The sequence below is a fragment of the Patella vulgata genome, chromosome 9 (assembly GCF_932274485.2).
Source record: "Patella vulgata chromosome 9, xgPatVulg1.2, whole genome shotgun sequence".
NCBI lineage: Eukaryota > Metazoa > Mollusca > Gastropoda > Patellidae > Patella > Patella vulgata.
In genome coordinates, this window is record NC_065887.2 from 30,579,871 (window position 1) to 30,802,106 (window position 222,236).

The 222,236-nt window shown below is 36.3% G+C and overlaps 5 protein-coding genes across 6 annotated transcripts; 2 read left to right on the forward strand and 3 right to left on the reverse strand.

Moving 5' to 3' along the window:
* Nucleotides 1–16,485: 16,485 nt before the first annotated feature.
* Nucleotides 16,486–20,104, reverse strand: LOC126832648 (5-hydroxytryptamine receptor). The gene has a single exon (XM_050563506.2). It carries the CDS (start codon nucleotides 20,050–20,052, stop codon nucleotides 18,532–18,534), a length of 1,521 nt encoding a protein of 506 aa, XP_050419463.1. The 5' UTR covers nucleotides 20,053–20,104; the 3' UTR covers nucleotides 16,486–18,531.
* A 3,429-nt stretch (nucleotides 20,105–23,533) lies between these two features.
* On the reverse strand, nucleotides 23,534–167,345 carry LOC126832650 (5-hydroxytryptamine receptor). Of its 2 annotated transcripts, XM_050563509.2 has the most exons (3): nucleotides 167,220–167,345; nucleotides 84,650–85,892; nucleotides 23,534–28,098 (listed from the first exon to the last, which is right to left on the reverse strand). In XM_050563509.2, the coding sequence occupies exon 3, from the start codon at nucleotides 27,825–27,827 to the stop codon at nucleotides 26,475–26,477; it is 1,353 nt and encodes a 450-aa protein (XP_050419466.1). In that variant the 5' UTR covers nucleotides 27,828–28,098; nucleotides 84,650–85,892; nucleotides 167,220–167,345; the 3' UTR covers nucleotides 23,534–26,474. The 2 variants fall into 2 exon arrangements, with proteins under 2 accessions (XP_050419466.1, XP_050419467.1); XM_050563510.2 differs by lacking the exons at nucleotides 84,650–85,892; nucleotides 167,220–167,345 and adding an exon at nucleotides 39,401–39,529.
* A 26,003-nt stretch (nucleotides 167,346–193,348) lies between these two features.
* Nucleotides 193,349–205,206, reverse strand: LOC126832652 (tRNA N(3)-methylcytidine methyltransferase METTL2). Its single transcript, XM_050563512.1, has 9 exons — nucleotides 204,984–205,206; nucleotides 201,650–201,741; nucleotides 199,915–200,165; nucleotides 198,700–198,749; nucleotides 198,388–198,448; nucleotides 197,502–197,641; nucleotides 196,806–196,912; nucleotides 194,188–194,253; nucleotides 193,349–193,579 (listed from the first exon to the last, which is right to left on the reverse strand). Exons 1-9 carry the CDS (start codon nucleotides 205,085–205,087, stop codon nucleotides 193,404–193,406), a joined length of 1,047 nt encoding a protein of 348 aa, XP_050419469.1. The 5' UTR covers nucleotides 205,088–205,206; the 3' UTR covers nucleotides 193,349–193,403.
* Nucleotides 205,207–205,868: 662 nt separating this feature from the next.
* LOC126832651 (uncharacterized) lies at nucleotides 205,869–209,949 on the forward strand. Its single transcript, XM_050563511.2, has 4 exons — nucleotides 205,869–206,557; nucleotides 206,951–207,161; nucleotides 207,847–207,951; nucleotides 208,356–209,949. Exons 1-4 carry the CDS (start codon nucleotides 206,162–206,164, stop codon nucleotides 208,958–208,960), a joined length of 1,317 nt encoding a protein of 438 aa, XP_050419468.1. The 5' UTR covers nucleotides 205,869–206,161; the 3' UTR covers nucleotides 208,961–209,949.
* A 6,119-nt stretch (nucleotides 209,950–216,068) lies between these two features.
* On the forward strand, nucleotides 216,069–219,022 carry LOC126832654 (sepiapterin reductase). Its single transcript, XM_050563516.1, has 3 exons — nucleotides 216,069–216,713; nucleotides 217,688–217,840; nucleotides 218,608–219,022. The coding sequence occupies exons 1-3, from the start codon at nucleotides 216,185–216,187 to the stop codon at nucleotides 218,724–218,726; spliced, it is 801 nt and encodes a 266-aa protein (XP_050419473.1). The 5' UTR covers nucleotides 216,069–216,184; the 3' UTR covers nucleotides 218,727–219,022.
* Nucleotides 219,023–222,236: the final 3,214 nt, after the last annotated feature.

A 222,236-nucleotide genomic window follows, 5' to 3' on the forward strand; every position in this document is an offset into this window, starting at 1 on the left:
ACGATCTTCAAGAACCGTTTACGATTTATCTACGAATCAGAAAAAAGTTTAGATTCGGGACGATTTGTGGCATCCGTAGCCCACCTGAAAGCTGGGCAATATAAGCGAAACCTATCCTTTCCCGGCATAACAGTTTCAGGTGCCCAAATGACAACATTTACCTTGACTATGATTAAGGGTTCGGCATCGATCGGTGGCTTTTTATAGCATTAAGGGACCCAAAAAATATGCCGAATTGTCACGAATGGTGCCAAATAACGTGAGTTTTCGTAGCATTATCGGCATCATTTATGGAGATCGTAGTGTATTCGTAACTGATTCGGCGTATTCGCAAAAAATCGGCTTATTCTTTCATTTCGTACCTTTATCGTAACCCTGTCTTGCCATTCGATATATTTTTCACCCGATTACACACGAATTATCGTAACTTTTTCGTGCACTATTCGTAACTGCTTCGTAACTACTTCTGATTCTCAACGAATTTTTAAATGTTTTTGCCGAATTGTCACGAATTTCGATTGGGCACTATCCGGCGAGATTCGTAGTATTCGTTGTCCACGCGAAAGCCAGGAATTAGGATGGTGTTAGACTTTATTTTTTAAAAACAAAACAAGTCAAAGTGTTTGTTCATTGGCTGTGTTGAAAGGCCAGGGCAGACACATACCTTTCATAGATGTTATTAGATCTTACTGTAACAAGACAGTAAAGTCCATAGTTTGTAGTGAAAATTGTCACATGTATTTCACTATGTACTTTTGATTACTATTCTATAAATATGGCTGACTTTCGTAAACTTTTAGCAATTTCTATTAAACCCCCGTCATTTTGCTGATCATCATTGAGGATAGGTATAGCTGACCATACCCTGGACGACTATTGCTATTCAAGATTTTTGTCGCCCGGAGGTTTAACATCGGATATTCGACAATTACCTTAAAAGGCGAATGGACAAAGAACAACACCATCGGAGTATATAAACCAACTCATTACTATAACATAAATATATTCATTGCGGCGATTTACGAAAATAAATAGCACAAAATTAATAAAAAGTAATCCTTCGTCAATCGTAACACCGAGAATTACAGTCCCCCACCAGAATAAGAAATTTCAGGGATTCGGACAGAATTTTGATACACACTGTCCATTGTACTATAACCTTAAAGAAGCATGTTAGTGGAGCGAAAGAATCTTAAGAATCCGAAGCTCTGAGATATTGTTTTCATGTGGAGTTGGTCATTCAACACCGGAAAGCAATACTCTAACCTTTGAATCACCGACCTGCAATTTAAAGTACCTTTGGATATTGGATCAGAACAAGGACAGCCACCCATATATAGTATTTTCATACTGTAGCTCAATAAAACGAATAGTTCCGACTGATGTTATTGTTTAATATCATATACTTTTCTTTCCCCAGTGCCTTATTTCTGTTATTTCTATTTACGTCACAGGTTGAATATCTCCTCGTGTTTATAAGGCTGTAAAATGGATATCACGTAAATCTACCCAACGAGCAGTACCATGTAAATAAAATGTGGTGTATGTAAACAACCAAGTCCAAATTTAATCTATATCACTGTTTGTATAGAATTTACCTAAGGAATAATATAACGTGTTGCATCATAGCATAAACGCGGAAAATCCTACCCTACATAATCATATCTAAACGTATGTAGTCCCAGTTTGCCTCCCACTCGATCTATAAAATACTGAACAAAAAGAAACACTGCCCTTTAATATATATCGGCGACTTGGTAATGTGCGAGCTTGTTGTTTTGGTCAGTTTAAACCCAATACCTTCAGGTTCTGATCGATGAAGTTTAATTAGCATTATCGTCGTCCCTGATGTCGCTACGGTTCGGCACGTGACAACCGCTAGAATATATAAGGCCCCAGTCACACCTTCCCGGCGATATCACCTCGGTGGAAGCGGACGTTAAAGAAAGCTATTTCACACACACACACACACACACACCTTCCCGGTGTTGTCTGCGATATCACTTAGGTGGAAGCGGACCTAAAATGAAGCTATTTCACACACACCTTCCCGGCATCTGGCTACGATGAGCATTCCGGGATCGACCGTGGGTATCCGTTGCAAGACCGCAGTGACTCCAGGGCGAACAGTGTTTCATCGTAGGTCGTTAAGGTGGTTTTAAAATATTTAAAACTACACGGGCGAACTGTCGCAAACGATAGCAAAATAGCAATCCGTGGTGGTATCTGAACTACCGTAGCGCCACCGGAGAAGGCCGTAGCGAACCGTGCTGAACGTGGACAATCCTTGGCAAACCGTAGTGGTACGGGGATGTACCGTTGTAAACTGTGGCAATAACAGTAGTAGTACCAGCGCCTGTCCTGGCTACACCGAGAATTACATCGAAGTGGCTACTGCCTTTCCGTGACCCACGGTTTAACACGGTTCAGTCCGTTTCACCCCGGTTATGCTGCGGTCTCGCCATCGATCCCCACGGTTGGCCAACGTTTGGTCACAGCGACCGGGGTCAAATACCGGGAAGATGTGAATGAGACTTTAGTTACAAAATGACTTAGTTTGTGTTTCATATGCATTACGAAATGACTTAGTTTATGTTTCTTGAGCGTGTGATTGTCAGATTCGCCATTAAAATACTTGAATTACATCGGTTACAAATGGAAGGTGCTCCGATTTCAAATTTATTTAGTAATGCTATCTCTCACTGGATATATAAAAGTAATGCGATAGAATTACCAATTCGCTGTATGAGGATGTACTCACGTGGAGTAAAACCCGATAAACGAAGACTAAAAAGAATAACTTTAAAATCTTCTGCCCTCCAGTGTTGCCATGTTCAAAAAGACAAGTTAAATTCTGCATACGTCTAATGGCAACCAAGACTGTGTGGTTGGAATCATAAAGTATACTTTGACCACTTTGTAGAAAATAGCGCTTGAGTGCGCTCAAAGTAAAGGTCTTAGATTTCACTGATTCTCCGAAGAAAAGTTCTTTTAAGTAAGCAAATCATGTGTAGACAGAGTAAATGATGTACCTTGTCTGAAAGTTCCAGCTCAAAATATTAGACAGTTAAAACAGTTTAAAAGGGTTTACATAACATTTTTAGTACGCTTGCTTCGATTTGTTTTCGTTGAGTGGCCCGATGAGCGCAACTATAAAATGCGGTTTTAAAATTTTGTCAAGGTTTTATTAAAACGCAACAATAAAACAGAAAAGAAAAGGGTACCGAAGCGTTGTTACTGCGCACACTTCAAAGTTGCGCTCAAGCTTATCCAGGCACAAAGTGATTGTGAGTCAAGAAGCTCGCCTCTAGGGTCACTTGAAAACTGGACTGGACGTTGGTATTTCTTTGAAAACGTATCACAAAGCTGGAGAGTAGTGTTTTTTGTGTCTTGCGTCCTGCGTTCGATCCAGTATTGGTCGAGAACTTTTCTCGGGATTTTCCAGCGTGATTGACCTTTTTCAGTGGTGTCACCATTGACAAAATTGCCGTCATAGCGCATTGCATACCGAATGTCCGTCTTCATTTTCCCGGTGGACGTAGAACAGTAGGAGCTGAACCATTTGCGTGTCTTACACAGTAGTCAACCAATTTTATTCACTGCGATATGTCTGGAATTTCTCCATTATACCAACCAGCCAAAATGATATGATAGCTTTGATTCGGGTGAGTTATTTCTGTATTTCAGTAAGACAGATTATTTTGACCCGTAACAGTGTCACAAAAACAATTTGTTTTCTATTTGCCTTTGTTTGACTAAACAAAAATTCAGACAAATCTAACAATCCATCGCTGGTTCTGTCGATGCTTCGTCGAAGGTGGTGATTGTATACTATTGACAGCACGTTAAAGATCCCCTAATAATATATTAATGATTTAAAGATACATTATCTTTTGTATAAAGATCTGGCCGTTCTTGCTGTACTTGTTCTAACATAGATAATACAAAATGAATATATTGAAAATTTCATTCAAATTACTGAGCGACGTTATCAATGTATGTAGTTTTGACAAATCATTAAATGGTCGAACCGTTCTAATTCAGAGCCATCCGATGGCATCGGGGGTTGATTATGGTCTAGTCATGTTAATAAATGTCTAATTAATAATTTATATAACATTTAAGGCCTAAAGAAAGGTCTGAATTTGGCAGAGTTAGCTCTTGAATAATGCCTCTTTAATTTTGAGTTCGGTTTCCCTTTAAGATCAATAGCAGTATACTTTATATTGCTCTAATTTGAACGGAATGTGATATAAAACATAATATATTTTTTCTTGTTGAAAGATCAAAGTTACTTTGCTGCCCTATTATATGTACTAAAGTGCAATTCACCATCTTGCAAAATTTCAGAATTCGGTTCTTCCTGGTGTTAATCGAATATAATTTGATCAATATCATGTAAACTATTTTTGTTAAAAAGGTTCTGTTTTGATTTAATCAAGATTCACATTAATTTTTCACTTCGTTTATTGGTAATTTTCTAATATTAGATATAAAAAGGCAAATATTTTTCTTCTGGCTGAAAGTGTTTGAAATTAACCGCGGAATGCTCGTAAACATTTTGTCTAATTATAGGAAGTCAGTAAAAAGCAGCATGTAAAACCGGATTATATTAAATATTGTGATTGATATAAATGAATGAAATTAATGGACTTCATCCATATTTGTAGGCATAATGGAAATAGCCCACAGATTATATAAATGTGTACAGGTCACTATTCTAAGGAATACAATTACTGCTTATTACTGAGCGACGGTTCGACTAGGCTTCTCAGTCATTATCAAGTAATGAAAATATAACAAAACAATATATACATGTACACAACAATACCCGGTTAGTGCTGACCAATCAGTGATACCCTTCTAATTACCTTAAAGGGAACTTAATTTAATTAAGTTTAAAACTAATAACAACATCCAATAAGGCATATAGTTCAAGGCCTACTCTTAAATCGAATTCCAACTGTCAAGGAATCTTTTACGTGCAAGCCAATGTGTACACGGGACCTCGGGTTTTCGTCCCATCCGAACAACTACACAGCTGTCCTTGTCAGGCCATCCGCCCCACTTTACCTGAAAGTAACATAAATTGATTAATGTATAACCCGTTGTGGAGTATTTACAATGATTTGATCGGGTTTTAATAATCACAATACCCTGAAAGAAGATAAAATTTGATGGTATCAACGAAACATGTTGGTGTAAATGATTTCACTTAAATAGAAAAAAAAACCTAGAATAATGACTGCACAAATCATATAGTGATTTAGAAAGGCAGGATTTGAACTATTAAGTGCATTGAATTTCAATAACAGTAGCCCTGAAAAGCAAAAATAATATAGCCAATTGTTAATTATCATTTTTAAAAAAAAGGATTGTTGTAATCATTACAAAATTTTGCTTGATAATGACTAGACTAGTCGAAACGCCGCTCGTTAATACGCAATAATTGTATTCCATAGAATTGTAACCTGTATATTACAGTGCACTTACTAAATGCTATTGAAACAATTTATCAGATGCCGATATAGTACCCAAGGGCCTAATTATCAAATCCCAACTTACCTCACCTGCTACGTTGTAGATACTCGTCAAAGCAAGCAAATGCTTAGTTCGCGAATGGATCCAGCATCGTTTATTCCCTCACATCACGACATTTTTAACCCAACACTACGACATTTTCACTCGACAATAATGTAATGTCGCGTAACTGCTTTTTTTTTTAGAAGAGTGGGCTATACATTTGTTATTATCAAACAACAAGATGGTCCAGAAACGCTGTTACAACACCTCAACAGACAACGCCCCCAAGTATGACAATCTTATTACATAATCGTTTGTAACTAGCCTAAGCATAATAAATTCTATTTAATCAATATTGTTAAATACTTAAGAATATTCTCACCACTATTCTAGATCAATAATCTAAATTTTGTAATGATTACAATAATCATTTTTTAAAAAAAAAAAATGATAATTAACAATTGGCTATTATTTTTGTTTTTCAGGGCTACTGTTATTGAAATTCAATGCACTTAATAGTTCACATCCTGCCTTTCTAAATCACTATAGCAGCCAGTGTAAATACTATTTAAATAGTCGGCCTTCACGTGACCTTTAAATACAAAAAAAAAAACCCCTTAGACAATGACTGCATTAATCATCAATGGTCACGTCGTTCGTTCGTTCGTTCGTTTCTGGAGTTTTACGTCCACTTCCACCTAAGGTGATATCGTAGACTTAGTGCAGTCATTGTCTAAGGGTTTTTTTGTATTTAAAGGAGCTAAATCGCTAATATTTGGGACCTAGAAATTGACACAAGTGGGTCGCAACTCATATAATACTGTAATATGAATGTATATGTATATTCAATCGTATCCGTTTTTACTCTAATTTCAAATCAGTTATGTTCCGTGAAATATGCCAGTAGTCTCAATCGAATGCAAATTCCTAGCGTCTGGTTATTCCAGTCTACATACGCCGTTGGTTTGGTGCAATATGTCTAGCCACGTTCCTCGAGTCTCTTGCTAGAACTGGGGCTGAAACGCAATGGTAAAATATTTATTTTGTCTTAAATATTGGATATCAGAAGCCCATCTTTTTCCGGTAAGATCACAGCATCAATGTTGTTTTAAATTGACAAATAATTCGTGTTTTAAATGTTGAAGATTTTGGATGATATTGAGTTAGAGACTTAGCTCCTTTAAGTGAAATCACTTACATCAACATGCATATATCAACATTTTTCGTTGATAATACCATCAAATTTCATCTTCTTTCAGGGCAAATTGTTTGAACAGCATTTAATAACTGGATGAGAATAACACATGACACAATTATATGGAATACAAGTTACTTGAAGAATTTATTTTGTTTGATAAAAACGAGAGCACCCTCGTCGAAACGTCACCAGAAATAAACCTTTCAAGTAACATGTATTCCATATAATTGTGTCATTCTTTCAGGGTGTTGTGATTATTAAAACCTGATCAAATCAATGTAAATACTCCACAACAAGTTATCCATTAATTAATTTGTGTTAATTTCAGGTAAAGTGGTCTCTGATAACATATAATTGTCTGCGATATCACGTTGGTGGAAGCGGACGTTAAATAAAGCTTTTTCACACACTCCGACTGGGCTTGTCTGCGATATCACTTCGGTGATCTCCAAGTTAGCTAACCAACGTCTTACGTACTGAGCCACACATAATCTACCTGAAAAGGGAAATCAGTGAAAGTAGACTAGGCCACAGGGACTTTTTTTTATTCGTAGTGGTATTGGATACATATTGATGGTCTTGGAAAGTGGAAGTAGTGATGTTACAGGATGAAAGACTGATGCATTTATCCAGTACCAGTGCACTGTGATCCGATGACATTATCCATTGCAACAACGATTGTGGTTTTGGTGTGAAATCGTCACTATAAAATAAACTAATCATACAATATCAACATGCAATCCAGAAACCATATATTAAAATGCCTATTTTTGTGGTATTAGATGCAGTCCATGTTGCTAGTTCCTGTACATTTATTTATATTTTTTGTAATCGGCAGGGGGGGGGGGGGGGTATATGGCTGAATGGTTAGCGTGCGCGGGCTGTATCATAAAGTCTGTCATTGAGTCGACTGGCGTGGTTACGAATCCCCGGTTGTACGTGACAAGGAGTAGGGTCGCCTGTCCAACCTCGTGGGGTTTCTCCGGGTCCTCCGGTTTCCTCCCACTGCTAAAGACCCCTACGCGCAAGCGAATTATTGAAATAAAATTAAACCATATGTTAGTCCCGAAATGACCTAGTTTGTGTCAAGTGGACGTTAAACCCCATTTCTCTCTCTCTCTCTTGTAATCGGCAATATATAGTTTAAGACAAACTATAAACATGGATAGAGATGGGTTCGTTATATATAATGGTCGAAAAAAAGATCAATTTATTGAATCTTCGAAACTGATTCCTATAATGTTTAGGTGTTGTTTTCTTGTTAATAGGTTTTAACATCCGATTGATACGGTCATTTAGGGTTATGGTTCCAGTATCCAAGAACCAACTTATGTAACCTACAGAAATGAGGGTGGTGGTGGAAGGAATCGGATCCCCCATTACTTCCGCAGAGCATATTTTTCTCTCCTGCATGTATTATAATTACGTCAAAGAAACAAACGAGCGAAGCATTGTCGCCGTTTTGGCCTCATTCCACTCTCATCCTATACATGTATCCAATCAAATGAGCAGAAATACTGTCTCGGGACTTCTGATTTTATAAAATTCTCGGGTAATGAATCATGCCACATAATATGACCCTCCGCGGCTCCAATTCCTGAACACGCCCCCGATGTTGCGTCTTCCTTCCGACATATTTAAATACACAGTAAAATTAAAGCAATGCTTATACGGACAAATAAAATATGAGGTATTCAAGCTACATCAAAGTGACTGTGAGAGGAAATAGATAAATATGTCCGCAATTCTTAATGGGTCATCTCGAAACTGTTGCATACTTATTCCGTTATTATCCTTGGTGTATGCCCGACCCCACGCCCAATTATGTGTGTCTGAATATATTCTATATTCCAATATACATAATTGCATTCATAATCTTCAAAGATTAACTTCACTTTTTAATAATTTAGGTTATGGTCATTTCTGTCTAAACCTCCAGTTTCAAAGCCATTATATGGTCGTTATAAACATGTGTCGCCAATTATGCAAATTGCGACTACAATAAAGCCGGGTTATTCACCAAGGACACCATTACTTTCTTGTCTCTACGTCACTGTTCGAAGACAATTAACCGTCTTAATGTTTAACACCTTTTTGTTTCAATGGTAAGCTTGACAGCTTATAGAACATTAGTGTTGTCCCGTGTGGTGGACGACATTTCCCTTTATTTATAACATAAAAACCTATTCGTAATACCAAATGAAGGCCACTCCATTTAACTGTTAAAGGGACTATCCCGATTTGAACAGAGTCTCAAAAATAAAAGTTCGAGTACGTATGAAATTTAAACGCCCAAATATAGAGAAATGGTGAATTTACCTTGTCTCAAAATTTCAGCTCAAAATATTGAGTCGTTTGGACGTGAAAGTCAAAAATGCTTATCCGGACACGTAACCCTTTTAAGATTTCGGGTCAATTTTTTCGTTGGGCGACCTGATTCCCGTTTCTTTAGAGGTCTATACAGTGAATGACCCGTGTGCTGGACTTCATAACGAAGGGTAAATTTCACCTACACATCATTTTTATAAAATAAAAGTCTGGGTTTATTCAGACACCGGATAATACGGTTTGGACACTGGTCTCCATTTCCAGATGAAGACTGGTGGGTTTAAGTTGTTTGAAAATGTATGACAAATATTGAGTTAGTTGCTCGACTCTTAGGTAGAGGACTTAAGAGATTTTAACACAAAATTAAGCAGTTTTATTCTCCAAAATATTATCGGGATTGGCCCTTTAAACAATATCAACCACTGTTTTTGGCCATTTCAATATCAGTAGATGATGTTGTCAAGAGAGAATGCAATTCTAGACATGGCCCAGACGGACCAAATAGGGGTATCCTAGGGATAACCCTAGTTGCCAATGGACCTTTTTTGTTTTTAACCTTGATTTTAAAGGGGGCTTTTTTTATCTGGTCAAACTGGTGCAATAAAAGAGTTATTTTTATTAGAACCCTTGAGCTCCAAGCAAAAGGGTAAACAAATACAAATGAATCCCATATACTGGCATCAGTGCATCACTTTAATGTATTATACTATTTTCTCCGACCACTTCTTTGTTATTCCCCTGTAACAATTAGTGGCTATATATAGTAACAGCTTTAGTAGACAATCGTATTGAATTATTTACCTAGCCGTTCAACTAAACACCACCATAAAAATTATCAATTTACAAGGTTTATAGAGTAAACTAATGTTTTCAGTCGGACTATCATGTATGATTTTATCTCAATCGCTTGGGAAATGAGGATTCTCCATTTTTCACAAAATGCTTTGAGGGATGGAAAATAAACACATAAACTATAGTATAGTATTACCATCTTCCCAAAGCATACACTTTAGTCTTCATAAAAGCCCCTGTCATCTGTGTTGAAATCACATATGCCCATTTCTCTTCACTTAGTACATACTCGTATTAACGTCAGGTTGTGTTTTAGAAATAGCTCATCGTTTTATTGGCTAAATACATTTATTACGAAAATGTTCGGTAACCATGCCCCTTATTGGCGAAATACATTTATTACATTTATCATGTCCCCATCGGTTTCGAGCTCTGGTTCAATCACATCTTAAGTCAGAATGTTTTTATGGATGGTAATTTAGATCGACTTCAAGAGTGTAATACTCGAAACGGCGAGGGTGTAATATTTATGGTAATGGTTTGTTAACCCTGACCAAAATTCGAGTAATATTCTATCAGTCTAAAATGAGTAAGAACTATTTCGGATTAAAGATCATGACATACGAACTTATGATTTGGGTAAAATGAATAAATAAATAATCGATGAGTTGATTTGTTTGGCGATGTAGCTATAATATCTGTACATTTAAAATATTAGGACATGTAGATAGAAATGATTTTCTGTTCAATAGTCGATAGTTTACGCCAAAAAGCGACGTTACAAATGAAATGAAATAAGGTTCAACGTCCTACTGGCCGGACAGCGGCATTACGGCATTTTCTATATCGAATTCCAACCGCCAAGGGGTCTTCTATGTACATGCCAATGTGTACACGAGATCTCGGATTTTTGTCGCAACCAAACGAATATACGTTGTCTCATGCCAGGCCCTACGTCCTACACCACTGACAAGGAGAACCACTCCGAAAAAAAAATCCTTTCTTGGCAAACAACGGGATCGAACACGGGACCCTCAGGTTAGCGAGTCAACATTTTACTCACCGAGCCACGGCAGCTACTCCGAAACTACAAAATAGATAAAGAAACATCCGCTTAATATTTGGAAATACAAATGAAATCACACCACCAATCGGAATCACACACACGATAAAGATAGTCCAACTCTTTAAAAGTTTGGGGGGTTGGATGGCTAAATGGTTAGCGTGCGCGCGTTGTATCATAAAGTCTGTCATTGAGTCGACTGGCGTGGTTTCGAATCCCCGGTTGTACGTGACAAGGAGTAGGGTCGCCTGTTCAACCTCGTGGGTTTTCTACGGGTCCTCCGGTTTCCTCCCTCTGCTAAAGACACCTACGCGCAAGCGAATTATTGAAATAAAATTAAACCATATCTTAGTCCCGAAATGACCTAGTTTTTGTCGAGTGGACGTTAAACCCCATTTCTCTCTCTCTCTCTCTTTAAAAGTTTGACCTAAATCATAAAGGTTTAGTCCCTTTTAATTAAAGGAGCTAAATCGTTAATATTTGGGACCTACAAATTGACACAAATGGGTCGCAACGTATATAATAATGTAATATGAATGTAAATAAACAGTGATTTACATTCAATCGTTTCCGTTTTTACTCTAATTTCAAAGCAGTTATGTTCGGCGAAATACGCCAGAAGTCTCAATCGAATGGCAATCTCTAGCGTCTGGTTATTCCAGTCTACACCGATAGTATTTATTTCGCATGCTCTCCAAATAAGAATATGAGGTCACCGTTTCACATGACTTGTGGAATATGTCTAACCTCGTTCTTCCGAGTCTCTTGTATCAAATTGCGCAGAAAAGCATTATGGTACACGATTCGTGTACCAATCGTAAAATGTTTATTTTGTCTTAAATATTGGATATCAGAAGCCCATCTTTTCCCGGTAAGATCACAACACCAATGTTGATTAAAATTGACAAATTATTCATGTTTTTATTGTCGAAGGTTTTGGATGCTACTTTAATGTTTTAGCGATAATTTGTGGCCATTTCTGCTTTAAACAACTCACAGAAATAATTTATTCATATTCTTTTATTGACAATCAGGATTATATTCATTTATATACATATACAATATTGCTCTTATATATTTTATGAAAAAAAACATTAATCTAGTGTAAGTGGGTATTGCACATGTGATGATATTTTTTTTGATTTTATAATAATCGTGTTATTCCCTGATGCATTTAGCTGGAGCCATAAAGTACAAAACAATTGTCGACGAAGGATATAAAATCAAATTATCACAAACGGGAAACATTAAAAGGCTTTATTTGGAAAAACAAACATTGACAAATTTATTGCGATGCAGGCATGGCGGTATTATATTTTCTAAATTTTCTATACATCAACCCAGTCGCCATTATTGTAGTATCCACCAACGTATTAACTCAATGATAACGCGTAAAACACCTCTACCCGGAAACTCACAACCCGTGCGATAGATCATACCTTTATGGATAATGTTGGTGTCTACCAATATGCAATAGAACTGGTGTAACACATCCAAAGTATATTTCTAATATACAGATCTTTGCTACGGTCGATCCGCATCAAAGGTTTGAAGAAACGGGAAGTGACGCAAATAAATTAAAGCAGTTATTGTTACATCCTCGGTATCCGCAATGGTCTCCTCCCGTTCTACGCCATTATATCCCGGTTTCAGCAATGGGGTATTCACGTATTCAAATTATCTGCCCCTGATCGTAGCTTGATTCTACGAACCATTCAAAAACGGTTTACAAACCAGTCTTAGCCTCATTGTTTACGTTCACAATAGTATGGGTGCTTGTTCTCTCGATTATGAGAAAGTTTGCAAGAAATTTAATACAAAAGAACTTTCATGCACACAAAACGATGTCCTAAAACATTTTTTCGATAGGAAAGATGTTTTTATGTCAGTTCTTATGTATTTAACGATTTTTTGATTGGTCGATAAAAAAGCACAACCAAGGCAGATAATTTGAATGCGTGTCTCCTCCATGGATGAACCCAGGGGTGAGTGGAGTGGAACGGAATGAGACCCCTGGGGATATCGAGGATCTTATTGTTACCGACTGATAGAGAGAACGATAACAGCTACACGGACGATTTTCACTCCCGCTCTCTACTTCATTTGGTATCAATAAATACTCTCCCTTATTTGTGTCACTTCCTCATCTCCATGTTGCAATTATATTTGAACTATTTTTGTTTAACCAGTTCTATCAAATATGTATAATTGGTGGACACTAATATTCCCCTTTCACAGCAGCAACAGCATGAATGTTAAAAAAGGAGAACTTTAGATTATTAGATTCTACGCCTTTTGTTTTAACAGTCTCATTTTAGCATATATATTTGATAAATTTAAATAAGGTAAATGATTTTTGACACTTCGTCGCATCCAGAGGTAGAATATCAATGGTGTGCTTTCAAGAATGGTTGTTAATTTACTAGAGAAAGTGTATGTTATAGAATAAGAGAATGACCAACAACTTTCTTCATATAATAGTGGGAGCTTCCAGACCCTCAACACTCCTCCTAAATTACTAACGATACTGTTATTTTGAATACAAGATAATAAACGATAAAGCTTGTTGTAAATATCTGTGGTAAAACCAAAAACTGACCATTATCTGAGGTCAGTCGAGTGCTGTATATCATGGAATTAAAAACATTTAGAAGGTAAGCGCATATAAATACAGAATTCAGAAAGCAAGGATCTGATGACGGTTCTACTAACTGCTAAGATTGTTTTGTCAATAGTGATCAAAATATTGCAAACAAAACCTCCCTTGTCGGCGATTAGTAGAACCCCCAAAATACGACTGTTTACATTTTGTTGTCCAAGTGATGCGTATTGTGTTTTTCTCTACCACTTTTGGGAATACAGCTATTAACCTTGTCACACAGGTAAACGCGATACGTTTACAATAGAATGTGGATTCACCGACTTGATTCACCAAACAGTTTTATGGGAGTATAAGTTTCAAACAATTAGATAGAGCTAGTCTCCTTTAACCAACCATATCAATTTGATTTGGAAGCTAAAATCTAATTGATCGAATTCCAGTATGGCAGATAACAAAATCGTAGACAAAGGATCTATATATATTGCAATCCTATAAGTTCTTGTTGAGGAAGTCTTTTCTATTTCAATCTAAAAAGGCCCGTATTATGAGTAACACGTCACCTAAAGACGTTCAAATGGAGCAGTTATCTGTCATACTGTGGCATAATTCCCGCCACATTAACTGTGACCCTTGACTTCGTTTCAATCGGTCATGCTTGCTAAATCTTCTGATTGACATATTTCTCTATTTATATGAAAATAATAAGGACAAAATAAAATATCGAGGGTGTCCTAGTGTGGATATCAGGTCTAAAACGTTCAAATTTCTTTATCATCTGTGACTCTTTAGGTGAAAAGTCAATTCAAAGAGGTCTTTAACCAATATCTAGACATCACTACTTAGTAAAGAACTTTGGATTTGTGAGGCCTTTGTCATTCTTAAATATACAAAACGTACCCCCCATGTAGACTGGGCTAACCAGGGGCAAACAACTGCCATTGCATTTGGACTGCTCGCGTATTTCGCCGAACATAATTGATTAGAATTTGCAATAAAAATTGAATATAAACCTGTTTATATCCATTATCGATCACATTACATCAATATTTGCCCTTCGAAACAATTTCGTACCAAAGAATAGAGAGCTAGCTCCTTTAAACATCATATTCATTTTTATTTTATGTATTTCCGATAACAATCTCAGATGTTGTAGCAGACGATAGGTTTCGAGTTGTCACGGAACAAATGATTGTAATCAGTATGGGTTTCCAATCTATGCAACGCACCATGGCCTATTTCCGTTATCAGTATAATGACATTTTTAACAATTGTTTTTATGTCAGATCTCTAAGACCAAGGGAAGCCATTAGGGTGATTGCAATATGTCGCCAAGTAAATACGTTTGTACTTTAAGAGTCTTGGTACTCATCCTCGAGAACCATTACGAACTATTTGTACTATACCGCTTACGTTATCTGGCGCGAAAACGTATGTGGCGGTCTTGTACATCACCAAGACAACAAGTATATAATTAATCTATGGGGCACAAGGTTCACACATTATCATGTTGGGGCCATAGACGGACAATGTATTAAAAGTTGGAGGAACGGGAGTGCCCATGGAAAACTCAAGAGGTTACGTATTTTTACGTATGCAGGCAACGCCGCGTAGGCCTACTAGGTTAGGCAAACGACGATACTACTTGTAACGTACGACGTTACGCAGTCGCCACCACCTCTTGTAACGTACGCGGTTACTGTTCTTACTTGAAAACGTTGAGAGAATACTCTTCGAAACGTCCCTAAAATAAATCAGTAATTCTTCCATAAGTATGAGTTATAGTTTAAAAAGAGTAACTTTAAATAAAGCAAACAAGATTGGTTTCAGAAGATCTTGAAATGGTAAGCATAAACATCAACGAGCACTACGGAGACGCTCAATTGTGATCCCTTAAAGTTCCAAATTACAGTCGATCGGTACATAATCTGTTTCTATCAGTTCTTTTAAGTAAGGTGTTTAATCGGGACGTAATCAATTTGTGAAGGTATTTTCTTATTCAGTTAGTAATGTTCTGTGGTCCGAAATTCTCTCATATAAATGCTCATGGGATTGTCACAGTAACCATGGCATGGTGACCGCTGATTTTGCATCAGGAACAAGATCCAGCGGGGGCACAACCACCCGATTCTTTTATCGTTAGGGTATCGGAGTTCTCTCTCCCGACGCCCAGAAATTGTGGCCTGCGTGGAACCTGCTAGATTCGATTTGTAGCATATCTGAACCACGCTTGACACTGTTTGAGCATTATGATTATGAAAAAATGAAGAAGAAAGTTATTGCCAAAAACTCCAGAGAGGTGCAAATCTATACTTACTTAACCCACTTGACTTGCGCAAACATTTTATTCATAACCACGGGCATCTTGAACGGCACAATTGAAAATTCACCAGGTTTGTTACACTGGTTGGTGGGGCTGCTAAGAGGTAAATACCCAAGTCGCAAGGAAAAACACAGCAGGGTATTGCAGCTTGAGATATTGTGCTATACGACCCAATATACAATGAAAACTTATACCATAAAAGAGCTTAAATAACCGACTGTCATATTGTAGACGATATTAAATATTTAGATGATAGAAGAAACCGTTATGAAACTTAGCTATTGATTCTGTAGCTATCTAAAGCCGAATGATAAAACAGCGTATCTATTAACATTCGACAACTGTCGCACTTTCATGTCGGCATTAATCAATTCAGGTAAAAAATAAATAAATTTAATAGCATCAGGGAAGTGTGATTACGCAGGTTTAGTGCTTAATTAAATCTTTTGAAGCAGAAGCCATCTTTTGTTATTCTTTTAAAGACATTAGCCTATATTATTTCAATCGAAGCTCTCTGTTCCTCTTGATATTTGTCTTCATCCAAGTCTGGTCCTTTATGAAATTGCAGAATGCATGACACTCGAGTATTGAATGTTCATTCCGCAGGTTGTATATCGTTCAGCGTAAGGTTCAACCCCATTGCTACTACAATTATTAATAAACGCGTTTACTGATTATTGAAGTCTCTGTAGACCAACTTTATTACCCATGCCGACCATTTTCAAGGACCTATTATTAACACACATATTAGCATTCTTATTATACATTCCAGTCTCAAAAGGTTGCAGATTGAGATTAAGCTGGTGCTCGGGGCCTGCATCATATGCCATATGATACAAATGGCCACTTAATTAAAACCATAAAATACACATAAATATTAAAACATATCTAAACAAATATTAAACAAACTAATAGTTCGATAAAAAAAAATGAAAACGTCTTATTGTTATTAAAATTATATATTTTAAAGGAGAAGCCCTGGGTGTAATTCAGAGATTAAATCTGGTTAAACTTGCGTGGAAGACTTCCGTATCCCGTTCTTTTGTTACCAAGGAAGTGTGCAAAGTTCTGCCTATTACAAAGGTTACAAACAGTATGGCATAGCCTCCTTCATCAGGTCACTTAATAAGAAATTGTAAGAGTTACGTGCCCCCCCCCCCCACATATAAAGTATTTTGGCGGTCATATCAGACGATGTAAAATATTTTGTTTACATGTGGCTCTGATTTGCACACTTAAACAATCTTGGTTTGGGGGACCTTGTGGTCAAAACGGAATCGTTCATATGTTCCACGTGTCCTAGGTTGCCCAAATGCATAATGGCATATAATGGGAACATGGCAAGATAGGGTTAGGACCTTAAAAACATAGATGACCACCAGCGAAAACTGGAACCTTTATGTTGCTTTAATATACGTTCACGATCTGGGTATAAAGATTTCCAACAATTTGACCTGCACGTGGGTTATTAGGTCACGTTGACCCCCACAACAAACATTATCTCTTCGAAAATTCGATTTCTGAATTTGAACTATGTTTTACCCGGATGTTTTGTTTTGTTACATATCGTCTCTATCGCTGAACTACAAACCAACAAGAATTACTTCGATCTGCTGACATGGGTGGCCTGGTTCCATCAGCGATGTAGTTGTTTCATATCTCGATATATAGCATTATCTGAATTGTTTTCAGTGCACTCGGTAATCAGTCATAGTTCTCTGTATTTCCCGGCATGTCAAATAGGATATACCGGAATTGTTACATTATTCAACGCTCTATCCCTTTCTGTTCGTTTCTAGATGAAGTCGGCGAATCTAGTTATTCGAATCTAGTTGGCCTTGCAAATCTTACTTGTGTTTTAACAAACGGTTTGAATTTGTGCGCCTTGAATTTGAAGGTAGGCCTACTATACAATATTAATAACCATTGGTATATTAAGTCTTTACAGAACCGAAAAGGCATCTACCATTAATGGGACACGAAATATAAATAAAGTAATTTACAGATGGTAATTGTAGACTATATAGGGTTGCAAAAAAACATAATACAATATTCTTCTTCCCCATACACAGCCAGACAACCTATACACAGATCGGACGAGTGGCCTCCATAGTGTTAACAAGCTATCGTAACAAAGGTTCATAACTCGAACAGTTAAAGATAAAAATCATCGAACATAAACAACTACATGTATATTAAAATATGTTATGTGTCGTATTACCAGAGACTGTGAAGGAAATTGGAAATCAACGAGCACGAAAATGCGTAGATTCTGGAATAAGAATAGCCCCAAAGTCACCGTCCGCATTGACCGTACCTCTTATCACATTTGACAATTGTGTAGATATTATGATATAAATATCGGAGGAACCTTTAGGCATAACGAAACATAGCTTAACAAAACATCGACAGCGTCAAAACTTTAATTCCAATCGTAAAGTAAATGAACAATGCAAAGTTCATGTTGTATCGAGCGTTCGGAAAAGAGTAAAGCACATTCTGCCTCGAGTAAGATAATATCCGCACCAACTCGCAGCTCTGAAACCAACAGGGGTCAGAGGATATAAGAAATGAAGCTGGAACTAGTTTAGATGAAGTTTTGTATATTCTTCTATTAATCAAAGCAGCATTAACAAAAACAGTTGGCGTGTTTATTTTCAAAAATATAAAACTTATTTTATTGTTATACATGCATTTACAGTCCCTTATTTCTTTACACACGGACAAAAGCACAGTTTATTTATCAAAATGTTTTTGAAGGCATTCCGAAAATTTGGACTGAAAATAGTGTAGATAATGGGATTAAGCAGACTGTTAAAATAGCCCAGCCACAGAAACACACTGAATACTGACTCGGGAAATGAACAACTGTCTTCACATAAAGGAGCAACTAAAGCAATACTAAAAAATGGCAGCCAACACACAATGAATGCTCCCGTAATAATGACCAGTACTCTTGCTGCTTTGCTCTCACGTGTCATCTCTCTATTCTCTCTACGTAATAAAGATCTTCTTTTGCCTCTGTCTCGTGGCTTCTTGGAATTGTTTCTTAGAACAATCATGCTCGACGGCACGGTCAGTGTATTTCCTATGTCTAACTGGGATCCTTCGTACAATTTGCCATCAACATCTATTGCCACTATACTGTTCTCGCTTTTAGTAATATCGTTGTTTGTTGGGAACGAATCGTCCATCTTGACTCCATCTAGACTTATGTCATTTCCGCTGTAGTTGCGAGTTCGGTTGTCGTAATATTCAACGTTAATTTTAGGTACTTTTATCCTTTGAATTGGAATATCAGCGTTATTGAGTTCGTCTTGACTTTCGCTATCTTGGCTAAAATCTATCGAACTATTCCGCCCATCTCCTTTATCGCCCCACTTCTTGTTTATATCGTCAAAGTTGACGCGCGATCGCTGACCATTACGAGTGAGTCCTTCGTTTGTAAGGTCACTTCTGCTTGAATTAGATGAGCAATTACCACGATTGTCGACATAATATGTAGATAGTCTTTGTGAATTTCTGTTGCTTTTCTTCTTCTGAATGATAGCACTGGCTACTTTGTAGATTTTATAATTGATAATTAGTATAATAATAAGCGGAATATAAAATGCACCAATGGTAGAAAATATGGTGTAAATTTTGTTTTGACTGATTATACACATTCCAGTTATTTCCGGGTTGTGAGTTTCGGTCTTCATCAAAATTAACGGCGGCAAGGAAACACTGACAGACACCAGCCAGACAATCGCTACCATGGCCAGTATACCACGTGCAGTTTTTTTCAAGGTATAATCGATGTTCGATACGGATCGATACCGATCGATTGCAATGACCACCAGATGTAAAATAGATGCCGTACAACACAAAACATCGATAGATATCCACATGTCGCAAATTTTTGCTCCAAGATACCAGTACACACTCACTTCATTTACTAGGCTAAGAGGCATGACGAGAACGGCTACCATCAAGTCCGTCACCCCCAACGACAAGATCAAATAGTTAGAAACACCTTGTAAATTTTTGTCCACTTTGATAGCCGTGATCACAAAGACGTTTCCAATGATGGTAGCCAAGATCATTAAACCTAAGATTACACAAATAAGAATAAGGATTGGAAAGTTAAATTTTGGAACGTAATGATCATACACTGTCTGATTTACATTGTCCGCCACTTCTGTGATATTTTTAACCTCCATGTTCACAGTCGACATTTTGTACATACCACTAGTTAAGTTATAGTCTTCTCTAAAATTAATGTTATTCTCTCTCTACGCAAATTACAAATAGATATATAACCCGGTATTACTTGTCTCATCGTATACCAACCCGGATGTCCGACATGCGAATTCAGTCCATTCACCGATTTAAAGATGCTCCTTACCGTCATTGGAATTGAACTATGCATAAATAAATATAAGGTACTGGAAAAAGTGAGGTGCCTTAAATAATAAAGTATATACCGGTGTGGACAAGGTCTTTATCGAATCTGTACGCTTCTATGGTTAATGAGGGTACTAGAACTGTGTAGAGGGATTCTGGTGTTTATGTAAAGAAAAATATAACATATCGAAATGTTTCCGCAGATCATTTGATGTGACCCGAATGTGCAGTACATGAAATCCACAAAATGCATAAATAGTGTACCCGTTATTCCAAGTTGGAACAGCCAATGGTATGTGAGTGTTAACGTTAAAAGACAATGCAATTACGCTTTTATCTGGGGGGGGGGGGACGGGTATGGATGTCAAGTTTCGTGGTTTCCGTCCCAGGCTGATCCATGCCTGCCTGACCTCGTAGTGTTTCTCCCGTTTCTTCCAACTGTTCAATGCCCCCCCCCCCACCCACAAGATAGTTTGTGATTCTCTCGAAATGACATTATTATTAGCATCTACTCGTTTTTGTTAAATATAGACTTTTTCTATGAATGTGAAATCCAATTTCGGTGGATAGAAGATAGCAAAGTACACGTACCAATACACACTTGTCATCATGTATTAATGAACTTTGAATTTGATTGCCATTCGGTATTCGATATTTATATATAGCAGAGTATTCCGTTCTGTATAATACTATAACAATTATTTCAGATGTTCGTATTACTGTCAAGAAGTTTATTTTATCCGAGCCAACTAGCAACGGATAAAAGGGACGAAGCTAATCACACGTCGTCAGCTTACCTTGTTGGTTTTGTCTCCTATTTTTACGGTTTACCACTAGTATTAAAGGTTCGTCCATGTATAAGAATTAGCAAGATTAATATTTAACATGATTTCTCTATCTGATATTCGTAACAGTGCCACTTTAATTATGTAATTACATATTATGAGTGACAACTTCCGTTGTAACACCCTACTAAATGTTAGCATCAAGCCATCGATATCCATTTATAATATATATTCCTGACCTTTAGCTATATCTATATAACATGTATACAAAATTAATGACCTTTGAAAATCAATAGAACCTTTCAATTTTTTCAAGGTCATTGATGACGTAGAAGCGAAAAGAAGCATCTGCCGTCTAACACCGCTGTTAAATGATTTTCTGCCTTGATTTTTTGGGTTCCATTCAGCCATAAATATTGACGGGTATCTTGTACGAGGCAGTGTAATGTATTATTACTAATTTGAAACATCTGGTACCGATTCAAATTTGAGAAGGTTGTCTTCTAGCAGCTTTTTGCGATTCAAGCCAAATACTCAATTTACAGGTACACTATTCTCAGTGTCTGGAACACATGTTACCACTTTTCATTTCACTATTTAGTTGTTTATGTTGTGCTGTATTAACACCTGTAGTGGAAAAATCAGAAAAAAAATAAACGAAACGAAACTGTAATCTTATATTGATTATTGGTGTTGGGCTCGTGTCATTATACTTCTTTCGCCAACTTACTGTTTTTCGTAACTCTCGTGTTGGTACTATATTAGAAGCGGGTCTATAGAAATCTCTAAAATTATGGATCTTTCCCGTTGTTTTTAAAATAGTTAAGATTGGGAAGACGTTTTACCACCTGTCAGATTTAAAAGAACTTTCAGGATTTTTCTAGCAAAGCTGCGCAAATGGGGCTATTAAGGAATTCGTGTTTAGTACATGGATTAAATGTAAAACCAAGGTGTTGCGAACGTGAACGTAATTCGATAAGAAAGACAATATCCATGTTAATCTTCATATTACCTTCTGTCTTACAAATCGCAATTCTACTCTTACTATAAATATAGCTGGCCAGATAAGTACTTTTCGAGTATGACTACATGGAATATTGTGTTTCGTAATTCATGGCGCGCGGTCAGTAGTCAAAGTGTTGACAAAATGATAACACCACCCCATTCCGGTTTTATTCTTGCTTTCCTACAGTAGACGAATGTATATTGATTGTATCTCTGTTCTCCAGTTCCCTACAACTGCTGAACCCCAAATAGATAGCCATTTCTTAAAGTGGTTTTGTTTTGAGGTTAGTCTCTTCAAAATACCATCCCTGAATTCTGAGTAAATGAGTGTAACGTACATGGAACCGGAAAAATAAAGAACGATCAAAATACTGTTAAAAATACTGAATGTACAAAAAGATAATCCGATTTTGATACTGAGCAACCAATCACGCTCTGTGTCCGTTGGAATTCTGATCTTTTTTCTTCCGTTAAAGGAAAACTGTAAGTGCAATCCAGTAGACGTGGTACAAGGGTTAATCAGCGAACTGGATGTATGAGATGTGTTGTTGACGTTTGGGAAAGTAGGACGAGGGGAAATGTGTAGGGAGTGAAGTGCTGTAAAGGGATAGTTAGATGTATTATGAATGGTTAGAGTGGCTGTGGTGTTACGGTGAAATACTATGCCAATCTAGTCCATGCACAATGTCTGTAGAAGCATAAAAGATTAGAACAAGTACGTGCTGCTCGTTTGTTTATTTACAATAGCAGACATAACTGGGGTTTAACGTTAAATCGAGACAAACTAGCTCATTTCGGGACTAACATATGGATCAATGTGTATCTCAAAATTTGTTTGCGCGTAGGGGTCTTTAGCTGTAGGAGTAACCCTAGGAAAACCCACGAGGTCGGACAGGCGACCCTACTCCTTGTCACGTACAAGCTCTGAATCGCCACTATGCCACTTGACCCAATGACAGAAATGAAATGAAACGAAATGGGGTTTAACGCCCTACTGTTCTGCTCCTATACTGGGCTAATGAAGACGGGCATACGCCATACAGTGTGCTATGAGGGAAATTTTGCCCAGGCAGCGGTACTATCGCCTACTCTTATATCGAATTCCAACTGCCAGGGGATCTTTTACGTGCATTCCAATATATACACGAGGCCTTGGTTTTTCGTCTCATCCGAAGGACTAGACAGCTGTCCTTGTCTGGCCCTCCGTCCTGCATCATTGACAAGGGGAACTCACGCTGGAAAATCTGAATGAACTTTCTCGGCCAATGCGGGGATCGAACACCCGACCTCCAGGCTAGCGAGCCAGCGTCTTACCGACTTAGCCACTTGATCCCCCACCCAATGACAGACCTTATGATCTAACGTGCACGCGTTAAACCATTCGCCCCACCCCAGGATTTCTCCTTTAAGGATCTAGGGTAGGATTAATCGTTTGTTTTGGGACACTCCCGATATATTCTATATTAAGATCCTGTTCGATGCTAGACACTCGTTTACATGCATAAAAGCTTGACAAAAAAAGAAGAAAAACAAAACACAAAACAAACAGAGCAGTCGTGTTATGATATTTTTCAATGAATTTGCATAACAATAAAATATGCATCGTATAAATGTCATTATTTTAAATGGAATATTACTTCACCATTTAATACGAATATATACATATTAAGAAAAGTACGTATAACATCATATAATATTCAAATATCTTATCATTTTAAAGAAGGAAGCATTAGTGTCAAATAGGATTTCCCGAATCACGATACTTAAACATACCCCACCCATGCATAATATTAACATAAAACGCCCCAAATCATATTACTGTTATATACATGTATTGACGTAATAAAATATATGATAAAATGTAATGTTTGAATTTAATTTTCAAACGAACAAATTATTTTGTATATAATTTTCAAATATAAACAAACGAAACGAAATAAGATCTGTGTTTGAATAAATTTGACTGTATACGTCTATAAAATGACCCTGGGACCCCTAGACGACATGAAAATGAAAATGAGATTTTATGTAAGAGTTTTAATAATTATATTCTTTAACAGTAAAAGCTACTTCAATGAACAGCTCGCCTATTTATTTAATAACTTTAAAATTTAAAGTGCCCTTTTTTAAAACACAAATAATGATAGAAATTACTTCAGTTAGGAATTTTATTCCAAATAAAATAATTAGTCGAAAGACTGTAAATGAGATTCTATAATAACCACTGACAATATGTGAAGCCATTTGGCATAATATTTGATCATTAACACAGAAATATGGCAACTAACAACAAAATAACAAAAACGAAAAACAAAATAATTAAGTAAATAAACTCAAGTATACAAACACAAACTATTTACAAAAAACAATTTTGATTTTGCTGCCAAATTTACAATCACAGAAGCATTGAATAAATTATACAATAAAAAGGGTACTATTGACAATCATGTTTATAATTTATAATGTGCATATCGTAGTAGGTATGTTAATTGACCAACTTAAACAGACTGTGCCGTAAATATAATATACAGTAAATTATGAAAACGTTGAATACTATGTGATTTTGCAGCATAGCATGAATTACATCGTGTGCACCCTCCGCTCTGTCGATCATCTTAGAATTCATACAGTTATTTTTATAAGATGGGGGTTTAAAATCTAAGGTCCGTAGATAAAGCCAATTGTGTATCTCGACACAAGTCAAAAATGAGTAAATTAACCGTCCTACAACTAATTTTCCGATAAAAAGAAGCCTTCCGCCCACGCCATCAACGTAACACCAACTAATCAAAATAAACACCAGCTCAACCTAATTCAATACTAAATTTTGATCTAAATCAAAGTTGTTTCCACCTTTAACCCTATCTGTTCTGTAGTAAATAGATTTAATACTATCCATACCCGCAGATTCATTTTTTATAATAGTGTAAACAACAACATGTCGGCGGCGGTTACGGAAACGTTTTCATGTGCGTTTTATCTGGAACAACAGCAATACAGGAAGTAGGAACAACAAATCTACGCAATTATTCCAAGAAGGTTATTTGACTTATTGATACCGTTCTTCCGATGACGTCAACTGTAGTTACAGAATTCCATAGTTAGCGTTACTGTTAACCAGCCCTTCAGCCGTTGCGGTTACCGTCAAGAAACGTTGCCGCTGTTGCAGAAACACCGAATGCCTAAAATTGTAAAATTAAAAAATTGGTTCAAAGCACCAAAGGCAGAAATGCGGGTAATTTCGCTTATCTTTTTGTCCACATTTTATTTTAGATAATTCATAATAAGTGATATTGATATCGTTGCAGTCTTCATTTATGTTGCCAATAAAACACTTCTAGCCAGAAACGGTGTATGATTTCATCAAAACGGTGTATAATTTCATCAAAACGGTGTATTATTTCATCAAAACGATAACAACATCGCAGACTACTGAATTCAATTACTGTCGACACAAAACTTAACAACAACGACCAAATACATTTATGGAACATGTGACCACCCTCATAGGTTTTCACGGTACTGTTATCGTTACAGGTAACATGCTACGTTTGTTTCTAACTTTTCGCTGCAGATAAAACGCCACATGTTTCCACAATGTTTGATCACAACTCAACTACTTGTTTCAAATTTTGAAAAGAAAAGAGCTGATAGGGTTATCCAGAAAATGTGTCATGTTTTAAATTTTGAAAAAGGGCAAATCTAAAGATCAAGGGGAAAAGTTGATCATATCCATGAAATCTCTTTTACGAACATCGACATATCGAAATATATTATCTGATATTCGTCAAAATATCGCAGAGAAACTATTTGAGTGCAAGAAAGTTACGCGATAATATAATTACTATATTTGACAAGCTGACGTTAAACACCAGAAAGATGGCATATCAAATGCCAGATCGCCGTGATTCCATTTATTACAGATAAGATCGTTACGAATTTCAACCATCCAATTCCTCCCGATATTAAATCATATTGATAAGACAAACGCCTATAAACGGGAAATGATCGCCCTTTTTATTGCATAAAAACGAGTTAATCGTTCAAATCTGTGTGCATTATAATAACATCATATCTTTTTAATTGCACAAAGCTAATAGGTATTTTAAATTGTTTTAAAGATTGGTTCACAACAACAGATGGTAATTGAATTCAGTGGTCTAATGATTTTATGGAAGTTAGCCATTTCTGTACCGGCATGATTGCGTAACTTGAAATGATTTTGTTTTAATCAAAGAAGATAAAAGGATAAAATGACAAAAACAGTATTATCAAAACTCAAAAGAGAAATGGAAAAAGCCAATTAGCCACAGCACTGATTCAATTAACTCATATCACATACACACGTTTAGATCTCAAAGCAAAAATAGCATTTATTCATCCATCCATCTATCCATTCATTCATCCATCAAAAGATCAATAAATACAAATGCTCAGGCACCATAAAATCCTTTCATGCAGACATCAATATTTCATCTCTTTACAAATCGAATTTTACCAAATAAGATCTTTCTGAAAGCAACACGAAAGTTTGGATTGAATATTGTATAAATGATGGGGTTAAGCAGACTATTAAAATAACCCAGCCACAGAAATACACTGAATACTGGCGGGGGAAAAGTACAACTTTCAGCACAAAATGGAGCCACTACAGCAATAATGAAGAATGGGAGCCAGCACACAATAAATGCTCCCGTGATAATTCCCAGCACCCTCGCTGCTTTCCGTTCCCGTCGCATCTCAATTTTTTCTTTGCGTAATTTGTCTTTCTCTCTGTTTTTGACTTGTTTACTGTTATTGTTCGATCTATTTTTAGTCAAAACAAACACATTGGTAGGCACAGTAAGGGAATTTCCAATCGTAAATTTAGATTCGTTATATAATTCGCCATTAGTTCCAATGTCTGTCGCATCTATCGTGCTCTCCATTCTAGAAATCTCGTTCATGACAACACAAGATCCATTATATACACTGAAGCCATCTTGGCTAACGTCACTACCACTAGAATTACGAGATGGATTCCCGCCGTTTTCGATTGTAACTTGTGGTACTAACATTGGACGCGTATGAGGTCTCCCGCCAAATTTCTTTTTTCTTATTCTTGATCTTGCGGCTTTGTAGATTTTATAGTTTAAAATTAGCATCAGAAAAAGTGGAAAGTAAAACGCCCCGACAGTCGAAAAAACCGTGTACACCTTGTTTTGACTAATTATACACATGCCAATCAATTCTGGATTATTAGTTTCCTCTTTCCAGCCAAATAATGGCGGCAAAGAGACGCTGATAGCCACAAACCAGACGACTACCACCATTAAGATAATACCACGTGCACATCGCCTTCTGATGTAGTCAATATTTGATACTGCCCAATAACGATCAACCGCAATGGCGACCAGATGTAAAATGGATGCCGTACAACATAAAACATCGATAGATATCCACATGTCGCAAATTTCTGCTCCAAGATACCAGTACACACTCACTTCATTTACTAGGCTAAGAGGCATGACGAGAACGGCTACCATCAAGTCTGTCACCCCCAACGACAAGATCAGATAGTTAGAAACACCTTGTAAACTTTTCTCCACAATTATCGCTGTGATCACAAAGACGTTCCCTATGATGGTAGCCAAGATCATCAGCCCCAAGACAACACAAATAAGAATTAGAATTGGCGGTTCAAATTTCGGCAGGTGATGATCGTATATTATTAGAGGAGGGTTATCGGGCACCTCTTGTTCGAGACTTCCGGTGCTATTTTCAACTCGGATATCCAGAAGAGACAGATTATATAAGATCACTTCAGTCGCTGTAGTATTTTCCATATTATTTAATAACGTGTGGATCGCGGTCGCAACTGGGAATCGACTGGACTCGAGTATATATAGTCCTAAGTAAATAATTTATGTCGTTTCTGACTTTTTTCTCTGGATTTCACTATCGCCACGAGAGACATTTATGTGATTAGAAATCTTCTCAAACACCTATCGTTTGTCGTGTTCCATCTTCACGACACCATATTGTCATTAAATAATCAGACAAGCTTTTTTTTCTAGGACGAACCTGTCATCTATCCTGGTCCTTCCATTCTTCAATCTAAAATTAAATGTAAGAAGATATTAATTATATTATAAGTAACGATTATTTTAAAGAATCATTGCTTCTGTCTAATTAAAGACAACAGACTTTGACATTTTCTAACAACGATTCTCCGCTTTGATTACGAAATATATCGTTCCCTTATTGATAAAAACTGAAACAACCCCGGTGTGTCCAAAACATCTTTTGTAATCCACCAAAAGACTGCAGGGATTATGTGCAAAGATCACTTCAATTAATAATTAATGCACACTCAATATTGAGGGATTTCATTCCATTGGGTTGATGTTTTTTTCTCAGCGAGATGAATAATAGATATAATAGATAGTGTTACTTTAATGAAATACTGCAATATAATACATAATAAAGTTCAAACATATAATTTTTTTATGTGATTGCATGATGCGGATACTAAGAATGAGAGAACTAATTTTTTTTACAAATGTTAATACAGATAAGAATCAGAATAATAACGGTAAATAGTATATTGGGTCAGTCAACTGTGTAAAACTGATATTTTAATAAATAATATGCCCACCACACGGTGGTATCAAAGGTCGTAGAATGACTTGGTTATTTGAATAGGTCATATCAATTACAACACAAACTGAAATGAGAACCGATATCTTGTTCTTGGATTTTAAGCCGAAGCTACGTATGAATTAAGACAATATTGTTCAGGACGGACTGGTCTTCCGCTTGAAGACCCAGTCTGCTATATAGTGTTCATGGTACGGTCAAATCTAGTAACTGCACTACTAAGTCCCCACATAATTGTATTTCATATGTTTGACTTTTTGAATGAACAGAGTACTGGTCGCACCGTTCCACACCCTTGATACAGATAAGCGACCTTGAGTGAAAATATGTTGGGATTACTGTAAATGAAAGTGGAAGAGAAGTTATGGACAGGTGTAAAAAGCCAATCAAAAACTTCCCCAGGATAAAGGTGCAATAGATACTTTTATGCTACCCCCACGTTTCGATTGCAGTTTGTGAATTACGTGTTCCCATCAATTTAAAAACAGTTTTTAGGGCACAAATACGACCACTACGCGCTCACTGCAAAAATAATTCTCGAAAAACCTAACTCGACTCGATAGGTTTAGGTTTACATTGGTTTGGTACCGCTATTGAGTATAATCTTACAAAACTAGCACCGCAGTCTCCAATAAGGCTGCCTTAATCTTATTGCAAAATTCTGGGTCTGAGTTGCCCTTCCGTACGGCATATGTACATCACAGACCATGACGTTTGCATACTATTAGCAATATATTACAATATTTTACGTGCTTGTTATTGAACAAAACAATAAATTTAGATGCTATCTTTGACATTAAAAAAGAAATTATTCTTGGCAGAGAAAATTTATTCATTGATATATGCAACAACGTACGCGTCCATCATAAACGTTTTGATCAAATTGGTAATATGATATTGCGAGCAAATTACAGAAAGGGCAACACAGATGCAGCCTAAAAGATACACCGTGGTATGAGAAAGTTTCGGAAAGGTGTTGAGGATCACATTAAAAAATCATATTCAGCTGTCCAGTCCTTGTAAAAAATTCCTGTAAAGACCTTTTTTAAAATCTTAAGGACGTGATAAAGTCTTTTGTAAATATATAATGGTATGATACAGCTGTCCGTAAACATCGTATGACTAGAATATAAGTCATTTGTAAAGATCTGGTGACTTAATAAAGTCCTCTTGAAATTCTTATGATTGATAAGATAAAGCTTTTAGAAATGATTTGATAAAGGCATTCACAAAGATCTAATGACACACAAAACATTGCAGAGATAATAATAAACCCAGTGTAATACTGCTACATAGCCAGAATTGATGAAAAAGCACGCAAGAGCCCCTATACAGACAATGCAAATTAAAAATATAAGTCATTTGTAAAGATCTGGTGTCTTAATAAAGTCCTCTTGAAATTCTTATGATTGATAAGATAAAGCTTTTAGAAATGATTTGATAAAGGCATTCACAAAGATCTAATGACACACAAAACATTGCAGAGATAATAACAGACCCAGTGTAATACTGCTACATAGCCAGAATTGATGAACAAAGCACGCAAGAGCCCCTACGCAGACAATGCAAATTAAAAATATAAAAACATATTAAAATCCAAATGTCAAAGTTAACAAAAGGTATAAATTTGGAATTATTAATAAATATGAACATATCTTTATTCGGTGGATATGAGAATTTAGTTAAACGAAACTGACAGTGTGGATATTGAGTCAATATACAGCTCAACCAGCGCAATAATATTCCATATTAAAAAAAAAAAACATCCAAGGATAATGGAAATTTCTTTTTCCACAAAAATACATAAATCATTCTGGGCAAAATATATGTATGAGCCTTCCAGCTATGTCACGTAATGATTCTATATAATAATTGATTACTGGTCGATATACTCATAAATCTCACGATGACATATATAGATTATACACAAGTTTTCAAGGTGTGTGAACTGAAGACAAAAATGTTCCAAAAAATATACTGATCATCAGGAAAAACGTCTTATTAAATTAATCGACAAGTAATATTGATCATTTCAACGGTGGATGGTTTTCTTTATTTGTCGGGAAGTTTTATGTAAAAAGTTGGCGTGTCATTAAAGTTGGGGTTGTTGAGGTCAATCCCTTAAATCTTAGGTTGCTTTGCGACTTCATTTACAAGCATTACATCATCCTTGGAGTAAGTCGCAGAACTAATTCAGCCTGTCCCTCAAACTACAATGGGGGAATCGGGTGATCTAAAAAATGTGCATATCCGTCTCATGCACGATACCGGTCACTACACATACAGCTACAACAGAGTGAAGGTTTGAAGCTACATTATTATGCTTTTAAACAACGAATTCGATGAGAATTTTCAGGCTCGGTTGCTGTTGACCTGCCACAAAGGTGACCCCTGAACCCGTTTCTTAAGAAATACCGGACCAGTTTAGCTCATTTCGTTTTCATCGAAAAGTAAAAACAGAACATCAATAAGGCTTTACCCAGCTTTATGAGTTATATATGAGGGGAGAGAATTTCTATCACTTTGATAAATTAACGTCAAATTATTGTCAAAGAAACGAAAATCCGGTTCTTTATGCTGACATTTAAGATACTGAATTTATGAGATATTTTTTATGTTTTATAGTGTCGATCAGATTATGTGTTTCTAATCACTCAGGATTAATGACTAATAATATTTAATGGTGGTTTAATTTTATAGAAATATTGCATATAGCCGTCTTTAAAAAATACCTATTGAACATAAAAAAAAAATCATTGTGGGACGTCTTGTGGAACTTTGCGACCGATGGAAGGATTTTTATTAGATGGAACATAGTGTCGACAGTTTTGGTAATGGGTGGTGGTGGTGGTGGGAGTGGGGTGGTGGATAACATGCCATAAAAATATCCTGATAACGGAAAGTACTATCATCCAAACTGTCACAGAATCTAAAGCCACACGACGCAATTTCAAATTGTTTTGCCAATCCATTTACTTGCACTACCCTCTTTCTTATACGGGACCTTGTTTTTTTTGTGCCATCCAGATAATTAAACTCAGTATGCTTGCCAGCTCTGCATGTTCCAACCATGCTATGTAGGTTCCCAAAAGGCTGAATTACACAACCAAACTTTTCGTGTTTATTTATAGGTTTCATGTATTATTCTAAAACAACGAAAGCAACGGGATTTGGCAAGACTAAATCTAAATGTCAAAAGAAAATCTAAATACAAACGCAGACAAGTTGGACTTGGCGATTGAGACCGACAGACCAATTTCTAATATCATTACAAAATTGTGAATATTATTAAAAACAGCGCGGACACTGAAAATAGAATTGCTTACTAATGAATTTTTAGCGCCGCCAAGTTACTACTATAAATATCAAATCCATCTAACCCCGTTTCGCTGAATATATATATGGATATTATAGATTTATCAATCTATGACGTCAGCCGTTGAGAATATGATGTGAAATCGGTTGAAGAACCTTATCAAACTACGGTACTAAGCGGTATGTCTGTGACGTCCGATGTTTCAAATATGATATGAATGCGGTTGATAAACCTTCAATAAATTGATAATCCACGTTATATCTATGTAATATTTTGAAATATACATGTAGATATCTTTTTTTTTGGTTCAATATCTATAGATCTACATGCTATGTTTTAATATCCTAAATTTCTAAATCATCACGTTTGTTTTTTACCCGTTTCTAATTTAAGGAGTCTAGGAGTTTCGCTGCCTGTGTTTAGTTGGGTCAGATGTACAGCTTGAGGCGGGGGGGGGGGGGGCTTGGCAGGCACAGCGTTTAGTCTTGCGGATTGGACGAAAGACCAAGGTCCCGGGTAACCCTTTCTCCGCGGTGGAAACATGTGATTTGCCATCGCGGAGAAAAGGCTTACATCGCAGAGAAATGGTTTACACCGCGGAAAAAACGTTTTTCGTGTTTTTTTGATTTAATATATATAGTTTCCATTGCGAAACAATCCTTCATTATATTGCAGGGTGAATTATCTCATATGAGGTAAATTACCAGAAAAATGTATAAATGAACGAATGGCACCACTAGGCCACCGTAGAGTATGCATGTTTATCAGCGTGGAAAACAAAAGCCATTAATAATAAATGTACATGTACCACATGGAGCTGATTTCAGATAATTTTCTTCAACTACATAAATCATTCATTCCCACTCAAGCGCGATACAGAAAATTGTATTAAACTGTTTCTTTGCAAGGGAGCAATAACGCCTGTCAACCGCTTTACAAAATATAAAACAATGGTTTTAAAATAGAACACAATACACACTGGATGCGTTTACTTTCAGCTGGTAAGCGACAATTGAAAGGTACTAATGTTATACATTATCTAGTATTATAACAGTTTTATGGTCGAATGGTTAACACGTGCGCGCTGTATCATAAGGTCTGTCATTGAGTCAACTGCCGTGGTTTCCGGTTTCCTCCCACTGCTAAAGACCCCTACGCGCAAGCGAATTATGTTAGTCCCGAAATGACCTAGTTTGTGTTGAATGGGCGTCTCTCTCTCTCTCTCTCTCTCTCCTCTCCCCCATGCATAACCACCTACGTACAATTTGTTTTTCGCCTTAATTAATAAATTTACACACAGATAAGCATTTTATCTAGAGTGGTGTATTTGAATGTGCGACGTTTCGGCAACAAATATCTTAACCGTAGCCAGTTAGCTCCTATAAGCACCCGTTAGAACCTTCATAACTCGTACAAGGTCTTACAATATCTGTCCAGATCTCAAATCCCCAACTGTTTCCGAAGCAACATTGTTATAAACATCGAAGCTCCATTCGCCCTTCCTCTACTTAAACTACAATTGAAGAAGCGTTTAGCTTGCCTCTAATGTAATAATGAAAAGGTTACAGTGCAGTTATGCGATAATTAACTGTCTTCTTAACGCTAATCATGGCTGGGTTCCAGTACGTTCGATATTATGCTTTAATAGGTCGTCTTGCCCCAATGGGATCTTTATGACATCAACAACAAAAGACAGCATTATAGGACTTTTAATGAAACAAAACAAACTTGTAAAAAGCTATACGATTCCAATCAAGAATTTTTATCTTGATAAAATTCCACCCACAATTTAATCAGTTGGAAAGTCAATCGATCAACTAAATCGTAATCATCAATTATGGATCGAGGCTAAACCCAAAGCTTATACATCCAAAGATTTCACATGTTCTTAACTCTATTGTGCATAAAACTAAGGAATTGGTATAGATTATTTAGTTAACACAAGCTACAACGGTATGTCCAACCATCAAATAACCTTAATAGATTAATACTATTCTACATAATTGTTATTGCATACCAATTTTATCATCTATGCTTCGCAGCTCATAGTTATTAAGTGGGTGGCATGGGGTTTTAACTTCATGTGTTGCTGCACTGAACAGGCTAGTGAAGACGATATACGCCATACAGTGTGCTATGGGGGGGGGGGGGATTTTCCCCGACAGCAATTGAATTCCAACTGTCAATGGATCTTTTACGTGCTTGCTAACGTGTATACGTGATCACAGTGGTTCGTCCCAATACACAGTTAAATAAGTAATAATAATTTTTTGTATAGAAAACAAGTAGAAATCAAGAATTTGTATTTACTTTCATCCCCCGCATCTCTTCTAACTTGCCCATTTAAAAATTGACTCGTCATGTTGCTAATCTTAGACCTAACCTTTTCTTAACCTCTTGATAAGACTAACCATCTTATTATGTATTTGCTTGTCATCTTTCTATTGTCTTCGGGGGATGATTCAATCATTGATAACGGTTCTATTGTTAACATTGTTCGTCTAGACCTCATCACACTTCATTGGGTACAAATCAAGACACAGGACAACAGCCTACCTCCAGGACTTATATTTCTGGCTTCAGAGCTGATTAATATTATTGCTTATTTGTCACAAGTGCTCGGTATAATACAAAATTGAACAATACTTCCAATACAAGTATCAGAAGAGTTCGTTATCATAATGGCTTTCAAGTCAATGGGTTCGAGGATGAGATAGACTTGGATTGCTATTATTCACTAAGCGAAACGAATTATTGTTCCTTTTTTGAAATTCATGTCTATAGCATCTCTACAAAAGTTTGGAAAATATTTCTATTTTTAGTAATCAAATTATGAAATGACTGTTCGCTAACCCACTGTTCAGTAGTCTAAATCAATCCGCATCCACCTTTGAATATTAATTGAGAATAAATAATTCGACAAAAGCAACAGATACCAAATGTGTTTAGCCTCGCTCTTAGTTCAAGTCCCAATACGCTATTTGCATTTTTTATGCTGAAATATCAAATATCAAATATTTCACAATATTGAAGTTTGCATCGGGACTTTAATGACAACAAAAGTGTTACTTTGTCGAAATATAGAAAAAATAACAATTGGTGATGGACGCAGATTGACAATCAATACGCCACGTCACAGGTGCACGGGCTAAGGATGTAATAATAGTGTGTGGAAGGGGGGGGGGATTTTCACCTAATATCATTTTTACATAACAATTAAACAATCTTTGTAATACACAATACACGTTTCACCACAAAACATAATAATAATACATAATATATTATTTCTTAAAATCAACTTAGATTATGAACTTCTGTCCGAATAACACTTTTTTTTTTATTTTTGAGAGGAGGCAATGTTCCATCTTTGTCCCCAGTGATCCCCGTTTCAGATGTGTAAATTCTGAATTATCATAATTGATTAATTGACATAGAACAATCGCAATAATAGTATTACTCCTAGTCTCGGTCACCCAGAACCTCCTAGTCTTCAACATACGGAGGGTCTGGGAAGGTTGTCAATATTTGACCTAAAGTCCATTGCCCATGCGTAACCGGGAGTTTGGTTTTTAATGTGGTTGATTATCCAGTCTCTTTAGCCAAGTCAAGTAAGAGATGCGCCCCTTCCCACAATAAATCCCATAATTCTTGCATTAATATAAACAAACATGAATCGTGACGACGAATTAGGATTAATTTTAAAAGCATAGATATGGCCCATGAGTAGGGAAATTTTACAATAAAAAATTAAGAGTGTTAGATATTGAGCTCGCATGCAATCAAATGGATTTTTTGAAATGACATTCTTAAATTAATTTCATGGCCGTAAACATCATGTTTTAAGAGGAGTTACCTCCTTTAGACATTGTTTATGATAATGTGAATGACCGGATTATCTAGCCAATTTTTCTCAAATGTTGACAACCTGTCCAGACTAATATTCGTAGAATATTTTTCTGGATGATAGAGACTATATTACTCCTTGCCTTCGTTTGAAACGGAACTCATGTATAAATGCATCATGCGTTAAATTTAGCTAAATAAAATTGGATTTTAGAAAATGAAATCTAAGTTATTACAAATATATACATCAGAATTTAATTAAACCTTTATATTTTAGTTGTTTGCTTAAACACAATTTGATTACGTAATTCACTTGCACTTGAAGAACATGTCAAAATAACTATAAGCCATCAGTCCATGAATTATTTCATGAAATCTTAGCTTTTTTCATACTTTTAGTTTATTTTTTAGTAAAATGGTAATCGAATAAAAGGCACAGAAACCACAGAGAATTCATGAACTACCTAATAAGATCAAGGTTCCACAGCATTCAAGTTACGTTTTTACACAAGAAAATTTGTAGTTTGAACCTCATGCAATGACGATATTGTCCTCGGCATTACTGAATTTGGAATTCACATTTCTTGCAGGGAATTTAAAGTACTTCTTTAATGTATCAAGATTTAATTCCACTGGTTTCATTTTTTTTTTGTTATCTCCCTTATATCTAAAAGTTAATAGAAACACACACCAATGGGAAGCTTTTACACACTTATAAAGTAACGTAAACATAAATACACTAAAAGAAAACTGCACCACTAAATACAAATATGTTTAAAAGGAGTACACACCCTCGTAACACATATTAAAATAGAAACAATGAACGCATAAAATACTATGTTAAAAAGAAATTAAGCTGTTAACAACGTCAATATATTAATATGACTTCACAAATGATTTTAGTGTCAGGGGCGATTTTCTGGCTTCACATGTTATATCAATTATTATTTAGACATTTATTCACATAATCAACTCTTTTGACCATCGGCGGGCTTGGATATTGAGCGGATTGGACAATGTCTGACATATCTGCGTTAAACGCCTACGATGGCTAATAAGTCGAAACTTTCAGAAAATGCATGGCGTCACTCACGGAGACTGCCGATGAATGGCCTGGCGATAGAGTTATACACAGTTTTCTAATCTTATATATTAAAAGTCTTATTTAGATTGTATAAGTAATACAATTTTAATAAAAAAAAAAAGATGGGTTGCCACGCGACGAAACATACGCCAACAGCAGCTAAATCGTCCGGGCAGTCAACAAGAGTTGTGCGCATATTTTTACTGATTAAGAGTAACAACTCATTAAGTAATTATCATAAAATCATTAGCATTTGCTTGGCTTATAGTTCTGCCCCTTTGCTAACGTTTAGTATACAAAATATTTAATATCATGGATTTAGCTGTTAAAGTTGTCAAAAAGTATTGAAAATCAACATACTTCTTTGTCTCAATCTAAAGTCAATAGAAATGATCATATATAGGTGTCTTCGTCTCATGACCGTAAACACGGGTATAAATTAAAAAAGTCAATGAGATGATAACTATGGTCTCTAAAGCATCCACAAGATTTTCAACGTGATCAAGGGCCATAACTCTGGCAGTAATTATCGGAAATTGTTGAAAATAATTAGGATTCTTCGTCTCGTGCCTTAAACAATGTGTATTAATTTAAAGTCAATCGGATATTAACATTAGCCACTAGAGCGCCCACAAGATATTTCAAAGTGACCCAGGGCCATAACTATGGCAGTAATTATTGGAAATCGCTGAAAATCAATAGGATTTGTCGTCTCATGATCTTAAACAATGCATATAAATCTAAAGTCAATCGCATTAACTTTAGCATCTAGAGCCACCACAAGATATTCCAATGTGACCAAGGGCCATAACTCTGACGGTAATTATCGGAAATCGTTGAAAATCAATAGAATTTTTCGTCTCATGACCTTAAACGCTGTGTATAAATTGAAAGTCAATCGGATATTAACATCAGCCGACGGACCGACGCATGGACGGATGGGGGCGACGACAATATACGGCCACATTTCAATGTGGGTGTATAAAAATGAACTGCATCTGCTGTATATATGAAACCCGATAATGGTAGCCGTCCATTCGCTCATAAAAAAATAATTTGATTGAAATTTTCAATATATTCATTTCTCGTTATCTATTTTTTCACTATTATAGCAAGAACAGCCAGCTTTTCTAAAGCTTACATAATGCATAGACGTTGAATTTATATTTTAGCTTCAATATCTTTGTAAACCTAGGAAGGGTAGGAGTCATAATATTATTGCTACACAACACAAGCTAAAGAAATGATTCGAAAAATTATGGACCTGCCAATCATCTCACATTGAAAGGCTTATATGACAAGGAATAGGATCGTCTGACTTGCCTTCTGGGTTTTCTCCAGTTTCCCCCATTTGAAATATCGAAATTAAGATATGTCTTAAGTTAATTAATCTAGAAATGATCTAATTTCTGTGGGGTGGACGTAAAATCGCATACCGCCTCTCTCTTCCCATAAGAACACTCTTTACATTCAGGCCAGTAAACCACTGTTTATAGACTGCATGCTTTTTGTCAAAAATGAGTATAAGCTGATCTTGAAATAGTATGTTCAAAGAACCAGCGAAAGCTGTAAAGCTCTTTCAGCAGGCCATTCAAAGGCGTGAAATGGCTATTATCTGAAAGGAAGGTAATCCAATTTGATCCGTTGTGTGAAGAATGTAAAAGATTTTCTAAATGTCACCAAAAACATTCAAACAATTCATAAATTCTTAATGGTCTGGAATAGAAGAGAAGGTATCTTTTACACAGTAGAAACGACATGTCTCGACTTCAATAATAATATAAAAAAATATAATAAAAACCCGAGCGAAGAAATATTTACTGGAATATGCTAGCAATAGCAATAACAGCTTACATATATTCTATAAAATAAGACCGAGTGCTGTTAATATATATTAAAAAAAGAGTGTGTGTATGTGGGGGGGGGGGGGGGTAGCGAAAAGAGTTAACGGGGACAGAGTCGGCGGAGTTTAGGTTATTTGTCTCTCGATTCGAATATCCCATGTTCGCGACCCGGCGTGGGCCGACAAGAACCTGCAGGGCTGTATAGCTGTTCGGATGGAAAAATATTAGCACACTGAGATGGTCAACTTCGAAGTATGTAAATATAAAAAAAAATAAAAAATTCCATGAACGCCTTAGTGATTGTTGTGTGGAGATTCGGAAGGATATAATTTATACGACCCTTGGCAATATCATCCTCGAAACATATGCTAGGTGCCACTTACTTGACAAGATTATCCACGGAAGGTATTTTCTCAACGATGAATAAATAGTCAGAAGTTCTGCTATAGGTTTTCACAAAAATACAAAATGGTTTATGACAAGTAAAAAACCCAACACACATTCTTGTTGAGTACAAACTGATTAAAGTTACCGAAGATGAACGAGTATTTTTAAATACAGTTAGTAAACTTCATCTGCCGAACATATTTTCTCTTATTCAAAAAGTTTCAAAATGTACTGTCACAAAATACCAAGATACTGATCAAAAATGATTAAATAAATCAAACCCACCTTCTTTTTGAAGAGAATGTGATTAACGTGAATGAATATTATCTACTACGAGTCGAATTCATTACATATGGTACACTATTTTAAATGAAAATATATAAAATTGGTAGGTAAACGTATCAATAACAGGTGTTGCGTTACGATCGACAGCTGACAACCTATTGTTAACTTCCTGGCGAATGAACACTCCCACCTTCACGTTTAATTGTCACACAAGAATACGCTCATGTATATATGTTGATTTTGATTTTACATAAGTATACTTTGAGAGGCGTTACAGGTTTGGATACATTTCACTATCATTACGTATTTAATACTATGAATGTGGGTTGTGTTGTGGGGTGTATTATATTCGTGCTGATTGTCGTGTAAAATCCCAAAGGCGTTTCTCTTCGGGCATTAATTGATCAGCATGCAATATTCAATATTTTAAATGTGGGTAGTTTGCATGAATATATTTGTTATGTTAACACCGACTCTTCTCTTTTCTCTTTGGGCTTTAATTTGATATTGATATTTGGGTGGTGATCGTGAAAATATATGGCCACAATGCTTTCCCACTCTGTGCTGATATTTTGAAATCAAGATTTATTTAAAGATGCATTGTATAATAGCATAAGAGCTAAATCTGCCTATTGCAGGTCTTTTTGTTGGCTTCAAATGTTATATAAACTATTATTTAGACATTTATTAACATGACAAGCCTATTATCAATTCAGTAGGACATCGGATGGCCGAGATTTAAATTGATTTGAGCACCCAGGAAAAAAAAAATTAATCGATAAAATGGATAATCGAGGCTAAGTCTCGGTTGACAAGTACCGTTGCTACGATAAAAAACGATCTACGCTACTTCTTCAAACAGTCATAACTTCGCCCAGAATATAGTAATTTAAAGGAGCCCACCTACTCCGGTAGACTCCCCTTGTGGGATATGTTTAGCCTCGTTCATCCAGTCACTTCATTAAAAATGGCCCCCGAAAGCATTTTGGCACGCAATTCGTGTGCTAAGTTAAAAATTTTCAGAAGTCCATCTTTTCACGGTAAGATACCAACATCTATGTTGATTTCAATTGACCAATAAGTCGTGTTTGCAATGTCGAAGACTGTGGATGATACTGAGTTAAGGACTAAGCTACTTTAAATGAAATTTTCAATATATACATTTTTCAATATCTATATTTGAACTAATATAGTAAGAACGAACAGCTCTCTATCTAAATCGTACATCGCATCTTTAATATGTGGGGACGAAGTGCACCTGTCACTGTATTGTTAATATCCATAATATCTTTTATCAAGATTTCGCATCAAAAGTGTGAAACAGTGATTAAGAAAGGCGCTTTTCAATCAGGAAATCATTTGTTTAATCAAGAATTCGACAAAACAGACACGCTCTGTGGGTTATATAAGTTTTCGCATCAACATTTTGCATCAAAAGTGTGAAACAGTGATTAAGAAAGGCGCTTTTCAATCAGGAAATCATTTGTTTAATCAAGAATTCGACAAAACAGACACGCTCTGTGCGTTATATATGTTTTCGCACTTCCAAAACGTTCTTGAGAAAAACATGAAATTTAAATTTCGAGAAATAAAGAAAAAGGTTCTTAATTGGCTATAAACTAAAAACTGTCGTTATTTTCATTTTTGAGATTTATTTGGTCCAACTTTCGCGCATCTCGTTATCATTTGTAATGTGTTATCGTTTTCAAACTTAATTTCGGTTGATGAAGTGCGCGTTTTATTAGTTTAATCCATCGACTAAAACTACAGTCGCCACCTTGTGTTCCTTCTTGAGAGGTAGCCGCGGAGGCTCAGTGAACAAGACGTTGGTCAGTGATGCGGGAGTGTACATAAAAGAGGTCTTGGTATTTGGAATTTGATATAAGAGCAGGCCGTAGAGCCGCTGCCCTGGTGAAATGTCCTTTGTAACATACTGTACGGCGTTTGTCCGTCTTCATTAGCCCAGCCAGAGAAGTACAGCAGGACAGTCAAACCCACTTCATTTAATTTCCGTATTGGGAGCATTTTTCATAGCGAGTAAATTCAATTTCATCGGAATTTATTCGATCTAACCATAGCACTATTGAATAGAATCGAGCTCAGATCTATCAGAAATATAATCAACACCAAGATGACAATGTGAAACGTTATTTAGCCATTCATCTGTTTCGTTCTTCTATAACCGATGACATGGATGCACGCAAAGAACAGATAACTCTAGCTGATCCAACCCAGATCTTCAGACTGATTGGACAGACGACAAATCGAATGATATTTCCAAGCGGTGTTCTCATTGGAGTCGAATATTTTCTATGGCCTTTTGCTTACATGTAGCTGTAAGAGTTAAAATGGCAACGGCATAAACATTAAAAAATCATTTCCATGAGCTGGATACCGCAGTGCCTGGTTGTCGGGTAGCAACAGTGAATTAAATCAAAGGATAACATTAAAGCACTCTTTAGTTCATTAGTTCATGTAACCCAAGAAAATCTTTTGGACGAAGGGTTAATTAAAGATCCAGTGACAGTTGCAAATAGGTCGTCTTCTTTAGACCGATTGGTACCCAAAAAGTAAGACACAAAATCACAGTTTATTAGATTTATAAGTCATAAAGTACTGACCTTCGTATATAGCTTCACATTTAGCTTAGCTTCCCGTAATAAAGCAAGAAAGTGCATGATAGAATATGATTAAAAAACATATTTATGCAAAACGTTATAAAGTCAACCTTGTCGACCTCGCAAGCGTACAAAGGGATAACCAGATTAGAATAAAATTGGGACATTTTAACGTTTTAGTTTAGACTGAAAGTGGAATGTTTATTGAATAAACAAATTGAAAATATCAGAAATTATATGACTGCACAGATTAAGCATATAAACTAGGAGCTATGATTGTAAAGAACGGTTAATGTTAATACGACAACAATAGGCCAGCTGGTTCCTAACAATAGGTTCACAGATTTGCCTACTACATATATTATAATAATAAATAGTATGTAAATCAAATAATTAAATTGTTATCATTGATTTCTAACACCTAAGGATTTAAGATGGCAATTGTTGTATAGAATTAGTTTTCACTTAAACTGTCAGTTTACGTCTCTTAGATTTATAGGATTCGTCAAGCCCACCCATCGTGAAAGAAAACTTTACAATATTCAGGATCTAAAATAGAGACTTTTAGTCCATACAGAATAAAAGGCAGCTTTTTTTTCAAAGAGCCTATTGATCCAAAACTTATTAAAATCGATCAATATTACAGCCATCTAAAATTTCTATTGCTGGAGATTTTATAACTTGATCTTATTCTGTCTGAAAATCAGTCACCCATTGAAGAATATATCTTTTCTATCCCTGAATATATATATATATCAAGATTGCATTTAACCTATTGTTTGTTTTTCTTAAAATCTAATCACTGAGATCATTACCTTAATAACATCTTTCGGTCATTATTTTTGTAAATTTAAATAAGCAGAATACCATTAGCCTCCTGACGCATTGGGGCTTTAAGATCGTGTCTCTTGGACCAATGCCGATTTCGTCACCACATTATTGGCCACAAGCATTAGACACTCATACGCTCCTATTTCCAGAAATATATAGTTTGTCTCTAGATATAGTTTGGATCGGTGAAATAATCGCCCCCAACCGCCGCTAACGAGTTAAAGGGACATTTTGTCTGGCATGTTTGATTTTACTATCATCTAATCACCCCACAACATAATAAATGATTTCAGTGTATTCCTTGACCCCAGAAACATACGGTTAGACACCAAAATTAGAATAAATACTATGGGAGCTATAGGCGATTATTTGAATTTTTCAAAACTCTCAAGGGTGACCGAGGTTCACAAGGTAGATTCTGAAAGAGGACACCCTTGGCTACTAAAATCAATCATAAAAAAAACCTTTGTATACGATTTCCAGGTTCATTCGAAATATTGGGTTTGACGACTCGGCGATATAACTTCGGTGTATAAAACTATGTCACACACACAGAAGCAGAAGTTTCTCTGCGATATCACCAGCAGAATCCAAACCCCATCCTAGTGGTAGTAGAAACTGCAACAATTTGTACAAGACAATGACGTTACAAAACTAAAGCCATACAATAACGGTTCATGGACACTTTGGATTTGTCTTTGGATTTTTATTTGGTGATTAAACGAAACCCGCCTTCCTTCAAACGAATTATATTTTTTCAAGTTAGACACAGTCTGATTGCCGAGAAGGGAATTTGCGCCTAAAGATGCATTATGTAAGACTTGGATAAAGAACTCTCCATTCTAGCTTTAATAGTTTAAAAATATTGAAAATTTCATTTAAATTACATTATTCTGAGCGAAGTTATGAATTTTTGATATCCATTTTAACGTTAAACGAAGATATGTTATGTTAGTCATGATCTAATCCTCTCAATATCTAAGCCATCCGGTAGTCTAGAGGGTTATTTATGCGCTTGTCACGTGAATTAATTTGAAGCCAGATAAAAGTCTCGCATCATCTAATCAACTCAAAATCTTAGCCATCCGATTGTCTAGAGAGTTGATTATAGGCTTGTCATGAGCATAAATGTATAAATAACAATTTATATAATATTTGAAGCATGAAAAAGAATTGTTATTGCAAGTCCATATAATAACTGTGATTACCGATGTTCTTTGATGAAAAGATATTCTTTTCGCCCTATAAATCATTATATGGTATACTTTTATTGAACAATATCTTTTTAAATAAAGACGACAAGTAAGTCATTATATACTTAAAACTCATTACTTGTCAGCGAATCATTAATAACAAAAACACAAACAAAATCAATAAACAAAAAAGTGAAATATAAAAGAAACTATTACGTTTCGAAAACTTGTCATCTAAAATTGTATGTATCACATAATTATATACACGGCAAAATATTATCCATTACTTATTCAGTATAGAAAGAAGTTTGTAAACAATTCAAATCTTGTTATACTCATTATTTATACAAATCTTACAGTGATTTAACAACTTATTCATGCCGCGGGGGAGGACGCCATTTTTCCGGTATAACGCATGACATTTTTAATACGCCATTTCTTTATGCTTATACCAATGATCATCCCTCCAGCTTTGATAATGTATACGATCTTTATGATCAGCCCCAAGGTTTAAATCAATCTAAATTGTCTTATTTGTCAAGAAAAAACCAATAATATGAAGGAAAATTGGCAAGGATTGTTAAAATATGCATATGGAAGAAAAGAACATTTGACCAACACCAGCTGTTTGGAGACGTTGATTTATGAATTTTGTGACAAGGTCTTTCCAACTCCAAGCTGATTAATGCGTAGACTTTTTTTATTGAAAATTGATCAGGTGGTTTAAAATATTAAAATAACGTTCCGTTATGTATATATACCAGTCTGGATCCGCAGTGGCCCAGTGAGTAACACGTTGGCTCGTTAATCCGATGTTGGTTCTGAAAGTATACTTCGTGATTTTCCGGCGTTGATCCCTCCTTGTCAGTGGTGAAGGACGCGCGACATGGCAAGGGACAGGGTATGGTCGTTCGGATTAGACCAAGCAAAGAGGTCCCATGTACACATCAGCGTGCACGTAAACGAACCCTAATAATTGAAATTCGAAATGAAAGTAGGTCATATATGCTCGTCTTCATTGGAGAAAAGTGGGAATTTAAACCCCATTTCATTTCATATACCTAGTCAGAGCGGAAAAATTCCTGAAAGGTGGAAGTGTTCTGAGATCGTGGACAAAGATACTATTGAAAACCTGATAACACTTGCTTTCGACACGTCGTCGTTTGGATGTATACATTGGCAGCACTAAAAGCTGCCCTGGACAGTTTGAACTTGCAAAATGTCCACCCCATAGCACACCGCATGGCAATACATAAGGACACAATTCTATGGAATACAATTATAGTCGTTCGGGTGGGATGAAAAAGCGAGGTCCCGTGTACACATTGACGTGCACGTAAAAAATTGATATAAGAGTAGGCTGTATCGCCGCTGTCCGGGAAAAATTTCCCTGATAGCACACTCTATGACGTATGTCCGTCTTCATTATCCCAGTCAGAGCAGAACAGAGGGACGCTTAACCCCATTTCATTTCATTTCATTTATTCACTTCTATGAATTTACCCTTTTTGGTGGTTATATAATTGAATATTTTGATCAGATGAAGCCAAATACTTTATTTTTACTAGAAATCAATAAAGGCAAGATCAACTAGGGGATTAAAAGAACAGATATTCATTTGATAAATAAACAAGTTTATCTCCAAGATTGCTTCCTGGATCACTTATAATTGTAGAATCAGAAAACCGACCCGAGTGTCAGTACAGTCATAATTGGTTTGCAAGACAGAAATACGGGTTGGAAGATGTTTTGGGTATTAATGTAAAAGATTAAATCAAAATTCTCAAGCTCGTTCGTCATAGATAGAAATGAAGTATCATTACGACGTTCACTGATCATAATGATGACGACATGAACTCAATAGTAAGCAATCTGAACTTTAGATAGTTTTAACGTAATATTTTGGAAACAATCATGTTCCTGAAGCAACGACTGCGAGTTTTACAACATCTGAGCGTTGCTAGATTATTTCACAATTCCAGAACTTATAACTACGTGGATAGTAGCGTCCAATCAGAGGTTGTGACATAGGACCTCTACGGAAACCTTGACATTGAACGAACCTTGAACTTTGCAACTCGATTATCACAGGTAAACATTTTAGTTTGAAAGCGTGAGACTTGTTATTCGCGACGATCGAGGAATCTGATAGGCTCACAAGCTGGGCTTGTACCCAATTGAAATTAGTGCCGAAATATGCAGGGTATAACGTGAAGGCCTTGATAAGATGTGCGTAGTTAAAGCGAGATCAAGCCTTCTATTGAAGATGATAAACAATATACTTTCAGGTAAGACTGCTTTCATTGAATGTGACCCGAAAGTCTATAATATTTGTGGCTTTAAGAAGACGAGATATGTTGATTACATGTTCCAAGTTATCAACACACATGAGCCACCATTCTCGAAGATTGCCGATTACAGTATTGAGTTAATGTTGATCGATACCTCTGAGTTGATCCATCTCTTTTGGCTACTTCTCTACTTTTTCACATGACCACACCATTGTGACCGAACTGAAAAAGTTTAAGATCACTTTTCATTATTTGTCTATTAAAATTATATCTGTATTTCACGTGGAATCAATCTCACGACTTGTATTGATGACACGCCTTAATGATCTACATCATACACTATTTACTACTGGGCCAATCAGAACTGATTAGCAGAATATACTCATGTTTGATAAGGCCTATTAATTGAAGCATTTATTGTAAAATACAAATAATATCGACGTACAAGCTAGAACTGATTTTCAGTGGGTCAAGGCCAGGCTATTTTTATTAATAAATTGACAAAACGAGTTGGTGAATGTTGGTATATTAATTTGATTATGTTCGCTAAATGCTTTTTAAAGGAGTTAATCGGACAGTGCAAACATTGTTGTGATCATGCTAGCGGAATGACTAATTAAAAGTAAATAGACCTCATCCATCATTGGAACGAACTATTACCCATATCTCCTGGCAACCAAATACATCACAGTGTCTATTACCACTTCCGGCAATATCTGTCTGTTAAAGGTGTGATTTCCCAACGGGTATCGCAAAATGACCAAAGAGCGTAATTCAATATACAGATCAGTGACCTGAAATCACTCGGAATCCAGAGTCTTCATTCTGTTAGACATAAAATATCGTTAATTAATAGTCCATCTGTTTATTACTAATACAGTGTTCAGCCGTTTTATACGGAACGGAAGAGAAAGGAACACTCTTCGAGGCTCCAGTGTCAATACTCCAGCCCTGAGAACACTTCGTCTTCAAGGAATAAATTTTCAAAACATTAACCCTGTTTGACATATCGGAGTTCAGTTTCTGATTTAGAACACACGGTGATATTGTAGACAATGTTTGCAAAATCAAATAGACGGATGGGCCCCATCAGAATATGACTGACACAAGCGAGAAAGAACCAAGCCCAAAAGCACAGGAGATGGAAGCAAAGACTAGTTACACACTTGTAAGAATTCTTGTCAGGACAACATAAAGCAATTTCATTAATTGTTTGCTGTTTGTACCAATAATTACTATAATTACTAATCACTTATTTGAATGTAAACAAATTATAAAAATACTATATGAAGATCAGGAATGTTTTTAATGGCAGATGTTTTCTTTGAAGATCCTCAATATTTAGAATTGGTTTGGGCTGGGGTTTTTTATTATTAAAAACCTTAACCCGAAACCTTTTAAAATGTATAATTTCTTCAGATCCGTTTGTGCAAGATATTATAACGACCTTTATTAATTGAAACTTAATTCGGAGTTCAGTTTTGTGATAATTCTTGAGCAAATTTCATCAAGGGCGTCTTTAAATTAATGCAAAGGGCAAGTTATCTTTAGAGTTGTACATCTGATTTATCTGCCCACTAATCAGGCTACACCGCAAACAGGTACGCGTGGGGGCTAAGGTTGTCGACTTGTTTAATGTTGGCTACATTTGTAAATATTAAGCTTAATGACAAAGTTGAATGGTGTTTGAAGTTCCACAAGGTTTCACCTCAACCATTCAACCATACCCATCATGTGCAGTGGGGATCAATGTCTTCGTATAAAGTCCAGGAAGTGGAGCTTTATGGATTGCGATCACACCCACGCCTATAACTGCGATTATATTGTCAAATATTGTGTAATATTTGTATTATTTATTGCTCTTCATTAGAGACGGATAATGTGCTATGGAAGTGCGAGCTTATTTTAATGGCGGAAATTAATCGAAATAGCACTTTAATGCATAGTGTCCAGTGTAAACATGTTGAAATAATCGATAAGAAATATGCATGTTTTCTGTTTACCAGGTGACAACTTTCTCATCTCAACATTTATATAGGACGATAAGCGATAGATTTTTTTTTCAGTTTGTATCACTTTTATTATATGTACATAGATATATATATAAAGATGCGGGGTTTAACATCAACTCGACACAAACTAGGCCATTTCGGGACTAACATATGGTTCAATGGTATTTCAATAATTCGATTGCGCGTAGTTGTCTTTTAGCAGTGGGAGGAAATCTGGGCACCCGAAAAAACCCCACGAGGTTCGGCATGTGATCCTACTTTCTGTCACGTACAAGTGTGGGATCGAAACCAAGCCTATGGACTCAATGGGTGATCTTATGATCTAAAGTACACGCGTTGGTCAAGGATCCCCTGGGATTTTCCAGCCTGGTTTCTGGTTGTTCAGGTGGGACAAAAGACGGAAGTTCTGTGTGTATGCCCCCCTCCATGGCCGAATTGTTAGTGCGTGCGCGTTGAATCATAAGGTCTGTCACAGAGTCAACTGGCGAGGTTTGTGTCGAGTGGACGTTAAACCCTATTTCTCCCCCCCCCCCACCTCGCCGCCCACCCAACTCAAAAATCCTGGATCCGCCATTGTAATATATGTAATTAGTTCTTCACATTTAGATGATTAATAATTTTTTCTGCAATAGACCAGACTGACATTTTGTTGTGGTTAACAAGCTACTAGTAAGAAGATAAAATACCATTATATAGAATAGATTGCTATCTGGCGTTTTACAAACAAAGATTAATCGATTAATCGATTTTATTTATACCTATTAATTAATCTAGTTCATCAGAACCTATTCTTCGGTGCACTATTTCTATCGTCATTACCCTTTGAAGACGTAATGCTCGCCAACTAATTCGACTTAAATAAATAATAATTAGCTACTGGCTTTAACTTTCAACAGATATAAAGTCGTCTTATATGTCTAATACAATACTATGCTCATAAAATATTCATAGAATATACGTAAAAATTAATGCAGAAAAAATCTCTGAAGGATGCTATCGATTGATCGGTTAAAAATAAAGGTTGTTCACGGAAAAATGGTATCCCAGTCAAAGAATCTTTAGACGCTTTCATTAACATCCAGAGATCTCGTTTGTATCTGCCAAGATCATTTTCTTACCAGCCGTAAAGTCCCACCCCGCCACAAAATTTTTAATGTACCCAGTAGCCTTTGGCGTTTTAAATGGAGATCCACCCTATGGATCCAATTAATTATAATGTAATCCCGGTGTCGTGCACGAGGTGGATTATGGTTGCCATTTCTAGAACACCGGATACCAGTTTTCATATGAGGAGTTCACATTGCTGACAAACGTATATAGTTCTCTTGTGTACACACCCTGCATGTTGCATCATACAAATGATTCGTTGTGTTTACATAAAATTACTGGAACTTGAGAGTATTAATATTGTCCATGACACAACAACAAAAAAAAATGAATATACTTTAATGTCAATAGTACTAATCCGTTATACAATTTAGATTCCTTATTTCAAGAGTCCATTTCAAGGCATTCGAGTTGCTGTTGTTATATATCCCAGTTTAATGAGCCAGTGTCCTACTCACTGAGCCACCGTGGCTACTAATCATGGCTTAAACAATGACTTCAACAATTTGAGACATATCTTTAAAGGAACTCAAACTGTTTAGAATAAATGAATAAGTGACTTTTTATTTTCACTTTCCGGAGCTTTAGATTCCAATTGCCCATACAACTAACAAATAAAAGTACACCCCAGCACGCCAATAGTGCAAAATGACGGATGTGGGTACAGTACAATATGTTCACTGTGCTATTTACAGATTCTACTTATATTGTTTACTATGTTATTCACATTGTTCAACTTAGGCCTTGAACTTGAATCACGACATTAAGATGGGTCATAATTACAATCTGTGCAAACAATGATTATAGCTCCATGTATCTTCAATACTCGGTGGTAAATTAATACGTCCATCGTTACATAAATAATTTTCTGTTCATTATCGTCTTTAATAAATAGACACTTAAACATGCATTATGCAAAAGCTAAATATGCCTATTGCAGGTCTTTCTTTAGGCCTGAAATGTTTTCTAAAGTATTAATTAGACATTAATTAACTGATCCAGGCCTTAATCAACTCTCGATGGCATCAGATTTCTCTGATATTAAATAGATTAGAATGGTTCAGCGATACTTTGATTTAATCAAATATGGAGGACCGAGACTTAGCTTCGATCAACCAGTACGGTGGTTGAAATTATTGCACACGTCTGTCGAACCTTCAAAGGCTAATATCTTCGCTTGCAATAGAGTAATTTGAATGAAATTTTCAAATTATTCATTTTACATCATCTACTTTCGAACTATTATAGCAAGAATGGCTAGCTCTTTATCTAAATCTTACATACTGTATCTTTAAATCACGTGAAAGATGGTTTGTTTAATATTTCAAAACTTACAAATTTTAAACTATAAGGTTTTGAATAGTACGGCCAAGTACTTTTGGTTTTTAAATAAGTCTTCTTCCCCAAGAGATAAGAAGGAGATTTTTTACAGATGTTCCTGAAGAACAGAAAATCGAATTGGCGTGGCCTTAGAATAATGACGTCATGTTGAATATTGACATGTCATAAATGACAGAAGTATGTGCGTAAACAGTGATGATAGTCGCTTCGGTGGTGATACATTAATGCATATGTACTACTTTAAAAATCCGAACCTCTAAATCAATTTTCCAGCTATATCATTATGATTTCAGCTTATATATATTTACACCTGCGCTTCGACCTGATAATGTCGACAACAATTAATTACATTAAGCACTTACCGATCAAACTGTGTTTTATTGTTCGGTGAACGATTATGTTATTCAATCGTTCATATGATAATATATTATAGATATAATTTGTGTTTGATGTAATTTAATCTACATCTATATCTGATTATTTGATACAATAATCGATTAATCGTGATCATGTTTTTTGTTGTTTTTCTCCCACACACCTTTGAGGACTGCGACTTGATATAATCATGTTGCCTTAAGTGATTACACACAGTAGACCATAACTAATTTTTAAATTAGATATATTAAGGGTTACCTAATTGTCTTTTTCCCAGGTCAATAGTACGGAGCCCGGTAATGATTACAAAACTTTAGTAAGGATAAAACAAGTGAATTGAAATGGGGCATAACGTCGTGCCTTTCTGCACCGATTGCATTCGGCGTACTGTGTGCTATAAAAGGGAAATTTTTCCAGGACAGTGGAACTACGGTCTACTCTTATTCTAAATTTCAACTGGCAAGGGTTCTTTAATGTGCACGCCCATGAGTATTCGGGGCCTCGGTTTTCCGTACCATCCGAACACTGTTCCCCGACAGGCTCTCCCGCCCGCCCTGCACCACTGACAGGTTAGCGATTCAGCGGCTTACTCACTGAGCCACCGCGACTACGAAGGTTAAACACTGGGTAGTACATGTGCACGAGTATCGACCAGAAATATCTCGTTTCTTATTATGCCAATTTTAAATTTTGTTTATTTGATTAAGGCATGTATATTCAATATGTCCTGGGAAAATTCCTTATACTTCTATAAAGTTTACAAGAGAATCCTTTTAGATATCTCCAGAGATGCTCTCCCAGACTTCTCGTAATATTCATCTTTTTCTATGTCAATCACTCATCTAATACAGCCATGGGATAATTACCTGATAAAAATCACGAATTGGACGAATGTGGTTTAGTTCACACATACCGGTGATAGAAACCTTATCGTAAACAATAATGGCTTCTTGACATTTTACGGTTTTCTAGACGAACATAGCGTACAACTAATATAGCTACAAAACATTTCGTAATTCCATATTTTCTATTTTTTATTTTGGCGTATGTAATTTGCTTACTATGCCTTAATCTAATGATCGGTTGTATGGGGGTGTCCAACCAATTTGTCACTCATGGGTCGGGATATCTCAAGTATATGCAGTTTCCATATTTACAAAACACTTTTCTTCAGACCATATTTCAGTGAAAAGAGGGGTTATCTTTCAATGGTCTGTCCAACCTCGTGGGTTTTCACCGGGTCCTTCGGTTTTCTCCCACTGCTAAATACCCCTACGCGCAAGCGATTTATTGAAATAAAATTAAAACCATATGTTAGTCTCGAAATGACCTAGTCTGTGCCGAGTGGACGTTAAACTCCATTTCTCTCTCTCTCTCTCTCTCTCTCTCTCTACTTCCGCTTAACAGCTACAACCAATCAAGCTGGAACTATAGAATACGCCATTTCTGCCCACGGTACTACACAAAGCCTAGTCATGTGTGACGAATGACAGTTTTGATATCAAGATACAAAAGGTAAATCAGAAAGTATCATTGACATTCACGTTTAATTACTTTATGATCTGCTAAATCTTTAAAACGTTCATTTATCAAAGGTATTTTTTTACAATATTAATTTACTTGCTTCAAATATACCCTGAAAGGTTTTCTGATTTAGAGAATGATAATCAACAAATATATTGGGTTTCTTTATACATTTTGTATGATTAGAAAGAGTATAAAATTACAAAATGTTCATAGAAGCTAAACATCAAGCCAGGTCCCCACTTGTTTTTCCGGATTTAGCCTTGTAGGATTTGGCGAACCCTTAATAGAACTCTTAACAGTTGAAATTTGATAAAGAGTAGGCCGAACCCCCCCCCCCCCGCCACCCGCCAGGCATTGCACATGTGACCACATACATGTAAAACATGTAAAATGTAAGTCTCAAAATAATCTAAGTATTCTGTTGACCAGATGCTACACCATATTCCAGCCCATAAAAAATAAATAGGACCTCCTTCGAGACCAATTGAACAGCCATATCATCACATTTATTTAGTTTTCCTCAAATGCATATAAATGGGTATGTGGGCGACTTAAGCGGGTATTAATTAAGAGAAGCTTTATTTGGGTCGCTTACACTGCCGATCGATTTTCAGTATTGAAACGGTTTCTCGTCCTTTTGATCATGGCAGTAATGTGCAGATCTGAGCTTAGCATATCGGAAATGATTCAACACCAATCGTCACGGCTCGTGTGAACACAATCACCTTAATTCTCTATAAAAATGTCCCGTTTAATGTTTCTATAAACGTTGCTAATTCTGGTTGAACGTTGCCATCCCAACAATGGCACGTGAAAAAAAAAATTAAACATGTTTCTAGCTTAATTTGACAATCGGTGGTGTGCAAATGTCTAGATGAAACGATAGGTCAAGAACAATCAGTCTTTATTTTCTTTGTAATCTAGGCGATATCACAGGAAAAAAAATATTCCGTACTACACAGGAATGTGTACAGCCATATCTTGTTGTATACGGACAGAACTAAGGTATTATCCGGTTACGAGGTATGATAAAAAAAAGTACTTTACTTGCATTGGTTTGTGCTATGATATTATTGCACGTTTCATATCACCAGTTTTATTTGATACTTCCTTAAAGAAGCGTATAACAATTTGAAATGCGGTATCGACTGTTACATACAGACTGGCAGTAAGATATTCCATCTCATTAGATTCAGGGTACCTGAAGAAAACCCATGAGGTTTTGATGGAAAGTACGCCACTTGACTCGATGACAGAGCCCATGATCTAAAGCGCATGCGTTAAGCCCCCCCCCCCCCGACTCTCATTGCAAGGCTTGTCTGTATATTGCAGAGGAAATGGAATGAAATGGGGTTTAACGTCCCACTGTTCTGCTCCGACTGAGCATTAGCTAATGAAGACGGGCATGTACAGTGTGTTATGAGGAAATTGCCCGGACATCGGTGCTACGGCCTACTCTTGTATCTAATTCCAACTGTCAAGGGATCGTGAACGTGTACGCCAATGTGTACATGGGACCTTGGTTTCACCGTCCCATCCGACGACTAGACATTGAAGACCCATACAGACAATAACATATACGATATGGTAGTTCTGAAATGAACTAATTGATGGCAAATGAGCGTTAAACCGAATATTGTATACCGTGACCGATTCAAAGCAATACTAGACCAGTCGTAATATGCAATTGTAGTAGGTCTGAAACTCTGATGTAATGACCGTATAGATAGATTATTGGTTCTCCGTGTTATTGTTAGAACGTCCAAAGAGTGATTCAATTCAATAAATTTGTTTGAGTTGAACTTAGAAATTCCTTTATATTTTCCAACACTTTCCATTCGTAGATCAAATAAAGTTATAAAGAGCTAAATCAATATTACTGATCTGGTTGGCTTTTCGCCCCTTTCAAGATGCATACACACCATGAAAAGAACTTAAATGCCCCTTTTCAAAGTACATTCATGTAATTATCTTTCATTACTATACCAAATTGTTTGTATTCGGAAATTTTAGATTGTAATATAGGAAATGTACTAAGAACTAGGGGGACTGAGCTCAATACCGAACCAAAAGTCCATGAACGCAAAAGAGTCACGAAATGGGAGAATTTGATTATATTCTCATGCACCCAGATTTGGAACAAGTCTTTAATTTAGTGCTCGAAGAACAATTATGTGTTTATTCAAATTCACGCTTCGATTAATTTCTAAAGAGAAACGAAACAAACAGGTAATTTTCCCATAATGACATTTTGTCAATGTATCAGGACTTCATCCATCCATCATATTTAATAGTTATAGATGGATCAAATTTAGAACCGGTTTTAAATCTGTAAATCTATTATTTCAGAGGGGAGTGTTTAATGCACCAGAAAATCTTCATTTACTGACTTCTCTTAATTTGATATTATACACACAACGAGTGCTGAGAAGTATTGTCCGGATTTTTAAAGCCCCGTTTCCACTTGCAATCAACTGTTGCGCTCATGAGAATAACAAATGTGTCTAGTTCGGGTGGCACTATGGAAGATAACTTTTAAATCTGGGTTGGTTCCATTTACGATTAAATTAAAACCTCGATTGGCACTGTTTCTGATAACTTTAAAACCTGGGTAGGTACGGTTTAAGATAAATTCAAAACCTCGGTTGGTACGATAACTTTCAAATCTGGTTTGGTTCTGTTTAAGATAAATTCAAAACCTCGGTTGGCATTGTTCAAACCTGGGTTGGTAGTAAAATACGGCAGTACAATAATTTCATTCAGTCAGTTATTTGTTAATATTACTAAGAAAGAAATGGAGCAATTCATTCAATTATATAAATTCAGGCTATACTCAATTGTACCCAATTATTCCATTCTCTGGAGTATTTTATATAATAATATCTTTCTTTTTACATCCATTTTCATATTTACAATGACGATATATTCTTCTTCCATAATAATTTGAGGTCAAAATCAGTTAGCCATGACCCTGTGTTTTTCAATAAAAAGCAATTACATGCGATTATATTAGTCTCAAGCTGCATGAGAGATTCTTGGTCTTATGTTGTTGACCTTGGCTGGTAACTTGGTCAGTAAGACACATGCTTTATCATTTGTGATATCATATACCTAATCCCCATCACTCATAACATCTATTCATCATGTTATTAAGAGTTTCAATCTCCTCTCGAAAAAAAATCGACGGATCAATTTTCTCCTGTCTAAAAACGATTTGTGTCGCTGGAATCAATGGCCTTCAGTACTTTGAGAGAGTTATCACATATAGCGCTGATGATACGCAGACCAAATGTCTAGCCAACTCTGTTAGTTCTATAATTATTCCACATTCACCGATAAATCCGCGGCAAGAGATGGCTAAACGGTTATCTTTCTCTAGTAGATATCCAAAATATTCATAGTTTTATAGTCGAGATCTGTAAAGCGACTTCAAGGACCTCCATTATAAAATACGCATAATTAAATTAGCACTACAAAGACGTAGAGGTAATCATCTCCCTTTGAATATATAAATCAAGTTTTATCTGTTATAGAAATTATATAAGTTTGATGTGGCCAAGGTTGGGGTATTATCTGATTGGTGTAATCTTCGTGTCAGGAATCTGTTCAATAAGCCATATACAGTGGATTCAAAATGAGGTCGGTTGTAATTCGTAACTCAACGATCAATTTGTTTGATTTTTCTAAAAGCACATATTACGTCCATCTTTCAAAAGTGAATGATTATGTCTTGTCGATAGAGTGTCAATCAAAATATAAAAATTAGAACTCTGTCAAAGATAAACATTATAGTTTGGATAATTTTTTGACACAAAAACAAATTTGCAATCTGGAATTTTGTGCTATGTCAATCTTCTTCAGATTATATTTTACAAATTAACTGCATTAGCAGCATCCTGTAGGATATTTAATAAATGATTATATTTTGTTGGCAGTTGCGTTTCTTGTGAATTCACAAATTTAGAGTTGAAATGTGGATTAAAGTCACATCAACACAATAATTCGCCGATTTTGACACTAACATTCTATGACTACGTGTGCAATGCGACGTGGATAATTTCGCCCACACAGCGGCATGTCCGTCTACATATCTTTGATTTACAACTGTCCGGGCATCTTTTACGCGACCTCAAGTTTTTTTGGTTCGTCCGAATGACTAAACATGGTTTGCTTGTCATCCTCACAGGCGCTACGTCTGGTAAGTGGGGACCAGGCTTGATAATTCTTCTCAACCCCTAAGCCCTTTCAGTTTTCTAAGAGAGAGAGAGAGAGAGAGAGAGAGATAGAGGTCATTTCGGGACTAACAGCAATGCGTAGTACAGGCGACCCTACTCCATGTCACGTACGAGCATGGGATCGAAACGACGCCACAATGACTCATTGTCAGATCTTATGATCTAAAGCGAACGCGCTACCCCCCCCCCCCCCCCAACTCCCCGCCAAAAAATAGACACAACACACGGTGTTCGAAATGTAACAGCTTTATATCATGGCGTTATCACGTCAGAGTAAGGAAGTTACCGTACTTTGACGTCATTTGAAATTTTTGGTATCCTAAGGGTTAAATTTCGACGACGTTTATTGACGTATTATCATTATTGGATTTACTACAAGATGATAAACTATATACCCGTGTTCATGGATAGACTAACTTATAAAACTCTTTATCTCAGATACACATCTTCTTTCATTGGATATTTCCGGACAGGCGCCGTTACAGATATTGGAATTTTTATCAGAATTATTGACCAAATGTGCCGAATGGTGAGTTGCCGAGTGGAGGAAAAAAACCATCGATATGAAGCTGGCAATTAAAGGAGCAAGTAGTCGGTAAGCCGTCATCTTGAGGACAGCTCGAGATAGTGACGATAGAAGTTATTATCTGGACCGCCTTCCACTCACTTGATTAGCTTTATTGTGAAAGATAAAGAGGAATTTAATGAGCAAATTTGCTGCTATTTTCGATTCAACATGGTAGTAGTCAATATCGAAATGTATTTCCATCGTTCGGCTCTTTTCACAGAAATAATAGAACGCCACTACAGTTACGACTAAATAAAGACACTGTTACTAATACATGGAAAGGGAAGAAAAAACACATCTTTCCGTAAACGTCACACGTAATGCAATGATCTGCGATTTGATGGCTGATACAGGAGATTTACTTGAACACGATAAGTGTGCGTGAAGTGTGATAATGCACAAGGCTAACTACTCCAATTTATAAATGACATCAGAATTCAGTATTTGTAATTTCAGTAAAGATCTGTTAACCCAGTAAACTATAAATGTTTCTGTGTTAAGGATATGTGGTAAAAAATATGATGCAACTCTACTCGGGAACCTGTTAGAAAGCATACGTACATGTAAGGTGTGGTTTGTGAGAATGGATCCTAGAGAGAGAGAGAGAGAGAGAGAGAGAGAGAGAGAGGGGGGGGGGAGGAACTGACTCCCATTCGAACACGAACTAGGAAATTTGGGGACTAACAATACATTATTCAATTTTATTTCTACAATTAATTTTACGCATTGCATTGGGGTCTTTAGCAGTGGGTTAAGCCTTAGAAAAGTCACGAGGGTGACAGTCGACCCCACCCCGTGCCACGCACAAGCTAGTAATCGAAACCAAGCCACTTGACTCAATGACAGACCTTATGATCTAAGTGGTGACCGGTGTCAGGTTATGGTTACTCTTTCTGGAATACCTGGTATCACTTCTCATTTAAAGAGTTCACATAATAGAGAAATTGTTATACTCTTGTAGAGTGATTTTTAAATGCTCGATACAGAATTAACGACACCAGTTTAGGTTCAAATATAAGATTATACTGCTTAACCATGAAATTTGGCTTTGAAAATAACCGAAAAGTAGTGTCAGCTGCACAAGAGGAATAAACATGCCATGCCTCTTGCACGACACTTGATAGTGCATTTAAGGGTATACGTAACATCTACAATTCTGTTCGTTTATCTTAACTTAAATAATTTAAGTAGCAAATTTCGGTTACCAGACAGGAAGAGATCAAAAGTTACATGTATGGAAGATATCAAAAGATATGTGTAGCCATGTCTGGAATCACATGGTCATATAATAAATATTGAATAATATATGTTTAATTATTTAACAGTGCCAATCAAAATAGATATCCCAAAGCACTGATGTTCGCGCACACGCACGTAAACAAACAAAATGTCGTGTGTTTGCAAACCTTCCAATTGCAGACGTACACGAATCAGACAACCTAATTAGGACGTTTATACTTAAAAATTGGACCTTCGGTGCCATTGACGACACATCAAAGGGTTGATCACGCGACCACCCATTACGTAAAAATAACCAGTAAAACCTGCCAACTAAGCAACATTTTTGTTTAAGATAAAGGATTGCGAACGAAATCAAATAACGAAAATACGCCTGTATTGAAAGAGAAAATTCATTCATACACTGTCTATCAATAACTCAGTTCCTTTTTATTCCAAATATTTATCATGACGTTAATTCAGCCATAGATCTGTATATACCAAACTTCTTGAAGATCTCCCAATGGACGAAGTTCACACATGGGAATACGGATTTGATTAGTTCATGTGTTTTACTTGCTTTCATATGTCTTAACCAGATCTACGAACTAATAGGGTTTTAAGTACAATATTACGGTCATGGTAGTTTCCATTTCAGTGGTTAGGTTAGCAATTCGCGGGGAGAGTATTGCAGGAACAATGGTTAGGTTGACAATTCGCGGGGAGAGTATTGCAGGAACAATGGCGTCCACTCCCCACCCCCACTTTTTATTAAATTCCAAACTCCAAGGGGTCTATGACGTATACGTCAATGTGTAAACGGGCGAGCATCGGGTTTTCAAATCAGTCTTGGCAGTCAGACCGGGCGTAACCTTGACACATGAGAAACGGACTATAAATACAATATTACATGAAATGCAAAATATGTGGAGAAATTTTTACGTCTTAAACTTGTTTCATCGTCCCATCCAAACGACTAGACGCTGAAATGAGTGAAACGCAAGAAGGCCACAATGACCAGTTAGTCAAAATAATAAATACTCTATGCTCTTAAGAAAACCGAAGACTTGATGAATTCCCATAACAATTATCTAGCATGCAATCAGGTACTTCATGGTTTGTGAATAGATTAATTAGACTCAGTGGAGAACATACGGCAGTCCGTATATTTCCAATAATGACAAGGTACACACGCTGATGAGATCTCATGAGTGTTTGATTTTAATACACCGATTTATTCTAAGGGACAGCCACGCACCAGTCAAGGCTAATAACATAGGAATAATTCAGCACATGCCTGTTCTGCCGGTAAATAACTTCCTACTCCAAGAGACTGGGTGGGTCAGGCCTTTAAAACGATTTTGTTTTCTTCCAGTACGATTGGGAAAAATGTTTCTTTTGAAATAAACCGCACACTGGTTGGTGCATGGCTTGGTCATTGAAATGAGCTGTATAATCCAGCTGCACAAAAAAATGTGCATGCACTTGTGGCAAACAGCTTTAACAAAACAAAACTAATGTTAAATATAAATAAATGACATCTGTCAAACTGGTCAGACTGGTCAGAGTAGAGGCCATCATAAGTATGTTGTAAAAAAAAGAAACGAAACTTAAACTCATATTGACATATACGGTATCGCTATTTAATGTCACTGTTTTCGGAAAGTTAGAAAGGTATCAGGTCTTCAGTTTCAGTTTCTGAATCCAGTGTCCAAACAGATCATCCAATTGACTTAGCTTCTGTTCGCGTTTGAAAGTTTTAGTTTAAATACGACGTGGCCCCATTCCAGGTTCCGTAACCTTTCAAGAAATTAGTCTTTAACGTATATGGACAGTTGTTACTTATTGCTAACACTATGCACCTGAAGCTGCTTAATTTTGCCATTTGACTTTGTAGTTTAGCTACGACCATGTTTGACATTTATTTATAAGTCTACACGTGTGTAAACTACAGAAGATGGCGTAGTCTATCCATGACATTATGAAGGGCGTTAGTTCCCCAAGGGAGGTAAGAACGTCTGTGATGGTGTTGTATCGGGAAACACTGCAGCGCACAGTAAAAGTAAAATGTAAATCAGGCCCATTAACTAACATATGTAATGTATTAGGGAGATTTACGATGGTGACTAAAAGTATAGTGCACAACAAGTTTCCCTTAATCAACCATAAATGTGGTTTATATGCAATCATAAATTGAAAAACATCCTCTGACCTTTAAATTATGTCCTCCGGGGACTATTAAATAGCAGATCGTTACTATGTTGCTTCTTGCTACAGATGCCAGATGTAGACTTACTGAATTATATATAATTCAGTCTTTCTAGCGAGATCTATATTTAAATGTTTTGTGCTCGCCCATTATAATTTTCTGAAACAAAAGTTCAAATAGCTATATATACTTTAACGGCTATATAGAACCAACAGGGTAGACAATTCGTACTTGGGTAGCACATGCCGAGGAAATTTGCTTAAGGGCGATTCCTACGGGCATCAATCTAGTAAATTTCGTCTGTTTCGTTTCATAATTGTAGCCCTTTCGTTTGTTGAAAACGAAGTCACGTATCGGATTGGACATTTGAAACAACGATCGTCCTGGGGTCAACAGTATTAATGTTCTAACGGTAAAAGTCATGTTTGGCCCAACTATTCATTCTATGAAACTAATTCAAGTTATATCTTTATTTCGATTCTAGTGCAGAAAAGGGGGACGTTAAACCCATTTCATTCATTCATTATTTCGATTCGTCTTTATGGTTCTGGTGTTATACACAAACACTTATATTCAGAGCGAGTGAACTACATCAGTTACAATTTGTGAGGTTATAAACAGACACCTGGACGATGTCTTGTCGTGTTTCCATTGGCTGTTTACAACACACAAATAAGAACACAACACATTGATCAAACTTTCCTTTTATCATATCAGTGTGCCAGGTATCGTGCACGCGGTGGGAAAGTGGTGCAAAAAATGAACACAGAATAGATTTTTCATTTATATACATGATCAACCCGAAACCTTCTGTTCTTCGTGCTACAATGTAATCAACTTTCAGTTTTGTGATGTTTTATTCTAGGATAAATAATTTAATCCTTAAAATCATTAATTTTCTTACTGTATCGTGTCGTTATTGCGGTTCCCCGAAGACCCTTGTCGCAATTAACAAGTCTACCACACGTTATGGAAATTGATTAAGTTTTATTTTTGAAAGTTCAGTAGAATGGGCAGACTATGTATATATCATAGATTTCTTTGATCTTATACAAACCACTAGACAACTATGTTAAAAGTTTTCGATTAATATATAATCCCTTTCAGAACATCAATAGTCTAATGCAAAATGAACCCTGATTGTACCCAGATGCTAGAGGGAGTACGTTAATTATTAACGTAACGAAATATTGGGTTTAAACACGGATCAGATAACACAAAGATAATGCGAATAACTAAAATAAAAATACATTAATAGCTAATAATCACTAGTTACTCTAGAGAAAACAAAGAGCCAGAGGATAAATTAAAACCTTCACGATAGTGGACGATTCATATTTAATAAGTAGCTGTTAACGAAAATTTAGAATAAGGGGGTATAATTAAATGACTAGACCGATTTGATTCGAGTTTTTAATAAAGTTGTTTATTTCACATATTTTATATTGGTTAGTTTTCAAGGATGATAATCTTCGGTGAAAATTTTACCCCCACAGACTAATTTGTTATCTGTACTTATACGGGGATTATAAACTTTATTATTATGGTTTGCCTAAACAATGGACTTTATTAGGGTGGTTTTAAATGATCATCTTTATTAGAATGACTTTACCTATATGGATTTTATTAGGACAACTTTACCTAATCAATAGACTTGATTAGAATGACTTTACCTAATTGTTGTACTTTATAGAATGATTTTACCTTGTCAGTGAACTTTATTATAATGAATTTAAAGGACCGATGGGCTATATTACAATGCTTTTACCTATAGGTAATGAACTTTAGCTAGATTATGAAATTTATTAGGATGACTTTACCATGTCAATGACCTTGTTAGAATAACTTTACCTAGACGATGGACTTTGTTAGGATGACTCTCTTGGCAATGGACTTGATTCTTTTGACATTGTCGAGGCAATTCAATTTGTACTTTTGACAAACTGAATGGAATTCGCATTGAACAACTTTTCTTTTACTTTACGGTGGCAACAAGATTCATCGTTATTATTTTTGTGGGACAATGAAATATTTTCATGGAGGTTATCCCCAGGCAATACGCGATACTTCGTTAAGTTAATTTTATCCATTTACTTAATAATAAATGCTAAAATCCTATATTTCTGTGCTCTTTATTCTCAATATCAAAACAATATTTACCCAGTAAACGAAATATGTCCACTTCCTTCTATAGATGGACTTTAATAAATCCATAAACACAATTCGCTTGTGCAAATACTATAATCGTTATAATCCAATCCTAAGCGTAGGAAAATAAACACTAACTAAGATGGCGGCGACATCTCGCAATTAATTTCTTCATGGTAACAATATTTTCATTCTCTACTTTTGTTGATATTCAACGTCATGAGAAATGGTTCGATATTATAAATAAACGAGGAAGAAAAATCGTTCCGTTTAGAAAACCATCGATATAAATGTTGAGAATAGAGTTAAAAACAGCGTGAATAAACTCTAGATATAGACACGTTCTGGAAAACATGATAAATTGTGGTTATTTTCGCTGTATTTGTATAAGACGCTATATGCACAAGAACGTAATTGCCCATTATTTATTACAAAAATTCATGTAAATGTACCATTTAGCAAATATATGGAATTAAAATTCAAATCTATTAATTTCTATTCTCTTTTTTTACCCATATACACTATTTATAGAATAGTATTGTATAATTCAATTATTATTTGGTTTATTGTGTCTTCGAATACAAGTATGACTTTTCACATTTATCGATATGGTGCTCGCAAAATGAAACGAAACAGCTAAAACACAATAAATGTTTTTATATTTTTCTTAAAATCTATTTTCTTAGTTAAATCTATACCCGGAATTAATTAGTTATTTGGCACATCTATTTGGAGAGGAAGTAAAATGACATCATGCAGAGAACAAGTTTGAAAGAATAAAAAACTATATCGAAAATAGAACAGAAATTCTTCATCAATAAAAACACCAACCGGCTCAGTGAAGTACCGGCGATGATTAACAGATGATTAACGCAATATTCAATGTAAGTCAAATCCCTGCTTAGTGAGGACAAATATGACTGCGCAGAAAGGAACCTACTCCGTCATTAACACCAATGTCGGGTTCTACAAATAGGCCTTGAACGTCACCAACTGTTTTTATGATCAAAAACTTCCGAAACAAATCACGGAGAATAACGCTTCAAACATTCTGGATTTCAGTGACCATGCATTGGGTGGGATTGTGCCATTTAAGTGAAACAACAAGGAGTTCTCCTTGTGGTGCAGTGGACGCTTACGGCTTGTCCCCGGGTCGATTCATTTGGTTTTATATTTGTTGCTTATAAAAAATGTCCTGCAATGTCTATGTAGTTTGCCTGTAGTGCGCCTTTTCTACTATTAGGAATAGGTACGTCATCACTAACGAGTTAGAGATAGCGATAACTGACCGACTCAATCTGGTTTGGTTGAAAAATTCACCTCTGGAATCCACACCTCCGACATGCTCTCTTATAAACCGTAGTAAGTGTCTCGAAGGCAGAAGCTTTGAGCTGACACAGGGAGTTATTCATCTCTTCTGGAAAACTCATCCAATATAATATTTGTTCTACTTTAATTAAATTTGATGGATTGAAAGAGTGACAGCAATTTCTTTATTATATTTATATCCATCAAGTCATAGATTGTATCCGGTCGATGATCCCCTTTCATTCAAAAGTAGATGCTTATGTAATCACATCGACACAAATAGCAATCAATGTGACTTAAATATGGAACTCTGATAAAATGGGTGCGTGGTTCGATTTGGATGGTTTTATATTTGTGAGGGAATAATGTTTTCTCTTTGAGAGAGAAAGACTGCGAGAAGAAATGTAAAGTCGTATACTTTTCTACCCGAAGTGGGCTAATGAAGAAGGAGACACGCCCTGCAATATCCTTTGGGGTAGGATTTGATTTTGTACGGGGATGGGGTGTTGGTGGGGGGGGGGCGGTAAAGTACGCTCAAAACAACTTCGAGACTAATATAGGGGTATACCTATATTCAAATTGTTCCTTTTTGCACACGGTTCTTTAATAGTGAAAGGAAGAAATGAAAGACCACGATAAAACCCACGAGGTTGTCACGTGCACGCGTGGGATCGAAGCCACTACAATCACTTCGATGGCCTTCCTCGTAATACACATTATGTCGCTTATAGTCCTTCACGGATATTCTTTTAACGCCTACGAGTACTCCAGCAATCAAAAAGAAAAAAAAAATCTTCAGTTTCAAAAGGCTTTTGTTTTACAGAATAAATTGCAGCTTTACGTATCGATTAACATACACGCTGAAGAAATGAGAAGACAAGACAAATGTATATTTAATTGGTAATTTGTTTGTTGGAAATCTTTAAGGACAAAAGGAATTTTTAACATAACCATTTATTTTCTTGGCAATGTTATATAACCTATGACCCTATAAATAGATAGAAATAAATATATTACATATATAATAAGTCGCGCGGCTTTAAGCAAATGGAACAAGCATATAAGGTCATAAGGTCAATGATATTATTGCTGTCCTGTAAAGTATTTTAAAAACATAACCTTTTTTCAAAACGTGCTTCATTATATATTTTAAGAAATCAATACAAAGTACAACAAATAAGTGGTATCAGGTGTTTTCCCATCCTCTCAATTGGTTTAGACATGGATTTCAGAAGTCATGTTACGAGTGCTGGGTAGAAAATAACATCGGGGATAAAGCCCATCAGCTGATTGCGAGTAGTCGATCATATTTATTTTATAAAATAGAATCCGTGTCATGTTCGTTCATAGGAAGTCTTCATCACGATCAATTAGCTGTCTCGTGGTTGGTGGGAGCCACGGTTGCTCAACCAAGCAGTCCAGGGTTCGATTCCAGTTTTGGCTAAGAAAGTTCCTTTGGATTTTTAACCGGGTTTCATCTTATATCAGTTGCGCCGGAGGAGGGTCTGACTGGCCTTGGTTTTCACCCGGCCCGCTAGGCACACTACCTCTGTCAACCCAGCAGTTGGCACCCCACAAAAGATTACAACAATCGTATAATGGTTGTAACTATGTCAACGCAATTACATAAAAAAAAAACCGTTATGCCCATCTACATACAGCACAAATCCCCCGTTTTGCGATAAGCGTTATTTTGATATTGTGTAAACATGAATAAATTGCATGCTTTGGAATAAAAGATTCATGAATCTATCTGATTATATCGTCATTGAATTCCAAATCAGACAACCATGTTCTAGAAGCACGCACCGTCATTATATACCGAGCTTTTTTTTCAATCGAGTATTATTAACGATTGGAAGTCAACCCAGCTTACACTATCATTCCATGAAACGTAATTGGTTGTGATATAGAATACATATTAATTTGAACGGTTAGTCAAGTGAATCTGTTAAAAATAGAAAATTTCTAGTATTTATTTATGGGTATACGGAAAAATCGATCGTCTTTTTAAATATTATTTTATCCCTTTCTTTTGTTTTCAAATTTTAACCAGGTCAGCTTAACCTATTGGTGTTATGGATAAGTGAAGAGTGAATAGAAAGTGTTGTCTGAATCCGAGAAGCCACAGCAATGGTAAATGAAGGAATCTGAATGGAGAAGCACGCTCGATTTACTACAATAACATGAAGTTTTTTCCACCCACTGAAGTAAAATTGAATCAAAGTAGGGAACGAAAATAATATTTTCTAAAATAACTAAAACCGGAATATTTCTACCGGGATGGAATTCACATAAACGCGGCTCGAGTGAGTTCTACATTTTATTTTATTTTTAAAAAAGAAGATGCGATCGATAACTCCTTGTGCTCGATGTAAAGTTTGACGCCTCGTGATATCACTTAACGTTGGTTGAAGGGCCCAGAGTGCTAAGTACACACTTATTTAAAAATGATATTCAGAAATAAACTATAGCACAAAGAATGAAGCCTATAATTAAACATTGATATATTTTTATCAACTCGTACAGAGATGCTATGAAACATTTTGCAATCCATGAAACGCCGCATTGCAATACACGACAACAAAGCTTGCAGAACAGGAATCGCACAAACCCAAATATGATTTTCGGATCAGCGCGCATGTTTTTGTCTAATCGCGCATGTTTTCTATCACTACTTCCTGGTTTAATTTGGTAACCAGTCTGGTTCGGTGTCTTGCACATTGAGATCTAAAGAAACCCCACAGATCATTACTTTGCCCGTTGTTATTTTTACCGTGAGGTGATATATTTATTGTCTTCATCATTTTCTTTGTCTTTATGTAACAGATTTCCAACAACCACGCTTTTTATTATCATATAGGTCATAATTCTATGGAATACAATTACTGCTTATTACTTTGCGACATTTAATTACATAATTCATAATTACCTTAATTAAGTTAGGTTTCCTTCAAGGTAATTAGAAGGGTGTCTCTGGTTGGTCAGCATTAACCAAGTATTGTTAATTACATGTATATATTGCCTCGTTACATTTCATATTTCATCATTGCTTGATAATGACTAAAAAAGCCTAGTCGAAACGTCGCTCAGTAATATTCAATAGAATTGCAACTTGTATAGTCCAGTTTAATATGCCATTGAAACAAGTTGTTTATTATTAGTATAAATCTTTGTTTTCTCTCTATTTATGCTCTGGACTAGTTCTCTAATGCAAAATGCCTGGTTGCGGTCGTTTATTGGTAACCGAAAAGTCACCCAGCCAAACGAGTCAGTTGACAGCGCAGTTTGCGGTAATGCGACTTGTAGATATTGTGCTATCCGATACGGTCATTGCACTGATTTTACAATGCAAAATGTTACTAGCTATGTGAACACCTCAAACGAATGAGGGTATCGGGTGTTCTGGAAATTAATCTTGTCCAACCTTTCCCCCATACTATGTTTAAGTGCGTTGAATGATGTTCAAGGTGTCATCCTCGTGTAAACACACAGATCAACGTAACATTCCGAGTGGAAAGCGGAACAGGTTATTGAACTCTCGTCAATCTTTAGCCCAATAAGATACTTTTTAAGAAAAAAATAACCATCGTGATTGACTCTTGAGTTTCTTGGTTTTGAAGTAGGAAAATTGACGGGAATCTTATGTAGAATGGCTGTTTTCGATCGGTTTTTATTAAGGACAGTGTGGTCGTGGTCTAGAGTTGTAATTGAGTAGCATGTTCATAATGTTTACTGAACAGCTTGTTTAATTATTAAAGGGAAATAATCTCATCGATTAACAAAACAGGGGTACTAACTCTATAGATGTAACCTCGTCTACTATTGATTTTCTTCGGTCCTTTTTGTTTTGATGTAGATGAGTTCATTAGTCGGGTAAAGAGTCAACCTCTTTAAATAAATGATGAATGCTGGGTGCGATCAGTCTGGCCTGGCTTATTGACAAAGGCTAATTATGTCGGTACTTTTAGTACGTCTTTCGTCTTGACTAATGATGGATATAGCAATGATACGCATGTATCAGAGACATTAATAGTTAATTTGTAATCTGTTGGTCTTTTGGTTCCGTAGCAAACAGTTTAATTAAGCCTTGACACATTTTCTTGCATGTTAGCAATTGTTAACGATGGTACTAGGTGTGAATAAATTTGTTCTCATGCTTATAAAGAATTTAGACATCTTAGCTGGGGCTTTTGCTTGGATCAAAATCCCTGGGAGGACTAAGCAGAACCAAAGAAGTTTTCAAGCTCGGCCTTCACTTGTCAAGGGTAGCGCCTGTGGCGTTGACGGAACAAAAAAACCCAAAAAAAACCCTAGGTCCTCCCGTGCACGTAAAATATCCTTTCATAGTTCGATTCGGTGAATGGTTGGCGGACACGCCACGGGCTGAGCACGATTCTTTTACAACACATAACAGATACAGGCCAAGTAATCGGGAGGGCCGAAAATTATGGGATCAATTTTATATACAGTTCCATCGAACACCCATATATTCAAAATAACCACAAATTCAATTTTTCCGATTAAATATCAAATTATAATTGTCGATATTAAATGTCCAAAACGTTGACATGCGACATTAAATTGAAATGGGAATTGAAATAATATGAAATGAAATGTCCCAATGTTCTGCCCGGACTGGGCTAATGACGACGGCTATATATACGCCATACAGTGTGCTATGAATTGGGGATCACGTGGCTAAGTCGCTGGCTCGCTAGCCTGGAGGTCGGGTGTTCGATCCCTGCATTGGCCGAGAAAGTTCATCCAGAATTTCCGGCGTGGTTTCCCCTTATGAGTGATGCAGGACGGAGGGCCTGACAAGGATAGCTGTCTAGTTGTTCGGATGGGACAAAAACTTCCCTCATAGCACACTGTATGACGTGTGCCCGTCTTCATTAGCCCAGTTTAGGAGCAGAAAAGTAGGATGTTAAAGCCATTTCATTTCATTTCATTTCATTTCGTGTGCTATGAGAGAAAATTTCCCCGGACAGCGGCGCTACGGCCAACTCTTATATCGAATTCCAACTGCCAAGGGCTCTTTTACGTGCATGTCAATGTGTACGGAACCTCCAGGTTAGCGAGCCAACGTCCTACTTACTGAGTCAGAGTGCCCTTAATTAGATAAGGGCGACAGCATGCTATAACAGAGGTATTGTTGAGTTCAGATAAATAATTACACATATAGCGCGAAAATTATATAAAAAAAACTTTGATTGAATTTAACAGGTTTTTATATTCTGACATGATTATTAACATTCAGCTGTTACCTACCAAATTATTTTGTTTGGTGAACACTCCAATATTATTAAGCAAAACGTAGACCTGTAGCATATGTTCGAGAGCGTTTTCCTTGCAGAGAAATATAAAACAAATATTTTGGAGTAAATTCGTGTTGGAATAACGAATATGTCACTTATGTGTTAAATGATGATATCTCCGCGGGTTGGTTTTTGTGTAACTTCTATAAAATAGATAATTACTTTTCACACTTGTGTTCGTAAGTCCAACATGTCAAAATATAGGATAAATATGGCGTTTAAAACCACGCATAAAATGAAATGGGGGTTAACCTCCTGCTGTTCTGCTCTGACTGGGCTAATGAAGACGGGCATACGCCATAAAGTGTGCCATGAGGGATTCTTGCCCAGACAGCGGCACTACAGCCTACTCTTATATCGAATTCCAACGGCCAAGGGATCTTTTACGTGCATGCCAATGTGTACACGGGACCTAATGTTTTCGTCCCATCTGAAGACTAGACAGCTGTCCGTGACAGGTCCTCCGTCCTGCACCACTGACAAGGGGAAACCAAAAACCATACTTACATGTACTTAAACGTACGTTTGATTAAAAACTATTCAAATCAACCATTCTAATATATTTTGTATATTTAAAGATTACATTTGTTTGTACTCAATTCCCAATACCACCTTTGGCAAATAAAGCAATAATAATTCTGCATTTGATTAAAGGTTAGCCCATTTTGAGATATATAATGACGATCTGACTTCTTGTGCATTTAACAGCCAATCTTGGCCGCTTTTACAAATTAAATACACTATTGTATATGGAGAAATGAGAAAAGAGATCAATTGACGACGAATGCGTCCCTTATTCCTGGACACCTGGTACAATTTGTCACTTCGCCCATCTATCTGTGATAGATATGATGTACAACGTTAAATATTTATTGTCCCTATTTCCACCACTCAGCTCGTGCCAATAAAATACATCTGATGCGCTCATTTTTTTACATGTGGATTTTTGTTTCTCACAAATACTAACACAGATTACATCTTTCTGGCTTTGTTTTGTCGACCATTTTCTATATTTTCAGTATGAGAAATCCAAACACGACAGATATTCTTGACTTTGGCCAAAATCACAAAAAGTACCGTCTGTATTAACGCTGCCACTACAATTAGTGTTTGGTAATTCAATCTTTTTATATGATTTACGAGAAGATATTTATGGTATTTTGCGTGATGATTCGCCGTGCTTTATTTCTGTCCCTAATATAATGAGTGAATCTTAGAAATCCTTATACTAGTTCTAAGGGCCTATCGGATTCTATGTTTTACTTTGTGTCTAAAATACAAACTTTCAGAGTCCAGTATCCAAATTCCTGGCTGTCTCCAAGTAATTGGATAGCCATGTCTATATAAGTTAAAGTGGTACGTGGTTGTCGCGCCTATTACGTCACTCACACACTTGAATATTGGGATTCCTTAAATGAGTTACGTAACCGCGGCAAGCACTTCCAGCGATCAATTCCGAACGGGTCATGCTACTTAGACTTGTTCTTCATTCTTCATATTTTCGTGTTTTATGTGAATACTTAAAGCCTCTGGTCGTCCTTCGAGAGATTTTGAATCCCATACAAACTATTGAAAAGGATAATCTCTAAAAAGTAATATCATCGCAAAATTGGCCCGTTAATGTTAGGTTCCCACTATCACGATTCGCGCTACGACTGAAATCATGGTTTTAATCGTGGTGATCCTATCATGTATTATCATATATTGAGGTCAGTCGTAGCAATTGTGTTGATCGTATCCGGACGTATCTACACGTACCAGATCGTGGACTCAATATCATAACACATCGCACGACAGTGGAAACCCAGCATCAGTTCAGTATTTAGAAGGATGTGGTGAATTGAAGATTTCCCAACTTTTGGCATCGTTCAATTTGCTGACGATACAAACAAGACGGTGCCACTCATATTTGCGGGGTGCAATCTTTTGATAGGACCCTTTTTTAAACCGAATGAATCCAACCCGAGAGATTATCATCCGTTGATATTTCGGTTTTGTTTTCGTAATTAAATGTTAAATATTTAAGTTAAGTACATTTTGACTTGAATTAAGCCGTGAAAATTTAAATATTGTTTTCAAAAATACAAATGATTAAACATACCTTCACCCCAGTGAAATCGGGACTATATTTGTCAGTCTAATTATACATAAAATGGTGTAAAAGTCATGACCTATAATTAGGTGCCAATCAGTTGAATAATACATATGAGATATTCAGATAAAGTATGGCATTTTACTGAATTAAACAGTAGCATGATTTTCTGTTAAAATGGCTGAAAATAGCAGGTATTGATGTTTTTTTATCACACATAATTTCCGTTTGATCATGATCGTACTACGTCATACTAACACGTAGGGAGTATCATCAGATGATTGTCCATGGGGATTTTTCTATTGATGACAAGTTTCTAGAGGCACCAGCGCTTTGGCGGTCTCCGGCGGCTGGTTAAACAACAATTTAGGTTTTAATCTTGTACGAAAACTACTTTACTCAAAGTCAGTTTAATTAGAATTGTATACCAACATTTCATTTTATCAATCTAAAGATCTTTTTAAGACGCCTTCGGTGGATGGCCGACTCCATATAAAGCTACAAACAAAACCATCGATACACAAAATCGGCAAAATCGTTTGATTAAACATGCATTATGCAAGAGCTAAATCTGCCTATTGCAGGTCTTTCTTTGGGCCTGAAATGTTATCTAAATTATTAATTGGACATTTAATAACTTATCCAGACCATACCCAACTCTGGGTGCCATCGTTAGCCTGTGATATTTACTGGATTTGAATACATTTTGTGATGGATAATTTAACGTAAAAAAGGATAATCGAGACTTTGTTATCATACCAACGTCAGTAATGACGACCGGGACTAGCCTAAAATTCAATGGCTTATATCTCGGTTCAGAGTGAAGCAATTTGAAATTTAACTATTATAGCGAGAACTGTCAACTCTTTATCTAATCTCCCATAATGTCCCTTTAATCTACAATTAAAAGCCTGTGGCACAGAAAATTTCCTGAATTCGTTCGATTACCCAGACATTTTATTGGCAGTTTAATCAAGGTCAATGGTGCTGTTATGCTGTGTATTCTTAAACACGTGTTACAAGTTAATGGGTATACCAGCAGAATAAACGAATAGAACATCCCAGTTTTAATCAGTAAGCCAGCGATTTTATTATTAGGTGAATCTAAGGGTTTGGATGTGATATTATTCAAAATTAATTGCACTTTTTTTTCTCGCGAATGCCATAATACTGTTTTTATAGACACATCTGTAGGAAAAACAAAGCTAAAACGATCACAAAACGTAAACTTCTTCAAATCAGAGTGAAATATGCCAAATAGCCTTGGCTTGATTTTCATACCAAATGTTTTCGGATGGATTTATCTATTCCCATACGACGATAACTGTATGAATAAAGAAGAAAAGTGTCCTAGCGTGAACTGAACTAAGAAGCCTAACTAGACTAGACAACGTAGTTACTTATATATCTTGACATAAGACATAAAAGTAGTCCACTTTGATAATAATGCTTATAAAGTTCGATACAAGGAAAATGAATTAACGCAAAATGGCTGATAATCGTCACCGTGATGTATTAATGCAAAATAACGTCAACAGACTATGTAATAAAATGTTTGTTGTTATTTATAGATAATCATACATGCAGTTATCTACATACATACGTCGCCTACACTTTATTTAATTATTATAACTAGTGTCTTAGGTCCATTAACCGTGGCTCATGCCAACGTTCTATAGTCTATGCTCAACTTCGTCTTGCATGTATTTTTGATAAACAGCGAGGCTAAATGTAACTTGACTTTTCTCTCCAAAATACATTAGGCGGAAAGTGCTTAAGTAAGGCCTAAAGGCATATGTTACATGCGAGTCTTGAAGAAAGCTTAAATGAAAATGTTAGTTCATATTGGATATCTCGCAGGCTAAGAACAGTTATTTGACAGCTATTGATGATGGGCTACGCAGCTAAAGGATGCAATTTGTAGAAATTCTTTCTAAAGATGGGCATTTGTATTACATGACCTCTGATAAAATACACCCACATATTAAGCCGATTTAATCCCTGGATTACTATAAAATGACGTCGTTGTCTTATGTATTTATCTTTACATCCAAAACATAACAAATACAAGATTACAAGAGAATCGCGCGGTTGCCTATAACAAAATACAACGTTTATTTGTCCAACAGCAAATTGATCGCATCAAATATTCTATATTCCATGGTAGTATTAGGACTGGTGTTTCACAAAAGGTATGAAAATGAAATGAAATGAAGTTTAACGCCCTACTGTTCTGCTCCGAACTGGGCTAATGAAGACGGGCATACGCCATACAGTGTGCTATGAGGGAAATTTTGCCCGGACACCGGCACTACGGCCTACTCTTATATCGAATTTCAACTGTCAAGGGATCTTTTACGTGCACGCCAATGTGTAGATGGGACCTCGGGTTTTCGTCCCACTCGAAAGATTAGACATCTGTCCTTGTCACCAAAAGGGTATGCCTTTTACACGGGACTGACCACTGCACTTTCACCGACATTAAATTAAAACGAGTAATAAAAAGTTTGGTTTAAAAAGGTCCGTTATGTATCTACAATATCATGTTAAATACACATAAAATGAATATGCTCCAGAATTATATGTAGGTGTTTTAAAGCTATTTTAGTCAACGAACAATATTGAAGTTACGCTTTCTCGTCTGGAACAATCGATAATAAACTATAAGTTGTCACAAAAGTTGACTGACTTGCCCAAGGCGTTATAGAAAACATTCTGTTACCTATGCAAGCCGTGAATTGGAGTAGACTGACTAATATATTGGGATTTTACCGGGGTTCTCTCACATCTCGAGAAACTTGCGCACATGCAAATCAATGAAATGCCCATCTACATGTATGTTAGGCTTTTGACCCCAGATAATAATGTGCATCTAGTTGTGCAATGTTAATCCCACCATTTCTCTTTCTCTCGATATTCTTTTGAAAAAAAGTCGAATTTCTCTTTAACGAAAACAAAATATGAACAGAACATTTCTGTTTATCAGCATATTATAAACTATAATGTATCTTGATAGTTTGTTTTTGAATATGATAAAAATATGAAACGCGAATTGGTGCATTCAACACAGATGGTCTCACAGACAGACTAAGCTGACAAGGGCTTGTCTAGAGAATTTACAGATGTTAAGTTACCGCAAGAGTGAGTTTAAAATATAGAAAAAGGACGAAACTATATGAACTGACTCTGAACAGAGAACCGTTACAATATATACGTCAAGGGTTACAATCAACTAAATAGACAAAGTTTTAATCAAGTTCGTAACTACGTATTTTTAAAAGTCCAACGTGTAAAGAAGATTTTCTTTTTCATGCCTTCATTGGTAAATAAGTGAATGAATATTGTCACGTTATGACCTATTTTGGGCAAATGTTAGCTGCCTTCAGTGCATGTGCCACCCCGTGACTGAACTTTGCCCATTTACGTCGTGGTGATCACAGATGAAACAGGCTGTTAAGAAGGTAAACTTTTTAGCACAAGTATTTGAGAACAGTGAACCACCCTATACCTTAAACATGTATTCAGATGGTTATGGAGTGGGATGCACGGCATGTTAGTAAGACGTTGCGTGTCTTGAAATAAGCATGTTACGATACAAATTAGGTAGAATTTTGTCATGCATTCCCAGCGATATTAATAGCGTGATCAACTAAATTTACAGGAAAAAAATAACATCTAGGCATTCTAGAAACTGAAATGTTTATTTAAAACTGAAATTGTGTTCCTATGAAAAACATCAATTTATTTTAATAATAATAGATATCGCTTAAAACAGTATCAAAAATATTATGCAGCTTATCTGTCTAATTCGATTAAATGTCACCTTAGCGGATCAACTTTCAAATTTCATTAAAACTTACACGGTTAGTTTCCAATTGACATAAAACTGTTCACTAGAATTAATCATTATTTATATCAAATGGCATAAAATGCCTAATCATCATCATTCAAATCAAATGAGATAAAACTGCTAACCCGATTTAACCTTATTTTAGAACATTCTTTATAAAATTTTACATTTCCAATTTTAAACTAGGCAGTTACGATAGCCAGGGCTGCTTACTGAAAAAGGAGCTAATTTTGCGAACAAAATGACAAAAAGCAACACAAATATATGATACTGCGATTTTTTTGGTCAAATAACTGAGACATATTATAAATGCAACTGTGTATATTACTGTATGATGCTCAAAATGTCTTTAGAAATAAATTCGCAGTATCATATAATTGTGTTTCTTTTTGTCATTTAGAAAATTTGAGAGCCGAAATATTTTAAGGGCCTAAGCTATAGCCTTATTAACCTATTGTAGTGGTTAACCCGGCCCTGTCCTAACAATAGCCCTTCGTGATGAACTTTTTTAATTAAAAAAGAAGCTAGTTATAATCACAGATAAACTAAACGACACTCCGGATGGATTTTTTTTATCTCCTCTTCGCTCTACCCAATCCTGGCTGTTGCTCTGCGTGACCAGAGGAGACACACTAGGGGTTAAGGAACCACGGTGGTTCAAGTGAATAAGGCGCTGGCTTATTTACCAAGAGTTTCCGGTTTGGGTCGTATTTTCTCCAGTTATGACAGGATGCCTGACAGGGAACAGCGCCAAGTCACTCGGATTGGACAAAAACTGAGATCCCATGTTGGCCAGAACATAACAGAATCTGCAAGTTGGAATTCGGCGAAGAGCAGGTGGAGACACCGCTGTTAGCGCAAATTTCACTCAATCAACATTGCAGGGCGTAAACCCACCATCATCACCCCGGTTGATGCGCAAAGTGCGACGTAACTTAGGAATTTCTGTCAATCGGGTCAATACATTAAAATATCCAGAAAAAAACAATGTTTACTTCTAGATTCTGTAGACATAAATTACCTAATGAAATCAATGACATCGCTATCTTTAGATTTACGTATCAATAGATCTACTTACAACAAATTATATTGGTCGGCGTAACGCCCTTGTAACCCATATACATGTATATATATAGACGCATTTGTACTTTATCTACTTCAATATATATATATATTTACACACCTCTCCCGTCAAATGGCAAAACCTAGTAACTCACTTTTTTTTTTATCAAAATTGAGTTAGGACCAAATTTGTAGTTACTAGGGTATGTGCTTCCTGTTGTTGTACTAGATATTCCAATCTTTTGATTTTGTAAGCAGTTACACGCATGACACAACCTAGCAACTTCCTTCATTTGCCTAGTATACCACAGCAAAACCTAGTAACTCAATAGTCAAATCAATGGATGAGCTGGGGTTTAATATTCATTCATTCCGTTTTCCTTTGTTTTCTCAAAATAAGAAAAAAGTGAGTTACTAGGTTTTGCCTTTTGACGGGAGTCCTTGCGTTACATATCGGCCTTCGTATTGGGCGATATATATCTACATAAATCTATTACGTATCAAATCCAGAAAATTGAAACCAATAATGAATTCCTGTTCAAGCTACTTGAATCAATTGAAATATACATTACATAGTTAAACGAAAACCAAGAATAGAGAATTAGTGATGGACGGGTTTTTTGATATCCAATTTAAAATTGCTTTTCAAATTACAATATATTGTCATTTTTGTAACAGAAATGTGGGTGGGTTTGAAACATTAACTTTAACATCCCGGTTTTCACGGTAATATCCCATTATCTGTATCATTATATGATACATCGAGAGTTTTATACGGCAATATCTCATTGTCATATATGTCAACGACAACATTACTCTTCTATAACTAACATACCAAAACTGTTTTACTTTTAAAAAAAATATATATAATCGAATACGCAATGTGCGTCATATAGTTCCATTGAACTATATCTTGGTGTTTATTTTTTTTTATCAGACTAGAAACCGGTCACACGAAAAACATAGTCGGAAACAATAGAGACTTTTGGCAAAGGGAATTATTTCCATCCGTATCAGGTATCCGTATCATCACGTGATACGTTGCGTCAATGTAGTTTTAGAATTTTGGCAGATTCTTCGCGCATCGTACGTATGAGTAGCTTAGCTGAGCTTAGTTCCATTACAGCATGATCGCAGTTATCTACCAATAGTTTTAGTGTCGAATACTCGAATCTTAATAAAAAAAATCTTCGACTTCAACAGCAATGTTTGGTCTCACTAATGTATCATTTCAGAAAGTATATAGTCCCACCTCCCTAAATTTAGCACATAGATCAACCAGCATGCAGACAGACAGACAGATAGGAAAAATATGAAAATCCGCGAAAAGCTAATCAAAAATAGTGATTACATTCCTGTCTTTATCATGGTTAAAATCACATCAAATATACACCTTTGTGTTCTAGAATACACATAGATTCATAAAAAAGCTACGGCACAACATTTCCGCGTCTAAAAGAAGCAAAAAATACGGTAAAAAAGACGACGTTGTTATACGGACCTTTTCCGCATGAAAGCTGTTTGATACGTGCTGCCGTATACGCGTGCCGTATCACGTATGAGAAATACACACGCAATGATGACGTCACACGCAAAATCAATACGGATACGCGATAGGGACCAGGACTTTACGATTGCCAAAAGTCTCTAATGGGTAATCTAAGACCCCCAACCAAAGAAAGATTTCTGTATGCATAATTCTAATCCATTACAATCAAACTAGAGCTGCATATAGAGGTTGAACAATAATCAATCAAATGAAGAAAGATATTTTAGGTAATAACAGTGTAGATATAAATTATAAGGTATTTTGAAACCACCGTCAAATTTCAAAAATCCCTTTTGTCATTTCCGTGTAGAATCGTCTTTTTTCGGGCTTGGTAGAGCTCTTAGGTTTGTTTAGTGATCTAGCATACTAAAATGATCAACACGATATCATGAGCAAGAAAGAGTCCAAATGTAGAGTTTCCACCGTGCGCAGAATAGTTTAAGGGCCAGCGACTATAATCAGAGTTTGAAGCAGGGCCCATTAAGACCCCTTGTTTCCAATAATTTAGTTTCATGTAAATGGTGAGTGTTCGTACTGCCTCACTTCCGCTCTAAATTCAGTACTATACTTGAAAAAAGGAACTGCAAATAGGTTGAATATCTAACAAATTTTAGTTTAGGTTTTCATCAAAACGATCGGTGTCAAATGAACCGGTTCCAAAAGTACGTTTAAGATAGGGTCGTGCGGTCACGAAATAGCCGCTGTAACCGCAAAGTGGTTAAGTGAATAAAAAAGGTGTTCCTGATTTAGTGGAGGGTAAAAGTTTTAGTGAGAACTGTTTGCTATCATGGTACACATTATTATGTCTTTAGAGTGGAATGGACATGCAGATAGCTCGATCCGGTGTATGTATTTCTTTTGTTATTTATTACGCGGTCCATTTTTTGTCGGCTCTGGTTCAGCTGCATTATCAACACCATGATAAATTCCCTACCCAAAAAAAATCTATGAAGTGTCCCCCGTCCACCATCACTGCAAATACCCCCACCCTCTTTTCCCTTGTGTGGTAAGCACGTGTTTATTTTGTCTATTGGTTCATCCAGGATTGGGTTTCTAGCACGCATTATTATTCCGGAAGTATATATAAAGATAAAATCTAGTTTTCCTTTTGAATTTCTCTTAACTTCTCTTTTTCCTTTCGGAAATTAGAAACCACCAACAAGTACTGATAAATTAGTACTCTTTATACAGATATCTCCATATTTCATCTCGTAGGTTATTATAACTTTATTCAAAGTCGTTTAGATCTTCCCTAGATCTGTTGCTATTTGAATAACTTCAAAGTGCGATATACTTTAAAAGATAACCCACTTTAAAATTAAAATTACCTTTATAAATAATTTGTAAGACATTCTGAAAATTTGTTCTTTTAAAATTTGACATCGGATGACCCCGATTTTCAGTTCGGTCATTTAATGATTTAATTTAAAGATAGATTACCAGGCAACGAAACATATGTCCACAGCAGCCAAATCGTCCGTCGGTCGACAGGGGTTGTCGCATATTTTTTTTTTTTTAGGTAATTGGGGGCATTTATAAAATAATGTTATTCAGATCAGATTATAGTTTTGGTCGTTTGGGGATTCACAAGGTTCTGCAATCTGGAACAAGGGCCTTAACTCTGGAAGTAATGTACATAAATTGTTGAAATTCGATAGGGTTCTACATGCCACGAATTTTAATGATAAATATATATTTGATACAGATCAGATGATTACTTTTGTCATTAGAGCGAGAGAGAGAGAGAGAGAGAGAAATGGGGTTGAACGTCCACTCGACACAAACTAGGTCATTTCGGGACTAACATATGGTTCAATTTTATTTCAATAATTCGCTTGCGCATAGGGGTCTTTAGCAGTGGGAGGAAACCGGAGGACCCGGAGAAAACCCACGAGGTTGGACAGGCGACCCTACTCCTTGTCACGTACAACCGGGGATTCGAAACCACGCCAGTTGACTCAATGACAGACTTTATGATACAGCGCGCGCGCGCACGCTAACCATTCAGCCATCCAACCCCCCTGTCATTAGAGCGTTTACAAGGTGCAACAAAGTGAAACAAGAACGCTAAATCCAGACGAAATTAAAGGAAATTGCGGAAATTCAGTAGGATTCTTCGTTTCACTAATTTAAATGATGCATATAAATTTCATACAGATCAGATGATAACTTTCATCATTCGCGCGATTATAAGGTTCAACAAAGTGAAACAAGGGCCTTAACTGCTGAATTTCAATGGGATTCTATTCGTTTCACTAATTTAAATTATGAATATAAATTTCATACAGAAGTGAAACAAGGGCCATAGCACCAGAATAAATTAACGGTAATTATTGAAATTAAATAGGATTCTTCATCTAACTGATGTAAACAACATATTCTAATTTCGAAACTCTCAGATGATAAATGTAGTCTATAAAGAGTTCACAAGAAATTATGGACGACGGACGTACGGACGGACTGACCTACCTATCGACAAGGGGTGACGGCAATATACGACTACATTCCATGTGGGCGTATAAAAATGGAGAAGCAAGGCTAGGACTCGAATGACCATTACGGTGGTTACGAAAGATCAATGACACATCTTGTCAAATCTACAACCATTGATAATTTCGCTCAAAATAAAGTAATTTGAATATAATTTTTAGTATATTCAAACTGCATATCTATTTTTGAAATATTATTTGACGAGAACGGTCAGCCCTTTATCTAAACCTTACATAATGGACCTTTAATAAACGAAATTTCAAGGAGCAGGCAAGCCAAGTTTTATATTTGAATTAGCGGAGCCTTGGACCAAAACTGGTTAATAGTCTAATATTTAATCGACATTGAATGAAACAGATAATAAATTTGTTTGATTTATTGTGGTATTTCATTTTTTGTGGTCATAACAAATATCATATTTCCAAATAAAAAAGGATTCGGAGTGTCGAAAAGGTGATTAAAATATTCGAAGGTAACCATGTTTAAACCAAAATATTCAATCTTTATATAGGAAAATTGAAATTTAGAGGATCCAATAATGTAGACATTCCACACTGATTCGATATGGTTTTCACTTTAAATTACACGCTCCTTTCCTGATTAAGGATGATACTTTTAACCGTTTCTATCAAATAATGATAAATTACATTTCTTTGTGTCTGGAAAACATTGTTGCCACACTATTTGTCATGCTTCGGTGTCAAATTTGAAAAGATCAATGTATGACACCGTGTATTCAATTTTTTTCATTATGCATTATTTACTAAACGAATTATTTAACAGACAAAGAATACATTCAATGTTGCATTAAATTTGTGTCTATTGCATAAAACATAAACATTAATAAATTATGGTACCATTGATCCGATAGAACATTCACAAACTTTAAAGTAGATAAATAAAATTTGTTGCAGTAATAGTACGTGCCAGGAAACCGTGCCAAATAACTGACGTATTCGAGGCGTGTGCTGTGAGAGAAATTTTGGCCGAACAACTGCCAAGGGTTCTTTCACGTACACCCCAACGGTGTAGGTCAATCCGGGACAATAATGATATGGTTCCATTTTATTTTAATAAATCGCTTGCACTTAGGGCTCTTTAGCAGTAGAAGGAAACCGCAAGACCCGGAGAAGACCCACGAAGTTGAAGAGTAGTCCCTATTTAGTGTCACGTACAAGTTGCGAATCGAAACAAATCCAGACCTCCTGATCTAAAGCGCACGGCTTGGTACTTTCGTTCACCCAACCACCACATGCAGGGATCGAATCCGGGATCGTTTGGTTAGTAAATCAGCGCCTTATCCACTGAACCATCGTGGCTCCCATCAATAATAAAAAACAAAACGTGTTAACAAAATAGATGATAGAAGATACAGACATTTTATACTTAAAAAAAAGTACGTCATGGAGACCATAGAATTTTTTTTTTTAAATGTAGGTTTCCGTTTAGGTGCCTGCTAATGCGTGGCTGACAAAAAAAGTGTGCCTAGTCGATCCGAGGGGACGAACAAATCGAGGTACATTCTTGTACATATTCGCGTGCATGTAAAAGAAAGTTATTGGACAGTTGGAATACAAAAGAGCGTAGGACCAGAAACAAAACCTCTCCATCTTGCATTTTACACGTATATATGGAAATAAAAATCACCATATGTTTGTCTCCAGTGAATTAAGACAGTCAGGAATTCAGGGAAATGATATTGTATACATTTCAGCACCATGCTATTAAGTCGGTGCCGAGGGGTCATTACAAGAATAATGGCTTTAAAAATTAGATGTTTGCACTTCGAGGTATGCTATTATGTGCGAGATGATAGCAACACCTTTGAAGATTAAATGAACCCATTTGTTCGTATTATGAGATATCTCTTGATTAACGTACGCTGGTCTCCTGAAAATGTCCCCCGTGTCGGTCATAAAAATGTCCGTCGATAACTTAGTTACATCAATAAAGCGACTTGATTGATACAATTGTCTGAAGCAAAATGAGTTAGGTAATACATCGTTGGGGCAACTCTCTTAAACAAAACGACTGTGACGAATATGAACGTCCGCTTCGATTGGTACCTGGTGCCAATTGGCTGATATAAATTGTTGTATACAGAACAAGTAAACTGGATTTATTGTCTTTAAATCTATTATTGCGTGTGAAAGTTATTTTCTAAATATGGATGCACTTTATTAAAGAAATATCAATTGTTATTCTAATGCATTGTTCTTACATCATCATGCTTCTTTTTAAATCATTGTTTTTAGTTTTTTTTTCTATGAATACCGATATAACTATTATGTAATTTAAATTCTCGTCTTCAATAGCCCGGTTGGTGCAGAAAATAATGACGTAAAACCCCATTCCAATTATTCATACAATATAAATAATGCTAATGGGGAACAACAACATCCGATGTTTTAAATTAAATGTTCTGATGGGTGAAACATTAATCGAACAAATTTCATGAAAATATTACCTTTAACGTGTGTGTGTAACGCCGAATGTTATTCCAAGCTTAAAAGAAGACTTTGTTAAATTCAATATTTCCCAGGAATTTATAACATGACATTCACCATAAATGCCAAAGTCATCAAAAGGAATTTAGATTTAAATCTTTCGACTGTATTGTGGTAAAACCAAACGATTTTAGATAAAAAAAAAAAGCCCCAATCGGCCTTAACTCGTGGTAATACAAAACATGGCCACCATTAGTAGATAATTATAAAATTTATTAAAATCTGGAACGATATCTGTTCATTTGTTTCAGTCGGTTCTTATTTAGTTAAAATTTCTTTTAATCCCCGATTCGACTTATTTTACTGCCTGTAGCCTCTTTAAAGGGAAGCGTGATTTGAAACAGATGCGTTAATTCTGAGAGCTTTAACACATGTATATATTTGATTCTATCGGAAAGACAATTCTTTTTCAATAGTTACTTACATTTATCAAGATTTCCCTCAATTACAATGACAAATGGCAAAAGTAACAAGATCCCAAGAAAAGCCATTTTTATAACACAGACATGTGGATTCAGTCACTTAACACTGCATGAAAAATTAGATTTAAAAAGAATTTAAATTCCATTTTGTCAAATAAAAAACGAAATAGAACTTAGTTCCGTCTATTTAACAAAAAAAACCCACCAAAACTTGAACTCGATGACCTACTCTTGCGAAATGAAACAATGATTACATAATAGCATCACACCTGCTTTACTTGGCATTGGTAACACGATATAAATAATTAATTATTTGATGAAGTGGCCAGATAAATCTGATGAAATTCCTAAATACCTATAATGTGCTTAATTCATTTTTGATGAGAAATTGCAAGAATTCCTTATTCTGAGGGGGGCAACACATTTTGAGCGAAGGATAATTCTATCAGTACATTATGAACATGAAATATGGAATTAGGGGTTAAAATAGTACAAAGCTGATCTTTGGGAATTCTTAAATTGAATGACGTATAGCTGTAAGTCAAAATACATGTGAAACAAAACAAGTCATTGGAAATTCTTACATTGTAAATTCTTTTGTTAAATGGTAAAGAAGTTAAAAAGTACAGTATTGGTCATAAGGATTTCTTAAATGGACTGTTTTGTTGGAAGTCAAAATACACGTGGCACAAACCAGCTCATTGGGAATTCTTATACATTGTAAATTCTTTAGTTAAATGGTAAAGAACTAAAAAAATACAGCATTGGTCATAAGGATTTCTTAAATCGTCTGTTTTGTTGGTAGTCGAAATACATTTAGTTCATATAGTTATTATAAATCCTTAAATAGTACAGCATTGGTCATAAAGAATTCTTAAATTGTCTGTTTTGTTTCCAGAAAAAAATACACTGAGTTCATCATATGGTCATTAGGAATCCTTAAATAGTAAATTCTTATGTTAAATATTGACTTACCATAAAGTTAAAATCTGTTGAAACTTACAGTCTTTTGTTGTCCTGTTTACACTAACATCTAATTGTTGTGAGATATGCTCCATTGTTGGCAACGACCAGTTATAAATCTATTATGAAATAGTATTGGTTGTTACTGGAACCAATTGCAATACAGAGCACCATCAAAAAAATAGCATAATCATAAAGAGCAAGGTCACTGATTGATCTATGTATATATGGGCGCACGGAACTTATATTCTCTCTTGTATTCGAATAAAAATCCTCTCTTTTAGTTCTTCCATTTAAGTAATTATCTTGTTTCAATTCCTGCAACTATTTTAATTGTCTGGCTGTGTGTTCCTTTTTGTTTACGTCAATGAAGAAAATATAACCAAACAGCACGAACGAAAACAGATTTGTAACGTATTATTTGACCCGAATTACTTGTAAAATATTTTCTCAGGGAAATATAATATCGGCTTTGTTATGGCAGCATCGCTACCTTCGAGAACTAACTTTGTTGTGAAATTGTAACGTAATATTTCTTTCTTTATTCTCAGAATGATGAATCTACGTCAAACTTTTTTCTAGGAACCAACTTGTCCTCTTTTTACCCGAGTTATTCACAATCTTGTAATACTGAGTTTGGTTGGCAACGCTTATGGCGATCATACATAATAATCTGATCAAAATAAATAACATTCGACGGTGTTGTTCCAAATAATCAACTGTTGCAACTGGATAACACGGGTGTGTCTTGTCATTCATACGTCTTGTACAGAGCTAGTACTAAAATCCCAAATATTCATGAAATGTTCCGTGAGATCTTTAACTAAGAATCGCTTAGTCAAAAATGAGAAACTCGTATAATAAACTCGTGTCCAGGTATTTAACAAAAAGCTAACGAAAGCCCAATCTCTCAAATTGGACTAAACTGCTATGTTTCCAATACATGCTAATATTCACAAATTAACGTAATATGCCTCTTAGTAACTAAAAGTTTTTCGAACTTCACACACAGATATGAAGATGTAAGCTATACTCGTCGCATAGTTCCGATTCTAGCTATTTAGTTTCTATTGCATATCGTAAAGCAACTGCCATGCATCCAGGACAAGCTGCCCACTGTTTGATAAGATGAGTGTGGATTTCTGTATACTATTTAATGTTGTTGTCGCTATCCCCGTGTTTGTATTCCAGTGTTATTAATCAGGTAGTTGCGTGCTATACGACATCGTCCGAATCAAACATCACCATGGCCAACCTGAAATGAAAGTTAAGCGAGTGGTTAGCTATCAGCTAGAGTAGTGTGTACAACAAGCATGTATACATATAACACACGGCGATCAATATAAGGAAGCTGGCTTTTACTATGGGACTATGAGGCGAACATGTCTCTACAGCAGATATTGAAGGAGTTTTGTGTACAGTGTACAGCTAACTGCATAGCTTTTAATTAACCGATCCGACGGTGATATAATAGATGACGAAAACCTAAAATGTAATGAGCGTATCGAAAACACCCATCCATCCATCATTTTGCATTTTTAAAAATACAACTGCACGCATGTCTTCACAGGAGCGACATATCAATGTGTCTTGATTACGTTCTGAGAGAATATGATCTACTCAAGTCATATTGTGGGATATAAAATACTTATTTTCTGATGGATCTCTAGACATATTTCATTCATATTCATTAATATTAAACCCCTTTGGTGCATAAAGGCAATAGGTGAGTACGCATTCGCTATTTGACCATTTTATCACGACATGTTTCTCAGACAAAACAATCGCAAATGACATTTTAAATGAATGAATGAATGGTATGGGGTTTAACGTCCTACTTTTCTGTTCCAACCGGAATAATTAAAAATCAAAAAGGGGAATATTTCCCAAACGTTGTATACTACTAGTATGAGTCATGATCGGTCGTGTGGTACACGCTACATAAAATATAAAATATAAAGGCAAAAAGCAAGCAAGTAACCAATTTCGTGAAATGTAGCTAAAAGGCAGGTGAAACTAATTGGCCTAAGTGCACACGGGATCCATGTCCGGCCCTCCGTCTTGTACCACTGAAACAAAGGAAAACATGCTTGACAATCCAGAGGAACTTACTCGACCAACACTGGCCTAAGTCTAGATGTTTAAGCTATTACATATCGAATATTACAAATTGTGTTTATTTTGAAAGGGCTTTAACATCATAAAGAACTTGACATGTCCGTGTTGAATTCATTTTAAATTTGGAAACATATGTCATAAAAATAAACCAATGCCGACATTATGCTGCTTATATGATTCAACGACGTTTTAAGTTCATTGCAAATTTTCTGCCAAAATTATTTAAGTGCTATTCTGCCCAATGCAGATTTATTTGACCTCAAATGTTATATAAATAATTAATTAGATATAATTAACTCTATAGAACTTAGGGTGGCTTTGATTTTATACAGATTTAAATACGATTGGCAGTTAATGATTTAATTTAACAACAGCAATGATGACCGAGACTACATCATTGTTCTGCAAAAGACGATAACCCGGTCAGAATGAAGTAATTTGACTGACAATTTCCCTGTTTATTATCAAATTTAACACTATTATATCGAGAACTGCCAGCTCTTTTATCCAAATCTTACATAATACATATTTAAATTGCAAGCAGGTCAACTTAACACGCCAATGTTTTCGCAATACATGCCAGTCATTTTATATATAGACATTTATATGGCCACAATGTACTACTCGAGCCACTATATATGTATTTTTTCTATAAAAGCACTTGAGTGACGACAAGCACATATTGTCAATAGAAGGTGACCCTATCGAGTGTGTAATTTATAACGTCAAAATTAACTGGCAGTGCGGACGATTTGGTAGGCTACCTAATTAGAATAAGGAATATTCTTGCACGGAGGGGGGTGTTATTCGGTGCCGGATTAAGACGAAGAAAGCCCTAGGCTTATCCTAATCCTCCACCATAATGACTAAAGGAAAGTATGTTTAAAGGAGACAAGTCTTTAACTCAGTATCATCCACAGTCTTCAACATTGCAAACACGACTTGGTCAGTTCAAATCAACATTGATGTTGTTATCTTACCTTGAAAAGATGGGCGTCTGATATCCAATATTTAAGACAAAATGAACATTTTAAAATTGGCACACGAATCGCGTGCCAGAATGCTTTTGAGTGCCATTTGTAATGAAGCGACTCGATCAAAGAGGCTAAACATACCTCACAGAATATTACCGGTGTAGAATGGAATAACCAGACGCCAAAGACTGTCATTCAATTGGACTCTTCGCGTATTTCACCGAACATAACTGATTTGAAATTACAGTAAAAACAGAAACGATTGAATGTAAATCAGTTTATATACATTCATATTACATTATCATATGCGTTGTGGCTCATTTGTGTCCATTTCTATGTGTCAAAGAATAGGGATTTAGCTCTTTTAGACAAAACTGGGCGAAACTAGGGATGGTGACCGGTGTTTAAAGGCTCAATACCACTCTTGTTGTAACTGAATAATATGTCCCAATCTTTATTCTGGTCAACAAATTGTACTATTTTAGAATATTTCAATTAATTGATGATACAAATTTCATCTTAACACACCTTATTTAAAATTTTTGAAAAATTCAACATAATGGTTTGAAACATCTAACGTAAACCTTTTCAAATGAAACTTCAATTTAAAAATATTTTCGAACCCTCAGAACAAGTAAAATTGGATGTAATGGATAATTTACACAACAGGTAGGACACTTAAACATCTAGTACTTAGATAGAGATATTATTTGTTTTCTGGAGCTTTCAAGCCAGCAAGAGTGTTATTGTCCCTTTAAGACTACAATGTAGGTAAGGCTCGTAACAGTTTCGGAAAATGAGGCCCAAACCTTCAGCCTGCCAAGCCTATAGGTAAACCTGACGCTGATTGTGTTCCAATTTGATTCCTGTGAATTAAAATAAATATTTATATATCATGATTATTCACAATCGACCCATTATGGTCACAAGCAAATATCTGTGATACAATTTTTGAGAAATACCAACAGCCAGTTGTCAGGGTGGAGTTGGACACGACACAAACTTCTTCACTAGCAATCATCGTGCGCCTGGACAAACCACTCTATAAATTAAACGCGCGCAGTGACAACGTTCTGACTTTTATTTTTTTCAAGCGAGTAAATGGATTATTGCTGCGATTTAATTACACCTCGGTAAAGTTTACAAGTGTGTCGCATAGTCGCGTTAATCACTTCACTCACTGAAAACGTGAAGGTGAAAACTCAACAAAGTTTTTTTTTTTAACAAACTCATTTGCAAACTGCTCAGAATTATTATTTGGAGCTGAAACTATCAGATAAGGTAAATAACCTATAAAATTTGCTTCCAAAACGCACTTTATCCCCGGAGTCCTAGTTTCCACGGGGACTTCTCCTTTTACCTCATGTAAAAGATCAGATTTCAAAAAAATATCCAGGTACATAAAGCTAATTATATTGTTATAGACCCTGTGTCTCAACCAAGAAGTGGACCCTTCGAAATATAATATGCATATATTCCACGAGGTGTTTTCTGGTGCATGTATTTGCCCCCCCCCCCCCCTACACACACACCGCCACAAATATGTCAAATTTTGTGTATGTTATGCCATAGATGCATTTTCCAAAACATTTAATGGTTCTTGTAAGGAAGATAAGGTAAGAGCTTTAAAATAAATTCTTTACAATATGTCCACATTATTATGCCACTTATAGTTTGGATATCTAAACTGGAGTTTAAAAGCCCACTTTAGCTATTTTAGACGCAAAAACTATTTTAATCGCATTGAAAGTAATTTTAAAGATTTTAATACCACGATGCAACATTACATTTCAATTTACTACAAAGATGGCGGACAATTTCGATCTTGATGGAAAGAAAAGAAGAGTTACGACCGTAAGAAGAATCACAGTAAGTGACAGACTACATAAACTCGTTGAACCAAAGATGTTATTAACCACGAAATCAAGAATAGAGCTCAACGTGTAAAATAGAGTAGTCTGACGAACAATAAAACCTGGTAATAGCCCCCTCTGGATTTCTGGCAATAAAAACGGTTCCAGTCAAATACATGTTCACCTGCAGATAAAAACCAGGATATTTGGTAATAAATCTGATTTTCATTGTTCCCACAACATGAGTAATATCGTTGGCTCTTAGAATTTAATATATTAATATATGTCCACTGCGGGGTTCTTCGCTTGTTTCGTGGTTTATTGCGCACATTAAGGTCATATATTCATGTAGACTGGTAGGAAATTCTCAAATGTTTTATTAAAGTGGAAATTTATGTTAGATATACTAATATAAATCATTATGCACTTCACGTAAAAAAACCCAATATATACAATTTTGTAGGTATTATACCAAGGGCCAGGCTAAGTGAAGGTGACACAATGGGTCATGGATTTGAGTATTTGTGCCCCCTTGGGTCATGGGTTTGAATACTTGTACCCCCTTGAGTTTTTGTGTCCCCTCTTGTTTTAAATGGATAAAAGTACGTTGTTTCTTTCAATTCTATTATCAAAACAATAATGCTCATGGACCAGTGTAAATCGTATACCGGGCTCAGAAATGATACAAATCTTGTCTAGCACACGAATTCAGATGCCTGACACCTCAAGTATTCAACGCGTATTGAACACTATGGTAAGGTTTTCGTCGTTTACTCGCGTCACTCGAGTCGACTCCATTGCCGAGTTTACCCGGGTGAAACATCCCGAACGGTCCGATAGTCCGAGTAGTCACATGACATCAAAACAGTTACGACGTCAGTATGTGATCGAGAGACAGGCTTTTTGCGTATAGGACGCCATTTTGTCACGTGACAAACCCTTTGGCGCATGCGCTGATTTTTACGGTGTCGTGTAAAACCTCATTCTACACCTTTAACTTAGAGCTGATCGATTTGAAATAATTTTTGGACCAAACTGTACCTTGATTGTGTTAATGTACGACGTATTGGCCCTAACCCTCTCCCGGTTGGCTTCTACAAGCATCTTTTCAAATCTCATTGTCGAACAAGTCGGTCCACCGATTGTGTATGTTGTTTCACATTTATTCTGGAATGTCGATTCTTTAATCGATTGGTTTATATATTTTTTTTAGATTTACAGTTACAGAAAACTGTTGCGGAAAATTGAGAAATTGGTAAAACGTCATTAATTTAACTAAAAGTAAAGACTTCACTATGATCGCCCAAACTCAGTGTGACGTCTGCTATGATCAATGATTGGTAAGCCTATGCTAGTAATAGTTGAAATAGACTCAGAGCAGGATAGCCTGATAATCTATTCTTAATCGCCGATTTTTATTTCCTTCAGCATGCTTAAAAGAGACGGACTTAGGGCCCATTCAGTCTCGTAGTCGACCTAAAAATAAAAAATCCAAATGACGCGTTCTTCAACAATGAGCTTTTACAATTTTACGCAGTATAGACTCGTCTTATATTGTCCGGCCTTTGATGGTTTGACTGACGTATTTTTGTGATGAATGTGGCCCGACTGTGACGTCTCAATCTTTCAATTCGCCGGCTCTTTTTTTATGGTACGCTGTGTGGTAATTTTCATTGGTGAGGTGGAGAGTGTGAATTGATTAACCCGGATAACATCATCACGTAAACGACACGAAGTTTAACGCACATCTTAAACTTAATTAAATCAATTCCATCGAAGATTGATCTATATCCTCCATTTTAACTTTAACCTTTATGCTGATTGTAGCTCGTCTGTTTCCAGTCGTAAAGAGTTAGTGTCGGTAAATGAATGAGAAAATTAGCTAAGCTGGTGTAGTAAGCTATGACGTAATTGATAAACTCTGGCGGAACAAAATCTGTTACGGAAATCGTAATGAGACTAGTACGCTTAAGTCTATGCCAATATATTATCTACTTTAGAATTATTCAACTATACAATATATAATAATTAAATAGTAAAACATGAAGAAGATAACACTATATTATATATATTAAAACTGTTCAACTATAATTACATATTAAAATACGAAAGAGATAACACTACACATTTTAAACATCTATTAAACCCGAACAAGATAATACTATATTATATATGTTAAAACTGTTCCAACTATAAGTAATAATTAATAATAAAACAAGAACAAGATAACATTATCTTGTACTGTAATATTTGTGAAAATCGCTAATAATATAATTAATGTCATAACTTTGAAAACCGAAATGGTTAACAACTACAATCCCAACAATTGTTTTTATTCACCTACTGTATTAACTTTAATCCGTTATGTACTGTTCATTTATCGACATTTCAATTTTAATTGTAAAGTTCAGTTTAATCCTATTATTTGACTTTTATACGCCTCCATTTTCATATGGACGTATATTGTCGTCGCCTCTGTCCGCCCACAATTTGTTTGTGGTCATTCTATGGGTCACAACTTTTATCCAATTTTGGCGAAACTTGAAATGTAGGTTTTTATGCCAAATATCTCGATAACTTTCGATATTCGCGCATATGGGACCGTAAATTTCTAGATTATGATCCTGATTGTATAAAAAAAAATCGCGTTTTAGCTTGTGGATCCTTTAGAGGTAACAATTTTTATCCTATTTTAAAAACCGTTCAAATATATCACCGCTACATAATAATACCAAGGTTGTGGACCCTCAATAGGTCATAATTTTAATCCGATTTTGATGAAACATAAAACATGTGTTTATATCACAAAGATCTCGATTCCTTTCGATATTCGCAGATATCGGGCTGTAACTTCCTGGATTATTACCCCTGATTCTACGAAAAATCGTGGTTTTAGCTTGTGGTCCCTTTTAGATGTCACAAATTTTATCCAATTTTAAAAATCGTTCAAATCTATCACCATTACATCACAATGACGATTGAGTTCGAATTTCGTGAAAATCGAACCGAAACTGCCCGACAAAATATGTAATAGAAGGTTGTGAACCCTCTAGAGTTCACAAGTTTTATCTGATTTTGATGAAACTTAAAATATATATTTATATACCAACGATCTGAGCTCCTTTCGATAACTTCCTGGATTTTGGTCCATGGTTGTACGAAACATCAGTTTTTTCAGCTTGTTCTCTGTCCATCTCTTGCAAAATGTGGGCGTATCTTGCATGGCAACCGCTTGTCTTTAAATATATTGAATTTTTTTACATTGACCAACACATCATTAGCTAAGACCCCTTAATATATTGATATGTTAAAGGTACAAACCCAAATATAATTCAGTGAATACAATGCATGGAAACCTCTATTACTGACAAGTATCTACTACGTTTCAAAGAAATGGCAACGTCCTGTTGTCCAGTGGTGTTGTAGACATGTCTCTTGACTAGCAATCAATTTCGGCCTGGATAATCTTGCTTTGTAACCCTGAAAAACTGAAGGCCAGAGTTCAAGAATAGTTACGTAACCCAATACAGGCTCTTTCGGCGATCAATTGCCAAAAAAGACGCCATATTCTGAGCTGAAACCTGAAGACAAAACAAATGGGCCATTTCTTCACATTTTGGCCTTAAATGAGCAAACTTAAACGAACCTTTGCTTTGGCGACCCATCGACTTCTATCTCAAAATTATCAAGTTTACAGTAGGCGGGTTGTCTTGTTTGTTTGCCGAGAGGGGCCTTTTTAATTTTTCAAAATCGATTTCCCACTAATCAGTGGCAAATCCTATGGCACTAAAAAGACAACGCGCGTAAAGTGTCCTCCCTAAAAATTTGGTAAAATCTTTCAAAAAAACTCTCGAAAATTATTTTTATTCTAAAACTGACCTATGTTATTTGTGATGATCAGGAAAAAGTATAACCCTTCGAGTTCATCATTACAGAGAGTCAACCACCAAGGATCGCCACTGCCGGGGCAATAAATCTTTAAGGCATTATGAGAGAGTGCAACCTATTTGTACTAAACTGTACTAAACTGTGCTATCAATTGAGGAAGTGATTACCGTGGAAATAACAGAATATATTTTATGATAGATTTTGTCTCAGTTTCAGTAATAAAACCGATTTGGGATATTTTGCTGGAAAAAATCATTACGCGTTATGGTGTTATTACGATGCATCTATCAGATATGAGAAATTTCACTCTTCATGGCCCAGATCGTTTTATGATACGGCGCTTGTTAGTTAACCATGTATGCTTAAAATATTTAGTTAATTTCATATTAAGCATGTTTACCGCTTCGTGCTTCTGATATACAATCCAACCAGAAATTAATCATATAATTTGTTTTATAGCCGCCAACCGGTTAGACTGAGAAATAAACATAGACCAAGTGCGTTATTAAAATTGAATAATACATGAGTACTGTCCATTTCATGTTGACATCGACACCCTTTCTTCATGCAATTTTTCGCATTCCATTTGAGTAGTTGTGAATACGGGAATGAATTATTTATCTTGTATGATGGTGATTTATTACAGAAAGGGAGATAATCGCGTTAGTCTGGATGTCTAATAGCTCACAAATATATCGGTCAAAGAAATTCTACCCTTGATCTGAAGAAACGGAAATTCGTCTGCTACGACAAACGTATTCATGACATGCCGTCTTCGGATATTCCCTGGTGAATAGAAATGATTCGCTTAAGAATCGTTTTGCATGATTCGGATATTAAATGTTACATTCCATATAAGAAAAAGCTAAGAGACATATCGACATAGATTACGTCAGTAGTCCAAATTATCAATGGCGAGACAAGATACTTAATAAATCTCGCCTTTATTTTGTATCAATTTAAATAAAACGTTAAAAAAGAAGTAAAAGAGGGGTTTAACCTCTCGGCAACTCCACCAGTTCCAATTTTATTTGTATCTGTGTAATTAGTTGAGCTAATTTTTTCTCGGTATACATATTTGGTTTGCGAGAAGTTTCAAAAACGAAATATGGTAAACATGTTTGTTAGGTCCTCAGTTAAACATTAAGCAGTATTTTGGGTTCGGATCATGTCAAAAGGGGTATTAAATTTTGTTGATCTTTTATATTATCCAGCTTTGGGGTAAATCAAGCTTTATACGATTAGAATTTCATTTCAGTAAAGCAAAGATCGACTTGTATAATAATTTTCGATTACTGTGTCGACAGTAGAAAATAATATCGGTTATATCTCCACACTGGCGACGTAATATTATTAAGGGAGACATATTGTCACCCCACAAAACAAATAAATAAAATAAAATGAAATCGACACTTCAAAATAAATTTAATTCTAATCAATTAATTGCGCCTATATACTTATTTTTGTCCCTTTCTTATTTGAGCTTTATCTGGTTTCTTTTTTGTTAATATGATAATTTGTTGCTGTTGTAAGTCGACAAGTACCATAATCAGGGATTTCTCTCTGTACAATTGTGATTATAGTTTTACTGGTCAACTTCCTGGTATAATAATATATATTCTTGTTTGTAATTCTTAAATAACAACGGACACATTAATTATTTATTCACTTTATAAAACGTGTAAAGATAAACTGTGAATATTATCTGCATGAGTAGTGGGGAAAATGCAAACAACTAGGAAATCTTACAAGAATCGGTATGTATGAATGGGATAAGTAATTCCGGGCACACATTGGCACCGCACGTTTCAGGCCCTCCTCCATTTTAAAAATCACAGACAACTGAGTACAAGAGACTGAAATGAGAAGATTCTGGTGATATTGAAACCCAGTTCTAATGCTTTTAATGGTTATTTTCAGATTTCCTGAGACAACTGTAAAGTGGTAACCTGGGCTAAAATACTTAGATGGGTATATCTATATAGTAAGGCCACTAAACTGTATTTTCTTAGGGGATTTTGAATTTAGATACATTATACGAGATTTAATTTAATATGTTGAAAACTTCAGTCAGATTACTTCATTCTGAGCGAATTAAATAGCCTAAATGGTCATGACTGTCAAGTACAATTGTCAGGATAATAAACAAAGTCGTTCAATCAGCAGTCTCCGCGAGTTACGATCATATAAATGTTTAACGATGGCATTGTCTAATCCACGCAAAATCTTAGTCATCCGATACACTAGAGAGTTGATTGTGGTGTTGTGAATAAATGTCTAAAAAATAATTATTCCATAACATCCCATGAACTTTCTTCTGTACCTTGCTTTGTAGGCCTGGAAACTGTATCAGTTTTACATCAATACATGTGCTACTGGAATGGATCTACATATTACAAGAACAATTTGTAAAAACCTGGGCCCTTGTTCACGAAAACTTAAACTAAGATCAAATCGAAATTTTAAGAAATACTTCAATTCGATAGGCTGACCAGTAAAATCAATTTGCATATATCCAATGAAGTTGCAGTATTTCTTAAAATTTCGGTTGTAACTTAGTTTAAGTTTTCGTGAATAAGGGCCCAGTACTATATTTCTTTATGGTACAACTCTATACACCGTGCTCCTTTTTACACTTTAATGGTGATTGGCAAAGAATTGCACATGATGTGTCCTGAATTTGGTTAAATTACTTCCCTATCTCCCTTTAAAGTGTTGTACCAGATGCTTTAAGGAAACAAAAAATGTACCCTTAGTAATATTAAATAGAATTGAGGTTACTAATGGACTAATTAATATTGAATAGTAAAATCATGACTATTATAAAATAAACAGATTGGTGTTTTCACGCATCAGTGTTGACTGGGTGGTCTTATAGTGTACATTTTATATAACATATACAGCGTTAGCTTGTCTGTCAGATCCCACAATGATACCTAGTCCGCTTTAATATTGAAAACCGTATAAAGACAATATTTGGTGAGTAGTGCTCGAGACACTTTGGACTAGAAAGGGTACATTAACGTAGTTGTCATTGTCAAAACTAACCAGGCCCCTGACCTCTCGGCCACCCAGCCCGCAATATGGAAATAGAAATTAGAGAGCAATGCAGATAGTAGTTATTTTCAGTATAAGCCTACTATTTTTAACTTTCATCTTTCAAGTGTTTCTGTACGTGTATGCAAATGTGGACTCGGGTACTTAAAAGTCTGACCAGCCCACTTTTTAAAGAACACAATTTAAATGCACGTCTTTAAGTTTTTGTACATCAATTAAATTTAGGATTTACAGGTTTATCTACACACAAAAACACCCTGATAAATACATGAAATATTTAAGAAGATTTAATCTCTCACGCTAGGCATATGTGTTAATCAATGGAAAATTAAATATCTTCACCTTTTGTTATCGCATTTGAATGTGGTTATTGAATTAAACACATAGTTGTGCTAGGGTTTCTACTAAAGAATGTAGGCCAAGGGTTCGGAAAGATCTGTGCTGCAACAGGTCATATAGATAATACTATGTTAAACGCTAACACGCAGTTTAATGCAGGGCCGGCGGAGGGAGTTCTAGATTGGGGGCGGGGGCTACCAACCTAGGGCTTTAGGTGAGTGTGCGGGGACCGCGTAGGCCCTGGAAACTCCTGGGGATCTAGATCGCCAGAGACGCTTTCTGGCTAATGAAATTACTCAGCAATGAAGTGAAATTTTATTTCTTTTCTAAATCTATTACCATACAACCACAGTCGATGGTGGTTTCCTGCAATCCTGAACTTGACAAATATATGTATTATAATACCAAGGTTGTGGACACTCTAGAGGTCACAATTTATATACGATTTTGATGAAACTGACCATGTATTTTTATAACCGAAAGACCTCGACATTTTTAGCTCGTGAACCCTCTAGACGTCAGTTTTTATTTGATTGTCAAAAAAGTTCAAATATATCCCCGTTACACCATAAATACGGCTGAATTCAAATTGGTAAAAATAGGACCGAAACAGCCCAACAAAATGGCCGCTACCCGTAAAAGCATGTAATACCCAGCTTGTGGGTCATCCAGAGGTTCGAATTTTCATCCAATTTTGATATATCTCAATGGTGTGGATTTCTTTCGATATTGGCGCGCAACTTTCTGGATTATGACCCCTGATTGTACGAAATATCACGTTTTTAGCTTGTGGACACTCTAGAGGTCACTATTTTTTTCTTATTTTCAAAACCGGTCAAATATGTCACCGTTACATCATAATTATGGTTGAATCTGAATTTCCTGAAGATCGGAGCGAAACTTTCACTCAAATGGGCACTCCCTTTTACGCAAATAGTATAAAAGCATGTATGCCAAGGTTGTGGACCATCTAGAGGTCAGAATTTTTATCCGTTTTCGATGAACTTCAAACGCGTATCACTGGCTCTTGGATAAGTTCAATTTTTAATCGCATTGCCCCCACCCCCTCCCTTGTGTAATATGAATGAAGTTTGTGGACTTTCCCGGGCCTACAATTTTTGTCCGATTCACGAGATGAAACTTAAAACTATGTGTTAAGGATGAAAAGTTCTTGGATGAGTTCAACTTTGGTACGTATCAGACCGTACCTATAGCCCCTGCTTTTTACGCAAAATGTGAAATATGTATGAATTTTTAGGACCCCCAATGGGGCTATTATAATTGGTGTCCCTTTCTGATGAAACTTAACAAATGTTAAGGATCAAAAGATCTTGAATGAGAGGATAAGCCCTATTGATTTTAGCTCTTCCCTATACATTTCTTGGAAAATGTGGGAGTGTCTTGCATGGCAACCGCTTGTTTTAACTGGCCATAACTGATAGCAGTGAATTATTTGATAGATAAGGAACACAGGGAAAGAGTGTGAGAAAAACTCTATCCTGTCGTTTTTTTTATATTACCTAATGTCCTAATCGGTCATAAATCGACTGTTCATGATCAGTTAACTAATCGTGACCCTCGCAACTGGGGGTCTCTTTACCCAGGGGTCAGTATAGAGCATAACAGGGTTTTCTTCTATGTTAAAATCAGACCTCGTTGTACCTAACGGCATAATTACTTGCGTGCAATATTCCATAGAAAAGAGTACTTGATGCCAAATTATTGGGGTCGGGGACTGTAATGGAATCCATCACAGAGATTGTTATATATAACCGTGTCGAGAAAGGTTTAACGTCCAGTCAACACAAACAAGGTCAATTCGGGACTTACATATATATCTTGTTCAACAATCTCTTTCCAGCGTAGACATTAACAATGTAAAATGCATTGTGAACTGGTAAATCGAGACATTAGTACCCAAGAGGCACTGCGTAAATGGTAAATGGAATTAGACCACCCAATATCCCCCATTTTCTCAATATTCCTTGTAGTCGAAACGGAGACAATTTTGGCTAGACCGATTGATTTTAAAACATGCGACCGAGAGCTGAAGCCAATTTAAGTAGGGCAGCCATTCTAAAAATAGAATGCCTTTACTAAACCAAAACTAAAGTGATTTTAACTCATATGAAGTCAATAAAAACAACATTTTTGATCGTAAAATCCTTTCAGATATCTGAATCTGACCGACCAGAAGGCATATTCGCCTCTTTCAGGAACAGAAGAATGTCAATATCTTATAATCTTAATACTGATAGCGAAGCGTTATCAAAGAACTGTTATTTCAAATTACGAACCGGGTACATATCATTGGTGATGGCCAAAAAGATAAATTTATATGGCCTAGCACTTTTCTTTCTTTTTATTCTTGAACTTTTTATCGTACGCTTGGATGTTTGTCATTTTGTTTCTTTTGAAGTTTTTAAATTCCGTTTCTTTAAAAAAAACAACTTGACCTGCCGGGGGAAGATATTTCTTGAAAATTAAATGGTAAGCTGATACTTTCACATCGGCCTTTTGTTAGTAATGTCAGATAATGTATAATTGGATATAATGTGTATTACTGTCAGAAAGGCAAGAAGCTTAGAATTTCGACAAGGTCACTTGTAATCTGAATAAAATAGACGATACAAATATTAGCCTATTCGGAACTATATTCTTGACCCGTTCTACTGATCAAAACCAAGTAAAACCGATAAGAGCTGTTTGTGTTTGTCAATAGCGGCCACAGTGTTGTTAAAAATTAATTTCAGTTATAAACAACTAGCAGGATACCCGGCTTCGCTCGGGGGTCATAACTCCGAAACCGGAAGTGGTAGACTAACGCCAACTGGTCTATGTTACTCCCAGTCCGAGCTACCCCTATACCCCAAATTTCAGACTCGGGGCCAACCCCGAACAGACCGGCTTCGCTCGGGGGTCATAACTCCGAAACCGGAAGTGGTAGACTAACGCCACCTGGCCTATGTTACTCCCCGGTCCGAGCTACCCCTATACCCCAAATTTCAGACTCGGGGCGGACCTAGTGTAGCCGCCAACCCCGAACAGACAGACAGATACCCGGCTTCGCTCGGGGGTCATAACTCCGAAACCGGAAGTGGTAGACTAACGCCACCTGGCCTATGTTACTCCCCGGTCCGAGCTACCCCTATACCCTAAATTTCAGACTCGGGGCAGACCTAGTGTAGCCGCCAACCCCGAACAGACCGGCTTCGCTCGGGGGTCATAACTCCGAAACCGGAAGTGGTAGACTAACGCCACCTGGCCTATGTTACTCCCCGGTCCGAGCTACCCCAATACCCCAAATTTCAGACTCGGGGCAGACCTAGTGTAGCCGCCAACCCCGAACAGACAGACAGACAGACAAACGACAGTCACAAATATATATAGAAGATATGGTAATATTCTATGAAATCACTTACATTTTGGATATGATGTGTAGAATCTAAAACATATTTTTCATGGTCGATCACTTTTTACAATACTTTTGAAGCTGTTGACGAAGAAGTTGGCGGTGATAGCAGGGCCCATCTTGACAGCATAAGAATGTAATGCTACTCTCACACCGAGAAATATATCCTTTCGCATATTAAAGGAGCTAAGTCGCTAATATTTGGGACCTAGAAATTGACCCAAATGGGTCGAAACGGATATAAAAATGTAATCTGACTGTATAAAAACTGATTTACATTCAATTGTTTCCTTTTTGACTATAATTTCAAATCAGTTATGTCCAGCGAAATACAGCATGTGTCACAACCCTATACAGCGATTTCTAGTGTCTGGTTATTCCAGTCTATTAAGCAGGCTCTCCAGTTGAATATGTCTAGCCTCGTTCTTTCTGGTCACTTGTTGCAAATGACGCTAAAACGCACTATGGTACACGATTCGTGTACCAATGGTAAAATGTTTATTTTGTCTTAAATATTGGATATCAGAAGCCTGCCTTTTCCTGGTAAGATCACAACATCAATGTTGATTTGAATTGACAAATAATTCGTATTTTCAACGTGTAAGACTTTGGATGATATTGAGTTAGAGACTTAGCTACTTTAACCTTTGCGAATGCCCTTACGAAGTATGCAAACGCCTTAAGCATAAAACGACTACACAACCCATCCATTCCTAATTACGTAAACACCTTACCCATACTTCTACTTTGTCGCTTCTGCTACTCACACACTGTGGCGAATGGGCTTACAAGTGCAATTCGCCATCAATTCACAATGACCACAAGATCATCGCCAGACATTCGTAGGCGTTCGCGGGGGTGTTGCGAATATTAGGAACATGCTCCTAAAATTCGACACGAAAGCATAATATTCCCATTGGTTCCGCAATATTCCCGTAAGTAATCGCAAGTCATTTTTATTGATCTCAAAGCATTTGTACAATTGAATAACCAGGGTAAATGTGCAGCATTAATAACATGGTTCGTTAAATGGGTAAAAGTACACCTAATTAAGCGCAAACTGCAGATATGGGATTTCAGTTTCAACATTAACCTTATAGAAGTAATTATACATGGACGTCGCCATCTTGGGATCAATGACCCGGGACAACCATTCAGTGGGTCATTCTAATCAAAGGGAAATGTAAAAATTTCAAATTATGGCTGTTAACTTTGTTGTGCATGTTCCCGTACTTAATTTGAATAAAAAGCTTATCTAATCTGTTTTTACAAAAATAAAATGTCTTCCTATTTATGCCGTCGCTCTTTTTATCTGTAACCTCATGGATTATTGGCCCTTATTTTACGAAATATCGCCTTGGATGAATTTATTTGATCCGCATCGAACTTTCCGTTCCGGAGTTATGTCAACCTTTTTGAAAAACTTGTGAAAAGGATAAAGTCTATATTTTTCAAATTTGGTTTGAAGTGGTGGTGTCATGAGAGGATCTATCCGTTAACGTCCCGTAATCTGAAACTTTGTGAATGAGATATAGGCAACAGATTTTAATAGATCTTTTATCAAATTTGGTGTGAAGCATTGGGTTCATGAGGACACTGTCGATATTCAGCGTTCCACATTCGTCCGTTCCGGTCGTTACCTCCCTTTGCCGAAATCGTCTGAATCCGATAGATGCTACAGAGTTTAACAGATTTATTTCAGCGTGTTCATACAGGACGAACGAACCCTATCAATACTCGGCGATCCGTGACATTCCGGTCCGAAGACATCCCCACCCCACACATACCTTTCCGAAAACCCTGTGAACGCTGTAGAGGCTACACCTCTTAACAACCTTCTGTCTAATTCGATGTGAAGCATTAGGGCAATAGAAGGGTGGATTTTCCCTGTTCCCCGTCCATCTATATGTTGGCATTTATTGAAAGGCATCCGCTTATTTGAATATTTGTCCCTACATATGAAGTCTTGAAGTCATACACTCAAAAGGTTAACCTCTCCACGACACGGCTAGGGGGTTTAATTTTACCCTTTCAACAGAGGCATGTCGGCTGCTCTCTTGTCTCCAAGAATGTAGTATCGAATGCACCCATAATATTCTCGGCGTATTCGGCATTCCCCAAATTGCAAAACAAAGCATAATGCCATCTTATAATACCATATCCGTCTTTCCACAATTTTATGCGCGTTCCGTGCAGATATTAATTTCAAGATTATATCTATAATTCAAGTGTGATTGTTTGGCTGATCACAGGGAAGAAACCTCTACAATTTTAAGATTATACGTTTTAGGCTAAATATTTCTATAAAAGATCATTTGCGAAACGTAACTTTAAATATTTTTATATTTCTGCATGTAGTTTTAACGGTTATACATAAATTTACGTTGACAAAGAACGCATTTCTCCTTGAATATATATGACAGATTAGACAGATTATTTTTGAAAACAACATATAACATCGATAAAAAGAAATATAGTATTAAATACATTTATCCAGAAAAAGAACACATTTGTCCACGCCGTGACTTTAATTCGCTGTAACCGATTACGCGTGTCGTATCTTATTCTAGAACAAATGACATCACCAGAGTTATTTAAGAGGTTCACATATAGATATAACTGTTCAAATGACATCAATTTAACGAAACATTTTGACTAGAATTCTATAAAAAACACAATGTGTGATAATTAATAGTTTGTTGTGTTCGTTATATAAACATATTTCTTAATACAACAAACTTACATAATTGTGATATATCTGAGATATGTAAACATATCTACACGTTATAATATATTTGAGCACTTTCTCGGCCATACGTCTTGAAAAACAACCGTTACGATAACTGTCAAGCTTGTTCGGGTTTGGAATTCGGGTTGTTTTTCCATGGTTTCACAGTAAGCTAACTAATATGAAAGTTGCATGTTGTTTGATTTGTGCTTGTATCGTCGTTAAATATAACATTTTATTTTTAGAATTCGTACTTGTACTTCACTGGGTGTCACATTCGGGTCGATCAATCACTGTTGCCTCCCCCCCGCACCCCCCCCCCCCCCGCCTACAACCCTTAACCAAAGCGTCCCCATACGCTGATAAAGTCTGACATGCACTTTTGCGCGCGCTTTACTCACAATTACTCCGCTATCGTCCATTTATTGTCTCGCAAGTGTAATGCATAGTGTGGCGTCTGTGTTAGATTCTGTATATAGTCGAACAGTATCGCTAAAGATATATGATTTTTAATAACTTTCTTTGTAAATTTGTGACACGTTTTGCAATTAATTTGTAATCTGTTTAGGATAGTGACAGCAACGTTCTATCTGAAATGAGTTGCGGTGTATGTCCTTGATAAATAGAGAATCGGAAGAAACTTTCTACAGTTCCATTGACGGTGACACAAAGTCCCGGGTATTTGAGTGACCATGGTGAACAAGTCATTCATTGACTAAATTGTCTTTATCGGTTTGAATCGCGAGAGTTGTCTGTACGCTTGACTTGCGTATGTCACTAATTGAGACAACAAAGTGGCAGTTAATTTAAGACAACCACCTGGTCTGCATGCAACGTCTTGTGTCCACCTCCACGTCTATAAACCACCAGTTGACCTTCTAGAAGTGATGATAGTTCGTCTATAGAGTGTTCAGGCAGTAAGATCCAATAAGGTTTGGTCAAATATTTCGGTTGACAAAATGCATTGATTGTAATACACTGTAAAACACGTTTGCCTGTTCTTAATAATCTATAATCAAATAAATTGCGTACATCAAAACGATGTCAGATAATACTGGAAGGTATCAGACGTTAAGCCTTGTCGTTGCAAGATGATTTTAACGAAAACACCTTTATCAACCAGAAACAGGGTGACGAAACAGTGACGCGCGTTTTGGACACGTTATACACAGATCCTATTTCGCTTCGTGGTTCAAATTTCGTTTTATATATCTACGTGACACTGGACGATTAGGGGGCGATTTGTGTAAAAGCATAAAAAAATGAAACGAAATTGAGATCTTTAAGTTATTAAAATGACGGGTTTTCACATCAATCGGGGTGAATCCATTATAACATCAAACACACAATCTTCTGTGCACACTAGTACAGCTGCTGAAATGGCTGTGGTCTTGGTATTCCCAAGACTATAGTATAAGAACAAGAGCACTTTTTATAGGCACATTGGGTTATTTATACATTTTGGGGTCACTTAGTTCGTAAAATGTGTATTTTATTTATGGTTTATTTTGACGTATAACATATATTTTATAGTCAGGGGTATTTATCCTTTCATACCAAAATAACCCCGACAGAATTTATGGTATTATCCGATTACATCCTTGTTTTTATACTATAATAATATTACTCGTTTCATCATAACGGTACATTATTATTTACAGACATAACAAGCTTTAAACATCATATTGTTTATTAAGTGAGATTCTATACGGCGTACTACGTTACTTTGGCAAAATGTAACACGAATCCCGCGATAATTAATTAAATCAGCGAACTCTGCGCGGAAATTTAAGTAGTGATATGCACTTAAAGTGCGTGGCACTATCGTTAAAATTGTTCCATTAGAATTGACATCGATAAGGACATTAGTACAAATTGTCAATTGTCCATAGCACTGCATCACCCCTAAAGTAGATGTTTGATTGGATGCAATAAACGATAGGCGAACGATAAAATATTCTTATAATTCATTCTTTCTCTTAGTAGGACGCTAATCCCCATTTTATTTAATTTCATTCTTTTTCTATGTTTTATTTCATTGGTTCCTTAACCAGCGGCTGCCAGGCAGGATACACCCACATTTTCGAGAGATGGATAGAGAACAAGCTAAGAAGAAAGTGATTTTTCCTACAATCAAGGGCCATAATTCAGGAAATTACAATTCGATATGCGCAAATATCAAAAGCAACCGAGATCTTTGTGTTATAAACTTACATTTCAAGTTTCAACAAAATTGGATAAAAATTGTGACTTCTATAGGGTCCACAACTTTGATATACCCTATTTTTACGCTATTTGAGAACGAAGGGCGGCCATTTTATCTGTCAGTTTTGGGCCGATGTAAGTTTATAACCCAGAGATCTCGGTTCCTTTCGGTATTCACGCATATCGGACCGTAACTTCCTGAATCATGGCCCCTGATTGTACGAAAAATCGAGTTTTTAGCTTGTGGACCCTATAAAGGTCATAATTTTTATCCGATTTAAAAAACCGTATTATTATATCACCGTTACACCCTAAGGACGGCTGAAAATCGGCCCAAAACTGACAGACAAAATGGCCGCCCTTCGTTCTCAAATAGCGTAAAAAATATGGTATATCAAGGTTGTGGACCCTATAGAGGTCACAATGTTTATCCGATTTTGTTGAAACTTGAAATGTAAGTTTATAACCCAAAGATCTCGGTTCCTTTCGATATTCGTGCATATCGGACCGTAACTGCCTGAATTATGGCCCCTGGTTGTACGAAAAATCGGGTTTTTTGGCTTGTAGACCCTATAGAGGTCATAACTTTTATCCGATTTTAAAAAAAAACGTTTTAGTATATCACTGTTACACATTAAGGACGGCTGAGTTCGAATTTCGTGAAATTCGGCCCAAAACTGACAGACAAAATGGCCGCCCTTCGTTCTCAACTAGCGTAAAAATATGGCATATTAAGGTTGTGGACACTATAGAGGTCACAATTTTTATACGATTTTGTTGAAACTTGAAATGTAAATTTATAACCCAAAGATCTCGGTTCCTTTCGATATTTGCGCATATCAAATTGTAATTTCCTGAATTATGGCCCTTGATTGTAGGAAAATTCACTTTCTTTTTAGCTCGTTCTCTATCCATCTCTCGAAAATGTGGGCGTATCTTGCCTGTTCCTTTCGATATTTGCGCATATCGATTTGTAATTTCCTGAATTATGACCCTTGATTGTAGGAAAAATCACTTTCTTTTTAGCTTGTTCTCTATTCATCTCTCTAAAATGTGGGCGTATCCTGCCTGGCAGCCGCTGGTAATACAGACGTCCTGGATTGGTGTTGGGAAATTCCAAGATAATCTCAAGTTAAGGTTTGAGGTTAGGAGTAGTTTAATCATTTTATAGGATCCTACACCAGGGTGACCTTTAGCACCGCTCCACGACGGGCTCAGATTCTAGGCGGTGAAGCGTGCTGGGTGGACAGGCGGGGGGGGGGGGGTCTACCGCCATTGGCACGAACATTGTTTTGAAAAAATGTCTGTAAATGGTGCTGTCTAGAGTATATCGTGAGTACCAATCCTCCGGAGACAACTCTGCTTACAAATTATTCAACAACAACTAAAAAGGGGCCACCAAACTGCGTGAGGACATTAACTTTACGGTACTCGCAGGTTAATTCTCAGTCCTTCCCTGGTTCACATACCTAGCAAACTTGTGTATATGAAAACAGAACATCAATTGACGCATGGTCAATCACCCTAAACTAGATATAGCGACCATGTCTTTTATCTAAATATTGTTGTAGACAATGTACAACAAGGTGTGTTATTTCTTCCCATTTCCAGAATGCGATCCGATACAGAATAGCATAAAATAAAAATTTAATTATTAATGATGTTGATCATAAATACGTTTGAACAGGGTATCACAGGAAATGGGAATTTTCGTAATTCAATCGCAGCTTTTATTTCTGTCAAATTAATCACACCATTATTTCTATTGGCGGATATATTGGTAATAGCTATGGTGTTATAGAACAATCAAATTGATGCTTGTCATTATCCTACTAAACATACACTACATACATAGATTTGGTATTTCGTTTAAGCTAAGAGTATCTGATCACACCTTCCATTATTTCGAATTCAGATTCGACAAAATTATTATTAAATCAATTTCCAGCAAACTGTGGATCATGAAACATCCTAGGTGGTCATAAAGAGATTCTCAATATAAGTTCATTAAATAGTATCTCGATTTGCTAAGACAAACACCACACATTTTCATGCCTTGAAATGGAATTTTCCGAGACCACCTGTTAACCCTGAAATAAACGGGGTCATCCAGATTATCAAGTTCGTGATAATTGAGTTTAAATGCAACAAGCACCATAATAAAGGAAATGAGTTTGGAAACTATATAAAATCAAGATAGAGAGAGAGATGGTGAAGGGGGGGGGGGGGCTTCCACTCGACACAAACTGTGTCATTTAGGACACAATTTTATTTCAATAATTCGCTTGTAAATTTGTATGCTTGATAACGACTTGCGAAATCTTGTCTGCCAAAGCCTTGTGTGTATAGTATATTGATTGTTATCCATAGAACTGTGTTATAATTCGCTTGCGTGTACGGTCTTTAGTAGTGGAAGGAAACCGGGGGATCCAGAGAAAACCGACGAGGTTGGACAATGGCATGCACAAGCTTGGGATCGAAACCACGCCACGTGACTCGATGCCAGACCTGATGATTTAATGAGTGCGTGTTAGATCCCCCGACCCCACACACCTACCTATCCCTTAAAACAAAGGAACTAAAATATACCTAAACCATCACAAATTTGTAGTCTATAAATTCCTTCAATTCTGTATTCTTGGGAAAGCATCCTTTAATATTGGTATCATGTCTGGAACATATTCCAGCATATAAGACATATAATTATAAGAGTCATATTTTTATAATCTGATAGCCGTGAATAGAAAATAATCTGGACGTATTGTTGGAACCATTCATGCTGCTCCATCAAGTAATTTCCGAGAGAAAATTGGAAATAGTGCTATATTATGTCAATAATATGGTATCTACAATTAACGACCCTTGCTCCCTCAAGATTTACACATTGGAAATAAATATTAGCTGATGTTACTGGAGACAGTTGAGAAGCAGTGGGCTTGTGGTTTGCGAGATGCAAATAAAGTTGACTATTGTCAAGTCTAAGTCGCCATTTCCGGCTAAGACTCGTCTCCACAAATAAACCGGAAATTATCTTTTGTGGCCAAATATAGACAGACTTTAGACTAAATAATGAAATGTTGTTTATCCCAGACTGTTGTTTTAGTTACGAGAGTCTTAAACTGCAATTTACGTCGACATTTAAATCTGTTCGAATATACAATGACATAACGCATGTTCAGCTGATGTCGGCAGATGAATCATTCGGAAACTGTTGTCACTTTCTCAACAATGGGTGTAATCTTTGATTGCATATATCTAAATGAGCTCAGGGACGTTTATCTTCAAATATAATAACTCGTCTATACCCAGAGTTTACTACATAGAACGAACAAGAGCAGTACTTAAATGTTGATGAAGTTTCGACAAAATCCCAATATTCAAAAGTCACTCTCAAAGGAATATGTCTAGACTAATGGGCACCAAACACTATTTTTAAACTTAACTGCTTTTGAAGAAGGGTGGATGGAATGGGATTTAACGCCAACTCAGCACAACTTGGTCAGTTCCGGACTAACATATGGTAATGTAATTCTATATTATAACAACGAGACGGCACGTACAAATCAGAGCTAGAACACGATTTGCATAATGACAGGTCTTATGATCTACATCGCGCGTGAAAGATGACTTACCGCCTCTATTATTTAGACATGAAATAATTTTAACTATTTACAACCCTAAGTACCATCGTATCGCCTTTAAAGTGGTACACCTAGTTTATAATACTCTTTTAGAGAAACGGCCTTCGTTTTTCCATTGATTTGATTAACACGAATATTGTATTGCTTTCGACATTCATTATGGTAACAAAAACATGGCAATAAGCTTTCCACTTCTATTCATCGATGGAAAGCGCCCCCACCACCGAAAGATGTCACTAAGTACATCGACGTATAGCAAGGATATCTCCTTTAATTAATACTGTGTTATGTAACACCGTCAGAACAAACAGGCATAGCTAATAATATTCTTACTGTCTATTTGCTCGTATCCACACGCTTATGGTTTATAGCTCTTGTTGCTGCATTGTTCCTCATTACAGTTCCCCCCATGACGTCACAGTCGGGGTATTTACATTTTGATTAAACTAAAACGATGGATTGCCCATTGAATCTATATTGATACCAGACAATGAATAACATATTTAAAAATCTGCAACGGCTAGATTTCTCCTTTAATGCCAATAAATTAAAATGAAATGAAATGGGGTTCAAGGTCCTACTGCTCTGCTCCGACTGGGCTAATGAAGACGGGTATGTATCATACAGTGTGTTGTGAGGGAAATTATGCCTCTTATATCGAATACCAACTGTCAAATGATCTTTAACGTGCAGGCCAATGTGGACGCGGGACCTCGGTTTTTCGTACCACTCGAACGACTATACGTTATTCCCTGCTAGGCCTTCGGTCCTGCATCACGTCGGAATATCCCGATGAACTTTCTCGGTCAACGCACAAGAAACCCCCCAGGTTAGTGAACCAACGTCTTACCCACAGAGTCACTGTGGTTCCCACTAACGCAAAGAACTGACAGAAAAATTATACATATCAATCTCATTTTGTTGTTGTTCTTCATCTGGGTGACGCTCTTCGAAAAAGTCCCAAGGCCGCGACAATTCAATTATGATCGACACGAAAACAGGACATGCTTGTTCCATGGACAATTACGCATCGAATGGCGGACTTCGATGATTGATATGACGTCATAATTCATAGATGACTGTTGTTTCGTATTACTCGGTTCTTGGTCAATAGTACGCTCGTGCTGTTTTTTTTTTGTTGTTTTTTTTATTTTATTTTATACAATGCTGATTTATTTATTTGTTTCCCGACTCTTGTATAAATGTATCAGACAAATAACACCTAATCACGTTTATTATTTAAACAAGGATGTCACCATTGTTTCCGGAACTTTAAGGTACTAAGCCACTAATGTGTTCGTGTTAGTTGCAATTGGTATTTTTTATCTAAAAGGAGCTTTGTTTTAATCGAAGCTAATCTGCCGTTCACTTTGTTTACGATGATGCAAATTAATTATTTATTCACCTTAAATCTAACTAAAAGAAGCCATTAAAATGTGCCAACTCACATTGCAATGGTGTTAACCGATAAATGTTTCCAGACTTTATAGTTCTCGGCTGATTTTCTGAGCAATTAAACAATGATCCAGATTAGATGATACCTTAATGACGTGACTGACCCTACTGTGATACTATAGAAATATAGCGTTCAATAACCTTGACAAATCGGTGACACAAATATCCAGTTTCAAGCATTGTGGGTAGCCTTGATATTTTAAGGGAGGGAGAGAGTTTCTCATAAAGATGGGTGTTGGGCATTAAGACACAATTCTGGTCCTTTATGAAGATTTATCTATGCTGCTTACACACAATCTCACATCTTAGTGACAGATAACTCGGCCCCTTTTCTGGGTTTGCTCTCCGTTGTCAGCTATCGATGGTACCAATCAGCATGTTTTTTTATCGTATAGGAGTCATGGCCAAACTCAACATTTGATTTGCTTCAGGTCGGAAGCATTATGGAAGAAGGCTGTTATGAAATTATGTGCAGGGTGTTTTGTTTCGAACATCTCTATAAGACACTAGCACAGTTGCTGTGGTTGGACTGTTAGTAGGCAGGGGGGTCAGATCAGGACCTAGAATATACACCATCACCAGGATGGGGCAATCTCTGCTAGTCGCCGTTTGTGTCAATGAACTCCTTTTAGATGAATAAACATTAGATGTCTATGCTACTTTAATTTTTAATATATTATATGGCCAATTACACGAATACTAGGTCAATGAAGATTAAACACACTATTCTATTATTTAATTACAATACCATGATACCTTATCCCAACACAACACGATTACTTTAATTAAATACACAAAGTCGTAAATAAACATTTCCTTGGAGATTCACGCCTTTCGATTTATGTTAGTAATATAGTATTTGTTTTGCCAAGCTTCCAGAATGTCTACCATTAAAGGGACTAAACCACTTTTAAGGTCAAAATAAAGTTTTGAATTGGATTGGATTGTGGGGAAAATTTCTATACGATTAATTTTGGGTTTTTAAAATTAAGCTGAAGTTGTTTTTTTTACGAGGTTTTAGCTTCCTGGTTGACTTTATTTGTTTTGACGAAGACAGATTATTACCCAATAAAAAAATGCAACATTTAACATACAGGGAATTCGACAGTTTTATTTTTGGGGGTGGCATTTTAAGATTTGATTTCAGTTTAAAACGGGAGTTGATTCAGAAACTCTACAATCTGACACATAGGCGCGATTACTAGGTTAAAAATAATTCTGACCCTTTTAAAATACATACTTTGAGAATAGATGAACAAACTATTTCAAGGGGCGGGAAATAGTTAATCTCAGTATAAAAATGCCTTGAATAATATACCTTGATAGAAAATATATAACAGAGAAAAAAAATAATAAAGTGTTCTAGTCTTATCAAATGATGGGAATAAAGCCTGTCGTTAGAGAATGAGGGGTTATTTTCAACAAGTTTATTCGTATTATTTTTCAAATATTCAGAAGATTGAAACCACGCTTGAAGTAAGTGTTCAAAGTTCCGCAGTTTCCCTAGGACTAAACCTCGAACAACTGGCACGCCTGACTCGAACAACGCAATGTTCACACGTGATTCAAAGTGAACAGCCTTGAAAGCATTTTACAGGTTGAAGAGTCATCTAAATAAAGCATAGGCCGTTTACAAAGCTCTGGTGGCAGGGATCCAAATTTCAGAGATTCGATGTGACTAAAATCCCCATCACCCCAATCAACACGTAATTTTAGACTCAGTACAGGACTTTTACTGTAATGAAGTAATCTGAAAGCTTTTCCAAAGATGAAAGAAAATCCCATTTATAAGTCCATGACTGTATAATGTATAAAATGCATCATTTCGTCTTGATATAATAATACTTATGATAAATCACGTTCGTAATACGGTAGATTCAATATGTCCCATTACGCCATCGCTATATAGATTCCATTGGTTTCAGTGTTTACCCAATGGAAATATCATATAGACCAATTTCCCACCGTTTACTGACGCAATGATGTATTCATTTCTCAGTTAAGTGGCTTTCGGGGTGTTGTGTTTACACGATACGTGTTAAAACGTCTTTCTCTGGCACAAAATATTCTTCAAGAATGCGAGATTCAGCTTGGCGGATTCCAGTCACTAGGGACATTTTCGCTGCCGCATCTAAATGAAATGAGATTATCGGATTTAATCAAAGCGGGTATATTTCGTGCTAGCATCCATCTCACAGTAGTTTAGTGCGTCCTCCGAGACGCGTGGAGCCTCAGCTAAGCCATTTAGGATGCGAAGGCGTCTCAGGGGTGATTTTGAACATAAGTAAATGACGTATTCACTGTCTCTGTAACACAATGATAAATATCAAACTAATTTGATAATCATTAAAATCAAATAATTTGAGTCGTTGCCTGTCCCGTGTCAAATGATATAGATAATCTTTTAATCAGTCAACATCATCAAATTGTACGTCTGAAGCTGTAAATAGTTGCGTACAGATAGCGCGACGTCTTCATGCATTCCTCTAACTGCCTATAAATTTGAAAATAATTCCTCTTTATAGCCCGCGCCTCGGGTACATTTGACGTCATATTCTTTAAATAGCATGGTTCCATTGGAAAATAATAGCGTTACCGCAAGTTGCGGTCATTTTGAAGGTCAAATAGATTATGCATTTAATCTTTTGTTCAATTTATTTTCTGTAAAATATGGATGTTCTAAGGCCCATAGCGGCCACTAATAAGTAAGATCTGTCATAGCGGGGGATGTTATTAGATGTTCATATATCACTCGTTAGTTTATAATGCTTTATTCTGTTTTAACGAGGATTGTGCCCCTGTGAGTATGAAGCCAGAGAACGAATCAGGTGTTGGCCGAGAAAGATCCTCAGAATTTTCCTGTTTGGTATTCCCTTCTTACTGGTGCAGGACGGGTGACCTGGCAATGAAAAGCGACTAGCTGTTCGAAGTCTCGGGTATTGGCCATCTGAGCTCTATTTGAAAGACCATTCTAGTGGTTAAATCCTTGCACAAGAGCTCGGTTTATTAGCCCCCACCCCTTCTTCTCCCTTCAAATCCTACAATCATGCAAGAGCTAAATCTGACTATTGCAGGTCTTTCTTGAGGCTTGAAATGTTATCTAAATTATTAATTAGACATTAATTAACTTATCCAGACCATAATCAACTCACGATGTCATTGCTTGCCTGCGATATTTACTGGATTATGATCCGATTTGCTGCTCAACTTTCATTTATGATTAAATCATGAAATGGAAAAGTGAGACTATGTTTTTCATCGTACCGACTTTAGTAATGATAATCGAGACTAGGCCCAAAATTAAATCACTAAATTCTCGGTTAAGAGTGGATCAATTTAACTGAAATTTTCAGCAAATTCCCTTTACATTATCTAGTTTTTAACTATTATAGTGAAAACTGCCAGCTCTTTATCTAATCTCCCATAATGTATCTTTAATTATTAATGTTCATCTGTCCGTCTTAATTAGTCCGGTTGGTGCAGAATAGTGCGACCCATTTTCACTTCATTTCAGCATTTTTGGCCCTTCTATCCAAAGTAGTACGCCATGGTGTACTTTTAATTATTAGATTGTATGTAAGGTAGACGACTAATTAATGATAATGGTAATGTACATGCATAATAATTCATAATGGAAATCTATAATTGTCCATAAAAGAACCAAGGACTTAACATAGTTTTCTATTATTCCGTGTCTTAAATTACAATAATATAATGTATTCATGAAATAAATGTCGTTTCCGCAATTCATATACACACGCGATCTAATCAGAAATTTTACCAGGATTAAATTATTTTGACCCATATCAGCTCAAACCAATTCGCCCGCAAGGTGGACGAATTAATAAAATTAAGCAAGACATTCTACGGTTCAAATAGCGTACGCTGTATCTTCCACGAAACACTTAACTCCGACATATGTTTAGGAAATTACTGGATTACTTTGGAACAATTATTGTGAAAATGTGATAGAAATAAACGTTAAAGGCTATTACAATAGATCTAATAAGAAACGGCTGACGTTACTAACACGCTTTATGTCCAGATAATAACGGACTATTTCAACTAAAATGGTTTTAGATTAATTTTGTACTAGTTTAACTGGCACACTAGCCGACATTCTACTCGCATGTAATCACCAAATTTGATTTCCTCTTGGCTACGACATTTGGCATTTCTGATTTTTGAAGCTTGGTTACTTAAGTGCCACGAGACGTAAAGAACTGACCAATGTTTCTATAGTGAAAACCTTCCACTGCAAAATGGCGTCATTCGTGCTAAAATTAGATTATCCTCAGTCAATTTACCACCAAGCTCTGACGGCTGTACTCGTGTTTAGGAGAAGCTTTTAGAGAGTGTCTGAAGGTTTGTTTTAATAAAACGACATTTCGCAATATGGCAAAATCAATCATACGTCACCGAATATATCTTAATCTATATTTCGGTATGTCATGTTCTTCACCACCTTTAAATATGTTCCAGAATTAGCTCACAAACACATTTCGTATTATATATTGATACAAATATTGGATCAATAATGATGTCATACAATTTCTAGGTCATAAAAAAAATACTATTAGTAAAAATTTCAAAAAGAACTGGGATGACGTCAGATCACAGTATTCTCAGTTGTATCTAGGAGCAATGGTTGAATCAATGAATGAGGTTTAATGGAATGGGGCTTAACGTCTAAAACGTTTTTCATTGGTGAGCGTGTTGGAGGGTGCGACAAGCTCCCGTCCATGTTTACACCTAGTTGCAAGCTGAGTACACCATCAAAAACATCCAATATAAGACGAAACCAAACTGCGTCTTGGTTTAATGAGATTGGTAATTTAGCAGGCTTAGTATTTTAAATAAAATACGTTGTTAACTTATAAAATATTTATGACCACCTCACTTATTGTCCCTTTAATGCGCAATTTTCACTTTTAACCTTTCGTGTTTACAGATACTATAAAATGTTTCACACAAAATAAATCCTGCATTTATTTCATTATTGATAAAGTGTCTTTCATTTGCTGATAAAAGGTTCCCCTTTATTTATTAGTTCAAATCAAAATGTTATCTTTACTATCTTTGTTTTTGATTCAGATTATGGAACATGGTTAATTAATGTCCCTTTACTTTTCGCAAAGCGATCACGTTGTTGATTACAAAAAGTACAACAAAAGTACGTTAGCGACTTAAATTCGTCTACAGAAGCTACTACACAGTCTCTCACAGGACACCCGTATATACTTTCTAGCTATATCGGCAATAGTTTGGACAAGGGATGTTAGCAGCCCATGCTACTGGACACCAACCATCAAGCATGTGGCTACAGAGCAAAAAGTTATAAAGAAAGACCGACTAAGCGGTATCAGGTGCTAGATAGTGGATAACTCACCATAGCTAAACAGAGCGATAGTTTTGACTTCAGAAACAGAAGCCAATTGAAGCTCAGGGCAAATAAATGACAACCCATGTAAACATGTAGTAGGGTATAAGCACCTACAGTCCCAGCACAGGATAGTGGAGTGGTCGAAAACCCTTCCTCGAACTTCATATATTTTATTCGACATGCTCTAGACGTTCAATCTCCCATTGTGAGAAACATGCCATCGAGTAAGTGCTTACTGAACCCCATGTTAGATGTATCGTTTGTTCTAGGAAAATAAAGTCTGTTGACTATTCTTAGAAAAACTCATTCGAAATATTCTGATATGGAAAGAAACATGTTCGACTCCGTCTAAAACAACATAACGGTTACCATCAAGTTTCGTTCATGAACGGTTGTTCATTGTCGCTTCACATTAAACTTTCCACAAGAAGTAAAAGTTAACAAAAAGCCGAAATGAAATGAAATGGGGTTTAACGTCCTACTGTTCAGCTCCGAACTGGGCTAATGAAGACGGGCATACCCCATACAGTGTGCTATGAGGGAAATTTTGCCCAACTGTCAGGGGATATTTTACGTGCACGCCAATGTGTACACGGGACCTCGGTTTTTCGTCCCATCCGAACGACAAGACAGCTTTCCTTGTCAGGCCCTCCGTCCTGCATCACTGACAAGGGGAACCACGCCGGAAAATCGGGATGAACTTTCTCGGCCAATGCAGGGATCGAACACCCGACCTCCAGGCTAGCGAGCGAGCGTCTTACCCACTTGGCCACCTTGATCCCTTAACAAAAAGCCGTAGATAGCAAGAACATCGCGATATGTTATCTTCACGCCACTGTCCCCAGCCCTCTATACATCTGGATAGCGAGCTAAGTAAAATTCGATTACTATTTCTTTTTATCCAATTAATAAAAACTGGCTATAATAGTGCAATTAATGAACACTCCTTAATTACTGGTATTGATTATCTTTAATGCCATGGTTTATCAAATGTCAATACAATATTGACCGGCTAATATAATGCACAGATGTAGTTAAACCATTGAAATTAAGTGGATCAGGTGGTATTTGACAGTTCCATAATTTTAATCTCACAGAAAATATTTCCTGATTCAATATCCTTTGTGTGGTCTTTACTTTAAGACTTATAACATCAGTATAGCATGTTGCCAATAGAAACTGAATCTGGTTTAATAAGAGATATTCCCACGAGCAGCATATGGGCCATTTGTAAGCCCATCTAACGTTATTATTTATCTTATATTTGTAATGAGCAGTGAAAATCAATTTGTAAACTAAAGTTAACTACTATACAGCTCCAACCACTGGGTCCAAGGTTGCAATTATAGCACGTGCATTACCCACACGTTAATAGGTAACGCCGGCTCTACCCCATTCATCATCTTGCAAGTTTAATTAGAGACTGACCTAAGCGCTATAGATTGCCTTGTAAACCACAATATTATGAAAGTTGACTTTCTAATAGGAATATCAGTCTAGAAATGGTTCAATTCCGTTCAGCATTGACATATAGAAAATTCCATCGAATTATGCGAGTCCCTATATAATAAGCCCACCACCATCTTTATTTTTAGTTAATCAATCATATTGATGGGCCTGTTTGAATCCATCCGGGAAATTATCTAGTGTTGGTATTTTGATTTTGTTTTCGTATTTAAATAATCAATCTAAGGGGGTATTATCGTGTATTAAGTCGTGAGAGATTTGATATATTCCGAAAAATGGAAAATCATGAACCGTTACTTTAATTTAGGATCGTAGCTAAATCATCTTGGATATGATTACAACTGTGCAGAGAATATTTCTTTTAAACCCCCCAGAAGATTTATTTATATAACAGAACTCGATGACCTCTAAGATAAAACAATTTACCTAAGTAATCTAATGGATGCTTTATCCGATTTTTTCTTTTCTAATAAGACAAGCAAATCGTTAAAAAAAAATCCTCAATCGGATAATTATTGGCTCGCGCCTAATTAAGAAAGACCTACACTTTTATTGTGTTCAAGATTGCAGGGTACGCTTACAATAAAATACCTGATACCTCTTCCCGTTTGAAATGGAATGGGATTTTCTGCACCAAACGGGCTTATGACGAAGGGTATACGTGTATTGGTGTGGGGGCTGGAGTTTGCCTACTCTTTCACGAATTCCAACTGTTTTTCGCTCCAACTATAATAGTAAGTGTAGGAGGATCGCAATCACGTAAACAAAAATCTACAAGATAAACTTGCGAACAAGACAGAAAATAGACATTGCACCAAATAAACAAATATCAAATCAAGTGAATGGATCCGGGGTCAGCCGTAAGCGTCCACTGCGCTGTACAACCCCGGGCCTGTAGTGACACAGACTTCACTCATATTTGAAAACAATGAGGAATACAAAAAAGACGTAACAGAAATAATGCGACCGATCTTGACAGTGGTCGTCCCCTCCATGGCCATAGTCTGCCAGTTGACGTCATGAGTTAGAACGTCAAACAATTTTAACAATAAGGGCGATAATCCGGATAGAATCTCCTTGCCAGGCCCTCAAATATTGGTATAAACGCTTAATGGTATATTTATAAGGTACAATGTGGATATGGGAAATGACATAAACGAATGTCTCCAAATATCCAAATACAAGTAGGTCTACATGAAGTTTGTCCTTAGAAATGTGATCTGAAGTTGACCCCCTAATAATGGTTTGTAGAAAGGTTCTCACCTCTATACTCACTGATTTGGGTGCATATACCCCAATGCGAGGGCGATCTATTGTCAAAAAAAAAAGATACAATACACAGATAACATTTGGGGCTTATTTTAACATTATTGATAGTTGAGGATATAACCATTTGGGCATTTTTTAAAAAAAGAATCAGAATCTGACTGGCTTCCATGATCAAGGCAGTTAACTCTTAGCGACAAAACGAATTAACTGCCTTGGTTACATTAAAATTTGAACAATCCCCCTGGAACGAATACTTTTTTTTGTCACTCGGAATCTTCGTTTATATCTAAATATATTGTGCAGCATAATGTATGCTAAATAATGTACTAGGAAAATATTCTTGAATTATTAATAATACAATAACGCTCGAACTTTCTGACGGACGGCATGTTCATAGGCGTATGGGCTTGATCAGTACACTTTTATGGTTGGGGGGGGGGGGGGGGCGTACGGGGCAGAAATGTATTACCCGAAAATAAATCCTGTCCCAAAGGCTCTAGACATGGCAACGAGATTGATTTCCCCCAATCCCGTTACGTTTCGAAATTAGACGGCCTCAAGCGCGGTTATTCCTGCCATTACTAGCGCCCCAATATAGCCCTATTTATATGGTTTTGAAACCGAAATTCCACTTGATGCAGACCTGAACTCCGATCGACCAATCCATCAGACTGTTGCATTCAACGAGACCCAGGAATTTAACTTCTAGAAAATATAATAGGTATTCAAAACCGTCAATGCGATCATATCAGCTATAACATATGTATTTTATAACCGCCAAGAAAGGATCAATAGACATTTCTAAGAGTAAGCAGAAGCAACCATACCGACTATTGTTTTTTTCTAAAGTTGTCTTTACATTTAGATAAGAACGCTCATTGTCCACAGAAGAGAAAAACCCATTTTTTCAGAATCATGACGTATCTGCGAAATCGGCGCCGTACTTTACCGGAGAGACGATAATTTTAAGGGAGTGTCTATTTTGCCGGCACCGGCAAAACTTCCGTTTACGCTATTTTGCCGTTATTTCTATCACTTCCGTTCGACATGCGCTGTTGTGCGATTCTTGATATATTCCACAATTTTGACTACTCCGTCTTTCAAGTTCGGCACAGAAGCACGATTTTACGGGAAAAACAAAAACCACTGACAGTCTTAGTACTTAGATTAAAAACCAAAATCCGCAGAAATGCGCCCTCGACCAAAATAGAATAATATTCTAAATGCTTTTCTTCAATTTACATTTATTATCTTAGTTTCTTTTAAAAGTTTCTACCATAGAAATTCAAGAATGGCTATTTCGTCCCTTTATAGGAAACTGAGAAAGAAGTAATGTTAGACGAAAGACGAATAGAACTGTTGGGTTAGGGGTCGGATTTTGGTTATGGGTTAATGTCAGACGGCAAAGTAGCCCACGAGTTGAAAAAGCCGGCATCATTGCCAAAGCGAACCAATCAGAGCGCGACTGCCGGCAAAATAGACACTGCCTAATTTTAAAGCCCATTTCCCATTACCTCCTTACTTGTTTCATCCCGACAATGTCTGATGTTAGGCGCTCTTTTTTTCTATGCTCATGTCTATGGTGGCTGAAAGCGTCCATTTAGATCGGCGTGTTTCTAGATACAACTCGAGAGTCACCGTTAAGCCAGCACGACGAAAAAGGCGCCGATCGGCGACTTTTTCGTCGTACTACCTTATCGGCGACCCGCAACTTTCACAATACGAGAGTCGCCGTTAAGCCACGCGCCGAAAAAGTCGCCGAAAAAATCGGCGCCTTTTTCGGCGACTCTCGCCTCAGAAGTTTATAGTTAGTTACATCGCAATTGCTACATTTTACTTCTTGTATATAAAATCAGAATGGAGGAGATTTTAGATGGGTTTGGGCTGTCGAGCTATATCAACATTTTCAGTGACACTAGGGCAAATTAAAATTTATGAGTGTTACAGACACGTGTACTTTCAAAACCTGTTTAGTTACACTGGAATTAGATTTAAAATGTAAACGTCTTTATATCACTAAATATTTTCCCATTGATTTAATGTAAATTCTCATATCTTGGACCAGCTCTAACTTTTTCCCAAATTTTCGTTGGGTAGAACGCTTTCTGCCACAGATGGAGCAACTTGTGGCAAACTGTTGCACAAAAGCAATGAGGTTCACAAGTAGAGACAAGTAAACATGCAATTTTCGACCCTACATTTCAATCTAACCAACCTCTCAAAAACATGAATATTCACCAAAACCTAGCAGAAAATGTATTTTCAAACCCCTTTCTTCGATTCTACACCACAAATCGCCATGCAAAATGGGGAAAGGGAAAGGGGAGAGAAAGACTAAAAAATAACTTTCGCCCTACATTGGTGGGTGACGGCGTAGAAATATTTGGTAATCTGTGTCCATATACAAGAATTAAAATGTAGCCATTCCGCATGTAACTAACTATAAACTTCCGAGGCGAGAGTCGCCGTTAAGCAAGTCGCCGATTTTTTCGGCGACTTTTTCGGCGCGTGGCTTAACGGCGACTCTCGTGTTGTGAAAGTCGCGGGTCGCCGATAAGGTAGTACGACGAAAAAGTCGCCGATCGGCGCCTTTTTCGTCGTGCTGGCTTAACGGCGACTCTCGCGTTGTATCTAGAAACACGCCGATCTAAATGGATGCTTTCAACCACCACACATGTCTCCCAACTCCCTTTATTTTGTCCTTTTTCGCCCTTTCAAACTCCTTGTGTACATTTAGAAAGTCGATTTTTCGTTACAGTTTGAGCATTCATTATAGCAAAATTACGTATATCAGGGAAACGAGTTTTAAGCCACTCGTCGGATTTATTCATTTTTTATACAAAATGGATGCTTCGTTGCCAAAAGTATTAGATGATGGTGCAATCCTCATTAATCTATCAAGATGACTGAACACGCCACGCTTTCCGGAAATTTGGTATGAGGTATGGCAGAAAAAGAGCTTGATAGACTAATGCTCCGTACGTTTTGGGGATTTATTAACAATGTCTAGTGCAGGCCTTTACCATGGAAGTTTCCTTAGTGCTCAAGTCAGACAAGGGGTACTTGTTAAATCCAATGATGGATTGCAAATCATCGGTGGACCCCATCTTGCTGACCCAGTCTCAGCCCAAAACCTAACGCCAAAAAATAAATAAATACAATTTCAAATACAGTGTAAATAATTTACACGAATACAGAAAGTATAATTGTTTGAAAAATGAATCAATAGTTGCCGTCCACGCATACCAAAACACAAACATTGGGCGTAACTATAAGGAATACATACACTAAGTTCCACGAGAACCCATTAAGATTTGTGGCATGTAGGCAGCAAACAGAAACACAGAGAAAGAATGAGTGTGGTTCTGTCCCAGGGAGGTCCGGCATTCACCAAAAACGATAGGGGCCCCATCCTTTGGGTATAAGGAATAAGTGTGCAAAGTTTCAAAAGGATCTGTTAAGAATTGCGGCCTGCAGGCGACACACAGAAAAATTGTCAGGCATGCACCAAAAATAATTGACGTCATCCTTAGGGTATAAGGAATAAGAATGAAAGTTTTCAAGAGGATCGATTAAGAATTGCGGTCTGTAGGCGATACACAACCAGTAGTTGCTAGGCAAGATACGCCCACATTTTGAAAGAGATGGATAGAGAACAAGCTAAAAACAAAATCGATTTTTCGTAAAATCAGGGGCCATAACCCAGAATGTTATGGTCTGAAATGTGCAAATATCGAAAGGGACTGAGATATAAAGATATATGTTAAGTTTCATTAAAATCGGATATAAATTGTGACCTCTAAAGGATCCAAAACCTTCGTATTACATACTTTTACACAATTTGCGTACAAAGAGCAGCCATTTTGTCGGGCAGTTTCGTTTTGATTTTCCCGAAATCAACCTTCATTATGGTGGAATGGTGATATATTTAAACGGGTTTAAAATCGGATAAGAATCCACAAGCTAAAAAACACGATTTTTCGTACAATCAGGGGCCAAAATAAAAGGAGGTTACGGTCTGATATGCGAAAGGAACCGAGATCTATAAACATTTATTTTACGTTTTACCAAAATCTGAAAAGACTTGTGACTTCTAGAGGGTCCACAACCTTGGTATGACATACTTTGACATTAAATGCGTACAAGAGGTCACCATTTTGTCTAGCAGTTTCGGTCAGAGTTTTACGAAATTCAAACTCAACCTTCATGTGTAACGGTGATATTATATTTATACGGTTTTTAAAATTGAATACAAAATATGACTTCTAGCAGGTCCACAAGCTAAAAAAAAATTCGAACAATCAGGGGCCATAATCCAGGAAGTTACGTTCGGATGTGCGCGATTATCGACAGCAACCAAGATCTTTGTGATATAAACATACATGTAAATTTAAATATCATATGTTTACACTATTTGTGTACATTATGGTGTAACGGTCATATAATCGAACGTTTGTTTTATAATCTGATAATTTTTTTTTAAGCAATATTTTTATTCAGATTTGTATTTGAATAGGTATTGGGGAACAGGCATAGCCTATATTAAACCCTTCTCCCTGTCAGATATAGATACATGTATTTACGTTTTAGAAATAAATAATCAATGTACAAGTGAAAATATAATTACATAGACTGTGTTATAGTTGTCTCTGGAATGGATTTAAATTTTAGAAATAAGCAAGCAATGTACCAGTGAAAATATAATTACGATGCGTGCGTTATAGCTGTCCCTTGAACCGTCTGGTGATTTCGAAGAAAGATAGACAGTTTTACAAATATTGAGTGAGTTTTCCATGTCGTCAATTCCGTGCAATAAGACAATGTATTTCGATGGATAGTGGGTAAATTATTTATTCTATTATTTCGGGCATCTGAATATAAGGAGCAATTCAATAAAAAAAAAATGCAGTTTCTTCAAAGTGGTGACATTTACAGGATGGATTGTCAGAAATGTGACGTAAAAATTTATGTCCGTTTAGATTGTTGTAACGCAGACGGAGTTTAGAATAAATGATTTAGTTTGCGCGGGATCCAAACGAAAACGTTTTTGGTGGTGTTGAATCTTGAGCCATAAGTTTCGAATTGAAAATATTTAGAGATATGGTATGAAAGAATTATAGAAAATATTTGTTTTATATTTATATTCAGGTATATGCTTGTTTTTCGGAGATTATAATGTGCGCTTTTTGTCATGATTAAATCATGAAGATAAGATGGAGAAAGGCCGTTAAATAAACATGCAACAGGCTGACAAGAAGGTCAGTTTTATTGGCACAAATATTTGAGGCTGTGAACCACCCCACCAATGCGTTACCTATGGCATTAGTCATATAATCCATCTTCTATACAAACAATATCATTGTAACTAAAACGTTTTAGCCCGTAGACGTTAATTACAATTTATAAGATAAATTAACAGTGTAAAAAAAACCCAAAGAATACTGGAAACAAGTGGTTAGGGAAATATATAAGACAGTGGTGGGCAAACAAAGCGAGGGCCAAACACGGATTATGAAATGGCATTATATTGAATAAAGTAATACGGATCAAACACTTTTTGTGCGCTTTTTATTCGGCTCCATAGTTATATTCAAAGAAAAATCAAAGCATGTTAACTAATCAAACAATAACGTAAAATGAAAGTAGGCCCAAGTAAAGTGACGTCAATTAGGCAACTACACAGGGCTTTGATCTACGTCAATGAGTGACGCTGCAAGCTATAAATAGACCTACAAAGATTATTGATCCTAGAGAGGGTAACGCCTGTTTAGAGTTTTGACCCAGCAATAAGCAATTTCGATTTTTTTTTTATTTAGAAATAAAATTACTCATAAATTTTCAGATGTAGGCTGGTGGGCCGTAGTTTGCCCACCACTGATATGAGACAATATGAAATAGATATAAATGGGGATTAAGATTCATTAAAATATTGCTCTTTAAATTAGGAAACACTGCTCGGATTAGCACGGCGTATTAAAGTAACTAAGTCTTTAACTTAATATCATCCACAGGCTTCGACATTGAAAACACGAATTATTTGTCAATTTAAATCAACATTGATGATGTGATCGTACCGGGAAAAGATGGGCTTCTGATATCCAAATATGCGTTTCAGCACTTTTTGTAACAAGGGGTTCGAAGAACGAAGCTAGACATATTCCACAAATCATGTCAAACGGTGACGCCATATTCTTATCTGAAGAGCATGCGCAATAAATACTACCGGTGTAGGCTTGAATAGCCAGATGTCAGAGATTGCCATTCGTTTGAGACTTCTCGCGTGTTTCGCCGAACATAATTAGAGTAAAAACCGAAATGATTGAATGTAAATCAGTTTATATACATTCATATTACATTATTATGTGCGTTGCGACTCATTTTCGTCAATTTCTAGGTCACAAATATTAGCGATTTAGCTCCTTTAAACATTTACTATTGGGCCGAATTTATTAGTTGTGAGAATAATAATTTAGATTTAACAACAATTCGCCCAATTACAGTATCATGAACGGGTGGTTAAACCGGTGTGCTAAAAAGGAGCGTGTGTTCTATTTACTAATTATTCTGATTTTTTAAGTAGAGCGAGGCATTTGTCATCTAAGCTTCAACTACAGGGATACTTGCGAACTAAACTTATTAAAACCTTTAAAAAGTTTTATGGCCGTCATACTGACTTGATTGGTAAATATAACATGTCTCTCTCGGCTATTATTCTAGATATATTTAATTGACGCGTATACTATCTCCCTGATAATGTCTGTCTACTACATCGTTAACACTGTTCATCACGTGCATGTTGCATACCGATAGTTCATTGGCCAATCACGCTATTTTACCGAGATTTCCCCTAATAGTTTGGATGCAGCTATGGCGGGTGTGGCGCCAGGCAGGGTAAGCTTACTCTTCCGGACACCTGTTACCACTGTTTGTCGTGTATTTTTTACACGGTGAACAGTCCATATGCTGATTACACTATTTTGCCTTATTACACTATTTTGCCTATACCGTTTTTTTTTAGGACTTCGAATTTTGTCTAATGGTTTGGATTGTTCGTACTTGGTTTTATTTTATTGTAAATAAACATTTCTTTCGACCCAGAATAGGCTTTGTTTAGAATTTGAAAATGAATTTACAGCTCATTGAATCGATCCCTAAATTGTACAAATTAAAAGTTATTCCTAACTGACTGGAAAGCGGATTACCCAGAAACGCTACATATGCCTACATTACATGTGTGTAGTGACGTTGTCAATTCATGCAAAGGTCGTATGAAGTCACATACTTTAGCTTTCAGAAGAAGTTGGTCTGTGTGTTTTTGCATATCTTTGATATTACCGTTGGGACTTATCCACCACGCCATCTTATTAGGTTTCTCTTCATTTCGGGACTGGATTGCGGGAACGAACTTTTCCGCCCACCTGATGACTCTCCGGTGATCAGCAGGAAGATGTTATAGATAAAACTCTTTGGAGTCCAAAATGAACACGTTTTAATAGATTGACAAGCTGTACTGTCAGATTCGCCTGTCTGTTTTAACACTGGAAGCGCATTGAAACTTTTTACGCTTGTATGTGTCAAATTGGAAAGTTGTCAGATTGACATTAGAATCGTTTACAAAAACACACATTACAATGGGCTCTAGGCATTTAATTTCTTCTAATTAAAGATATTTCTGTTATCAAGAATACCTTTTTAGATGCTTCAAAAATTGAAGTAATCGATGACATTAAGAGAAGGTCAAGAAAACTGTACCACTGGTTAAATGAATCCTTAGAAATATCACAAAAGTTATAGAAACATATCTTCAAATTACAAAATACATTTCAAAGTTCTTTGATGCTGAAATAAGTTATTGCTACAGCTCATTAAACCACCAAAAGAGTCATCCAGAATACCAAACAAAACTCTGGATATCATTTCTGCTGACAAATTGAAACATATCACCTTCTTATTTAGAGAGTCGATAAGGGGAGAGAAATTCATTAGTTGATAGTTAATGGGGTTTATTTTACAAGTTGGCTTCGACCTGGGTCTCCTTCGTTCCGTGGTTCTGTTTGCTTAGAGCTCGTGGCGGACGAAAAAGTTGACACAGAGAAACGCAATATTGATTCCATTAAACACAAATAATTGGCACTTTAATACCCAGTTTGTTCTTCTAGAGTTTTTCCCCCTGTTTGATTGAAAGTCTTCTGTGTAAAAGATGGTAACGTTAAGTGATATGACGTATGCTAAATAAAAGGTTAATTTGCCGCTAGAGGGATGGCAGTATCGATTAAACATGGAATACTCACCCATGATTTCTCCAAAAAAAAAACCACAACAGCGTATCTTTATTCTGTTCGCTGATGGATAGGAATTACAGATCGATAAGAAAATATAAATTGTTCATAAAATGGCAGATTCTGTCATCACTTAAATAGAAAAAGGTCAATATATTTGTTTCATTTTTCTTTCTTTTAAATGTCAATCGAGCAATTTTGTTTAGAGAAGTCAGATATTAAATCTATAGTCCTTCGGCAAAACGAAACTTGAAATTGTTTGAATTTAAATAACGGCTTGGCGAAGAAATTGTACATTTAATAAAATCGAAAATATAAAAAGAACCCTCCGTAGAAAACACTGGTTATTAAGGTAATACAAATTACGGTTATGACATCAAAATTTACACATACTATTTTTAAAAAATGAAACAAATATAGTAGCCATGAATATAAAAGAACAAATCATGACAATAAAAATAAATAAACTATCTCGCATTAGACAAGTTCGTTAGCCCTTTTTTCAAATCCCACGTAATATCCGCATCAATTGATTGTACCTAATTTTATTAGTGTGATATACAAAAGTTACATGCCACTCAATCTGTCACTAAATGTCACCATCGGTGTTTAGCTACATAAAATCAAATTAACGATGTTTTATAGTTCGTAGACTGCTAAAAAGAAATGTTATTTCCAGAAAGTCATAAGGAGATTATTACAATAATTAAACATGGATTCCCACAAAACTATTTATCGGGTGGTTATTTCCAATAAAAGTATGGCAATTTTGATATTATGCCATACTTTTATTGGTAATAACCATATATTATATGGAAAATAGAGACCTCCCAATCTTACTAGAAAAATACTGGATTCCCTGGAAATCACCCATGGAGAGGGCACGGGACAAGAATAAGGGGGTGTCACTAATGGTCAGCCCGACGTGGTCCCGGAGAAAACCAACAAGGTTGGCCAGGCGAAACTAATCCTTGTCAAGTACAAGCTACTTGTCTCACAATCTAATTAAAATATAGATCTAAATTTCGTTTCGTTTTTAAACTTTCGATGGCCTACACTACATGTAGATCTACCAAGTTATAGAGGGAGTTCACGTTCTATGGCGTCAGGTACCAAGCAAGCGACATCTGACCCGATTACGTCAGTCATTCGATTAACCAATTAGCGACCGCCATGTATTTTTTATCTACTTTTGCTTTGTTTTGATTTCTATTGCCGCTTATGTCTACTCACAGTTCCGCGCAAAAAAGGTCAAACGCTCAATTCGACAGACCATTTGATTAACTGACCCCTCATTTCAAGCAGAACACGAGTTAAATAACAACGCTTCCAGATCCAAGTGTAGTAAGGACAAGTAAAATCGAAATTTTGAACTATAAAAACGAAACGAAATTGGATCTGTGTTTTAATCAGATTGCTTGTCTCAATGGCAGACATATAAATGAAATAACATGCGGTTGTTATGCAAGATACGCCCCCATTGTGCAAGAGATAGTAAGAGAACTAGCTCAAAACGCGATTTTTGTACGGTCAGAAAAGCGCGAATATCGTAAGGAGCCAAGATCGCCGGGATATAAACATATATTTAAAGTTTCATCAACATCGGATACAGATTATGACCTCTAGATGGTCCACATCCTTGGGAAGACACGCCTTTACAGTATACGGTACGAGAAATGGCCATTTTGTCTGGCAGTTTCGGTCCGATTTTCACGAAATTCTAACTCAAGTGTCAAGCGTTAACACATTGAGGAACTTTTGTGCATGAAATGAAATGGCGTTTAATGTCCTACAGTTCTGCTCCGAACTGGGCTGATGAAGACGGGCATACGTCATAGAGTATGCTATGAGGGAAATTATGCCCTGACAGCGGCACTACGGTTTACTTATATATCGAATTCCAACGGTCAAGGGATCTTTTACGTGTACGCCAATGTGTACACGGGACCTTGGTTTTTGGTCCTATCCGAACGACTGTACAGCTGTCCTTGCCAGGCCCTCCGTCCTGCATCACTGACAAGGGCGAACCACACCGGAAAATCTGAATGAACTTTCTCGGCCAATACAAGGATCGAACACCCAACCTCCAGGCTAGCGGCTTGCCCACTTAGCTCCCGTGACCCCCAAAATTAGTAGACCAGATACTGACATTAGAATCTGGTCTGGAGGCAGAGGCAGTTGAGATTAAGTGCAATGGAACCAAGACAGCTATACTACAATATTTTAAGTATAGGCCCAAATGCTGTGCTCGAACATGTACATTATTTTTATTATTGTTTTCACCATGTGTTTAGTTTGAAATATTAGTATCTATCTTACGTGTATACATGTATTTGTTTTTTACTTTACAATAGTATTACCTTGTATTAAGTGTAATAAAATACATCTCTATCTAAATTACATAACACTGTGTCTATTTTGCTTTCAAATTGTCTCAAGTATGTTCACTCATTAGTAAGACCACCCCACTATTAAGACCAAATCTAGATAGTAGCACAGGTGGACTTAATACAGGGATTTCACTGTATACATCTAATTCTAAAGGCGCGGGTCAACTTTCAGCAAAATGCCCAATGGGAGTAAAAAAAAAAAAAATAATAATCATTGAAGCACGCATGTGTGAAACATCTTATCCATTAGAAATACAACACGCACTAATAGTAATTACGACTTTAAATCAATCTGTTATCGACTTTATTGGAGACGTATTATTGCAGCACACAATATCACGACGGTCGAAGGTCGAATTATTAAAGAAGGTGAAATTTATGAGATCAATTTTATATCATGTTCATGGACAACGTCTGTATAAAATGTATTAAAATAACTTTGCAACACATAAGATACAAAACTAACACTTTGTACCGATTTTTGACACCTGATTTGTTTTGAGGTTACTGGCAAAATTGATCAGCGCCTCTGAAGTTAAACGCGCGTGTTTATGCCCCCATCCAGTTTCACTTGGTACAAGAAAACCACCCACTTGTATCGGGTAAGTGACGTCAGTTCCGAAAACTGAGATAAGTATCGGTTATTTTAAGGCGGTTTTAAACATATCATAGTTTATTGTTGGCATGTACTTTTAACCTGGCACGAACAAATCAAACAAATCAACAACTATTCCCGTAACTGGGACATGCGTAAGACCATTTAAGATGGTTTATAATATATTTGTTAAAGGTCCACATCCAGTTTCACTTGTTATAAAGGAGACCCACTAAAACTATGACAAATGCTTATGTGAAATATCGTATCCAACAGAAACATAATCGATTTTAAATTCATTTGATGTCCACGTTCGTGATGATGTATATGCAGTCCAAGAATATCACTATACCCTCTCGGATCAAAGATCTGGTTTTAGCTGTAGAGGTACGGATTTCCGTATACTAATAAGTGTAATATTCGTATAAAGAAGTATATTTTGTTGAATAAACGACATCATGATGTCAGATGATGCCCTACATGTATTTTCCTGCAGCCCCTCAAGACAACAAGTCCACTTTCACAGAATTGTTGGGGAACCCAACTATGAGATCAATTTTATATTTCCATCGACCTCACGTGAATTTGTATTCAGTATTGGAAATTTGAAGATGATTTTACATTTATCATTTATTTGTTAAGGGTGCAATATGCAAGAGCTTTATTTTGGCTTCAAATGTTATATACACTATTATTTAGACAAGCCTATAATCAACATTCTAGATCATCGTATTGTGGAGATTTAAACGGATTAAAACACCATCTCCATTTAATGATTTAATAAAAAAAAAAGATGGCGAAGCGAGGTTATGGCTCGAATAACAAGTACCGCTGTTATGATAAAAAACAAACAATCTATTTCTCATCTTGTCAAAACTTTAAACGGTGATATCTTCGCTCGAAATAAAGTAATTTGAATACAATTTTCAATTTTTCATTATATATTTTTGAACAAATATATTATAGCGAAAACGGCCAGCCCTTTATCTAAATCTTTCATAATACATTTTTAAAGGTCGGCAGTGCTGACATTTGAAAACAATTGTAACCTGTTTAATAAAAATTTTGACGTTATCAAAAAAGATCCGAGTGAGTACGATAGATTTAGCAATGTCAAAATTGTATTAATGGCCAAGAACGATTTCAAATGTTAATTTATATCAGACTGTACGTGGGCTTTTAATATTTGAGATATATCTGAATTTAAAATTCGAAATGGGCCTTAAATGCATGTTAATATATTGTGAGCGAAAAGGATACACATACTAAATGGAACTATTTGAATAAACATGTGGTATTAGTATACGAATCTGAATACCCCCTGATAGTTATAACATTATCCACTATTTGCATAGTTGGCGAGACATGCAAGATAAATTTGAATGGAGTTATATTGTATTGTGTGAAATGTATAGGCTATATAGACATCAAGATTCCAATGATTGCCCCAGGCTTTATAAATTATGTTATTTTCATATACTTGTAATCTCTTTTTTCTTTAATCAAATACTTGATGTATGGAATAATTGATAAAAGCTCTAGTCTGGAAGTAGTAACAATGGTTTCTTGAGATTCAAATGAAAGCAATGCCTTGATACATTTTTTATTACCACTAAGAAGTCTATTTACCAATGATATCGCGATTATCGGAGACTTTCATAACACTTCGATTCAACAAGTTGGAAATACATTTTTGGTCGCTTCATTAAAGGTTATGAAAGGAAAAGAATAATTTATGGTTATTGTCGGAAACTTGCAAGAAAGGTGATAAAGCACTGAAGAATGTGGTCGATAAAAAACAACATGAAACCGTTCTAATGAAAAAGAAAGAAATTTATACAATAAAAACACCGTATCATTAGCCTTGATTAAAACTACCGATTAATTGAATAGAAAGTTTTTATTTTTATCAATGCCCTCTGGATTATTTTTCTTTACCAATCGAAGAGATCAATACCTTTACCATTAATGGCCTCTTAGAGAAATAATTTTTTATGGATTCATGAAAAAGAATATTTGTGATTAATGTCTTGACATTTCCAGTCTTCCTAGCAATTCTACATTTCTCTCCATTAAGTTGTTTATTACATTTTCCTTTCTCTCACAGATTAAAAAAATAATAGATTTATCTCAATTTTAGAGAGTCATGCTCCAACATGTTGCATAAGCAATATATTGTGCGAATAAATTTAGACCTTGTGTCACGCAAGGTTCAAAGTATAGATCAGAGGTTTGGTTTGAACGCCGCCAACAAAGACACTAGTTTCAAACGGTTTGACTATAATAGTCTAGTCCATGCCCAAAGAAAAAAAACTACCTTTTGCTGTTTTAAATAGGCCGTCTTCGTTAGCCCCGATTGTGCAGAATTGTTGGAAGTTTTAACCCCATTTCATCTCATGTAGATATTACTTCACTGGTCAGGGTAAATATTGCAATACTGGTGAAATATAATAATAACGAGTTAGATCAATAGGCCCTAGTTGCATAGTGCGTTTGAAAGCTAACGCCAATAATTGCTGGTCAAAAGGAAGTGCTAATTCTTAACACTGTGTATATAAATGATTAAATTGTGGTAATCATTCAGTCTAACTAAATTTTACCCATATTTCGTTCCGTTTTACTTTTCGATTGTTTATTCAATTTAATCTTGACTAAAGTATGGTGGCTGATAGTGCCCATGTAAAATCTCGTCCTTTTCGTAACCCGACGACACTGTAACGTCGTGTTGTCGACTTATCGCCTCGGCCTCTTTCTACTAGACAGAGGAAATATACAATTTTGAACATATAAATATAAATTTAGTGCTTACAAATTCGATAACACACGATGCTACTTCTTATTCGAGAAATTAACGTACATAAATGTAGTTAAAGTAGCTAAGTCTCTAACTCAATATCATCCAAAGTCTTACACGTTGAAAATTATTTGTCAATTCAAATCAACATTGAGGTTGTGATCTTACCAGGAAAAGGCAGGCTTCTGATATCCAATATTTAAGACAAAATAAACATTTTACCATTGGTACACGAATCGTGTACCATAGTGCGTTTTAGCGTCATTTGCAACAAGTGACCAGAAAGAACGAGGCTAGACATATTCAACTGGAGAGCCTGCTTAATAGACTGGAATAACCAGACGCTAGAAATTGCTATAGGGTTGAGACACATGCTGTATTTCGCTGGACATAACTGATTTGAAATTAAAGTCAAAAAGGAAACAATTGAATGTAAATCAGTTTATATACAATCAGATTACATTATTATACGCGTTTCGACCCATTTGGGTCAATTTCTAGGTCCCAAATATTAGCGATTTAGCTCCTTTAACTATTTGTTTTACTGCTGTATTCCTAGATCACTTGAATAATGGAAAGAATAAGCTAATTTTCTGCGTAAATGTTTAAATTTTTGAGAAAACAAACATGCTAAATTAATCAACATTGTTCCTAAATCTCTTTTGTAGTAACACGATTTATATTTATCTATTCAACTTCTTGCATGATGTATTGAGTTCCTACTACATGTACATATTCAGCAGTTTTCAAAGGTTTAAGTAACCCTCGTTCTATAGATTAGATTTCTGATAATTAGGAATGTCTAAGTTAAGTTTTATCAATACTTTCTTCTTATATGCCTCTTAAAAGGAACCGTCTGCGATATATTTCAGCGAATCGAGTAAGCCTCATAGAAACCTTTATTTTAGTCCGAATACGTGGTACTTTTTCGTGGGGTGGGCTACAAGGCCTGAATATGGAAGCCGATAAGTACCCTCGCGCTATTTCTTGCCTTCGCGTCAACGAGGTGCAAAGGCGATGCGAGAAGCCGTGACAAATGGTCCTATCTCGCGCCTTCTTGCTTTGTTTTGCTACTAGTAACAGCGCGAAGTCAAGATAACAGGAAATAATCATTGCTAACCCAGGAAGTCGGGTCACTTCTTAGCTTCGTCTTGTTCATTTCTTGCCTTCTTTGCTTCGCGCTGTTAACTCATAGCGAAGAGAAGGGGCGAGATATTTTGCCTTCGCTTCGCTATGAGTCTATCCTAAAGCGAAGCCAAGAAGATGAGGCGTGATTTCACTTCACCTTCCGGTTTCAGACAACTCGGACCAACTTGATCAAGACCCATCGGACCAACCAAAAGACTAGTTCACAGACCAAGACAAAAGTCTTCTCGGACCAATATTTTTCTTTCCTAAGTCGCTTCACAATTAAAATAAAAGACTGCTCAATATCCATAACTGGATAACCATGTCTACATACTTTCGAACGGGAAACAGTGAGTTGGATGGCCGAGATGGTTAGCGCGTGTGCGTTTTATCATAAGGTCTGTCATTGAGTCAACTGGTGTGGTTTCGTTTCCCCGGTTGTACGTAGCAAGGAGTAGGGTCGCCTGTCCAGCCTCGTGGGTTTTCTCCGGGTCCTCCGGTTTCCCCCCACTGCTAAAGACCCCTACGCGCAAGCGAATTATTGAAATAAAATTGAACCATGTGTTAGTCCCTCTCTCTCCCTCTTAACACTGTGAATGATCGGATCGCTCATGGTTTTATTGCACTGAACAAAACTTAAGTCGTTCATTGTTTATTAATTAATTTAATAACCTGAACTGATGTGTGTTGGTAACCACACATCCCATTGTGGTGATTTATAAATATTTGCTAAAAGTGTGTCAGTAGAACATAAAGCCGCCTTATTCCATTAACCGAAATCAAACAATACAATTAGACTAAGAGTAATGATAAGAAATTGATATTCTAAAAGCCGTGTAGTCCTATGGCACTACATTCGTTCAAGATCGGACTTATCTCTTAAATATATCAAAATTAACGGAACATTTGAACAAAGTGTGCAACAATGTCAAATATTCATTACAGGCAAATTATGTAAACTGAGATCAGACCTAATGGAACTTATCTCATAAACCTAGCGTGTCACTAGAATACTTCAAATATCTAATCCTAAAAAGCCACTTAATGTTGGTGGTCAGATACAATCATGATGGTTGTAGAATTTCTTGGCATTTGACCTTCGTTGATGAGAATAAGCTACCAAGTACATGCATCATGTGGAGTAAACCGCTTATTATAATTTGCTCTTGTTAAACACTTCGCGGGAATTTGCCCAACTGAATTATATTAAATGGCTTACAATGGGAAAAACGTTTTCTCGGAGATGTCAAAAACTATTCGCTTAATTACGTACACAACAGTTCAAATCACACACTTCACAAGTTGAATTTGTCAATGTTTTTGGCTATTAAGTCGATAGTTTTATAACGTGGGATTTGCCTGGATGATTCAAAGCAATGAAATCTGCTCATTCTTTCCCTCGTGAGCTAGGGGGTTTATCTGTGATGCCAATGCTAGACGTGAATTTGCAAACATAAGAAAATGCGGACAAAATTAACGGATCTGGAGATATAAAAAAGTGGTTACTCCAAACTTCCGTAAGAAACTTCAAAGCATATAGATTTATACATTTGTCAAACTTCTAACAAAGGAAGTTCAAAAATTATTTCCTGTGCCGCTGGTCAGTATTATGTACAACAAAGCTATCAGTCCGTTACGTAGGCATCCAAATTGTCATTGCGAAATCTTGCATTGTTTCCTGCGGAACTAACCGGAACACTGAATTGCACGGTATTGAAGAAATAATATGTGACAGTAGTTTATGCTGACGAAGCCAAAACGATAACCAATCGAAATGATTATGGGGATGTCACAACTTCCCCCTAAAAACCTCAATTTCCAGTCAAACGATTATTTTAGTCACGTGCCAGCAGTAAACAGATGTCATTAAAATACTTAATTGAAATTTGCTTATGGCTGTGGATCTGTATATGTGAAAGGGTAGCAATCGTTTATCTCAATACTTCTCTGTTTTTGTGCGAAGGTAAGGGATCTTTATTGCTGTGTAGGGACTTTCAAACTGCGGTAGAAACTTAAATTAGTATGGTGATTTTAAGAGTTTTCAGATATATAACTGTAATTATTGTCTTCTCAATCGGAACTTTCTGAAAATCATTCATTAGCATTAAGTCGTGAACATTTAGATATTGTCCAAAAGATGCAAGTTACTATCAGTGACATTACGCAATTACGTGTATATTTTATATACTACCAGTAAAAACAGGGAAGTTTTGTGGTGCATAAAGATGGGTAGGCTCTCCGTGACCTTAGCACAATATATATTTCGTCTCTATTCACAGCCAATTAAAAGATAAGCCTACAAAATGGGACACAATAACGGCATTTGATGGAAACTAGAGTCAGGGAGTTCAGAACTAGAGTATTGAATTAGCCAATTTGTCTATTACAATGGTAGAATGTAATGGGGTATCGTCGATGTAGGCTGATTTTCTATTGATTTGAATTGTCTATCAGAATTTATAGGGATGTTCTTAAGTACATTTTTCGATTATTTCATGTCTATTCCATGTATTTAATAATAACAATTACCTCAGAGGCAATTCATAGGATAAGATTAACCATGATAACTTAAAGGACAATGTTGGTGTCGGCCATTATTACATATGTGATAGAACTGGTTCAACACATTCCAGTTATATATTAGGATAACTCATGTTTTCCATTTTTTGCATCACTTCCTGTTTCTGCAAATCTTGGTTACTACGTTACTCGAGTCTTAGGGGTATACAACCAAGGAGTTGGCCATGGAAATTATCAAACCATTGCACGTCACTGGACTAAGCTTTAGTCTATCTTAGTTCAGTTTTGCAGGTCCCGAGGGAAGCATCTGTGTTACTGGTGAAGAGTTAGGTTAGATGTACGTTTCTTGTACCATTTTGTTTTCACAAAGGAAGTCAATGAAACAATGCCAACTACGGTAATTATATCTACCTCGAAATTCCGTGTCAAAATCAATCTTGGAATCTAACTGAGTTATGTCACCTAGAACACGTTTGAGCTAGTAGTTGTCTGGTAGTCTTAGTACTGAAATGGGTTAGCAAGTGGACTAGACACCGCCTCGGCATGGCCAGGGGATTAATATTTAAAATCCAGCAGGAAAGTTGCTAACCAAAGTCGTAAGAGAAATACCAGCTGTCAGGGACAGACCAGGACAAACTGTGAAATTAATGAACGTAGATTTCTCTTATAAGATTAACAATGGATTAGCTATAATTATGTTGAAACTTTTGGGTGTAAGTGGATACATATTAGCAGACACTGGTGGTGTATTCTCTAATACAGAAATCACCCCTATGAAATGTTTGATCAAAGTTCGCACCATCTACAAACGTAACATACCTTTGGAGATGAAGAAATCTAATTTTTGAACAACATTTACTGCCGGTGAACAATAATTGAACTTAGCAAATAAGTAAAATATCGTGAGAAATACGTTTTTTAAATATTATATTACGATATTATCAGCTTTCTTCCTCAAATAATAATTATTCACACACGTGTGCGTGTGTAAATATGCCGCTAGGGTAATGAGATTTTAAACGCAATACTCTAACAATCAATTACATACTTTACTCGTATGTTAATTCGTTATTTCCCCCTTTGATAACATAAACACGAAACTATCTGCACAACACAACTAATTCTTCTCAAGGCACACTGGAAGGGCAGCTGGTGAGTGATGACTTACTCAATGATTCAAGCGACTCTGTCGCACCCCGTGAAATTCCATCTCGCACTTGCTGGTTTGTATTAGTTCTTACAACATGTGTGTGTTAAATAGCGTTTTTTAATGTTCAATGTCCGCTTCCAACGTAGCGATATCGCCGACAATATCATTTTTCGAGTGATAGGCTAACGAAGACGGGTTGACACTTGCTAAGATTAAGATTATATAGCATATAAGTATACCAATGCAACGTAGATGTTTCGAAAAAGAACACTAACTTTACATCTTATTGACTTCCCCAAGGGCCCCATGTCGAGACAGGCGAACAAGATTAGAAGAATGGGCATAGATTCTGACCAAGTGGAGCATATTGTTCATTATTAAGTAGAGTGAAAATAAAGATTTCCCTTGTCTGGGTCCACAGAAAAGGGAAAAACTACCAAAACAAGAAATTTAGTACAAAATAAAATTGGCTTCTTATATGATTATTAAACGATTTTCAACGGGGCTTTAATAAATTTTAAATATATTTTTAGAAATAATCATCCGTATAACACGAAAAAAAAAATTTGTAAGCGAGTTATTATTTTTTGGTTCACCTCACTCGCTGGTCTTCAAGGGAAGCATACAGATTAGGCGTCTTTTGTTCTCGCGTCGACGTTTGGCCGAAAATATGATCGAAAGAATGCAACACAGAAACAAAATGTTAAACGCTGCAACCTCAACTAACATCCATTATAAATGTCCCCTCTAAAAAAACTATGACTTAAAATATAACTTTATCTCTTAAACCCACATTATGCTAGAGCTAAATCTGCCTATTGAAGGTCTTTCTTTAGGCCTGAAATGTTTTCTAAATTATTAATTAGACATTTTAAAATTAAACATACATTATGCAAGATGAGCTAAATCTGATTATTGCAAGTCTTTGTTTAGGCTTCAGATGTCATAGAAATTATAAATTAGATCTTTATTTACACAACAAGCACAAAATCAACTCTGTAGACCCACGGATGGCTTGGATTCGGCTTGGATTTAAACAGGATTTTATTGATTGATTAAATTTTTAAATGGCGTCGTAAGCGGAGATTAACCGTTACGTTGACGTCATACTCCCGGAAATTTTAGATCGAGGCTAAATGATAGAGTATACGAAGCAAGGCCACTGTTGAGTGAGGCCGCATGTCAGTCAATTTGATTGAAAGTTCGATATATGCGGCCTTGATATTATGTTTAGTTGTGGTTAAAATGAGAGTTTGGGTGTCGGTATTATAGACTTTTTTGTCACTTGCGTTTACAGAAAAATTATGGAAATGGTAAACATCGCAGCTAACATCACCAAAGTTGAATTGCAGCCACATTGGATCACTGTTTCCTATTATTTGTCTGCTTCGGGAGTTACGTCGGCCTACCAGTTACAGTACAAGAGTACACGCAGACAAACAAGAAGTCGGCTATAATTATGCTTCATTGATTTGGTCCATTCCTTTCAAACTTTCGCTTCTTATCTACATATTAAAAGTCTTATTTTTAATTTGTAGTAAAAATAAATGTGATACGAATTGAATTGCAACCCCGTCTCAAACCGAATAGGCTGACAGTACCACAGCCATTGAAAACGTTACCTGATAATCGAAACGCCTGTCAATCAAACGATCGGCCATTCTCGGAGACAGTGAAGAGAGAGTTGACTATTATTTCTAGTCAAAAATTACAATGGTGATAACTTTGTTCAGAATAAAGTAATTTGACTGAAATTTCCAATATATTCTTCTTTCATCATCTATTTTTGAACTGCTATAGCAAGAATGGCCAACTGTCTATTAAAATCTCCCATAATGTATCTTTAACTTATCCAGGCCATAATCAACTCTTGATGGCATCGGATTTCTCCGATATTAAATAGATTAGAACAGTCCAGCTATATTTTGATTTAAAGTAGCTAAGTCTCTAACTAAATATCATCCAAAGTCTTACACGTTGAAAACACGAATTATTTGTCAATTCAAATCAACATTGATGTTGTGATCTTACCGGGAAATCCGGCGTGGTTTCCCCTTGTCAGTGATGCAGAACGGAGGGCCTGACAAGGACAGCTGCCTAGTCGTTCGGATGGGACGAAAAACCGAGGTCCCGTGTACACATTAGCGTGCACGTAAAAGATCCCTTGGCAGTTGGAATTCGATATAAGAGTAGGCCGTAGCGCCGCTGCCCGGGCAAAATTTCCCTCATAGCACACTGTATGGCGTATGCCCGTCTTCAATTAGCCCAGATTACCGGGAAATGGTAGGCTTCTGATATCCAATATTTAAGACAAAATAAACATTTTACCATTAGTACACGAATCGTGTACCATGGTGCGTTTTAGAGTCATTTGTAACAAGTGACCAGAAAGAACGAGGCTAGACATATTCCACTACTCATGTCAAACGGAGACGCCATGAGAGCATGTGCAAAAGACTGGAATAACCAGTCGCTAGAAATTGACATTCAGTTGAGACTCCTGCCGTATTTCGCTGGACATAACTGATTTGAAGTTAAGAGTCAAAATGGAAACAATTGAATATAAATCAGTTTAAATATAATTAGATTACATTATTATATGCGTTGCGACCCATTTGTGTCAATTTCTATGTCCCAAATATTAGCGATTTAGCTCCTTTAAGCTAAAAATGGAGAAGCGAGACTTAGCTTCGAACAACCAGTACGGTGGTTGAAATTATTGTACACGTCTTTTCAAACCTTCAAGGGCTAATATCTTCGCTCGCAATAGAGTAATTTGAATGAACTTTTCAAATTATTCATTTTACATTATCTATTTTCTAACTATTATAGTAAGAATGGCTAGCTCTTTATCCAAATCTTACATAATGTATCTTTAAGTTAAAACCAATTAATAAAACATCTAAGGGACGATGGGTTATTTAAAACGCTTGATAAAACTCGTATCTTTTTTAACCATCTTTCATCTTGAAAAGAACATAATTATTACTATCTTACTGTTTCGAGAGGGGTAAAAAATACCCCAGAACACACTAGAAATATTTATATCACATCTTTGTCTGTCATTAAAATTGCATGCTAGGCTCATGTAATGTGTGGGGTAGAGATATCCATCTTACTTGTGTTTCTAAAACGGATAAATCAAGTTTAGAACCTGAAAGAACAGTTGGGAGAAAAGCACACGCCAACTCATAAAACGACATTCTAACGACATTTTAGTTCACTTACTTCCTTTAAGTTACAGCAATGTATTATTCTTGTGTTCATGCCACGCAATCTTTACGTCGCACTATTTAGATAATAATATATTAGGGTTTTTCACCCATAAAGAAATAAAAGAGAAATGCAGTCGACCTTGTCGTAGAAGAATCTAATATATGAATATGACCAACTCCAGCAAGAGCAAGGTGAATATCAGCAGCCTAATAATAAGCTATTCCAATCAATGGTTTTAGTCTGTTTATTAATGATCATATTTTACCTTGATATTAGTTGAGTATATCTAACAATATTAGGAAAATTCAAGCCATTTTATTTATCTTCATTAAGTTTAATAGTAACTATCAAAAATATGATATCTATTCAACATTATAATCCGTTTCGCAGAAGACAAAACAAAAAGTTCATATTGAGAGCAAATTAACTCCCCCCGATGTGAAAACTCTACAGACTACACAGACGGGGTTCATATAGAAATGTTTCCTTCTGTGTGTTTTAATTTTAAAAAATTCTTCAACATATCCTAGTACTTCTAAAATTAGATGGCAACTGTTGACTAATCTTTTGCAGTTTATCATAAAGTCTTTTCACATTGTTTTGTTAACCGCCATTAAATTGGTTAATGGAGATTTGAAAATAAAATTCAGAACGTTTATTGGTAAGTTTTGGCCCTAGTATAAATGAAAAAAAAATATTTCTATTATAAAATTAATCTTTAAATAATCTAGGGGAATAAACAAAATAATAATTACCAGGAACGAGGCACTAATTAGATATAAAATTCATAATCAAAATAAATATGTTTGTTTAATGGGGTGTCAAAGCTATAAATGACACCAGCCCCCTACCATCGTATGTGCGTAGAACTCGTATAAATATCCAGTTAAATGTGAGTTTAATAATCCAAGCGTTAGCAATCATCAGATTGTCATATTCGACTTAATTAGATATTTGAACTTATATATTTCCCCTCTTTCATTTACTATAGCCAGAGTGGAACATAAAGATTTAACCCCCACGTTTTAACATCTGCAGTTGTGTTCATTAAATTTAATTACATGTCAACTCTTCATGTATTAAAGAAAAATCCCAGATCGTTAAAGCCCAAACGCTAAACGGACAAACATGTCTGGACGGTTTGGCACAAAACATACAGTCGTATGAAGGAGTACGGCTCTTACCTCAAATTATTCTGATAAACGCAATGAAATGGGTTTTATAACGTCTTGCCGTTCTGCGTCGAACCGGGCTAATGAAGACGGGCATACACCATACAGTGTGTTATGGGGAAAATTTTGCCCGGACAGCGGCACTACGGCCTACTCTTATATCTAATTCCAACTGTCAAGGGATCTTTTACATGAACGCCAATGTGTACACGGGACTTCGGTTTTTCGTCCCATCTGAACGACTAGACAGCTGTCCTAGTCAGGCCCTCCGTCCTGCATCACTGACAAGGGGGAACCACTCCGGAAAATCTGGATGAACTTTCTCGGCCAATACAGGGATCGACCAGCCGACCTCTAGGCTAGCGAGCCAGCGCCTTACCATCAGTGATCCCCCTGATAGACGCAACTATCGATAATGTTTGTGAACTTTTCCATTAAAACGCGAAAATAGCATTTGAAAAACGAAACTATTGAGGGATGTTGTCATCGTGCACGCGTCTACGTTACAGACACGTTTATTTAAAAGTAAACCATGTGATTCTTATTCAAAAAAAGAGGCATCACAGGTAGACATGTTGATACATATAATATCATTTAACAAGAGAAGTGGCAAGCTTTTTTATTTTTTTTTCTATATACTTTAAGGTTTTAATCGTGTGATAATTATTGTGTATGATCTAAAAACATTTAAAGCCTGGGTGTATTCATTCTACAAAGCTAAAAACGAGTTACAATACAGAAGTACAGTGGACTCTGTCACTTCCGACATCTGACTACTATGGCATGCTGTGAAATCCATCATCATTTTCATGTTTCGATTTATTTCCTTATTACTTCAACCAAAAAGGTTTGGGTAGTCCGAATTCTGAATATTCCGAATTACGACACCAATCAGCGGTCCCGTCACACCATTTGTGTTCCAATTAACGTTGAATAATCCAGCCTTCAGTCAGTGGATGTTAACCGACAAGCAATCACCAATCAATTATCTGTGAGCCTAAAACACGTGTTGGTCTTTGTTGATTGCCTTGATAATTTTATAATCTCTTGTAAGAGAGCGCTTGGTATTTGATTTGAGCTTCTCACGTCAAATACAGCGACATTATATATAACTTGCTGAGATGAAGAATCACTTGTTGAGCAAATGATCTATTAAAAGACCTAAGATTAGATCACTATCAAATTACTAACAGGATATTTTCGTATCAAGCCCCAAGAACTTTATTAAACTCAAACTATGACATAAGCCTAAGTAATTTTGTTAAGAAGAAAGAAAATCCACAACTCGCTCCTATGCTATCGAAGGAATTCTTGAACAAAAAATGGTCATCTCATGTAAAAAAAAATATACACGGAATATTCTCAAGATCCAAACACAATCCAAACTGCATTATGTGTAGTCATTCCTGAATTTAATGTTAATATATCAAACAGTTTACCAGATGGATCTTCCATCTATACTGCAGAATTGAAGGCAATATCCATAGCTCTTGCGTGGCTTGTACCATCCACCGTTCAAAGAGCAGTCATTGTGTCAGACTCCTTTAGCAGCATGAAGTCAATAATACATGACAAAACAACATCTAGACCAGAAATGGTTCAGAATATTCGAGCAAGTGATCTATTAAAAGACCTAAGATTAGATCGCTATCAGATTACTGACAGAGTATTTTCGTATCCAGCTCCATGGACTTTATTAAATCCAAACTATGACAAAAGCCTAAGTAATGTTGTTAAGAAGAAAGAAAATCCACAACACGTTCAAATGGTATCGAGGGAATCTTAAACGAAAAATGGTCATCTCATGTAAAAATATACACACGGACGGATCTAACGATCCAAACATAACACAGACTGCATTGGGTATAGTCATTCCTGAATTTAATGTTAATATATCAAAAAGGTTACCAGATAGATCTTCCATCTATACTGCAGAATTAAGGCCAATATCCACAGCTCTTGGGTCGTTTGTTTCACCCACCGTTCAAAGAGCAAGCATTGTGTCAGAACCCCATAGCAGCATAAAGTCAATAATACATGACAAAACAACATCTGTGCGATGGTCCTGCAAAGCGTGCCCGTACAGATTTTGACATTGGATGTCAAGCAGCAAATTATAGCAGATTTTGAGAAAGTTTCACGACCTACACCGAAAGAATTAGCCGTTAAGTATTCAAATGGCATTACTACAGTGTCCGACATTTTAAAGCGAAAAGATGAATTCAAACAGAAGTGTGCCGATAACTTTAACAGCAGTAAGAAAATATTTTACTCGATCGCTAAGTTTGAAGACATCAACTGGATGCTGACATTACTTTGAAAACGGATCACAGAGGTTCAGATAGTTGCGTGGGGCTAGAATAAAATGTTCTATGAGCCTCCCACACATAATTAATCAGTTTATTCACTAACTTCGATGCGATTTCTTTTTAGAAGACATTATGACCTGCATGGTTTTACGAGGATGTCATGATTATTTGCTATCTTTGTGGTTTATTAATATGAAAATCTTTGTTGCGTTAATAATGTACAGTACTCAAAAGAAATAATTAAATACAACGGTGGGTTCTTTTTTTCAATTGCCAAAACCGCCAAATGCCAAAAATGCGTCCTTTTGATCCAGATTAAAGGCTTCTTCAATGAAATGAAACGAAATGGGGTTTAACGTCCTACTGGGCTAATGAAGACGGGCATACGCCATACAGTGTGCTTTGAGGGAAATTTTTCCCAGGCAGCGGCGCTACGGCCTACTCTTATATCGAATTCCAACTGCCAAGGGATCTTTTACGTGCACGCCAATTTGTACACGGGACCTCGGTTTTTCGTCCCAACCGAACGACTAGACAGCTGTCCTTGTCAGGCCCTCCGTCCTGCATCACTGACAAATATTGAATAAATATTGTTTATATAAAAAAAAACTTAGCCACGTGATCCCCGGTTTCTTCAAAAATCAGAAATTTACGTCATTATTTACTGTAACGAAATAAATTTATTCTATCTACTTAAAGATATATAATGTAAGATTTAGATAAGAGCAGGTCGTTCTTAATATAACAGTTCAAGGATAGATAATGCAAAATTAATATACTAAGCAGCAAAAGAAACGTCAGGTTAGTATGTTACTCTGAATAGACATGTTGCTTAAAACTTGCCTATGTTTTTATTGTATATTTGTGACCACATCTCCAACTTTACCTGAGCAATAATGCTCCTTCCTAAACACATAATTGAACACAGGACATGTTCAAAAAGGCAACCTGACTTCTGAGATCGTAATGTGTTCTCCATGATTTTCATGTAACTCATGCTGCACGTGCTGTTCACCGGGACCAGCCCTATAACATGCACCCCCATACCTGGTTGAATCATTCACACTACAACGTCGGGCAGCATGCCACGACTCACGACAGCTCAGAGGAACCAGGCGCTTGGAAGAATCGACGCTGGCCACACTGCCCAAGCCGATGCCAATCACTTGCAGGTCAATGTTTGGACCATCTAAGGCTTCAGCAACGCTTTCGGGCCACCAACACCAAGGGTTATCACAAGGCGACAAGACCGCCATGTTGTGCTGCAGCACGTGCAGAATCCCTTCACACAGGCATCTGAGACAGCACGTCGGACAGTGGGAACACACGGAGACCCGTCAGTACCGATATAGTTAGCCGACGTATCACCAAAGAGAACATACATTGCCGTAGACCTTACCGTGGAGCGATCCTGGCCCCTCGCCATCGACACCTGCGACACAAGCATTGGAGAACTGTTCTGTTCACAGATGAGAGTCGCTATTGCGTATCTACTGCAGATGGCAGGGCCAGAATAAGGCGTCGACGTGGCCAGCATTATTCTGACCAATGTGTCATGGAACGAGACTCATGGGGAGATCCAAGCATAATGGTTTGGGGTGGAATCTACCTGAACCAGAGAGTGGGTCCTGTGGTGTTCCAAAATCTTGGTCCAGGGAGAGGAGGCGGCATCACAGCAGTGTGCTACATCGATCAAGCTCTCAGACCCCACGTCATACCACATTTCGCACGTCATCGAAACAACGTTTTCCAGCATGACAACGCCCGTGCCCACACCGCCAGTGTTGCTCGGGATTTTTTTTACAGCAGAACGGTGTCAACGTTATACAATGGCTAGCCGTTAGTCCGGACTTAAATCCGATTGAACATCTTTGGGATGAAATTCAGAGGAGGCTTAATAACGTCGTACCGAGACCAAACACAGCCGATGGATCGCGCCAAGCTTTTTTGAGAGTGTGGTTCCAGGTGTCAATGGCGTTCATCAATCGTCTGGTCCACTCCATGTACAGACGCTGCGCTGCCGTTATTGACACTCGTGGTGGACACACAAGATACTGATGTATATACTGTATACAGACTCTAAACCTTCTCGTAATGTCTTGGAATTGTGATGAATTAATCACTAATGTGTCAACATACTGTTCACAAAAAATTGCTTTGATCCATTTAGTAAATCGTTTTCTAGAATGATTTTATTAAAGTGCCTCTTTGATTTTGAAATCGTACTGACGGTTTTTTGGGGGATTTTTTATTTGGCGGTTTAGTATACATGTATATTAAACATTTCAACCAAATTACTTTATTCTGAGCCAAGTTATCACGGTTTGTAGTTTAACAAGATATGTGTATTGATTGTGTATTAACGTAACCACGGTACTGGTATGTTCAAAGCTTAGTCTCTCTTCTCCGTTTTTAAATTAAATAATTAAATTTCCGAACCACTTTAATCTAGTAAAAATCTCGAGTATCCGAATCCGATGGCACCGAGAGTTGATTATGGTCTTGTCATGTTAATAAATGTCTAATTAATAATTTATAACATTTAAGGCCTAAAGAAAGACCTGCAATAGGCAAATTTAGCTCTTGTATAATGTATCTTTAATAAGACAATCGATGCAGTTTAGGCTATATGCTAGAGTAAATTATTAGAGTCTGTTTAATTAAACAAGCGGGGATGATCGAAAACTATATTTTAAAATCAGCAGTATTTTTATCATCATTTTTATTGCATGAGAGTAAGCTACATAATAATTTATCAACTACATCAAGAATACATTTTAAAAAGTTTGAATCTGAAATAGAAAAGTGCCTAATTGAGTCCTATTGTAATTTTATATTCTTGAGGAAAGTAGCTATAAATATGTACTCTCACTCTCATCCAATATTTTATATTTTTTCGATTATCCTATCTGGGCTTGTTTAGACATACCCGTACTTTACTTTAGCAGTTTACTGTTTTAGGCCTATCTATTACTTATTGGTATTACATTGTGCCTAAACTCTTGGAATCGGAAAGTTTCGTCCAAATTTACAATTTTTCTCATAAACTTTGTTGCCTTCTGCCTGAAGTGATCTTGGGTTATATATTTTCTATGTAAATCGTCCTACACTATAAATAGGCTTATGCCCACCCTTCGGACAGGATGTGGTTGTGGGATCCCCCCAAAAATATGTTTTTTTACAAAGTAATACAATAGTTTAAGGATAGTAATATATTCTGAGAATGTATTTTCCTCCAGTAAATTAGAAAGCACGTTCTTATTTTAACGAAGCCTTCTGTCTCGATCAAAATGACGCACATGTATATTTGGCAATTGGGCAAAACGGACCCACCGCAAATACAACACAAACTGTGAGATTTATACTTGCAATTCATAGTTTTGATACATGGTGTTACAATATTATAGCATAATATCTACATGATGTTACAATATGATAGCATTAACAGTCAGCTCTTTATCTAATGCTTACAGAATGCATCTTTAACATTTGACAAAAGAAGTTGATTTTAAATAGCAATTTGCTCTACCTTTACCTTCAACTACAAACCGTTAGACACTTAAATGATCTTCATTAACATCAACACTTGTAGTAATAAACATGTGTTAACAAGCACGCACCTGTCAAAATTCGACAGATATGTACTTTGATATGTCTTAAATGCAGACGTGAGTAAATGACCATTAAGATGTTTAAGTTGCTCGTAGTCAAAACAAACTGCCCATTTCTGTCTATTAACAATTTCAACATGTCAATCAGAAACACAAACAGGCATGTGTAGATTGTCTGAGTTTGTACACTCTCTTTGTATCTGCCATTTTGTTATGTCTGCAATTTTGTTTCGTCTTAAACATTTCTACTCGAAATTAAAAAATCAGTCATCACATAAATATTAGATCAGATTTTGAGATGTTTTTTCGATGGCTGAAGAATGTAAACTTACAGGGAAAGGTATCAGAATATTTTCACCACTTCCTATTAGTTTTATGTGCGTGTCGCGAAGAAGGGTTAGGGTTCCAGTAAAGCAAGGTTGCAAGCTAGTATTTCAAGTGAAATTGCAGAATTTTGTGATCTCAATATTACTATCAGTTGTACAGCAATCTGATTAAAACACAGATCCTATTTCGTTTCGGTTTTTTTATAGTTCAAAATTTCGTTTTTCTTGTCTTTACTACACTAGGATCTGGAAGAGTTGTTATATAACCGGCATTTTAGTTGAAGTGAGGGATAAGCCAATGAAAGTCTGTTACGGCGACTTCTTGGCGTGCCATGCACGAAACTGTGTGTAGGGTCAAAGGCCGCTCGTACGACCCCTGACACAACCTTCGAGTACAACTTGTCTGATCTTTATGTAGTGTAGGCCATCGGAAGTATAAAAAACGAAACCAAATATAGAGATCTGTATTTTAATCAAATTGAGTTCTACAGCACAATGAAAATAATAATATCCACACTTGCCCTTATAATTCAATGACGAGTAAAATTCAACTGTTGGGTTTTGACGTACCAAACGTAGCTGTAAGCGTTCATCTATTAACATAGTTCTCATTTTGACAGTTTCTACTGAAACTTCGACATAAATTTCCTATTTTTGTCTAAATGAGCAATAGCGCGGTTTTCTATTCAGACTGTAAATCTACATGCAAAACATGTACTTTGTATGTTGTTTAGTAAGAGTGATCTACGCAGTTGAACGGTAAATATATTTGTGCTGTCCGGAACAACAGATTCCAAGTAAACAGTGACAATCGGGAAAGTATTATTTTTGGGCAAGTTTAAAGATGAGTGGCCATAGTAATAAACTTCAGACATTATCAGTATTCTTACACGTTACTGGATTTATCTTTCAAATATGTATCTATACCTTTCATACCACTATTTATTTTGTTAAATTTGTATTCCCATTGCCACTGCTGTTAGATTAATAGGGTGTAATAAGCAATGGACAAGTTGTTTCTACTTATGATATGTTATTTCATTTTTGCACATCATTTTTGTTAAATAGTTTTCGATGATTGCAAAAGCATTGTTGATAGCAAGTTACATTTTAAGTAAATCGGTGGTGAAATAAATCTATAACCGAAAAGTTTTGTCTTTTGAAAATACAATCGTTGATAGAAAATCGCAAGGGCTGGTTCATAAATATGAAAAAAAGAATATGATTTTCTAATTTCTTGTGTATAATTCAACACTTTATTGTAAAATCAAGGGGGTTTGAAGTCTATAAATGTTTGTTCCTCTATTGCCAACATCTGCGAAGTATTCGTTTTGCACGAAGGACTAGTAGATTTTCCATCTGAATCTTTAAGGCGAAAATATTAAAATTCTGTTGAATTTTCAGTTAAACTGTCAACATGTCACATTGTGTGTTTCGTGCATTGAAAGATCTGTTAATAATTTGAACCCTGACACCGGCGTTTTAAATACAAATTCAACAGTACAATAAGAGCAAACGAGGCATTAATTATAAATCTAAAAATTGTCATACTGGGACAAGTTTTTCCAATCAGCTAGACGCTCGGATGAGACAAAACACCGAGGTTCCGTGAACATCTTGGCGTGCACGTAAAAGAACCCTTGGCAGTTGGAATTCGATTTTAGCGTCGCTGTCCGAGCAAAGTTTCCCCTCATAGCACACTGTATCCCGTCTTCATTAGCTCGTAGGGGCAGAAGGACGTTAAAATCCATTTCATTTTTTACCAATCTGTGTTCTCTATTGCATCTGCTGTCAAAGTTGCAAGTATGTAGATTAGAAGAATTTTTAATAATGACGACTCCTTTCGAAATTGAACACATTTGCATTTTTTATGTTGAAGATACTACTCTCACTTTATTTATCTTATTGTTTCTCAAATAATGTATTTTTTTAAATCAGATGAAATCCCGTTATGCCTGCCAGTCATTAACTCCGGTAAGATTACTAAATGAATTAAAAAGTTATTCATTTATTTTATTTTCAATTAGAGCTTGTCTTCGGAGTTTTCATTACAATAAAAGACATTTGGGTAAGAATACCGAATGAATTAAAAAGTTAATCATTTCATTTTCAATTAAAGCTTGTCTTCAGATTTTTCATTAAAATAAAAGACATAAATAATATTCTGCGAGTTCCAGTTCCCAGACATTGACCGTCAAATCTATTACGTCATAAATAAGAATGATGGATGTAAAAGAATAATGATCCCAAATTAAAGGATAGAGATCGGGTATTTTATATCCGGGAAATGATCACGGCGGTGGTTATTTTGGGTAAAATCAAAAAATACTTTTACGCTTCGGTGAACGAATAGTTCATATCTAAATTCGACAAATATTTATCACTAAGATTGCAGCATACACGAATGAGCCGGTGGCAGATATAAGTTTGATGAATCGAGTAACTGTGATATCGGGACACCATTTATCATTTTTCATTGAATGATTGATTTTAACCAAGAAGGAATTGAAGCGAAATGAAATCAAATAGTCTTCATTAACGCTGATTATGCTACCTGATATATATCTGACTTTTGGTATTTACCAAGTCGGGGTATTTTTTTTATTATATACAAGTTTATGTTATAACCGTTACAATATATAATGAGATAATTATGTTCAATGTACATTTATAATATGTCTGAGATAAGGATAATTATGTCATTTAATAGTAATAAAATTAATGAGATTATCAAGCCACAGCATATAAAATATCGGCTAGTTATCGGAAAATTAATCCTATGTACATGGTTGGGGCGAGTGGTGGGGGTGTATCAGAACACCCAAAATCAATTTCTCATTATAAGTAACAAGAGTGTGCTAATTAGACTAAAATCATAACTATTTAATTTTTATACGCCCACATTTTCATGTGGACGTATATTGTCGTCGCCCCTGTCCGTCCGTCCGTCCAAAATCGTTTGTGAACAGTCTACAGGTCACAATTTTTATCCGATTTCAACGGTTCCTTTCGATATTGGCATGTATCCGACTGTAACTTCATGGATTATGGCCCCTGATTGTACGAAAAATCAGGTTTTTAGCTTGTGAACACTGTAGAGGTCACAATTTTTATCCGATTTGGTTTACACTTGAAATGTATGCTTATAACCCAAAGATCGCGGTTCCTTTCGATATTCGCGTATATCGGACCGTAACTTCCTGAATTATGGCCCCTGATTGTACGAAAAATCGCGTTTTTAGCTTGTGGACCCTATAGAGGTCATAATTTTTATCTGATTTAAAAAACCGTATTATTATATTACCGTTAAACCCTAAGGACGGCTGAGTTGGAATTTCATGAAAATCGGCCCAAAACTGACAGACAAAATGGCCGCCCCTCGTACTCAAGTAGCGTAAAAATATGGTATATCAAGGTTGTGGACACTATAGAGGTCACAATTTTTATCTGATTTTGTTGAAACTTGAAATGTAAGTTTATAACCCAAAGATCTCAGTTCCTTTTGATATTCGCGCATATCGGACCGTAACTTCCTGAATTATGGCCCCTGATTGTACGAAAAATCGCATTTTTAGCTTGTGGACCCTATAGAGGTCATAATTTTTATCCGATTTAAAAAAAATCGTATTATTATATCACCGTTACACCCTAAGAACGGCTGAGTTCGAATTTTGTGACATTCAGCCCAAAATTGACAGAAAAAATGGCCGCCCTTCGTTCTCAAATAGCGTAAAAATATGGTATATCAAGGTTGTAGACCCTATCGAGGTCACAATTTTTTATCCGATTTTGTTCAAACATGAAATGTAAGTTTATAACACAAAGATCTCGGTTCCTTTCGATATTCGCGCATATCGGACCGTAACTTCCTGAATTATGGCCTCTGATTGTACGAAAAATCGCGTTTTTAGCTTGTGGACCCTATAGAGGTCATAATTTTTATCCGATTTAAAAAAAACGTATTATTATATCGCCGTTACATCCTAAGGCCGACTGAGTTCGAATTTCACGAAAATCGGCCCAAAACTGACAGACAAAATGGCCGCCCCTCGTACTCAAGTAGCGTAAAAATATGGTATATCAAGGTTGTGGACACTATAGAGGTCACAATTTTTATCCGATTTTGTTGAAACATGAAATGTAAGTTTATAACCCAAAGATCTCGGTTCCTTTCGATAATCGCGCATATCGGGCCATAAATTTCTGAATTATGGCCCCTGATTGTACAAAAAATCGTGTTTTTAGCTTGTGAACCCTATAGAGGTCATAATGTTTATCCGATTTTAAAAAACGTATTATTATATCACTGTTACACCCTAAGGCCGGCTGAGTTCGTATTTCGTGAAAATCGGCCCAAACTGACAGACAAAATGGCCGCCCCACGCGCTCAAATAGCGTAAAAATATGGTATATCAAGGTTGTGGACCCTATAGAGGTCACAATTTTTATCCGATTTTGTTGAAACTTGAAATGTAAGTTTATAACCCAAAGATCTCGGTTCCTTTCGATATTTGCGCATGTCGAATTGTAATTTCCTGAATTATGGCCCTTGATTGTAGGAAAAATCACTTTCTTTTTAGCTTGTTCTCTATCCATCTCTCGAAAATGTGGGCGTATCCTGCCTGGCAGCCGCTGGTTAAAACGTACTGTCGTCTTTCGTTACAAACATGAAAAAAGAGGAAATGTTGGATAGCCCTGGTGCTAAACGGCGGAGCTAGGGGGTGGGGCGTTAACACATTTGCATCCAGTGGCGGGAATGTAAAAACACCAAAGGCGAGGATGTGAAAATATTGACTGTGTTTATTAAAATCAATTCCTTACGAGAATCAAGTTTGAAGTAAGTTCGTTAGATTCAATTTTTTATATGCCTAAGCGATTAAGAAAAGGGGGTTGAATCCCACTTATACTTAGAGACGATATCAAGTTCTGAGTTGAACGCCGAAACTTCATTCAAAATATGACACTCTTGCTATCACTATTTCCTTAGCTGGTGACTTGATGCCCAATCGCATCGAAAGTTTCATTATCTGCGGATCAATTTATATTGTATATTTTGATCATAGTCTCTAGGACGTATCACCAACCAATCTTGTGTAGCATTCTTCTGCCACTGGTCATAGAAATCGGAATATGTCATAAAAAGACTTCCGTGTTGGCGTATAAGTATCTATACAGCACAACCCTAATAATAGTTTATTTATTGCCATAATGAACATATTCGTGACCTCTCCTCGTTTCTCCGCAAGGTGCATGTCACAACACAATAATCAAACTGTGCAGTTAAAAAACCCACTATAGTTAAACTTGATTAATACATATTTGGTCGAAATCTTTAAAGGTCAGAGTCGGAATTAAGTTCCAGCCTGCCGTAATGAAAGCTCTACAATAGCGTGGGATCGAACAGAAACTAGCTTGCCCTGGTCTTGCTTAGACAAACCTTTTGACAATAATATAGTATTATTTATAATATAAAATGAGTGCTATTTGACTTGGATTATGTAGCATAAAATTCACTGATTAAATTTACCAGAATTATCCGTTTAAGTACATCTCTTTAGTTAACACAGGACGCTGGGATTTTGTGTTTTTAGTCTCAAGATCACGATGCAAGCTGGTAATAGTAGGCAACTTCACATGGTTAAATCAAATTGAAGAGCTATATAGTTTATATTAGATTTATCTCAACATGTGGTTTCAGGTGTTTGCGATATGATGGTAGTCATACCAAGCATTATCTCCTTAATAAGTCTTACAAGCCACATATTCATTTTACTCGGAGCAAGAGGGCTTTCTGTGTAGTTTCAAATTTGCAGAGATCTATTTGCTATAGGCATGGGTTACTGCTCCGCCCCAAATATTAGAGACTTTTGGCAAACGTAAATTCCTGGTCCGTATCGCGTATCCGTAACGATTTTGCGTGTGACGTCATCAATGCGTGTGTATTTCTCATACGTGATACGGCACACGGATACGGCAGCGCGTATCGAACAGCTTTCATACGGAAAAGGTCCATATAACATCGTCGTCTGTTTTGCTACTTTACGACGGTGAAATATTGTGCCGTAGCGTTTTTATGAATATATGTGTAGGCTATCCTTGAACACAAAGGTGTATATTTGACGTGATTTTAACCATGGCAAAGACTGGAATTTAATCATTACTTTTGATGAGCTTTTTGCGGAATTTTCATATTTCTCTTGTCTGTCTACACGCTGGCTGATCTGCGTGATAAATTTAGGGAGATGGGACCTAACAAATCTGTAAAAGGGGTACATGTATATACTTTCTGAAATGATACATTAGTGAAACCAAAATTGTTGTCGAGTCGAAGTCGAAGATTTTTAATAATATTCGACATTAATTTTTAATTATTTTTTTTTAAATAACTCAGCGACTGTCGAACGACTTCACTCCCTTCAGGAATTTGTAGGATAGGTACTTGACTAGTACTGATGTTTGATCTTGGTAGATAACTGTTACTGTCATTATACTGTAATAGAACTAGGCTCAGCTCAACTACCCATACGTACGCGGCGCGAAAATCTGCCAAAACTCTAAAACTAAATTAACGCAACGTATCATGTGACGATACGGATACGTTATACGGATGGTAAAAATTCCACTTGCCAAAAGTCTCTAATGAAATCTTTCTACGTGTCCGTACTGGGTTAATTTTTTGTTATTATCTTTTTGAAAGAAAAAAACCCAAACTTACTCGGATTGCTTTTACATTCAGAAAACCAGAGTCAATATGGTATGGGGTTATTACCCTTGTCATAAAATGTATACACGCCAAATTACTCCTCGTTTTAATGACGGTACGCATTGTTACTGTGAACGTATGTTTATTCGTATACTAGCGTACAATACAAAATTACACAAAAGGGAAGCCATCTGTAACTACTGAAAAAAATTAGAAGTGTTGCCTTGTTATTTTCTTGAAGGTTTAACCACGACACTGGGATCCTTCCATTATACTTATATGTATAGCTAAATGTACTTGGGGTTTAGACTCCTAAACGGGTAATCTCACCAGAGTCACCAGCCAAGTTTTTACATGCGAATGTATATAACCAACTGGACTAAAACTGGTGGCTATATGTTCTAGTTTTAGAAAAAAAACAAGCACATTCAGCTGCGTTCACATTGATACCCCCCTAAAGATAATAAATGTATTTGAGAGTTTTGATGATAGCCTTTGTATATATCAGAAAGCCTTCGATCAAAATTCCTTAGGAAGAAAAATGCGAATTATGTTCTTGTATATTTAGAAAATAAATTTCCAGATTTAGTAGAAGATGGAAGACGGTTATAAATATTCTATAGTATAGTCTCACTAACGAGCAGGAGTAATATTGTGTGTAAGAGAAGGCAGCATTGTGTGCACCTGGCCAAGACGGTTTGCCGTAAGGTACATGTATTTTTGAATTTACTACGGTTTATAGGTTTCAAGTTTTGCATTCCTTTGTTGTATATATTTCTTTTCCGGTAAAGGTAAACATGTATAGTCAATTGTTTATTATTATATTATGGTGAAGAATGATTAAAGTCTAATCATTAAAACTGTTTATATGAACATCAATCATTCGGATTTAATTAAGCGCAAATGTTTGTCAGAATTTTCTCAAATTTCCATCTTAAAGTGTAAGAACTGCTCGAGGTTACTTGTACAAGATAAAAAAAAATGCATACCCTTAGGATGTTTCCAAATACATAACCACAAACCCCATTTTTTCCCTTCAACTTCCCGGATAGCCTCTGGCTTTTGAACATCAGATAATCAAGAACTATACATCATAATACAAGGAAGGGTATTTTAGTTCAATAGATTAACAAGTAGGTTAACCATATGCCATACTGAGAACGTACAATTCATTTGACAAAAACTACTGTTATTACAGTGTTGGCAATGGTTATGACGTTATAACAGAGAAAGTGTTGGACCATACGCACAGTTTCATGTGCGTAATAAACAGCATGCAATGCTTTATTTTATATGTACTGGATTTTGGACTTTTTGAAAAAGACACATGAGAGAGAGTTAACGTCCACTCGACCCAATAATTCGCCTGTACGCAGGGATCTTTAGTAGTAGTGCGTGGGGGGGGGGGGGGCGGTACCAGTTGAAACCCACGATATTGGGAATATGACCCTAATAGTAATCCTTGTCACGTACACACTTGGAATCAAAAGCACTCCACTAGGTTAAATCTAAATTCATTAAATTCGATATTTTGATCCACTCCCAACGATATATTTTCAAGGCATGAAAAATTATATTTATTATCCGCGAATGGAATCATGTTGTTTTATTGATGTCTAATTCGTTGAGTTATCCACTTCTAAGATTTCACTGTTAAAATAACATTAATAATTGAAGAAAATATAATATTCTTCTCGACCAATAATCAATTGGTTCCAGCGATTACGGCATCGACAAAATATAAATTATTTGGCAAAAAATTTGATACCCCAGTTTGTTCAACCTGACAATATAAAATTATATTATCCATATGAAAGCACCTCCCCCCCCCCCCCCCACAAACGAAATCTCGTGCAATCAATAGTCTGTCATTACGTCATAGCCTTATGCTATTATTTTCTGCGACACATGCTATTTTTACAAACGTGTTCACATTTAAAAATAAAACAATTACTCACAAATTTATTGTTTCAAAGCTTAAAGATACATTATGGGAGATTAGATAAAGAGCTGGCAGTTCTCACTATAATAGTTAAAAACTAGATAATGTAAAGGGAATTTGCTGAAAACGTCAGTCAAATTAATCCACTCTGAACCGAGATTTTAGCGATTGAATTTTCGGCCTAGCATCGATCATCATTACTAAAGTCGGTACGATAAAAAAAAACATAGTTTCGATTATCCAGTTCATGATTAAATCATGAATGAAATTTGAGCAGCGGATCCTAATCCAGGGCCTAAAGGAAACCTGCAATAGGCAGATTTAGCTCTTGCATAAATGTATGTTTAAGCTTAAATTTGTGACATATATAAAATATTTTAAATACAAAGGTGTATAAATGTATGTATTATAGGGCGCTTTAAATTTTACCACATAATAATACCCAGACAACTTAAAGAGCTTAAAGTGAGTCGGGAAAGAATGAATGACATGGGATTTAACGTCCTATTTGTCTGAGGGGGGTTTGATGACCGAATGGTTAACGCGGGCGCGTTGTATCATAAAGTTTATCATTGAGTCAAGTTGCGTAGTTACGATTTCCCGCTTGTACGTGACAAAGAGTAAGGTCGCTTGTCCAACCTCGTGAGTATTCTCTGGGACCTCCAGTTTCATCCCACTGCTAAAAACCCCAACTCGCAGGCGAATTATTGAAATAAAATTGAACCATTCGTTAGTCCCGAAATGACATAGCTTGTGTGGAATGGACGCTACCCCCACCCCCTCTCTCTCTCTCTCTCTCTCTCTCTCTCTCCTGTTTGTCTGCAATATCCGCTCTGCACCATCCGCAGTAATGAGGATGATCGTAAGCCATGCAGTGTGCTTTGAGCGACATTTTGAACTGACAGCAGCGTATCCACCTACTCTTCGAAGAATTACAACTTTCATGGTTCTTTACGGGGTTCAAGCCATTTGAAAGTTTCCAATAACTAGAATATTATTATATCAGTTCCTCTTAACAATTAAGAATATGGACCATCTTATATCGTTATTATAACAACTTCAAAAACTAAACTAAAAGGTTGAGTAGAACATGTTATTTCAAAGTAAGCAGATCGTTTTCAAACCACATGGCGCACTTTAAGCCGGATGTAAATAATTGAAACCGTGTAAATATTATGTTCTTTAGAGATATTTCCTGTTAACAGCCAGTTATAGATATAAAACCATGGTGTTAGCCGAACGCCTTCATTATCCCGGTTGGTGAAGAAAAGTAGGGCGTTAAACCCCATTTCATTCATTCCGTTGACGTGGTCAGTCCTTCGATTTCTTGGATCCAAATCCAAACTGCTCTTGTGACAGAAATTCGTGCTTGTAGACACGTCACAAGATTTCTCATATCATATGAGATATTTAAAAAGTAACTTGCCTTTACCTGAATCATTTGAAAACCCAACAAAAGGAGAAATTTCTGCAAGAGTTTGGAATGGTGATATACATATTAATACTATAACAATCAATTATTGCTGGGATCAGAGTCGTCTGGACATATCATTTTTCTTTACAATACACGGTTTTGTTTATCATAGAAATTGCTTATGATACCGACTTCATTATTGTGGCTTTGTTTTGATAATGTTCGTATTAGCCAAACATTTTCTTGTGGGAAGATGGTGCTATCTTGGCTCCTGTGTCAGACACTGAAGCAAAATGGTTATTGAAATGGTGATCTTCGTATCTTTATTGTCATCACAATGTGATTCATTCAGTAGCCATTCTATCCCAGGATGAGTTCAGCAGATATTTAGATACGTATCTCAGCCATAAAAATTCTACAATTCTACTTGAAAGTTTCTAAGTAGATTATGTGTATATTTGCTAACCACATAACACAAAATCATCAGCGAGTCAAGCATACCGCAACCGTTAGAAGAGCGCTTACAATGGAATGTTTTAATATTGCTAAGACTTCGTTAATTCTGAGAGCATCATTGGAGGGTTTGTTTGTAAAATGAGATTTCGAGCAAACAAAAAAACAGAAATAAAAATAAAAATGGATATAAACACTATTAAATTAAAGGGCCACCAGAGATCGGTGGATATGTACTAATGATTTTTACCATTGAATAACCTTTCTAAGAATACAAATGTCATTTCACGATGATCATATTTCTTGAAGTGTACAAACCAATCACAAACCACCAAAAAACTTCTAAAAAGAACGATAAGTGAGCAGATGGTTATAACGGTATTTACACCTTTAATTATTAATAGTCTCAGTTTGTTGCAAAAGGTTGTTCTATGTTTAAATGGCACTTAAATCCACAGGGTTATTTTTATGTTTCTTCTACGTCATAAGTCTATTTAAAAACTGGCTTAATTCTACGTCATATGTCTATTAAGAACCCAGTTAATCCTTTTCAACATTTGACAACAATTCTTATTTTCAGTGCGAATATCGCATTTAAAATAAGAGGATAACAACAAGATTATGTGGTATAATTGAAATATAAATAATTATTATTTATCTATTATTCATGACCAAAAATTAATTTATTTTTTCTTAAATGTAATTATTAAATATTATTGATTTAGTTTTATGGACTGGTGGGCCGTCGTCGTGTGTTAGAACACTTGAAAAGAAGCGATTTTAAATTATTAATTAATAGGATTTTAAAAAAAACGATCGCACAAGTTCGTGATACACGTAAAGGGCCCGTGGGAAGTTTAGATTTCCACTCAGCGCTGGATTCGAATAACTATGCGGGCTGAAAGAGCCTTCGGCATTTCTTAAGCCCGATTCACAGTATCAAGGGCGTGGTCCCTCGGAGCTGACAGATAACATGCGTCTAGTAGTAAGAATGGTATAAAAGTTGGTTGTGCACATAAACGATCCCTTTTTGTATGTTACTAAATTGTCCATGAGAAGTTATGCCCCATTCCTTTAAATTCCATTCTTAAAATGATCAAAGTATTATAAATCTCTTTTCTTGCGAGTTCAACTATGAACATGAATATATGGAAGAATGCGTGATATGTTGAAATAGAACGTTTAATGTTTTCGGGGGTTTCCTGTAGGCCCCCGAAAACATTAAACGTTCTATTTCAACATTATTGTTGAAATAGAACGTTTAATGTTTTCAAATGAGACTATAATTATGTGGATAGCCGTATTGGCCATAAATAATATTTTTCCAGTTCCAGTGATTTAATTTGCTATGAAATTTAAAAGTCTCATGTTAGTTATAGTTAACTTATGGTCCAAACTGATTTGAGTCACGGTGGCTAAGTGGGTAAGATGCTGGCTCGCTAGCCTGGAGGCCGCATGTTCGATCCTTGCATTGGCCGCGAATCGGGGTTTTCTGGCGTGGTTTCCCCTTGTCATTGGTGCAGGACGGGGGGCAGGACAAGGACAGTCGTCTAGTCATTCGGATGGTACGAAAAACCGAGGTCCAGTGTACACATTGGCGTGCACGTAAAAGATCCCTTTGCAGTTGTAATTCGATATAAGAGTAGGCCATAGCGCCGCTGCCCGGGCAAAACATCCCTGATAGCTCACTGTATGGCGTATGCCCGTCTTCATTAGCCCAGTCAGGAGCAAAACAGTAGGACATTAAACCCCATTTCATTTCATTTCCAAACTGATTTTAAATATTATTGTAATATATCAAGCAATAGTGTAATACAATTCCATTTTACTCTTCTTTTTAATATTCCCGGTCGGAGCAGAACAGTAGGACGTTAAACCTCATTTCATTTCATTTCTTTCAGTCGTAGGCTCGATAACCCGGAGGTTCCGTGTTGACTGAGAAAGGTCATCGGAATTTTCAAGTGTGGTACCTCCTTGTCAGTGATGCAGGGCGTAGGGCCTGGCAAGGGATAATGTATATTTGCGTGCACGTAAAAAAACCCTTGATAGTTGGATTTCAATAGAAGAGTAGACCGTATTGCCGCTGTCCGGGAAAAATTTCCCCCAAAGCACACTGTATTCCATATGCCCGTCTTCTTTTGCCCAGTCGGTGCCGAACAGCAGGACGATAAACCAAATTTCATTTCATTTCAGATACATTCCTTGGCAACTTGTCAAGTGGACCAAATGCTAAGAAAGTTGTCGGGTGACTCCCTCAGAATATTATGAAATAGGCATATGTATAGTACATGTAAGACCGCAGAATTATATGACTCTAGCATTAATATTGACTGAGATAAGACCTTGTGAATCGGGGTACCCATTCGCAAGTTTTGAAACTGCTATTCTAAGACTCGATTTTATATCTTCTAGTTAGACAATATCTTTCAAATTTAAGGACTTGGAAGATTTTTTTATGCAGATTTGTAATCCTCCATCAGATTTCCCCTACAAGTACTGCCTACTATGTATGGCGTGAATTAAGCGCCAAAAATCGAAACAATGTAGAAAATTTGCTACAATATGTTAGGGGTTGTTATTTGTCACATGTATATTGTGTATCTATTTTTAGAACAGACATATTGGAAAATTCGCTTTGAAAATCAGCCAACATCGCAAAATAGCAAAATACCTGTATTTCAAATAAGAACTATGCATAGGGGCTTTCTATGTAAAATTTTGAAATTTTGGGATAATGTTGCTTGTAATCGTATACGTGTCTATCAAAGATGAAAGGAGGCCAATCTTTGATTTTTTACTCCTTCATTTTTTTTTGTATATGCATTAAATTTGGTCAACTTGACATGGAATCGCCCTTCATTCTTTAAAATATCGATACTGTTGATACTTTTGAACACAGTGGGGCTCGATCCAGTTATACAGCCATAGTCCGCTGCTATGAACCGGAATTGTCAATCAGGAGAGGACAAGAACAAGAAATATATACCAATTATTATGGTTTGACGTACCGGACTCAATTTCATAAAGTGATCTGTTTTTGACCTCTCCATTTGCCATTTATTTTAACTATTGTCCCGTTAAGTAATAACAATCTTACCAGATTGTAAAATTTAATATTCCAAAACGAAGAGCAAATTGCTAAATGGTTGTATGTTACGCGGAAACATCGGTGCCGCAAATTTTGACATTGAATGTTTTGTAATAGTCATGATTTTTCTAGCTATGGCATTAATATAATACCAAGATATGATATACATATTATTTAAAGATACATTATGGGAGATAAGATAAAGAGATGGCAGTTCTCGCTATAATAGTTAAAAATTAGATAGTGTAAAGGTAATTTGCTGAAAATTTCAGTCAAATTGATCCACTATGAGCCGAGAAAGAAGCGGGTGAAATTTTTCCATAGTCTCGGTCATTATTACTAAAATCATTAATATAAACAGCATAGTCTCGATTATCCACTTTTTCTGATTTAATTATCAACGGCCGTTAGCGGCATATAGGAATCTAATCCAGCCAACATCGAAGGCTAGCCTTGACATCGAGAGTTTATTGTGGTCTGGATAAGTTAATTAACGTCTAATTGATAATTTAGATAACATTTCAGGCATAAAGAAAGACTTGTAATAAGCAGATTCTGCTCTTGCATAATGCATGTTTAAGAAACCAAGCATTCTAAAATCTCCCAAATACATGCGGGTATTTTAAAGTTACGCGGATATCAGTTTTAATGGAAGATAAATTTATTACAAAATTCTTAACTATTCAACTGTACGGCAAAATTTAATTAAACTACCCGTTCAGAGAATAGTGATTTGAAGTTACAACAGACTGCAAATTATTTTATAGCGTTGTTATTGGCATATTTTGCGTCATTAATCTTTTTCCATTTAATCCCCAGAATCATTGACAATAGATAATCTATATATCGGATTGCAGTCAAGATAACGAGGAATTCAGCCATGTGGTTTTGTGTGACATTTAATAATTATTTTTTTTTAAAAAAAAGGCAATGATTCAGCGGCTGAAGTACGTATAGCACTGTTCTTAAGAGGCTTAAAATAGACAGAAATGGGTCTAAAAGCTCATATTAATGTATTGTGAATGTAGATAAACTGATTTACATTCAATTAGTTTTTTTAAATTGTAATTTCTAATTAATTAGGTTAGTGAAATACGTAAACAGTCAAGATTGAACGGCAGTCGCTTACACCTGCTTAGTCCATTTACACGTTTTGGTCTTTTTAACTTGTATTTTGTCGTGTGTGAATCAGATATTTTTTAAGAACTTCTGCATTGTCTTCTGGGATATTCTGTATTTGTTTATTAGAAATGGATATATTTTAAGTTCCATCAACATTGAATAAAAATTGTGACCTCTAGAGCGGCCACAACCTTGGTATTAATACTATATATACTATTTGCGTACGAGGAGCGGCCATTTTGTCGAAATTCCAATTCAATCGTCATTAGGGTGTAACGGATGGTGATATCATTGAACGGTATTTTTTAAAAATCGGATTGAAATTGTGACCTCTAGAGGGTGCACAATCTAAAAACGCGATTTTTCGCACAATCTGGGGCCATAATTCGGGAAGTTACGGTCCGATATGTGTGAATATGGAAAGGAACCGAGATCTTTGGGTTATAAACATACATTTTAAGTTTCATCAAAATGGAAAAAAAATTGTGACCTCTAAAGTGTATACAAGCTAAAAACGTAATTTTTCGTACAATAAGGGGACATAATCCATGAAGTTATACGGTCCGATATATGCCAATATCGAAAGGAACCGAGATCGTTGGGATATACACCTATATTTCAAGTTTCGTCAAAATCGGATAAAAATTGTGAAATGTTAAGTGTCCACAAACAAAATATGAAATGACGGAATGACGGACATCCGGGCGGACAGGGGCGACGACAATATACGTCCACCTGAAAATGTGGGCGTATACAAACAGTGTTACAAATCTAGATTTTGAATCCGATTCCCATCTTCGATTTGAAAATCTAGATCACCTCGCGATCATGAAACCATAGCACAGTAACGACCGTCACATAACTATTAATCCAATACATCTATTTTAATGTTTCAAATCCTCTATTACCAATTTTTCAATTGAAAAGGACAATGACTATATCATAAAATTGTAATTTATCCTAAAAATATTCATAAAAAATCTATTTTCATTCTTCATAACAAGTAGAAAACACGGCGTTTATTGTTACGGCACCATTAGTAGAAATGGATCGTGCAGTATGAGAGATCTATATCAAGGTTAAATATACAGTCGGAAAGGTTATTCTTTATATTCTCGACTCCCATCAAACAAACAGGCATTATATTACTAATCCTATAGGTATAAATAATAGGTGTTGCCTTGTCTATTTTCAGAGATTATTAGACGATAAGGGGTATGATTAGAACCAGTTCGTGATTATACAAATATACAAATGTAATTACGTTTCTGAACCCAGAAATATTAATTTCAAAATGGCGAAGTGTAAAGACCGTTAATTCCGTGAAGGCTTCGTGCACGTGAAGAATGATCTCGTATGAAGGGTATAAATCATTTCAATTTTGTCAAAAGCCTTTTTATGGAATGTATAAGTGTACTTGATATTATGTTACTGTTTAACAATATGTAAGGGGGATCACGTGGCTAAGTGGGTAAGACGCTGGCTCGCTAGCCTGGAGGTCGGGTGTTCGATCCCTGCATTGGCCGAGAAAGTTCATCCAGATTTTCCGGCGTGGTTTCCCCTTGTCAGTGATGCAGGACGGAGGGCCTGACAAGGACAGCTGTCTAGTCGTTCGGATGGGACGAAAAACCGAGGTCCCGTGTACATATTGACGTGCACGCAAAAGATCCCTTGGCAGTTGGAATTCGATATAAGAGTAGGCTGTAGCGCCGCTGCCCAGGCAAAATTTCCCTCATAGCACACTGTATGGCGTATGCCCGTCTTCATTAGCCCAGTTTAGGAGCAGAACAGTAGGACGTTAAACCCCATTTCATTTCATTTAACAATAAGTAAAGGATGGGGTGCCAGGCAAGGAAAATGCAATCAAGTCCCCCGGGCATATAAAATTTCATCAAAGGCAATAATTTTAAACGTAATTTTCAGAAATATCAAATCAACAAAAAAAAACCAACATATAAACGTATAACCTAGACCGCCTTAGCATTTACACGATTCTATGATCAAGGGCAATAACTCGAAAAATGATTGTTGATTATTGGATTTTAAGATCGTGATAATCTGTTAGAATAGTTTGACGAATACATCTAATTTTCCAATATAAAATTGTTTTTCCTATATAAGACAAACGAAGCAGTAAAATGTATAATGTATCACACAAAGAACAAATATGAATGCAAAAACTAAATTATATGCAATTTATGTCCGTTTGTGTAAATTACACTTCATGTGTAAATGATGAACTCTAACTACTAGGGTTACTACCAGGAACAGTGCAGACATTTTATTATTTTAGTTTTAGTTAGGAGCATTCTCAATCGGCTCTCCAGATTAGAAAATACTCAGGGTTTTGCAAGAGAGCATGACAGGTTATTTGGAAATCGTACTCAACATGTCTATTGCGAGAGACTAGGTACGCTTTTTCCCTAAATCAACTGACTTACATGCTTAGGAAATAAAGCCTTTTCTGAAAACAGCACAATGGAATTTACTAATTTGATTATGGAAGTCTAATGTACATCATAAAAATGTCAGGGTATCTTGAACGACCCTTTTTACTAATGAACAGGTAAAATTAATGTTACCTTTCAAATACAAAACATACCCATATACTAAAATACATTTTACATTTGAGATTTTTCAGCGTGCATGTATACTGCAAATACAACGGATGTCGCAATGCCCTTTACGAATTTAAAAGACTAATATGAACTGTTTTATTCAAAATTTATCAGTATATACCACAAAGAGCACCGTATTCCTTGTTAATTTAAGATATAAAAGACGAATAGTAAAGCTAACATACAAAAACAGATCAATAACCTTAATATCCTACAACGACCATGATGAGTTCGTTACCAATTTAATAATAAAATATTAATGTTAACCTTTAAGTAATAACAGGTACGTGTAAATAAAAATATATCAAAAAAGAGCGCTCAATTTCTCACTGATTTAAAGAGGTAATACCACTATGGAGATTGTCACCAGTCAGTAAAAAGATATCATGTTTGAATTGACGTGATTTGACAAAATCGGTGTTTCTCAAATTCAATTGTATGCAAAATTTTAGACCAATCTGTCAGTCCATTACTAGAATATAGACGTTCTAACTATTTTTACTGCGAGGTTTTTATGGAGCTCAACGAATCATAAGATCAGCGGTGGGATGTTTTATTTTAAATATTTGTCCTCAAATGTTATATAAATAATTAATTAGACGTTTATTCTAATGCCAAGCCCATAATCAACTCCCCGGACACACGGGTGATTTAGATTTTCAACGGATTTAAATATGATTGTCCTATAATTCATTTAAAAAAGGGATAATCAAGACTTTGTTTATTATCATAACAATGGTAGCAAGGACAATCGAGACTACTCTGTTCTCCATAACCCCACTCAGAATTTGACTAAAAGTTTCAACATATTCCCTTTTCATTATCTATTTTTTAACTATTATTGCGAGAACTGTCAGCTCTTTATCGAAATTTTACATAATGCATGTTTAAGATTTGGTTTATTCAAAATGTACCTCTTTTTTTTAAATGTGAATTTTCTAGCAAGAAGCAACACGAACTAGCTAAAATATTAATGCTACATAAGTTCCACGAGAGGTTTATAATGATATTTAATGAGCAGAGACCACGAAATGTCTCTCAGACTCTTAGATTATTCTGTTAGCGTGGGCGGCGATTTAATCTTGACTAACGTCACAGCAAAAAGCATTGTTAAAATCCAAACTACTTTAACCATTAACTGGACTTTTTCCGGAGGACCAACAATCAATTTGAATTTGTAATATTGAAGGCTTAAGCGCATTACCATGAACCAGGGTCTTTTTTGAACAGAGAAATTGGAAGCATTTCAATTCACAAAATGTAAATTGAAAAGAATTACATGCATGAACAACTGATCTCCAAGGAATTATGTAACTTTTGAGGTTGGAAATTGATGATAAAAACCAAATCAAAAATCGGTTTCCGGGGTTAATTGGATAGTGCATACTAGTTAAAGAATTTACTTCCGTTGCTTATAAAAAAAATTCTGTAACGATTTATAGGCTACATAAAAAATAGGCATTTTAAGTTTGAGGGGAAACACTCGAAGTTAAGTGCTTTAAAGACTTGAGTATGTTCACTTTCAAGTGCAGCATATGAGGATATCTATTGATTGTGAAAGCATTGCTAGAGAATAAAAGGTTTGTAAGCACCTCGATACGTAATTTTTCACCCGGTCCAATATTATTACCACCTGGAAGGGCATAATAATACGAAAATAAATCGACCTATAAGGTTCACCATGCACACGGAAGCTTTAAATTCAGAGACAGTCGAGATAACTCTACAAAAAGAAAAAAATATTTCAAAATATTTTGGATAATCGAGCCTAAAACACACGCATCATACCATAAGAAACGCATATTCTGGAAAGAAGGTCTCTATGTCCATGTTATTGAGGTCATAAATTTACCGAACGGTGAGAACGGGTGGCCGTTTACCTCCTTAATGGCCAATTTATTTCGTTATTATTATTCCCTTCTAGGCGGTATTAATATTGGAACGGGTTAACTGTTGGACTTACCTGTTTCTAAATGTATCAGTTAAACGTATGTTAAAGACATGCCTTTCCAGAGTGAAAATTGACTCCCATCATCAAGTATGTAACGAACTAAAACACGAAAACGACGGTAAAACATTCGTCTGCCGAGAAAAGATATTTTGGCGGGATGGCGGCAAATCGCGCTGGCGTTAAGGTAAACATAGAAATTGTTGAACCGTAGTTCAAAGCACGTTAGAAACTCGTCTATTACACGTGTGAACATGCAAGTAAAGGTAATAAATAATAATACCATGTTGATGTTGATGTTCGTTTTTATACTACCATGGTATATGGTATTTTGTCATGCCATACTATCTGTTTATATAAGAATTGTGTTATTTCTATTTTAACAAACATAACTATCTGTTACGTATAAAACATACATTTTACTTATCATATCTTATAATATTTATTTGATTAAAAGGTGGAACTTTTTTTTATACCGTTTATATTTGAGATGTGAGTTTGGTTCACTCGGTAAGTTTAGGGTTTACAGTGGTTACAAATTTCTATAATACACTGATGTAATATTTGTGGATAAAATAAAATAGGTGGAGATTTAAGAATATTCGGGAGAAATAAAGGATACACGCCAAAATTAAAAGTAACTCAAATTCAGTGAAATATATAGACAGTACAGTATACAATATTCGGAAGACATCATAGCTAATACATCTACCTGAAGACGTAAAATATTGTTAATTCGTTTACTTATATTTAGATTATAAATAGTTTTAAAGCAAATATTTAGAATAACCTGAAACCACCAACTGACAAGAGTAAATTGAATATTACTTTTTCTAATTGAAAAAAAAAACCCAAACTTATTTAGACCTGGCGCATGACAGATCGGGGTGCCTAGGGGTTGTTAATTATATGCAATCATTTTTGCAATTAGCAAAGTTTACCATTAGATATGATACATAATGTGCTTTTAACATCCAGTCCAAGGTGAACTTAAAATCTTATATTTAATTAGCTATGGTTATTCAAAGTGAGCATTCAAATTAAGCTATGAATAAAACAGTGTGAGGTGATGTTGTTTTCAAAGCACGTTTAGAATTATCATGAAGATTTAAAAATCTCATTTATTTATGTATTTCGTTCTTAAATAACACAAATTATGTACAGAAACTCTAAAAAAACATATTTAAATTACTTTCAAAATTGCAAAAGTAATTGACTTTGTAACATCCTAATTATAGCCATGATTTGGTGTAATTGCTGAAATAAAATAAATTTGATGTTATGTAATATTTCCTGGCTATGTATTTTCCAGACCATTAAATAAAAAGGTACCACAGGTACGAAATTCAATTTGCGTTAATAGACGGAGTACGACATGGCTCAGTCGGTGATCCAATTTTGTTGACCACATGTAATTGATTAACAGAACTCGATACTTAGTAACCAAAATGGCCACTAGGGGAGATGAAATTTATGCAGTATTAGTGCACTGATTCAGTTTTCGACGTGTGTATAAGATAAAAAAAAATCTTGTTACACTCAAGCAAAAGTGCCACTTTACCGCTATCTATAAGATTGAACAGACATCTAGGACTAACCGATTTTATGTGAATTCTGTTGTTACCCCTTTAACATCTACAAACAGGTATCCTCATCCAATTTGCGATACCCGTACGCATAGTTGAAATAAACAAATATGTTAGGTCATTTACAGATAATATAATAATTTATTATTATATTAGCGCTAGTCTATAAGGAGAAAGGTTAGGCCTGGCCCGTTCCCCAAATCGATAGATAGAGATTGATTCAGATATCCTAAGCGGTACTAAAAAACGGTAGCCAATTTAATCTATATAAATAAAACCAAAGATGTGTGTATGTTCGCCCATCATGCTTCTTCGCCGCGATCTGTCCCCTCATACCAGCATGACCTCGTGAATGTTTTAGTCCATGATATCTGAAGGTCAAGATCATTTATTAGTTTAACACAGCCACAAATCAATGTTAGGCTGTTTTACTGCAATTAACGGTTAACGAGAGGTAACCCTGTTTATTATGCTAATTAAGTTTTATAATAGTAACGGATAATGTAAGTTAACGGGAAAGCGTGCAAAAAGAATATTCGAGTAAGTAGATCTTGGGCCCCGGGCGAAGCCTGGCATCGAGTTAGTAAATAATAATGCAACAAGATGGTTTAATATTCGATATACCACGATTGTTCAACTAACTTTGCAAACACCTCATACAGTAGGACGTTAAACCCCATTTCATTTCGTTTCATTTCTCATGCCCAAAATTTGACATCTACCTCAAAAAGATTTGCGCCTGGAACTTTGTGGAATTTATCTGATGAAAGAAAGGTAAAAACATGGCTTTGAAAATTTTATAGTGATCCTAAATGTGGAGCCTTAACTGAATGAACATTATGGCGGGCAAACAGTTGTATAAATATTTTTTACACTTTAGTTGAAATAAAAATTTATAATATGGAGAAAAAAAACCAAGCCCCACCATTAGCACCCCCCCCCCCCCACAGACACACACACACACCCGACCCTCAATAAAAAGAACGCAATTTAAAAAAAAACAAAAAAAAAAAAAAAAACCCAAAAACCAAAAACCTCGCATGATTAAAAAAGAATGAGAATGTGATTTTATCCCTCTTTGTTTTCAATTTAAGCAAATTTAAATACTAATAACTGGTATTGAAAGGATTAATCGACACTTAAGTAGATAATCTAGTAGTTTCATTTCTCAAGAAGCACTGCAATCTAATTTGAGAGAAGTCTATATCTAAAGTTACCATTCAGGAATCACTAAAATTTCCTTAAAGACTGCATATCAAATTTGAGAGAAACTCTCAAGGGGTTTAGGAGAAGTCTAAAATCAAATGAAAAATCCATGATATATAAAGCTGTTTAAATGGTTATAAATATTCGTCCTTATAAATCAATTATAGGTAATGTAATAAATTACGATCTATAATGGTGTTAGGTTTTAATATGGATCAGAACCTGACGTAATCGCAGCCATCTTGAAATTGTACACAATGTCCATGGAACAAGCATGCCAAGTTTCATGTAGATCGTACTTGAATTGGTGGAACCTTCGCCACTAAGAACAACAAGAACTACAAGATGAGCAGCGCGTGGGGCCCAGTTCAAGGTCCAAGAGACCAAAAACATTATAAAAAAATAAATAATTTTTTATGATTAATAACCTGCCGTGTCTACTGTCTTTCAAGGAAGTGTCAACAATTTTTTAGATGGTGGGAAGGGTGATGGGGATTCTCATGGCACGATCTGTAATAAGCTTTTTAGTAGACATTTGTACCAGCGTGAACCTTCAATAACCACGCCAGATGATCTTCGCTGATTATTATCATGTGTCTAAAGAAAATAATTGTATCTGGATATTGATAGGAAAGGATTAGATATTTCCTTTCATACCAGCTGGCCAGACCAGCCAATTGCTACAATTAATGGTTGTTTCTTAATGTAGTGATGTTGGTTATTGTACACCTTCATAACATAGTGTTTTCTGCTTTTTCAGCACGTGGCGTCTAGTAATACAGGTTTTAATCTTAATGTTATCCTAAAAAAGATCCAGTGCATACTACTTAAACAAAATTACATCCAAACGTTATTTTTCTAACACATGTCGTATTTATGATAAAAAAAACTGCTTATTTAGAGGAAAATATTATGGGCGAATAACGGTGGTTTGTGCTCGTGTGGTTATGCCACTAGTTAATCAACAGTGTAATTTCAGGCAAGACACCATATGATATTTCCTATACAGCGTTTCTTACGACGTAAGCAATGATGTTATTTTATGGCAAACATGCACATGGGACTGGTAGACATAAATATATATATGAAATTTAAAAAGTTATGGAAAGAAACACAGTATTATACATTTCTTTTTATCTCAATTCTTTGGAAAATTATTTTAAAGGGACACTATTCGGACGAAAAAGGAATATTGTCTCTCAGACAAATACAATAAATGAAGAGAGAGAGAGAGAGTTTAACGTCCACTCGACACAAACTATGCCATTTCGGGACTAACACATGGTTCAATTTTATTTCAATAATTCGCTTGCGCGTAGGGGTCTTTGCAGTGGGAGGAAACCGGAGGACCCGGAGAAAACTCACGAGGTTGGACAGGCGACCCTACTCCTTGTCACATACAACTGGGGAATCGAAACTATGCCAGTTGACTCAATGACAGACCTTATGATACAGCACACACGTGCTAACCATTTGGCCATCCAACCCCCATAAATACAATAATAAAGATAGTTTTAACACCGGAAAGCACCATTTTATACTGAATACCGGAAAACACCGGAAATACACTAAATACCGGAAAAATCCTAAATACCGGTAACCCGGAGCCTGGTCCTCTGTGTGCGGTTTTGGACCAAGTGAGCGCCGATGAAGGAAGGTCAATGTCATTACGATGTTCGTATTACAAATAGCCCCCCCCCCCCCTCCCCCCCCCCCCCCAAAAAAAAAAACCAAAAAAAATTCCGATTTTTTTTTTCTCCAAAATTTTGTTGATGCCTATTATGTTTTGAATGTTTTAAAAGACGCAATCAGTCTACCTCCATCATTGACCATATTTTATTTTGTATTTTAATTTTAGTTTCCAGTAAATTTCAGTAGATTTCAGTGTTTCAGTATCTCAGTAGATTAAACACAGCCCTCTGAGGGCCCCGTTATATGCCGGTTGCGCCGGTCTCCTGATTCTTACTAGTAACGCTGGCATCAGGGTTGTACGAATTAGTGGAAGGCACGATTGGGCCAACTCCTCCCTAGGTAACAAAAAATCGCATCATAAAACAGCAAGTATCATCAAAAGCGAGTTAATAAATCTCTGAATAGTTCGAGTTGAAGTTCCAGGTTTAACCGCTATGTGTCCTAATCACCAAACGAAATGGATGCCACGCCATTATCGGACAAGCTGTAATCTGAAAAGTGTCTATCCTTTCCAAGAGCTATCCATCTCGTTGGTAGGGCTAAAAATCTACTTGTTTCTGAGCTTACTTTCATTCCAGGGTCAAATATAATCACTTGAACCATAATAATATTCAACATATTCCATCATATTCCGAGGGCCGCACACAGGATTTTTTTCTGGGTTACTTTTCGAGCTTTTTTCCCCAACTCGTTGACCAGTTTTCCTTGAGAAAACCCCAACTTTCGCCCAATTGTCCATGAGAAAACTACATATTCTATCTTATTGCATTGACGGGAAGTGGTAAGCTGGACGTCTGTGAAAAGGGTTGATCGATAAATTTTCAAGGAAGCAATTGTTGTTTTTGTTTGTGAAATAGAGGACTCTAGCCGATGAGGCTACTTTCCCCCCGAGAACCTCAGGCAACCAATTTGTTTTATGTACTACTATCGTAATAAAACATTACTATGTTAACCACTTCCTGGTGGCTGAAGACTTACACCGAATGCGTATTCGGAAAAAAAAATGTCCCCGAGAAAATGTTTTTCCGACAATCGATATTCGAGATGTCTTCTGTTGTACAAATTATGCTGCACTGTGTAAGAACTTGCATCCTCTGATCTGAAGATTGTAGATGGAAAAGTGTCATTTTCACTATTTCAAAGTAAACCTGCATTTTCGTATATCATCCCGTCATTTGTGTTTAATGACAATGACTGTGGAAATAATATGGGTTGAGGAACGGAAGATCTATGTTCGTCACGTGACTGGACAATTCCACCCCCGTCCCACCCTGACGATGATCCCTCCCGGAGCGGCGCGGCGCGCTCTCTAAAAAAAATCCCGGGCACAGTTTACTCTTCTAAGTTTTCCGGTAGCTATTAAGTAATGCGGAGTTTGGTCCTCGTGTGTGGTTTTGGACCAGGTGAGCGCCGATGAAATAAGTTCATTAACATACAAGCGAGCGATCGCTTAACGGTCAAAGAAAAATTTCTTTTCAGATTTTTTTTTAACAATTTCTTCTCCCAAATTTCTCTCAAAACAAAAATCAAATTTTTTCCCAGTATTTTTCTCTGTAAAATTATTTTCTACGGAATGTTTTTTAAACCAATTTTTCGGAAAAATTCGATTTTTTTTTTTTGGAGGGCGGGGGGGGGGGGGGGGGGCTATTTGTAAAACGAACATCGTAATGACCTTGACCTTCCTTCATCGGCGCTCACTTGGTCCAAAACCGCACACAGAGGACCAGGCTCCGGGTTACCTATTTAGGGTGTTTTCCGGTATTTAGGATGTTTTCCGGTATTTAGTGTTTTTCCGGTGTTTTCCGGTATTCAGTATAAAATGGTGTTTTCCGGTTGTTTTCCGGTGTTTTCCGGTTGTTTTCCGATGTTTTCCTGTGTTTTCCGGTATATAGTATTGCCGCAAAAAAACAAAGTAGATATTTATTTAACCAATTATTAAAATCATTCCATCGTAACGTAAATTATGTCCATCTAAAGTTCCCTTTTATTTTTATTGAAATGGTACAGCTCCATATTAAAGTAACATTGTATTGGATGACGTGAGCGGAAACATTTAAGTTGAGCATGATGTTAATGGATACAATAATGATCATCTCGAATGTATGACGATATTTTCAGCCTACTGATTAAAATTTAAGACAATTTTTATTCATAACATTTAATTAACATTCTTACAGATCCGCTTTACTTATGAGATTACAAAACGCAATGCCAATATAGGGAAGAACGAAGGGCGTAGAAGCTCCTTCATAAAAATCATTTCGTTCTCTATTGTGGGGGATCTCGGAATGGTGCATCTTTAAACCACTGCGATACATTTTTTATCATCATTTAATAACATAATTATTTGATATATATAAATAAAATTTTGATTAATTTTACTTGACTGGCTCATTTCTTTCATGTAGCAATTTGTGTTTGTTTTTGTAAATATCTAATAATATTAATATTTAAATTTGTAACTATTATAAACTTTCTAATCATGATGACTAACGTTTACTTTGTTTAAACGTACGCTATTACCGATAAAGCGGATAAATACGCTTCTCGGGCAAACGAGACATCCTCGTGATACCACTGTGGTTAGTTGTCGAATGGTCTAACGCTTGTGCTTTAGATCATAAAATCTTTCATTGAGTCAAGTGGTTTTGATCCCAAGTTTGTACGTGACAAGGATAAGGTCGTCTGTCTAACCACGTGGGTTTTCTCTGGGTCCCTTGGTTTCCTCCCACTGTTGAAGACCCTTACGCGCATGCGAATTATTGAAATAAAATTGTACCATATTTTAGTCCCGAAATGACCTGGTTTGTGTAGAGTGGATGATAAACCCCATTTCTCTCATGGTACACAGAAATACTATTTCCTGCATTTATACTCCCAGGCCAATCTAATTACAAATGGAAAGAGTAAGTTATTTATTTCTAAAACATAATGACAAGTACCGTACTTATGCTTTTGATGGATAATGAAAATAGCATTAACCTCTTTTATAATGTTTTTACTTTACTAACAAAATGTTACGAAAATATTTTTCAATTATAAAATTTCTAAGATATTTACACGGCCTTCAACGCACCGTCATAATACAAATAATTTTAACCGATATAATAGGATGATGTGAAATTTAATAAGATTGCGAAGATAAACTGCTCTTAGTTGAAAATAATCGGTTTGGATTAAGGATAGTAAATCCTCTTATATTTAAAATTGTGAATCGTGAGATGGGGGTGAGAATGACGGAGGCATGTCAGCATCTTCTGTTGCTAAAACAAGCGTTAAAGGGGATGGTCGGTCTTTTTTTATATTCCGATGAAAGGTAGATAATGATGATAGCTGCTCTGTTTTGAACTTTAATACAATATTAACGTGCTCCTATCAACTGCCTGGCCGAGAAAGTTCCTCGGGATTTTTAAGTGTGGTTTCGCCTTGTCAGTGGTGCAAGGCGGGTTGTCTGGCAAGAGACAGCGTTCATTCATTCGGGTGAGACAAAACAGCAAGATCCTGTGTAAGCGTTTCCGTGTACGTAAAATACCCGTTGACAGTCGGAATTCAATGAAGAGTAGGCGAAAACGTCGATGTTCGGGGAAAATGTCCCTTATAGCACACTGCATTACACATGCTCGTCTTCATTAGCCCGGTTGTTTCAGAAAAGTAGAACGTTAAATCGTTTCATTTCATTTTCATTTCGTCTTGTTTGTGCCCAACATTTACAATAATAGTAATATAATTGTCTGATGGTCACGTAATGTTTGTAAGCTTGATAACCAAGACATCTTTTTAAAATTCAACATCGAAAAATCCGCCTGGTTTGGTCTTACAACAATATATATACTCTTCAAAAAATGTAGGGCATATTGAAATGCAAATACCTATGCGGGTTGTGATATGATAAATAGTCATGGACACTTGACATGCTTTGAGAGTATATATGTTCACAGGTGAAGAACTTATCGCCCCAACAGAACCACTGAGCTGCACATGCGACACGCAATAGCGCCATACACGTGGGAGGGGTTCATTGTCAAATTTGACACTTCAAGGAAGGGTTGATGAAAACCTACGTTTGCTGGTTTATCCTATCCATGTTTGCTTTCCTATCGGTTTTTGCATGATATTTACTGTTTAGAGAATCTTTGCTTTAGTGTGTTACGTTTAATTTGATCGGGAGACGTGTTCGTCGACGTCAAGGTCAACCGACAACACTGCAAGAATTGGCCGTGGCACTGCACGAGGAGTGGGTCAGATTGCCCTAAATCGTGATTGGATGGTTGATTAGGAGAATGCCACGACGAATTGCTGAATGTCTGAGGATTGGTGGAGCAATTACTCATTATTAAGACAAAATCAAAAACGTCCATTTTCACTTTTGACAGTGTATCTCTTTGCGAGTGAAATGGGACCGTCAGATAGGCCACCCATATGAACTGTTTATGTTTATGTGTAGGCAATTGGCCTGTTATTAACATACACTGGTTACCTCTAATAAAAACAGCAGTGCATTTCCACAATTTTGTATTGTTTCTGAATATCCCCGACTTTTTTTCAAGAGTATAAAAACTACTGAGAAAAAACTAAGCTGTGATTAAACGAAAATGCAGACTCAAACAATCTGGCGTTTTCTGAAGTTAATAATGTTGATTTGGCAGGGTAGTATTGCATATCGTAGCGTGGCGAATTATTATTGTACCCTATCAGGATAGGTGACAATACAGAAAAATCAATGTAAATATGATTAAATACCATGGATTATCATACCGGTTCAGATAGGTGGGTTTAACGTCCGCTCAATACAAGACATGGAACCTTGGTCAAGCACAAGCCGGGAATCGGAACCACTACACTTGAATCGGTGACAGACCTTACGGACTAAAGTTAGACCACTTGCCCCCACCATCCATCTCTCCCCTTACATTAAAAAAGCAACGGTATTATATGTTAGTTGTTCATTAACTTTCATTTTGGATTTCAAAATAAAACGGTTGAAACAAAAATGTAGTTAAGATATTTTAAGTTGTTGTTCATCGAGAGAGATGAAAGAAAATCGTAACTAGTAAGGGTTATTAAAACTTAATAAACGGGAACCACTTTGATGATTCCCTTTTACGAAAGAAGATCACAAATAACTCATTTGTACTTTTCTCACTGATGAGATAAACAAGTCAAGCTATTCTGGAGGCGGCTAAGTTTCTCTTACATGCTAAAGAGAAGTTTTATGATCTTTGATTTTTTCATGATGTATACCAAATAGGCTATTACGTCTCTCGTCAACATGCAATACAGAACTTATATGGGAAACTTTGAGACAAAAAAGCGCAATCATAAGTTACAGCACTTACTGCAAAGATTAGAGAAGTAAGTTCTCTTGTACAAGACGGAATACTAAAGTTATATGGAATACATAATGTTAGCAATGTGAACTTAGCTACAGGGTCGTAAGACACCGAGTTGCGCTTTTTAAAATGGATCCAGTTTCAAACATCTCAAACATTGAAATCAATGCAAAAGAAAAAAATCGAGGAGACGGGGGCCTTTGAATCGGGGGTTGCCTTGTAAGTAATATAAAGATACCTTGCCTCTTGCAAGACTCGCGACATATTTTTTATAGTAACTCAAAGGGCTGTAATAAACGTTAATAATGGACTATACACAATTCAGATTACCTTTATTAAAAGGAATTCTGGTTCAAATATTATTCTAGCATAATTCTAACAAACATACGTTCGTATTATGGCCATTTATATTTGCATTGGTTTCTATTGATTTCACAAAGTAATAATAATTCTGCCATATTCTTGAATTCACAATTATCTTATATTCACCAAAACATTTACACTATAGTGCACGGCAGCATTATATTTTCTTATTTAATGCCACTTCATTTATATCGTAAATTTTCTAATAAAATATTTGATATTTTCGGGATGGGTCGATAGAAAGGCTTAAACGCAATCTTCAGTTTATATCAAGATTATATTTGAAAGATTTGGCAGTCAAGGTGGCATGCTGTCTTTGAGTATAACCAACCTGTCGATTTTCACAAATCACGTGATTGGTTCCATTTAGAGACCCTTTAATGTTTATCTTTTTTACGCCTTTGATTTCGGGCCAAAATGAGCTTGGTCAGGCGATTGATTTTTTGGTTTTGCTTATTTGAAGTCCTGACGATATCAAATGAAACCACAGATTTGCTCTGGGGTTTTTTTTGTTGCTTTTTTTTAACATATTTATGTTCCTAAAGTTATTCTGAAATGGACGTAAATGGAGATGTGGCGACTCATTATAATTAAGAGAGAAAGAGTGTGGTAGGGGGTGTGGGGGAGGGGTAACGTTCACTCGACGCAAACTAACATCGATGGTTCCATTTAATTTGACTCAATCGCTTGTGCGTAGGGATCTTTAGCAGTAGGAGGAAACCGGAGGACCCGGAAAAAACCCCACGGGGTTGGACAGGTGACCATTCTCTTAGTCACGTACAAGCGGGAAATCGACACCACGCCACTTGACTCGACTCAATGACAACCTTATGATGCAGCGCGCACGCGTTAACCATTCACCCCCACCCCCGCTATACCTAAGACTATTGCGATAGTTTCAAACAGTCTAAACACGTGCTATCAGATATCACGCAAGATGAAAATCTTGCAATGTGAATTTTGGTCCTTGTTTGCGAAAATGTCGCTAAATTTTTATCAACATTCAGACGACTGGAAACCAATTTATGGATGGGTAGTGCCCGATTCACAGTTTTGGTTAAAAAATAATACAATTAGAATATTTTTCGTAATTAACGCTATTTACGATATTATCAAAACTTGCATTATACATACGTATCATTTTCCCACCTTTAAGGTCCTTGTAATATTACACTATCTTAGACTATTAAAGCAATAGGATTTCCAGTTTTTCTTCTGGTTTCTGAAATGTTAAGTGGGACTCAACCAAGACTAGGCACATGAGCGCATCATTAGGATGATTAAAATATGACCATTATTGTAGTGAGCTAAAGCCAACTAGCTCCTCGACTCTCATCTTTAAGGGAATAAACCTGTGTTACTTGTAGATAAAGTGGGCTTAAAATCTACATGATAATACTACCGTCTTGACAATGTCAAACTTCTAATAGATCAATTAGCTATTCAAATACATGGAATGGCGTTAAATACCAGTGTGTCTAGTTATCTAGTAGAGTCGCAAAACACCCTTATAAATCTTTTGCACAATAATGAATTTAATTCAATAACTCTTTGTAAGACAGTTAATATCCCTTAAGTAATTCCACCCCACCAATTTCCAGAAATCTATTACACGCTGCGATCCCGCGAGAATGAGTTTTGACGAGACAAGGAAAGATTGGTTAGCAAAATGGCGGATACAACGTAGTTTATAGTCGCCTTTGGCATATTCTGTTGTCCTTTCACAGACATAAATCAATTTTAATTTTGATTTTTACCCATGATAAATCACAGGCGAAGTTCCTTTCTATTCTTAGGTCGCATTGGCGGAAAACAATAGCCTTCTAGGAATGGGCAAATTAACGTAGAAAGACTTCAATCAAGAACGTTGAGACATTGAATTACGAAATCTTCCTGTATTTTAACTGTATTTTATTCAATATTATAATTATCGAGAGTGGCTTTAATTGGTTATTAACCAATTCGTTGTCCGAATTAATTCCGGATCAGTTTTTTTTCTTGTCGGATCCTAAGACCAATTTATGATCAAATGCTATTTTGTGTCATTTTAGGAAGTTAGTGATTAATTTAAATATCATTTCAATTATATAACAATTTCTAAAACGCCTACAAGAGTTAATTTAAAGAAAGACTGAACTGTAATAGTTTGTCTTCAACGCGCGAATAATGAAGCGTTGCCAGGAATGTCTTTCGCAAGTCTTGGATTCTTTTATCAAATAACATAATACCAACATAAGTCTTGCTTGACTATATATACGGTCATTTCTGTGTCCAATTTGCTAAAAACACTTTAACAGCCAATTAATTATCCCATGATGAATTAGAACGAAATGAAACACAGCCAGAATTTTTTTTATACGAAATAAAAGTATCAGAGACAACCCAGACCAAATATGTGACTAAGTAGGAAATCCCCACATTAAGTCAGATAGCCCTTGGACTAGGCGCAGTGGTTCGACACAAAACTTATGAATTGATATAGCAGTGTTGAGTGTAGATTTATCAAACGAAACAACGCACGGGGTATGTGTCAAGAACTAATACTTCGTATCTTGACTATTTCTTTTCCCGATTTATCTGGTCCGAATCAAATTTTGAAATATTCACTAAGTAGGAAATCCCCGCCTTAAGTCAGATAGCCCTTAGTGTGGCTGACCTGTAGACCACAGGCGCAGTGGTTAGACACAAAACTTATGAATTGATATGGCAGTGCCGAGTGTAGATTTATCAAACGAAACAACGCACGGGGTATGTGCCAAGAACTAATACTTCATAACTTGACTATTTCTTTTTCCTATTTATCTGGTCCGAATGAAGTTTTGAAATATTCCTGATTAAATTTGTTGTTGAAATTTCCTGCTTGGAGGGTTTGGTTCACATATTTGTTATCATATGAAATCATGCCTTGTTAATAACTAGTTATCTAAATTAATATAAAATGTCGGTTAATAAATTCCTAATATTAGTGTAAAATTTAATTATTTTCCGATAATGATAACACTTTCAAATAAGAAATGTCTAAAAGAATTTAATTTGATTTAAGAGTCTTGTCTCGCTACATTTTTGATGTGTGAAGGTTTCTTGATAAATTGTTAGTTGATTTATTAAAATAGCTCTAATGAATTTAGATACATCTTCATTCTTGATATATAAATTACAAAATTCAAACTTTTAAATTTAACTGATAATGTTGATTTATGACGAAAAATTTGAATTATATATTACAATTTATTCTTGAATATGCGTCAAGATATCTACCGTGGATCCAATAGTCATAGCTTTGATTTGAATTTAATTTCTTCCGGGAGATAATGTTTTACCAGGTACAATCTGATAAGAATACAGATCCTATTTCGTTTCGTTTTTATAGTTCAAAATTTCGTTTACTTGTCTTTACTACACTAGGATCTGAAACAGTTGTTATCATTGACGTTTTCTGAATGATGTGAGGGAATAGCTAATGAAACGTTCTGTTACGGCGAGCTTTAGGCGTGTTTTGCGCGGAACAGTGGGTAATCCACTAGTAACATCAATGATGATTGGTTAATCAAATGTCTGACGTCATAGGGTCAAAAGCTGCTCGTAGGACCTCTGACGCGACCTATCGCTACAACCGGTCAGATCTTCATGTAGTGTAGCATTCTGCACACCGAGATTTATCTACTTCATACCTCAAGAATAAATCTTTGTCCTGAATGGCCGCCAAATCCAAAAATTAGTATATTGGTTTGCAATGCGGTTCTACTCCGTTTCATATCTACCATACACACAAAAACTAAATAAACCTATTCAGTTCCATTAAATTCGATTTAAAATGATATGGTATTCGAAAAATTGAAATTAAATTAATAATAATAAAAAAACAACAACATATGAGGCGTTTGTCTCATCGTAGATATCTCCCCAACGCACTGCTTTCTGCAAATGGATGTTAATGTATACTTGGATCTCCTCTGGCTAATCGTCTTCACCTCGATTACAATTAAAGGAGATAAACCTCTAACTCAATATTTTCCATAATGAAATTATAAATCACTTTATATACATTCATATTACATTTTTTTAAAAAATGAACATAAATCACTTTATATACATTCATATTACATTAATATGGGCTTTTAAGAACCAGTTTCGTCTATTTTAAGGTTCCAAAGCAGTCGGTCTCAACCTTTTTTCGCCAACGGCACACCTTGGAACACATGAAAAAATAGCGGCACACCTGGCTAAATATATATGAAAGATATTTAAATTTTGTAAAATAAGAACATGGTAAGTCAGACGGAATACAACCGTAGACAGAGACAAGTCAAAGACACATAGAATGACTCAAAGAAAAACACAGCTATGAACTTATCAGTAGACACCAGTGAATTCTCAATTGGGATCACGTGGGGTTTTTTACATTTTCTTAGTGTGCCATTCAAAATTTCGCGGCACACTTAGGAAGATCTCGCGGCACACTGGTTGAGAATCACTGTTCCAAAGAATCGAGCCATGCACCCTTTAATACTAGTCTGGACAGAAAGCCTTTATAGTGTATACAGTGTAAAAAGGTCATACTGAGATTTACATACATCTTACAACAACTATTCCTGGTTATTTATAAAGAAAATGAGAAAATGTGAAGTGGCTGTTAAAAGATATTTGTTTCAGTAGGGTAACCATCAATGGCTGCTTTCAAGCCAGTATGTGTTCTTAAACAAACCTTGTCAGTGGGTACAATTTCTTTATGTTTTCTTCAGTCGGAATGGCTGAATACTATTCAAATTACTCAAAAAGACATTTGGAAACCGAGACTGTCACTTACAAATAGCCTACAGATTCGAGATCACCAGACCGTAAAGCTGGCCATTTATACACACTCTTAGGTCTAAGCACGTTTAATATCAGCAAAAAATGTGAAGAATCTTTAGCGAAGCACAGGCAATATACCAATGTTCCACGTTCATGGTTGGGGAGAATGAGGAATTGATGGTACACTGGATACACAGGTTCAAAAAACAACTTTAATAATGTTTCAACTCAGTTTTCCGATTGATGGGGAAAACGCTGGTGGAACTCGTATGAAGGGTAAACATTTATAGCACACGTAAAAATTTCTTGGTTTCTGAATTTCGAAAAATAGTATAGGAAAACGCAACTGTCCAGGTGAATTGGCATCGGAATAAACATTATTACGTTGTGGTACTTTTAAAATGTCTATTGTGATATGCTGTCGAACAGTTAAACCACATTCTCCTCTTTTTATTATTTACTTTAAGTTCAAAACTGTATTTACATTAAAGGACACTATTGGTGTCAGCCATTATCACATGTGTGATAGAACTGGTTAAACATGTTCCAAATATAATTTTAACACAGATATCATTGCTACGATAGATACGTAAAGAAGATTTGAAGAAACGGAAGTGACGAAAGCAAAAGAAAAACACGAGTTATCCTTCTATCCTGACTTTACTTTTAAGTTCGTGGTTGTCTTCACTTTGAGTTCATGACTGTCTTTATGTTTTAAGTTATTGACTGTCTTTATGCTTTATGTTCATGGCTATCTTTCCTTTAACTTCGTGACTATTTTTTCTTTTGGTTTAAGACTATTTTTGTGTTCTCATTCATGACCTTTTTTGTTGGCTACATCTTCTGCTGATGGTAATTACACCGCGATTAATCACGTTCTATACTATCGGTCCAATTAGCTATAAATGACGATGGGTGTCGTACTCGAGGCAGGATATGCCCATTCCCTTCAGATTACCTGATACTAATTCGCATTTGTTGTAAGTGTTTCTTTCCTTGCTTATTATACAGATTTTTATTTAGATTTTACAATTCGTTATCAATGGCATTCATCATTCTGAATCTTCTACAAATTTTCATAACGTTTAATGTTTTATGACAACCTTTCTCGGAAAACCTTTTAAGGGGAGTTAATATACAGGCCATAAATATGTCTGATGATGATCTTAAGCAACTCCATAAAATGTCATAAATGTTTTTATTATGGTTATTGTGTTGTGGGGGCGGCGGTGATATAACATGAGATTAAACGTGTCGGGGAAAACACAGAGAGAGAGAGAGAGAGAGAGAGAGAGAGAGAGTAGTAACGTCCACTCGACACAAACTAGGCCATTTCAGGACTAACATGGTTCAATTTAATTTCAGTAATTCGCTTGCGTGTAGAGGTCTTTAGCAGTGGGAGGAAACCGGAGGGCCCGGAGAAAACCCACGAGGTTGGACAGGCGACCTTACTCCTTGTCACGCACAACGGAGGAATCGAAACTACGCTAGTTGACAGACCTTATGATACAACGCGCACGCGCTAACGATTCGACCATCCAACTCCCGTCATAAAATATGATGTTGTTGTTGTTTATAATATTGTATGTAATGCGAGGGCTAACATTTTGGCTATACGACTATGACTATGGTGGTATAAACAGTATTACATCCAAGATAGAGCTTTACATTTTGTCAAGTTCTTCTTTATCTACAACGGAATTCCAACCCGTGACATTCTACCGAGAGTCATGTCCCTCAACCACTCGACTACCATGCCAATATTTACACGGATGGACATTTGTTTTTGACCTACCCGAAACTCTAGGCAGACTGTCCATATCATACAAGTTGGTAAGAAGGCATTTCTCTATTGACTGGAATATGAACATACGCCGGTTTTTTGTCCCATCCGAAAAAATACACGCCCTTACCACGCCACCGCAGACCCTGACATGTGAGCATTGGCTTCAAAATTATCGAGGGCTCTCCACGATCGGATTTAAAACCCGAGACATTTGTAACGGCGAATCCCATTCTCTAACGGCTCGACCTGCTCGTCTAATATGAACCCAGATTTTATCATGGCGTATAGTGTAGGCGTGTGTATAACTATGAGTTATCTGATCAATGTTATTTTCACATCGTACATTTAACAATCTATCTCTACACCTTCTCTTATTTATCTTTCTAGATGATCTGTATTATCCGCCACCCAATAGGACACAAACATCTTCTATCTGTACATCTTTGAAATTTTATGACAGTTTCACAAGTTTCTTCGACAGTAACGAGAAACAAGAGTCCAATAGGGCTTAATCCATCATGGCTGGTCAATGATAATTTCCCTATTTCTGAGAACCTGTATACATTCGTATTTATATTTGATTTAAACAATATTTTATTCAGTTACTTTAGAGAAATAATATGATAAATATAGGATACGTAAAGACCAACACTACCACTAAATGTTGTTCGTATTGGCAAGAATACAATGCCACGTAACACAGATCTCACCAATATGGAACTGTGCAAATAAATTGCGGACAGGTGAGTTAGCTGTCGACAGAGGGTATGGACAAGTGTTTCCACAAAAAAAAACCCATAAAAAGTACACAGACTGAAGTAGTACGGTACTAAATGTCATTGTGCAAGGCCACCACGTTTTATTCATTGTATTTTACTGTTTAAAAAAAAAGTTTAGATGCGCTTATTCCTGGCTTTGGAGCTAATAAGCACTCTGTACTAATTTGACACACATCTGTCAAAAACCTTATTGGACTAAGAAGCAAAATTTAATCACACAATCGGATTTTCAAAAGACGGATAAATTTCAAAAAACAAAAATATATATATATATATATATATATATATATATATATAAATGTAATCTCATATGATTATAAAATAAAAGGTTGCGTAATTTCAATTTTATGCTTCGTGTGCATTTAATCCAGATATCACAAAAGGAGGAAAGGTTTTTTGTTTTTTGGTTTTCATTTTCTCTTAAAGAAAACGAAATGAAATCAATTTAGAAATGTATCCTTTAAGACCACATCTCAAAATCTTACGTATTATGAGATTATAGTTTGAAAGCTTGTTTGATGAAATGTCCCCAGGGTAGGAAAAAATAAGCAGAATATTACTGGTTGTATGAAAACCACCTCCGAAAAGAATACATGAAATTATAGCTAGTGTTTATTTATGTAACTATAAATAATTTTCTTCGATATTTATATCTTTCTATTTCGTCATGGTGCTCAAAAGGTCTTGGCCTTCGTATTTAGCGTGTGATCAACACGTAGATTGAATGTCGACACTTTTGTTATGTTTGATGCCAATGGGTTTTTTTCTGTTAACCCCGCGATTGCTAAACTCATTTTAGTGAAACGAAAGTGGTATTCCAACGAGCTTAACATGTATTAGTCAGTAATGCCATCCAACGCTGTCTTTTGTAGCGAATCTTCTCACATGAAACGAATCCGGGTAATTTCTCACAATTCGTCTTAAGACTGTTAATTGACCAAATCTTTAGAAGAGATTAACCAGCCCTGTGCACGATATATCGACATCTAAAGAAGACAAGTGAACCAATATGACTTAAACAGAATAATATATGGTTAAAACATACACCAAAACATGTACACAGAAAAAAAGTACACGGTGGTATTCTCTTTGAGCTCTTTGAGATCATAGTTGCAATAAAAATGACTCACAAAAAGTCACTTCAACATGCCAACAACAGAGTAATTATTTACTGAACTGTATATATTTCTGTAATTTATAATACAGCGACAAGACGTGTGGTAAGGATAATGGACTCTTATAAAGTCCAGCGACAAGACATGGTAGATGACGGTGTGTGGTAAAATGAAATGAAATGAAATGGAGTTTAACGTCCTACTGTTCTGCTCCTAACCTGGGCTAATGAAGACGGGCATACGCAATACAGTGTGCTATGAGGGAAATTTTGCCCGGACAGCGGCACTACGGCCTACTCTTATATCGAATTCCAACTGCCAAGGGATCTTTTACGTGCACGCCAATGTGTTCACGGGACCTCAGTTTTTCGTCCCATCGGAACGACTAGACAGCTTTCCTTGTCAGCCCCTCCGTCCTGCATCACTGACAAGGGAGAACCACGCCGGAAAATCTGGATGAACTTTCTCGGCCAATGCAGGGATCGAACACCCGACCTCCAGGCTAGCGAGCTAGCGTCTTACCCACTTAGCCACGTGATCCCCCGGTGTGTGGTAAGGAAACCGGCTAACGAGTTTGAGAGAGCCATGGAGTTTAACTCCACTCGACATAAACTAAGTCATTTCGGGACGAACATATATGATTCAATTTTATTTATTTAATTTCCTTGCGCGTAGGGGTCTTTAGCAGTGGGAGAAAACAGGACGATTCGGGAAAAAATACGTAAAGGTTTGGGATCGAAACCACGCCACTTGACTCAATGACAGATCTTATGATCTAAAGTGCCCGTGTTTGACCACACGACCACCCACCACCGTCCCGGGTTGGAATCCCGGCATAGACCGAGAATAACTTTCGTGATTGTTCAACCCCAAACTGACCTTTCGGTTGGGCCTATGCGTCTGACAAAGAAGTGAGTCTAGTCGTTCAAATCGGACAAAACCCCGAATTCCCGATGTCGATAGGAATAGTAGGCAAAAAAAGATGCAATGGTAGTTAGAATTCGCAGAAGGATATTGGTAAATCCTGTTGTCCAGACACCCCTCCCCGCACCTCTTGTACACGTTACCATAGACCTACTTTTGTCTCAAAATTTTAAAGTGTTGACGAGACGTTAACAATTCCAGAAATCGGTTCAACGGTCGCCGATAAAAATGAATATTTATACAAAGGTGCACCAGCAATGTGCTTAACTAATTTGTTTTAAAAAAAAAAACAAAACCCAAAAATCCCCACTTCGTCGGGATATTGCGTACTTTTCTTTTTTTTTTTCTTTTTTTTTTAAAGTGCCACGCTCTTTTAGGTACGGCTCTTGTTTTGTTTATTATACATGTATCTCAGACACAAGATTAGTTTTCCCTATCATTTGGTTGTTGGGGTGGTATTAAAATTGGTATATATCCATTTAAACAATAATGCAATAATGAATTATCACTACAATCGAACAAATATTTCATTACGACAGAAAGAACATTATTTATTTTCTGTCATAATTATTAGTTTCACAATTTATTTTCCAACAGACGCACCCCTACTGCTCATGTAATTACATATTTAAACAAATTCATGTTTCTGTTATATGGAAATAATCTTAAATATATGTAATTATGATCACGTTTTCTGTGTAATAAAACAAAACTATGCAATTAAATGTCTTTAGCACCCGCGTTAAATATGCAGTTTACTCAGTTATTAATAGCACAAGGATTCGTGGATTGTGAAAACAAAACTATGCAATTAAATGTCTTTAGCACCCGCGTTAAATATGTAGTTTACTCAGTTATTAATAGCACAAGGATTCGTGGCTTGTGAAAACAAAGACGTAGCTTGTCAGAAACAGTTCACCCACAGTATAGTCGACTATATGCGGGGTATAAAATAATGTGCTCACAAGAAATGGTGGTCTGTCGATTCGGAGGAACAAGTGACAACAATATACGTTTCAGTAAGATAATCAGATTACTGTCGATATATCTTGCTACTGTGACCGTTGTTATATAACACATGGAAGCCACGGTGCCTCAGTGAGTAAGTCATTGGTTCGCTAACACGAAGGTTCGGATCAATTCATGTGCTAACCCAATCTGATTAAAATGCAGATCTATATTTCGTCTTGGTTTTTTTTATACTTTCGATGGCCTACACTATATGAAGACCCGATAAGTTGTACTCGAAGGTCGTGTCAGGGGTTGTACGAGCTACCCTATGACGTCAGACATTGATTAATCAATCAGCGTTGACGTTTCTAGTGGTGTACCCACAGTTCCGTACATGACACGCCAAGAAATCGCCGTAACAGACCGTTTCTTTGGCTTATCCGTCACTTAACCAAAACGCCGGTAATATAACAACTCTTCCAGATCCTAGTGTAGTAAAGACAAATAAAACGAAATTTTGAACTATAAAAAACGAAACGAAACTGGATCTGTGTTTTAATCAGATTGGTCCTAACCGAAAAAATTCATTGGATTTCTCCTTGACGGCGTGCAAGTAAAAGATCCCCTGGCAGATGGATTTCGATATAACAGTAGGCCATAGTGCCACTGTCCGGGAAAAATTTCCCTCATTGTACGCTGTATGCCCGTCTTCATTAGCACAGTCGGGGCAAAACAGTAGGAAGTTAAACCCCATTTCATTTAAGTTACATGTATAAAACACATGGTCATATGCCATTATCAAAATAAGACCTTTGATAAGTTCACAAAGTGTGAGAAATGGTATTAAATATGTTAGTTACATGCTATAATATTAAATAGCTATTAAAACACCAGATGGTTCACATTATGTATAGATGGGCTTTCCCAAAACCTAGATTGTGTGAAACAAAATGAAATGGGTTTTAACCTCCCAATTTTCCTCTCCAACTGGATTATGTGTATGACTGAATCATTGCATTAGGTTGATTTAAAAATTGTTGACATAGTCCGGACATTGCATTACAAAATAACAGATCGAATATTAAAAGGATTACATCATTTTACAAACATGATCGACGTCAACGTCAGTAATTTGCACTTGGCTAGATAGACCAATGATGTCAATAAGTGTTGACTGAAACCCCGTTGTAAATTCGCTTATCTTTTAACTGCACATTTTGCTATGGAATATAGAAATATAATAAATTGATATTAATTACCCTTACAGCAAAGCATTATTGGATGGTTCAGTGAAAAAAAGAATATGAGATTTACCGGAAAGATGAAAGATAACTAGTCTCTATATTTTAGAATTCTGTTCTTGCTTGTCCTTGTGTTAACTGGCTATCACTTACATATTTATCATTTGATTACACACAATAGCAGCGATCTATGTAAACAGGCTGTTTGTTGTTTGACTGAAGATGTTTGATGTCCGTATAATGTCTTGAATAAATGAATGTTCTATCATCAAAGAGCACATTACTTTGGGAGTCAAAAGTTTCTGGGCGAGATCTGAGTGATATCGGAGTCCCTGGCAAACTCAACTAAATTCACAGTTTACATGAAGTATGGTCCCTGATCTGACTTATTATGTCGGACTACCCCCCCCCCCCCCTCCTAACCCCCCGCTCACCCCAAGCACACACACTTCCACACTGCAAAAGAAGCCTACAAAACAACTAATGGTTGGAATACTAAAAAATATGTTAGTCCTGAGGTGGACTTTAAAACCTCCTTATCCCCTACGTTCAATTTGGTATGAATTAATTATATAGCAAACATCCGTCTGCATATAAAAGTAAAGGGAGCCAACTCTTATCTCTTTGCTTATTTTCGTTGGTTTGAACCTTTCTAACACAATTAGAGTAACATGCGGCAATGTCTTGCTTAAAAGCATGTTTGAGGTTCACCATGAAAATCTTGAGATGCAAAAACTGGAAGTAGCATACTTGTAAAGATGCAACTATCCACTGTATATTTTAATGTAGCCTTCTAACACCTATTATTCTTCACAAAAAACCTGGCAGAGAATTTAAATTCAAATGAAAAAGGGAAGGGGGGTGGGGAGGGGGACCAGAAGCTTAGAGAAGGAGAATTAGTGGTCTCAATCCAAATAAGACACAGTATTTTTGTTTTTTTGTTTTTATTTATAACATTGATATATACACACACAATAAAAAGTTCTTATCAAGATGTAGCTGATGATGATGACATACTTTTTAGTCCATCAGGTTTTCTATATTTACACTGAATCCAAACACGGTACATTTTTAATTGTTTTCCTCGATTAACTTGCAATCTACGATCAACTATATTCTGTATCTCTTCTAAACCTGCTTTCTCAAACATTTTCCTTAATTCATCTGTAAGTAAAGTGATTGAAAAGAATTATTGGATTTAATACCAGGCAACATTATGCCTATGCGTCTGACAAAGAAGTGAGTCTAGTCGTTCAAATCGGACAAAACCCCGAATTCCCGATGTCGATAGGAATAGTAGGCAAAAAAAGATGCAATGGTAGTTAGAATTCGCAGAAGGATATTGGTAAATCCTGTTGTCCAGACACCCCTCCCCGCACCTCTTGTACACGTTACCATAGACCTACTTTTGTCTCAAAATTTTAAAGTGTTGACGAGACGTTAACAATTCCAGAAATCGGTTCAACGGTCGCCGATAAAAATGAATATTTATACAAAGGTGCACCAGCATTGTGCTTAACTAATTTGTTTTAAAAAAAAAAACAAAACCCAAAAATCCCCACTTCGTCGGGATATTGCGTACTTTTCTTTTTTTTTTTCTTTTTTTTTTAAAGTGCCACGCTCTTTTAGGTACGGCTCTTGTTTTGTTTATTATACATGTATCTCAGACACAAGATTAGTTTTCCCTATCATTTGGTTGTTGGGGTGGTATTAAAATTGGTATATATCCATTTAAACAATAATGCAATAATGAATTATCACTACAATCGAACAAATATTTCATTACGACAGAAAGAACATTATTTATTTTCTGTCATAATTATTAGTTTCACAATTTATTTTCCAACAGACGCACCCCTACTGCTCATGTAATTACATATTTAAACAAATTCATGTTTCTGTTATATGGAAATAATCTTAAATATATGTAATTATGATCACGTTTTCTGTGTAATAAAACAAAACTATGCAATTAAATGTCTTTAGCACCCGCGTTAAATATGCAGTTTACTCAGTTATTAATAGCACAAGGATTCGTGGATTGTGAAAACAAAACTATGCAATTAAATGTCTTTAGCACCCGCGTTAAATATGTAGTTTACTCAGTTATTAATAGCACAAGGATTCGTGGATTGTGAAAACAAAGACGTAGCTTGTCAGAAACAGTTCACCCACAGTATAGTCGACTATATGCGGGGTATAAAATAATGTGCTCACAAGAAATGGTGGTCTGTCGATTCGGAGGAACAAGTGACAACAATATACGTTTCAGTAAGATAATCAGATTACTGTCGATATATCTTGCTACTGTGACCGTTGTTATATAACACATGGAAGCCACGGTGCCTCAGTGAGTAAGTCATTGGTTCGCTAACACGAAGGTTCGGATCAATTCATGTGCTAACCCAATCTGATTAAAATGCAGATCTATATTTCGTCTTGGTTTTTTTTATACTTTCGATGGCCTACACTATATGAAGACCCGATAAGTTGTACTCGAAGGTCGTGTCAGGGGTTGTACGAGCTACCTGATGACGTCAGACATTGATTAATCAATCAGCGTTGACGTTTCTAGTGGTGTACCCACAGTTCCGTACATGACACGCCAAGAAATCGCCGTAACAGACCGTTTCTTTGGCTTATCCGTCACTTAACCAAAACGCCGGTAATATAACAACTCTTCCAGATCCTAGTGTAGTAAAGACAAATAAAACGAAATTTTGAACTATAAAAAACGAAACGAAACTGGATCTGTGTTTTAATCAGATTGGTCCTAACCGAAAAAATTCATTGGATTTCTCCTTGACGGCGTGCAAGTAAAAGATCCCCTGGCAGATGGATTTCGATATAACAGTAGGCCATAGTGCCACTGTCCGGGAAAAATTTCCCTCATTGTACGCTGTATGCCCGTCTTCATTAGCACAGTCGGGGCAAAACAGTAGGAAGTTAAACCCCATTTCATTTAAGTTACATGTATAAAACACATGGTCATATGCCATTATCAAAATAAGACCTTTGATAAGTTCACAAAGTGTGAGAAATGGTATTAAATATGTTAGTTACATGCTATAATATTAAATAGCTATTAAAACACCAGATGGTTCACATTATGTATAGATGGGCTTTCCCAAAACCTAGATTGTGTGAAACAAAATGAAATGGGTTTTAACCTCCCAATTTTCCTCTCCAACTGGATTATGTGTATGACTGAATCATTGCATTAGGTTGATTTAAGAATTGTTGACATAGTCCGGACATTGGATTACAAAATAACAGATCGAATATTAAAAGGATTACATCATTTTACAAACATGATCGACGTCAACGTCAGTAATTTGCACTTGGCTAGATAGACCAATGATGTCAATAAGTGTTGACTGAAACCCCGTTGTAAATTCGCTTATCTTTTAACTGCACATTTTGCTATGGAATATAGAAATATAATAAATTGATATTAATTACCCTTACAGCAAAGCATTATTGGATGGTTCAGTGAAAAAAAGAATATGAGATTTACCGGAAAGATGAAAGATAACTAGTCTCTATATTTTAGAATTCTGTTCTTGCTTGTCCTTGTGTTAACTGGCTATCACTTACATATTTATCATTTGATTACACACAATAGCAGCGATCTATGTAAACAGGCTGTTTGTTGTTTGACTGAAGATGTTTGATGTCCGTATAATGTCTTGAATAAATGAATGTTCTATCATCAAAGAGCACATTACTTTGGGAGTCAAAAGTTTCTGGGCGAGATCTGAGTGATATCGGAGTCCCTGGCAAACTCAACTAAATTCACAGTTTACATGAAGTATGGTCCCTGATCTGACTTATTATGTCGGACTACCCCCCCCCCCCCTCCTAACCCCCCGCTCACCCCAACCACACACACTTCCACACTGCAAAAGAAGCCTACAAAACAACTAATGGTTGGAATACTAAAAAATATGTTAGTCCTGAGGTGGACTTTAAAACCTCCTTATCCCATACGTTCAATTTGGTATGAATTAATTATATAGCAAACATCCGTCTGCATATAAAAGTAAAGGGAGCCAACTCTTATCTCTTTGCTTATTTTCGTTGGTTTGAACCTTTCTAACACAATTAGAGTAACATGCGGCAATGTCTTGCTTAAAAGCATGTTTGAGGTTCACCATGAAAATCTTGAGATGCAAAAACTGGAAGTAGCATACTTGTAAAGATGCAACTATCCACTGTATATTTTAATGTAGCCTTCTAACACCTATTATTCTTCACAAAAAACCTGGCAGAGAATTTAAATTCAAATGAAAAAGGGAAGGGGGGGTGGGGAGGGGGACCAGAAGCTTAGAGAAGGAGAATTAGTGGTCTCAATCCAAATAAGACACAGTATTTTTGTTTTTTTGTTTTTATTTATAACATTGATATATACACACACAATAAAAAGTTCTTATCAAGATGTAGCTGATGATGATGACATACTTTTTAGTCCATCAGGTTTTCTATATTTACACTGAATCCAAACACGGTACATTTTTAATTGTTTTCCTCGATTAACTTGCAATCTACGATCAACTATATTCTGTATCTCTTCTAAACCTGCTTTCTCAAACATTTTCCTTAATTCATCTGTAAGTAAAGTGATTGAAAAGAATTATTGGATTTAATACCAGGCAACATTAAACATATCCAACGTGATCACTCCATCTAAAGAAAACCCATTCAGATTTAATGGTATAAGTCGAAAGGGGTTACAGTAACTGTTTCTTAAATGGGTATTACTGCATTAAAGCGACGTAATAAAGTCCAACTTAACAATATGAGAATTAACTAGGTTAAAACAACAAAATATAGGAACTATATTTGAACTGGTCTTTTAAGCTTACACATGTATTTACTTTTTACAAATAATAGCATATCATGTGTAAAAATTAGATGTATACGTAAAAAGATGGTTTGGCAATTGGAATTCATAGAAGTGTAGACGAAATTTGCAATAGTCCAGGCAAAATCTTAGGTTTCAAAATGACCTAAGCAAAGTGTCAATGAAACATTGAACCTATTCACTTCAATTCTATTTATTACATATAGGAATTTTTAATAAGTATTCACAGCTAGTTTTTCAATGAGATAATGTGAGATTGTAACTTAAAAATTTGATCCTTTTGTTGATGTAGTTAATAATTTGGTTAAATATTGCAATTTCACAAAAATATTCAAAGGGTAATTAAACTTACCTTGCTCAAAAAAATAAACCCTTGTTCCATCTCCTCTAACATAAAAATTTTCACTTAAACATCTTCCTGTAAAAGTTGAAAATATCATTTTTTTTATAAAATGTAGGCCGGAATACAGCTAAGATCAAACAGCAATTAGTAAATGAAAAAACTAAATTAAAAGCACAATATTCCAGAATAAAAAGTAATTATAGACTTTCACCAAGTATTATTCAAATCAATCCCCAAGGTCGTCTGTGGGGGGGTTGCGTAGCCGAATGGTTTAACAAGTGCACTTCAGATCACAAGGTCTGTCATTGAGTCAAATGGTGTGGTTTCAATTCTCCACTATTGCGTGACAAGTAGGGTCGCCTGTACAACCTCGTGGGTTTTTTCTTGGGTCCCCAGGATTTCTCCCACTGTTAAAGACCCTAATGGGCAAGTAAATTATTCGAATATTGAATCATATGTAGGGCACCCCAAGCTGTCAAGATTTGCATTATCCAAAGTTGAACATACGTCTTCGAATATTTATGCTCAAATGACGACTTCTCAAGTGATTAAACAACAGACGCAGCACATGCCTTGTACGTAGTCGTCAGTATTAAACTATAAATAGTCATCACCGAAATGTCAACTAATAATCTAATACTAATGATTCTCAATTACAGTAATTGTCTTTTTTTCATTTCGCTAATATTATTGACTATACTGTTAGGAGCAGCATCTTTTGGTTTAGTAATGGTAGTGCTGTCTCCAAGACACTCGTCTTAGACAAGAACAGAATTCTAGTAGCATTTTCCTTTTCCTATTACAAGGTTCTTAAAACAATAGTTGAGTTGCTAAATTAGATTTCTTTTTCTAACTTTCTGTAATACGTCGAATGAAGTTTGAATTATCCAGGTCTGCCAAATAAGCCATAGACTGGATTAGTGCGACCAATGGAAAACCATTGCACTCAAAAATGCCTGGACGTTATGTCCACTACTAGTCGCAATAATCTACACCCCTGACGATATGTAGTTTTCAGAATTGGAAAGCAATACTTTTCATTTTAATTTACCTTTTCGACCTTTTGTTTGAAATTGTGCTATAACAGACACAACCTACCCTAGTTGCTATACAAACCGTTACTAAGAAAAATAATCCCTTTCAATTGTTTGAAATGGTAGGTTAAGTGATTAGGTGACAAGAAGAAGACTGTCAATCATTATGAAAAGATAGGTTGCCAGGCAACAAAACATACGCCCACAGCAGCTAAATCATCCGGGCAGTCAACAAGAGTTGTCGCATATTTTTACTTTTGTTGGTAATGAAACATTTATAATACACTAAAATCTGATTAAGAGTAAAAACTCATTAAGTAATTATCAGAAAATCATTAGAATTTGTTTGGCTTTTAAAAAGTTCTGCCCCATGCTAACGTTTAGTATACGAAACATTTAATATCATGGATTTAGCTGTTCAAGTTATCAAAATTCATTGAAAATCAATATACTTGTTCGTCTCAAGAGCTTAAACTTTGTATATCAATCTGAAGTCAATCGGATATTAACTTTAGCCTTTAGAGCATCCACAAGATTTTTTGGAGTGATCAAGGGCCATAACTCTGGCAGTAATTATCGGAAATCGATGAAAATCAATAGGATTCTTCGTCTCATGACCTTAAACACTGTGTATAAATTTAAAGTCAATTGGATATTAACTTTAGCCTCTAGAGTGTCCACAAGAATTTTTGAAGTGATCAAGGGCCATAACTCTGGCAGTAATAATCGGAAATCGCTGAATATCAATAGGCTTCTTTGTCTCATGACCTTAAACACTGTGTATCAATTTAGAGTCAATCGGATATTAACTTTAGCCTCTAGAGCGTCCACAAGCAATAGTAGACGCCGGCCAGACGGACGGACAGGGGCGACGACAATATACAACCACATTTCAATGTAGGCGTATAAAAACCTGTAGAAGATCTGACTGGTGCAAAAGCCTATCAAATTACTATCAAATTAGTAGATTCTCATGAGATTACTAGTATTATCCAAAGATTGACAATTAAAAGTTGCCACATAGTTTATTTAATAAAACTCTGTTTGAGAAGAGAAATATGTCAAACTGTTGTCAATTAAGTGAGTGTTTAAGATGACGGATGAACCTTTACCTCCACTGGGAAATGGGTTTGGTGTGATCTGTAAGTTTACCCATATAAATCTAGTCCTTTGGGTAAATCTCTACGGATTTCAATAAAAAAAAAATAATCAGATAAAAACTAATGATTACAAAAGCTCTAAATAAGGTGAGTTAATTATCAAGGGTGAGAAATTAACTGAAAGGTGAATTAATTATTGCTAGGTGTAAAAAACTGTGTGACAGTGCATTGTCAGTACAAGGTATGTTAATTAACGGACAGGTTAAAAAAAACAGATGACACAGTGGGTATTTTTTACCTGACAGGGTGTTATAACTGCACCAAAAGGGTATAATCAAGGATCAGCAGACGTAATAAGACAATTTATTGAATTATGTTAAATTGGCATTAGACACTCTCAAGTCTTAACCCCCAGTTTATACCAATTTGAAACAAAGAGCTACTGTGATTCAAGAACCAGTAGTTACATTTTCTATAGTGAAAAATTTCAAACCTTTTTTAAATCTAAGTTGAGCCATATCATAGCGACCATAATCTCTGAACAGAATAACACCTCCAGGTTTTAAATATTTTGTTAGACGATCAATGACACTTGCAAACCTTCAAACAAATATAATTCAGATAAAGTTTTGAGAAATCAACAGCAAATAAAACAAAAATGAGAGAGAGAGAGCGAGAAATGGGATTTAAGGTCCACTGAAAATAAAATGGGTTATTTCTGGACTTCCACATGGTAATCTTTATTGCAAATAAAATGGGGTTTTCTGAATCATCCGGGCTAATGAGGTGCTACTCTTATGTCAAGAATTCTTTTACGTGCACGTTGACGTGTACAAGAAACTTGGTTTTTCATTCCATCTGAAAAGGGGAAACCCCTTGCCTATGCCTTACTCACTGAGCCACTTGCAAGTAGGGGTAGTTTAGTTGTTGACTCACTATCAGACCTTATGATCTAAAGCTCACTCATTAAACCACTAGGTAAAACAACCCCCATACCACTCCCCCATTATCAAACAAGACACATTTCTCAAAACTTAAGGTAACAACTAAAGACTTTTTCATGAAAAGACATTTGGTTCTAAAAGTTGTGAAGCATGGATGGACGAATCCTCTTTAATAGTCAGTCCACTTCTTTATCTGTGCGACTATGTGACCAAAATGAACAGGACATTATTATATATTATCTTACTTGTCAGGATGTATAGCAGAGAGTACAAATATCATAATAATAATATCTAGTGAACATTCTGGAAATGGTACAGTAGATTCTGGGTTTGAAATATCACAAACAAAAGCATGACATCTGCTTGGGTCATAATCAGGATGATCCTAAAAAATATATTGTCAGTAATCTAGTACTTCTTGTAAGTTAATTGACGGAACATAATACTTAAAAGACAATATTGGTGTCAGTCATTATGACATTTGTGATAGAACTGGTTAAACACGTTCCATATATAATTTTAACACAGAGATCATTGCTTCAAGATGTGTAATGAAGATTTCAAGAAACAGAAGTGACAAAATCAAAAGGAAAACACGAGTTATCCTTCTATATAACTGACTGAAGCGACAAGTGATAACAGATACACGGGCGAATTTCTGCTCACTAATAATTCCTCCGAAGACCAAAAGTTGTTACATGAGACTATGGGAGGACATCTGACAATTCAAAAAAATAATTGACTGTCACTAGATAAAACGAAAAAAATAGAAAAAGTCTGTGCATTACCATGTTTTATTAAGTATAGAATAAATAAACACAAGGGAAAGTACGGACTATTTCTATTTTTCTCGGACTATTTCTATTTTTCTCGTTTTCTCTTATCCAGTGACATTCAATTACTTTTTTGAATTGTCAGATATCCTCTCACAGTCTCACATAATAACTTTTGGTCTTCGAAAGAATTATGTTAAGGTATGTTTTTTTTATGATAGACAGTGTGACAGGCCTAAATGTATAAACCTTTATAGTTTATAGTGTGTCACTGTAGGAATATAATTATATAGCTGCATATCAAACAGGTTGAACTGGATATAATTAATACAATATCACTAAGATTTAATATAAATACCTTAACGTGTCCGACACCAGTAGCTGAGAAATCACAACAATAAACCATTAAATCTGGATTACTGAAAGAATATCACTATATTTTACAATAATCATTTATAATTACTTTATAAAAACATTAATGGTCTGTGCAATCTGTTCTAGAAAATGCTTTATAATGCAGAGTTTGTAAAATATTTTCTAATCGTACCGGAGCAAAGGCTATATATTGCTGGGTTTGTGCAATCTGTTCTACATGTAGTTTTCAATTAGAAATAGCCTTCAAAAATAAAATATGTATGAAAAGTATGAACTATATTGATATGTTACTCACTTGTTTGTCTGAACAACAGGAAAAACTGTATTTCCAACACCACAACCCACCTTCAAATAATAATTAATAATATTTAAAGACACAACAATCCACATCATTCACATAAAAGTATGAAACCGAGAAAATTTTGCTCGAGGTTTTAATACTGAAATATTGAATGTTATGAGATAATCTTTGCTTTGTGGAAATGGACACAGACGTACTGAGATGAGGTTTAACAGCAACTCAACACTAACTAGTTCATTTCGAGACGTATATACATATATGGTACATAATAGACTTTAGAAGTGGGAGGAACCTAGACAAAACCCACAAGGTTAGACATGCGACCAGGTACTCCTTGCCACACACAAGACTTTGTGAAAATGGAATTATGCATTGTTTGAATATTTTATGTAAATGTATGATAGAAAGTGTTATATTTCACATACATGTCGTTACTAACAAGAATTGTCAGTACAGTAGCTTAAAGATGCATCATGTAAGATTTTAGATAAAGAGCTGGATATTCTTGCTATAATAGTTCAAAAATATATAATTAAAAATGAATATATTGATAATTTCATTCAAATTACTTTATTCTGAGCTAAGTTATGACAGTTTGGAGATGTAGCGCAGATTGTTTATTATCGTAACAACAGTACTGGACAAACAAAACTTGTAACATGGATGAGGAATCTTCCTTTGTCCTTTTCATTAAATAAGCAGATTGTTTTCACTCTACTATTTGGGTGGTGCTTAACCCTGTAACATCATTGCACACTTTTGCTAGTTTACACCAGTTTTAGTAGAAATCATGTGCAATAATAGTATTATTTCACCACGTCACTGGCGAAGACATGACTACTCTGCAATGCCTTCATCCGATTGGTTGACTGACACGTGTGTCGCTCGCTCTTATATTGTTGACAGGTGTTAATGTTGCAAGTTATTTATAGCACGCTTCATTCGTTAACAGGTGTAATACTTCAGTCTGATGGCTTCCTCAGTGGTTAAACCTGTTAATTCATTAAAACCATGCTATAAATATACCTTAGTCTCGATCATCCATTTTATTATTAAATTTTTTAATCTAGTAGGGCATTCTAATCCATCTATATCTCTGTCAAATAATAGTTTGTATAACATTTGAAGCCAACATAAATACCTGCAATAAGCAGATTTAGCTCTTACATAATGTATCTTTAATATAATACAAAATATAAAATTACTAACCTCAAAAAACCTGTATTTTGCATTTTGACCTGGGTAGATTTCAATTTTATCACATTTTGGGGTATTTTTATTGTCTTTTGACAACAGTTGTTCATCTTTCTTGTCAATACTAGTGTTTTCAGTCTTTGTTAGATTTGAACAGTTAAGTTCTGGGAATTCAGTGAACAACCAATGCCTATCTTTGAAAAATCGATTTTGATGAATACCATAGAAATCATCCCAAAACACATCTGCTTTTGTATCATATTTTTCTAAAAAATTAAATGAAGAAAGAATCTACATGCCGTACCTATTCTATGATGTAATAAATAGTTAATATCATCTACAAAAGATGACACTTCAAATTTCTTTCTTACAAAATCTATTAAAATATTCGGGGATAGAAATCAATTATTGTTCAGGTACTGGATAACAAGTTAAGAAAAACAAAATGGCAGCTTTGATCAATAGCAAGTATTGGGAACAGTGGCTATGGCCATAACTTTCAATGGTCGATTTGAAGTTTCGTTGACTGTATAATATTTGCAAGTTTACACGGAATTAACTAACTCATTGATATTGAAATAATTGCAGTATACTGTCAGCTTTTGATCAACAAATTTGTATTATTGGGTGGTATAAGGTAAATCGTCCCATGCTTTCATAATATTGTTGTATTCCAACAAGTACTTGTAAATGAATTAGCCAATACCTTCCTGCTGTACTTTCCTTATTTTAATGTTTTCCAGCAAGTAAGAGAATATTGGTACTTTAATGCTGCAGTTTAATCACCTCTCTACAAACTGTAGGGAACTCAATGAAAAATTGGAGGAGGGTGCTCTAAAAGAGTTATGGAACACCTTTGTTTTGGCAATCAATTTGAAACAGCTCAATATTTTGAGTTGAACTTTGAGACAAGATAAATTAGCTATTTCTGCAAATTTTGGTATCTGATCTTGAAACAAACTAATTTGTCAGAGACCCAGTAAAAAATGTGGATTGGTTTTAACCCGTTAACTGCGTAGAGCGTTATATAACGTCCTGGACAACTGCCACTCACCGGGTGTAGGACGTAATAGAACGTCCTGGAGGTATTTTCCCCAACCTATTCTTCGAACACGATCGCAGCATGTGTAAGACGTTATCTAATTGAAGGGAGACAACTCTATTTACCGTTAGTTTTAATTTGGTTTCAGACTACCAAATTTTGTATTCAGGAATGAAAAGGTCCAAAATGACGTTTTACGTCAAATTAATTACGCAATAGGGGGTTGTTTACGTTTTAAAAACAACGCAGTTAAGGGGTTAAAGAGATCCTAATACAAAAAGAGCTTCCCGATATCATTATTGAAGGAGCCACAGATTTGGGCTAACTGAAATGAAATGGGGTTTAACGTCCAACTGTTCTGCTCTAATGAAGATGCCATACAGTGTGCTATGAGGGAAATTTTTCTCGGACAGCAGCGCTACGGCCTACTCATATGCAGAATTCCAACTGCCAGGGGACATTTTAATTGCACTCCAATGTGTACACATGACCTTGATTTTTCATACCATCCAAACGACGAGACAGCTGTCCTTGTCAGGCCCTCCGTCCTGCACAACTGACAAGGGGGAACCACACTGGAAAATCCAGAGTAACTTTCTTAGCCAACACCAGGAGCGAACCTGCAACCTCCATGCTTTGTTAGTGAGATCTCACCATTTAGAGTCTACACCTACAGATACCAATATTAAAATTACTTAGTATTTGTACCTTGTTCGTCTAATGATAAAGCATGAGCTGCCTGTTCCAAAGTTTTCTGTTTGGCTTCCTGTTCTTGATCTTCATCCCAAACTACATTGTCCCTGTAAAACATAAAAATGAAATGGAAAAGATTTTTAATTCTCTTAAAGGGGCATTAGGTAAGATTAGCTTAAGCGCTGACATTCTTCCTATAACAGTTAAAGAATAGATAATGGAAACAGAATATGCTGAAAATTTCAGTCAAATTGCGTCACTCTGAACCAAGATATTAGTGATTCAATTTTATGCTAGCCTCGACGTCTAAAATTCCTGTATTTTTTAATGCTTCATTTTCCATTATGTATACTGTAACTTGACTTTTCCTTAATGGTCTAGTGTATGTAAGCGTTCAAAAATATCAGCCGAAAATGTAACTGAAAAATTTACAACAATGTTTCCTTACATTTGGAGTTGTTTAGTTCCATTTCGTGTAAGGAAAATAAATTAACAATCAGTTTTAAAATTATTTGTGGTTATGAAATATATCAATCTAATTTGTCTTGTAAAAGGGACTATCGTCCTATTTAAGAAATGTGTTTTTTGGCCGGACATGCATTATGAATAATCGCCATCTTACAAATGCAGTTTATCTAAAAGGGGCTCTGGTGCAATTTAAGGAATTATTTTTGACCTGACATTAACCATAGCCAAATTGCTTAATAACGTTGATCAACAAACAATACCAGTCAACTTTAGTACAAAAACATTGGTGAACTGATGGTAATCAACAAAAAACACCAGTAAAATTATCTTGAGCATGATCAGTCAACCAAGCTAGATGATTATTGGGTAAATAAAATAAAACAATATAAACAACCAATGAGTAAAACTTATATATTCCATACAATTAAAGTGTGCCTTATTCAAGTATCTATCAGTTATGGATGACATAACCATTAGTGTGGACGACAATATATCGGTAGCACGTCATTTCGGTCCCGAATCATTTCAGACTCAACACAGACAACGGTTCGGACTTACTTGAAGACAGTTCGGACTCGGTCTGGCGACGTTTCTGACTCGGATGAATAATTAAAAGACTTGAAAATTTGTGTTTTTTCGTTTTATGCAAGTCCGATAGTTGTTTTGTTTTATTTAATTGATTGGCAATTCTTGAGAACGCTAATAAAAAGACAACACTGATTTTACTCTGCTTGTTCTATTTTGTTTTGTTTCATCAGCGAGTATTGAACTTGACAATAAGATATTGTTGAAAATGTCTGTATATTTAGTAATACTGCTAATGTTTTTATAATTGTAATAGTTGTTTTGTTTTATTTAATTGATTGGCAATTCTTGAGAACGCTAATAAAAAGACAACACTGATTTTACTCTGCTTGTTCTATTTTGTTTTGTTTCATCAGCGAGTATTGAACTTGACAATAAGATATTGTTGAAAATGTCTGTATATTTAGTAATACTGCTAATGTTTTTATAATTGTAAAAACCTAAATGTCTTTTACGTGAGTCAGAATAATTGAATCAACACACGGCTGCCATAATCGCCAATTTACAACTCACATTTTTCCTCGTCCACTAAAGAACTAGGTTTCTTTGTGCATACTACAATAACATAGGGATTATCGGTTAATCACTTTGATCGTTGCCATTTCTAATAATATTTTCCAAAAATTTATCGATTGCTACATGTATCTATGGCAAGCTTGTCCAAGAATGCATGTCAACGTGTAGCTTACAGATTATCGTTAAACAATTCTAGGGGCTTGTAAAAACAGTGCATGTCGAGTAAATATTTACTTTTGTTTTTTGTGTAGACCATTTTGAAATAAATTCTACAACATATTATTCCTTTTTTAGAAAAAAAATTACTTCTACGGGAAACAATGTTTTATCATTTGGTAGAGTCTTTTAATAACCACATGTTTCATGTTAAACATACATTATGCAAGAGCTAAATCTGATTATTGCAAGTCTTTATTTAGGCTTCAGATGTCATAGAAATTATAAATTAGATCTTTATTTACACAACAAGCACAAAATCAACTCTGTAGACTCACGGATGGCTTGGATTCAGCTTGGATTTAAACGGGATTTCGTTGATTGATTTAATTTCAAATGGCGTCGTCAGCGGAGATTAACCGTTACATTGATGTCATACTCCCGGATCGAGGCTAAATGATAGAGTGTATGAAGCGAGGCCGCTGTTGCGCGATGCCTTAACAAATGACATCTAAACTATTTAAAGTGCAGTAAACTAAACACAGATAATGACAAATTATACAATTTCTGGAGACTGTGTGATGACTAATAATACAGACGGACAGGTGTTCTGTCTTAATAATATCAATAAAAATATTTTTATTTCCCCAATAGGCACGACACCACTGGTGTATAGGCTACCTATAGATTTATCATAATTGTATTATAATAGTATGTCCTATATTCAATTGATTTAATGCATGCTCAAAATACAAGTAAGAATGAAAATTTACCCTCTCACTCATTTTGTCCAATTGTTATAAAAATCAAAAAGGTAATTTAAACACAAATTCGGATATGATGACAGCAGACAAAAGACAGCAGAGATTATGTAGGTGGAGTTAATGCCTGTCAATCAAACGAAGGCCATACTAAGAATCGATGAAGATGGAATTCAATCCCATTTCTAGTCATAAATTACACTGGTGATAACTATGTTCAGAATAAAGTAATTCAACTGAAATTATCAATATATTCTTCTTTCATCATCTATTTTTGAACTGTTATAGCAAGAATGGCTAACTCCTTATAAAAATCTCCCATAATGTACCTATAATATTTTCTTTCGTGTTTTGAATTGGCCTGTTTCTAATAAATTCATCAGTTACTTTTTATATACATATTACCGATAAACATTCAACATTGAAAATTTTGCGGTTCCTTGGGAGATCTATGTGCTGTACTTGATTGCGAGCAGTAAATTTTACCTGCATGTTATTTTCTTATAAAATTGCTTTTGGTTTATTATAGATTATAGATTGTTGTGTTCAACCTTTCCTTTCAACTTATTCCCGAGTCCGAAACGTCCCTTAATCGAGTCCAAAATGTCACCTGCCCGAGTCCGAAACGTCGAGGCTATATAACTATATTTTTTTTAGTCCGAAATGACACGGGACCGAAATGACATGTAATCTATCCAATACCGTGTGGATGACTTAAACTGTGGACGAGTTAACTGGCACCCAATCAAGTCTAACTGCATAATTCTTGGAATAATTTAGTTTAGAATTTTATCTAGCATATATATTTTATAAATAATAAATAATAATAATAAAAAAATCATTTTGTGTCTAACCATCATTACCATGCATTATGTTGAAATACGTTCTGTTCGTCTGTCAAAAACCTTGTTCCAAATTGAGGCCGGAGTTTTTCCTCTTCAGGAATGTCAGTCGAGACACTAGCCATAATTCAAACGATTTACTATTTAATATTATGATATATTTTTCGTAAAATACATAAAAATATTAAATATTTCTCTTCCCATGTGAAAAAACGGAAGTTGGTTTATTTCCGATTTTATATGAGCAAAGATCACCCCAAGGGAGGTAAATCAGCTAAATTTTGATCAATTGGATTCAGACAGCAGCAGTTTCTTTCTTCTTTTTTTTCTTTTTTTTTATCTCCAGTGACTTTAATGTTTCATTTTGTAATTAAATATAGCATCGTATAACGTTTCTTTTGTTTTAAAAAATAAAATTCTCAGTATTGGTATCGTCTGATTAAAATCGTACTAGATTTTTAAAAATTAAATGATATTCAGCTAAGATTTTACGTAAATTTACAGATTAATTTAGTAGTGGCCTATGAGTTATTTACACGTGCATTTCGATAATAACTTAGTAAACGGAAAAAAAAGGGTATCGTTTTCTATTACAAATTATTATGTGAATACAAAGGGGATCCAAACTATGATTATTTCAAAAGTAGCATTCCTAATAAAGAAAACAAATAATAAACAAACACATATAAATATGTGTTTATCGTTTGAATCAACTGTTTGTCTCATTCCACATTCATTATTCTTAATATGTGTGGTGTGTCGAGATCGAAACAGTCAACTTGATTAACGATATGAGCAAGACATCCTGGCGTTCACAAATATATACGGAGTCTCCCGAGTTGGTCACCAGATATGCCCATAGGTGGTGTTGTCACAGTTGACCAAACATCGCTTACTCATCTTGAGTAGTTCTCACATTTTAAATGCAGGATCGCTGGAGTCAGCATTACATTACACCAGTTTCGTCCCCGTAAACAAACCATTTTGAAGACAAGCTGAGTATCTACCCTAACAGAGTGCAGAACTACCGATGCCAAAGAAACTTAGAAAAACAAAGCAATCAACAAAAGATAATTAGCTAAACAATTTTCAACCAAGTTTCCTTAGCAGACAACAATCGTTGCAGAGGGAGATATCATTTTAAATATATGTTTTAAATATGGTGTCTCTTTTATAAAACATTCAGTACAATTAAATAAATGGATGGTATTGGCATGGTGTGGCAGACCTCCAATTCGAAGTTAGCAGTAACCAAGAACCAAGCACCCGCCGAAGATTCTAAAATAAGTTTCATGAGTAGGCAGCCATTATTTATATCACTTTCCGTGGCCGGAGTAATGATTCTTCTAATGGGCGTTTGTGTTTTGTGGGACATCTGCATGAAACGTATTAGACTAAATGCCCTTCGATTGCGACGGGGGTCGACACCAACAGACGAGAAAGGGAACCACTACGAGGAAGCTATATTGAAAACCCCGTGTAAAACTCCAAAGACGAATAGAATAATAGTAACGAAAGAAAGAGAGGATGACACATCTACATCAGAAACAGACGATTCCGATGAAAAGTCGCCACTGCCCGATATTGATCCACAGGTAACAATTCTGGAATCATTTCTTCTGAATTTATTTTATCGAACTTTATCACAGAGATTAATTTTCTCAATGTATGTGGCAAATAATGTACGATATAAATAAAACTTGCTGGGATGACGAAGGGGAGATTTTAGTTACATATATGCCTAATCCAGGTTCTCTTTTCTTTAATGAGCAACTATGCGCGGAAGAGAATTATTGAATATGAAATAACGCACTCATGTGTTGGTTCCGAAATGACAGAGATGGTTGGACAGAAAAATGTTAATCTCGATTTGAATGAATTCGGCTTTTTAAAACTCTAATTGCAAATAATGCACTGGAAGTACCCTATCACACTAATAGTAAACTCTATATTTTTTGGTAGGATGCATATGTAATTTTTCTTATCAGGCAGCATTTTCACCCTATCATTTGGCATGGACCACACCAATGCCAGGTGTGATGGACTGTAAGAAAACATCTTCTACAACAAGTACTGCAGCAAAAGCCCTGTTCGTCCCATCAAGTGACACGTGTACTATAATAAACGAAAAAAGTTTAACAGACGATAGTATCGAGAGGGGCATGTATACCATCAATGAATGCTCGTCACGCGACTCAAGTAAGTTATATGTTACCTTTAACTATAACCCACAGACACGAAATAAAAGACTTGCACCACTGCAAAGGGTAAAAATTAAACCGGTCGGGAAAACCCGATGAACCTTCTCGGCCAACACCGGGATCGAACCGGCATATCCAGGTTAGCGAACCAATCTGATTTAAATATAGATCTATATTTCGTTTCGTTCTTTTATACTTTCGATGGCCTCTACTACATGAAGATCTGACCGGTTGTAGTGGAAGGTCGCGTCAGAGGTCATAAGAGCGGCTTTTCTATGACGTCAGACATTTGATTAACCAATGAACGTTGATGTTTCTAGTGGGTTACCCACAATTCCGTGCACCTCACTCCAAAAAATAACTCGCCGTAACAGACCGTTTCATTGGCTACCCCCTCTCATCATCCAGAACGCAGGTTATATAACAACTGTTCCAAATCCTAGTGTACCAAAGACAAGTAAAACGAAAGTTTGAACCTTAAAAAACGGAACGAAATAGGATCTATGTTTTAATCGGATTGGTTAGCGAACCAATCAACGCCTAATTCACTGAGCCACACAAAATAGTTATTTGTTATTCTAACGGCCTAAGACATAAACGACAACGCCACGAAATCAATAGAACGAACATTGAATATTGTCCCCTAATTAATATTTTTTTGTGATTCTTTTCCCTCCATTCAGTTGAAAGTCAGGAAAGGTCAATACTGGATGTTAACAGCTGTGATGTAGTCACGAATTCACCTGAACACATGACTAAAACAATGTCGAAGACTGGCTTCACCTCGGGTATGCTCAATCTTTTCTGTCTGTTTCTTAATAAAAAAAAATGGGATATTTCTTTTCCAATTTCTAGAAATAGCGAACTATAATAATAACATGATTTCCTTATCTGTCTACTTACTTTACTGATTAAATTACCCGAATTTTAATTATCATGGAATAGCCATCTTAACGACTGCGTACTTTACCTTACGAGGCCTCCGCCCTGGGTCATTGGAAAATCTCGGGATCGAACCCTACATCTCATGGTTAGTGAGCGTGCGCCTTGTGTTCGCACATGCATACGTGCTGAAGATGTGGGATGCTATCAGATACTCACACAGTGTCAGGTGATACGAATGGCAATATTGAGAAGTTCGCAAATATCTGGAAGTCTCCCTGTTTGTACCTATGATTATTTATATTCTTAGGTTATGCTAGTCAGTTGTCTGAACGCATATCACCACCAATGTCAACACCAACACAATTGTCACACCATAAAATCAGATCCGAGGGCGAAAGGTCATTTCAAACACCAAGATTGAACTCAACCACGTCATCAGATTACGTGTTCTCTGTGTCGTCACAGTTCCAGTGTAACCAGACACCAATCTTCAGCATACCCGAAAACACACCCCTTGCAAGTAAACTTCCTAAAAATTCTCAAAGACTATTTTTAGATTCGAACGTACCTTGTTCAATGAATATGTTTCGACGGCTATCTTCAGAAGAAGTATCAACACCAATGCTAAGAAAGTACAATGGACCAACTCCAGCAGTGCGAAGAGTTAGCTCTTCGGAAGAATGTGCTGAAACTGGCGGTCGACGCCCAAATAGCGGTTTAGACGATTCACTTATGTGGGATAGTTTCCAAATGAGGTCTTCGTCGGAGTCGCTTCTCTGGGATGATTATCTTTTAAATCCACCATCTCAACGGAAAGCAGCAGTCTACGATCAACATCCTCATTGTAATGACTTGACTTATTTGTCTATATCCGTGGTTGACCATTGTAGCAGTGACCTGAATGTTATCTAAATTTGTTTACCTATTTATTCATCAAATGTAGTGCTCAATCAGCTGTATAAACGTTTGCCAATGTTAAAATGATTTTATTAGGGCAATAGCAGCCATGTCTGATCTGTATATTTTTTAGTACTTTTGTACAAATAAATACATTTCATTGTTTTTGGATTGGATGAGGGTTCATTGTAAATTTATTTGCCGTCCGTTTCCACGATACAGTGGTATCGCAGACAATTTGAGTAAACTGTATCGTTAACTAAATTATCCGGATTTCTAATAACTGTGTCACGTGAGCCTAGCTTTAATAAATCGTACTTTTGGCTCAATAGGTTCGACATAAAAACATATATTTATTGGGAATCGATTTGGGTCTTGTATTATTTGACTTCATAATCGACAATTTCTCAAAATATATAAATTGAAATTACTTGGCAAAGCGTGAGCTCTTCCACAAGGATTATATGGGTAATTTGAAACTATTTTAGTATTATAGATGATGAACTTTAAAAAAATTAAAAAAATAGCAACGGATGATATTTTCATTTAAGGACTTCGCTTACCTAATAAACGGTTGTTTTACTTTTGTATTGTATGCAGTGCTTATCCATTTTGTGACGGAATTCCTCATTGTGTTTTCATCAAGTACCCGTTTTAAATGCTAATATTTACTAACCGACTATGTGTTACAATGACATTATTGTGCTGAATATATGAAAGACAAAAATATAGTTTTGTTATAAATATTGATTTTTATATTTATTAATCCCATGTAAATGATAATGGTATGTATAGAAATAAATTTATAAAATTGATGATCTGTTTGTACATAAAGTGTTTGCATGTGTATTCGTGTATGTAGAATGTTATGAATAAATCATTTGATTAGTTTTATTAACGATAGAATGTTCATGTTTGTGATGCCACACAGTTCTGTGTTGGCCACTGAAGGAATTGGATTTAAAGGAGCTAAATCGCTGACATTTGGGACCTAGAAATTAACACAAGTGGGTCGCAACTCATATAATACTGTAATGTGAATGTATATAAACTGATTTACATTCAATCGTTTCCGTTTTACTCTAATTTATAATCAGTTATGTTCCGTGAAATAAGCCAGCAGTATCAATCGAATGCAAATTCCTAGCGCCTGGTTATTCCAGTCTACATACGCTGTTTGGTTTGGTGCAATATGTCTAGCCTCGTTCCTCGAGTCTCTTGCTAGAACTGGGGCTGAAACGCATTATGGTACACGATTCGTGTACCAATGGTAAAATATTTATTTTGTCTTAAATATTGGATATCAGAAGCCCATCTTTTTCCGGTAAGATCACAGCATCAATGTTGTTTTAAATTGACAAATAATTCGTGTTTTCAATGTTGAAGATTTTGGATGATATTGAGTTAGAGACTTAGCTACTTTAAATAACTATTAGAGCAAAATGCGCTAAAACACGCACAATGTCTCCGGGAGCTTCGCTCCCATGACACCGAAAGAATGCTTCTACTGATAGCTTCCTAACGGGTTTAAAATAGCGACAGTTGTAAGAATATATTTTTGAAAAACTGACTGAAATTGATGTTTCTAGCATATGCACACATTTACGGTGTGGCAAACTTAACAATTCATCAAAAACGACCTGAATTCAAGAATAAAAAGGGCCACGAGTCTACCATACTCACGGGCTCATTCCTAGTCCACTCCTGAACTAAAGAGTATAAAATTCTCAACTCTGTGTTGGTTGCTAGAAATCAACCTCGTTCCCCAAATATGTCAGCATCATTGGTATTGTCCCACTGGTTCTTTGTTTTTAGAAAGCAATGGGGCCATTTTTCAGCAGTGAGACATTTGACCCACTAGATGCTATAATAATAATATAATAATGTTTTATTTTCATAAAGGGCTCTCGCTGGAGCATATCATATAATTAACAATACAATATTTACATTAATTTAAAACAATAACATATTTACATAAGTTAAAAACATGTTAATACAGTGCCTGAAGTATGTATATATTTCAATTTGGGAGGATAGCACAATGAATGATACAAAACAGTGATCAGTTATATACTTGAGTATTATGACTACAATTAGGAAATACATATATATCATGCCATGGTGGAGTACCTATACTGCTTGGGGGGTTGGATGGCCGAATGGTTAACACGTGCGTGCTGTATAAGGCCTGTCATTGAGTCAACTGGCGTGGTTTCCAATCCCCGGTTGTACGTGACAAGGAGTAGTGTCGCCTGTCCAGCCTCGTGGGTTTTCTCCGGGTCCTCCGGTTTCCTCCCACTGCTAAAGACCCCTACACGCAAGCGAATTATTGAAATAAAATTAAACCATATGTTAGTCCCGAAATGACCTAGTTTGTGTCGAGTGGACGTTAAACCCCATTTCTCTCTCACCTATACTGCTTAAGTAAATATATTAAAATTATATCAAAATTATAACTTACTTATAATAGCAGTCCATATTTAACCTTTCTAATAAGTTAATTGTATCATTAAAAAATGGGACCTACTGTCTGATTCATCGTAAATTTTAAACGGATTTCTTCGATTATGAACAAACTACTTAACTTTGGTTATTATAAACTTACCTGTGTGTTTGTAATGAACTCCCGTTCGATAAAATCCATTGCACAACTAATTATCACAACGATGAGAACAATTTCTCTCTTGAAAAATTTGAAAATTTACTTGTAATTTCGACAGAGTCGATGTCAACAATGTCTTCGTGACGTAATGGTCGAATCCAATATACCTGTTGCGGGGGTTGGTTAACATTGAAAGATAGTTTGACAGCGCGATCATTTTGATCGTATATGGGTTTGGGCGACGAAAAATATCAATTGAAGGCAATTACATAGGAGATTTATATGGAAACCATTGATCGCCAGTCTATCAAATTTTCTTCACAATTAAAATATCACTGATTGCACGGATACTCGTAAAAATAAAGTCATGAATAAACTATAAATATCCTATCTTCTTTATGTTATAAATAATTTAACAAGGATCATGAAGCTTACCTCCGAATTCTCTGAGTGTATTTTTAATTTTATACGCATTCTTTCGATCGAATAATAACCGCTTCAGTAACATCTTTAAGCGTGTTGCGGCAGCCCTCAGCGTGTCTATTGCCGTATTGGGTGCCCGGGTGGGTATATAATGCTACTAAGCCCGTATGACCCCGTAAGAAGCGGAACATTAATTCTCGATTCGACAGTTTTGACCGAAGTGTGATAAAGCCCGTAAAACGAATGTATAGTTGTGTTTGTGCGGCATGCGTGTTCAAAAGTAAATAATCCCATCCGAGTCGCTAATCAAATAATTAGAACAAAATATTTCAAAAAGTAAAGCTATAAAATTTGCAGAGATTTTACTAGAATGTAAAAGACGGTAACTAAATACAGGAATGCGGGTAGTTATGTGTGCGAACGCTCAAACTCAATGCCAGTTGTCGTAGGTATCCAGACCACTCGGACCAAAGACTACTCGGACTAAGACCAGTCGGACCAAAACAAGACCAGTCGGACCAATTAAATTATATTATAAGGCTAGACAATATGCTATTTATTTATTATTAAATCACAATACAAAGAAGCAAATAATTCTTATACGGAATTCTTATATTTAGAGTTGTTTGGTTCAATTTTGTGTACGGAAAATAAATCAACGATTAGTTTTAAAATTAATTAATAATGGTGCCAAAAAAAAATATCAATCTAATTTTTCTTTACTCTTGCAATGAGACTCGGTATGTCCAGACTTTTGACAGTTTCTACATATACGGGTATACTGTTCTTGTCTGATAGCCTAATTTTACTTTTTCCACATTCGCGGTATCCCCAGTGGTTTCATTCCGTTCTACCCCACTAACCCCTGGGTTACTATATATGGGGGGTGCATGGGGGGTGGAGACACGTTTTCAAGTTATCCGCCCTTGATGCGTTAATATAAACAGCACATAATAATATGAAGACCGGACGTTTATATGCCCCTTTTTAAACGTGACTACAAGTGTGGTTCTCGATATTTTGCGATTTGGAATACAATTATCAATTTATTCAAACAACACGTTATTATTAGTTCGAGTAGTCATATTAAAACACACACAATTATCAATTTATTCAAATAACACTTTATTATTGGTTCGAGTAGTCATATTAAAATAAACACAGTTATCAATTTATTAAAATAACACTTTATTATTGGTTCGAGTAATTATATTAAAACAAACGCAATTATCAATTTATTAAAACAACATTTTATTATTGGTCCGAGTGGTCTTTCTGTTGGGTCCGAATAGTCTTTTTGTATGGTCCGAGTAGTCTATTTGTTTGGGCTGAGTGGTCTATCAGTTGGTCCGACTGGTCTTGAACCGAGTGGTCTTTGGTCCGAGTGGTCATGGATTCTTGTCGTAATTGTACTTGAATTTCCTATGCTGTCACCCCTAATACGAAATGATATCTTCCGCAGAGTGACGTAACCATCTTCCATATTGGTATTTTTCTCTGGGAAAAGTTTGTGATATTTCAATTTTTCAAGAGAGAACTTGTTTTCATCGTTGTGATAATTAGTTGTGCAATGGATTTTATCGAACGGGAGTTCATTACAAACACACAGGTAAGTTTATAATAACCAACGTTAAGTAGTTTGTTCATAATCGAAGAAATCCGTTTAAAATTTACGATGAATCAGACAGTAGAGCTGGTACAATAGGATTTGTTAACAATTTCAATCATTTATCAGTAAACTAATGAATGGCAAATCCCCCTTATCCAAATCAGCAAGCTCCACATATAGTGCAGGTCACTGACATGGAAAAGAGACCAATGCAAAAGGGAGAGCGAAATGGGGTTTAATGTCCACTCGACACAAATTAGGTCATTTTGAGACTAATATATGGTTCAATTCTATTCCAATTATTGCTTGCGCGTAGTGGTCTTTAGCGCACCCGGAGAAAACCCCCGAGGTTGGACAGACGACCCTACTCCTTGTCACGTACAACCAGAGAATCAGTAATTTACCTCTTTCTTTTATGATATCATACCCAGGTCAGCAAATTTCGCAACCATATAATAATATACATGTACGTAAAATGGTGTGATCAAATACATGTAGTAAAATCTTTGGTAAGCAAGCAAGAGAAAAGAAATCTTTAAAAGAAAGTTTAAAATAAGCCTTTAGTACATACTAAATGCTCAACGTCTCTGGGTATGGACTGTTGATACTCTAGCAAATCGAGACTATGACCTAAAGAAAGATAACTCTACACGAAGTAACGACTGGACAGTAAAAGACTTGAATCACTGGTAATAGCACTGATCAATATATTATATAGATCACTTCTAGTAATACCCTTGACGTCATATAAGGTTAGACCTAATTATTAAAGTCACCTGCAGATTAAGAGATAGATGTATGGGGTTTAACGTCCATTCGACACAAACTAGATCATTTCGGGACTAACATATGGTTCAATTTTTTTTCAGTAATTCGCTTGCGGGAAGGTGTCTTAGCAGTGGGAGAACCGAAGCGCCGTCGAACAAAAAATGAAAAAAATAATTTTGTCCAATTCGTCTAAAAACCCTTTTTCTACTGAACATTATATGGGGGGAGGGGGGGTATACGACCGGCCATGGAGCGATGATGATCCTGTTGTATGTGGCCGGTGGCTTTAACGGGCCACCACGCCATCACTGGAGTCTGGAATGCAAATTTACTAATTATTAAGTCACCTGCACCCTGTTTGTGGGGATACGCCAGAAACGTCTGTCGATGGTTCGTAACTCCAAAAGAAAATTCAATTTTAAGGACTCAGCAAAATTTGTTGATAGCTGGTCTGCTGGCTGAATATGAGTGCGAGACCATTTCCTGAGGCTGGTGTTAAACATTCCTTGACATTTTTATTAACTCGTTATTTTCAGAGATGAAATTACAGAATTGGGGTGTCTGGAATGGTCTCAAATTGCGGGGAATGGCCTCTCATTTCCAACAATTCAAAAATGAATTGTGTCCCGTACGCCTATGCATTTCCGCTCCCACTCCGTCACCTGTTATACGGCCTTGACCAAGGGAAAGAACGTTATTTCAGTCCCCGACCCCATGCAGGCATCACGGTCTTCAGAGGCTGTTTGTGTATAGCTAAATATTGTCTCAGACTTTATACTATCATTCTCTCGAAACAGTAGGAACGAGGGGGGTTGGATGGCAGAATGGTTAGCGTGCGCGCGCTGTATCATAAAGTCTGTCATTGAGTCGACTGGCGTGGTTTCGAATCCCCGGTTGTACGTGACAAGGAGTAGGGTCGCCTGTCCAACCTCGTGGATTTTCTCCGGGTCCTCCGGTTTCCTCCCACTGCTAAAGACCCCTATGCGCAAGCGAATTATTGAAATAAAATTAAACCATATGTTAGTCCCGAAATGACCTAGTTTGTATCGAGTGGATGTTAAACCCATTTCTCTCTCTCTCTCTCTCTCTCTAGTAGGAACCAACAGCTTACTAGAGTATACTGCACTAAATGGATAGCGACTCAAAAAAACGAAAATTATAATCAGATATGCCACCAAATCGCATATTTGGGGTTCATTTTTCAAAATTTTCCAGGGGGAGAGCCCCCGGACCCCCCGTCCGGACTCCGCGGTCAGTAGAAGGGGACGCCCCGACACGGGAGCCCGGGCCGGTTCCCGGCCCCAGTCCGCCCCTGGGTTGGACAGGCGACCCTACTCCTTGTCATGTACAACCAGGGAATGGAAACCACGCCAGTTGACTCAATGACAGACCTTATATGATACAAACGCGCTACCATTTGACCATCTAACCCCCACAAATTTAGTCAAAGGTCACAAGATGTAAACAGGGCTAGCGCTAATCCTAATCCTACACCTAGACCTAATTCTAACTCTTACCCATAATCTCATCAACAACCACGTGCCCTAACCCTATTTTTATATCTGCAGATGGCCTTATTATTTAGGACTAGCATAGATTTATTCCACTTATTCTGTTGATTCTATTTATATCTCTATGGATCTAACCTATTTACGTCTATTATAATATTAATAGGTCATTGATCTAGTCCATATATATAGACGTCAATGAGTTGTCTTCCCTTGCAGTTCACACTAATTTTGCGTAATACTCATCTTTCTACGGCATTTTGTATTGACAGTAAACGTGCTCCTTGTTTGACGTTTTGTTGTCGAAGGATAATTTTTATTGCTTTACAATGTCGCTGTTGCATAAGAGGACATTTTGTGTTGTAACGGGTGCTAGTAGAGGAATAGGAAAGAGTATCGCTTTGAATATTGCACCAAATCTAGGAACTAATTCTGTACTGGTCCTGTTAGCAAGAAACACAACCGCATTGGCTGAAGTGAAGCAGATGCTATTATCGAACAGCGATAAAACAGCCCACACTATTCAAGTTATTTACAGAGGCTTCGACCAGGGATGTCCGGATCAGCAGATATTTGAACTCTTATTTTCAAGTATTTTAAGTGAAGCAAGTGTAGCCGCAAGCGATTTTGAACAGACTATAATATTCCATAATGCTGGAACATTGGACAATTTAAAATACTGCCCACAACTTGATTCATTCGCAAAGAATTCGGAATATTTTAATGTTAACGTAGCCGGTCTCATCGCTTTAAATGCCAAATTTTTGTCAACCTTTGATATCCAGCCGAAAGTTGTGATCAACATATCATCATTAGCGGCGAAGAAACCTTATAAAAGCTGGAGTTTATATTGTACAGGTTGGTGACCTATGTCTTTTCAGGGGTTAAATGCAATGTCAGTATGGGTGACCCATCTGATAAAGCAGAGTGACATTGGTTGGGCTACCACGACGAGATTGGCGAGGCGCCAAACCGACGAATCTGATATATTGAAGTATTGAGAATTATGTGTTTGAAATTTGCATTCTGTTGTTATATCGGTGGGCATTAAATAATAACATTCATTTGTGATTTAATATTTCATACATATATACATCAGGGGCCTGTTTCACGAAATTTTAACTAAGATAAAATCCAAATTTTAGTAATTTGATTGGATAATATTAGATTGATTTTAGTGCTTAGTCAATCAAAATTGAAGTATCTGCTAAAATTTTGATTTTATCTTTAGTTAAGATTTCGTGAAACAGCCCAGGACACCGAACTCCATTTACATAAATCATAAATCTATCATAAGAAAGCCAAATTCACGATGGGGAATTCAAGCCCGCAGCAGGCGTGATAATTTTCACAATTCAAACAAGTCGCACTCTAACCCGATTTCGAACTTTTCGTTTTTGTCATAAATTATTATAGGTACACTAAAGTCGTATTCTTTCCTTCAAATTTTTATAATGTTCATATCAAAATATCTTAATGCGCCAATATCGCAAATTCAGCCTTAAAATTGAAATTTACCGTCATTTTCATAGTCCCTCTCCTCCGGTGCAAACCCTATTTTCCAAAATTTCCTGTTAGGACAGCACCCGCTAGACCCTTCTCCGAAGTGAGGCGCGTCAAGTGTAGGTACATGGGCGCCCCCAGAAGCCCTTGCCCCCCCCCCCAACATTTTTGGGCAAGCTACGGGTCTGTTTATCTATTTAACTATACCCCTTGCGGCTGTTATTTGGAAACACTGTGGTGTAAGTAATACATTTCCTTCAACAAAAATATCTTACATTTATAACACTAATTTGAAAGCAGGTTAGTCAATTGCTTCCTTTATTTTACAGTGAAAGCTGGCAGAGAGATGTTCTTTAAAGTACTAGCAGCTGAAGACCCAAGTATACGAGTGTTAAACTACTCACCGGGACCTGTTGACACTGATATGTTAACTTATGCACGAAACGAAACACCCGATAAAGACGTCAAAGAGGCGTTTTTAGGTAATTATGTGACGTCTTTATTCTTTTCCGACAGAATATGTTTAAAACAAGTTGTCTGTTCAACACGTTCGAGTTCGCGGTGACCTTCACTATGTCCTGTCAAGGACTTACTACAGATATGTTAGACTGGCTGGTAAGTCACAGTGATGTGTGTTTAACATCTTACTAGCACATATCTGATAGGCTATAATAAGAGATCTACGGAAGCCGGGGATGGCAAATGGCCCCGTCCCATTTTATTTCTTGACTAAATATTCCAATCAAAATTCATGGATACACACTAGGTGTGGGGGGGGGGGATCCGGCGATTGTATGGTGATCCGGGGCCCGTCTCTGAAAAAAAACATTATCTTCAAAGAGTCTTCTATGAATAAAAACATAGTGTGGCAGAAGGTCTTTAGAATTGTTCAAAATTGAAACAACAAAAGCAGGTTAAATGCCATATTGACCCCATCTTCAATAGAAGGCTTGATCTCGCCTTAACTACGTACATCTTATCTTTTAGATGTTGTAAAACTCGCGGTCGTTGCTTCAGGAACATGTATTGACCCCAGGTTGCGTAGGTTCCAAAGTGTATACATTGTGTTTTATTCTGGATTGTTGTACCTTTCAATTCTCATATTTTGATCTATGGTTACAATATGAGACCTACACATCAAATTACCGAGTTAAAGGGTTATCTTAGCAAAATATGATCAAGACTTAATATCATTTCCATTAAATATATTCCGTTTTCTTCAACAAATACATTTTCTTTGTTATTTCAGCAATGAATAGTGATCAGAAAATGCTAAGTGCAGATACGACTGTCTTAAAGTTACTGGAGCTCTTAGAGAAGAATACATTTGAAAATGGCTCGCACATTGACTATTTTGATGTACTGTAACAGCTTAATCAACATAATAGTAATGCATGTTATATAAGCAAATATTATATACATTTATGTTATGCATGATTATTTTAGTTCTGGATATACGGTCTATAGTGAAAAATTAATAGGAGCCGGCCAAAGATGAATGCCATCATACCATGGTCACTATGTGTCCGGTCGGTAAGTGAGATGATTGCCTTGCGTGTGAACACGACGACGTACACTTTTGTGAAATTTTAAGCAATATTGTATTATGTTAATGTTAATTATTAGTATCATTAAAACAGTCTATCGTGATATTCAATCGACAACTCTACCTTCTAAGCGTTCACAATTTAATTAAAATTTCACCTTGTGAGACAAGGGAGAGGATGTCATCAGTTGCAACAACCAATTAAACGAATCTACCATCAGTGGTCTCACCAGAAATATTTTAATCATGATAAACTTACCTGATAACCCGCTAGTCAGTCTTTATAGATGGTCAGTATGGTCTGTCTGGTGGAGGGGGGTTGGATGGCTGAATGATTAGCGTGCGCGCGCTGTATCATAAAATCTGTCATTGAGTCGACTGGCGTGGTTTCGAATCCCCGGTTGTACGTGACATAGAGTAGGGTCGCCTGTCCAACCTCGTGGGTTTTCCCCGGGTCCTCCGGTTTCCGCCCACTGCTAAAGACCCCTACGCGCAAACGAATTATGTAAATAAAATTAAACCATATGTTAGTCCCGAAATGACCTAGTTTGTGTCGAGTGGACGTTAAACCCCATTTCTCTCTCTCTCTCTCTCTCTCTGGTGGACATGTCCTTCCTGTTATTAATCTATGTATTGTTTTATTTAACATTGTTTTATTTTTTATGTTGTAATGTTTTGCTTATGTCAACGTTTAATCTCGAAGTAATCAGAAATAATTCCATACGCCATTGCGATTGTACTTCGTTTGCTTATCTAATCCTTAGCCTTTCCGACTTAGTAGCAACCAATAGGTCCTAGTCGGTTTTCCTATGATTAATTATGGACAGTCTCTTTTTATATCTAAAGTCCGTGTTCTTTAATCAACAAACCTGCAAAGGAGCCCCTGCATTTCATATCATTTCCTTTCATTTCATTGTAAAGAAGCCGACAATATTCTTGGAGCTACAGTTTCCTGTTTTATTCTTCCAACTCACACCCTTGTTTCGTTGTTTCACACTATAAAGAGGAGGTAAGTATATCTTGAAAATAGGAGGAAAACTGACTCTCTGATACACGCGCTGATGTAGATTTGTGACATTCTGACATTTCACAAAAGCTATAACTAACTGGACAAAACACCTAGGAAGAGGACAAATGAAATGAAATGAAATGGGGTTTAACGTCCTACTGTTCTGCTCCTATGCTGGGCTAATGAAGACGGGCATACGCCATACAGTGTGCTATGAGGGAAAATTTTCCCGGGCAGCGGCACTATCGCCTACTCTTATATCCAATTCCAACTGCCAAGGGATCTTTTACGTGCATTCCAAAGTATACACGGGACCTCGGTTTTTCGTCTCATCCGAAGGACTAGACAGCTGTCCTTGTCAGGCCCTCTGTCCTGCATCACTGACAAGGGGGAACCACGCCGGAAAATCTGGATGAATTTCTCGGCCAATGCAGGGATCGAACACCCGACCTCCAGCCTAGCGAGCCAGCGTCTTACCAACTTAGCCACGTGATCCCCAGGAAGAGGACAACTTTTTGATGGAGGCCAGTAACAGAGACAGACCAAGTTGTTTAAATATAAAAGTATAACAGCTACTTAGCTATGCGGAATACTATAAGAAATGAAATGAACAAACGTCTGACATTCTCTATTTTACCGAGATTTCGCCTAATAGTTTGGATGCAGCTATGGCGGTTGTGGCGCCAGGCAGGGTAAGATTACTCTTACACTATTTTGCCTATACCGTTTTTTTTAGGGCTTCGAATTTTGTCTAATGGTTTAGATTGTTCGTACTTGGTCTTATTTTATTTATATCCATACACTGTTCAAACTTAGGAAGATCTCTCGGCACACTGTTTGAGAATCACTGAGTTAACCCGACGCCCGATTAAGCGTACACTATTAAAAATAATAAGGTAGTGTACACCAATTCGGGTGGAAACTAGTTGCCACCTAAATAGGGGTAACTCCTAGCCTTTTGTGGTCTGAACTGATAACTGTGGAAAATTAAACCAATTCAGGTGGAAACTAGTTACCACTTCCAATAGTGTAACCTGCCTGATGCACCCAGACAGTGTAATGTTACACTTAAATAGTTAACACCCGTGGATGTAGATTAAGCATTATCCCATCAAGGATGTTTTGTAAATTACACTTCCATTTTAACCATTACACCAACGCGGGTGTAATTTGTTTTGTTGGATATTTATTAAGACTACGACTTTAAGTTCAGACTTGAAATTTGCTATAGTATAGGGCGTTTAGCCCTGACCTATAGATTACATGTCGGCTACTTTGCTTCATTTTACGGGGAGCACGTGGCTAAGTGGGTAAGACGCTGGCTCGCTAGCCTGGAGGTCGGGTGTTCGATCCCTGCATTGGCCGAGAAAGTTCATCCAGATTTTCCGGCGTGGTTCCCACTTGTCAGTGATGCAGGATGGAGGGCCTGACAAGGACAACTGTCTAGTCGTTCGGATGGGACGAAAAACCGAGGTCCCGTGTACACATTGGCGTGCACGTAAAAGATCCCTTGGCAGTTGAAATTCGATATAAGAGTAGGCCGTAGCGCCGCTGCCCGGGCAAAAATTCCCTCATAGTACACTGTATGGCGTATGCCCGTCTTCATTAGCCCAGGTTAGGAGCAGAACAGTAGGACGTTAAACCTTATTTCATTTCATTTCATTTCATGCTTCATTTTACAACGACATTAAATTGACAAATATCCAACAGACTGATTCAAATTCAACTGCTGTTGGGCAATTAGACGATCTGTATCAATTTAGAATGAATATAAATCAATACTCATATCCCTACAACTTAGCTGAATAATGTGGTTTATTCATATTCAAAGCAGCAAAAGAAACGTCAGGTTGGTATGTTACTCTGAATAGACGCATTGCATAAAATGCCCGCCATGTTGTGCGACAGCACGTGCAGAATCCCTTCACAGCACGGCACGTCAGACAGTGGGAACACACGTAAGACCTATCAGTACCGATACAGTGCGCCGACGTCTCACCAGAGAGAACATCCATTGCCGTAGACCTTACCGTGGACCGATCCTCGCCCTTCGCCATCGACGTGAACGTCTACAGTTTATCCAACAACACCTGAACTGGCGACACAGGTGTGAGTCGTTATTGCGTATCAACTGCAGATGGCAGGACCAGAATATGGCGTCGACGTGGCCAGCGTTATTCTGACCAATGTGTCATGAAACGAGACTCATGGAGAGGTTCAAGCATAATGGTTTGGGGTGGAATCGTCCTGAACCAGAGAGTGGATCCTGTGGTGTTCCAAAATCTTGGTCCAGGGAGAGGAGGCAGCACCACAGCAGTGCGCT

Excerpts from the sequence above, each read along its gene's own strand:
- LOC126832648 (XM_050563506.2), bottom strand. The coding sequence starts at position 20,052 with ATGTACAAAATGTCGACTGTGAACATGGAGGTTAAAAATATCACAGAA.
- LOC126832650 (XM_050563509.2), bottom strand. The coding sequence starts at position 27,827 with ATGGAAAATACTACAGCGACTGAAGTGATCTTATATAATCTGTCTCTT.
- LOC126832652 (XM_050563512.1), bottom strand. The coding sequence starts at position 205,087 with ATGGCTAGTGTCTCGACTGACATTCCTGAAGAGGAAAAACTCCGGCCT. Across the intron at positions 198,750-199,914 it reads CAAAATACAGGTTTTTTGAG|GTGGGTTGTGGTGTTGGAAA; the intron begins GTTAGTAATTTT and ends TATTATTTGAAG. Across the intron at positions 198,449-198,699 it reads CCTGTTGTTCAGACAAACAA|TAATCCAGATTTAATGGTTT; the intron begins GTGAGTAACATA and ends ATATTCTTTCAG.
- LOC126832651 (XM_050563511.2), top strand. The coding sequence starts at position 206,162 with ATGGATGGTATTGGCATGGTGTGGCAGACCTCCAATTCGAAGTTAGCA. Across the intron at positions 206,558-206,950 it reads TGCCCGATATTGATCCACAG|GCAGCATTTTCACCCTATCA; the intron begins GTAACAATTCTG and ends TTTTCTTATCAG. Across the intron at positions 207,952-208,355 it reads GAAGACTGGCTTCACCTCGG|GTTATGCTAGTCAGTTGTCT; the intron begins GTATGCTCAATC and ends TTATATTCTTAG.
- LOC126832654 (XM_050563516.1), top strand. The coding sequence starts at position 216,185 with ATGTCGCTGTTGCATAAGAGGACATTTTGTGTTGTAACGGGTGCTAGT. Across the intron at positions 216,714-217,687 it reads CTGGAGTTTATATTGTACAG|TGAAAGCTGGCAGAGAGATG; the intron begins GTTGGTGACCTA and ends TTTATTTTACAG. Across the intron at positions 217,841-218,607 it reads CGTCAAAGAGGCGTTTTTAG|CAATGAATAGTGATCAGAAA; the intron begins GTAATTATGTGA and ends TTGTTATTTCAG.